The 287,487-nt window shown below is 42.9% G+C and overlaps 8 protein-coding genes across 40 annotated transcripts in view; 3 read left to right on the top strand and 5 right to left on the bottom strand.

Moving 5' to 3' along the window:
- The window catches only part of RC3H2 (ring finger and CCCH-type domains 2), a 31,693-nt gene extending 22,459 nt beyond the window's left edge, over nt 1–9,234 (bottom strand). For 5 of the 7 annotated variants that reach the window (XR_014229843.1, XM_082327567.1, XM_082327562.1 and 2 more), the window contains exons 1-2: nt 9,105–9,234; nt 609–905 (exon numbers count right to left, since the gene is read on the bottom strand). Coding sequence is in view for 6 of the 7 variants with exons in the window: in XM_082327567.1 (XP_082183693.1) it covers nt 609–839 (231 nt within the window). In the remaining variant the exon portion in view is untranslated. Of the gene's footprint in view, nt 1–608; nt 906–1,703; nt 1,850–5,602; nt 5,621–9,104 lie in introns of those variants that run through there. The other 2 variants (XM_082327563.1, XM_082327564.1) reach the window with 2 other exon arrangements.
- Nucleotides 9,235–10,112: 878 nt separating this feature from the next.
- ZBTB6 (zinc finger and BTB domain containing 6) lies at nt 10,113–14,447 on the bottom strand. The gene has a single exon (XM_082327526.1). It carries the CDS (start codon nt 14,332–14,334, stop codon nt 13,051–13,053), a length of 1,284 nt encoding a protein of 427 aa, XP_082183652.1. The 5' UTR covers nt 14,335–14,447; the 3' UTR covers nt 10,113–13,050.
- Nucleotides 14,448–14,769: 322 nt separating this feature from the next.
- ZBTB26 (zinc finger and BTB domain containing 26) lies at nt 14,770–23,126 on the bottom strand (the record flags this gene model as incomplete). Of its 6 annotated transcripts, XM_082327611.1 has the most annotated exons (4): nt 14,770–18,702; nt 19,038–20,295; nt 22,704–22,784; nt 23,038–23,120. In XM_082327611.1, the coding sequence occupies 2 exons, from the start codon at nt 20,283–20,285 to the stop codon at nt 18,688–18,690; spliced, it is 1,263 nt and encodes a 420-aa protein (XP_082183737.1). In that variant the 3' UTR covers nt 14,770–18,687. The 6 variants fall into 6 exon arrangements, 5 of the variants coding, with proteins under 5 accessions (XP_082183737.1, XP_082183735.1, XP_082183734.1 ...); XR_014229846.1 differs by having other exon boundaries at nt 18,825–20,295; nt 22,704–23,080; XM_082327609.1 differs by having other exon boundaries at nt 14,770–20,295; nt 21,234–22,784; nt 23,038–23,126.
- A 42-nt stretch (nt 23,127–23,168) lies between these two features.
- On the top strand, nt 23,169–98,565 carry RABGAP1 (RAB GTPase activating protein 1). 6 transcript variants are annotated; one of them, XM_082327729.1, is made up of 26 exons: nt 23,169–23,228; nt 30,110–30,311; nt 36,724–36,958; nt 37,501–37,705; nt 38,340–38,514; nt 38,865–39,022; nt 42,601–42,711; nt 43,821–43,887; nt 45,366–45,468; nt 46,696–46,865; nt 49,625–49,799; nt 51,536–51,629; nt 54,565–54,715; nt 79,112–79,225; nt 80,190–80,264; nt 82,535–82,660; nt 83,234–83,377; nt 84,976–85,017; nt 85,360–85,488; nt 89,804–89,896; nt 90,897–91,007; nt 93,774–93,878; nt 94,355–94,438; nt 95,290–95,361; nt 95,915–96,112; nt 96,896–98,565. In XM_082327729.1, the coding sequence occupies exons 2-26, from the start codon at nt 30,162–30,164 to the stop codon at nt 97,016–97,018; spliced, it is 3,210 nt and encodes a 1,069-aa protein (XP_082183855.1). In that variant the 5' UTR covers nt 23,169–23,228; nt 30,110–30,161; the 3' UTR covers nt 97,019–98,565. The 6 variants fall into 6 exon arrangements, with proteins under 6 accessions (XP_082183855.1, XP_082183856.1, XP_082183854.1 ...); XM_082327730.1 differs by having other exon boundaries at nt 23,176–23,228; nt 30,113–30,311; XM_082327728.1 differs by having other exon boundaries at nt 23,189–23,318.
- Nucleotides 62,038–63,900, top strand: GPR21 (G protein-coupled receptor 21). Its single transcript, XM_082327734.1, has one exon. The coding sequence runs from the start codon at nt 62,305–62,307 to the stop codon at nt 63,349–63,351; it is 1,047 nt and encodes a 348-aa protein (XP_082183860.1). The 5' UTR covers nt 62,038–62,304; the 3' UTR covers nt 63,352–63,900.
- A 14,428-nt stretch (nt 98,566–112,993) lies between the features above and the next one.
- Nucleotides 112,994–184,388, bottom strand: STRBP (spermatid perinuclear RNA binding protein). Of its 9 annotated transcripts, XR_014229874.1 has the most exons (19): nt 183,847–183,933; nt 158,684–158,859; nt 155,098–155,315; nt 150,534–150,699; nt 147,689–147,833; nt 142,049–142,143; nt 141,537–141,632; nt 140,682–140,793; nt 139,975–140,072; nt 139,384–139,495; nt 138,561–138,653; nt 137,531–137,730; nt 135,083–135,241; nt 132,801–132,935; nt 131,745–131,885; nt 129,951–130,074; nt 127,834–127,878; nt 121,014–121,125; nt 112,994–120,014 (listed from the first exon to the last, which is right to left on the bottom strand). XR_014229874.1 is itself a non-coding variant. In XM_082327791.1 (18 exons), exons 2-18 carry the CDS (start codon nt 158,684–158,686, stop codon nt 125,103–125,105), a joined length of 2,019 nt encoding a protein of 672 aa, XP_082183917.1. In that variant the 5' UTR covers nt 158,687–158,859; nt 183,847–183,933; the 3' UTR covers nt 123,940–125,102. The 9 variants fall into 9 exon arrangements, 8 of the variants coding, with proteins under 8 accessions (XP_082183917.1, XP_082183918.1, XP_082183919.1 ...); XM_082327791.1 differs by lacking the exons at nt 112,994–120,014; nt 121,014–121,125 and adding an exon at nt 123,940–125,179; XM_082327792.1 differs by lacking the exons at nt 112,994–120,014; nt 121,014–121,125 and adding an exon at nt 123,940–125,179 and having other exon boundaries at nt 142,049–142,140.
- CRB2 (crumbs cell polarity complex component 2) lies at nt 184,052–261,142 on the top strand (the record flags this gene model as incomplete). Of its 7 annotated transcripts, XM_082327783.1 has the most annotated exons (17): nt 184,052–184,327; nt 197,408–197,492; nt 210,194–210,566; nt 211,213–211,385; nt 217,515–217,667; nt 229,767–230,468; nt 232,762–232,957; nt 233,808–233,947; nt 234,422–234,604; nt 235,556–235,669; nt 246,601–247,548; nt 248,397–248,953; nt 249,832–249,997; nt 250,852–251,719; nt 253,351–253,467; nt 253,942–254,068; nt 257,073–258,342. In XM_082327783.1, 13 exons carry the CDS (start codon nt 217,652–217,654, stop codon nt 257,298–257,300), a joined length of 4,362 nt encoding a protein of 1,453 aa, XP_082183909.1. In that variant the 3' UTR covers nt 257,301–258,342. The 7 variants fall into 7 exon arrangements, with proteins under 7 accessions (XP_082183909.1, XP_082183910.1, XP_082183912.1 ...); XM_082327784.1 differs by lacking the exon at nt 197,408–197,492; XM_082327786.1 differs by lacking the exon at nt 217,515–217,667.
- A 3,248-nt stretch (nt 261,143–264,390) lies between these two features.
- DENND1A (DENN domain containing 1A) overlaps nt 264,391–287,487 on the bottom strand; it is a gene marked incomplete at its 3' end in the record, with an annotated part of 220,596 nt that continues 197,499 nt past the window's right edge. Inside the window, exons 20-23 of one of the 3 annotated variants that reach the window (XM_082327588.1) lie at nt 285,623–285,682; nt 281,005–281,093; nt 268,310–268,565; nt 264,391–267,420 (exon numbers count right to left, since the gene is read on the bottom strand). In XM_082327588.1, coding sequence (XP_082183714.1) covers nt 266,098–267,420; nt 268,310–268,565; nt 281,005–281,093; nt 285,623–285,682 — 1,728 coding nt within the window. Of the gene's footprint in view, nt 267,421–268,309; nt 268,566–281,000; nt 281,094–285,622; nt 285,683–287,487 lie in introns of those variants that run through there. The other 2 variants (XM_082327589.1, XM_082327590.1) reach the window with 2 other exon arrangements.

Below are 287,487 nucleotides of genomic sequence, written 5' to 3'. Positions count from 1 at the left end.
AAGCGTATGAATCAGCATAAGGGGAACAGACTTATTTAGTCTCCCTAAAGCGCAGTACTGATTATATAATCGCTGTTTTGCCACTGCTACAAGACAGCACGGGGAACATTCCTGGCCTGATTAGCCAGTGTCTGAAAACGCAACTGAAAAGCCTTCATCATGCGTATTTTAAAAAAAATTCTACACACACACTTCTGTAACTTGGTTAAATAGCTAGCTACTTTCGAACATGTGACATGTAGAAACGAGATTCCTTGCAAGAGTACAACGAGAGAGTACAATCTGCAGGTTCACTTTTCTAATGACAATTGTGACAGACAATTGTCTGTTTCCTAATAGGTATTTTTCTCCAGTCACAGTTCAAGAGCCTTTTTAAACCAGAATTCAGCTTACAACTACAACGTGTTTTCATTTTATGAGAAAAAAAAAATGGTCCTGAAAATGGTGTAGTTGCTTTTAGAGTAGATATGGACTTCTAAATACTACATAGTTAAAGTCTTACCATTTTTTAGACTAAAATGAGGGAAAAAGATCAGCACATGTATTGCAACTGGCATGTAAATGGTAATAACACGAAGTGGCAAAACAAAGAGCTGCTTAAATCGTACCTGGGCTCCAACTAACTGGAGGAGTGCAAAGTTTACAGGAAGCACATCGATGTCTGTATTGATGGCAGTCTGGTCGAAAGGACATGCCTTGCGATGAAGCTTGTTCAGGCAGGTCTTACAGACAGTGTGAGAGCAACCTAAGCTGATGGGTTTGTGCACATTCTCATCAAACTCGTTGTAGCAGATTGGGCAGGACAGAAATTCTGTCCACTGAGCTGCCTGCACAGGCATTGTGGAAGCTGGACACTTGTTTAGCAGGCTAGCAGACCATTATTTCACTGTACTATGTTTTGGCAGCTGTAAGTAAATAACAGAGTATTTAAAACATGCTTTCTGCTAATTTAGAATGATTTTCAATTAAAAAAACCCCACCATTTCAATATTTTACAGAATAAAACCAAATCCTTACATTGAAGTACTCAAAAAACTCAACTTTGTGTTAGTTTAATAATTGTACCAAAAAAGGCTCATGAACTGAATTAACGCAGACTACCGTAAGTTGAAGTCGAACCTATTCACAATAAATGGCATTAAAGTTCTTCTCACAGGATTAAATACACCTTTAGCATAGGAAGAGGAAGACATTTATTGGCACAGAAAGCATAAAGGCATGAATCACAGTAACCATCTTTCACGCCATTTCATCCAACCTCAAGTTTTCAAAGCCCTGCAAGCACTCCCTGCTTGTAGAATGGGCCTGGGGTGGGGAGAAGACACTGAATTTTTTTTTTTTTTTCCCAAGGGGGGGGAGTTAAAATGTTATTTCCATTTGAAGTGAAGTAGAACAATGCCTTCCTTCTGCAGATCTTATTCAGACTTAATCAGACACCAAACTAAACACAGCTTTGCTTTTTTGTCCTGAAAGACACATTTTCTCTTTTTGTGCATGACAAATCAATTAACAAAAGTTAAGAATCATAAGAAAACACCAGAAGAATGAGAAATTAGGTTTTAGTTTTAAAATTCTCTTGTGTTACTTCCCCCTTTTCTGCCAAGAACCCGTTGGAGCACTCAAGGGCAGAGATAGCTGTATTCAGTTTTGCTTTTCACATCTCTACCTTACACAACAGTGCAACTCCACTTCCATGAACTCACAGTGAGAAAATCTTGGATGTGTTGAAAATCCAGGTATTTAGGACAAAACTTAGGATAAGGCAAGCAGTAACTTCAGTTGGCTTGCGATTAGGTCTTTTCTCTTGAAACATCTCATTCTGCGCAGTAGTACCATGCAAGTTGTTTACCTAAGTGTATTCCAAAGAAAATATGGATTTCTAGAAATTGTGCTGAAAGACGCCCCATCTTATATAACTTACGGTCTTGAAAAAGCTAACAGGCCAAAGTTGTTCATCGCAACCGTTTGCATTCAAGCTTTCACCATGAAGATTTAAATTCACGGCTTCACCTAAGAGCTGAACAGCCCCACCCTTTGCTGCAATGTGCAACGGCGCTGACTTTCTATGCAACCTGGAGACCAGTTTGTTCACTTCAAGGCTATGAACAAGCTTCTCCTAGCAGCTTGTTAGAAATGCAAACACACAAATGTTTTAATTACATGTTCTATTTTTTTTTCTTCAATGATGGAAAAAAGGTACTTGTTTTGAGGAAGCCGAGATCTCCCCTCCACATCTGAATTCAGTAACTCTTTATTGCAATTCCACTGTTGGCTGTGCTACAGTTTAATTAATGCTAAAGTATCGGACCACTGAAATAATTACTAGAACACCAAATAGACTCTATCTGTGGATGTATTTTATGTTAATTATGACCATCTGTTTAGAAATCCCATTTAGTACGATGAACATTCAGTGCCCTTTAAGTAACAGGATACTTGTACGAGATGTCCTTATCTCAGTGAGCTTTTCAGTATTATGCAGTGATTTTTCCCCAAATAAATTCCCATAGTAAGTGTAAAATACAACAAACTGAAAGTTGAACCTGTCCCTTCAAAACCAAACTGCTGAGGTAACACTTTCAACATAAGCCAGAATATTCACGTGCATTGGACAAAACAGATTTTCATCCAACTTTAGGAAAGCACAATCAAAGCTCTTACAGGGATGAAAAAAATCGCAGCCCTCTTTAATCTGCTATTGCCACATGTGTCTTTCAACCAAGGAAATTCAAAAGCAAAACCAAACAATGAGCCAACATGCCTAGAAAGATTTTTAATTCCTCTGTAAAGAATCTCACCATTTCCTTTAGCACATCTACTTCAGCTGCCCTACCAGGGCAGCAGGACAAGAGATGCACGGAATTGTAGCGTATAGCCTTCCAGTAAACACCTTCCTTAAAGCTTTTTGCCAGCATTACCAGAAATGTCAAGATACTAACGCCAACACTACTGCTGACCTAGGAAGGCTATCGGTGTTTTCTCACCTGTCTGACTGCAGGACACAGGTAACAGCACAAACCAGACGACTCCGGGAAGCGTGCTACTACCGTGACTCACACGGGGAAAAGTTTAAGAAAAGGCTACGCGCACAGCTCAATTGCTAGTATGTTGTTGGTCGCTGACAATCTCCTAATAAACAGTCTTTATTTCCACACTGCTCATTAATTATCTCAAATGCAGGAACCTCTGCTCTGAGACAGTACCCACATTCAGTTTCCACAGATACTTCAGAGACTTGCAAGAAACAGCCACCTCTCTATTTACAAGCTCTTAAAATGCAGTTGTTTGTTCTCCTGTCCAGCACAGAAGTGAAACACAACAGATTCTTAAAGTGTGCACCACCAATTTTTAAAGAACCATCTCAGAGTATTTAATTATCATAAATGACAGATTCTACTAAGCATGTGTTGACCTTCAGATTTCTTGACAGGAAAAAAAATCTAATTAAATCAGCAAACAGCTGGGGAAAGCTCTCAACTCCTAAAACTTCAAGCAGCCATGAACAGAGGAAGCCTCCCTACTTTATTAAGCATGCCAGCAACCCTGCCATTCTTGCACTCCAGTGTGTTAGGAAAACAATCTCACTTCTCCTAATTATCATGTCAACTTACACAAAAAGCATAAGCCAAATGTTCAATAGATTCTTGGTCCTTGTCAGGAACAATGTATTTCAGGGATGTCCTCTTGAAGAACAAATTGCTCCAGTGCTCTAAACTGAGCAAACACAAGGAGGAGAGCTTAATAAAGAAGGTAAACTAGAAATCAATTTGGATTTGTTTTTAACAGTATACTTGGTTAGTACAACTACCCTTGGTCTACCTGTTCAGCCTGGCAGACATGCTATCTATCGCTACACATACACAGGGCTTCTCTTCCCCATCGAAGTAGAAGCACCCTGGGGGAAAAAAAAAAAAAAAAATCCCAAAGAAATGGCCGATACAGAAACTGGCCAAACATACAAGATAAACAGTTTGAAAAGACATGATGGTTTTTACTTAAAAGATGTTTACATAGTACAGTTACAGTAGATTTTATAGTATTACTACTAGAAGCAATACTTCAGATGAAAAATGCACAAGCCTAAGTTCAGATATTACATAATAAGTAAAAACTATTACAGTTGAGTAATTTTCTGTTTCTATTACAGTAACATTTTGCCACTGCAGTAATGGTTGCAATGGAGTGGAGTAACAATGATAAATGACTGATTTTCTCATGATAATTTTAGACCAGAATGTTTTATGAATTTGGAGGGGGGGAGGTGAAGCCCCCAAACCTTTCTTGAATAGCTGTAATATATACAGATGATGGAAGTTGTAAAATTTAGATGTTCTTATTTTACATTAATTTTTAGCTACCTAATCCAATGACAGTCTTTACAACTAATCCAAGTCATTGTACTTACTCAACAGCCTTTGGACATGATAAATATTACTTAATCCTGATTTCCTAAAGAAACCAAGCTTAGGTGACCATGCTTTCTATTAGCCTGTTCCTCTCCTACATGAACCTCAGCCCTGGACCATTTTTGAGCAAACCTGATAGAGGTGCATCACACCCGAAATGTATACACATTCCATGAAAAGTCTGGAAAAAATTCCAAATTTGCACACTTCTCAGGAAATGCTACAGCACCAGGATCAGCAGTTGTCTGTCTGTCTGTCTGTCTACTTTTCTGATCTATCAGCATATACACACCAGCCAACCAGAACCCTGCCAAAAAATTTTGTTCAGATACAATAAAGGGCTATTTGGAAGGTAGGGACATGACACAAATCTGCAGGAATTCCAACAAACCTTTAAAGACAGCCGGCTTGATCTATGAAGAGCAATGTCAAACATTTGGCGCTTGGCCTCCAGAGTTCAGTATCAGCACTTGTTAAGCAAGGCAAGGAGAGGTTTCAGAACCCCACGGCACGATACTGAGCCAGCACCTTGAGCTGAACGTTGCCTGGACTAGCTAATTAGAAATTCTGATGACAATGCTTTATCTTAAAGTTTACCTTTATCCAGGGCTTAGAGACCTAACACCAGAAGATGATGACTTCTCCACAACAGAAGTTAATGACCTCAGGAGTTCAACAACTTCACACAAAAACAGAGAAAGGGATATTCTTTAGTTAGTGGCGCTCGTGTTGCCTTACATCTTGCTTCAGTGACTAGATTTCCCACCTACACTGAGATACAAATTCAATTACTTTTAAATACTTCTAACCCATGTTTTCATCTTACAAAGAAGCATCCAAACAAACACATCTAGAGATGGGGCAATTTCAGTCCCTCCCCTTGAGGCTACTCCTCACACATAAAAGGACTGAATATTCATCAAAAACAACTGCAGCCTAGTCTTCAGCTGCCCAAGCAGACGACTTGGATTTTGCTTCATTTTGAAAGATCATTTGTGCATTTTTACTAACCTGTCATTGGATCAAATCTAGATATAGGAACAAAAAAATTCAGTGCCTCCTCCCCAGCTACATGCCCCAGTTCCTAGACAGTGTGGCGAGCATGGGTCTCAGCCTAAGAAAACTTTCTTCTCTTCAAAGTGAAACAGGTTCAACTCGAGGCAGGGAGTTCCACGTTGCCCAGTCAGGACATTTACCAAAATAGGAGAGATGCAAGTTTCATCCCTTTGCAAAGGAAGGGTTGAAGGCTTGAACTCAGTTCCCCCATAGCCTAGGTAAACGCCTGGGAAAAAAAGAGAAGCAGCACTACCACCAGCAGCCGTGTTTCTGAACAGAAGCGGCAGTCTTGCAGCTCCACGTTAGGTCTGCTCTGCTCAGGCCTACTTGATCAGGTCCCTTGTGGGGCACAGGCAAAGGAGAGTCTAATAAGGAAAGCTTGCACGAGAATGCGACATGGAATACTTCGGTCAGTGCTGAACAAAGGAAAGTCTTCTCTACAGATGAAGGAAAAACTTGTGGGATCACATGGCATTTTCACAAATTAAGGTAGTCCAATTACAATCCCACTGTGGATTTAAGCCTAAATCTTAGAATTCAATTGATTTTTAATTGCTAAATTAAAGAGTCCTTGATATTGCCTTGCTTTTAATATTGACTGCAGAGATCATGGTATTTTCTAAGTGATCTCCATTATAATTTTCCATTTATGCAGATTAATCGTTTGTTTGCACTACAAGGAGGTAGCTTTTTCAAGCCTTCCTTCCTGAGTTATGTAGTTCTGAAAGCATGCTGACTGGGTCAAAAACTTAGTGTCCATGTAATCAAATTATCAGTATTAAATTATTCTCTGAAGGGGCTAGAATCTTTTATTCATTTCTCTTCAAGAGCCATCATCTACAGATGTAAAAAACTAGCTTCATTAAAGGCTTAGAAAAGGGCCATCCCCATAATAGCTTTGCATCATTCAGCTATGACGGCTTGAAATTAAAATAAATCCTCTTTACAGAGCAGACTTGCCTATTTCTACGTTCCATAATATCTATCACGTGTAAATCTCTTTATATCATGTGCAAATTCTATATATAAAGCAGAGTCTTTAACGACCATTAAAGACAGTAATTCAATGCAATTTTTTCACTGAATGTTAATGCTACTGGGAGTATCTACAGGCCAATTTAAATTCCAGAAAAGTTATCAAGAGAAAACTTGGTGACATACTAGTATATCTCTCTAGCCAGACTATGTTTTGCCAAAACACCTACAGGATGCTTCATTTGCTATCCTCTTAAAAAATTAAAGCTTACATCCCCCTCTGCCTCCCTAAAACACGCGGCTGAAGAATAATTCCCTGTGAAGAGCGGTACAGTTCACTAACACAAACTGAAGTCGGTGGCTGCTCAGTGGCTGCCGAAGTTCGCTCGATTCGGAGGTAAGCCACCCCCCAAGTCAACGCTAGAGTCAGTGTATCCTCAGCAGTTCACCCCTGCTCTTTTCCAGTTCTGTTGCGAGCAGAAATCCTGTTACTAGATTTTACAAGTTTCCCATACATGTATGTAATGCCACTGTGGGGGCTTTTTTTGTGTTTCGTAGGTGAAAGGAGAGTTTGTCCTTGCCCCAAGCCTGATACCAATTCAGCTCCTGTAACAGTATTGACTTTTCAGGACTAACTGAAGGGCAAATAAACGAAAAATTTTCTTTGCCATCAAAATCAGTTGAACTTACACTGCATGCAGAGAAAGGGAATCTATCTCTAAGCAGACCTATTTGGACACAACTACTTCAAAAAGAGATATATTGAAGAATTCTTTACTCTTCATTAATATTTTCAGAGAATAAGGACTCTCATCTATGGCTTAGTTCCCCATGCCTTTTTTTTTTTTTAAACACAACCTCTATGCTTCAGCTGCACATTTTACAAAAGAGAAATTCCGTATTCTAACATTTTTCAAATAATTTTAATAAAATACCAATTCCATTCTGAGATATAGGCAAGAAGACAGAGGGTTCCATCAGAGTCAGAAAGCCTTTTTAAAGTTTGTACAGAATAGCTTAATATGCCCACAGATATAGATTTTTTTTCCCTTTCATTAGGATTGTCAGTAAGGAGAGACCACTTCTATTCATCCCATTAAGGGGTATACAAAATCTTACCAAACAAAATGTAACGGACACCTAACAAAAATGCTACTAGCTATCACCCTCTGGATACTGTAAATATTCTATCTATCTGTTGTAAATCAACAAAGCCTTAAATAAAAGGCTCAAGACTAGGACTTTGAGACAGCTCGAGCACTGACACTGAAATTGTTGGAATTTAGTATTTGTGAGAGAAATGGCCATGACCTCAAACAAGACAGGAACACGAGTTGGTAAGAAACTGTTTCTTGTAGAAAGCTTTGCTTACATTGCAGAAACAAGAAAAAGTTCATTAACAAGGCATGCAGGTCTCGGGAAAGTGATTAATTACAAAAGTTAGGAATTCAGTGCTTCACAGAATAATACTTATACTAGCAACACAAGCCTCAATTTCTAGAGTTTCCACAGATATTTAACACAGGCGAAAGGTCAAATAATAGTGTTTTGATTCAGAAGATTTACAACTGTACTTCTTGGTTCTCATTTAAATGAGAAAATCTTTTCTGTCACCATTACAAATTTACACCCTTGCAATCTGAAGGGCTGTTTTTAATTTTTGTTTCAACGTTATGATATAGCTATAATGGGCATGAAAGAACGCTCACAAGAGTAGCTACAGGAAATACAATTAAACCCAACCAAAATCCTTTAAGTTTGCACTTAAAGTGAAACAGACCCACATCAGAAATTTTCCTGGTTGTCAGCCTAAACATCGCCACTATTTTCTCTCATTAAAGATACACGCCATTCCACTTTGAACCCTGACTGCAACTGAGCGCTCATCACCCCCCAAGTCACATCGCTGCCCTTTTCTATGCTTCGGGCTCAACTTAAAATCCTCACTGCACCTCACGCATCAGCAGAGCCAAGACACGCTTTTCCTGCTGCATTGTTTTGGTTTTTTGTTTAAGACACTTTGAACGTGACATGACGGGTGCAGTCCTAGGGCCTATTTTCCACCATGACTCTCCTCCACCATTACCCTAAAGCACAGCTCCACCAGAGCGGGAACACCCCTGATACCGGTGCAATTCTCCTCCGTGCTGGAGGAGACCACAGAGGAGGCTGCTCGGTGCTGCGGCGTCCCGCAAGGGCTGCCAGCCAGGTAACCGGGAGCCTCACCGCCTTACGTTCGCCGGTGGCAGGGCGGGGAGCGCGGAGCAGCCCGGGCGAGGCCCGCCGGCTCTCCTCAAAGCCTCGCCCCCCTCCGCCAGGCCGCTGTCAGCAACCTGTGCCCGGCCCCGGCTCTCGCCGTCATTTCGGAGCCGCCACCAAATGGCTGCCCCGCGTCCCCCGGCGGGCCCAGCGGCCTAGCGGGGAGGGGGGGCGGCGGCAGCCCCCTCCCCCGCGCCGCAGCGGCGGCCGGTACCCGGCGGGGCGGGGGCGCTGCCAGGCCGCGCTCGGCGGGCGAGGCCCGGCCCCGCTCCCCGCCCGGATTCCGCAGCGCCGGGACCCCGCAGGGCGCCGGGAGGCGGGGGTGGAGGGGGGGGGGGGAAGGCGGGCGGGGCCCCGCCGGGTCACCGCGTCCCCCGCGCCGGCTGCCCCCGCCCAGCCCGCTCCTACCTGCGAGGCGCGGGCGGCGGGGCCGGGAGCAGGCGGCGGCCCCGGCCTCTCACACGCCATGGGGCGGGCAGCGCGGCGCGGCCCGGCGGAGGCAGCGGCGGGGGCCTCGGCGGCGCCTCCTCATCGCGCTGACAGCCGGGAGCGCCGCCCCGCCCCCTCTCGCGAGACCCGCCCGCCGCCGCGCGAGAGCCCAACGGCCGCGCCGCGCCCGCCACCGCCCCGCACGTGACCGCCGCGGCGGGGGGGGCGGGGCATTGTGGGAGCCGGCTGGCGCGCTACCATCGAGACGGCGGCACAGACGCGCCGTCGGACCTGCCCCGCCGCCGTGGGGAAGCGGCGGCCATAGAGACAGCGTGGCAGAGCGGCCGCTGCCGGCGCCCCCTGGCGGCCCGCCTAGGCTCGGTGGCGCCTCAGTCGCTCCTCAGCGGCTCCTCGACGTGCAGCGCCCCGTCTTCACCGCTAGCGTCGATTATTTCTTTCCCTTTTTAAATTTTAATAACTTTACTATTACAAGCGCTCAGAAGGATGAGGAGATTGGAGGCCGTCTCTGGCGCACGTCGCTTGTGCCGGTGCCGCCGGCCGCGGCCTCCCGAGGCGTGAGGCGAAGCCGCCATGCAGAGGCCGGGGGCCCGGCGAGGCCGCCTCAGCGCCAGCGCGGTACACAGGCGGCGGCGGGAGCAACCGGTTCCTCCTTTTCCACAGGCCACCCCAGAGAAAAGCCCGGGGGCGGCACCTCACCCCTCTGGTCGCTCACAAAAGATGAAACCAGGTGTTTTAATCAAGGCTGAGGCGGCGTAGAGTTGTGTTTTCTGAGGAGAAAGCATTCATCTGGCAAGCAGGTGCTGCTGATAGACCCTTGTGAAGGACAGAAAAAATGACTGCCACTTGAACACCATGTTTCGTTTACAACATCTTGTTTACTCACCACAGCAAGGCAAAATAGTAAATACGAAGGTATGCACTGAATTATTTAACTGTGATTAGAAGAAAGCATATGTATTTCTGAAACAATGTCTTGTTTGCATTTCATTTATTGTGTTATGACAGGACAAGTGGTTACATGTATGGAGTGGGGAGAGGAAACACTGATGTGAACATGTGCACAAAATCAGTTTTTGTTCACAAAGCTTACCAAGACACTAGCCACTGAACAGAACATGCTGTTGGCCCACCACACAACACAACTCCCTCTCGCGTTTACATGCAATACAACAGCAAACCAAAATAACTTGCAATCCTGCTCCTGCAGAAGATGCACTTGGAAAGATCAGCTTCTGTTTCCCCTTTGACGCACGGGGAAACACCCATGCATATACCTATAAAAACCAGTCGAAAAAAACCCCAAGGAATGATATTTTGAAGTACTACCAATGATAATCATACGCGTGCCAACTAAACAAATTTAAGCACAGCTGAACCAAATCTGTCCCATATATGCACAATACATTTATTTACTGAACTACGGTACTAGCAGCCCAACGTAAAAAAGATGGGGGGAGGGAAGTAAACGTCTTCCTTGTTTTATGACCTCTTCCAAGGATGAAGGAGTTTATTTTAAGTAACTAAGTAAGTCTGTAGACACAAATGAAAACCTGTACGTATACTCAAGTTAACATCCGTAAATACAGTAAGGGCAAGTGCAGGTATTAGCATGCTTTTAGAAATCAGACTCTTAATTTTTATGCAAATAAGAATCCAAAATTAATGGTATTGTGTGAAAAACAAGCAAACAATACTAATCACAAGGCCGAAAAGGCTCTTAACAGTGACAGAGTAATGAATGCAAACAGAAGACAATGCTATAAAAGGCAATTTTTTGCAAAATGTCAGGCAGCTGCACCATAAATGACTCCCAAACGTTTTAACTATAGTAATTGTCACGGCAATTACTATAGTTAAAAATCACCAAAATAAAGCAAATTATCAACTTTTAATATGAAGTAATAGCAGAGATTGTGGAAGGTTGGGCCTTATGCTTAAAGTACTGGATAAAACAGGGGATTTTAATTCACAGTTACACTAGCTGCTTACTCTGGGGTGTCATTTCTGGCATTACTCATAGGGACACCCAGGTATGCAGACTCGCCACGCGCGCCTCCAATGATCCAATACAATGGAGCCCTTCACAAGTCAACTGTCTATGTCAAGTCAGACATTTCTGTGAATTTTGGGAGGAATACGGCACTATGGCGCGCCCAGCTTCACAACACGCTCCTGGCCTATTTGGGCTACAGGGTTTTTGAGGAAGACATATGCTGCCTACCACAACAAGGCCTAGTACGAACTGGGACCTGCAGGTGTTGCTGCAATCCAACTAATATGTACTTCAAGTGTTAATATCAGATAAAGAGCTTAAAAAACCCCTCATGAAACAAGATTTTAAAAACTCTTCAACTGAAATTTCCAAGAGATGAAGACAGTAATAACGCTGGCACAGCTGAGCATGGCTATTGCAGATAATAACAGGAAACTGCACGGCAGACATTGTACACACCTAACCCCTCACGTAGCTGATAAATAAAACCCCAAACAATGGCCAGTGCACTCACAGACACAGGGAAGGAAAGTACGCAAAACCTGTTAACAGATATTAAAAACTATTGTCTTGGATTTTAAAAACAGCCAGGTTACGGAGCACACGGGCCAGACTTCCGGGCGCAGAGCAAGAACTTCGTAACAGCACTTCCGAAACTTGAAGGAAAGTGTGCCCTCGAGATACAGACGAGATTAAGAACTACTGCTTTTTGCTAACTGAGAGAATCTAATGTAAGTACCGTTATCTCATATTAACAACTGAATTGACTCTTTATTCATATCACATTAAGCGGAAGAAACATATACCAGTCAAAGACAGGTACAGGATAAAGATCCTGCGTTACAGGGCTTTTGATGCTTGTGATGAAACTGGAATGACCTTTGACAAAGTACAAACACACCTACCCAAACACACCTAGTTACTGTTTTACTGTATCACAGAATTAGAGTATGAGAAGAACTCTACGTCTAAGCCGTTCCTAATAAGATATAAAGGGTTGTTTTTAAAAATTAATGTAGAAACTGCCATTACATAACAGCACACAGCTTAATTTTTCACATTACTGTATGTACCCAAGATCTGTAAAAAATGTGACAACGCACAGAACTTAACTTAATCGGAATTAGTCACATACAGGTGCGAAACACTGGTATGGCAGAAAAATGATCGGAAGAAGTGTAGAAATAAATTCAGAACTTATTCATAAAACTGAACACAAGTCCTTCTCATGAGACTGTCCAGTTAAAAATGAACTGCAAGGCAATACTGTTTGTTTCTTTCTCTTTTACCAACTCTCTATTTGCAAGAGGCGATTTGAAAGCTTCCTTGATTATTTGTTGTTTGCTGTGTGTTCTTTCTTAAGTAAGTATCACAGACTTGAGTATGAAAACATACCTTCTTTCTGTTGAAAGACCTAGCAAAATTTGGGCAAGTAAGGAGATGGTTTCACCATAAACAGTACATGAACTGGGTGGGAATGACTGATTCGCGGAATAAATACAAACTTCCCCTTTCCTCAGCCGTTATGGATCAGGAACATCACGGCTCAGGCTTCAGCTTATTGCAAGATCAGTAATAGTTTGAAAATCGGCAGTGCCTGCCCTTGAAACAGGGGAGTGCAAAACATAATTGGGGGGGAAATCAGAATGCGTCCGGGATAACAGAAGAGAAGCACGAAATCATTTCCCGTATTTTGCAGTTTACTTTCAATCAGTAAACACCTTTTTCACACCTACAGCAATAGGAACCTTAGTACAGCAGGCGAGTTTGCTGCTCGCAAGGCCTGTCTGTGATCACCAGCCACATATCTGTGCTTCTCTCCGTTACGGGGGGATCTGTATCTAGAATTTCATCTAGAATTTCACTAGGCTGGAGCTTTCTGTGGAGCCCGGCTCCACATCCACCCCTCCGTTAATCATAGTCTATTTTAACTTTAGTAACAGTGTTCAGGTTTGGCTTTTCGCTGCTACTCCTTCCATGAACAGAAGTTAAATGCTTTTTAAGAGCAGACTTGTGTTTAAAGTCCATGTCGCAACAATGGCACTTGTAGGGCCTGTCACCGCTGTGAATGTTCAGGTGATCCTGAAGCGTGCTCTTGGCGGTGAAGGTCTTCAGGCACACCATGCACTGGAAGGGGCGGATGCCCATGTGCCCGCGGATGTGTCTGTTGAGATTCTTTTTTTGCGTAAATGTTTTGCCACACTGCAAACACAAGAAGAGTTTGTGCATTTTTAGATGTCTGAGATAGTTCTCAAGATGCAGAAATCCCCTCGGACACTTGGGACATTGGTGCCGCCAGGAATTGCCAGAATCCTCCAGGCTCTGGAACCCATTCATCAGGCTAGAAGTTCCTTCTGGGTTGTCACTGACAAAAGCCTGAAAGTGATTGCCTGACATTTCGGTATTTCTGCTTTCGACTGTGGAATTTATCAAGGAATGCTGGGTTTCCGGAAAATACAAGTTTGTTTTAGAGGATGTGCAAGGCTGAGGAAAATGATCGCTTTCTACATTCGCTACGCTCATAGAATCCATTCTGAAGATACAGATTTCATCGTCCTTGTATCCGATTTCGACTGTTGATATTTCTGGGGTTTTTGTGTCCTTTCTCTCCGAGACCAAGCCCTGCACCGCAGGCTGCGAGATGTCCCCCTTCTCCTGTTTCACGGGGTATTCCGCGTTCACTGGGCTGTCTTCAGAGATCTCGATTATTTCGCAATCTTTATCCAAAACATCCTCCCCGTTTCCCAGTTCAGCGTCCGAGGAATGACACCTCTCTGCGGCCCGATTCCTGTTCTCCATGGACGCGTCGATTTCCAAGTATTTCGACAAAGCTTCCGTACACTTCTCCACGATGTGAACCATCTGGAGGTAACTCGCGGCGGTGAGGTATTTCAGCAGCTCCTTCTTTTTGACTTCCAGAGCCCCGGTGTAGCAGGAGAGCAGCAGCTTCCTGCCCACCTCGGCGCTCTGCAGGATGGTGATCCGCACCTGCCGGGACTGGTTGAGCAGGAACTGGTCCCTCATGAAGGTGGAGCAGGCGGCGAAGATCACCTTGTGCCCCTGGAACTCGGTGTCGTTGATGTAAATGGAGACGTCGCAGAAGAGGTTCTGCTGCCGCAGGAGGTTCATCTTCTGCAGCACCGCGTCCCCCTGCTGCTCGAACTGGAAGTGCAGCACCTCCGAGTCGGCAGCCATGGCGCCGGTCCCGCGGGGCGGGGGCAGGCGCCGGCACCGGCACCGGGCGCGGCCGGGGAGAGTCACGCCGAGCCCAGGCCACTGCCGCCGGCAGGGCCCCGCCGCGGCCTCGCTGCCCGCCCCCCCCGCGGCGGCTGAGGGGCCCCGCCGAGCCGCGCTCCCGCCCTCCCTCGGCCCCGCTCACCGGCCGCGGCCCGGCCGGTCCCCGCAGCCGGTGCCTGCTCCGCCGCCGGTGCCGCAGCGCCCCGGAAGCGCTTCCCCCGCCCGCCCCGCCCCTTCCGGCTCCGGCGCGGCCGCCCCGCCCCCGGGGCGCCGTTACCGCGGCGGGAAATGAGAGGCGGCGGGAGACAGAGTTAGCAGCACGTTTATTAGAAGACTTGGCACTGCTACAGCGGCTGCCGCCGGGGGACGCCGCACCGCTCCGACAACGGGGCGCGCCTCGCCGACGCCCGGTAGAGGTAGCAAGGTATCGGCCCCGGGGCGCCGCCCCCGTAAGGCATCTGGAGAGCAGCTGCCCGGGGCCCCCCCCGCCCCGCCGGCGAGAAGACGCCGAGGGAACGGGCACCGCCGGCCCCCCGCGCCGCCGCCGCCGGCTGCTTCTCCCCGGCCGCCGTCGCGGGCCCCGAGCCGGGAGGAAGCCGCTCCGACAGCCGCTGACCCGCCTGCTTTGGTAATAACGCTTAGGCTAAGACTTTTGCCCAGTCACTGAAGAGGTAGCTAATGCTCAGTCCGTCCATTATACAATCTCAAAGCAAAAACGTCCATTCTGCCTCCTCAACCCTTACCAAGTCAGGAGGGACGACTATGTGCCCCCCCTTGTTTTTTTTAAAAAAAAAAAAAAAAAAAAAATCAAGATTTAACATGACTTCAGAATTCTCTCAACAGTTTCAACATGTATCACATTTTGATTCTCCCTCCTCGCCTTTACTCCTCCCAATGACTCCAGAACCAAAATCAGCCCCACACAATTAATTTTTAAGTTATTTCGACAAAGGTTCAGCAGCACCTATCTAAGTTTTGCCAAAAAGCTACGGAAGAAAAAGACCGACATTTCAATTTTATCAGTTACTAACTTGCAAAACATGTCTTCTGAAAGAAAAATAAATTAAGGAAAGTCTCGTCCCTGATCTATACAGGAGGCTGTGCAGCTGCACCACATGCTGCAAGAACGCGTGCTACACCAGCTACCACCACTCAGAAAAGCGGTGAGCCTAAACCTCTGGTAAACCTAAGAGTTCTAAGATTTTCTTCTCCTATATAAAAAAAAAAATAAATAAAATGCCAACATAAAAAATGTCCTAATATATTCAAGGAGTTATTAAAATATTTTTGTAATAGACTTCAGTTATTTTTAGGATACGCAGGAAGTTGTACAGCACATGAAGTTGTGAGACTATCCACTTACCAGCAAATAGTATTCTACACATTAACACACAGATTATGATAACTGCCATAGTCCTCATCTGAATACGCAGCATCAGTAGCGACAACCAATGGATCTAGTCTTTCACTAATTGGAACATTGCAATGAAGACAACATTTTACATACACGGACAATTAAGTTCATCTTATTCTATAATCGAGCTGCCTCTGTATATTCCATTTATAATAATTCTCACTCCATTTTAATCTGTAATTCAGAGAAGAAGCATTAGCCACATTTTTCTTTTCTAATGCCTCTTCTATACTCTTCACTTGTCTGTTCCATATAGGGGCAAATCTTAGATGAACTCTACCACCAGTGCACTTTGCACCGTGCGGTCAGCATATTGCCCTTAGATCCCCAGCGTTTCTGTCTCCTGCATAAATCTTTTGGTCTGCACCCTTTTGCCAGGCCAAAAGCACAGACATTAGTAAGAAGTCACTTTTCATCCATCAGATGCGTCCATTTTCATTGACGAAGCAGGCTTCTGCAGGTCTTCTTTTTCCTATTTATTTCTGCCACGGTCTCACCGAATGACCCCAAGCAGCCTTTTAACTGAACAGCCAGCAGTCTCAGCCTTCTCAGACGTTGACGCCACCACAGCACAGGGTGGGTTGAAGACCTATATATCTTGACCAAATCACGTTTTTATTTCTTAGGAAACCCCTTGTCTCTTCATATGAGCTTAAGGTCACCCACGGCTACTTCAACAAGCTGTATTCTCCTTGCAGTAACATTACAGCTTCATGATTCCACAGAAAAAAACCTTCCCAGATAGACAAAGCTTTCAATACTGTCCATTTTGCTGCCACTTTTTTCTAGCATTCGTACAGTTTTATTCCTTTCTCTGGCAGAAGACCATTTTCTTTACCGTGTCCATATTCATATCTGGTTAGATTGTTCACTAGTCCCTTAGGGCATGTTGACCTGCCTCTGCAAGCTCTTATTCTCCATGTCTATCTTCGTTTTGACGTTGGCGCTATAACTTATTTCCATGTAGTGAATAATATGTCATGAAAACGTTTCAACAATACAGAAGATTCTGCCTGAAGACAGAATCCAAGTGTCAGATGCAACCGTCACGGTCAGTTTTAGCTCAAAACGATTCTGAAAGCAGGTTGCTTTAAGAGGAAAAACAGTTTTTCTTCCCATGCAAACCTATTTCCTGCCCCAGGAACCTGAACAGTAATTTTAAGAAGTTCCAAATAGTTAGATTTTAGGCCTAAATATATTTGCTACAACTTGAAAGATGCAATGCCCTGACTCCCTTTCCATTGCTTACTTCATAGCTGTCCATGTAACAGTTCATGTAACAGTCAAGTACAGTAGTTTAAAAACTCAATTGCAAAAACTGATTCACAGAATCACCTTGCTTTTCTACTTGAAAGTACGTGGATTTCTGAAAACATTCTGTAAGATTAACGCTTTTTATCATCCATCAGTGTAACATCTGCATAAGGAAATCCTGGCTTCTACACACACATATCTCAAGATCAAGACCAACTTTTGATAATTACATACAAAACATTTTTTGCTCTAACACACCTTTGGTCATACCTGTTTAGCATTTTTAACCATACAATAGCAGCCTTTCGCCCCCACCCCCTCATTCAAACACACAAACAGTACTACTTTTAGGTAGGAAGCATAATCTCAGCCTCGTGGCAAACCTTGTGGAAAAGAGCTGCATTGGAAGAAATACTTACTCCAAACACAAAGAGCAGTTCTCTACCAAGGATCAGCCACTCGATTATTAGTCTATGCTACACTTCAACATAATAAGAGTGCTGTTCTACTGGGAATGGTGTTCCTCAGATAAATTAGTTTCTTTCAGCCTGATTGGGATGCGGATAATTCCACGGCACTTTTGAGAAGCAGTACGGTATAATCCCAGAATCCCAATTAACATGCCATTCCCGCTACATTTGATGTTTAAGGCGGTATACAAGAGGTATTGCTGAGTACAGTCAATAGCTGATATATTAGCCTATGGAAATTGTGCTACCTATACCTCATCCTAGGCTCTGTAAAACACTAATGGTCATGAACTGTGCAGATCACTTAAAAAAAAAACGTATTCTTTGAATGTCCAAGAAATCAAAAAACTATGTTGTTAATGTTCTTATGGCAGGTATTTTTGTTTCTTTTTTCAAGTTAACTGGCATGTGGCCCGTATCAGATATCAAGGAGAGAGACATGAGAACTAAGGGGCGGCGGGGGGGGAGGGAAAAAAAATGAAAAGCATGGAGTTATACATTGCAGCTTTTGAAACAGATTCTTTTCACAGTGTCAAAAAGCAGTATTTCTCCACTCCAGCTTTGCTCTAAAACCAACAATGGTTGTGGCTTATGTGATGCAAAATTTATGGGAGATGGATAATAACTTTTAGTTTTGAAGTGTTTAGCTTGTCTCTACATACACTGGTAAGTGCCCTTTAAAAATCCTAGGTATGACAGCATAAGAAATAGGTCATACTTGCACTCCAGGCACCGGCCTCTCACATTCCAGAGCTGCAATTCATTCTCATTTTGAAGAGTTCTATGCAATGATCAGCTAGCCCTGCCAAATCATTTAGGGTTTTATCTTTTCAGAATGCATGCCGAGGTTAAAAACCCTGAGAGCTTTTAAGATAGCGTTGACTGGCAGCAGAATTTAGAAAGGGCAAAAAAGTGACACAAAAATACTTCATTTCAACTGCAGGGGTCCAGGGGTAAGATCAGAGAAAGACAATTTTAAGAGGTACATTTAAATTTAACTATATGGAGTGCTTTCAGTTATCCAGTGCTTTTAAAAAAAAAAAAAAAAAATTCGGGTTATCTCACAGACTTGTCCTCTTTGCTCTTTCCTCCATCTGCCCAGACGCAGAGAGGCCTCTAACTGTACAGCAGATGGTTTACTTGCAGCCCACAGCAACAGTCTTTCAAAAGGTGTTAGTCTTGAGTCTCCTAATCAGAGAGAAATGAAACAATTAACCCCATAATCCACAGTAGAGACACAGACAGAAACCTGAAGGAAGATTGCTATTCACAGAAAATATCAAGTAAGACTAAGAACGATGGCTGAAGACCTGCCAGGTTTTGCAATCCAACCTGCCATCCATCCATCCATCCATCCGTAGCCTTTCAGGGCATACCACTAGTTGAGGTAAGAGCCCAAACCAACTGTTTGCTCCTCTCAGTCACGACCCCTACAAAGGGCTGTTGTTAATTGCTTAATTGACGCAGGTACTATCATTTCTTAAACTGAGCACAGCCTGAGGCAGCTTCCCTGCATCCAGTACCTGGCTTGCATCAGCTTGCTGACAGACCTTACTGTCTGTAGCAGCGCTACATGTGAATGAATCGAAGTCCACTGTTATGTCTTGAACGTTTCTTTCATTGGCATTGTCAAAGCTATTTTTACCGTGCAGCTGTTTAAGATGTTTCCTCAGAACGGGTTTATGCGCAAAAACCATGTCACAGTAGTTGCACTTATGGGGCTTGTCCCCACTGTGCAGGTTGAGATGGTCCTGTAAGGAACATTTCTGAGAGAACGTTTTCCCACAGATCTTACATTGGAAGGGTTTGATGCCTGCGTGCACTCTCATGTGCCGGTGGAGATTGCCTTTCTGAGTGAATGTCTTGCCACAGAGTAGACACATAAATAGTTTATGCATCTTTAAGTGATTAGCATAGTTTTCCAGATGCCGAAATACTCTCGTGCACTTTGGACACTGATGGTGCCACTGGAGGCCTTTGTCTATACCTCGGTTGTTAGGCCCAAACATATCTTTAGAGGCCAGAATGATGTTATCGCTGCCAGCATAGGAAAGGGCATAGTTGTGGAGGTGGTTTTGCTCTATTTCACTTGCTCTGTTTTCAACAGTGGAGTTGATAAGAAAGTGTTGAGGCTCTGAGGAATGCAGTGCAGTTTGTTCAGAAGAAATAAACTGGTTCTGATCCTTCTTATTCCTAACTTCTGTTACCTCCCCAATGGACTCCACCTTGATGATCTGAATGTCACTGTCCTCCATGTCCATGCTGTCTTCTGAAGGCTGAATACAAGGTGAATCTTGCTGCAGAGAGTCGTCGTCTCCTTGATGGTCCTTCAGCTCAGAGGAGTCACTTTGCTGTTCGCACTCCTTGCTCTCCAACGGCTGCTTCGGTTTTATAAACTTCCAGAGGGCCTGCGTACATCGTTCAACAATGTGGCTCATCTGCAGAAAGCTTGCGGCAGTCAAGTAGTTTACCAGTTCCATTTCAGGAAACTCCAGAACGCCACTGTAACAGGACAGAAGCAGCTGCCTCCCCACTTCCGAACTCTGCAGTATAGAGATTTTTACATCTCTGGAGTCATTTAGTAAGAACTGATCTCTTAAAAAGGGAGAGCCAGCAGCAAATACAATTTTATGCCCATGAACTTCAACGTCATCTATGTGGACCACGACATCACAAAATTTGTTCTCTTCCCTCAGTTTGTTCATTTTCTGTAACATCGAATCCCCATAACTGTCAAACTTGAAGTGAAGAATATCTGATCTTTCTGACATTTTGGCACACCTAAAGAAAAGCAGCAAGAAAAAAAAAAAGTGAGAACTTTTTTGTTTCCTAGAATGCAAGTTAGAAGGGTCTAAAGTAATAATATAAAGCGTGTGTTTAATCAGATGTTATGTTTTAACCTAGATAAATGCTCAAGTCCATTACAAGTTAAAAGTAAAAAAAAAAACCAAACCAAAACAAAAACAACAACAAAAAAACAAGTTTGTACCTCGCCTTACAATATCTTTTACCTTTCTTTAATTTAATGCAGTTTGAATATAAAGTAGAAGTGATATGACAGAAATTCTCCTGAAGCAGCATCCAAAAGAGTTAAGATGTTTTCCACACTACTTGTCTGGAATTTAAAGGGAAACCACAGAAGTATTTTTAGCAGCCTTAGCTCTTGTTAAGCTTTGCTTCCACATTAAAACTCCTCAGAGATTTTGTCTTTACTAAATAACAATGATGTTCCTTTAGCTTTTGGTTCTCGATTTCCTTTAACGCCTAAATAGCTTTCATAACAAATGAATTCAAGGCAAGACAGAACCTGGCCCCTACCAGACACATAAACATCCCTCTTTAACCTTCTGCATCTATCATACACTGCTCGTAAGAGTTACAGTCTAAGAACAACGGCTGCAGTTCCTCTAGGACACTCCACAACTCACAGGAATATTATCGTATATATTGATATGGGACACGTTGTCTCTCTGGAAGTAACCGTAGTTTCCACAGTCTTTCAGCAGGAAGGACTACGCAAGCTTTGCGATATCTGCAGCACTAGGTTTAACGCATCGGTTTAGATTGTCTTTTAAGTTGTTTTGCGGGGGTTGGTTTGCTGTGGGTTTTTTTTTTGGTTTTTTTTTTTGGTTTTTTTTTTAAAAAGATCACAGAAAAAGGTCTTCCGTATGGCGCCTCGTTATATAAATCACGCCTTCTAGGCTCCCTGTTTTGAATACCTGGGGAATGCAAGAAGTCTTGTTTCTTGTCTTCTTCTTTGGAAGATCACTCCTCTAGGAAGTTTGTTCTTGTTTGATAGGATGTGGAATGAAGAACAGTGGATCTTCCATAAAACAATATCAATCTTTTGTCTTTCAACAGTTCTTTTAAGAATTTATAAGACTACACTGATTCTCGATGAAACACTGTTCGTGCAATCCTGCCAGCAAACTGGGATTGCAGGAAGTGAAGAAATCACAGGAGACTAAATGATGCAAGATTTGGTGAGATAAAAGAACAAAACAAAGCAAAACTTGCACCTCACAACTATTACAAACGCCACATAAAGCTTGAAAGGAAGCTTTGAAGTTTATAGATAAAAGCAGATACTGCTCTCTTGGGGCATGAAATATCAGCTCAGCGTACACAACAGGAATGGAGTCACGCCTGCTGTAAATGAATGAATGCACAAGACAAGGGTTCAGAGAAGAACGTTTTCAGAAGCATCTGTTGATAATTAGGGTTGTCTCAATTTGCTGATCAGACATCATCTGGAGACGTGACCTCCTCACTACTCCAGCCCATCAAGCGTATCTTCCAGCGTACGGCGTGCGAAAGTGACAAAAGGATCTCAGAAGCCTTCAGAAACAAGGGACCACGGGAAGCTCGGAAGCAGGGGCAGCGCTGCTCCGCAGTACAACCAGTTCTGCTGAATCTACAGAAAGTAGAGCCGCCACAGTCTCTTAGTCATCCTGCCTCCAGTGCTGCCTGACTCATCCCCGTTTCTAGGGCAAAAAGTTTAATTTTATGAGGCAATGGCCTCTGGCAAATATAAACAGTAGCAACAGATCATCATGAATTATCTTCAGTGAATTTCAGCATTATCAAACTGTTTCTTTTTGTGTTTTCTCTTGGAAGTGATGAAGGAAGTCTACTTCTGAGCCCGTTTTTCCCACCTTGGGATACTGCAATATAACTGCAGTTACAGCTATATCGTAACGCTATATCGTGCTGTTGCCCAGGCACAACTGTTCCAGCCGCTCAGCGTTCCTCAGGCAGGTTACAAGAGTCGCACCACGAGAAACTGGAAACAGAGGAGGGGCAACTTGCCTTGGCACACGCTCGGTTTCCACTACCACTGCTCTCCGAGGAAAACGGAGCCGTCAAGTGAAGCCCCAGCCCCGTCTCTTGGGCAGGCGGCAGCCCGAGTCGGGCTCCTGCTTAGCCGCGGCGCCAGGCCCGAGCCGAGCGGGCAGGACGCCCTCGGAAGCGGGTCCTTCCTCAGCCTTTACCGGCGGCGGACGGCCACCGGCGCCTCCTGCCCGGTAACGGGGAAGACGCTGCTCCGGGACAGCCCGGCCGGGAGCCCGCGCAGCTCTGCAACAGAGCGCCCGAGGGCCGAGTCCTCTTCGGAAGCAGAGGGCAGCGCTACGCGCCCGCACCGGCCCGGCCCCGCCGCCCGCACCGGCCGCCGAGGGGAGAGCGGGTACCTGTAGCGCCGGGCCGCGTCCCCTCGCTGGCACCCGCGGCCGCTCCTACCGCAGCGCACGCCGCGGCCTCCGGCTACGGACCTAGAGAGGGGAGGAGAGCCGCCGTGAGCCGCCGCCCGGGCCGGGGGCCGCGCCGCCCCAGCGCCGGGCCGGGCCCGGCCGCCAGCCGCGCCCCCCGGGCGGCCCCGCGACCCGCCGCGCCCCCGGCCGGGCCGAGCCGCCCGCCGGACCCGGCCCGCGGCAGCGCTGGCGGCGGGGGGAGCGGGAGCCGCGGCCCGCTCCGGACCCGGCTCCGGGGCCGCCGCCCGCGCCCCGCCAGCCCGCCGGGACCTACAGCCGCCGCCGCCGCAGCCCAGGACGGCGACTCGGAACCGCATTGTTCGGCCGCCGGAAGCGCTCCCGCGCCCTCCGCCCCGCACCCGGAAGCGCCCGCCGGGGCCCCGCCTCCGCTCGGTCACGTGGTGGGCGGCAGCGGCGGCCCAGGCCCGGCACCGGGAGGCGGCGGCGGCGGCGGCGGCGGCCGGGGTAGGTGGGGCTCAGCGCTGCCGGCGGGGGCTCGCCCGCCCCCTCCCTCCGCCCTCGGGCCGCCCCTCTCCCGCCGGCGGCCCCTGCCAGGTGCGTGCGGGCGCTGCTGCCGCCGCCGCCGCTCTCCGCCCCTGACCGGCGAGAGGCGTGCGGCAGCCGGGGGCCCTCCCCGCCCCGTTACCGGCGCGTCCCTCCCCTGCCCCGCGGGCCGTGTCTCGGTGCCCTCCCGCCCTCTCTTCCCTCCGCCCGCCGGGGGCCGCGGCCTCGCTGCGGAGCCGCCCGGCAGCGGGCGCCGGTGGCGGCGGGAGCGGGGCGGTGAGGCCGCCCCGGCTCGCACAGGGCCGGGCGCTGTCGGGTCCCCGGGGCGGGCGGGGGGCGCCGGGCTGGGCCCGTCCGCGCTCGCCCCCCCGGTCCCGGGTGCGGGGCGGCGGGGAGCCGCCTGGCCGCTCCAGCCCCCCCAGCCTGGAAACCCGCCGGTGCTCCCGGGCCCCTCCGCAGGCGCCGGGTTTCGCTGCCGCGGCGGGGCCGTCCCGTCCCGGGCTGCCTGGGCCCCGTGGGGACCGAGGCCGGTTCACCGGCCGGGCGGCCGCCTTCCCTCCCCGCGACCGGGCCCCGCCGCTTGTTGCCTGTTGCTTCCAGGTGAATCCTAAACCGTGGCACTTCATCGCGCCCAGACACCTTTATTGGGTTTATGTGCGCAACCTCGCCGTTCCTCTCGGGTTTTGTTCCATCCTGTTGGCAAGGACGCGTTTGTTTCACGCGTTTGTTTCCCTTAAAACCTCCCCAGAAGATAATGTTAAAGGGCTGGTTGTGTCGGTCAGGGATGAAAATTAAGTATAAACAAACGGAGTGTGCTGAGTTGGTTTAAAGCACACATCAGCAAAAATTAAGTGAAAGTCGAACTGGTAGCAGTAGACTTCGTGGTTTTTGTTTGTTCAAGGCATTTTAGGGGAGAGGACGAGAAGGAGAAAAAATAGTCAGGAGAGGTTTGGAGAGAGGGAAGAGATCACGTTATGTCTTAAATACAAGTGGGAGATCAGGTACTGCTTGCCTGTATTGTCATACAGATATAGCTTGATTGATATTCCCAATTTTATTCTACTTACGGGTTTTGTTAAAGCACAACATGATGGGATTTCTGAGATTTTTGGCTACTTTATTAGAAAATGCATAACTGCATGGACTTCCCTATTGCTGATTAAATTACAGAAACACTGTATTCTCTTTAAAGGTCTCTACATAACATCAAAAGGTCAAGGACCTGAGCAAACTTAGTCTTGTGTACACAGTAAACAAATTAACAAATGGAGCTTGGCGTAGGGGTTTCCTTTCGTTTTCCAAGTCCAAGTGCAGGCAGCTTTTAGTAGCGTGCACCGAATGCAACTCTCCTCTTTTCAGTTCTTTCACAGCGTATTTTTAAAGCGCTATGTGTGTCTGGTGAGCATAACTCTCTGTTTCTGTTTGAATCCTAATGAGAGAGGAACTCCAGAAGTATATAGAGCATCCAGTTCAGAGTTCGTTTAGCGTCTGCCTGCACTGCCTTGATCCCAGCCTCCAGCCCGTGTTGTGTCCTGCACCTCCCGGCTCCCCCGTGCAGACAGCGCGTGGATGTGCCTGATGCTGATGGAGCGTCGGCCGCGGAGCGCGGATGAGCCAGCCGTTCATAGTTAATTCATTCCAGTGACATTCCTGTGATGGGCTAGCTAAGGCAGTGTCAGCACTTCTTTTATTACCCACAGTTTCCCAGGACCAGCCGCATGTTTCTGGCGTTGGACAGTTTGCTTATTACAAGAGCCTAAAATTAGAGTTTTGTCCTCTGAGCAGATAGTTCAAATTAAGATTAAAAGTAAAGTTATGTTGGCAATAACTATGAATCTGTTAAGGATTGTTAACAAAGATTGTGTTAGCTTAACTCTTGTGTTTTGTCTGATTCCTGGTTTTGCATGCAGTGGCCAATGATTCACTCAGCTTCCCCAGATCTGCGCTTCTCTGCTCTTGAGAAGGGGGGGGTGAAATTTGAGGCTGCATTATCTCCAAATAAGTATCGTTTTTTCTGGCTCTCGAGGTTAGTTGGAACATCTGTGGCTGTCAGCATGTTTTAGAATGAACAGAAAAGTTAGTGTTGTGGTTACTATTTTTTATTAATTACTCTCTCTAGTCATCCTAAATCTTTATGTTCATATGCAGTATTCCGCTGGCTTTCTTGCTTCGTTTTCAGTGCAAAATACTTCTCGTTGCTTTTGAGAATGTGTTTTGCAAGGGAAGGTGGGTAAAGATCAAACATACGATTATGCAGACTAATCATGTGATATGTGAGAAGAAAAAGGTTGCTAGTGATTGATCTTTCTCGTATGTTTTTTTCCCCAAAGCTGCAATAAAATACAGGCGGTGTGTATGTGCTCAGAAGAAGTCAAACCACAGCTCCTTTCCCACGTGTCTGTCAGTGTGACATCACTTTTGCTCTTACATTTCTTACGCTGCTCAGGCTGAAACACCTGGCACAGCCACCTGTAATGGAGGCATCGTGCTGGAGCATTTGCCAGGCTTTTTTCAGGACTCGCTGTGTATTTGTAAAACAATAAGTGTACACTATGTGAATTGTGAAGGTAAAAAAAATCACAGATGTCAAAGACTGTAAAGAGCTAAGATTCCTAAAGAATGCTGGCTTATTTGTCATAAAACAGCTTTGCAGAGTACATTGTAAAGCTTCTGAACTCTGCTACAAGTTCTACTTTTCACCTACACTAAGATGCTAATGATGAAAACTAGGAAAGTAGAACTTTGTATGTTTAAATTGAACTGTACTGGATGTTATTTTTAGGTTATGCATAAAGTCAGAGGAAACGGAAACAGAAAATATGTTATTTTCAGTGAATCAATTGGCATTGAGTCAGTCACCTCAGTGTCTTGGCTGTGTGCTACCTCCTTTTCCATGTTTTTTAGCTTTATACTTAGTGGTTTTATATTTTAGGGGATAGAGGATATAGGTTTATTTTGCATGGCAAGCTTTCTGACTTTGCCATTCAAGGTAGCTTCTTGAGTTAGAATATTCTTCAGTAATTTAGTTAGTATTGCTGCATTGTTCTTCTACATCTGGTGCATTCTTCATCAGGTATACTGTATATCTTTGTGGAATCCCTGTAGGAACTGCAGCTGAAGTACAAAAGCTGAGAAAGATATGAATGGGGAAAAAAATCTCTTTTCGTGTCCAGTTCGCATACCTGTTCTCATGCTTATTCTCTTTTCTGCCCTGAAAACCCAAAACTTAAGTGTATTTTGTGTTGTATTCTCCTCTAAATTCAGTGCTAAGGGCGCTACATCTGCTGTTGACTTAAAGGTAACTGCTGTTTTAAACGGTCCAAGAAGTTCACAGCTGAAACATTGATTTTTCTGCTCACCCTCTGGCTTTTTCTGTGGCTGTGCATGTTCTGAATGCTGGAAAACGGGCGCCCCTTGGAAATGGAGCGAGACCAGCCATAGTTACAGGTGCCTTGCTTCACGTGTTGCACGTGTCTCAAGGTGGCATTCAAGCCTCAGTTTCTTGCAGAGATGTAAAATGGAAGGGTTTCTGGTTTTCTCTTTTTGTATACTGTTTGCTTTAAGCTCTTTTAAATTCATTCTGGCGGTACTTACAAGGAAAATTCTGATCCCAAGTTGCAGGTCAGGTGCCAAATACTTGGGAGAGGATAGGAAAGTAAAGGATAAATATTTTATAAATCTATGTAACTAATCTTCAACTTCGATAGGTTTGTTTTGCAGTTGTTTGAGATTTTAGCATGGTAAATGGTGTCTTTGCCACACCTTTGCACGTTAGCTTGAATAGAGAGAGTAAGGTAGGTTGCTATTGTTGTTTGGTTGCTTTAAAGATAAACAAGAATATTTTTTAAAAGATAGTTTGAGTCTCGGACTCGCATTGTATAACAACAGCAAGCACAGAATGAAGGTGAATTGAAAGCAGTGACCCAAGAGCCAGCCGTGTTGCCTTTCTCATTTTGCAGCTTTTTCCAATGGTCTTTTGTGTGAGGAGAGGCCAGGATACCCATTTAATTACACAGGTGAGCAAAGAAATATGTTGCTAAAAATTTGCCTCTTAGTATGCGTTTTACCTAGACACTCTGTCTCCTGTAGAGGTGTAAAGACACCTTCAGGCAAACACTACGTTATTGTGGTGTAGTTTTGTGTCAGGAACTAAACTACGCTGAATTCATAAGCTCATATTTTATTTATGTTGAAACAAACCAAAGTCTCTTTCCTTGTAAGGGATGAGACACTGGCTGTTTCTGAGAAACATTAAAACTTGAGATCTGCACTTGGCTGGGGTCTTTTGTCCTGCCTCTCTCAGCTGTGAGAGCAGAAAGCTTCAGTTCTTAGGCAAGCCGCAGGTATTACTAAAGAGCACCGTCACCGCTGGCGTTTGTTCTTGCGTTTTGATTCCAGAGGAGTCATGAGCCTGCCACACTTAATTGCTCTGCTGGTCTTTGATGTGTGCCCTTCTAGGCTGGCCCATATTTTAATGAGCTCATAGGCTTTCTGTTGTTGATTCTGCCATCGTGAGTTTTCTGATTCAGGTAAAATGATCCATGCGGTAATCTGCGTGGAACAAAGTGATAGCAAGGAACAGAGGAGATAAAATGCGTGCAAAGCAAAGTATGGGAATATGGAAATTTTGGTTAATTTCAGGCAACATTTTAGCATTTTCAGTATTTTAAGGCTGTGCTTTTGCACCTCGACTATTTGAGCATTAATCCGATGAATCTCTGCGGCTGGTTCCAGCGTGGTTGGGTAATTGAGCCTTGCTTGCTGATACATCACTAATAAACAAAAGCTTCTTACAGTACTCTACTACATTGTCCCTTTTCCTGTGCTCTCTTATCTTGTGTAATTTCTGTAAGACTTTTGCTCAAGGTTGGCAAAGTTGGACTAATCGGGACCTTCAGCTGTTGCAATTCTGTATTGTGAAACTGCTGTAGGGGCTAGGCGAAGCCAGCTGTGCTCCAGGAGCAAGCGTGGTGGCCGTTTACACCACGCTACTGAAAAAAGGAGTGTGCAAAAGCACAGCATGCTTTTTCTTTAATTGAAGTTAATGTTCGTGAAAGGTGTCAGCTCGAAAGACTTTGGAAATAGGTGAAATTAACACTTGAAGACAGATGCACTGTACCAAAATAAATTGCTAAATTGATCCTTGCCTGGATGATCTTTACAGCTGCTTGTGATCAAAGCCCGCTCTTCTACTCAGGCTGTCTTAGTGTGGCAGATGAGTTTGCACTGTTTGAATGAAAACAGTAAAGCCAAGGGGATATTAAGTGTTTGAAGCTTATTTTCATTCTTGTTTCAATATATTTGATTTAGTTATTTCCAGACGATCTGTGTATTAAGTAGATGGTGCAATAAGGAACTTACGTAGAAATGTTTTAATACGAATTCTTTAAACAAAAGCATCTTTAAAAATGAGATCTCTGCTCTACCTTTAAGGTACCTGTGAGTAATACCAGATAGACACATACAGTGGGTAAAACTTCTCAAAGTATCTAAATTTCTCAGCCAGTAATTGTCACTGAAAGTCAGCGGATCTTAAATTTTTTTTTTTTTTTAAAGGATATCTAAATATCTTGCATGCTTTTGAAAATGAAACCCCATAATCATAGGTATATTGGTATTCATGAACAACCCACATCCGTTCTTCCTCCTGCGCACTGCTTCAGTTGTCCAGTGAAACACGTTTCAGGACCATGAAGTGACTCGGGTGGGAAAGTAATCAGGTTAAAAATAACCCAGAGCAAAAAAAAATTGTTGTCCTGCTGGCAGATTTTCAAGTCATATTGGTGGCTGTGCAGAGACGGGTATTGATAGAAATAAACCCAGGCTTTGCTATTTGTGGTGCATTGTTCTTGGTTCAGCGAGGAACGCGATGAGCCGCGCCTGTGGACATGGCAGGTTTCTCCGTTGTTTGGCTGCTCTGTTGGAAGCCGGGCTGGGACAGTGCTCCACCGAGTGGAAGGCAGAAATTGAGGCTGAAAAAGCACGTGGGTTTGGTCATCCCTGGGAGTATGTAAAGACCTGAGCCATTGTGATAAGGGTATATTTGGGTTTCTGGGAAATCTAATCGCCCATTTTTATCACGGCAGTCTGTTTTGAGCCACGGATTCTGAGAATCTGTGCCATAGAGTTCAAGGTGTGCAGCTGAACTTCACCTTTTGTTCCTTTCTTCAAATGCCTCTCAGTGCCAGTTCCAGCTTTTTAAAATCCTCTGTTGGCTCCGATTCTCAGTACTGATCCAGCCTACGCTGTTCTTCCTGCTTCTTGGAAGTCTTTTCTTTTATTGTTCCTTACAGTACAGAAGATTCAGCATAGATTCATAAAATGCTGTATGTCCCAAGGTTTTAGAGCATCCTTACCACAAAATATCAAGAATTAGATCTAACTCTTGTTTTGGGGGGAAAGAATGTGACTGCAGCATACAGTGAGCTCTGGTAGCTACAAAATTAATTTTTGCATGAACGTAAGTGAAGGCAGACAGATTATCTGAAGAAAGTAAATGGCCTTTATAGTTCTGGCCTCAACACGAGTCCTTTGTCAGCAGGCGTGGTGTATGTTCCAAGGGCCTGTTTTGTGCTGTGTGTGGAAAACGGTGCCTGACATAATCATGAAATGCTGCAAAAAGATTTATTAACTTCCCTTTTGTGAGCTATGGAAACCAGTGCTCTAATGGTAGCGTGCTTCTTAGCAAAATCAAAGCAGGACCCCGAGTGTACGCTGACAGAAGAGCTGTAACTGTCAGATGTGTTACTTTTTGTAACTGATTAGCAGGTTTCTGAAAAGAAACGTTTGAGCATTTTAGCATGAAGTTTTATATAAGTATTTTTATGATTTTTGTTTTTCAGGAGTTTATAACATATTTAATCTCATTCATGAATCGAACTTCCTTTTTAAGTCATGGATGACAAGGCTTCTGTTGGAAAAATCAGTGTCTCTTCAGACTCGGTATCCACTCTTAACAGTGAAGATTTTGTCTTGGTTTCCAGGCAAGGGGATGAAACACCATCTACAAATAATGGTAGTGATGATGAAAAAACAGGACTGAAGGTAAGAATCAATAACCTGAGTTTGTTCCCTATTCTTCTAAATCAAACTAACCATAGAGAGCTTAAAGAGGGACTTCTTTATTGTGGAAAACTTGACAGAAGGGAGAACTTATTCAAGAATTGATTTTGCCAGTGATTTCTGCATTACTTTTGCTGATGTCAGAGGTGATAATTAGGTTTTGAGTAAGAGCTCTCTCCATCACTACCTGTGGGTTTTTTCCCACTTTGCAGAATCCTTCATGAAGTGCTTAGGATGAAACAGAGTGACTGTCAAGAACTTGGAACTGTGATTTTATCACAGCTTTCAGATAGAAAGGAACATTAACATACACTTGATTTGACCATATCTGTTAATTCAAACATACATTAAAGTTTTCCCCAATGTGAAATGTTCTCTTTAAGAAATGTAGAAATGTAGTTATAACTAACAACTTGGCATGAATCTGAGAATACAAGCCTATGTGGTAGGCTTGTGTGAATTGGAAGGGCATTGACATCTTCTCACTTTTAAAAGTGCTGTTCTGAAAAGAGACCCTTGTCACTCTCTCTCTCTTTTTTTTTCTTTTCTTTTTTTTTTTTTTTTGGCTAGTTAAAGAAAATCTTTCATCCCAATTTGTATTTCAGCAGTCTTTAAGCAAAGTGACACAAGTAAGGTGGTCACTCCAAATTCCGTCATTTAAATGTGTTGAAAACCAGATCTTTCCTAGAGTGAGTCAAGTTAGTGCGTTCTTTGTGGGAGATGGAAAGAGATATTCCACCATCGCAAGAGGCTGAAGTCTACAGTCACATCTGTGTCTTCAAAATAATGTCTTTAAAGATGATTAGAAAGCACGTGTTCTGCCTGTTGGACTGGGTGTTCCTCTTTTCCTTAGCAGCAGTTGTAGCAAAGACTTTACTGAATGTTTCTTGATGCTTTTGCTCATCTTGCTTTTACCTCCCAACTGCTTTGTTTGTTTTTCTTGCCTTCCTTTGAGTCCTGGGCAAGATGCCATTATAGAGGCTGGTTTCTTTTACATAGGACTTCAAGCTAACGGTTAAGCAAAAGTAAGATCTTGAGACTCTTAATCTGGCAAAAATGTTCGCTTATATTTTATTGCTATTGCAGAAGATTGCCACTTCACATCATAGCATAGTCTAAAAAAATCTGAAATTTTCTTGAACAATCAGCCTGGTGATCTATGAAACCTGCTGAAAGACTGTAACCTCACGCTTGTCTTTCTAGATGCTGCGAATACCAGCAGCTATAAATGCTTAAGAATTCAGAATAGTCTCCATAGTGGTGCTTACCTTGAGAACGCTTACGTGGCAGTGTATGGAATAGCTCCCAAAGTTGCGATGCATCATTTGAGACCCCAGGAGACAGACACAGTCAACCAGATTTTCCATTCCATCCTGTTATTCCCAAAGAAAGCTTGGAACATGAAGTGCCGTAGTCCGCAACACTTTTTGCTCCACACGGGAGCTGTTTGTATTGCTGGTCTAACAATTGCCTTGTTGTGGCTGCCCTGCAGCGTTTGTGTGGCACGCTATATCTTGTTTAGTACAGTCCAAGAATTGAAGAGACTTGCATATAAAGTCATCTTCAAAAAGCTTGCAAATATTTCAGAGAAGAATATGCTTAATTAATTTCAAACCAACTCCTGCAATGTACGTCTTAAATTTTCCTTGTGTGTTTACTTCCGAAGTGGTTTATAAAGTGCTGGCTACAGGTATGCTGTTTCTCTTGATGAGGGAAGAACATGAGCACTGCTGCCTCCTGAGCATCACCAATTGTAAAATAAAGTTATGCTGTTCCCTGATTTAGCACTGAATGTCACAGAGCTTTGCAGGTCTTAAAGATAAGCTTCTTTATGAATTTGGTGCCAAGACTGAGCACAACCCTGGAACAAAGTGATTCACCTTGAGCCTTTCAGTATTCTGGCATTCGAGAGTATGTGCTGCTTGGTTATTGGCTGCAATCTGAGCGATTAATGGAAACATTATACTTCAGATAAGCAGTCAGTGCACAGTCTAAATTCTCCCATACAGGGATCTTGCTGTTAACCTCCTTCCCTCTGCTTAAGGAGGTGAAAACTTTGAACAGCGGAAACAGGAAGACTTTTTAGCGGTTCTTAGGGACAGAAATTGTCTTTTGCTATCGTTCTGCAAGAAAAGAGACATACTGCCCTAGAATATGGCTTTGTTCTTGGTATCTTTTCAGCTTGCAAATAGTCATTCAGTAGCCAGTTTTACAGTGTTCTTAAACTGTTTATTGTGCGCATGGATGAAGTAAAGTTGTGAAGGTTGTCAGAGGTATGTTAAAAGTACTGTCACCGTGATATCTAAAAGTGTTTAAGTAGTATATGGAAAATTAATATTAACAGTACAACACGAGAACCGAGGTTATGTATTTCACAGGAACAAATGAGAGTAGTTTTTTCAGGGAGGAGCAATTGCTTTGGTACTTGTAACTAAGTTAATTTGTTTGTATATGTCAAAACCCATTTGCTTTGATGTGCCCACTAAGAAAAGCAGAAAATAAGTACAGGTTCATATTTGAGCAGGGGTCTTTTTCTGGTGTTTCTTCAGAAAAGCAGTCTGAGGATCTTACAGCGGCTAAGCGCAGTCTGAGGATGGTGCTAGAAGTTTAGGCTTGCGTGTGCTGAATGTGACAGGCTGTGAAATTTGCACATCAGACCTAAGGCTCTCATTTCAAATTTGTTGATATGCTATAGTTTTAAGTAATAGCATTGTGGACTGAATTAATGCACACTTTTCTTTTTGTTCTTTCTCAAGTCCAGACAGAGAAATATTTCTTCTGAATACCATCTGGAACCATATTTTTCTTCAGTTGGTCATAATTCATAGATGTGTTTTTGCTTTTTGTCGATGCTGAAGTACTTGGTTCAATTTAAAAAGGGGTTGTCAGTGATTGTTTTCCAGAAATACAATTTGCTAGCTGTCTCTGCTTTCCCGTATTGTTTCTGTGTCTACTTTTGCCCACTGCCAGTGGGACTGAACTGGCTTTACGAAAGCCTTGCTTCTGGAGCACGCTGCAGAACAGGATTTCTTGAACTACACGGTACAATGAGACCTCTCACAGCAGAAGCCAGCAGCACATGCATCAGGGGAAGGGAATAAACTACAGCTCTAATAAATTCCCCGTGTTGCTGTAAAGGAAGTTCGCTACATCCTATTCAAAGGTTAAGTAAAATTAGTTTTCAGTTTTGTGAGAAATGGAGAAAACAACGATTAGGATAAATGGTTTCTTTCCTCTCTCTCAAGCAAACTTACATGAAGCATTTATTGGGTACCCCTTGTTTATGCTTCCCTTCTGCCCTTAGTTCTGTTCCCCTCTGTCATGCTGCCTCTTACTGTTTTTTTGGGTTGCAGCAAAATTTCAAGCATGTTTACGTCTTAATGTGCACCGTTCACACGATGTGGTGAATTTATACGGTTGTATAAGAGACTTTGGTTGACGTGAAGTTAGTCTTAGTTTGTATTTTAGGCCTCATTTCTCAGGAAAGTGACTTTTTGCACTTGACTGTTAGGGCTATGAGAACAGCAGAGCTCCTCCGGTCCAAAAGTGCTTTTACTGTGTCTTTTAGAATTGTTTTCTGAGGGCAGCCTGGGCTGAGAAGGGAGGCTTTCTTGGAGGGACTCTCTTAAATTACTTTTTAAAGATTTTGATGATGAGGTTTTAGAATATTTACGAGACAGATTTTTTTTCTTTTTACGTGCTTATTTCCTGTTGCACCGTAAAGAACTTGGGCTCGTGTTTTACCTGTCACTACTATTTTTAGGAACTTTTATTTTCAAGATCGTGTTTTATAGGGCAGTATCCAGATATAAGTTATTGATACTGATTATTTTACCAAATACAGTAGATCACCGTTCAGACTTTTTTGGCTTGTAATCTTGATGGACTAGAACATTTTTCGTGTGCATTTTATGTTAATACCATTACAACATTTAATTCTCACTGGATACAAATTCCTTACCTTCCTTTCCGAAACCCAAACTGAAGTCTGTTTAATCACTGTGAGCAAAAGCATATGAGGTGCAGGTTTTTGCCAGGATGAATTTTAACTTCAAGTTTCATAGAAAACAGGTCCTGTAAACTAGAAGTTACTTTATGTTTTTTAATATATAGGCTTTAACAGGGCTGGCAGGACATTGTAATTGATTCATTATATTTTGTTGCAAAACATATAAACTGTGTACAGTAAAGTAACATGGTGCATCTTCCATCATCATCTCTCTGATGAATGTCTGCAAAGACCTGAATAAACAACTTCATACTTAAAAGGATTACGCCTTTGATGGCCACATGCTTGTGCAAGATTTTTCATTGCTTCCATGATGAATCATGCAAATGAATACTAAAATTATTGGGAGGAAATGCAAATCTGTGGATTCCTGTAGCTAGTTACAGGTTACAGGCACTTCTGTGGATGTACAGCTGAGGAAGGCAGTTATTGTGTCCTGCTCCTGGGAGATGATCCCAGATAGCACGTGAATGTATTTTAATCCATACTAAAAAATTACTTTCTGTTTGAGCATGAGTTTCAAGAGCATAAACATCTCGCAGATTTTTCTGTTGTTGTTCTTTAGATTCTGTAGTAAAACAGTCGCTAGGTTATTACTTTTTTATGTCCCTCCTGCCTCTAGGATGTTGTGTGCTTGCTGTTTTTTTCATTATCTGTGAATTTCATTTTTTGCCTATTTTCTTATGAAGAACAGGGATCTGGGACTTTTCTTCTCTTAAAGTAATTATATTCTGCTCTGTTCTAAAGAAATTCCAGGTCAGTTTTTATTCTTCGTTAATATTCTTGTGTGTTAAATAGTTATTTTCCACTAGAAAACTAGTATGCAGTTTACACCTTTAATGCAATGTAGATAGAGGCTGCAGTTACAGATAATTATTTGGAGATTGTGGGTCTGAGTGTGAAAGAGAAGACAATAAGTAAACTTCATGTTTCTTCTTTTTCCCTCTGAACTGACAAGTTTGTCTTTGGGGATGCGATGGAAATGACCATATGTCAGAATTCTGACTTGGCTTAGAAACCTCTAATCTTGCTGTAATTATTCCTGAGACACGCCTGGTGGAAATGCACGTACAGATATTTAAGTGACATCTGATGTTTTGCTCATAGTATATTTAATTCATTGCAGGGGTCATCTGTGTACATGAAAGTGTTCTATTATCTGTTCCAGTGTTATTTCACAAATCTTAACTGGACTTCAGGTTGATTTATTTACTGTTAAAATGTGAGAACCTTGGCCATTGCTTCAGGTAGTTTCAAGATAATTTAATTTTCTACTGTGAGATGCTAGTTTTGAGGCAGATGGAATTTGCTTCGGTACTGAGATTGTGTTATGGGCAGATTTCTGTCTGCTCTGTATTCTTCTTCCTGTTTTCAACCACTTCCTTTCTTTACTATCTTATTTTACAGGTTTAAAAAAAAAAAAAGAAAATTTTCTTTACAATTTCATTTACACTCTTTTTAAGAACTTGGGGTAGCTGCACAATTTGGATTTTATTAGCTTGCATGTAGTGTCTTAAGTCAGTAAGCTTACAGAGACATAAGCATATAGAGATGCATATCTGCTCCTAGGGTTGAGTGTTGGTGCCAACAATAATAACCAGCAGCAGCTGAAGTGTTGGAATCAAGTACCTTTCTCTGACTGCCATCTGGTAAAATACTTCTAGAAACTCCATTTCCGTGCTTAATTTCTAAACTATGTAAAGCATCAGTCACTTCCCTATTAATTGTAGAGGAATGGACAAAGAGTTTCCTTAGATACAGTATCTAAGGGTTTCCTGAAATTAATGTCTTCATTTTCGTTCTAGCTTAGGACCTAATTTCACACCATTTCAGTTGCCTCATGCTTTCATGTTGACTTCAATGCGTGCGAAGTCAGGCTGTAGATGAGTGTTAGGAAATAAAACAACGCTGCCTCTTCTCCGCAGCATGATGGTGTAATCCCGTTCCAGATTCTTCTCTTCCTGTGAAACCTTGCTATCTTACCCATGAACCATGTAGCATGTTTAATTATATTTGGCCCTTTCTTATACTATTCTGAGAATTATTATAGGCCACTGTACTCTGGACATCTGTAAGTTTCTTCTGTCATAAGCTAGTCTTTGTAGGCGGTGATTAAAGACTAGTTTGAAAGTAATCTCCTCACTTTTTCCAGTGCTAGAAAATTCCTGCTTTGAGCTTGTTGATTTGTTAAAGCAGGGAGGATATAATCTGTACTGGTGAGCATTTGCACATTGCAGTTTGTGTTTACGGTAGGTTAAATTTGTTAACTGCTGCTTTGGTTGGCAGAAAAAGCTATATGAATGACCCTATGCCTGAGGGTTTGTTTTTTTTTTTTTTCATTTGAACAGTCTTTTTTTGTGTCCCAACTCTGTTTGTGGCTCTTAGATCGTGGGGAATGGAAGCGAACAGCAGCTGCAGAGGGAGCTTGAAGACGTGCTGATGGACCCACCCATGGAAGATCAGTCAAGTGACCGGGACCATGGAGAAGAAGTTAGAACTGATGGAGATGGGGAAGAACCTGTTGTCCTTGAAGCTTCAGCATCCTCTACCATTAACCCAGTGTCGGTGGCAGGACTCCAGAAACCAGAAATGAGTTTGCCAGTGAAACCATCCCAGGGAGGTTAGGAAAAAAATGGGGAATGCCTGGTGGTATCTTATGAGCTAGCTTTTTGTGGGGAAAGGAAGGAGAATTTAGGTACAGGTGTGTCCACCAACCTTTCCCCATTTCTCCCATTATAATCACCTAGCGCAGTAAATGCCAGGTTGCGTGATGCAGGAGTTAACTGCTGAACTGTTCTCTCTTCTGAAAACACTTGCTATACTAGCCTTGAGATGTGTGCAGAAATATTATGCTTACTTGCCTGGCTGTATAAAATATTAGTCTGTTCAGCTCATCTATGCATCTTATTGCTGTAATGAAAATTGGTGCATGCTTATAGTTAAAAGAAGCCCTCTGAGTGAACTGGTTGTAGAGTTGGGATAGCTGAGTTTCTCTCTGCCATCAGTAACTCACTTTCGGGCAGGGTTTTCCTGTAGACCTGACTTTGTGTAATGTGTTTCTTGGTTGCTTTTGTCATTTAGTTAGTGATGAGTCAGTTTCTGATAATTTCCTTACGTGCGCCTTGTCTTGCTTCTTACGTTCAACTCTGTGTCTCACCCTAGACTGTGAGGATTTGAGCCCTTTTACACCTATGACAGATGAGGACAGCGTGGTGTTTAGCAAGCTCACCTACTTAGGCTGTGCCTCTGTGAACGCTCCCCGGAGTGAAGTGGAAGCCCTCAGAATGATGTCCATCTTACGAAGCCAGTGCCAGATTTCTTTAGATGTGACCCTGTCAGTGCCTAATGTCTCTGAAGGAACAGTGAGGTATGAAGCTCACTCAGGTGTACGCCGTGACTGTGTCCATTTAATCTTATTTCCTTTTAGCAAAGGAAACAAGCCACCAGTTTACCTGGGAGGAGACATGAGCAACTTGGGATTTCGTTTAGTGGAAAAAGTGGGTTTTAAAGAGATCTGAGAAAAGAAATGCTTTGAATTTGTTTAGCAATGACATTTTATGTCCAAGGAGCAGTATGAAGTATTACGATGATCCAAGGTGTCCCCAAAGCCATAGTGGGAGTGGTTATTGATGAACACTTTGGAAATAGCCTGGAAAGTATTTCGTTTGTAGGGCTGGAAAATGGCTGATACACGAGGCTTAACAGGGATGAGGCTATTCACTGCTGCATATTAGTGTAGCTTTTTGAAGGCTAAGCCCTGAAAACCATGGGGAAATCATTGCTGGAAATGTCTCTCGCATTGTACTTTTTTTATGCTGTTCAATTCAACTATAATTATTCTGGTCAAGCTTTGCAGTAAATGACAGTTGGGAGCTGGTTTCTTTGTGATGTACTTTCTCCAGTGGCTATGAAATTCTTAAAGCTTGCAAGTTAATATCTGGCTGAAATAATTCTTCTGAAGTTGCAAGCTTTGGTTTTTTTTCCTCTCTCTCTTTTAACAGACTTTTAGATCCTCAGACAAACACAGAAATAGCAAATTATCCAATCTATAAAATCCTTTTCTGTGTACGAGGGCATGACGGAACGCCTGAAAGTGATTGCTTTGCTTTCACTGAAAGCCACTACAATGCAGAACTCTTCAGGATTCATGTCTTCCGATGTGAAATCCAAGAGGCTGTAAGTTGAATCTTTTTGTCAAATAATAATTATGTACATGTAAATGTTATTACTGAAATGAAACTGAAGTATTTCAGGCACTTTAGAAGTAATGTAATTCATTACTTTGGGCTTTTTTCTACCCCAAGTTAAGATAATTATAGAAACCTCAGATATGAAATAAGAATGCACATTTAATAGTTTATCCTGTTAAGAAGTGTAGAAACCCAGTCAATTAGATGCTAAAACTGAATTATTTTTGTACAATTACTTCTCATTCTGTTCTTTAGTGAAAATTCAGGTAGGTTTCAACTGCTGCATTCTGTATGTCTGTAGCTTTCTGATCGTTCTTCGGTGCCGTCTAAATGCAGGTGAGCCGAATACTGTACAGCTTTGCCACTGCCTTCCGTCGTTCTGCCAAACAAACTCCGCTCTCAGCCATTGCCACCCCACAGACTCCAGACAGTGATATTTTCACCTTCTCTGTGTCACTGGAAATCAAAGAAGATGATGGGAAAGGTTATTTCAGGTATAGATTCTTCATTCCTGTGCATACAGCATCTGGTTCTGTTGGAAAGTGAGTGAATAGAGAGTGTGAGGCTGAGGTGGTCCCTGAATTCCCTTTTTGAAGGTTTCCTGTCCTAGTTTAAGTGAATCCCAGACACAAACATTTTTGGGAAGTAAAACAGTGATGACCCTCTGGACTATTTCATCTGGGTCATTGAACTGAACCTGGTGCTACCTGCAAAGTGCTTTTTCTATTTTGTAGTTTTCTTTTGTCTTTAAACCCTTTTCTATGCAATGCGTTTTAAGTTGTGTTTGGCTAAATTGCTGCTGAAGCTGAAAATGCATCATGACTCTGCTCTCATAGCCAGAGTTGTGCATGGTTTCGGCCAGGTTTTCAAAGGTGCCGAGGCTGTGTGAATACTGCAGGAGGCATAAGGGTGCATATTTTTAATAGAGTCTCATGAAAGAAGGCAGAGAAAATTAGAAACTCTGAAAAATTAAATTTTTTAAATCATTTTGCAGATCTCAAAAAGATAAATTACTCTCCAGAGAAATATTCAGCCAAATCTGTTTGTCACAAGACACATTTACTTTTAATATCTAGTAGAGGGCTATTACTGCTTCATCAGCCGAGAGCTTGATGATCGAGATCTCAGACTTGTTCCCACATTGCTATTCCAGAACTAAATAAAGGTGTAGTTGTCCATAATGTGTTTTTTGTCTCCAGAGATCTGGCTCTGTATGCAACCCGCTGTCGGAAAACAACCATACAATCATGAATTTGTGATCAGCAAGTGTCTAGAATGTAATGTAATAATAGTATTCAAAACCCTTTCTTAAATAGTTGTTTGCTTACAGTCATAGGAAAGATATTTGTGTAGAGGCAAAAGGTTCAAATATATAGGAACATAAAGACCACTGTGTATTTTAATTTTGGTCATTAGGTTTGCTTTTGCTCCATGAATGGGATAAATTCAATTCAATCTTTCTTAAATATGTTGAACAGAGAGAATACTCTAGGGAAGTTTGAGAGCAGAATGTAATAGAACAAATCGTACGTGCTGGACATTAGTGCTTTGGTAGTTACTGCAGTTGCATAGTTCAAGCTGAAATCTTCCAGTGCTGCCCAGGAAAGGTAAGTTTCTTGGATGACATTGCCTGTGTAGACATGCTGTTATTTTTATACTAATGAAAAACCAGCTTTCCTTATTTCCCCTTGTGATTGCAACTTGTAGTTACATCATGCACTTCAAGAATATGAGGGATAAGTCCTTCATCTGTACCCATTTCCCTGTGATTTCTTAGAATTGGTCTCTGTAATAGTTATTGAAAGCAGAAAAGAAGGCAGAATTCAAATTTGTTCTCAAAGATCATCAATATTAGTTCTCCTCGGTTTCTCTATGATCTGTTTCATTAAAATACTCACCTGTTCTGATGTGAAAGTAGTGTTTCTTTATCAGCATCAAAAACGCTTTATGAACAAAGCTTGCCTCTTTCTAAGTGGTTCTGTTTTCTGACAGAGTTCTCAAAATTTGATTTAATTTTTCCTCTTTTTTTTTCCCTGAACCAGGTGTTATTAGCAAGTGGTGGTGTAGGGTGAGAGTATTAGAGCAGCTTTTCACATCGTACCGGCTAATGCTGTTTTCATGTTAAGTCTGGTGGATAACCTTGGTTTCTAAAAAGACCTTTTTTAGTTTATGCTAAAAAGTTTCTTGCTGCTTAGCCTATACACAGTGCCCTTAGATGTTTTATGTAACCATTTATAGTGTTCTGTAATTGCTGAAGTGTCTTTATTTCAGGACAGCATGTCTGCCAAACACTCTGACTCGTTGAGCACATTGGCTCCTAGCCACAGCTTCAGCGATGTTTCTCTTCTTGGATTTACATCCAGCTCAAGTTTTATTTATTAATTAAATAAATACACCCCATTTAATAATCCAGTATTTATTCAGCACTGCAAAGGACTGCTCAAGTGTTGAAACTGAAAAATGATTTAGCTCAGGGCCTGAGCCTGAAAGATACAGGGGGTTCTTTGGGCTCGGGTGGAGCAGCGGCCGCTGGGCTGCACGGCGGGTGGCAGCGTGGCTGCAGCACGCAGCGATGCGCCCGGCGAGGTTCAGTCTTGCGGGCTGGGTACCGATGTCAGCGTAGCCACAGCAGCGCAGGCAGCGTAAGCCAGCCTAGGGCTTGATGCTTACTTGTTTTCCAGAAGTTGTGCTGCTAAAAGCTGTTTCGGCCCTAGCTGGCTCGGGTATGTCTGCATGGACTGGAGACTGAACCTCAGCCTGTGCCATGGAGATGTATCTAAAGATCTTTTCAGCCACAAAAATACAGTTGCATTAGGGATGGAACAGGGCATTTGTTTAAAAGCTATGTACCTCCTCTATACAAGGTGAAGAAGAGTGCATTTGTGCTTCCAGCTAGGCAGAATCCTACCTACGTTGGACGTACAGTACAGGTTTTAGTTCAGATAGCAAGCTTTATCAGTTTGACACTAATCCTCGTATGACCCTTCACGTGCAGAGCCATACTCGCCTGGAAGTTGGGAGAACCCTTCCCACATACTCAATCTCTGATCTCAATCTTTAAGGTACCTGAACCTGTCTTGGCTCATCTGCCTTCGCGTGTCTCCCCGGGTCACTAGTAGTGCGTTTCTGTCACGCCGGGGAAATGAGATCTGACTGCACGTACTGGCTCGAAGTGTGTAAATCCACTGTCCTGGTCCCAGAGACAGGGCTCCTGCTGACAGTTAAAGGCAGTCTGCCCTTCCCTGGCCTGCGTAAGCACCCGCTGTCGGAAAAGAAACTCCAATTTTATTGGAGGTGTTAAACTACGGGCAATACTCCACAGTCCATTTTCCAACTCCTGGGGGTAACAATGCATAGTTTGAAAGTCTGAAATAAAATAAGGATTATTTTTATACCCAAGGGAAAATGAACATGTGGTCGACTTAAAAAGAAAGTCAAAGCCCAACAGCCTCAATTTGTCCAGTATTTAGTGCAACTGTGCTGCTCAACAGGGAATATTGATGCTAAAACTTTAGCACGTGTATTAGCACTGAGGTGTAATTTTAGGATTTTCCACCACCGCACACTGTCTGCTCTCTTGCAGCCTTTAGGAGAAGGTGCTCTCTAGAAAAAAAATAAGGAAATACTCTAAAGATTGGTGCACTCTGTTGGCTTGTTGGTGTATCATGTGCCCCAGCAGTCACCTCCCTTGTGAAAGAAAGTGATATGCAGTTTCTTATAAGTAATTGCTTAGCAGATAATACTTGGCGTTACATGGGGAATCAGTATTTAGAAACTTTCTTGAAACGCTGCTGGAAGTCTCACAACACTAAGCCATGCAGTATAAAAACACGGTTTTTATTTTGAAAACTAAGTGTCCTTGGTTTTCACCTAACGATGATAAAATAACATCACCTAATTATGTTGCCATTTCTTTCATGTTACTGATTGCAGTGTGCAAGGAAGAAAGGTCTTGAGTGCTTTTGTGTAAGAAGCTGGCTTCACCAAGTGTCTGATGCTGGTTTTGATACATGCAAGGAATACAGAAAAATGACCCTCTGAGTTTTTTTTTCCCTTTCTTGGTAAATAACAGTGCGGTTCCCAAAGACAAGGACAGGCAATGCTTTAAACTCCGCCAAGGCATTGATAAGAAGATAGTGATTTACGTCCAACAGACAACTAATAAAGAACTTGCTATTGAGAGGTAATTTCATCAATTTTTAAAAAATTCTTTATCTGTTTGATGTTTTATGTTCTTTCCTCTGAGGCAGCAGATTAGTAATTGTTGTATGAATGCTCCATTTGTGTAATTACGGCACAGCTCTCTTGAGTGGGACTGTGCAGAAGATCAGATTGGATTGTTCAGCGCGTGTGTGGCCGGGGGCACGATACAGGCGCAGTCAAATCTTGCACAGATCTGGTTGTGGAATCAGTGGTCGCATCCCCTCTAAATACCCATTTCAAAAATCTTTTTCAAAAAGCATACTGCTTTTATTTTCGGTGGCCAGTTTGTCTTAAATGCTGAGACTATAATCAGTGACTGAGTTATTTCAATTTGCTTTCCTTTCATCTCTGTTGCATCTGAGAATGTTGTTGTACGCATGCTTTGAATCTGCCACTGTCTGGAATTCTAGAATATGAAGTGTCTGTGCAGGGAAGGGGAGAGCTCAGACTTCAAATCTTTCACTGCTTGGAAATAAACTAGCGGTTTTTGACTACTGACAGAGTTTAGTGCTGCTCATACTGCAGAGGAGAGACACAGCTTCTGCCAGGCTTTGCAGTCTGAAATGAAATGCGGGACAGTAAACCAGAGGGTGAAGTGGAATATATCTGTGTGGGCCAAAAGTCTTTGTGAAATAAAACCGTAAAAGACAGGTCCTTGCACTTCATCGGATTCTTCTCTGTATCAAAGGGTAAATTCTATGCAAATATGTCTCCGAAAAAAAAACAAAAGAAGGGAAGAACGCAGGCCAAGTTGTCCTGTGGGATAAGGAACCCTTATTAGCAGTGCCTGTTTTACACTGTTCTTGCAAACAAAGATAATTGAACAACTTTCCAGGCTACTGTAGGCAGGGTAAAATCATATTGTAAATATGCTTATGAAATCGTGCTCGACAGTTTTAATAATAGCTTGACATTGTTTTGCTTGACGTGCTTGATGCTGCTTTCAAATGTCAAGGTTTGTTGACATTTGTTATTGGATTCATGGGCTGCTTGTGATGTATGACAGCGAATATTTAGATAAGGAATGTTAATGATTGGTTTATGAGCAAGTCTAATTTTTGCAATTTAATTTTTTGCCTGGCTTTGCAGATGTTTTGGCCTTCTCCTTAGCCGTGGGAAAGATGTTCGGAGTGGTGACATGCACCTCTTAGATTTGGTAAGGATCTTTTATTAACAAAATTCAGTAATAATTTTGATTACGATTGCGCCTCATCTCAGGATAGACAGAAAAGATGTAGACGCTTATGCACGCTTGTTGATGGGGATTGATGCTGTAGCTTATGCTATTGAGGGTGAGGCTCTGGGCAACTGGGTTGAATCCCTGCCTCTGCTACAGAGTTAGAACATGGCCTGATGCTTGGTCAAGGGAGTTGCCCGATTTTGCGGTCAGTCATGACTGTTCTCGGTTAGGGGCCTGAAATAAGAAACATGGAACCTTATTTTTGAAAGTGCTGAATATTAAAGAGCTGTGCTTTGAATGTAAAAAGTTTTATAGCGTAAAAATGGAGGCCTAAGCAGCTTCAAATATAACGCTGAGAATTAGTGAGTGCTTTATTTTTGTGACTCACTTTTCCATCTATAAAATGATGATAGAGATCATCTAACTTCACAAGTGTGTTCTGAAAACAAACTTGCTAGTATTAATGAAGTACATGCTTGTTACAGTAGTGAGTACCCAAAAAGGTCCAATACTACATGAATAATTTTGCTTTTTCCAGGCTTTGGATTGCCCAGAAAATAAAGTTGGTGGGAAGACAGACACACTGAACACTAAAGATAAAATATTGACTTGGTTCTGAATAGCTGAATAACGTGTTTTGTATGCTGAATAAAGCTGGATCTCAAGATGTTTTAGAGTAAAATTTGTTTTATAAAATAGCTACTTAGGATAAAACCCATCTGGTGTATTAAAACATTGTAGTGAAGTAGAAGGTGTGTTAATGCGAAACATCTGCCAAGTTTACAAGTTCAGCAGCTTGTAGGAGAGTGTTCTGATTTAATTTGTTTTCTTGTGTTAGAGGCAATGAACTCCATCCCCTCAGTTTGTGATTAAAGCCTTATATGTTTAAATGCTTTACCACTAAGGCAGCTGTCATTCAGAGACTGAATGATGCAAAATGAGGCCAGAATGACTGGATTGCCTGGGATTTTTCAGAACAACTTAAAAGAAGCTTGAAAAGGTGTTTCTTATTTTTTGGTTTCTTTTTTCTGTTTTTTTGTTTTTTCCAAACAGCAACAAAAAAGCAAAGCCTTTGCAGCTTGGAGTCCTGTCTTTCCAAGTACTTGGCTGTGATCTCACCTACACCTCTGTGAGCTGGAAGTTGCTGTCAAATGGCCACCTCCAAAATGAGCTATTGGTCTTCAGGTCTCATCCTGGACACCTGTTCATACCACAAACATATATAACAATTAGTGTTAATTGGTCTTTTTGTGTTATCAGCAAGGAGACCAACGGTTGCATGGGAGCTCTATTATTTTCTTCAGAGATGGTCTCTGTTACAGGACTGTGTCGCATGGACTTCAGATGCTTGCCGTTCTCTTGCCAGTGCAGTAGCTGTTTTATGGGGCTGAGACTTCATAACATAGAAATTTCTTTAATTTAAATAAAAATACATAAACTTACCTTGTTTGCAGGAGTCCATGGGTAAAAGTTCTGATGGGAAATCATACGTGATCACTGGGAGCTGGAATCAAAAATCTCCACACTTCCAATTTGTAAATGAAGAAACACCGAAAGGTATGAACTTTGCCAGATGTTATCCCTAGCCAGGACAAATGACTTACAGAGTGGGCATCGGATCAATTCTCTTTTCTTTAAAGATGAATCCCGCAAAAAGACTCTCATAGTACGGGACATATTCTCAGAAAGTAGGATGCCAGCTGTAACATAAAAATCTAAACACAATAGAAGGCTAGAAGAAAACTCCTGTGTTCAGTAATAATACCTTGTGAGAATAACTGTGTCCCAGTAGGAGGCTGGATAGGTGCGGGGACAGGATGCAGATGCTTTGCGCGCCGTTAGAGCCTCTTAAGAATCCCACTGAGAATAGCACTAAATGACTATTGCAGATTTCTTCTTTGCTCAGTTTCTGCGGTCAGTTCAGATTTTTCTGAATCCAAGTTTTTAATTAAAAAAGAAAGAGGATTCCTGTACCTATAAAAATGAAAGTAAAACATTCCCAAGTGTAATCTGAAAACAGCTGATGCTGCGTTGCTCTCTTGAGTCCTGAAACAGATCTGTCATTACTTCTTTTAAGATGTCAGCTGAATTATCATCTTTTCAATCTGCTGTCACAGTTGCATGCCAAAGGTTGGGGAAGTTAATGGAAATTGACTGGGCAAAGTTATAAAAGTCAGCTGCTGGGTACAGCTGGGTACAGTCTGCTGCTAGATTGAATGCCATGCTACCTAAAGGACACAATTTATCATTTAGTGCCAGAAGAGATCTCATAGGTCACCGAGTCCAGTTGCCTCCTTTTGGAGCATCATACTGTATAGTCATTTTTCTGAATCTCACAGCTGGGATGGTCTTAAATGCTACCTTTAATATGGAGGGCCTTAAGTGTTGTCTAAGTAACTGCTAAAACCAAAACCCAACTAAAATGTAATTAGGCTAGAGGGCAAGAGATCTGCGCTGTGGTCTTAAGTCTGCAGATCCTTTATAATGTTTAATGAAGATATTTGATACATTTCAGTGGGATTTGAAAAAGCAAAATATTTGTTCTCTTTAAGAAGATCATTTTCTTGTCTTGAAGACTTAAGTTTCCTTACTCTCTAGTGAATAGTGCATAGTCATCTTATTTTCCTGTTTTGAAACTTCTAGGTTTTTGAGATGTTAAACTAGGGAAGAAATTGAATTCTGCAAAAAAGTTTCTTTGGTCTTTCATGTTACTAGGGAAGAGGTTATGGAATATTTTGTTGGACATACTTCTTTTAATACTATCACTTTGTTTTTTCTCTCTAGATAAAGTATTGTTCATGACTACCGCTGTGGATTTGGTGATAACTGAGGTTCAGGAACCTGTTCGATTCATTCTGGAGACTAAAGTCAGAGTTTGTTCACCTAATGAGAGATTGTTCTGGCCCTTCAGCAAACGGAGCTCTACTGAAAATTTTTTCCTAAAATTGAAACAGGTAACACTTTAACACTTTAAAAAACCAAAACAAACCACCAACCAAACTACAGTTAATTTGGGATTTGGCAAGGTAGTTTTTTTAAATGTAACTGTGGAATGGTCAATTATATTGTTTCGAGACTTGAGAGGTAGGTTTATGGTATAATGCTGAGTAAATACAAATGCATTGGAGGTAAAGATGAATTGTAGTTATTAGTTCCTGTTGGCAGATGAGAATTTCACTAGGGTCGTTTCTCCCTATGATTGGTAAAACCTTTACTAATACAATGTACGTATTTCAACATTTTGCTCCTGAATCAGAGGTACAATTAATGCTCTTCAATTTTAGAAAAGCTATCCTTCATTATGCTAATTGTTGCTGGCTATCTAAAGTTCCCATAAAAAGCTGGATGTCCTCATTTCAAAGCAAATTTTGACAGCTTTGATGAGGCTGCGAAGTTACAGAGGCTTATGGATTTTCCAGCCAAACCACAGAAATAAAAGGAAGAGAGGATTTATCTGCAAACCATGGCTATGCTGAGAGTTGCTTGCATAAGGGTATAGTAGGGTAAGTATGTAAAATTAAGGTTAAGAGAAAAAAAGGCTTTACTATTATCCTGGTGACATGCTATCTGATATGTCACTAAATTGATTTTATCATACAAATCCAACATATTTTTTTTTAGATGAGCAAACATCCACTTGAAATTAGAAAAAAAAATTTTTTTGTGAAAGTCTATTTTCCCTCTTGTACATGATTGGAAGCAGAGATTTCACACATACCCCAAGATTCCCCTCGGGGAAAAAAAATCCAAGCAACCACAAAAAATCCCTAGAACTTGTTAAAAACTTTTACTGTTTTTTTCCAACTTACTTTTTTACCCTATCTACTAAAAAGGAAGGGATTATTTCTGTCCAGGATATTCATAATAACAGTACAAGGCAATAACTTGGTCTCAAAATAAGGCTGGAAAGTTGAAGGTCCAAGTTGCTAAAGAGATGATGTACTTGAAGGAGCTGCCATTCTCCTGCTTTAGAAATTATTGTTCTGAAGTGAAAGTCCTGTTTAAAGAAACGGAAATATGTAGAAGCAAATAACAATGTGGATGTATGTGCTCTCTCAAGGTTTAATAATTCTGGGCGCAGCCCAAAAAAGCAAGGTTGGAGTCCTCATACCTTGATAAGTGTTCTTTTTTTAGAGAGGTTTTGAATGAAATAAGAGGCTTTTCTTAGTTCTTTTTGCACTTGTCTTGAAGTGCGAGTAAATAATGGCATCTTGGTAGTAATAAAGATGAGGTTCACGAAGAATTCTTTCATGTGTATGTCCTGTTTTTTATATGAAATACGAATAAACATTTTGGAAACTTTCATTCAAAATTTCCTTCAAAATTTAAGGTGGAAAAATTCTTCATGGATGAGATCAGTCTTTTTATTTCGGATATTTTTGAGGCGGAGCAGGAACAGTTGAACAGTTAAGGCTGTTGGGCTATAAATACTCTGCAGCCTCCAAAAGGTGCCTTTTCTGTTTGGCAGTTTAAAGGAAGCTTATCTTACTTAGCTAATTCTGTATCTTTTGTCTTACCAAATTCACAGGGCATTGTGACTTATCTTAGCTAATTCTCTTTTTTCCACTGTCAGGTTATCCAACTTCCAGTGTTTACTAATGGAAGATTATCAAAATTCATAGTGGAAGCAACAAATATAGAATGTACTGCCTGATAAGCCTGGAAGGGAAACCTGTTTCTATGGAGTCATGATTAGCCTATTAAAAATACAGCTGTGTAGAATTGGCTTATCTTACATTGGCAGTGTTTCTTTATTCGGAAATGGTGAAAGCAGAGGGATTTTATTTGCTCAGATTACATTTAGTGATTTAGTCATTTTTAGTTTTTATGCATTTCTCTTCATTTTTAATACTCCAAAGGATAAAATTGTGCACTGGGAGCTTAGTGTAGAGTATAATTATAAATCTTATTTCCCTCTTTTCTTCACCTTTCCTTTTCTGCTCTCTATTTTTATTCATCTATGAAAAAAAAAGTTCTAAATCCTTAGACTGTATTAACATTTTAGAACCACTTCACAAAGAAAAATCTTCCTTTAAAGGAAAGGAAGGTATCAAAGCATTGAGAAATAAGGAGAAAACAGAGCCGCATGATAGACTTTGGGACTCAACAATTTGTGATCCTGCAGCGATGTATACACAGATATATGACTTGGAAGCATCGCTAAAGACAATTGCCATGGTGGGAAAATAATTTTTTCTTAAAACTCTCCTTTTGCCACCATCAGTATCCCCAGAAAGTTAAAGAAAGAAATTAGACATAATTTTAAAGGTTTTGCTTTTAATTTTCTGCTAATCTTTAAATAAAGGCAGAATTGCTTCATATTAAGGAACCTCCCTCTCTCAGAGCATTTCTTGGGCAGATGCATTTACAGCTTTAAAAATCCATGCATTTGCATCCAGTCCATTTATGGCTGAAAAGATGCGCTACCTATGCACGGCAGACCCGAACGACACTTCTGCTCTGCCTGTGACAGGCACTCGTGCCTGTTGGGCGCAGTATGCTTACGGCTTTTTCTAGGGCTTTCGGGATGGAAACACTTGCAGGCCTGCACAATGCATTAAGTGTGCTGCAAGGATTGAACGTTCCTCACTGTAGAATGGGATGAAAATTGGTGCTCCGCTCTCCTATTCCAAAAAGAGAAGGTAGAGCCTTATGAAGTAATCTGGGTATTCGTATAGCTTTTCTCAGTAAAATTAAACTTCTTGCTTCCTAGATAAAGCAAAAGGACAGAAAGAATAACTCGGACACGTTGTATGAAGTTGTGTGCCTCGAAAGTGAATCAGAAAGGGAGAGAAGAAAAACTACGGCAAGCCCCTCTCTTCGCCTGCCCCAGTCTGGGTCACAGGGCTCGATGATTCCTTCTCCTCCAGAGGATGATGAAGAGGAAGGTAAGAAGTGGATCATAGGCTTTGTATACTTCGAAAGAAAGGGCAGTCGGTAAATAACATAGTTATGAAATGTGTCGAATCCTTTCCAGTCAGAATCTGGCCTACTGACTTTTTTTTTTCCCCTGCTTTAATGCTGTGGGTATTCAATAACCAGTACCCCTGCATTCCTGGATCGGCCTCTCCCTTGTCTGACACTTCTGTGTCTATGCTTTTCTCAGCCCAGGCCTCATGAAGCCTCCAGTGTGATATATTTGGAACAATGTGAAAAGAGGCTGCTAAAAGTTTGGGATTATCATGTAGCTTCTGCCCTTCCCTGAGCAGCTGTGAACAGATTTGAGAATAAAAATGAGAAGCTGATATTATTTGGAAATATAAGCAAGCAGCATGTTTTAGTGAAGAGGCGAGTATAGACATCTGTAATACATAAAACTATACCAGGACCTGCCCAGCTTGAAACTTAATGCATTTTCAAGATCTTTTTCCTGCTTTTTAAAAATTCTCTTAAACCAAAATATGGACTAGTTTTGAGTATATAAACATCTGGCCTTACAGCTCTGAGCTGAAATGTAGATGACTTGAGTTTCTGCTTTTTCAGTTTTTCTGCTGGCCTTTTATGTGGCCTTGGGTGAATTGTTTCACTTCTGTGCTTTAATTTCCCTTTTTTTGGGGGGGAGGAGGGGAAGGCTGGTTTGAAAATGAACTCCTTTGCAAAGTGTTATTCATTAGCAATCTCTAACCACCACGCTAACCACCGTGGTATTATTTTCTAGACCAGGAACATATATTTATTTTGTTTACCGTTGATACGACTTGCAGCATTGCACGAGTTAGCTGACAAGTTCAGGTGTCAGTTGAGGAAGCATAGATTTAATGAAAAAGAATGTATTTCCTCAATAATGCAAACCCAATGTTGACTACTGTATAATGAAATGTAGTTTTTGTATATGATCCTTGCTGTGAGTATTTAAAAATATCTGGGAGTACATCAGTTAGTACTGGTTTCAAAAAGAGTTACTGTGATTATGCTAATCCTCCCCTTCCGCCGCATTTTTGAATGCATTTCATTCAGAAAGCTGTTTAATTTAAGCCAAGGAAGTTATCAAAAAGTACTAGCTTTCAAAGTAAAAGTATAAAACAGTTAAAGTAAAATACCTCGTGGACTTTCATGGATCTGCAACAACACGGCAAGTCTGCAGCTGCTCCGTGGAACCACATTGATTTTACTGTCATTTTTGCTCTTATAGTATTGTAGCTTTTCACATACGGAAAGTTGTGCTATTTGAGAATTTTTGTAGTCTTCCAAAGGTTTAGGGTAAAATAACAGAATTACTTCTGTGAGAAGGGACCTCTGGAGGTCTTTAATCGTGCCTCCCACTCGGTGTGAATCCAGCCAGATAGATTGCTCAGGGCGTTGTCCTGTTGTGTTTTGGCCATCTCCAATGGTGAAGCTCCCACAGCCTCTCTGGGCCCTTGTATCAGTTTGGCCACCCTCATGGTAAATTTTTTTCCTGATTTTTAAGCAGAATTTCACGTGTTGCTGCTTGCCTTCTGTCTCTTCGTCACATCACTGTGTGCCTCTACTTCTGCCTTCTCTGTCTTGAGTGCACGAGCGCTGCATCCACAGATGAGGAGCAGTTCTTGCCGCACACTGATGCAGTTAGGAGAGCGACGTTTAAATCTGTAGAGGCAGAGCGATGGCTGTTGATCTCATAGCATCTCCTCTGTTCTCTTGGCAGACAATGATGAACCACTCTTAAGTGGTTCTGGAGATGTTTCCAAAGAGTGTGCAGAAAAAATTCTTGAGACGTGGGGAGAGCTGCTGTCCAAATGGTAAGTGGCAAAATCACATTCTGAAAATTGCAATTCTGAATATTCTCAGTCTGTTTGCTCCTTCTGCTTGGAGTTTTTGTTATTTCCAGAAGCCAGTTGAGATGAGATTAGTATGTATTTAGTCCTCTTTCATCTCCACAACACCCCTTATTCTCTGACTTTGTGTTTTCTACTTTCGTCAGAGGGTGTTTTAAGTATTTTCATTTTTGAGTGCATGCTTAAATACTGTATAGAAATTCACTTGTGCTCTGTCTTTAGGTGGTTATCTCTTAAAATGAGTATTTTACTTATCTGTGAGTTTCACTGGGATTTTGTTAAAGAAAAACTAAGTAGTATAAAGAAAATGCAGCGCTTCCTTTGTCTTTATTTTGCATAGATCACTTCCATTCCTCTTTGTAATTCTGATGTAGTTCACAGCCAATTTTTCCTGCAGCTGTCATATCTTAGGAACTGTAGCTTAAGAATATGGGAGATTTGTACTTGGATAGCGAAGATGCTTTTCCTCCCATATCTAAAGGAAGATGGCTCCAGAGCTTGCCAAGAAGGAAGTACATGAGCTCTTCTGTTTTTTTTCCTAGAAAATGCCAATTTACAAGAAGAGTGTTTCTTGACAGTCAAGTTGCTAATGCAACACCTGTTCTCCTTTCACGAAGGATCTTTTATTCATCTTGAAGTAGCCTGAGCAGTTCTAAGAAAGTGATGCTGATTATTGCAAAATTCAGTATTTTTTTTTTTTTTGTCCCACAAAGGGGGATGACAGGCACAACATCAGATTGAGCTCAAATATGCTGCATTTTGACTCTGGCTTTGGTTGTTGCCTTCTGCTTCCTAATGTTACTGAGGAGCAGGGCAAGGAGTGTACAGCAAATCAAAGATCTGAATAGAATATTAGATCTGTGGAGCAGGACAGCAGGGATTAGAGTCAGTCGTGCACTTCAGATGAGGAAAAGTATTGATGTGACCACTTAGCCAGGATTCTCTTTAAATTAAGGTTATAACAATTTAGCATTATTTTTTATTTTCCACAACTACTTAGTACTTATTTGAATAAGTACTTTTACTTCCAGTTTGGTTTTGCACTTATATATTGTGCTAATTTGGTAGGAAAGCGGACATCAGAAATGGACACATTCGTAAGAAGGGGAAGGCTGTGGTAAAATGATAGATGATCCCTTTTCCCTGCCTCTCCTAGGCTTGTAGGAACATCTTTGACAGATGAGCTCTGTGCATCTGGTGCTGTGAGAAAGTTTCTTTCAACTTGAATTTTTTTGTAATTCTTCCAAGGGCTCAAGGATAATTAAGCCACCTGACTCCCATTGAAAATGTTTTGGCAGCTCTAAGAGGATATGAAGTGCTTCTGTGCTAATGCTGGCAACAACTTTAATATGTGTTAAAGGGCTTTCCTTCTTAACTAAAAACAAGTATTTGGAAGTAATGATCCTTGAGCTTTTAACGTAAGAGGATTGAAAATCATAAAAATCAGAGTTCAGGTAGTTTCATGCTAGTTTTTTAGAATCCTGTAATTAGATTTGTATAGCAACTAAATATGCATTGGTATTTTGTGATTTTTAAATAATATTTGGCTCATATTTCGTAACTGCTGAGTCACACAATTTTCTCATTTCAAAATAGTTTGGAAGAATCTCGTAGCGCGTGGCTTTTTGTCTACAGCCTTACAGTTCATGGCTGTATCCATTGGAATTACTGTTGTACTTATTCTGATCCGAGATTAAGGCAAAGCAGTTTTATAGGCCTTTACAAAGAGTTTTAATATTTTGTATGGAACAAGTGTTTTATATAAATATTTATATATATTTATATATTATAGTGGTATAATAAATGCTCTGTAAATATATGTCTATAGATATGAAGGTGTGTATATATATACAAAAATTTAACAATTATATAAATATTATTTTTATTATAGTTGATTTTGTTTAGAGAAAGCAAAGCGAAGGAGGACATTATGCTACCAGGTCCCGTGCAATATATACTGATATAAATGTCGGACATTGCTAGTCTCCAGATTACTGTGTTGGAACACTGTAGACCGGAGAAAGGCAACAAGGAGTCCCAGCCTGTGTAAAATTATCATCCACATATCTGTTAGACTGTTAACAAACATTATTAAATACCAGTTTATTGTTAAGAAGATAATGTGATCAATATGATGCAAGTTCAGTTTTTTGCCTGGCTTTGTCTATCAGTCCTCTTAATCATTTTACCTAGAAGTTTGTTTTTAGTAACTGCAGAAAAAAATGTAATTTCTTGATTTAAGGCTCCTGTCTCTTGGGGATTTTATGTATAAGCCACGAATGGACTGTTGAGCTTAACTTTCTGTAACTGCATAAATTACATGTAGGTTTAGTTTTTACAACTTAGAGTGCTGTAATTTATGAGCTGTCACCAGTCTCACTTGAAGAAACTGTTTAGATGGGACTAGCTTGTACAGTGGAAGCTGCTTAAATGCATGGATGTAGTTAGATAACCATGTGGGACTTTTTTTATAGCTCTGTTTGCCTGCCTTTTCTCCCTCCCTCACCTGGAAGGTTACCTGCCTGCTCGAGTGTAGGAGGACTAGAGAGCAGCATATGCTTCTGCAAACTAATTCTGGTTTTGGTGTCGTTTGAGCTTGGAATCTTACACAGTGTGGCATCTGTCCTCCAGTTCTAGATTTTGCTGGAGTGTTTTGGTTTGTTGAGTGTTTTATATATTTATATTATATTTAAATGTAATGGGAATCAAGGAAATCGTTTGGAAAGTGCTTCTCCAAATCTGTTTTTTTTCATAACTTGAATTTCACTTACTCTGGCAACATATGGACTGTCTTGAAATTCCTGTCATTTGACATGTTTGATGTTACACATCAGTTGTTGCTCATGTACCCGTTTATTTGTATTTGGATAACAGTAACAATGCCTTCCCCTACACCCAGGCACCTCAATTTGAGCGTGAGGCCAAAGACATTGTCAGCGTTGGTGAGAAGCGGTGTCCCTGAGGCCCTAAGAGGAGAAGTGTGGCAGTTGCTGGCAGGGTGTCATAATAACGATCACCTGGTGGAGAAGTACCGAATTCTCATCACAAAGGTAGAATGCTTTTTTTCATCTTTTTTTCCCTCATATCGTAAGGAATGGAAATACGGAGACTTCCGAGCGTGTACCCTCTTGCTTAAAGGTTCATGAGTGTATCTGAATATAGCCTATCAACCAGTGAGTATAATCCAATCCTCCCTCCAACAAAAACCCCTAACATGCAGTGCTAGTTGTGCCATTATCTCTACTTGGAGTGCTTTCTTTTTAATAGTCCTCCTTCTTTTTCACTTGGATGAGTTCTGAGTTACTTTGTCAGAAATTAGTATTCTATTAATTGCTTTCATGACTGACAGAGATTAAGGGAGCTCATTTCCTTTGCTTGTTTGGCTTTCCTGAACGAAGGCTGAATTTTGCTGTATTGTCTTCACATTTATGCTAAAAATCCAATGCTAGTTGAAATTGCAGCCTTTTTTTGATAGAAAAAACAGAATGCTTTGGACATTTTTGCACTAGACAGCAGTTTTTTAACTTCTCATCTTGAATGCTGACCTCAGTAATGTAGGAAAAGAAAATAAGAATCGTATATACGTTTGGTATTTCTCAGAGTTCTAGAGCAACAAATGGGTCGCAAAATGAAATGTCACTTCCTTATCCAGAAAACCGATGTGTGAATTTGGATTTGACCGTGATCTGTGTAGATACATTGTATTTTACTGCTTTCATCAAACATGCAAGTCTAGAAGGACTGTATTAGAAATTATTAATGATGCAACTTTAGTACAAATATAACAGAAATTAATTATTCACCAGTTAAAAAAGCAAAACAACTGAATCAGCCTTTGTATATCTATGTTCTGATGGCGCAGATTCGCAAGGAGCAATTAAAGACCTTATTCTGAGGGCGAGAGGGCTTCTGAAATTAAACTCCGTTTCTGCTGGAATCATGCAGGAAGGATCCTACGTGATCTGAATGAATCATGTTAGATTAGCTAAAAATGTTCCGCCATAAGTACTTTCACACGCTTGTTGAATATAGAAGAAACTTGATCTGAATTCCTTAATATTGGTGCATGCATTATAGAGCTATAACTTGGATTTTATGGTGAATAAATCATACAAATAACGTGGAGGGTGAGTGCTCTGGCAAGGAGTGTGTGACAGTTACCCTGTTGTGTTATTTTAATTGCCTAGTGAGTAGCTGACAGTGTCACTTGTTTCTCTGTTTCGATGTTTTGGTATCAGAATGGAAAAGATGATCTCTTCGTGGCACAGTTGGTGACACGTACTGCTACTATCTTTGTGAGCTAGAAAGGAATAGTGTTAACATTTCATTTTTAAATCTGTGAAACCTTTCCACTCATTTACATTTGGCAGAGACAAAGGAAATAACCTGGATCGAATGTGTTGGGAGCATCTCTAGAGTCCAAGTAAAAGGAGAGTAGGCTGATCCAGCACTGTGTTCTGCAGCAAAAGGCCTGGCTATACCTGCACTGGTCCTTCAGCGTGGAAACTAGTTAAGGAATTAAACAATGAAAGAAAATGAGTACTGAAAGACCATTTTCAGGCTCTGCTGTAATCATATGAGGTCTGTAGTATACTACCAGCATGCTATAATAACCAGCTCAAGCAAATGAAAATGAAGTCTCCTTTAATCTGGAAGTGCCATATTAGACCACTGTTGAGGCCGTTTGCCTTATTGTGACTTCAATGTAAATTGCGTGAAAATGGGCCCTGACGGTTTCTGTAGAATGGACAAAGATCGACGCTTTGAGAGCAAAAGTGTCTGGTTGGGCCACGGTGGAACTGTGATTGCTTCAGTCTGCAGGCAGTGGAAGAGGTGTAAGGTTTCGAAAAAGGTTATCAGTGGCTGTGCGGAAGTACTGAAGATGCGAACAGGCGAAGAATACAAAATTGTTTGGGAGGCTGATGGGAACATGAATTCAAGACCCAGGAGGATAACGTTTGCAGACCCGTCGTATGTAGTATATGCTAACAGTATAACAATGCTGGATTGTGCTGTGGCTTTCATTTTTTATTTTCATGCCTTTCATAGATTATTTGATGATTTTTTAGTTCTAATGTGACTAATTCGTACTGCTCTGAAAATAGCAGCTCAGTTACAGTCAATATGCAGCAATGCGCAGGAGAAAACGTGTCTGGGAAAAAAAGATATTTGTTAATTATGTGAAGGCAAGGGTCTCTTATAATATATTGCTTTACCGTCCTCGTAATGCTTTGCCACGTTTTGCATGTCACTAATACAAATTCTTCTCTGGCAAGCGTGCAGTTATTTGCATTGCCATGCACTGAAACTGGTACGTCTGAGCATAACTGCTGTGGTGTAGTGCAGAAGCAGAAGGAGTTGATGGAAAACCTTTGCTCTTCAGTGCAAGTAGGAGATGCAGTAAGCCTGTTTGAGTACTCCTAATCCAGTGCCCCATCTCTCTTAATGTTGACCTCTATTCCTGTAGCTGCATTTGATTTCTGTCAGGCTTTTCATGACCCCATGCGGCAGCACAGTCTCAAATTAATAAGGATCTGTGTTGACAGCTGCTTCAAAAGCTTCTGGCCTCTTTCAGGGATTTTTTTTTTCCCCCTGCGCGCAGGGTGTTGGACGCAGGCGCCCCAGTATCTCTTCTGGTGTTTGCTTTCCTCTGCAGTTCTGGCCTCTGGTGCTCGACGAGTCTGTATTTTTGCTTTCTTTTGCAAATTAACTGCTGCAAGGATAGCTTTTTGCTTATTGTTAATGCGTGGCTACTGAATGATTGAAAAGGAAATGTCTTCTGCTGTGTTCTACCAGTGAAGGCTGTGTCTAGGTCTCTTCTTGAATCTGACGTGTGCTTTAAAAATGGCGTTGAAACCGTGCCTCTAGGTGTGCTCGTTGCGTTCTAGTCATCGTGACAGTGTTTATTAATTATTTGTTCCTTATTTCTTCGAGAAACATTAGCTGGGCTTTTGTACTCTGTGCTTTTGTTGTTGCGGTAGTGTCTAAGTTTCACCATTGTGGTGCTTCCACAAATTACTTTTGAGAATTTGCACACCATCTGTGTGCAGTAATAAAGCTTTTAGCAACTCCAGATTGCCGTGCTCGTGGTGGGGAGCGTGGATGAAAGCCAGCCCAATGAATTAAGGTCATGTCCCTACTGGGGACAGAAAGCAAACTCTAGGTAAATGAATCTAGACAATCCCTTTGAGAGGCATCTGTTCCTGGTAGGACTTTGGCAATCGTGGTTACGGCTGTTAATCTTCAGGCTTCCAGCCACTGAAAGGTAGGAGAAGAGACACAGGGACTCGCTCCAGGCATTAATGGACACCTGCAGGAAAAATATTTTATGTTTTTGACAGTCATAGGTGGATGGAAAGTATTGTTGGGTAGAAAACTTGTAAAGCTAGCCACACCGGTTAAAAAAAAAAAAAAGATCATGATACAAAGCAAGATAGACAACAGCCACTTTTCAGACAAGGTTTTTAAAAAGCATTAATACAACCCCTGAATCTCTCAGATCAGTGGCGATCTCTCAGTGGAGAAGTACTTCATAATACCAAAATTTTAAGAACCTGACATTTACAATATTGAGGAGAAAAGAAACGCTTTTGGATATAGGTCTGTGTGGGAGGAAATAATGTTGAAAGGAAAAAACCATGAACTGTTGTACCAGATAAATACACTATATTAAGAAAATCACAACGTGAGAGGGGTGTCGCGTGGCACAAATAATAATAATAATAAAAAAAAAAATATCCCGTGGCAGGAGGAGTATCCTGGGACGTTACCCCAGGGTCACCATTTCTGGTAGAAATTCCAGGCCTGGTAAGAGGTGAATTTGTTGCAGGTTTTCAAGAACAGGACTCTTGCTACCCACTTTCTCATCTTCCCACTTTTTTGTCTCCATGAGCAGAGGATTGCAGTACACAAAAGCTCTACCAAATATAATCCTCTGTCTTGGTGCAGATGATACTAGTTTTTAATGAAGAAATAGACTAAAATGTCACTACCATTATTTACCTGAATGTGTTGCTTCATCGGTGGCATAAAATGTAACAGTACTTTAGCTGTGGGTGGCTAACATTTATTTTCCACTTGTATCACAATCACATTTCCATATGTTCATATAAATTAAGAAGAATACATTTAATTTTCAGGAGTACAAAGGGGCACGATTGTGTACGATGAACTGAAATTAAACCTCACGTACATCTGTGAATCATGGTATAAGAAGTATGACGTAGTCTTGCTGTCAGTGTGCCTGAACCTCTAGATCCCTTGCTTGATTAGTTTTGATCACGTGGTGATAAAAGTTTAATTATCTTTTACCAGCAGTAGTTTTCCCAAGAGTTCTCGTTGTAAGTTTGAATGATTTCTTGAATACCTTCTGATAGTCTTAGATGAAGTCGTACTGTGTCACTGCGTAGAGTGGGAGAAGTCTCTACAACGCAGAAATCTTTTCAGCCTCTCGCAGACCTCAGCCACCCGAACCACAGGTTTTAATGTCACTTAGGAGCGGTTCTTCTCGGTAAGCTGGTTGTGCGCTTGACCAGAGGGCTGGGGTAGCAGGTGGGTTTATCTCCAGCCCAGTTACCTCCCAGTTGCAATTTACCCGCTTTGGCCACTTTGGTCTGGCTTCTGGTGCAGGGGTGCTTGAGAAAATTAACTTGAGAGATGGCTGGTTTGGGCTTGGGTGTGTTAAGCCATCAGGAGTAAGCTGGCATGAACTTCGAACAGAGTTATCCCTGTCAGCTTTGGAGAAACAATAGAATGTCAGGTAAAGGAAAAACCAGACCTGTCGCTTCTACAGAAATACCTGTCAGCTGTGTAGGAGTTACGCTTGTACTGGCAATAAAAATCTAAACATTGGGGAGTTTGTGATTTGGTGGTGCATCTTTTGTTTTGAGATTTCAGCAACCAGATGTTGTTTTGGTCAACCTCACCGTTTCCAATGCTGCCTTGTTTTTATATATCTGAGATATATTTAAAGTTCAATGTATGTTGTTTTCTTAAGGATGTTTATAATGTGTCTATTCATGCCTAAGGATCCAGAAATACTATGTGAACCAATTGGTATGTAAATCATTCTCTGCTTTGGAAGGATAGGAGATCGTTTCTCCAGCAGTAATTCAATCATAACTTGGTTTTTGTATAACCACAATACCCTTGCCTAAATTTAATTCAAAGTTTATGTTTCCTAGCTACAGTTCTAGTACTTTAATTGCCATGAGTAGAAACGCCATATATTTTAACAAAAATGAAGGACAATAGTAAAGGGATCTTTTTTGGGGTAGAGATAGGGCAGGAAAACCAAGTTTTTGTTTTCAGGCTTTTGCATGAGACTAACTAAAAATCTGCCAAGTCATGCTGTTGCCCAGCACAGATTTTTGACCAATACAAGTGTATTGTACAATGTTTTTTTCTACTTACAGGTCAGCTAAAATCCCGAGCGTTGCAGTGTGATTGCTTTGAGATCTGTCCCTTTGGCTGCAATTCATTTCCCATTAGGTGTCCCGCAGAATAACAAATGTTTAGCTTAGGTGGACCGAAACCTTGGGTTTGCTGGTGTCAGTTGAATTCAGCGTGTGGACTTAAGCTCCTAAGGATGCCAGTTGCACGCTTTCATTTTTGACAAAAGGACTTGAATTGCTGAAGAGCCTCACTCCAGTCTCTTACTGGTTTGATCAGTTCAAAGACCCGTTCCCGTAGCGATGGGCCTGTCCTAAGCCCTGGCAGTGGAGCAGTCTGGTGTCCGGGCTGGAGAACGAGCTTCCACATGCCACGGGAGCGTGTTTTCCAGCATGTCGAGTGGGTAAAACGCTCTTGACAAACAACATACGAGTGTCCTGTGATGGCATCTTCGCCTTGCGTGCATCGAAGAGGTTTTTCTGGTTAAATACGGGTGATGGTATTAGCTTATGGTATGAATACAAGTTTAAGTGCTGTGTCGTGAATCTCGTGCCTCTTTGCTCTCTGGAATGTCATTGGGTTTTCCAGTTTGTCTAGTTGGGTGTAGGTTGTCTCGGGGACTGTCAGGGACAGCGACGCCTTTGGGTTTTGTGTATGCAGGAGGTGCTTCCCTGCCTGGATCAACATCTGGATTACCGGTGGGACCCAGTTCTCGGCTTTGCCCTTGGTTTCAGGTGTCTCCTAAGCAACACAAACTACACCTACCAAAGACACGTTTATTCCAGAATAAGCGTTTCCCCAAACGGGCTCGGATGGAAAAGCCTTAAATTACGACTCAACGTTTGAATTCCCGTCCTTGCTTTGGACGGCTGTCATTTGCCGTGCGGAGAGGTGTTGAGAGGAGGAGCAGGGGGGCGCGGTGGGTGTCTGTCCGCAGGACCGGGGCGTGGGTGGGTGCCTGTCTGTCCGCAGGACCGGGGCGTGGGTGTGCGTCTGTCCGCAGGACCGGGGCGCGCAGGGGAAGAGCCGCTGCCGCCGCTGCCCGCGGCGGGGGACCCGCCTCTTGTCCCGGAGGCTGCGGGGTCGGGGTCGCGCCGGGTGCCCCCCCCCCCCCCGCCGGCCACCGGTGAAACGGGCTCGCCCGCCGCCTTTTGAGGGGAAACCCGCATCTCCGAGGCGGCGGGCAGCGGCGGCCGGGCTCCCCTTCCCCACCCCCGGCTCCCGCCGGCGGCGCGGGGCCGGGCCCGGCGCTGGGGGCAGCGGGCGGGGGGCTGCGGCCCCGCTCCCCGCCGGGTCCCCGCCGGCGCCGCGCCCTCCTCCGCGCTCCTGCCCGCCTCCCTCCCCTTCCTCCCCGCCGTCCCCTCCCCCCGGCTCCGCATCGCCGCGGCCGGAGCACACGCCGCCCGGGCCGGCGCCCGGCCGAGGATGCTGCCGGGCTTTTGTTCCCCTGCGGCAGGTAGGGGCCGGGGCGGCGGGGCGAGGGCTGCGGCCCGGGCCGGGCGGGGGGCGGCTGGGCGGCGGCGGGGGCCGGAGCGGCGCGGTCCGGGAGAGGCGGCGAACAAAAGCGTCGTGCAAAATGGAGCCAGGAGAGAAGGGCTGGACCCCCTCCCCGCCGCGCATCCCTCCGCCCGCACGGCCGGCGGCAGGGCTTTCGGGCAGGCTGCTTCGCCCCGGGAGCCTCCCCGCGCTGCCCGCCGCCGGAGCCCGGCGCCCCGGGCCGAGGGCGTGGGGGAGCGGCGGGGCAAGGAGCGGCGGGAGCCCGGCGGGGAGCGGGGGCAGGCGGCGGCGGGGAAGCGCTGTAGCAGGGCGTGGGGAAGGAGGGGTGGCGGTGGAGGTGAGAGGCGGTTCTGTAAAGCACTTTCCCCTTCTCTCTGTCAGCCCTCGGAGGACTCTCGTCCTGAGTCGGTGAAGGTTCCTTCTCCCTCTTCCCCCGGCCCCTCGTCCCTCCTCGGCGAGGCAGCCCACCCGGGAGGGCTTTAACATCAGCCCTCTCCCGTGTGCGTGTGTGAAGTTGCTGACATGCCTGCCGCTGGGTCCCGGTGCACCGGTGGCGGCGGGGAGCCGGATTTAAAGGGGAATTGTGCTGCAGACAATGCACAGCAGCAGCATCTGGAGCAGCCCTGGGGACTGGAGCTCCGGTTTTGACATTGCTACACACACAGCACCAGCCGCAATGGCAGCAGCTGCCTGGAGTGGCTGCAGGCAGCAGGCAGGAGCATGAAGTAAAGAGATCACTGCAGTGCTCAAGATGAACTCCTCTTTGGTTGGCAACCAGAGTGGCCGGCCGTTCTGTCTCCTGGCCATTAGCTATTTGGAGACCATCAATTTCTGCCTCCTGGAAGTGGTTATTATTGTGTTCCTCATGGTGCTGATTATTTCGGGCAACATTATTGTGATATTTGTCTTTCACTGTGCACCTCTGCTGAACCACCACACCACCAGCTACTTCATCCAGACTATGGCGTATGCTGACCTCCTGGTGGGCGTGAGCTGTCTGGTGCCTTCTTTGTCTCTGCTGCACTATCCTATTGTTTTGAGTGAGTCCTTGGTTTGCCAAATCTTTGGTTACGTGGTCTCAGTGCTGAAGAGCGTCTCCATGGCCTCTTTGGCGTGCATTAGTATTGACAGATACATTGCCATCACAAAGCCGCTGACCTACAACACGCTGGTTACCCCATGGAGACTTCGAATCTGCATACTGATCATTTGGCTGTACTCCTGCCTGGTCTTCTTACCTTCCTTTCACTGGGGAAAGCCTGGATATCACGGAGATGTCTTTCAGTGGTGTGCCAATTCCTGGAACACCGATCCCTATTTTACCCTCTTCATTGTGGTGATGCTCTATGCCCCGGCTGCTTTCATCGTCTGCTTCACTTACTTCAACATCTTCCGCATCTGCCAGCAGCACACCAAGGAGATCAACGAGAGGCGAGTGCGCTTCAGCTCTCAGGATGGGGAGGCTGGGGAGGCACAGCCTTGCCCGGACAAGCGCTATGCCATGGTTCTTTTCCGCATCACCAGTGTCTTCTACATCCTCTGGTTGCCCTACATAATCTATTTTCTGCTGGAGAGCTCCAATGTCTATAGCAACCGCATTGCGTCCTTCTTGACCACTTGGCTTGCCATTAGCAACAGTTTCTGCAACTGTGTCATTTACAGTCTCTCCAACAGTGTCTTTCAGAAGGGGCTTAAGCGTCTCTCAGGGGCTATTTGTGCCTCTTGCGCTAGACAGAGGGTAGCTAAGGACTCCTCTACCTCTAGGAGCAAAAGATCTTCCAATGGATGTCATGTCTAAGACGCCTGTCAGCTGGACTGGGAAGTGCAGGGACAATTCCGTAAATTGCAAAATAAGTTAAATATGATTTTCAGATGTCCAGATTTGCAAAAAGGTTTCTGAGAAATGCTGCTGACATAGAAGAATCAGGAGCACATATCATTGTGATTTCACTTTAAAAAAATATTGCTGTGGAGGAGGCTGTGGAGTTTCACCTCCATATTCATTTTTAAGAATAAAGCTGTATCTTGACACTTACCTCTCCAGCTGGTGTGACTGAATGGAGTGGGTGTCTGAGAGCTTCGGCAAAATGTAGTCTTTCTTACAGCTTTACTAGGTTCTTTCGAGATTCGTGCTTCACATGTAAATGATAGATCTGAAGTGGAAATGTCACAGTGTATGGTATATTACAGGGATTTTTTTTTTAACATATGCCAAAGTATATTGACACGATGTTCCAGCATCATAACAGAAGGGTCCAAACAATTTGTTTTTTTCAGTGCTACCTAGACAGGACTTCTAGAACAGTAGTGAACAATGTGAACATTTTAGTGTGAACTTAAAGTCTTATTGAGCCATGAGTGCAGTGATGTGATCCGAACAGTCGTACGCTTAGGAGGACTGATCTGGCGTCCGTGCCCCGGTTCTCTGGTAGGATGCATGCATGCGATCAGAGTACGGCATCTGCATTTTCCTGTTTGTTGTGAAATAAGAAGAAAAACTTGGATCAGACCAAATTTAGCAGTTAAATAAAATGTGTTTTGATAAGCTAAGAGAAAATACATGTTGCTTTATGATACCAGAGTTGTGGCAGCCACTCGAGGATGATGCCAACATGTGAAAATTATTCTCAAACCAGTGGAGAAATGCCACGGTTTTGCGTGTGGAAATTTTCTCAAGAACAGCTTTAAAAATAACATGTCCCCCTTTTTTTTTTTTTAATCTAAATTCTTCTGATATTTTACATACTAGAACTTAAGGGGAAAGGAAAGAAAACAATTGTCTTCTAAACAGCTAAGGGAACTATGTTGTAAATTTAACTGTAGTATTTGAGTTATTCATAAGTGCACAGAGCTAAATCAGAGACATTTTTCTTTAGCCTTTGTGGGATTAAAGATCGTTCGAATATAGCAGGAGCTAAATCCTGTTGGCAAACGCATATCTAACTGGTCAAACAAAGTCAGTATCTGAGAAACAAAAACTCATTGACCGCAGCTTTTTCAAGCTAGTTTAGATTAAATATTTTTCAGTACTGTAATGCTGTTAAGAAGGCAGTATGGCCCTCAAATGGATTAGTTTTCCTAAAGAAAATCCTTGTCTTTTTACTGATGCCATATTGGAAAATGAAAGTGAACCCTGTGTTCCTGTAATAATGGATTACAGTCTGCATCGTCTTATCCCGCCCTGCCCCTGGGACAGGGCTGCCCCCGCCGCACCGCTGCTCTGGGAGCAGGTTACCTACCGTGGCCGCCCGCAGCTCGCTTCCTCCGCTGTGCTTCCAGTCGGTGTGTTGGACTGCCGTGAGCCTGGGGAATTCGTGAGCACGCGTCTTACAGTTGGTCTGTACTCTCTTAGTCATAGTGGGAATGAAAAAATATTAGGGAAAAGTAATGTGATATTTTTTTTTTTTTTAAATTTTTTTTTTTTTAGAATTGGGGTAATTCTCTTGGCCAAAGGGAAGACTCTGTATTTTTGTTAAATGGTTTCAGGTCTACCGTTGTCGTAGATCAAGATCATCCTCTTTTTAGTACTCTACCGTGTCCCTCCTGCAAGCATACACATCCCTCCTCTCCGGTCTGCTGTGAGCCCTGGCCTCTCGTCTTCGTGCTTTGCCCTGGAGGATAACAGTTCATGTCTCTGTCCTGTGTTGGCACGTGCAGCGGTTGCTACAGGCCGTCCTGCTTGCTGCCCGTCCGCGTTTACTCCAGTAGAGTCTTGTGAGGCTGCCAGGGAGGCAGCAGCGAAGGAGGAGAGCAGCGGGATGAAGCGCTCCTGGCACGGCTCGTACTGGTCAGCACCCATTGCCGATAGACAGGAGTTCCTCTCACGGATACGTGCGTGTGCCTGCTCCTGGGGCGGACGGGGCAGAACCCCCGACTATAGCTGCCCAGTTTTGGTTTGAGAACCCTGTTACAAAGCACATTTAAGTCATATCTTGGTCTGCTTTCAACGTATTTCATCAATAGACCAAACCTTTCAAGATAAACTTCCTCCGTAGTTCATCTGAAATTTTAAGAACAAAGGTTGTCTAAACCCTGATGCCTTCACGGCGACATTTCTTGTTATCTTTTGTAATAAGGCAGTGTCTAGAGCCAGGGCTTACGCTGTGATCCTTGCACAGACACGATAGAGGTGATTTGTTCTGCAGAGCTCTTGCAGTCTGAATTTTGGTTAGAGACACAGACAGCCGTGGGGGGAGCAGAGCGTACGGGTGTAGTGAGTCATTTGTAAATGGTGTAATAAGCTCACAGCACATCAGCTGGCTAATTGTTCTCAAGGGTTTTGTAGGTATTATGGCAAAGGTGGGCTTTGGGGAACAATTTAAGGGCTTTAGTCACTAATATCAAAGGGGGTGCGTGTGATATTTTTGGAACAGCCTCTCAGGTAAACTCCCAATAGCTTTTCTCTGACTCTTCACCTTATCTAACATTTCCAGGTCTTTGAAGTGATGCAACCTATCACTAAAATAGCATTTGATTAAATTTAATAGAAGAAAAGAATCTGCTAGGGCATAAAACCCTAAAAATGGCAGTTTCAGGTTTAAGTGGAAGCTGGAGAGCAAAGATTGTTGCCTTTTTTTTTTTTCCATGGCATGAATAGAGGGTTTAAATAGGAGCATTGTATGCTAGTTTTTGAGAATATGGAAAATTTAAAAAAGTGGTCAGGGGTCTAAATCATGGCATAGAGATTTAACTCGAGATGAAGCAGTTGCTACTTCCGCTATAAGCCTAGAATTGTACTCAAAGTGTAGTGGCTGTTACAGATGCAGATGCACGCTTGCAGCTGTTGTTGCTTTGCAGCTAGGGTTCAGTTATAACATTCCTAACAGCCAGGCTTTTGTTCAGTTGCCTTACTCATCTCAAAGTCTTCATCAGCTCAGATGATTTCCGTGAGAGGTGAAAATCAGAATCTGGAAGTCTCCAAGAGATGAGGACAGAGAGGAGTTGCAGCCGAGTGATGCGTTCAAGTTTCATCCAGTGTTTGCACAGACACTTTTAAATGTTGCCTCAGTAGCTTAGTTTTAGTGTCAAATATTTCTGGTTTTGTCTGTGTTAATTTATTGATTTTTTAAAATTTTAAATTACTTTTTTTTCTTCTAAGTTAATTTAATGTTGATCTAGGTTTGTATGTAATTAGGTGTTTTAAATATTCATAACATTTGAGTCTGTTGTCTTCAGTGAAATTGCATGGGGGTTGATCTTGTTCACTGTGCCAACTGTGGAAGAAATCATTTTGAAATGTATTACCTTGTTTGCTCAGCAGTCCATTTAACATCCTTTGTCATATAGCTAACATGAGGCACAGTAGTCCTTTTCATCACGATCTCTGCTATGAATTGTTAGGCAGCAAACTTTCCAGTTGGATCGCTTCCATCGTTGTACATAGGAATCTAATCCTTCCTTGGCTATATTTGTATCTGAGTGTGCCTGGTGCTTTAGAAATTGGTATCAAGAGCATTGCACAGATGAATGCTACACCAAGGAGAAGACAGAAATCAAATTACATCTTCATAAAAATTGTGTGTTGTGATATGATTAAATTAACTGATTTTGAAGTTCCATCTCAGACTATATATATTTTTTTTTATTAGGGTTATCTGCCTCACTTTCAAATTAAGCTGCTTGAAGGTTCAATTTGCAGGATGCAATTCAGTGGCATTTTTTTAGTACCATGGAAAGGATTTCTATATGCACAACTTCTCAGAAGGTGATAATTTGCTTCATCTAGAACTCTTGATTATTTTTTTTTTTTAAAGTTTACTGGAAGTTTAGGTTTTGATTATATTGTCATTTTCCAAATAGGCTGGCAGAAAATCTATGAAATACTATTTTTTTATAATCTCCAATCAAGTGACAGTATTTTTTAACTCAACAGATATCTTTTGTGTGAAACAAAAGTTTTGCTGTTATCTACTGTTAGGTTTTTTTAATTAAATGTTGCTGGTTTCTACAGTCTTTATTTGCTATGAGGGGTTTTGTACTTGTTTTTAAGCTTCTTATCACTCAGAAATTTCTTTCTGCTAGTTGAAATTCTGACATGGCTCCGTGTCAGAGTGCCAAGGGGTAGTCTTGAATATTTGTCACAAATCTTTGACAAGAAGAACAAAGTACCGAGGCACAGAGACTCTCAAAGAGCAGCACGAGGTTGCATGAAGAGTCTTTCTTACAGCAGAGACTTAAATGAGAATTTCTAAATTTCAGTCTCGTGCTGCATCTCTATGGCATTGTTCCTCATATAAAGGTTTTACCTGTAAGAAGTCCTAAATTTCAGCAGTTTGTTTGTTCTGAAAAAGACACTTCCAAGGCGTATAGGTTATGTGAGATGGAAACGTTCAGTATGCAAATTGAATAAGTAGATTTTTCAATATTTATTGTGGTATTACCAACTGCTGTGATGATAACAGATGTACTGAACCTTCACGAGTCGGGAAGCCTGAAACGTTTCAGTCTGATCTTACTCCACATCAGGGTTTGGAGTTGACAGAATTTCTACTCCTAATCCAGGTCGGTGCTTTAAAAACGCGTTTCTTAGGAACTGATATCTGAGCATAGGACTCTACTTTTAGACATTACAAACAAAAGGCCCATTTAAAAATTTTCCAATTACTTGATTCATCTGTTGTAGGTAATTTTAATTTAGTAAGAGGAGGTGGAGGTTTTGGAGGGCTTTTGTTGTCGTTTTAACACATTTTTGATGCTGGGTACTTGAAGCACCTGCTAAAACATTTGCCTGACGTGGTCCTTATTTTGTTGTTTAGTTGAGAAACCTTTTTCTTCCCTTCTGTGACTTTGCAGAATACGACACATCCTTTCCGTGGTGTCATTCAAGATAAACTTGAATTTTACCTCACTACCAACACTCTCTGAAGTTGGCAAAGCACACGTCTGTAACTGATGTTTTCCTGACGTCCAAGAGGTGTAAAGGCCTCCGTGGGTTTTTATACTTAAATGGGGGAAGAGTAGCTGTTGTCCCTTACACGACTTAAAGGCGCGGACCCTGTGCGGACCCCGGGGTTGTTCTCTTGAGGCTTCCAGGAGGGCAGAGGCTGGGGCGTAACGGCAGCGGAGAAAGGCCCGAGCCGGGTCCGTTTCTTCTCCTGGTGAAAGCAGCGCTTCCTCCCTGCTGTCTCAGCCTGCCTCTGTCTTCCAATCCATTTTCTGCTCTTCTCTTTCCATTCCTATTGCTGAAATTCAGAGCTCTAGAAAGCATGGTTGACACAGGGCTTTTCTTATATTTCATAATCTTTATACGATCAATGCTGTTGTTTGTACGTGGCTGTGGCCTCAGGTCAATCAGGTCTATTAAATCTCTTACTCGCTTCGGGGTCCCTCAGACTTTGTCAAAGCGCGGGCTTGGAATCCATTTGAGCGAGGTCAGGTTCGACCTTGGGGCCATGGGGTTGTACAGACTGTCTCCAGCAAAGTAAACAGCCCCTCCGTTAGGGTGATGGGAGCATCCCCCATCGTGAAAACAACCCATTTTGCACTGGAAAAGTCAAAATGATCAAAGTGTTCTCCTGACTTCTAGAGGCCGCCGATGTCTTAAAGCTTCTCAGTTGTTGCTTCCCTTATTGCCTGTGCATTGCAGAGGTACCACTGCAAATGACTTTTTCTGCAGATAAGCAAAGGCAGATGATTTAATAGTAAAATTATGTGTGTACAGCGTTTTTGGAAGGGGAGAGCTCTCTAAATTAAAATCTAGTATGTGTAAAACCAGATGCAGTTGTAGTTAGAGAAAGAAACTGAAAGTTGTGGCCAGTGGAAACAAACAAAGGAAACCCCCTGGACAGTGTGCCTGCGCTGACGGTGTATCAGTGGCAGTTCTGTCAAAACAATGGAGTATTTAATTCGGGTCATATCCTTTACGAGACATTTTTTTTAAAAGATGGAGTTTAACCTTCTTGCCTTTGCTTTGCTGCGCTCCGGAGGCGGCTGGTCTGAGCCTCGGGGCTGCTGCACCTGCGGCAAACCGATTCCCCTCACACCTGGAGCGGAGATCCAGCCCCTCCATTTCCATTCAGGTAAAACGGGGTGATACCAGGCTGTGTCATGGTTGACCATCTGAGGTGGTGTAGCAATAGGGAAATAATCTGATGTGATAGAGCTTTAGTCAGCTTTTCAGGTTTTTTTTCTGTGAGGCAAAGTTTTCTGGACAGGTGAAATGTTCTGCTTATGCAGGCAGCTTTGCTGGTGGTTCTCCGTTCAATACCGACTTCTGTCACCTTTCAGTTTTTATTCCCATTGCAGAGTTTAAAACAAGCCACAGCCTGTGTCTGCTCTACGTGCGTTTAGTGGTGGTTGCAAATGGAAGTGTGTGCGGATTTCACCCATGTGGTATTTGGATCTCTTGAGCTTTAGCACTTAATGAAAACGTTAGGGTAAGTTACGTTCTTGTATCCTGATCCAGGTTGTTTATTTACAGCCTCTGGCGTACTTCAGCAATCTGTCCAGTCACAACTGATTCTCTAGCTAGTGAATTTGTGGTGACTTAAGCTGAGAAACAGAAGTTGTTAAAGTCATCTTTGTTTTGGCCTGAAGATTTGGGGGTGGGGAGCGTTGCGATCGCTGAGCTGATCGAAGGACGGGCAGACCCTGCGCCGGGGAGGGACCGGGAGGCCGAGTCGCTGTGGGACCGTTACCTGCACGCGGGGTGGTAGCCAGGAGCTTTATTTGCTGAGAAGTTTTTCGAAATGCTGAGCAGATGCACGTTGCATTAGATTATATTGAGAATTGGGGTTGAGATGGACCAACGCGTTCTGAAATGAGCGGTCGCTGCGCGTGCGGAGGAGCGCTGCGCGCGGGCGGCTCCTTTGCATGGGGGTTCCCTTGGGCGGGCAGGGAGAGGGAAGGGAGTCCGAACTTCTCCGTCCGACCTCTTTCTTTTTATGAATTTGTAAGATGAGGATAGCAATTTTGTAATTCAAAGCTTTGGCTTCTCTCTGGTGGTCGTTACTGGAGATCTTTTAATTAAAAAGTGAAATAAATTGAAGTAACTCCTTGTAAAGATGAACTCAAATCTTGCTGCGCATATGCGAGTCGTTCTTAAATGTTACAAAGATCACGTGATACAACCAATCAAATGCTTAATAAACCAAGTCATTACTTTTATGGTAAATTGAAAAAAGTTCTTCTGGGATTTCAACTGTAAATGAATCCTTGAAAATCAATAATTAGATTAGTAAAGGATGACGTTTTAATATGCTGGCAGGAATATAGAGGGATTTGTCAGGGGAAGCAAAACCAGACTTTGCACTAAAGTGGCTTAGGTATATTTATAGTGCTAGTGATTTTGTGTGTGTGTGTGAAATCTTTGGACTATTTTAATATAATGTAAGGCTTTGAGCTTTAGCTAACTCAAGTTGCTCGTTTTATGAAGTTACATTAGTACCACACTGTGAAGTATTTTTAAATATTAGCATTACTGAGTATTAAAAGTATTTCATAAAAACATTTTTTTAAAACATTTTCTGTAGATGTTGTCAAAGGAATTGATGTTTAGTGTACAAAGAAATAAAACCCTGAGGGCTGTAAGGTACCTGTATGTTTCTGATCGCCTCGGTTTTTGAGGGGTTCGGTATTTCTTGAGGATAAATTGTTGTCATTAAAACCTACTAAAAATAATGGCGCGGTTAATCCTTTCAGATAACAGCAAGCAGCATTACCTCCAGCCACGCTTTTGAACTGTCTGAAAGGATTTGCAATCGCATATGTTGTCTTCACAGACTTACGTCTTTAGAAATGCTGTACAGCACAGTGTTTTGCAAATTCCTACGCTGATAAATTTCTCTCCATATGTAACCTTTGAAATCTAGTTTCTATTGTACTTCTAGCATGTAAACACTAGATTCAATTTTGTATTCCTCTAATGAATGCAACAGGATGGAAATGAGTTTGCAGTTGCTAATGATGAGCTTTTTTACTGTTCTTAATACTCGTGGGTATGTCTTTTCTTCAGGGATTTCAAAATTGTATTAGTACCTTTTTTAATTGTTTTTTTTTTTTTTTTCCACATGCTGTTTACAATTAAACTGCAAGCATGGGAGGCTCTGCGTGCATGTGCTTTTAGGTTGCTTTGCTGAGTGAAATACAGTGGAGCGATCTGACTTCAAAGGATGCTCGCTTCTCCTTGCGTCCCACCTGTCTCCTTGCGCCTTCAGGGTAACTGGGACAGCAGAAGCCACTGGTGAGGTTATTTCAGTGTGTTCTGTGGAGGTTTGACATTTGTCAGAGGGTCGTTCCGAGGAGTTTGGTTGGGAGACAGTGCAGCTCCTTACACGAGTAGTGTTACAACTGGTAGTTTTTTCCTGTGTCAGTGAAAAGGCCAAGAATAGACAAAATCACAGGTAAGAATGCGTATGTGTGTGTTTCTGAGAACTTCGTGCACCTTTTAATGCTGGAAATGGTTTCGTATTAAAAGATGAGAAAGAGGTGTGAGTGTGAAACCCCTGCTATGAAGAACCATGGAAAAAAATCCACCAAAGCAGATTAGTAAAGCAAACAGGTGAATTAGAGCCAACCCGACCCGTAAGACTCTCCCATGCTGCGTTTCATTCTGACGCAGCGGGGAGTATCGGGGTGTCAGTCCGGGCTCCTCGATGTTCCTCGTCTCTGCCTGGGTTTGCTCTGTTTTGTGCTCTGCGAGGGAGCGGGGAGATGGTGAAGATGGGTGTTTCGATATGCCAGGCAGCTGAGGAAGAGTTATTGTTGTGGCTCCAGAATTACGTGATTTGTGCCAACTCAGAACTGTTGTTAAAATACAGGGGAGAGGGGTACTTCTACCCCATCGTTTTAATAGACATTTCTGTAGCTGATTTTTCAACTAAGCCTAATAATAAGAAAAACTACAGTTGAGCCAAAAATGACAAATGTTACTGATTTAAAATAATACTTGCATATTTTTAAATATTAAATGGAACTAGATAAATTGGAAGCATGTAAATATCTGATTCTAAATCTTTGCGTAATTATTTCCAAGAGGTAATTTTGCTATGAGCTATTAAAACTCAAAGAAATGTATTATTCCCTTTGAAATGATCTGTACCCCAGCTGTGTCATACACCTCTTGGCTTGTTTCCTTTTTGCTGTAGATGTACATACATATATATATATGTGTACTGGGACACTGGACAATTACTGCCGTGTTAAATTGATTGTTTTAAGATACATATATATGTGTATTTTACATATATATGTGTATGTGTATATATGTATTTAAAACCAAGCAATTTAACACGGCAGTAATTGTACAGTCACAACGTTTAGGGCTTTGTACAATATGTAATTTTAAGAATGTCAATGTGGTTCTTAGCGAATTTTATAAACACTTTTCTGAATCTGTTATCAGCACTTCCCATCCCAAGAGAAACTGCACATTTTTCAGTGATTGTTCCACTGGTTACATTTTTGTCTGCCATTTGTTCTGGATTGATGTAATCTTGATACTACTAAAATTTCAAGGGCTGTTGACGCGTTTCACATAGCCTAGGATTGCCTGTTCTCCAAATATATGGATCATGCATCAACAGTACTAAGTAGCCTTACTGTTTTGCCTAAAAGCCTAGCTAATTTATTTAATATTCTCTCTTTAAAGAGAGGTCTCTGGAAGGGGTAGCATATTTTAGGATGCTCCTTCTCTTTAAAGGGAAACTCAGAATTGAATAGCAGTACTTGTTGATCAGTGATATATTGTAGCCAAAGGATGCATGGGTGGTTTAATAGGAAGTTTTTGCTTCAAGTTTCTTGATGAAATGTAGTGTTCTACAGAGCTGTGTGAAGAGTGTAGTTTTTTATTCTGAAATGCACTTGTACACTTTATTTGAAAGGTCTGAATGGATCATAAATACATTTAAGAAATAAATGATACGTCACATGTTTTCACGTCTTGTCTCGGATGACTTTTATGTAACTGTGCTGATAAAGGTGTGTTCGTTTGGGAGTGGGTGGGGTTTTTTCCTCTTATCTTGATGGCTCTAAATAGTCCGGCTTGTACGTAATTGCCAAGAGCAGGAAAGCCTTCCAGCGTGCGTTTTGTGTTTATGCTTTATCCATACATGATGTAGGGCACTGTAGGCAAACTCCTCTCTATAATTTTCCTGTGGGAAACTTGAGCCCTAAAAGGAAACAAACACAGCGAAAGGGCTGGATATCACAAGGGATTCACTTTTATTTTTAGAATTGCACTATATTGCCATATTTGGACTGAAAGTATGCTGTATCAATGCGCTATTGTATCAAATTGCAGCTGTCTAACCATTCTGAATTTGTCCAAATTATTCAGTTTTTTTCCACAAATACTATTTATTTGTAGATGTTCTCAGTACGTGCTCACTCCAGGTAACACTTACGTTCTGCGGGAAGCGTTTCTTGAGAGAAGTTAACAAGTACATTGCTTTGAAAGGGGGTTTTGTGACATTTCCTGAAGGTCTCCGTAACAGGTGTAATTCTTCGTACCGAAACCTTCTCACAGTGGTTTGGTCGAGGACAAATGCAGGAAACACGCTCTGTGCAGAAGTCAGTGTAAATTTTGCTTATTAAAAGTAAACTGGGGAATGCCATCCATCTGCAAAATAGACCTGGTGACACAGCATCCGATTGACACTGAAAATAGCTATCGAAAGACCTTTTAATGTTTCTGGATGTATTTAAAATGTACAGATCTGCTCAAAATAACTTATCCCCGTCGTGTAATGTTACCCTTGTTGCTGCCCATGAAAGTTGCGGAGAGTTTTGGCTTTTTCTGCTCCTTGCAACTGCTGAAAGCAGTCAGCTGGCTTGTTGCTCTCTCGAATGACTTGTCGATGCCTTGCACAGAGATGCCTTGCAACGACATGGCACGTGCTGATCCGACCCTGGGCAAAGCAGGTAAAATTCCACTGATCGATTGAGTCTCTAGACCCTGCTCACAGTAATCTCTGTCCGCGTGACAAAATCCTTGCAAAGTTGGTGGGGTCTTCCTAAGAAATAATTGCCCCATGCAAACCGATCCCGTGGTGGCAAGAGCGAGAATCAAGCAGAGGCTGGTGTTTGTGGTGGATGTGTCAGATAACTCTCCCCAGTGAGCAAACTTCCGTATTTCGAATCATTCTGGGGGTGGGGACAGGAGGGGAATCTAAAGTTTGGACCTCACCCTTTTCCCATTTGTTATGTCGTTTTCGAAGTCAACCTGTGTCTAGGTAAAGGCTTTATGTTCTGTGCCCCCTTCGGCTTTCTCCAGTAGCCTGGTGAGACAGGAGTTGCTCTTTGGGTGGCAAGCCATTTCCAGCAGGCAGCTTCCTCTGCTTCTCTGGAGATTCTTATTTCAGTTTTTTTCATCACAGATCTTGTCCCTTCAGCAATTCTTTGCTGCTGCTTCTTCATCCTCTTGGGTTTATATAGGGGATTTGGAGGAATAAACCTGAGCTGCTGAAAACTGCAAGTAGATCAGCCTCATGAAGAGATGCTAGTAACTCCAGCTCTTCCATGTCTCTTAATTGTGGCTTGAGCTACAGAAAAAGCTGCTAAAGTAACACAGTCTCAGTCTGAAGACATCGATCAAGGTTGTAGCTGCACGATATGGTTTGCAGATCCTGGGATGGTCCCTGGAATGTCATGAAAATAAAAGGAAAATGTCTTTTAAGTTTGTCCAGCTTAGGAGGTGGGAACCAATATGGTTTTATAGACAGGCTGATACAATAGATGAGCTTTTATCTGCTGGACCGCGTCCTGGTTTCCATAATTGCTCTCGTAGTTTCTTTTTAAATCGGCTGGAGATGAAGGTTTCAGTATAACTCCACTAATATTTTAAAGTGCGTGAAAGAGGGGAAGGAAGGGTATGTTCTTAGCCTGAGCATCCACATTTTCCTGCTTTCCTTCGGAGCAGTAAACTGTTGTGAGAATTTTAATCTTCAGTACACTTGCCTCAGTTCTCATGGCTGTTTTCCATTCTGTTTTCTTTATTACTTTCTTTTTCTTCCTGTCATTCTTAGCTTTCTATTTTTCAATCCCAGTTTGTGAAGGGTGTGGGTTCAGAAGGGTTTCCTTCAGTTCCCAGTCCCCTGAAAGCATGAGAAATTGCCCATTGAGCCAATTCTCACAGCAAGGTATAAAAATAGGAGTAAAGAAAAGGTTACACAATGCTTGGATTGCAGCAGTTTGTACTAATGGGGAGATTTCAAAGCCACGGTTTGAAAAACATTTTTTAAACCTTATCATTTCCGTTAATTTTTCTCTCCCCAAGCTATGTTTCAGGTGCAGGAACTAGCGTTACAGATTACTTGAAGAATTGTACTGAAACATAGGAGTCAAGCGCTGAGCAAGTCACGCAAAGCCAGAGAGAGACCCCTAATTAGTTCTCTTTAGCCATAATGAATGACTTGTTTGAGAAGCCTATCCTCAGAGTTTCCAGCCAGATGCTTTGGTCTCTGCTATTAAATAAGTGGATTGAAAGGCAAGTGGGTTTAAGATTATTTTGCCATTGCAGCAGAACACAGGTAGCAAACACTCAGGAAACCCACGGGTTTGGTACCACAGATTGCTGTGAGCGGTGAGCAGTACCCGTGCGCTTGCGAAGCAGAGCACTTTACTGTAATTCAGTCTTGCAAACTTTTAAGAAACTGAAAGTTAGCACTAAGACTGTATTCACATGCTTTAAAGTTTTCAGAATTGGTTCTGAGCATTGTCTTTCTCAGCTTGCAAAACTAGCTGAAGCTAACAGCCAGCCATCCTCTTACTTGTCTTTGTTAACTGGAAAGGCTTATATTTATATGAAATCTATTTAGCATTGGATTTTGTTTGTCTGATTTCCTTATAATGAGACGGACCTCTTTGGCATGTTAATTATTATCAAATTGAAATGCTAAACAGTACTTTTGATATAATTTCCAAAACAATCCAATAACTTGATTCTAATAGCAGTGTAATGCTTTCCTAATGAAATGCCTGTATTAAGCCACAGAGAGGAGCATTAACCTTGGATTAAAATCAGAAGAGAAAATCAAGCACACTGTGGTAATTTTGTTCTTGTTTGCACAATTGTTTTGTGGAGAAAAAGACAACTAAAAGCTATATTTGATGATCTTCACGCTGATTACATCATGTACTTTTTTTACTATTTTACTTTTAACCTTTTCTCAATTTGTCTGACAGAAACACGGGCTATTTGGATATAGTAAAACTTTTTAGAAAATAAAACATCTCTTCTGTTTTGCTTCCACAGAGCACCTTGTATGTTCGTAGTGTTAACCTGGGCACTGTTACGTGGTAGTCTCACGAGTGAAGACGACTGGCTTTTTAATTTGTGTGTTCAGTCATTGCCAGGGAAGCCACCTAACAAGGGAACCTTCAACTCTTTCACTAGTAGTGGTTGCTTAATGATTATTCTGGTGTCTTTTCAGATGATTCCCGCTACCAAGGAGCTCTTGCTCTCGTTAGCTGCCCAGGAAAGTCATCTTTTAAATAGTAGAAAGAGCGACCAGTTGCAGGCAAAAAGAAATACCTACAGACAAACAGAGGGCTTTTGTTTCTGTTTTATTTCGGCAGTTTGGGTAATAGCAATGGTTATAGTAATCAGCTAGGTAACAGCTGGGTCATGACTGCCTCAAAAGGTACAAGACATGGTGAAACACATCCGTACAAAATCGGAAATCTGACTAATCAGAAGTGGCAAAATATGGCATAAAATTGTAGAAATAGTTCTGAAATTGTGGAGGTCAATTCAGATTTTTTAATTCAATATGGTGAGCACAATTTCAGATTCAAAAGGCACACTAAAATTACCTATTACATGCCGGGTAGATTAAGTGTTTTAAAGCGAGCTTGAGCGAGTGATTTCTGTTGTATGCTACTCATAGAGTAACAGGTTGGAAGGGAAGTCTGGAGGTCATCTGGTCCAACACTCTGCTCGAAGCAGGTCTTACCAGAGCAGGTTGCTCACAGCCCTGTTGAGTTGAGTCTTGAACACCTGTGATGATGGAGACTTTACAGCCTCTTTCAGCAACTGTTTCCAGCCACATGGAAGAAGCTGCTTAGTCTTCCAATTTGCATAAATGTTCCTTGTAAAGTAAAGGTTTTAGGAACTGCGTCAAATCTTTTGACAGCTATTTTCTGTGTGCCTGGTTAGTAATTTTTTCATTTGTATCACTGTTTGGTGTATGTTTTTAAAATATATATTTCTTATTCTTGTTTTCTGTATTAAAGGAGGACGTATGATGTCTATGAACTATTTCCATTGGCTTCCTAAATAAGCAAATTACCTCACTTGCTCATGGGGGAGGGTAGTTTTTTATGTTTTCAAAAGATACTTTTCCTTGCAGTGCTATGAGTTCTGGCTTAAATGACTACACTAGAAATAGTTTCAAACTGAACTGAATGAGATGGATGAGGACATCTCACTCGGTTGCATGTCTAATGTTGGCAGAGACCCGAGAAGACCTCGGTGTGGGAATGGCACCCACTTATTTTCCCATTCGGAATGTGAATCTGTTGTAGAGGGCAAATTAGGTTAAGCTGGACATTGTTCACAAATCCTTATGGTTTCTCATGATGTGCCTGACACAAACCTCTTCCTTCCATATTCTGGAAAGCTTTTTTCAGGATACTTCTCCAAGGTAGGACTAGGATTCCTTCTAAGCCATCCTCCGCAATTCTCACAATTCCTAATAGGGTGGGCTATTTGAGGCCAGTATTGCCAGCCAATTTCATGGAGATTATTTGGTGTTTAAATCACTCAGATAAAAGTTGGGAGGAAAATGCTCTAAGTTTCCCTTTTACTGTTTACTGTACTTAATTGTTATGCTTTGTCTAATTTCTTTCATCTCTACCAGGAGTTTTCACTGCCTTTTGTGTAGGACTCGCCCTCGATGCAGACTCGCTTGGTGTTTCTTCCAATTGGTCTTTTCAGTCTATTGTTCATATTTACTGGTTTTCATAATTGTATGCTATTTGTTATTGTTCAGCCTTCCAAATGTCTAAGGCATCTGAAACTGATTGCATCAGAGCAATGTAGAGAAGAAAGTTCGGTCTTCCTCACGCTGAAATGCCCAGCTCATACAGGCAACTGTCCCTGCATTATATTATGTTTTACTATACGATGCTGTCTTTCTTGGGCTCGTACGCAGTTTTCTACTTTTCTATTCTCTAATTCCATGGAGGGAATGAAGAGTGGTTTCTCTAGCTGAAACTAAGGGACAGAATTTTGGACAGCAGCGTGCAGCTGCTTACAATTGACTGTTGGTCTCTGTAGTTGTGAGATAAAAGAAATGTGACTGGGCAGTATTTGCCTTCAGAAGTCTCCAAGGGAAGGCTGCTGTCTGCATTGCAGTGTCCTGGAACACTTCTCTGTGTGTTCTTTTTCTGCCGCTCACTGACCGTTCCCAGATGTGCTTAGGTAACCAAATCTATCAAGATTGTGATCTGGAGCTGCCAGCCTGCAGGCAGTCTGTTCTGGTTGAGTAGACTGTGTTTCGTTAAATTTAGAACAGTGCACAGAACACAATGCCAATCTCCTAACTTTCAGTCCTAGCATATTGTAATTTATATTCTTTTGATGTGTTTTAATTTACTTTTTTTTTTTTTTTTCCTAATAGGAGTCTCCGCAAGACAGTGCTATCACCCGAGACATCAATCGAACGTTCCCTGCTCATGATTATTTTAAAGATACTGGGGGAGATGGCCAGGACTCCCTGTACAAAATATGCAAGGTATTCTTTAAATTCTTCCTGACTAGTCTTGGTAACTTGTATTTAACATCATTAACAGACGCAACTGTTACCTGAGAAGAGCGTGTACGTATTACCGTTAACCGTGTCAGGAAGACAGACTCTGGCACTAGACTCAGTCTGGCACTTCGCTGTAGCTGTTCAGCTGGTTATAGTGCCATCCAGATAGCAGACCTAAAGTAACGAGCCCTTCTGGATTCCTGAACGCTGAGATGTTTGGTACAGAGACTTCATGTGATTCCAGGCCTGTCAGCCTGGATCAAGCTGGACAAACTATACGCTGTGATGGAGATGAGGCCTAATTCCATACCGATCAAGAGCAGCTCACCTTTGGCTGCAGCATGCTCCCTACTTGCCAATATTGTCTGGGTTGAGCTGGCAAAGTGAGGGACACAGGCAGGAGACCACGCTGATGGTGCCTCTCGAAAAAGAAATGTGCTGATGTTGGGTGTGTCCTTTATGTGTAATGTACGCCATAAGCTGCGGTTGTCATACGCAGTTCTCTTTAAAACTGGAGATAACTGTGTACTTCCCATAAGTGTTATAAAGCCATGGGCATGCACTGAAGTTGCTTATGAAAAGGAAGAAAGTGGCAAAAACAGACAGCTTGTTGTTGTATTCAGTTATCTCAACTGGAATGGTCTAAGCTTCCAGCACTCTTTCTTTTGTGTTTCTCCCTCTTCCTAATGTCCCTGTAGCACCTGTTTAGAGGTCAGAGCACTCAGATCGGGGGTTTAATGGGCTGCAGTGGTCTTGGTGCATCGCTGTAACCTGGCACCGCCGCTATATATCGCAGTTTGATTTTCATACAGGTTATCCCTCCATTGGAATAGCAAATGATGCACCCCGTGAAACTTTTATGGAGCTATGTTCTGTGCAGTGTTTTGTTTTCTTTGTGTTTGTAGCTCGAGACAGATATGCTGTAAAGTCTTGATTCTTTTTTTAGGCCTACTCTGTCTATGATGAAGAGATTGGCTACTGTCAAGGCCAGTCGTTTCTCGCTGCTGTGCTGCTTCTACATGTAAGTGGTGGTTTTTTCCCCTGTTTGTTTTAAGCGTAAGAATAAATATTGCCCCACTTGCCTAGAATAATCTTTAATGACTCCTGAACTAGTAGGGTTTCAGGCCACATACCCACTTAAATGTTGGTCAATGATAATGTGATTTTAGACAGAGAAGAGTACATTGTTTAAAACTTACTGTGGTATCGGTAACGAGTTTTGTCTACAGTCAGTGCTCATTTCACTGTGTTTCTGTTTCAGGACCTCTTCCATTCGAAACTCTGCAGGCTTGTCCTCATGATCATTAGTAGGCATGGAATTTGTGTATAAGACAACATTGTAAATCTTTCTGTTAAAGGGTTTCAAGGTCAGATATAAGCTTTTTAGAAGCGGTTTCTATTGGAATCAGTCAGAATTATGGATGGTAATTGCCATGCGCCTTGTATACACAGAAGTGTGTTTATGACATTGATGGGATGTCAGTTTATTCGGTCTGAGCGCGTTGAGCAATGCGCCACCTATGCGGGCTACGGCACTGTAGGCCTTTGTGCTTCTTGGTTTTAGAGGTTAGTGAAGGATACAATAATATTTTAATTTTTTTGAAAATACTGAATTATGCTTTTTTAAACTTAATTGTTGTTGGTAGAAGTGATCTCATCAGAGTAATATCCTTTAATTGCTTGCGTGTTCAGAAGCTGGAGAGATTTATGGTTCCTGTATATCAGAAACAAAAGTTTTAGATTCACTCATGCTTGGGAAATCTGAGAGGATTAGGAATCTGTGCAAATTATTTGTAGACCATTCTTTTTTAAAGTAATGTCTGCTTTTTATCAGTGTTTCTATTGCAAGCATGGGTAGTTGAAACTGAACAGAGTTCCTAAGCCCAGTAGTGTTTTGGGATTTCTTGTCCCCGGATGCTTTTTAGTGGTTGTTGCTCCCCGAGCGAGCGAAGCATGAAGACTTCTCCGCAGTTTTCAGTGGAAGAGGAAGTCTGGTCTTCAGTGGAGTATTTTCCATAATGTTGTAAAGTCAGTGGAGGATATAGAAGTGATTGTAAACTCCATTCTTTTGAAACAAAAGCCAAATGATTAATGATAACAACCTTTTAGTTCTTTGGAACTGTAAGCTGAAATATTTACTTGATGAGCAATTCTTTATTACTACACTGAATCAGGTCGAGAAGGGTGATACTTTCTGATAGGAGAACTGGACACTTTTACTGAAACATGTGCTTTCTTTTAGCTTTTCCATTGTCATATGTCCATTTTTTTTAATATCCATTGCATTAGAGAGACGCACTGTCAAGAACGAACCACGCGTTATTCTAGAGTTCTTTCTTTAACAATAGCTGTTGCTTCTGGGAATAACGTATGCGTTTAAAAAGGCTAAATTTCAAATAAGTTTCTTTTTATTTGATTCTCTTTGAAGTCAGCCTTCGGAGTGTGGCTGCTAGGGAAAATAAATATTAAAAAGAAATGTTGCAGAAAAGGAAATTAAGTTTCTGTGCGTCCTTCACTACCAGTTTGGAATGTCTCAGCAAAGTTTTCAGTTTTAACAAACTCCATCTGCAGATTAATAATAGAATACTTGAGATGAATGTTTTGTCCTTTACAGGAGCAAGTGATTGACCTGAAGTCAGACTTTACTATAGAAATATGAAAACTGAATTTTGATGTCAGGAAAAATATCTGTAAACACTGACGAGCCACGATGAGTGTTTCTTTGGTTTTTGGCAGGAAAGCGATATCGAACTTTCCCAAACCAATGCTGAGTTGTGATATGTGGAACTTTCATTAGCAGTTGCTGGTCTCTGTTATTCATGCCATCTAATAAATAAACATCAAATGTAATAATGTCATTTAAAAAAGTAAATATACCATTAAAATAAGGGAAAGATCCTATTTAACATCCTCTAGTAATACTGCTTCTGTCTTAGTTACATAGGTGACAAGAGGTTAAGCTGTTCAAAATCTGTAGGATTCTGCTTCTGACATGATTTGTAAGGAAGACGCCAAGAAAATGCTTTGGTCTTGATGTCTGAAAGCTGTAGTTTTAGTCGGGCGATTGAGAGGCGGTTTATTCCACAGAGTAAGAATGAAATGCCGTTTGCAACACTAGATGTCATTTTGTGTGTTAATATTCGTGTTTAATTTTAAACTGGATAGGGCCAGATTAAAAAGCCGTGACAATTTGGCCTTTCTGTCAGAGGCAGGAGAAGGGAGGTAAGGGCAAATGGAAGCGATAGGAAAGATTTAAACGCTCTGTGATAAATACACTTTCCTCTCTCACAGATGCCTGAGGAGCAAGCTTTCAGTGTTCTGGTCAAAATCATGTTTGATTATGGACTCAGGGAACTTTTCAAACAAAACTTTGAAGATTTGCACTGCAAGTTCTATCAGCTGGAGCGCCTCATGCAGGTAGGTGTTCACACGTGCGTGAATTGGATGGATCAGAGCCTGCAATTCAAAACTAGCAGTTTATCTTATACGTGAATAGTGTTTGTGACCTCTTAGTAAGGATGCAGAGAGAGGACTAGCCATATTGGAGGTTTTTTAAGAGTAGAGAAAGTTGACTGGAGACCCGTCTGATGCCGCTGGCTGTGCGCAGTACGTTTGCAGGCAGCCATGTCTGACCAGTTGGCGTGGCTCTCGTACGGCCTGGCGTAGCCGTGACTTCTGAGCTCGCTGCAGGCACGCCGCAGCGTGGCTTTGCCGTGTCAGCACATCCACTGGCTGGGTTTCCTGCCAAGGTGAGAGCTCAGAGACTGCGCTCATTGTGCATGTGATAGAGCGTCCTCCTGAGCTTCCGCACCGCGGCAAACCTTCGGCATCCTTGGAAGGCCCTTTAGCCTGTCAGGCATGGGTGGATACCTGCCTTGCTGCGCTGATTGTCACTCTACCCTACTTACTTCTGTTACTTTGGGATTTCAGCTACAGCTCCAAAACAGTATAAATTAACTTTCGGTATTTATGTGGTTTTTTTATTATTAGGAATACATTCCCGATCTGTATAACCACTTTCTGGACATTAGCCTTGAAGCGCACATGTATGCTTCCCAGTGGTTCCTTACCCTGTTCACGGCAAAATTCCCTCTCTACATGGTCTTCCATATTATTGACTTACTCTTATGTGAGGTACGTGTTATAATTGGAGACTTGTACTGCTAGGAACTTTTGATAGTTTCTCACTATCTTGATTCATGTCCTTGTTACTATCTGTTCTTTCAGAGCTAGGCACGTGATAATTATTTTTATGTAGAAGTGTTATGTTTCTGCAATGAAAAAGAGTTCTCAGCGTTTTAAAGATATAAATTAGGAGTCAATATCTATATATAAGATTATAACCTCCTATTTCTTATAACACTGTTGAATCTATGTGAGATTCCGTGCAGTGCTCATGGGCTGAGAGTTAATTTACAAATACGTGGATTCCTCTGTTGCTAAATTGGATTATACGCAATAACGTACTTTTTTTCTGGAATATTATTGCATGGAGGCCATTGCATGTAAAATCACCCAGCTAACTCTCATGCTGGTAGTCTAACAAGCTTGGAGGTCTTTCTTCTGGAAACTTGAAGTCTCTTTATACATCACAGCATATATTTAGAGAGCAAAATTCTTTACATTGAGATTTTGTATGTAATCATGTATAGAACAGTATATTTGGTAGTATCCTAGTAAGTAGTGTAATTTGAGTCAGAGCTTATTAACGTAAGTGAACGAATCACATTTTGTACTGAAGCATCCGTGAGTTATTTAATGATTTGCTTTTTTACTCACTGGTTAACATTATGCATCCATTCTTTGTTGGATCCGCAGTTGTTACTGTGAAGGGACAGTTTGTCTGCACTTCCTTTACTGAAGGGTTTCAGCATTCGCATCTCTCCTGGTCAATGCTCTTATCCCGTCTCTGTGTCTTTTTGCTGCTTGCTTTGTCCACGTGCCAATGTAATAGAAAGCAACAGATGGTATCGAGAAAACCAGTTCTATTTGTTTAGAAACACATTTTCAATTCATAAATAGTAAATGTGTTCATAGTGAAGTTTTAAGTTTTTTTATCGTTTTAAAGTAATAGTGAAAGAATAATTTAGTGGGAAAAAGAAAGACAGAATCTTGAAATAAGATGAGCAATGTGTCCTGATTATCAAAGGTGCCCCTTAAGAAGGTGTGTGCTACTACTGACTGTAGCCACTGTATTTAATTGGGCAATATAGTAGTGGCAAAATAGGTGACCTGCGACGATGTCCTAAAGTGAGTCACTTCCTTCTTCATCACGTGAATTACCCCAGTTTTTTAATACCAGAACTTAATATGTTGGTGTATATATTGCTGCATTTGAATCTGGTGTTTTCAGAACTTGCTATATGAAAATTGATCTTGAAAATTGATCTATGAAAATTGATCTTGAGCTGACCAATTAGCCATTAAAAAATAAAATAAAGTACACAACAGTGCCTTCATCATTTTAGAGTTTCAAACTACTAAAGAGAGAGTAAAACCTGTATTGAAACATTGTTTTGCTATCTATAATGGTTATCCAGTAAAGATACTTTCCTAATTGTTTGCAAAGTCATTTTCTGGGCCTTTGGTTTAATATAGCACCAGGTTGCGCTTGCATCCTGGTTGTCCTTTTCACAGAAACTAGACAAACAACAAAACCCACCAAATAAATTAATATCCAGGCTTGTAAATACTGAGAAATTAATTTACTTTGTCATTATTTTTCTCTCCAGGGAATAAGTGTTATCTTTAATGTTGCACTGGGATTACTAAAAGTGAGTATCCAATGTTACATTGCATTTTATGCATCATCATGCACAACATAAAAAATTAAGATGCCTGTTACAAAAATATTATGCTTTTTAAAAAAAGCTAACAACTTCCTGTATGCTCTGTGCTGTTCCCTGGCATGCCCTGTACAGCACAGGGCTTCTTAGGGTGGGGTGGCGGGGAAAGAGGAGCTTGCAGAAATAGAAACGAACACTATTTGCAGAAGGTTAAAAAGTAGTTACGTTCTTGGAGCTTTACAAAACTGTTGTTGCGTTATTATCTCTGGGGATTCAGTAATTGTACAAAATCTGCTTTGCAGCTACTGGTTTTTCTTTCCTTGTCTCTAGACTACCAAGGATGATTTGTTACTGACTGACTTTGAAGGGGCTTTAAAATTCTTCCGTGTACAACTGCCCAAGAGGTACCGTTCCGAAGAAAATGCAAAAAAGCTGATGGAATTAGCATGTAATATGAAGGTAAAGATGTGGTGATAGCAACTGTGAGCATATCTTTAACGGGTACAGTTTCTGTCTCCCTGCGTAACTTCGCAACTCGCTTGTCCAAATGCAAATACGTTGCAGATGCTTTACAGCGAAACGCAATAAAGCCCCAAGATTCTCAGAGTGATGTGGGCCCTCCTGGAGAACTCAAAACCAGAGTGATTTTCAGAAAGCAATATTCAGTGCTACTAAAAATCAGACTACTTCAAAAAAAAAAAAAAAAAGCTTAAATGACTAATGGCACTAATATAAAATAATTGCAGAAATCCCTGCAGTTCTTTGATGAAATCTTTCTCTGGTAGTAGCTGCAAACAGGGTAGTATCTTTCATCGCGAGGTAGTGGGGAGGTTTCATTTAAAGCAGAGCAAATAATGCAGCAACAGAATGTCATCTTTCAGACAGAATATGGCTATTTTTAATTGTGGGTGCATGTGATGTTGATGTACTGCAACAGGGAGCTCATTAAAAATGCACCGATTGATTTACGGATCTTCTGGGGAGATGAAGGAATATGATTTGGCATTTAAAATTTCTTAAAGTCAAGCTAGGGAAATGACCTTGAGGTTTATGAGGTTTTGATTTGTCATTGTTTTACGCTTTTTTAAAAAGCGTTTTAAGTTAATTTCCCGTTCAAGACTATTTCACTTGTGCTCAAGGTAGCTGACGATACCGGGTTAATCTGTTGTGATCTTTGTAGTCTAAAGAGGGTCTGCTTTATATGAAATTAAACAAAGTGCTGGCTGAGTCGTTTGCTGTCTTGTGCTGCCACAGTTAGCTGAAGTTTTTTAATAATGCAAAAAGGCACTGTTTTTCATGAGCAGCCCATGTGGGAGGTTTACAGTATTGGCTTCCTTCTTGGCTTTTCCCTTGGGTACTGGAAACAAGAGCTGGGACGCCCCGGTGGGAAGCAGAGCTCTGACATGTACCGCACCGTGTTTGGTGTGCGGATGTTTCTGAACGTGAATCTTTTGTAAGTACCTGCTGCTTTCTGCAGGGGTGTTTTGAGGCTAGCAAGCTAATCTAGACTGTCTTCTAATGTGGTCATCCCGGCTCTTTGGCTTCTCCCACAAAGCACTGATTAACTGTTCATACAGTCAATGCTTAGGAAATACTGACGATAATTAGATTTCTGACTTAGGGAACAGAACCATGTATCACAGTAAAATGTCATCTCTGATCCTTGTAGGAGCCTTCTTTTGAACAGAATAGAAACATAGAAACTAGAATTCGGTGTGTACTCTAGACTGGAGAGATGCTGTCCCACAAATGAATTAATCTCAGTAATACCTGTTTTCTTAATAGAATTTATTCAGAGAGCTCTGTGAGCTCTCCTGTATATTTGAACTACTGAGATAAACAGCGGAGGTTTTTTGGCTTGATTGTGGGGGGTTTTTTTAGATTTCAATTGCCCACTAAGCTGTTTCTGAAATACAACTATATGAAATAAAAGCTCTAGCCTTTGACATTAAGACTTTAGTTATATATAGCAAATATTGCATTACCTCCCAGCTGAAAGTCAGTTGCTTTTCTAATCAGTAAATATTGTAAGTAGAGCTTTATATGGGCACTTCAGAATAAGCCCTGAAAGTGAAAATTCCAAAAAAAGTTACAGTTAGGAAGCTTTTGATTCTTCTTTATAGATGTGATGATTGAGTTCTAAAATGGAACTTTGATAATTTATTTAGTGTATTTTAAGGAAGCCGTGATTCTTTCTTTACAGTTTCATGTAGATTAATTTTTAGTCAAATACACTGGTATGGTTGAAAGTATCCTTTTTCCTTAGAATTCAGTAGAGGAATTCTTTGTAGCATCAGCACATAAATAACAACTTCCCCAGTATGTTAACGTTCCAGGCACCTCGTACTCCTGGTGTAGTAGCCGTGTGCATAACCGTATTCTGCACAGAGTTCAAGCATATCTTATATGAAACTAGTGTAGAAATTACGGAATAATCAAGAATAAAGTAAGTTATTTTAGCTCTGCAGTCGTTTAACATTAGCCACAGACATTAGACATTGCACGTGCATCTGGTTAAGATCATGTGTGATGAGTGCGTTTGCCTTTCACGTTTCCAAATAACAACTTGTTCCTATTCCCACTCTGCCAAAATTCCCTGCGTTCCCAGTGCTGTGTGAAGTAGTGAAAGCAAACAGTCTTCTCCGAGCGGTGCATGGCAAGGTTGTCCACTGCTCCTCGAGCGCTGTGCGTTTCCCGGGGGATGAAACGGGAGGTGCCGGAGGAGGTGCAGGCTGCGCTACGGGGCTCTGCACCGATGCTGGACACTTCTGTATCGCATCCACCTGTGTTGCCCCTGATGGGAGTGCTGCACGTAATTGCTTTCTTTGACCTAAAATAGAAGTCCTTTGCTGTCAGTAGAAATCTCCAGCTCTGTATCTGGAAGTGTTTTTGTGCAGAAAAGGGCCTGATGTCAAAATAAATCATTTATAGGAAAGGAGAAGTAGCCTGGCTAAGGCGTTGTGATTACAACAGCATTCTGCTGGAAAGGAGGTCAGTACATGATCAGCTTGAGATGACACTGGATTCTTAAAGTCACTCCTCAGTGTTGCGGTCAAATGTTAAGAGAGTTACTGCTGCCTCCTGTACCCCCGAAAAACTCTGGTGGGACTTCAGCGTTCATTTCTGCTTTCTGTCACCGTGCAAACCCAAAGGCCTTGCTGACTTGCCCAGGGCACAGTTCCCCGTAGGGCTCCAATGCCCAGAATCGGTGACAACAGCAAATCTTCTCAGGATCACCTCGTTATTGGTATTTAGAGGCCAAACTGGTTTAATGTACTCAGAGAAGATGAAACTACAGTGGTGAGCCTGCCTTCCTTTTCTCTCTCACATGGCTGGATGCCTCACTTCTCAAGATCTAACCTTTGCATAGCTTGAGATTTGGTGTATGAAACCCAATAATTTGGGCAGTGTTTCAGCAGGGGCAGAGCAGTGAAACAATCAACCGAGGTTACTGGCTTCATTGTCAGTAAGGGGTTAATACTCTGCGTGCTTGTCTGGAGCGCTTAGTAAGAATAACTTCTGCAGTTGTGATGTGGCTGGACTGCCTCCAGATAAATGGGCTGGCATCTCCAGAAAAATGTCAGCTGAAGTATAGTGAGATGTTTCTGTCCAGCTCTCACTAGAGGGAGCCTAGCTACCAGTTTTCTACAGTTCATTTCAAGCAAGGTTGTTAATGATAAAACCAAAGATAAGAGAAATTAAACATGCTTTCCATTCTGCCTGTCATTTATGCATGTAAAATTTGTTTAACATGTTTCTCAGACAAGGCTTTTTTAAGGAGGAAGACATAGCCGTAGCTTTTTAATTTATTTGGTTTACTGAAATAATAATAAAGGTTCAGCAGCAACTTTTAGTACTAGAGATTTAATTTTGAGGCATACTAACTTGCGTGTGAAACGCTCACAGTGGTCTTGGCGTGGTCTGCGTTGCTGAACCACCGTAGCACGTGGCACAGGTGACACCGGGACGATGCTTGTCAGGATCTGTTACGGGTTCTCTTGTGTTCTCTGTCCCTGTAGGACTTGAACACTGTGCACAAAATAGTGAATTCAACGCCACCTTTCTCTCCCTTCTCACAGAAGGGGAAACTGGGACCCTGGGAGAGTCACTTGCCTAGGGGTGGTGTGTGGCTGCCAGAGCTGAGGACAGAATTCCAGCCTCCCGAGTCCCGGAGCAGCAGGGGACAGAGCATAACGTGCTTCTGAGTTGTTGCTGCTTGCCGAGGCTCCCAGGCAGCTCTGGGACCGGACCGTTTTCTGCTGAGCTTGAGTGACACTAGCAGAAATGTCAGCCGAGCCTGCGCTTGCCCTTTCAGCATTTGCAGTCTCATGTAAAGTAAACCAAACGCTTCTGCATGATGATAAATGTTAGAGCTGAAAAAGCAGCTGAAGAAGCGTCAGCATCATGCTAGTTCAAAAATTAAACACATCTTCTGGGTTTTGAGGCAATCTGTTATGCTAAGCCACTGTAGTATCTGGAGCATCAAATGGCTGCGCAGCACCAAGGAGGACTCGGGTCGGATGCTCCTGTGGATGCCTTTCAAACACTTTCCCATGTTCCACAAAAGGATAAGAGGAAGGGATGCTTCTGTCATTATATTGAGTGGAACAGAATTTTTGACAGTGTCTAAGGGTTTGATACTCAAAACTGAGTGAAGATATAAGCTGTGTTTTGTAGAAGGCAGGAGCTGCCTAAAGCTTGTACCATGACCCTTTGTGAATTGTGTTCTTTTATTGATGTTCTGGGCAGGAACTAATGGGCTGCTTTAATTTAGATTAGCCAGAAGAAGCTGAAGAAATATGAAAAGGAATATCATACCATGAGAGAGCAGCAAGCTCAACAGGAGGATCCTATAGAAAGATTTGAGGTAACGCTTACCTACTTCAGTCTGATTTAACACGTAGTACCTGCAGGAAGCTCCTATTTTGACTCCTTTTTCTTTGAGCTGTTTTCTTTGTTTTGGGACCAATTTGGATACAAAAGGGGAATTGGCTACATGAAGATGAAGTGAATCTCTGTATATTGGCAATGTTAATTGGGACGGGGTTGTTGTGAGCCCACCTTCACCATGAAAAAAGGAATCGTATGAATTTATATTTGGGCTTATACAACTGTTTCGCTAGAGCCCATTTCTAGCACTTGTGTTACATGCTCATTGCACCAAAAGCCATGAGCAGAAAGAAAATGCCGAACTGATAACAACTCTGCCTTACATTTATAATCCTGCCTTCACTCCTCTCCCTAATTTCAAATGATGTATGTTACAGTAAGTATATAATTTTATAAATATTTTATTTATCAAATAAATATGATATAGGAATAAATTTTACGTATAAAATTATGTATGTGTATACGTAACGCACATACATGCATCATTTTATATATTTTAAGCTGAAGAGTTTTATGTAAACTTTCTTTAATATCTGTCTGTGTGCTGGGAGTCGTAACAGGAGAAAATATGAGTGGTTTTCCCAGGATCCTCCTCTCTCACCTATTTCCAGCATGCAAATTCTATTTTGAGCCAAGAAAATCAGTACTTGCAGGAACCTCCTGGCAAGGTATTGATGGCAGAATGACACCCCTACTACTGCATTCTTCAAAATAATTTCTGTAGCTCAACAAGTAATAGCTGAGTAGAGTTACTTATATGTAGTTTCTTCTCAAGGCTAATGTTTTATTTACTTTATTTTATCTTTACAATATGGCTAGCTAGTTTTGTCCTCATTGAATTTCATGCAGGTGGAGTTGTCTTTGCATACTTAAGATATAAGGTAGGCCTTTGAGCTTAGGCACAGAAAGCATTGTGTTTCATGGACAAACACCTGGGAAGACCCTTTTCTTGATTTCTTCTGTTTTGTTTCCCACAGCGTGAAAACAGGCGCCTACAAGAAGCAAACATGAGGCTTGAGCAAGAAAATGATGATCTTGCGCACGAACTGGTGACTAGCAAGATTGCTCTGCGAAAAGATTTAGACAATGTAAGACGTGTCTTTATGTTGTCTAGTGGAGACAAGGTACTCGGACTAATTCCTCATTACGCCTCTCACTTGGAGAGGAGATACGTAGAGTATTTTTGATTTGGGTGGGACAGGATTCTTTCCTCAGTGTCCTTATTGCAGACTGATGATATATAGGCCGGTGTCAGAGGCCCATGGGAAACGGGACCGGTGACTGAAATACGAATTACTCTGAAAAGCATTCAGAGTAATTTGAGGGAGAGGAGAGTTTCTGAGCCTGCGCTTGAGTAGTTGCTTTCTTCTCTATGTGTATTAAAAGAAAGTCCAGCAGGAGCTAAGTCAAGTCTTTGAATTGTCACAGAGATAATAACATGGATGCTGTATTCTGTTTTCCTTCAACTGGTGTTCTCATGAATAAGATTTCACAGCAGACAGGCTTTTGCAAAGTGCCTAATAAACCTGAAAGTCTGAGTCTGCCTGGCTCTCAGCGGAATCAGATTCTCAGGTACCTTAGGCAACTCTGAAAATGTTATTGTGGTTTCCATTTGGCTTGTTGAAATCTGCCTGCGTGAACTCATCATCCTGGGTTGTTTCCCATATCCGTAGAGCTCTCAGGAGAAAACTTCAGGTTCGCTTTGTGTTGTAGGGTTTTCTTTTTAAGCTTGCTGTCCCATTCCCTTCTTTACATACCCATGTTTGGGAGATTTTATTAGGATACGCTTTTTTTACAGGACATGCAGAGACAGAAAGATACTGGCATTTTTAGTGCACGTGGTAGGCTAGAATGCATTTAGTCTATCTGCTTGGGGAGATGAGGGGAAGAGTTCAAGTGCTCCTGTTTTGCCATTCTTGTTCTGTATCAAGATAAGTGCATTTCTGAAATCTCAAAGGAAAATGACTTTTGAAAACCATACAGTGCAGGAGTTGACAGGCTTTAAAATATTTCAGCTTATCTGCTTCAGAGAATTTAAGGTTTCCCACGGTCTCCTGGAAACTTGCTGTTGGAAGAATGTTCATAGTAAATGTTGATGCTAATGGGTGACTGTTGCTCTTAATGAGGTTTGGTTTATGACTTTCAGGTTTATGACATCTACTGCCCTTTAGTGTTAAAACCCGTGAATCACAGAAGTATGTTCTAGAAGCAGGGTTTTCACAAAGCATTGGTATGTTCGCTTCCCGTTACCTGTGCTTTTTCACTTCATTACCGATAGCCCACCGAAGGCTGTGCGGACTGCCCAGCGGTTGCACTCAGAGCGGGGACTCCAGCAGAAAATGTACTGAAGCAGCTCTTTGTGTCAGCTATTAACTGCCGTTTGCGGCTGTTTGAGCCTGTATGAGACACAGTTATGCTTTCACATTGATTCGTTTAAATGGAGAGCTGGGAGAGGAGCAAGATTAAGCAAAATCTTTGAGATACCTCACTGGTTATCTAATAGATGGTAAATGATGTTGGCAGCATTGGGGTTATCCCCCAGGAGGAGATAGGTGGGTTTGATCCTACTTCAGGACCCTGATTAATTCTCCTAATTGGATCCTGAAACGGTAAGTTTCCTTCTCCTAGCCAGATGTCCTGAAAGAAAAGTACCAAAGGACATTGTTTAACCCACCTTTTCCAATACCTTCATGGCATGTCTGAAATCTTGCAACCTAAAAGATCAAAGCAAAGCATTTGGAAATACAAGAATTTCCTTAATATCCTTTGCACTAGACCAGAAAATAGGCTTCATTTTTCTACTGTTGTTGGACTCCAACATCCCAGTTTTCTTTAACTTTAAAACAGCTTAAAAACCGTGTATAATGAAAAGATGTTCTCTTTGCCATCTGTTTTAAAGGATCAGCAGGACTTTAAGGGACTAAAATTCACTTTTTGATTTTCTCCCTTTGAAGGGAATTGGTACAGCTACTTTCTGAAGATTTATATATCAGTTGAGTTATTGATCTATTTTTACGTAGAATTCATACACCTATTGGGAAGTACTGGGTTGCTGCGTGTAAGACAGGAAAAGGTGTCTTAACTTTGCAGAGAGAGTTTTCAGTGGTTTATAAAGAGACTGAGATTTTTCAGCAATGCATCTTTATTCTTAAAAAACTGCAGTAAAAAAGGATTGTGTGGTTTCTGGTGGGACATCTTTTTTCTTTAAGGAGGAGAGAGGGGTCTGACTCATGTTTGCTTTGGCAGCTAAGTTTTTTCATGCAGTATTTTCTGGGTGACATAATAAAGATGGTATCACATATATTGGTAGGTGTCAGAGTTCTGGGTTTTTTTTAAATGTTCTAGAGGCATTTTTCATTAATTCTGTTCTCATTGCAAGGTTGAATGTTTGTAAATTGAACTTAGATCTAAGCTGGTTATAGTCTTCTATCGACCTTGCACACTGTGAGCTGTTCTGTGCCTTTTGTTGTCTTCAAAATGTATTGGTCAACGTCCAGTCTGGATGAGAAAACAAAACTTATTTCTGTTATTGGATTTCTTTGGAGAAATCCCTACTCCAGTTTTGCTAAAACTAATCACTGAATTCGAGGAGGAGTTTTGGAGCGATGGAGTGTAGTGGTATACTTCATTAATTTTGATTTGTTGCTGCTTTGCCATTGCAGATGGTCATTTTCAGAAAAATAATTTTCAGAATAAAGTTTTATTAATAACAATGAACAGATCCTTGTTAAAAAGAATGAAAAGACTGCTCTCTGGGCTGTGTCCTCCTGGAGCCTCTGCCCACGGCCGCCTAGCAGCATCGGCACAGCAAGAAAGCCTCTCCTCAGCGCCGTACTCCGTTCTTTGTGTTTCAGGCGGAGGAAAAGGCAGATGCTCTGAATAAGGAACTGCTAATGACCAAACAGAAGTTGATTGATGCAGAAGAAGAAAAGAGGCGCCTAGAAGAAGAATCGGCTCAGGTTAGGGGCATTTCTGTCATTTTCACATTTCCGTGCAGTACAGAAATTTAAAAAAAAAAAAAGTGCCAAGTGTGGGAAGGGCTTAATGTTCTAAGTCATGTTTGTCCCTCTTCTGTAGCGTAAAGGACGTCAGCAAAGCAGAATTGTTCGCTTTCCTGCCAGGTGCTTCGTAGGGTAGTGAATTTTTAACTTGAAATCACGAAGGCACAGACTGTGCCAGAGATTGCTGCACAGAGAGGCAGTATAGGACTTCAGCTGTCAGCACTTTTTTTAATACTTTCTTCTCTTAGCTAGTCAATTTTTCTAACAATGATGGCCACCAGAGTCCAGCTTTTCCTGGTCTGCATGGAGCTGAGCTGGACCATAGTCCCCCGGTGCAGAGTATAGCAGTGGGGTTAAGGAGAAGGAGGAAATGCCACCTGGTTATTTTTCAGACTGTACAAATATATAAACCCTTTACTTTTTTTTTTCTGCAGCTGAAGGAAATGTGTCGTAGGGAACTAGACAAGGCAGAGTCAGAGATCAAAAAGAACAGCTCTATTATTGGTGACTACAAACAGGTAAGTACAACTTAATGATGATGTGGTTCGCTATCAAATTGCAAGACTTTCTCAAGTATTTTAGGAGATTTCTGGAAATAAGTGTAATCTGCACCACGCCTTTGAGGAGACGTTTTAGCTATTTTAAATGGGAAGCTTGTGGTTGGTTTTGCGTTTTCTTTTGCTGAGATACTGATGCTTGGTGGTCAGTTCTGTTTGTCCCTGGTGTAGGTATTTGTAGGTCATCAGTCCCCACAGCCTTGGTTACAGCCTAACATTTAAATGAGCTCTTGTATAGCAAAGGTTCACCTCGTTCCAAAAAGATGTTCTCTCCCAGCTTCCCCTCTGCAATCAAACGGTAACTGCACTTAAGAAATAAAAAAAGATGCCTTTTTGCTTTTAAAGATTTTGCTTTGGAATTCACGCTCCTGATCATAAGGTATCAAGGGAGCAAATTCATGTATCTTTTCAGTGGGCCCATAACCTTGAAAACACTCTGAAGTCTGCATCACACAGGTCTCGAGGAATGAACTGGTTTTTTTACTACTCTGGCTGTCTTGCCTGATTCTTTCATCCCAAAGGCCACAAAAAGAGCCATGCTATTCCTAACCTTTTCTGGCTCCTTTAGCAAGGCCAAACTGCTAATAACTTACATTGAAACTGCACCTTTTCCTGTGGGCATAGAAGAATACATAGAGAATGAGAATATCAACAATGAGACAACTTAATGCAGCATCCCAATTTTCCTGGCTTTCTAAGAGCCCTCAGACTATCCATGTTAATATTCCTGTAGCATTTATTTGTGCTTTAGCATTCATTTGGGAGGAAATTTACATTTATAAATCGTCTGGTAACATAATTTTGCTTGTCAGATTTGTTCCCAGCTGAGTGAGCGACTGGAAAAGCAACAAACAGCAAATAAAGCTGAAATTGAGAAAATACGGGTAAGAGACCAGATAGATCCACAGTCTACAATGTTTAAATCTCTTAGCAAAATCATAACAGCAAGCACACAATTTATTTCATTACTAAAATGGTGGCTGAAAGAGAGTTCCTTAGTGACTTACAGTTTTGGGAAGAAGATTGTAAGGGGGAGATCTTGGAGAAGGGATGAATAGCTGTCAGCTCTCTCCCATGCTATATTGCTTACATTCTAATGGTGATGCTGGGCAATAATAACTTAATTTTTTGAGGGGTCGTCTTTTTCTGGAGGAGATTTCTCTGACTGTCTTTTACCATAAAGTAACACGTGGGCAGTACAGAGCCCATTATTGTAGCCATACAGGGTTGCCAAAAATACAGCAGTGTTTCCAGGGCCCATAAATCTGGGGCGGCAGGAGCTCCTGCTTAGCTGTGCTTCCCCAAAAGTTCTGAGTTTGCAAGTCATTAGTGGTCCCTGTCGTGTTCTGCCGCTCTTCCAGAGCAGAGGCAGGAAAAGGCTTTGATCATATCACCAGCACTTCAATGCAAGCATTCACAGTCAGGTATTTACTTTAGCAAAAAGTGGATGACTGTGAGCATTGCCGGGAGTTCTTCAATAAAGAAGGCCGTGTGAAGGTTGCTAGTTCTGCCAAGGACGGTTCAGATGAGGACACAGACGAGGAGAAGGAAACGCTGAAAAACCAGCTGAGGGAAATGGAGCTTGAGCTGGCCCAGACCAAGTTGCAGCTTGTGGAGGCGGAATGTAAAATACAGGTAATGCTTTGGAGGTTCATTTTGTAGTCTGTATGGTACGTCTGCATTCCTAGAAAAACCTGTGTGTTGTAGAGGGATTGGAACAGCTCCTGTGGGTTGAAACTGTGACCTGCTATTTCCTGCACGGGTTGTTTAACCAAACATTGGGTCTGAAACTTAGTGTATGCAGACAAAATAATGGAAATTGCATGAACTGTATTTACCAGCTACTACAGCTTCCAGTGCTGCAGTGCAGTACTTACTGACTGATCTTCTGCAACTTCTTGGAAGAAATCCAAGCTCTGACAAAGTACTGAATCATGCATTTCTTGATCTCACAATCAATGTTAAAAGAAGAAGTAATGTGACACGTTAGACATGTTTCTTAAAACATGATTGGAAAGCACGCCAGGTATTTGTGTAAAATACGACAGCATTGTTCTTTTAGCCTCAGACTGGTATGTCAGTGCTTCTTGTTCACAGCAACGTAAAAATTAGTTTGTAGAAAGTCCCACTTCCTGTGGGAATAGCTGCTCCTCAGATGGGAAGGATTAAAGGGTTTGGATCTACTGAAGGAAGCTGAATGTCTCACTGAGGGCAATGACACAAGTCTTGTTTTGCTTTTCAAAGCTTTTTTTTTTTCCCTTCATCAGCTTGTTGTGCTACTTTTAATTTATGTAAGACCTGTTTAACTTCTAAAGTGGCCAAGAGATTGTAGATGTCCTAGAGCCTTCTAACTTTAACTCATACGACCTTGTGCTGTGAATACATAACAAATTAATGAAATTACTCTTCTGTTTGCAGGATTTGGAGCACCATTTGGGTCTGGCATTGAATGAAGTACAAGCTGCAAAGAAAACATGGTTCAACAGAACAATAAGCTCCATAAAAACAGTGACTGGAGTCCAAGGAAAAGAGACTTGTTGAAAAGCACTTCTGTCAAACACACCTTCTTAACACAACACCTTTTGTTGCCTTCCTTGGCCAGATGTTTAATTCTGTGACGTGAGAGGACCAGAATGTAAATAAAATAGAAACACAGCATGTCAGGATTTCAATAGGTCAGTGATAAAGAGGACGGAAACACAAGAAAGGTTTTATTGCTAGACATGGGATCTTCATACTACTGATATTTAACAGGCGATGTAGCTAGATTGAAGCTCTTCAGAGAAACACTCCATTCTGCGGTCTGGCTGGAGGCTTTTCACAGACTAGGTACGAGAACTTACCAAACCCTAATTGTTAAGTTTACATATGATAGGTTTTTTTACAGTTATAACCTTTTTTAATATTTTATTTGAAAGGAAAAGTGTCACTAACAAAGTAAAAAAAAAAAAAAGAAAAAAAAAGGAAAAAAAGGAAAAAACAAACAACAAAAAAGACAACTTTAGCAAGAACTACATCAGTGCCAGAAAGCAGTCCCCAGAGGTAGGCTATGGAGAGTAGGAGGTGACATGTTTTGCTTTATGAATGGGGATGATTTCAGCATTCCTGTCGAGCAACCCCACTTTGTTTTAGTAGATGCAGCATCCATCTCTCTGTGTTTGGCGTTTCTTTCTGTTACTAATCAATTCTATGCAACTCTGGGCTTTTTTGGCATGGGCTGCCAAACAAATTCACAACCTGAGGCTGGGAGACTTGTCTAAGTGCTAGACAAGAATAATCAGAATTCTTGGCAAATTTCCGTTTCACTTCTGTGTCATATTGTTTGATCCACATATCAACAGCGTTAAAATCCCCAACACCAGGACTGCTAATAAGTACTGATTATGTGGATGGTCTGACATTTAATTGAGTCTTTTTGTTTGTTTTTTGTCAGGTTTTTTGTTTTGTTTTTGTTTGTTTGTTTTTACCCGGCTGTAGCAGGCCTTCTGTGAAGCTCTGAGAAAGCTTCCAGGATTTAGTTTTGCACATAGGTATGAATGGGACAAAGAACCAATAAACTGAGATACATATGAGGCAAAAATCACTGCGTGAGTGTAGCTGCGAGCATCTATAGCTATCCAACTCGCTTCCCTGGTAACATGTTCAGAGGTTGTGTAGGTCATTTTTCACGCTCGATGCAGTTGCACTAATAGGTGCTAAACGTGCTTGGATTTCTTATTCATTGGATTGTCTTGAGTTCTCACCAGAAAGCTGTAGAATGGAGTTTTGCACCTTGTAATTTTTTTAATTTATAATGGTTTGTGTTATGCTGAAGTATCTATTGCATCAGTGGATAAATTTTGTGTGCAGTGTGAGTATAAGCTGGTAACAATAAGAGGCACTGGTTTGTATATAAAGATATTTGGTTTATTTTGTATTTCTACCTTTTTCTTGTTTACTGTACTAATGCTAGCTAATGTACTCTGTAACTACGGAATAGAACATGCTATGTCCAAGCTTTTTTCCTTAACTACATACATTATCTCTATTGTTTAATACCAAAAAAAAAAAAATACTGTAACTCCATCAATATTAGATGCGTGGACATTGTGGTAGCATAGTTGCAGTGTGTATACTTTATGAATTGAAATATAAACTAGTAAAATTGTATAACTATTTTGTTGTTTCATTTCATTTCAACAGGAAATTAATTAAATATTTTGCAACATAAAACCAGTACTACTCTTAAAGTAGAAGCAGTAGCATCTGCAAGCTTCTCTGAGACCGAAACTATAGTCATGCCGCAAAGGGCTTTGCTAAAAAAGACTGCATATTGTAAAGTGTTGCCAACACTGCTTTACATAAGAAAATCTAGGGTTTGCTTTGAAAAAAAGAAACTGCAAAAATGACCTTGTGCAGCTTCAGGCTTGTGACTCAGTATTTCTCAAACATGTCCAATTTAGAACATTTTTTTCCCATGGCCCTCCAAATTCTGCTTGGATCTGCAAAATAAATGTAGGCTAGCTCCACTTACCATCATCAGTAACAAATTCTGTGGGGTCAAGTGTCGTTCACGTCATCTTCACTAGGATTTTCTAGTCACAGCTGAACGTAGGGTTTAGCTGTGCGACGGGATGACTGCACTAATTGGGTTGCAGTGCGGCACAGGCTCCCCTAGCTGTGTGTGTTCTGCAGAGATAACAAGGAGTAAAAATGTATTTTTGTCACCAAAATGACTAAAGGTGACTCCGAAAGCAGCCCTGCTCTAGGAGGCTGTTATCACGCTGTCACTTTTCTAACCATACTTTTGCTTTATGAGAATGGCATTATAAGGTTGTATGTAGTCTTTGCTGCTTTGTCTTTCACAGAGGTGCATCCCTTGGTAACTTCAGCTCTGCAATTTCTCAAAAATTACAACTTTTGGAGAAAGTTTGATGGTAAATATGGGAAGGGGGAGCAGGGGAGAAGAAGGAACAACTCAAGCCCAAAGCACTTCATCCACTTATCTTCCCCAAAGGGACTGGGAAATAGCGCAGCTTGGTCTTTCCTCCAAAAATGAGGTACTTAAAAAGAGAGGAAAAGTTGCTTTCTTGTTCAGATCTCTTCCACTCGCGAAGTAAACATTACTTCAAAATTGCACGCAGCATATACTCCCCATTTTAGTATGGACATGCAACATGCATAATGAGAAACTAATTTCCTCACAACGTTTTATAAGAAGCATTTTATAGCCAGTTTCCAGTCATTATGGATTATTTTAGATATCTGCCTGAAGGATTTTGATGCTTGAAAATAAATATTACCAATGTGTTTCCATCTGACTCCATCTAAAATATCCACAGCTAATTAAGAAAAATGGATCCTGTGCTGAGGCAGACATCTTTTGAAGTGCAATTCCTTGTGAAACACGAGGAAGCAGGTCATTTTTAAGATGAGGACAACGAATTTGCAGATGTTTAAGACTATGAATAAGCAAGGTAAAAAGAAAAAAAAAGACATTGGGTCAGAGCTGCTATAAGCACGAGTATTTTACGGACCTGTAAGCGAAAAGGAGCGAGTGTATTTGGTAGCATTTTTGGCATTAATAAGATGGTAAGTTATTTGCTGGTAGTCAGTCACCTTTCTGTTCACATATGCCTCTCGGCTGGTTTTGTGCACTGAACTCGTGCCACTCTGCTGATCCTGGGTTTTAAGTCTCGTGCGCTTCAGGCTCCAGCTTCCTAATGCTCTGCGTGTTTGTGCTGCGTCATGAAGCAACTACGGTCTCGTAGCGTGGTAGCTCTAGTGTTACAATCTCATTTTTGTTGCAGAACTTCTTGGCTGCTCAGGGTCTGCAGCTGGAAGCGGATATTCAAGATCTATCAGAAAGTTTTACCTTTAAGCGTTGCTGGTAAGCCTTCTTGAAATTTATATAACCACCTCCCTGACTTTTTTTAGCTGCCCTTCTTATCCGTGGCAGTGATATAAAGTTCCTGTTATCGAGAGGAGGATTTCACTCCATCTGTTCAACAGCTTGGCTTGCGTTCATCCAGCCTAACTTTAGACGCTTCAGAGGTGCCTAACGTTAAGAGCTTAATCCGACGAGGTTTTCAGCCCGCGGCGGGAGAGGGGCCGGTGCTGCGGGGCGCGGGGCTGGCCCTGGCGCCCTGGCTGGCCGAGGAGGCTACCGCGAGCCAACTCACTAAACTGAAGGTTCTTCTTCAAACAAACAAACAAAGAAAACAAACAAACAAACAAACAAAACCAACAAAAATGTGGCATCTGTGTGCATAGTGAGGATTGCTTTCTGTTTTAAATTTTCCTCTTCCCCCCCCTTTTTTTTATTGTGCAGTGTTATCCCTTCTGTATTACCAAAGGCAATCAAGGACTCTGCATGCAAAAACCTTCAAAATTTTGCTAGAATTTGCTGCTGCCTGTCCATGACTTTGAGGAACGAGGATTTCATTTTGCTGCATTTTCTGCATGCTAATGAAATAGGACAAAGTGTAATCCTGTACTGAAGGCTTTTTCTTAGGATAATCTGGCCACACAGCTGCAGTCCAGTTACAGGAATGGCAAGAAAGCAAGGACTGTGAGAAAAGCACGATTACCCCTGTTAAGAAACCATATTTGCTGCCTGGTGTGGGTGTAACGTTGAAAGTCAAGTGTTTTCTCACATGAGATGAGTGGAACTGAGCTGACTTTGAATTTTAACATGCAGATGATTGTCTGAGATTGATTTAGTTGAGGAGGGGCAGTGCGGAGCACCCCGAATTCGTCAGGCCCCTCCTTGTACGGCTGCAAAGAGGAAAACCCCGGCGCGTAGCTGCCCGCCGCAGGGAGGCCGGGCCGCGGCGGCAGCGGCCTCAGCGCAGCTCATGGCTCCCTCCTCCTTCCTGAGGGGTGGGGGGCAGAGCCCGCGGTCCCAGAACGATCTCTGATAGGCTGGCGCGCTGATTGGCAGCAGGAGCAGCCCTTGAGAGACGGCGGCTCGTGGGGCAGCCGTTGGTCGTTACCCGGGGCAGCCTCTCCCCGGCGCCATTTTGTTTGCTGGAAGCTTCGTGGGAGGTGAGGCACCGCGCCACGGTGGTGGGCGCTGCGCCGAGGGAGAGGGGCCGTGGCGCAGAGGTGGCCAGAGGAAAGGCTGCATCTGCCCGGGCGGGAAGGAGGGCCTGAGTGCAGGCACCTGAGCGGCCTGCCCAGAGCTGCTGAGCCGCCCCTGATCCCAGAGCTGCTGAGCCACCCCTGATCCTGAGGCCTCGAAGGGAGCAGAGGCCTTTCAGCATGGTGGTTCCCTCATTCCCCAGACGGTGCCTGTGGTGGATACCCTCAGCGGGCTGCTCTCCTTGAGCTCTCCCCAGCATTTCCAGTGCCACATAATGGTGTCTGGAGAGCAGTAGGGCAGGGAAGATGGCAGAGGTTTAAAAGAAAATGTTAATCGCTGGAGATGATTGGTAATGCTTTGGGGGAAACCTATGCTGAACTTGGTAGTGCGTTAGTGGTCTTTGTGGAGAAGGTGTAAAATTTTCTCTTAATCTGCATGGGATTTCCAGTGCCTTGTCTACCCCCCCCCTTTGCAGACAGCACTATAGGCCCCTCAGGTTGAGGAAGGTGCGAAGTTCTCTTCCGGCGTAGCATCAGCATCTTCTATTCTGGGGGGTAATTTTTATGGCAGCTTGTCAGAGTCGTAGACAGGTTTGTTCCTTTCTTGCACCAACTTTGCTGAGAGGTGAATTCAGGCCTCCTGAAGTGGGAAGCCTTGAAATAGGATGTGAGAACTAATAAAGCACTGTGTGCTTGAACTGTTTGATCTATAATGTGTTGAGTGGCTGCCTTGTACTGTTCTCCCCATGGAGACCCTGCACAACAAGAAACCAATCAAATCACTAACTGCTGAGCAGGTTAAGGCAGTTCATGGTTTCCTCCTCCCTGTTACGGGCTCTGCTGAATGTTGGTTGTATTCTGATGCTGGAAGCACAGAAAGCTCGAATAAGGAAAAAAAAATCTACTGTAAATCTTAAGAATCACTGAGCTAACGCTTGTATGGATGTGTAAAAGGAAGCTATTTCTGTGCAGTACTAATGTGTGTAGGAAAAAAATCACTGTAGCTTATGTGTTTACATATGTAATGCATACAAAATGTATTTATATAGGGTAAAAACTATTGTAAATAGAACTTCTCTGATTTCTGTTCCTGAAGTAATGGGAGGAGAATGTGATTTATCTGATCTCCCCCTGAGGACTGCAGAAGCAGTTTGCTAACCAATTTTGTGAAACATCTTTTATTTTTAATTGAATAATTATATTACAGGGTTTGGCCCAAATTGGCATAGATGAAATTGCTGCAGATGGCACTGTAAAAGTCCTGGACCCTGCAAGACTTCTAAAGAGCAATGTTAAATAGCAAGGTTCTTAATAGAAATCATCCTTGTTGAATGATCTTTTAATGTTAAATTAAATGTTCTCTACTTTTAGGGAGCTAAAATCTATTTTGATAAAATTCGGCAATTAGGTAATTCAAGTAATGAACTAATAAAGACAGAATCTGTCAGGATGCCAAATAGCATCCAGCCAGAGATGCAGATTTCAAGATAATATCTCTTTGTACTGCCTTATGCTTACTACACGTATTATTGAGTCTGCTTGGCATGTCATATTAGGTCTGTGTATGTCAGAGAAGAGGTGAAGAAGGAAAACACTTGCAGGTGCTTTCTTGCAGGTGCATTTCTCATGTTGTACTTTTAATTTATTAGATTTTTTTGCCTTGGGACACTCAAATCTGTGCTGAGTTTCTGCTTGTCTAACTCTACAAGTCCTAAACCCTCAGCTTTGCTAAAAAGCACGCTCTCTGATTAATATTTTCCATCTTATTAGGTGCAGATTTACAGTGTGGTGGAACTGATGGAATGATCAGACTGCACTAGAAGGTCAGTCCTCCTCTCCCAGCTGCGCATTCCTACTGGCTTCCTGGTGACAACACTCACCCAGGCGTGCCGGTGCTAGGGTGAGAGAGGGGGCAGATCTGCAGCCAGCCTGATGGCCATTTGTTACGGAGTCAAATCCGTCGTTTGCATCAGTAGGGACAGAGCAGTTAATTTTTAATGTACGCTTAGGCTCTTCTCAATCCAGTAGGATTAACTTGAGTATCTTAAAATGGTTTTGCAAGACATCCTGTAGTATTATCCTTATAACTCTTCTTTTTGCTATGGATAACTGATGTTTTAATGCTGCTTTTCACTTCTTGTAGTGAAAAGTTTTTGTGATAACTGTGCCAGGAGATTGATGTTCTGTAGGTAGGTGGTGTAGGAAAGGTGCCAACTGTTTTTTGGAGATACACTTGCTGATGGAGCTTTTTCTAAGAGAAGGGTGTACTATAGGCTCTGTCCTAAAAGGCACTCTGAACTGGATGCAGATGGCACATGACACGTAATGCACCAGTCTGAACCAAATGTGTGTTCCAGATAAGCTTCCTAGTGTATTTTGTGTTTACAATTTTCCCATGCTTCAGGATGGAAGAGAGAGGAGCATATTCTGGCATTCTGGATAGATGCTGTCTTCCAGATGCACTGCCGACATCAGAGGTGTTTGCCCTCGGATGCCAGTTGTTCTGGGCTGTTAGAATAATGAGTCACGCCAATTTGCCAGCAGAGCAGTTGGTGGCGTTTTATAGTTTTCTTCTTAAAAAATGAGCAGTGGTTACTTCAGACCAGCAACAAAACTGCTTAAACTGACCCAGCTGATGTTGCCTGATACGGGCTGGGAGCACTTTCATGAACCGCACTGCTAGGAAGGCCGTGGCCGTGGTAGTGTCTGGGAGGACGACAGTGACAAAGGGGCAGGGACCTCTTGCTTTGGCGCAGCTGGATCTGGGAGCCACGTTCATGACAACCGTCTGCTTTCAGCATGCTAACCCTTGTCGCTAAACTTCATAGACTGCTGCTTGTTTGAATGAGTTGTTGAGAAATGTTCAAATCATTAAGCCAGGACTTTTCCAAAGAATCTAGTGATACTAGGTGCCCAGCCTTAGCAAAAACCTCTGTGTGAACCCTCATTTCCTTTTAGCAAATCCAAAATCTACAATCTGAGTGATACCTGGAGTACTTACAAGACTGGAACATTCCATATTCTCTTATGAGTCTGTTTTGGAAGTTGTGTTATGTCCTTGTACGAAAAGGATCTCCTAGGAGGAAGTGTAGTAAAATTGAAGTGTGTTGGAAGTAACTCTGTGGGATGTATTTCTAATACATCTTGGCTTAGAGTACTGATACGTCTTTCTGTTACTCTCTCGCTTTACTAATACCAGGTGAGATATGAGGTGTAGCAAACTTCATAGCGAAAGTTTATCACATACTAATGAAAAGTTTTTCAAAATACAAAAAACTTAAATTTACCTTAATTAAAATGTTAGGGCAAAAGTTTTTTTTTAATCGGCTTTAGTGACTTGAGTTACAGTTGGAGGTGACGTGACCTTAGTTGTTTGCTTGCTGTATGATGATCTCACCTTACGGGCCTTTGGTGTGCAGCTTAACTCTGTACACGACTATCTCTGGAGATGATAACTCTTCAGAGTACAGGTTGTTTTATAGAAGTGAGCACGCTGTTTTAGTTATGGTGTTGCAGAGGTTCACCCCGTATGACAAAAGTCATGATTTTTAGGAAGGTTCTACAGCGCTTCAGGTGGAATCACAGCCACTCTGGACTCTCAGGCTCCAGAAGGTGCAGAAGTGATGAGAGTTGCAGGCTGCCAGATATGAGCAGAAGCCCTCATCATGCGGAGTGTACAGTTAGTATATACCATGAATACATCCAAGCTGTGTGTTTAAACTCCCTGCTGTGAGCATCTGTTAATGCATGGAGTTGTCTGTGTGATCCAGGGTAAAGGGTAGCCTAAGAGCCACATTCATAAATGAATTTTGGGAGGTGACACTAGAATGACACCTGATGGGGTTTTCTAATCTGTCTGGCCAGTTTATCCCGCGTAGGGAAAGGAAAACTGCTGTGCAGATTTCATTCAGTTTCTGCGCCTGAGAAAAAGTAGTGAAGTACTTGCTGAGATGAGACTAAGAGCTGTGCACTATCAGCTTTCATGATGTGAACAAAGGGTTTTTATCAGTTCTTCTAAGAATACCACAGAAAACCACTGTGCTTTTGGCACGGTTCTTGGCTGACAAGAAAAGAGGGAAGTGACTTAATGTCTTCTGTGCCCTGAAGGCTTATGCTAGTTTAAAGAAGTGGTTTTATGGTAATTTAATACTGGTGCATCAGAGTGAATGGATGGGAAAGAGGAGGAGGATGAAGGCTTGTTGCTTACAGAGTAGTGTATATCTGAGCTCTCCACCTACTCAGGGCATGGTAGGACTGCTGCATAATCCCACTGAGAATCACTTGTGGAACAAGATCTCATCTAGCATGGAGGGGAAAGGATAGTATTTCTATGAGATGACGACTGTGCGTCTCCCTAAGGTGTTTTTCGCATGGTACGGTGAAAAAGCCAGCGTGCTGGAGGGGCTGTGGAAGCCTCTGCCAGACTTCCATGAATTATGGATGAGATGTCTGCTGCTAGCACAGACACGAACAGCAAACTGTAAAGCTTCAGTCTCAGCATTACAGTAGCAGACTGTTTTTAGAATCCACTAGCAACTCAGCAGCCTGCTCTGATCTCTTAATGTCTTTAGAAGTTACAGGTGCTGTTCATTTCCGTGGTTAGGACAGAGCGAGGAGGCCATTAATAAGTAGTGTAACTAGGAAGTTCTAAATTTTGTCCAAGTCTTCATTCATTTGTTCTCAGTGAGAATAATGTAATGATGTACTTGAATTTAGTTTATTCATCATCTTTCACCTGAATGCTGCTGCATTTTTCTAATCTGGGTGTGTGCTAGTCTGGCTGTAGTGGTTTGTTTGTTTTTTTGATTTTGTTATTTTTGCAGGGGAGGGTGTTGTCTTTAGCTTCAGCTGTGTAATTTTAAATTTGTTCCAGTATTAAAATGAGCCAGTTCATTGTCCCAGACAACCCTGAATAGTCCATGTGCCCTTTGTGCATAGCAAGCAAGGTGAGAGATTAAATAGAGTATAAAATATCTTGAGATAGCTGCTCGGGCATGCAGCCCCGTCTTGGCAGACCAGTTCTTTTGGGCTTCTATCAGATGCTGTAAACAGATGCCTCCTTTAAGGAGCTCTGTGTTTGTTCCCCTCAGCTATGTGCACAACAAAATTTGCAGAACAAAGGACTGGAGTAATGACAATCTGTGATACTGCCCTTTCTGTACGGGTCAGCCAGAGCCGTGAGGGACAGATCCTTTTGCATAACTGTGGCATCACTGGAATGGTGTGTTGATTCTGTGCCTTCCATCTCCAAGTACAAAGCTGTTGTGTAGGAACAGTCACACGCTTCGGCCAGGCAGGGTGCAGGCAGGGCTCTGCCTTCACTATTGCCAAGATAAGATGAAATTGACCGGGATGAGGCCTGCCAGTTGAGGCTGAGGCTTGCAAAGTGGCTCTTGGCTTTCTCTGCAAGAGCCCCTTTCTTCTCAGACCACATGGAAATGGAGCCCTCAAAGTCAGTTTGGAGCAGTTTCTTGCAATTTGGCTTAATTTTCTGGGGATTTAAGCCTTTAATCTTAACCAGGATAAGGAAGATTTTTGGAATAACTGTATTAACAGAAGATGGAGAAAACTCTCATCACCCTTCTTCCAGTCACTGGGATTTGGCCTCATCTTCGTCTTTCAGATTTGTTTATTCACAGCCTAAACTGAGGCACCTGCAGATCTCTGCAGTTCCCAAGCTGCAGGCACAGGAAGTTATGTTTCTTCAACATGTAATAGCATCTTTCTCAAAAGCACATTGTTCATTAAAACCACAATAACTGACCTGTAATTTGCAACTCAAATCCCTGTCCACATGCTTGCTTTGTGCCGGCTGCATGCAAAAATCCTGTTGCTACCTCAAGACCTGCAGTGTCAGTAATACAGGACTGCGTGTGGAACTGCTTTGCAGGGCAACATAATTTGATTTACTGAGCTGTAGTTTGTCATCTTGCCCTGTTTTAGCCTTCCCTCTTCTGCTGTTATCAGAAGTCACCCAGATTTAAAAAAAAAAAATCCCTTTGAATAAATGATAACCAGCAGAGGGCTGAGTCTGCCTTTACTGCAAGCAGGAAATCCCGTCTTTGGTATGTGTCAGCACCTAAGCAAAGGCTACTAGAGGGAAATGTTATTTGTGCTAGGGTATGCGACCCTTCTTTGAGATTGAAAGGCCTTTTTAGGTTTTTGCCCCTGTTCGTGCCTGGAGCAAGAAAGGGCCTTTTTGTATTACTGTAACAAGAGTACACACGGGCTTTTTATAGCTTTACAAATAAATGTGCTGGAATGTATAGCCCAAAGTGAAGATGAATTCAAGGCCCTGAAAGCGTTAGCAGCTCCAGTTTCTTTCAGTTGAGTGTACCAAGGATTGGGGTGACAAAAGGGAAAGATAATTTACAGCTTAGCAAATGGGAAAGAGAAGAACTCTTTCTAGGCGACTTGCTGGAACTCATTCCTGCAGCAGAGAATCAAAGTCAGCATTATGTCGTGAGCAGTTAAGTGAGGTGACACGTCTGTTGCAGAAAGAGGGCTGCTGTTCATGAAGAATTTGTGCTAGCTTAGCAGAGGGGACAGTTCTGGTGAAGAAATGAATCTTTTATTGAAGGCTTGCCCTGTAAGGATAGGTAATGCTCAAGTAAGTGTAAAGTGCCAGTAGGGAGTTCTGCAGCAGAGACGGAGATTCCCCTGGCACTGGGGAGACTAGGTGCTTGATGGAGGGACTGAAGGAGAGTGCAGTAGTTCTGTGGGACTTCGGTCTGAGGTTGCAATTTAGAACACTACAGCTGGCCTCCAGTGGACAGTTTTGTAATCTGGCTTCTCATATGCTCGTTGTGGAACGATCGCAATTGATCCCATGCTTAAGTCTTTGCTCTGAGCGACAACCAATAGTTGTCATGCAAGTTACCGGTCCTGTGGCAAGCAAGGTGTGGCTCAGACTGTCATGCACATAAGTTTTCAGAAACATAAATGCTGAAATGGGTGCCTTCTGATTTTTTTTTTTTTTTTTTTTCCTCTCCTTCCCCCAAGGAAAGCTGGAATCATCAACTGTCTGGCAGCCTTGTGGAAGGTGTCTGTGAGCCTGGGGAACATAGATGTCCTTGTTTGAGATACTATGAAGTATCCTAGTTTTCTTTTGAAAGTAGACCTCTACTTTCACTCTTCATTAACTGTTTTTCCTTATCATTTTGCAAGTCTCGTAAAGCAGACCAGCATCAAAGTAGAGCAGCATGAGGGATGGTTTAGTGTTTGCTGTACACAGCCCATGTGTGCTTTTGAGTAAATAGGAACTTTTGCCAGCCCTCAGTGTCCCAAATGCATGTTACAAAAACCTGCCTTTGGGATTTGTTATTTATTCATGAGAAAAGGGAACTGACATCTAGATAAATCAGGCTGCTGAAATGAAGAGACAGTAGGACGTGGGATTTCCATTATTGGGTATTGTGTGGTTATTGTAAAGTGAGACTAGGGCTAGTTCTCTGATTTTTTGGGCAGGTTTATAGATGCAGCAGTTCTTTGCACGTGGAGGTGACAGGCTGGCTTGTTAGTTGCATGGACATCAGTCAATAAATAATTTTTCCTGCTTCCTTTGTAATCAAATACACTTTTTCAAGGTGATGTTGACTGCAGCAAGATAAACTGGACGTCTTGCTTGTTAAGCAGATGGTTCCTTCTGCATGGATCCCTGTGCCAGCAAGGGATGGGGCTAGAGCAGTTAAGCAACATTGGGGAGGGCCTGAAAATGATGAAGGAGCTTTCTGTTGCAGATCTCACTGCATGCATTCATCTGCAGGTTGGTAGTGAGAGACGTTGCAGTATGCTGAGAAAAAGCAGACAGACTCGGGTATTGTTTGTTGGTTTGGAAGGGGCGGGGGGAGAGGCGCTAATAGTAATGAGTACAAGGGGCCACAAATCACAGCTTCCCTGTTTTCCCAAGCAAGACACTGCGTAACTGCCTGGGCAAGTTTAGGTTAGCTACAGCAGGACAGGAATAAAACTAAGCAGGAGATGTCAGGCAGTTTCACACTGAAGGCAGACAGACACGTCTGCTCCTTTATCAGTCTAGGCTCAGTATTGTATTACTCCTCCCATGCACCACTCCCTTATCCACCCCTTGTTTCACTGCTGTGAGGCCACAGAGTGCCAGCCAGCTCCTGGAGTGGGCCCAGCTCATTTCATTAGCTGTTACTGACCAGCGATTGCCAGGCCACTGCTGAAGAGCTGTCAGCCTTCTCAGAACCTCCGAGATGATAATCCTGAGGTAGCTTTCTGAATGACCTCTTAATAAGCTAGCTACCATGAAGCATGTACATAGGTATGGTATTATGCCGATATATAGGGTAAAACTGACCTCGGTTTCAGCCAAGTGTCAATGATGTTTTCTTAACTGACTATGTTCAGTTCTTTATGGATCTGACTTGCTAAATATTTGATGCAGCTCAGAATTTTAAGTGATGCATGGTTTAGTTGGTTTCAGTACAGTGGTCCCTCAGTAGCTCTTATGTGCATAACTGACTTGTTTGCTGCACAACAGCAGACTCGGCTGGCTGCACACTGTTTCGCTGAGTGCAAAAGTCTCACGCCAAGTCTTATTCTAGTTGTCATATATGCTAAGTTGTGGGATTCCATACAGCTCATTTTATTAAGAGCAATCTCAGCTTTAGTCAGCTCACAACAGTTTTTAATCCTTCCTCAAGGTTGATCTCCTCTGAATTTGATTAATGACCTCTGCACTTAGACTTGAAATGCTGAATTAAAGACCAGAAAAAACACTTCTAAGAAAAGGTAAGAGCATATGATAGAAATGACTTCTCTTATCTTCCCTTCTAGAGTAAAACTGTGTTCTGTAACTCCAGGCAACTGGACATACTTGTATATTCCAGTAAATGTTACCATGACTTGCAGCCCCAAGCAAACAACAGCAGCCACACAATTCTCATGGTATCCTCAACTCCTGCCTTGGCTCTGGTCAAGGAAATTGCTTGGATTTGCTTCAGACCTCAGAGGACAGACTGGGACCACAGGAATTTAATGTTTAGGAAATACAGTGAAATGAGAGGGGCCAGAGAGGAAAAACCCTTGAGAGAGAACCTTACTTGTTCTTTATATATGTAATTTATCTTTTAAGAAAATAGACATACAGTTTTTCTAATTGGCTAAGTACTAGGAAATGCCCAGTTTTCATTCTGAAGTAAAACTTGCCTTCATGGCTCGTCTCATCACAGCCTTCTCTGGGCTTTTCTGTTCCTGCTTCCATTGGCTAACCCCCAGTGGTATTTGTGTGCAGCAGCGCAATTTGCGTCCTGCATACTTTATTCACTGCCACCTTTGTGAAGGAATGCATTCTGCTTGCTTGTTACAGCATCAGTGTGTTTTATGCTTACATCTCAAAGGCACAACTTCGCTAATGATCATCTCTGGTAAAACTGCAGCCTTAGGAAGCGCTGTCTCCCCTTTCTGCTGAGCCTATGACCTGACTGCAGTAGAATGGACTTCTGTGGTTTGGCTTCCCAGGCTTCAGAAAACCTTAAAGCCAGTTTCCTCACTGTAAACAAAAAACCCCAAACCAATCATAAGGCCGTAATTCCTGTTTACAGAGATAAGCCTTTATTGTATGCTATTGGAAGCAAATGGGACATGGTTACGGTTTTATATACAGAGAAGTCTGTAGCGTTGGGTTACAATCAGTGGCAAATGAACCAGGATTACAGTGCAGATCTAAGAAGTGTTGTGTACAGTTAATAACAGTGGCTGGCGTACAAACCACAACACAGAAGCCAAATGAAGCCAAGTGTACAGGGTACAGCATCACGTGAGGAAGCAACTTAATGTACAAAGAGCATTCCATTTACTTTACATTTGCAGGCTTTTTTGGCTAGTGAGTAGATAGATACAACTCAATTTAAAATTCAGTGTGCTGTTATTTTTCTTCCCACTCAACTGCTACCAAATTAAGACAATTTGAATTTTCAGATTACATTTTTAATGCTATAAATAGCTGAGGTTGTTGCCGAATTACTTTATTTGAAGTTGCTTTATTTACAGTATAGTCAGGAATTGTTTAATCGTTGTTCTCTACAGATCACAAATTGAGAGAAATCTTTAAATATTTTGAAAGTAGTCTGTAATTAGACCACAAGGATCTCTTGTACTTCATTTGGAAGTTTAATTCTGGGTAACTTCTTCTGAGAGAGAGAGATTTATTGGGAAGAAAGATGGATTTGTCCACCATATTATTAATTTGTGGAATTTGTTCATAGTATTTAAGGTTTAGATAGTTCAGAGGTCTTACTTTTTATTCAATGCCATATCCAATCTTAGTGTAAAAATAAACGCTCTGTCCTCTGCGGATAAATAAATCCATCTGTTGGCTGCAGGTCAGACCTCTATTGGTGAAAGAGATTTAGAAAAATAGACCTTTTCTTTAATGTTTACTATGCTGACCCACAAAGGAAAAGTGAAATTCATTCAAGTCTAGAAACAGCAATACAGTACAAGTGATTTATAGAATTGCATTCCTTCCCTCTACAAACTTGCTGAGCATGAAACACTGCCCCAAAGCACTGCCTCTGACTTCTCCTTGTCTTGTAGAAGTAATTGTCATCAGAAAGTCACATTATACTGCACTGCCAGATTTCCTGTCTGCCTTCTAGTGTGCAGACTCTTCGCAGGGCTCTGCCTCCTGAGGATTCTTTGCTTAAGAATTCTTTAGGTGGATGAGTGGTGGTGGTTTGGGTTATACAAGGGGGATGTTTTAGCCCAAATTAGCAACAATTAATTGATTTGACTGATGGTGATTTTTGGTGGGTGGAAACTCAACCATTTTAAAAAAAAAAAAAAAAAAAAGCGTATGAGTTGGACTTGGAAAACACCAGCCTTTCCTCAAAATCTCCACTTCTGAGACTGCTTCCCATAGATGTCCTTCTCACTAAGGGGCTGGTACGTTTGGCAGTACAGGTTTCATGCTCAACTTTGTCACTAAGAACTGGACAGGACTTTAAAAAGCAAACAGCCCAGTGGGACTTGCTCTGCTGTAGTATTTCAGTGCTTTTGACAGTCCCCCACAGCAGTGTTGCTCTCTTAGAAGTGCAAGAGTCCCAGGATGGCTCTGGGACAGCTGGAGGACGGGTGACATTCTGGAGTGGAAGTAGTAGTTAAGCACCAGTTGCTGGCCCCTGCAGAGGCTTGAGAGAACAGAATTGCTTCGTAGAGAGCTTGTCAACCTAAAAAGCTTAGTCAGTTTGATCAATAAATATTGACTTAGGGTTAGGATCAGAAATAAGACACTGCACTTTGGAACTGGAAGACAGAGTCAACTTCCTCCCTTTTCTGTCCAAAAGGAGACTAGCTTTAAAACATTTGTCCTTAAGGACCTTGGTGATGTCTGATGTATAACTCACTAAGCGCATATGAATGTGCCTGTCCCTGTTTCAGGGAAGAATAAATGTATGACTGGACAAAGCTCTGAGGCTTTTTCCTGTGTGGTTTTTTTTTTTTTTTTTTAAACATCTGTTCTGCGTCGTGTTGTCCCTGAAGGCGTATTTACCCACTCTTAAATTATGCAGCATTGCCCAGAGAATGGCTCTGTAGTTGAATATGCTGTCTGCAGTACAGCCTCTGTTTTCTTCCAGTATATGTATATTTCCATGCAATAGATGTTATCAGAAAACTATACTTGTCTTTATCCTGTTATTTTGAGCAGGGAAGCAGTGCTACTAGTTTGAAAACACAGGAAATCATCTGTACAGCAAATTAGAATTTTCATAATTCAATTCATATAATCACTAACTTTTCAAAGCTGTACTGCTCTGGATGCTGTTCTTCAGCCCACCATTATTCTGCTTTGAGCAGTATCACTTTCTGTCTGCTTATAAACAGTTCTTTGTGGAAATAATGAAAGAAGAATACTCTTTCTCCTACCCTGACTACACTTTGCTTTGTTAGTTAACAGGATGCCCTTACAGGTTCTATTGGGAGTGCAGCAATACACACATTTCTGTATGCATAGATCATTAAATTGTAACAGTGCCAGTAGTAAAGCAAAACCTGCCAACATGTTCTGTTCCTCTTAATTAAGCTTGATTTATATGTGCCTGTTGACTTAAGATGCAGTTAGTGTCCACTGCTGAGATGACACAGTACCCTGAGTAACTTTGTATTGATTACGCTTACACAAGCTTGTGCTTTTCTAAGAACATAGAAATGAGCACAAAGAAAATAAGTACATCGGGTTGTTTCCATGGAACACTGTTAATCAACTTATTCATAGCAGCTTTGAAGTATGAAGTTAAAACTTACCTTCTGCTCTACTCCCTTTGAAGCAGATGAGTGCTATAATTAACTACCCTCTATTTAAAAAGATAGAAGTGGATAGAATGTCAAAATACGCTTTTCTGGTAAGACGAACCTACTTTGTCATAACTAGTTACACCAATATTGGTGACCTGAAGTATGTACATTACAACATGTAGTTGTGGAAGCATTATCTGCTTTGCCTTGTTGCCATGCTGTTCTCTGTAAAAGCAAGTTGTCTAGAATACTGTGGGCATTGTAGAAGTTGTTAGTATTCCTTTAGGGGAAATTACTATTATTCCATTCCCTCTCAAAATTCAGTTGCATGCTGTATACGTGGAGCAGTCTCCCTATTTTGGATAGGGCTGCGTCAGGAAATAGAATTTGTTCATTGGATTTCTCCTGTCCCTGTTCCTCCTCTGGAAGACCTTCCAACCTGGACTTGTTTATTGAACAGAAAAAAAAAAATCAATCTGTAGCAACATCACTAGCAGCTTTTAGCCTGCTACATGGATAGCTTAAATCTCCTAGCTAATTTCTTACAAACTATTGAAAAAACTATACCGTCTCCGTCTGCTCTTAGTATACTAAGGCTGCTGGTTTACCACAGTAGACATAAACCACCTGCTTTTACCACAGACTCTATTAACGGACATGGAAAAGGCAGTGCAGCTTTCCCTCCAGCTTCCTATCTATGATGCTCAACCTTTAAGACTGGAAAAGGGCATTCTACCTTCATTTTTTTCTCTTCTCTCTCTCTCGCCTCAGTCCATTCTACCAGGACCAGATGCATTCAGCAAGTGTGTGTTCAAGTAGAAGCTGCACTACACCTCGCAAACCGCAAAGCAGCGTAAGGCACCTGGAGCTTCTAGATCCAGGTAAGAGGCAGGAATGAGGCTTAAGTCCACGTGCTATTTTGGAATTAAAAATTAATTGCAACTCTTACTCATTCCAACTCCCCTGTAACAATGAATGAAGGATAGCCAATTACATTCAATTAATGCCTTTTAGAATTAGGGTAATTTGTTCTAGCAGAGATAACAGTCCAGAGGTTTTCACGAATATGCACTTCTGGCTAGGTATAAAACAGTTTGATGTTGTTTACTAACACAGCATAGAAGAGACTGTACCTTTAATTATCTTATTGCCACAAACATTTGAAGTTGGAAATCAGATAAATTCAGTCTCAATCTGTGCTTAAAATTTTTATATGCTCTTTAAATTCTTGCAACTCTTGTTTATCAATGGATTATTAATTAAACATGGAAGAGAACTCTCCCACTGAGAAGGCTTCAGTCTTTGCAACAGTTTCTGCAGACTAGGCTTGATGGGTTCTTTTGAAGTACACTTAACTATTAAACTACCTGTGGTGCAGTATATATGACCTTAGATTGTACAGAGTTAAGGCACCAAATACAAGATAAAACAACATCCGAAATAAGATATTTGCTTTAGAACTGCACATCTCCACATACCACTTCTGGACATTCGACTCCTCTTAAACGTCAAGGTAAACATGTGGTCTGAATGTTTCATGCAGCCACAGGAATTGGAGAAAAAAAATTACTTTACTGAATTTAAATCTTATACTATGATGAACTTTTCTTTTACAAAACTTACACAGCTACTTTTAGTAAGGTATTGCGTTGCCTACACAGTGTCAGACAGGCCTAGCAGAAAAAGCACCCTTTCTCTTAGAAGACCCCAGACTAGAGGAACAGGCATATGTCTTACTTATGCTTTTGCATTATCTTAAACATCAGTTACAAACGAACCACGGAATCAGTCCCACTGCTATGAGCAGAATGGGAAAAGGGAAGATGTTTCAGGAGCACTAGAAAACCTGGACATCAATAGGTATGGATTTAGATGACACAAGTAAAGCTAAGGAGATGTAACTTCTGGGGCTAAGTAATAAAACAGCTTTGTGATGACAATTCGCAATGTGAAACGCTTAATTACTAGCTTAAGTGGTTAACGTTCAAAAGAAAATAGAGGTGAGAACTGCTGCCACAGTCTGTAGGCATAGGACTTCAGTGCCGAGTTTCTCCAGTGAATTGCTCTAAAATGACCATAACAGAATTTCCACTTTACAGTAAGGATCAGAGTCACGGCAAACTAGATGTGCTAAAACAGAAGAATGAAACCAACGAGCTGTTAGACAAGCTCTCTCATATGCTATAGATAGCAGATGCAACTACACTATCCCTTTGCTTTGCTTTAAACAAGTCAATAAAGTATCTTGTTTTTCAATAGATTTATTCAGCAGGAAGCCCCCGAGTCTGTGTCCTGAACATTCAAGCCGAGTTACTGTTTTTTAAGACAGCACAACCGGTCGTAACAGAACTCCTCAGTGAGTCCAGCAGAGAGCTCATTTTCATTCTTTTGATGCCAGACAGGAGAGGTCTGAGTCAGCTTCACGACTGAGAACAACAATCTGAACTTCATATTTACATATCTCCTCATGTATCCAAAAGAATCCACTGCAGCAGAGTTCTTGTGCTGTTTCCCAGAGCCACCGGAAACAGTAGCTGCTTTTGTAAGCTGCTTCTGTGACTTGGAACTCATCTGAAGCTGGGACATATTTTTCCCTTGATTAAGTAACAGGCAACCGTCTACAGAGAATTTAGCTAAAGGCAAGAAGCTCTAATTGGGAATGATCGTATCTTAGCCTACCAAGCAAAAGAGGCTGAGGGAAACTTGCAATTTTGTCTGATTAAAGACTGAAATACTATATTGTCTGCTTGCTCTTCATTTATACAGTTCTGGAGAGATGTTCAGGAATCCCACCTCTGGACTGTGATGATCTACGGGCTCTCAGAAGTGCAGATGCAGGATTACAGATGAAGCAAGGGACACGGTTTCTTTCAGGGGATCGGTGACTGAAAAGACAGGGGCTGCCAGGCTCACTCTCCAAGGACACTGCTGGGACTGGATCAGGGATGGTACGTTAAAGCTGCGCACATTTATTGCTGTCTTGGAGTTTTACAAGAAGTGCCAAGAGATTGATGTCCCATAGTTGAACAGCCAACGAACAGGAGATTTTTTTTTTTTTTTTTTTTTCCCTAGACCACTTGAAAAATATTCATGCCACTCTTCCTTCATTTTCTACTTCCTAATAAAGTGAGGAACTTAGGGTCGGGGAAATTTTTCTCAATAGTTCAATGAAAGCGAAAAGCCTCAAATAATTTTAGATTTGTGCACCTTTCCCCAATTAAGTTCTTTCAGTGGCTAGAGGGTTGTCTTTTATTGAGTAAGACACATTTCAAATCTTTTTTCCTACCAGAAGGCAAGTGTTGTCAAAGAAAGAATCCTACTCTCCAGAGATCAGAGATACCAGAGTAGCTTTCACAGATCTTTGTAAATGAGTAGAAATAGTCCCTTGGCACATGAGTAAGTTGAAATATTTGTAGGAAAACTTGTTTCTCTGAAGCTCTTCATAGGCTGATTGAAAGTTTTTAAGAATCTAGAAACTTCTATGTAACAATTCCATAAGTTGAGAGAATCAGTTATTTACTGGGATGCTAGAAGGTGATCAGAAAGGCAGGGAAGGACAGAATTCACAGAAGCAAAGGTATTTAACTGCAGTGAAAGTCACAGCAGCAGGGTTTATAGCACATTAAGTGGGAGCCGTGATAATTGCTGAATCATCTAATTAACTCATATTGGTTACATGACAGCAAATTAGACAGATTAGGAGCCACCTACCCAGGCACTAAATTGCCTTTGTGAGGGCTGGATTGTGCACTGTGTCCAACAGAAATTTCTTGGGCAACAGAGGCCGCATGTTACGCATTCCCTGCATGAGTATAGGCTGGCCTCCCTCCATCCAAGTGGCACAGTGCCCAGGAATAAGGTCACCATGTTCCAACTCCTGAACGTGTGCTTAAGGAAGACAGCAAGCACTGGCAGAGAGAGGACGTGATGGCAGGAAGCATCATGTACCGTGCTTTCAGCTAGCCAAGCCCTCCAAACCAATCTGGTTGCCTTAAAGCCTTCTCTAGATAGAGCATGCCTGGAGAAATCTCGTATGGCTGACAAAGTAGGATTGAAGTCCTACTGTATTAAATACCTCATTTCTTCAGAATTGCATATCTGGGGAAATGACAAGCATTGCAGCTGCCACTCACCCATCAGGAGGAAAAATGCTGAGGTATGGTTGGCAGTACACAGTACCTAAGGGTTTCCACCTGTAAAGGCTGCTGCTTAAAACTCCAGTTACTTGACCATTGCAGCTGGTGAAATGGAGGTGCCAGCTCCTTGCAGAGCTGTGCACTTTTGGAGAGGAGCTACCAGCTGATTTATATCATATGTATGATAACACCAGGTGTCTCCTGAAGTCATGAATCACATTTCTAAAAAATACTTCTGTCTAGGTTTCACCTATTTCAAAACAAAGGAAAATACTTACAGAATGTATGACCTCACAGCAAGGTCATATCGATGCTGCTCTTACACCAGTGCTGCAACTGTGTAAGAAATCGACTGGGATTTAATTCCCTGAAGGGGAGATGGGCCAGAGAGAACCGCTGTGCTGCATGGGCACTTCAGACACCGGCAGGCACCAGCAGACACTGCAACAGGCTGGTTATACATACATTTCTCCCTCATGTGGTCCCATGAAACCCAAACAGGTAGAACGAGAAAGCAAGTACCTGCCTGATGATGGGTTTGTACGCAGGAGCGGCTAAAGGCAAACAAATGCTGTTGTAACATTCTGCACCTAGACTCACTTTCCTCAGTGTTAACTGAGCAGACCACTGAAGCTCACAGGTGTTCTTCCAAAGTCAGCGGTAGTGCCATCCACCTCCAATACAGTTAACGCATTAAACAGGTCAAATCTTTATGGTAAAGCTCTGGCTTCTTTTAAGTGCCAGACATCATCTCCCAAAATACACACTGTCATCTGGTTAGCTAAAACTAGAGTTAAGGTGGGTAGTGTACAGGCACAGACTTTCCCTGGTATCCTATTTATATATGTACTAATCGAAAGGAACTTTTTCAGAGTTCTCCTCCATGAACCAGAAATTCAAGCTACATATCTGCTTCACTGAAAAGGTACTACAAAATAGGCAACGTTACTAGCAGCTGCACAAAGCATATGGAACCAGGTTTACATATTTGGCTGTTGGGTATATCCAGAACCACAAAGCTCAGCAGCTGTGTAACAGACCTCTCATCTCACAGAAAAGGCACTTTAGACCATGCTCCTGTGAGGAGGCATTTAAAAGGAAACCTGCAAGTATTATGCGAAGGAAGGGAGTTCTAGTTCTCCCTTACGAAAACAGTGCTTGTTGCAACGTTGATCAAGCAGATGTTACCCAAATTACTCATCAGGTAGTAGCCTGGTGCTTCAGTTAGTTAGGTGAAAACCTGCTGTCAGAATTGAACTGCTCTCTGATGTCCATATATTAGGCACTTACTTAAGGAGCCTACATGCATGACACTTCAATGCATGGGAATGTCTTGCTCAAGTTCCACTGTCAGTGAGACAGGTTCCTAGGCAATCTTGCACCTTAGGATCTTATCACTCATCCCAAGTGGCTGCAAAAACCAGGATTTAGGAGTCTTAAGTAAGTACACTGTGTATTTTGCAGGAAATGGTGTCTGTCCTACTGAGAAGGGGTGCAGCAAAGGCAAGGGGGCAAATTTCAGACATAAGTACTTGCATTACGAACAAAAATTTGGTATCAGTGAAAAAGAGAAGATCCAACAAAGTGAGAATTTAAAAAAAAGCAGAAGGGTGGAATGCTTAGGACTGTAAGAGTTAAAAGGGTAATGACAGAAAAATATGGAAATTCACAGTCAAAGCAGTTCTGATGGAAAGCAATACAGATGGATTAAGCTGCCAAGTACAGGCCACAAAGAAACAGATCAAATAAGAGCCAGCAAGACATTTTATTAATCAGTCCTTGAACTGGACAGTGCTTGTCAGACTGACATCAGTTAAGCCTAGGAAAGGAATACTCAAGAGAAGTTCATTATAATGCACCTTAACGTTGCCTGGACGCATATAAAATACTGTCTTCCGAAGGAAACAGAGCAGCCTGCTGCTCCGCTATCAGGATTGCTTAGCCTGACAGGCTGAAAGAGTGAACGGAATTTTAAGTGAGCTTCAGACCAAGCCCCAGGTTTGCACCTTGAAGATAACAGCAGATGAAAATCTGCACCACGGAATGGGAAGGACATTCTGATGGCTCATCAATTGCACCTGCAAATGTAATCAAATGGTTATGTGCTTTCACGGGCAAGTCGCTGGTACAGGTCTCAGTTCATTTCCCCAGGGGCAAATCTACAGCCCACTTGCAAGACCGGGATCCTGCCAACAGTAGCGCAGCTAACAATATTTAACAGCTATTTTTCTACATCAGCCTATGAATTCTATCCAGATGTATCCTGAGTTATGGATAACCTACACATGCAGTTATTTACTGAATTCGATGTTTTCAATATTGAAATGAAATATAGTTTAGTTTTGCTGTTATATTTTGATGCAAAACAACAAGCTTTGGGCCTGACAGACTACTACATGTTCCATACCAAGTGTTTTCCTGTTTTACATCAGTATAAACTGTGATCAGCCAGGGGTTTTTTATGCTTTCATCTCTGAACTGAGACCCTAAAATACTAATACAACATCATCAACTCCCCCCCCCCCTTTTTACCACCATTTTTATATAAAAAGTTGTTTCCAGCAACTTCAAGTACTGCGAGTACTGCAGTTGTGCAGTACTGTACTATGCAACTTTGCATTACGCAAGGTTATATAAAGGCAAATTAAAAAAACCCCTAGTATTTAAAACTACACATATCATGTGCACCATATAGGTCATAATCCAAAACCATTTTAATCCAAGTAAAATACTTGTTAAAACATTTACTACAGAACTGAAAAGAATTATTTACGGATGGCTGTATCCTAATTTCTAGCTTTAGAAAACCACAGCTAAGCAAATTACTCATGCAGAGCTAAATCACTGCCTGCCTGCCTTCCTCTCCTCCCACTGCACCCACCAGAGGAAAGCAAACCTGGCTGCTTCAGGAATTAATTTGGCCTAACGTAATCCAATCTCTGCAGATTTCAACTGCAATATCATCCAAGTCTTTCATTCTTCATTTGGAGTTCAGCTTTAATAGTTGAGGGAAAGAGCCTCTCTCTGTATTCGCTAGGTAACATCACACGTTCCACCTCTCGGTTTTATTCACGTACCTATAACCACGGTCTGGCTTTCAGTGCAGGCCACGGCCATGGCTTTGGTACCTGCCCAAATGCGTTCCCCAGGTACGCAAGGAATGCAGTGCCTGACACACAGCTTGTTACGCTACACGAGAGAAAAATATTTCAAGAACAGTCTGTTGATAAAACCAAACAATTTCTTAAAAGTGTTAAGTAATATTTTCTTTTTTAACTGAAACTGGAATATTTGAAGTGGCCTTGAAAAATACAAAGTTGGAATTCAGACCTATGTGTTACCTGTTCGAACATTTAGTTAAACAAGACAGAATAAAAACGTGCCATATACAAGATTGTCACAGGTATATGAGATTTTTAGAAAAAAGGCAATAAAAATATTCTTTAAGCTGAAAATAAAATCTCTTACCTTTTATATCACGATCTCAGCTTACAGTCACTACATTTCTGCTTATTTTATACAAGTGCATATGGCTATGAAGGTCCGGAGAGAATGAGAATAAAGCGGTATTAACCTGCTGAAAACTGCTTCAAAGTCTTAAGCTGCAACATGTAGATGTTCCAATACCATTTAAAAAAACATTCACCTTTCAGTTATTGCTGATTGCTGATTCACAATCTCCAAATATCAACATAGAAATATTTAAGAGGAAAAAAAACTCGGTAAATTTAGAGCAGCAAAGTTTTTTGAACCGATGTTCACCAAATACTATGTTTCCCTATCGTTTGATGATGATTTTAAGAGACACAAAAGCAATCCATTTGAAAGTCAAGTTCAGGCCTACCCTTTTTGTGCCTCATATTAATGATGTGGGGAGGAGACAGAGAGAGAGAGAGAGAATAGACGATTTAGTTAGCTTTTGGGAAAAATATATAGTCTATTTTTTTCTTCTGCCTTTTTGCTACATTTCATGTCTGCTGACATGCACAATGGTACAAAGCACTACTGCTTCAAGGGTGACCATTGCGAGTCTTTGTAGCAATTTTTATAGGAAACATGCAAATACAGTCGTAGTATTAAAATTCCGAAGTACTTAAATAGTGAAAATAAACGCAGGATTCGCTGCTTACAGCAGGCACTCTGCTAGGTTTTGTTTCTTGTTTTGGTGTTTGCCCCCCCCCCCCCGACACACCAGTCTTTCCCTCCTAGTGTAAAGAAATAACCAGAAGTATATACACATCTATTGCTATGTACCCAAAGGAAGGACTGTGGCTTGGAGTAAGTATTGCTTTTCAGTAAATGGAACAAAGTTCAAGAAGTGAGAAAAACACTTTAAAAAGAAAAAAAAAAAGAAAAAAGCTCAGATTCCGTGTCTGAAGTTGAGAAACCTCAAAACGAGCCACGTTTGTTCTTGCTTTTAAGACATGTACAAAATGCCATTTCGAGCCACACAACCTGATGGTTCTAGAAGTCAGAGAAGAAATCTTGAGGGCCCAAGTGAATAATAAAAGGTGCGATGCTGAGAGGCTGGCAATAGGGACTGTCAATGAAAAAACCACCTACAGTGGGAAAAGAGCAGAGAAGCAAAACTTCACGTTAATTACAGAGAGACCGGCTGAAGCTAAAGCTCCGTTTAAATTTCTCTGCTCTTTCAGCTGCAAGTGGAATTTTCATTGTAAAATGGGCACTTTTAATTCTGTGAGGGTATTGAAACATCTAACACTTCCAAGGTTACCACTTTCTAAACAAAGAACTGACAGCTCATTCATATTTTCAGTAAAGCAGAGAAATGTAAAATATGCAGCAAGGGGGCAGGTTTACAATGTGGTTAGTAACTCCCAACAAATGACAAAAAAATAAAAAAATGACTTCTATAAATCATCTGAAATGACTGCCATCATGTTGGAAAAGAGCATAGCGCCCTCCTTGTTTTTGAAATAAGAACAAGTTATTTGGCTTGCGAATGTTCGTTGTATAGAATTGGTTCAGAGAATATTTTGTTTGAAATTTTACAAAGCTGGGGATTAAAAAAAAAAAAAAAAGAAACTACGAACAGTTGCCAATCAGGGGAACTCCAAAAGAGAGGGGGGAACAAAAACGTGTGCAGAGGAAAAGATTCCTTTAATGAATATTTGATTAACAAAAATGGGCTCTTATCAGCCATGCTTTTTCTGCTCCGTGATGGCTTCCTTTCATCCATAGGCCAGCAAAACAGATCAGTGATTTACGAGCACCACAATTTGACCGCACCCCCGAGGCCCTGCTCTCCACTTCAACGCTACCGCGTGGGCGACAGCCGCGGGCTCACCACTACTTGTCAATAGACCTACGTTTTTTATTAAAGTACCACCGACACCAAACGAAAGCGAGAGCTACGGCAGAAGAAAAACCGTTTCAGATATGACCACGTTCCTAAGCACAAATACCTCGCTTAAGAATAACAGCTGCAGTGAATTCCGAGAAAAGCAGCTTGTTCTCTAAGCCACCCCTTGGTAAGCTTTTCTGATGTTTCTTTCCCTGCAAGGGGGGGCGCAGGGGAGGAGGAGCTTTGCATTGCTTTAGGCGCCGTTCTTACACCCTCTTCGGATATAAAGCTCCCCTGCCTCGCAGCGGAGCGCTGGAGAACGGTGTATAAAGGCAGTCTTTAAAAGAGCGGGAAGGAAAGCAAACCTACTGAAAAGCAACGGGCCAGGTCTGAGTAGAGAAGTGCAACCAACAACGCTGCTTATTTTGGGGGGTGATACCTTAATAAAGACTGCGCGAGCCCCTCGTTAGAGCCCCCCGCAGTTTTTGTGCTGGAGCCTGCAACGCACGGAGACAGCGCGGAGCTGGGGCCTGTCCTGGAATCGCAGGCAGGTGCACGCGCTCCTTAGCGGAAAGGAGGTTCGTTCGGTTTGACACCAACTCTTAGAAAGTACTGGCCTATGGCTGAAGTGTGTCACTTGTCACAGCAGCACTCGACAAGAACTGGGACAATTAAATAGCAAGTTTTCATGGGGACCTTGTTGCTGCTTTAGATTCTTATAAATGTAAGGGGGAAAAGGAGAAGCCTTTGTTTGAATAGAAGATTGACAACTAACGTGCTTTCTGTAGAAACGGTGGATGGAAAATCAAGGGTGGGCAGACAATCTCAAAAGTGAAGAAGGCCACAAGAACAAGTGCAATTTATTTTTTTTTCTTTTTTTCTTTTTTTTTTTTTTTTCCTTTTGTAAAAACAGAAAAGAAAGGAAAACAAGGAGCTTTTGAGCTCTAAAGAACCTGATGGTAACGTTATTGTCGTCCTTTCTCTGGGCAATACGGACTGAGCTGCGTGTCCCTGGAATTAGGTAACGAGTCCTTCTGCAGGAGCTGGCTTTGTTTAATCCTTATTCACAGAATGCAGCCTAATACAGAGAGACAGCCTGCGATTAATTCCCTTTGTTTCGTTTGGTTTTCAGTATTTTGTGTGCAAGTGAAAAGCCTTCTTGGATAATTAAGACTGTGTCTAAAATCACAGTTACAGTATGCTGATCTTAAAGATTATAAGGAAACTCAGGTACTGATGCTTAACTATAAAAAATAAGATAAAACAATATTTTAACCCATATTTTACTAAGTTTATTACACACCATAATATTTACAAAGTTAAATGTTAACTGTAAAGTTTCTATTGTGTGAGGTTGTTTGTTTTTTGTTTTTTTATTTTTAATTTTTAATTTTTATTTTTTAAAGACCTATGCCCTGCATTTAATAACCCTACAGCAAGTACAGGTCATTAACTGAATCTGTGTGACTGCATTAGGAAACAGGCAGTACTCTTGTGTTACAACAAAACAGTTTATTTGTGATCAGTGTTTTATATTCTATACATCCTTCACAAATTTAATTTTACATAATCGGATACTTCATTTAAAACGTAAGATTTAAGCTTCTAGTTCTTCCCTATAACAGAAGGCTGGTATAAGTTATTTGAAAATGAGGTAACATTTCACAGAACATTTTTTTCAAGTTTTAGAGAACTAAATTTGCATTTTGTTAAAATCAAAAAGTAGGAAAAAGATGTTTCTTTACAAATGACTTTGCTCAAGTATGTGTTCAAAGAAAACAGGATAAAAAGGCTTTTTTTCTTCTAACATTCTGTACTGTACTGTGGTGTTCAATCAATAGGAATTAGCTTCTGCCATGTGCTAAAAGAATGAGTAGTGGGGAACAGGATAAGTTGGGAATTTCATAACTGGTAACAGAACCATTCTCTTGGGTAAACCTACAGAGAGAAGAAAGGGAGAGGACTCCACATAAGTTCAGTGATCCAAGAAAGTCAGATAAGAGCTTACAGTAGTGTTCTCATTAACCTTTTCCAGATCAGTCAGCCCGTGCGATTTTAGGGCGCAGAGTCCCATGAACAGTAACGCTTCAACACTTCGCACTGTGTCAAACAGATGGTTAGGTGGCAGTTTGCTTTTAGTTTTGCCCTGGTGTTTGGTAAAATTAAAGTAAGCAATACTCTCCAAAGCGGAGTCTCTATTCGGACTTGAGGCTCTACTTCATAATCTTTATGGTAATTAATCTCTACTCGCTCGTTCCACGTTCTGAGTTAATTTCGCAGGCCAGTTACAACTGCAGATATTCTAGACAGGCACTGCTGTGCGTAAGAACTCAGAGGGAAACTGTTCAGCAGTTTTGATACGCATCCAGGTAGGTCAGCCAAAAATCAAGCACCTACAGTAAATTCTGCATCTGCTTCATGATTCTGCATTTCCTCTCCTGTACTGAAGTGGCAAATCTGGAAAGATTAACATCTGCCTGATTTAATGATTATTATAGAGTTCTTGTGGCCTCGCAAACTTCTGCGCAATTAAATGTTTGTTTGGTTTTTTAATCTTTCCTATTTAAATTCTAGTATTTAACCTGTGTATCCATTTAGAAATCACAAAGCAGCAACAGCAGGTATTCCAGAGCACCAGATGATCAAAGTGAAGTTTCCCAACATGCAACAGCTTACAAAGGCAGAGACATGTTTACCTTACAGCCAAAAAGCATTATCCCAGTACTTCGCATCACAACCATAAGACATTAAAAACAGAAACTCTTTATGTGAAAAATGGGGGCACTCAATTCCACAATGCTTTGAAGTCAGTGATATGTCACATAGGCACAACTAAGTGATTAAAATCCAGCTCCCAAAATAGGCATCGTGAGAAAAAACACACAGCGGAGGGAATGAATGACAAAGGCAGGAAAAGCTGCAAGGAGAGTTGGTAACAACTGCATTCTTTTCTGCAGCAGGGAAAGGATTCCTCCTGTCACTGCATCTCTGCTCGTAACAATGCACGCATGCAGAGAGCACTCATCTTGGCTGCGGTCTGTGACTGTCGCTTGGAAAGAACCAAAGGGATTTTTTAAAAGTCCATGAAGTTACCGTGAAGCAAGTTACCACGAAGTAACCATGAAGTTACCGTGAGGTAACCATGAAGCTACCATGAAGTCCATGAAAAGTTACCATGAAGCAAGCCCTAAACTAAGCTTCCTTTCATTTTTCCTTGAGCTAACAGGTCGCTGTTCCTCGTGTGACCCAACACAGAAGGCAGCACACGGAGCCGGCTCAGCAGGGAGCGCTGCCGCCAGCTGCCGTCCTGCCAAGGCGCTCGGCCAGTCAGCGGGGCAGGAGCGCGCCCAGGGAGGTTTGCTTTCGTTTCGAAGGGGGAGTTGCACCCAGGGGCCCGCTCTCCTTCCCCTTTCCCCTGCGGGAGCACGGAATGGGCCCCGCTGGTCTTAGTCAAGCAAAGGGAGCATTTTCAATAGAGCGGCAGCACTGCCCCGTTGTTTGTAGCTCATACCTCTAAAAGAAAGTAATGAAATCAACGTTCCAAAATATTTTTAACTTTTACAACGCTATCAGGGGAGTTGGTATTGCCCAAGCTATACAAATTTGAGAGGCACGAGTATTGCAAATGCTACAAAAGCTAGAAAATTAATAGCAAATTTCAGGCTTAGCTTCCCATATGAAAAACTGCAGGCCTTGAAATGCACTCGACTCATCATCTGAGTAGCAGGCTTTCACCCCGTCGCTGGGAGAGGAGAGGACAGTGGGACTGGTTCTGGCGGGCTCGCTTTCTGTGTGCCAGGACATATCACTGACTCCAAACTGCTCTGCTCCCATTGCCACATAAACCTCATTCAAAGTAACCAAAAGGGCCGGTTAGAGGTGCGCATTGTTAGTCTAGCAGAAAAAAAGCCGGTGGGGAGGGAGAAGCTGAGTTAAGAAAAACCCTTCCATCACAGCGCTCTGATTATGAGCTTATTTTACAATCTTCGTGAAACCAGTGCTTTGCCAGCCTAGGATTACTGTGTTTCTTGGTAAAAAGCGTTGTGGCAAACGACCACCTCCTAGCTTCCTTGCGAGCTGATGGCTAAGGGTATAAGCTACACAGAACCCGTTCTGCTTGGCCCCAGCAGCAGTGTTGCAGCCTGCGGGGGTGGGGGCGGGTGTGTGTGCACAGAGCTGACGGCTTTAGGGGAGCTTTGTCCGCAAGCCGCTTACACCTGGGGACAAGCATTTCGCCAGTGTTACTGTAATGCCACTTAGAGAAATATTGGTCAGAGATGCTGAAATAGGCCCTTCGGTAGTCTTTGAATGGAGCACAGATTGGCTGTAAAAAGTAAGAAAACTACTTCAATTCAGTTTCAGTATGAAAGGGAACAGGCAATTAGAACAAGCAGTCCTTCCACAAGTCAGGCAAAGCATAGGCAAAAAAGCTACTCCAACCAAAAAAGAACCACAAGGTTATGGCATAAAAGTGTTGTTGTCATCGTTTAAGAGCTTTAATCTCTTTGAATTTCTCCTTGGACTGCCACATTTGGACTGCCACAACAGTTCCTGTATCATTTCTAATTTGTTAATTATTGGCCTATACGTACCGTAAGCCGGCGCAGCTGTACTGTACCCATACGGTGCTCCGTAGCCTGCAATACAAACAGATAAGGGATGGGTTTCATTTCCTACAGCATCTGAAGACACTCAGTGTTTGCACACCAACACGCAGGGAGGGACCCTTCTGGTACACAAAGCAGAAAAGGCGAACTCGCACTGACACACATAAATCTTGCTGACAACACTAAAATCCTTCTACGTGGTGGCCTGAAGAACAAGCTCCCCAGGGACTCTCCCAAGCCTCAGCATCAGAGAGTTAAATTCCATATTTCCTTTCCTTTAGCATTTTATTTCAGCTGAAGCCCTCCAGTCTGCACTGTCAGGGCACGGAGTTGGCATGATCCAGTCAGACATCCCCTGGTGGCTTATGTTCCTCCTAAAATACAAATACAGTCTAAAGCGGAGAACAGTCCTTTTCCTCAACTTCCACTACAAGGAGGGGAATGCCAGACGCCTGTGGCAGGTACCACAGCACCATCAGCAACGCTCCTGCGAGTTCTGCTTTCTCTGCCCTTTCTAACGGACCAAAGCAGGTTGCAGGAAGGACAGCTGAACACCCGCGGCAAACAGAACCGTCCCAGAGAGCTGAGCCTGTCTCTGGAGCGTGACAAAAAGCAGCAGTGGTAACACCCATCTTGGTTACTGCATCGCCCTGGTTCAGGAAGGCTTTACAGGATTTTTTCTGGAGGGATCGCTTGTGTCCATCACAAAAAGCAAGAGATTTCTGAGAGGAATAGGGGATGAGGAGAAAAATGTGTGAAGGCCAAGGCCAATAAAAGCTTAACAACTACAGCGACTGTGAAAGTAAACCTATTTCTGGAGTAATTCCATGCTGGCAGGAAGCACGCCCCTGGCAGGTTGAAGTGTCTCTTAAATGACTCCTCAGGCAGACAGACAGTTCCAAAAACAATGTTAACAGCCATTAAAAATGAATTACTGGTTTTTAATATTTATAATTACATCAGCATACAGGAACAATGAAGACGACATGCTGTCGACTGTGCCAGGAAGCAAGTCTACCGAACAACAGGGCTGTGCTATTAGCGTGTGCGAATGCCAGTGGGTATAATTACAGCTCACGCTGTAATCTGAAAACCTGAGCGTGAGGAACAGAAGTGTTATTTTTTGGAAGCTATTGGATTTGCTTTGACTAAGGAATCTCCGGCATCTCATTCTTACAAATTTGTGGTTCTTATTCCAAGTAAAAACAATGTCTAGATTCCCCTCACGTCACCTGCAAGCCTCAGACACGTTGTAGAGAGTTGCAAAGAACAACGCACTTTGAAAAGTAAGGGGAATGAGAAAGTGACCATTTCGTTAAAACTTTCTCGTGTTTACATTTTTCTTGTGTTTACATTTTACACTCTAGGTGCCTGTCATATTAAAAACAACACAACAAAAAGCCCTACACTATTTGCAGGCTGGAGCAGTTTCGCTTCTGATGGTTGCAAACCTGCCCTAAGGAATCGGCAGTGAGGTACCCTGACGGGTAACACGCCTGCTCTGTACAGTAAGCACCAAGGATGAACGTGAACCAGAGGGGCCTTGGATTTCAGATGTTTCTGCTAATCAGAACAACGCAGCAGGGACGACGAATTATCATCAGCCAGAGTCTGAATGGAAATGCTTTTATTTTTGGTTTTTGGCCACCACAGAAGCTACTCATGTAGGAGGTTTCCGGGGGCCCAGTGACTCCTGAGCCTGCCAACGTAATCTCCACAAGGGTTTCTTGGGAAAGCCATTGCTAATGCTAAAGGGCACGTGGTCCAGGAGGTTCTCGGCTAGGAAGAGAATTAGGAATTTTGGGAATTGTGCCATGCCCGTGAACTATGAAGACGACACAAAATAATAAAGCCAGGAAAGCCATTCTGTCCATAACTGTGTGCTCTGTGCACACCGAGCTTCAAGTTGCACGCTCATAAAGGACAGGTCCTGCCAGTTTTTCAGCTCTTTGATGTATTTAAAGGCCCATGAATTCTCCCTTCTGCTTCATCTCGGAAGATTAAAGCCGAAGAAATCACTTGCATAGGTGACTGACAGACGTGGAAAAGGAACACCCCAGCAGACAAAAATGAAACCATTAGCTATTAGTGTCACGCCTTACCTGGCGTTATGTATCCAGTAGCAGCAGCTGCCCCAACAAATGCCCCTCGTGTTAAAGCACCTCGTCCTCTGCCTCGAACAGCCTGGACTGCTGCAGAAACAGCTGTATTGACAACCCCTTTCGTCTGCCCGGAGTAATAAAAAATAGCAATTCAGAAAGTGAAAGCGTTGCTGGAAATACAAGGCCATCTGCATTAAATCACCACCTTTTAAAAACCTCTTTCAGCATGCTTGATGCACCGGTCTTGCGGAAGGCGGCATACAGACTGGAGAGGCACTGTCCTAAAGAATCCGACTGGCAGAAACCAAGCGCGTCCCTTGCCAGGCCGCTGACTGCGGCGCGCAGCAGCGCACGCCGAGTCCCGGAGCACGTTCGCCTCACTCGGACCCGGCAGTCGGCGTGGTCAGACTTTACCTCCGTTTTGGTCGCACGGGCACGCACGAACACCGGTGGCTTCTGACCCTTTCTCTGCCACGCCTCGCTGCTGTCTTGCCCACCTCCCTACAGGCTTCCCCTCCTCCCTCTACAACATCGTCTTTGCTTCTCCCCGACCATTCTGAACCCACGTAACTTCAGGAAACCACCCCAAAGACAAATAACCGCCTCACGGCAACCCCGGACTGCTTTAACCTAACTTTACCAGAACGCCACCTTCCTTTTCCCATTGCCAGCACCTACAAGCGAAAGAACGGCGAGGAGTTACAGGAGCTGGTGCTGCTCACTGCATCAGAGCACAGCTTTGCTGTACCAGGTGCCCTGACTGCCCCCTGAAAACAACAGCATCATGCAAATCCGGGTATTTCAAAGACAAGTTTGGCAGTTATTGCCATCATTGACCTACTGAAAAAGCAACATACCAACAACAACAAAAAAGAAAAATCAGAATTTAGGAAGTGCCTGAATCAGAGGCCATTTTCGTATCTTAACTGCGTGTGGCCCGTTATCCTGTGAGGCCGTGTTTTTCTCATTTGCTGGACTTTCACCACAGTAATGGGAACTGAAATACTCCTAACCCAAGGTCTTAGCGAAATGGAGCAGACTGATTAGCTACAGAACAAAACCAAAAACAAAGGCTGACTGTTATCTTCTGTAAGTGTATTTTATGATACCTTCTGCTCCAGCGTGAAATGACAAGAAAATCCTAATTCTAACGTATTTGCACAAGAGAGACATAAATTGTAATCCTCGGGACGTAGTTCAGACTGTAGTCCTCTGGAGGAAGAGCACTGTTGATTAGTTTCTGCTCTGTTCAACCGTAATACATTTGAGAGCTCCTTGTGGCTGCTAAACCTAATGGACAAGACTGAGCTTTTTATTACGCAAGTCTTCCTCACCAAACAAAACAGCTCATCTAAGAAGTTGAAAAGGTGCAAAAAAGGTGCAAAAATCTCAGCTTACCCCAGAATCTAGAGTTAAGGCCTTTACCTGGCTATAAACGACTTATCCCCTATGGCTACGCACCTCCCAGGAGGAGCACACCGTGGCTCCGGCCTGAAACACGAGAGACTTCCACACCATCGCTGCTTGAACCGCTGACCTTACTGGATCCCCTCCAGCTAACCAGCACCGCTCGCTCTTTGTGCCTCCTTTTCTACTATATTTCCCACAACATGGTCCCAACTATCAGATTAAATTGTTATATTACAATAATTATTATAGAAGAATAAAAATAGAAACCTCTATGTGTGCATAAAACAAGAGACTGAAATCACTTGCTCTGTAGAAGTTTCTGTATCAAAAAACAACCCAGAGCTGTGATAACAGGGCAGTCCAAAAGCAAATAACAATTCTTACCTGAGGAAGAATCTTCTTTTTCTTGTTGTTCGCTGCATTAGGCCCAGAGAACAGTTTTTCAAGTGCTGCTAATGCAGCACTTGCTTTTGCTACTTTCTTATTTGGGCCTGCACCTCTGAACTTCTGCCCATCTACTTCTACCTGAAAATTGAGACATGAGTTTATGCCTAGTATTTATACTTGGGAACACCATGCTGCACCCACGCGTCACGATGTGCCATCCACCAAGAACTTCAGTAGTAAAAAAAAAAAATCCTCAGTGGTTTATGTGACAAATGTCTATTGCTTCTAGATTATGAAGCTGCTAAAGAACACCTAAGTGATCTGTGAACCATTCTATCGCAGATATCGGGAATCTGGAAACTGCAAGTGCAATTCACAGAGCCCCAGCGTATTTATTTGATGCTGAATTCAGCCAGTATGCCTGAGCTTCTCAACACATGAACGATACCACTGGGGAACAGGGGGTTTGGGAATCATTTGAGGCTCCCCTTATCTTGACCAAGGCCCTGTATACCAACATCTTTGCCTACACTGTACGTACACTGTTCAACTGGGATGCTACCTCATACCACTTTAGAGCCCAGTGTTACTTCAGCGATAGCACAAGTAGATGAAGAAGTCAAATGAGTTTGCCCTCTGCTACAGTCATTCCAAATACCCCTGGTAAGCTGGCAACGGGAGGCTCAAATCAGGTCACTGACATGGGGTTACCAAGTATGTTTGCAAAATTTGCAAATCAGGTGTTTTTGTCAAGCTGGGGATCTCCTACTTCCCTCCTCTTCCTCCTCATGTCAAGACGTGATGTGGTTTGGGCCTGTCAGAATCCAGTTTTAATTCTCATTTTATTTTCCTAAAGCATAAAAGACATTCCCTTCCCCAGTCTAATCATCACAGCAGCAATGAGAGATATAAAAACGTGAAAACATCACCACCACAGATGTGCATTGCAAAAAGCAAGATACAAAACATCTGAACTGTAGCAGCAAGCAGCTCCAAAGACTGAAGCACTGTGAATAAAACCACCTACCAGCTCTGTAACTCTTCTTCACTCACCTCCATCACAAAGCGCTTGTCATGGCTTCCACCTGTCTCAGAGATGAGCTCATACTTCAGACCTCTTCTTTTTTCATTGAGCTCCATCACCGGGTTTTTGCCACTTGCTGTGAGTATAGGACCCTGAGTTCTTACCTAGAAAGACATTTGTGGTGTTGCGTTAGAGCCTTTCTCTCTTCAAATGGCAGGGAAACACCTACAGCGTTGTGGCTTACAGTGCCACTTAGAGAATGCCAGCGTTACCACCGTGGCAAGCCTCTGCAATAGCTTGTTCTTCCCAACGCACAGGGCTCGGCGCGCTTCCCAGAACAGACCTGTATCAAAGATAACACTGCCCTGGCTTCAGGACAACATGCTGGGCTCGGAGAGCGGATGGAACGTCTCGTCTCTGAAGCATGGCAGGGGGACAAACAATCCTGTAAAAGAAGTCACACCCTCTTTGTTTCTGCTGGTGAGAGCTGCTGTCCTCGCGGCCTGGTCTGGTGTCTCCCCAAACCGAACTTACACCAGCTGCGCTTGGAATTTCAGCCCTGAGGGTATCCAAAGCTGACCCTGAGGACACGGTGTCAAGTTCCTTGAATTGGAAGGCTTTATCGCTGAAGGGAGAGATTAGCCTTCCCAACCTTGCACACATCTCTGCTGCTCGATCTAATTACGTCCTGGCACTACGGAGCTCCCACTGAAGAAGCCTCCTATCCCGGTCACATGTTTCAGCAGAAATATCCGTAACTGTTCGGAAAGCAAGGAAGGTAAAGCTGGGATTCGGCACACCAGCACATCCGCCTGCGTTAGAGTGCACTCAGCTACAGATACAAATGGCTACTCCCTAATGAAGAAAAAGATAATTAAGGGATCAAACCAACGTTTTCCAAAGCAACTTCTTATTCTGGATAAAGACCAGGAGTCCCCGTACCAGGACCTGCCCTTTGAAAGTAAAGCGGCTCAAAAGCGTAAAGATGGAAACTCAAAGTCATGCAGCTTGGGAACTATCTTGGTCATCTTAAAATATTAGCCACTTTTGTGATAAAATCTAATAAATTTTAAAGGAAAATTGACAGGTCAGTTTGTTGACTATGAAATACCCCCATTTCCTTCCCCTGGAAATGTCTCAGTGGACTAAACACATATGTGAATTGAGTTGTCTCTGATTACGCACTGTCTGGAAATTAAGTGGCTTCCAACTGAAGAAATTCATGTTTTAACACCTTGACAAATATTTGAAGAACACAACAATTACTTATATTTACAGTACAACCCCCCCCGTAGTCCTGGAAAAAAGCATTATAAGGAAAAAGAAAGCAGGAACCTACAGTGGTTTATCAGTAGAGCCCCAGCGAGCTTGCCACAGAGCTGTCGGGCAGGCAAAGAGAGACACAAGTGAAAGCTGTTACTCAGTCTTTACACAGGATGCTTCTCTAAAATCCCTGGTGGCAATTATGAACACTGGTCGAGGAAATCAGGAAGAGGAGGGAGAAAGGGATGACATCTAAGCATGAGTTCAAAATCGCCTGGTTTCTCAATGGTGACAAGAAACAAATGCCAGAAATACTTTAGGAATAAATATCCCGTTAATGTACTGCAGACCCCTCACAGCTTGATCCCTGGGGACATTCAACCAAAGTTACTGGAATTTTGTCCTTTGAGGAATACTCCATTTCCCACAACTTCTGTGAGAAAACAAGCACAGCACGCTCCCTGTAGCACCTGACGTCAGCTACAAGCGCCGGAGTTAAGGTCTGTTATATTGAAACTGGAGCACTGTCAGCGCAGCATCTTCTCGCCTCGTCAGCATGCACAGAGGTATCGGGTTTTACATTTCTTAACATCTCCTAATGAAGTTTTATATTTTCACTGGTCTTCGCGTGTATCAGTTTAAAATACTGCCCATGTACATCTACCTTTTTGACAAGCCCATTATGACAAAACAGAAATTGTGAAATTTGCATTACTGGAGCCCAAAGGCACCAAACAAGACGGAGCTGCCCCCATCGTAAGACCATACAAAGCTAACCAGAGGAAACAGCGCCTGCCTCAAAGAGTTTATGGTCTTACAAGGACAAGATGGCTACCCCACCTTAAACGTGAGGAAAGGAGGCTCAAAGATCAGTTACTTGTCCACAGTGACACAAAGCCCACGGCAGATCTGAGACTGGAAACTATCCCTTAATTCCTCATCCACCGCCCTAACTAAAACGCCATCCTCTTCTGGGAGCCGAGAGAAAAAACCCAAACCCCAAACCCCACGCCCCTCCATCACTGGTACTTTTTAACGCGGTACTCACCTCTAGGGTAGCGGAGGTGTCAGCTGTGGAATTTCCAGTATTATTGCTTGAGATTGAAGACATTGTTTCATTTTTACCTTCAGTATCTGATTTTTCATCAGAACTCATACACTCCACATCTGCATCAAAACCAGTTGGATACCCCATTGCTTGTAAAACCTACAACAAACCCACGCGGAATGAACTGTAAAATAGGCAGCAGTATGGAAACAAATACAAAGCCAATCACAACGCAGAAGAATGCCCCCCATACGCTTGATAAAGGCAGACTGCTTGGAAGTAAGTTTTCTGCTGTGTTGAAATAGGGAAAAACACAATAGCAATGGGGAAAATAGTTCCAGGTTTCCAAAAGTGGAATCAACACAAACAGAATTTTAGTCTCAAAGATAGCAATTACTCATGAGCATCATTCATCATCTCGAGAATTCCTCGTAAAATAATAGATTAAAATTCAGAAATGGATCCACTGCCTGACACCCCTTAACAGCATAAGGAGACTGTTTTGCACACCATTCCCCCCTCCCTCTGCGTATATGGACAGATAAAGAGATGGACTGCAGGGCAAACGAGACACACAGTCTGATGAGAATGAAAGCGCTGTACTTCTGAAGATGGTACTTCTGGAGTTCCCTAGGGAGCCGCAGGCGACAGCCGGCAGGTACCCAGGCAGTACACAGAAGGTGTTCCTGCAGCTAGCGGACTGATGGCACCTCCCTTGCTCGCATCTGCCAGGAACACCGGAGGGTAGGTGCTTCCAAAGCAGGGGTACGGGGCGCAAATTCCTGAGCCGAGATGCGGGGCGGAGGAATGCCCGGCTAGCAGCGTGACGGACTGTCTGTCCGCAGTGAGCCTGCCTCTGTGCTGCTTACAGCCAGCAGCTGTAGGGCAAATGAAATTTTACTGGTTAAGGTACTGTTCATCTGTTCCCTCAAAAACATCCTCCGCTAGCAAGGCCAGCCTCTCCTTTAGCCAGCTACCCAACCTAGGTGTACGCAGGTACCAGACGCAGGCCCAAAAGAATCTGAAAAGAACCCGAAGCCCCGCTGAAATTTAGTCCCAAGAACCAAGTCTGCAAAAATCACAGTGTTCCAACACCGAATTGAGAACTGCACGGTAACTCCGGGCTCAGCTCCCGTACAATACGGGACAGTTGGCTGTCATTTTTAGGGCTTCTAAATTGTAAAAAGGTCAGGTCTAGACACTGAAATGGTCACATTATTTCCTCTTATAAGTCTGGGAAAGCGGGGCCCGGATCTGCTAAGAAAAAAAAGAAAAAAAAAGCAGCTAGTCTCTGCCCCACCACTCATTTCCTCTTGGCTTGAATCATGGACATTTTGAAGCGTAGCCCAGGATTTGTGTATGTGTAAATTGAGAGGAAAGGGAGCTGGGTAGGCACCAGCGCAGATCTGGCCGATGCAGAGAGGTTCAAGGGCAGAGAAGTCACAGCTTTTCAGGGCAATTTTTTTTTAACACAACTGCAGGCAGGGAGGCGAAATAAAAGAATGAGGCAGAAGGTCTGGAAGGACACACATGCAGAGAGCTACTTTTCCTGGAGGAACAAAACATTCCCTCAGATACTTCTGGACACTTTGAACTTGAAAGCACATGGGACAATGGGATTTTCAAAACTGAAATCAAAGGAAAGCAGAAAGCTGCCAAATGAAGCTTCTAAAAAGGAAATTCTTGTTCAAAACAAAACGAAGCACAGAATGAGAGATGGGCTTGTTCCTATCCTAAGTGCAGTTCTATTAAAAGAGGTTCTCTTTCACATGAATTGTCTGTAGGAAACTTTCGTTCCTTCCCAGACACCCAGCAGGCTCGGTCTGCTTTAGCACTCCGAACTGTCCTCATGCAGTACAGGGATGTTCATGCTGGGCGCTCCAGTCTATCGCTGCTTTACAGACCTAAGCTCTGTCATGTAGAGCACCTACAAGATGCAACAGCAGGATGACCAGTACCTGAACGATACTAGTCTCTTACTGAAAAACTGACTGGAGACCAGTCATTTATGTACGCTGTTTATCCCAGCGCGCAAAGGTACTCTTCAGACATTGAGGGCAGGAAACAACTCCATGTTTTCCAGGAACTTACAACCCAGGAACGGACACGGAGAAAGAGGGAGCCACCAACATGCGGTTTTCAAACCAAGAGGAGGAAGGAGTAGAACAGAACAAAACCGAACCCCTCCAGCCCCGAACTTAAGCACCACGTTCAATGCATTGCCTCATGAGCTGACCTGCAGAGCCCTGGGACGTTCTCCCTCCCCTCCGCTAGTATAAAACAAGTGATGCTCTTTGAACCATGCCCAGCTGCGTTTAGAGTACATAGGTATGGCTCAGCTTCATCCAAGTTTTTTTAATTTTGAGGTTGCATAATACTAGTTCTAACCACATTTCACACTCTACGTGCCAAGATCTGGGGTAAGCAGATTACTTCAGGCTGCCTTACCTTCACTGCCACATGGAGCTTGGCTGTTTTCTTAGAAGGTCCTGATGCTTCATATGTCGTACCATCAACATCTACAGACATTGTGAAGACTGGGGCATGGACTGGACCAGACTGTGACAGCAGCTTATACTGAAGCCCTGGCCTGATTTGGTTCAGCCTCATCAGAGCATTCATGAGATCTATTGCTTTACTATCTAGTACTAGTACAAGATAGTAGGAAGGGGGGAGGAAGGGAAAACGAACAAAACAAGATGAACAGAAAAATGAAACAGTTTGCATTTCAGTGCCTTCTGTCTGTATAAAGGAGCTAAACAACCCCTCAGCCTCTCAGAGGTTGAGGATAGCCATAATGCTGCTAAGTCTTTAATAAGCCATTCTACTTTTGGGTAACAACTATAATTACCCCTTTTTTTAATATTGTTAACACAATTCTTTGCAGCTAGCTATATTCGTCCTGGCTGCTATAAAAGGAGTAACAAGTAGGGAGGAACCAGATGCAGAACTGGCACCAAAGTAGCACAATGAAAATAGCCCCCAGAACTGGCTGGATCCCAGCGATGCTGAGACTTCTGATCTGTGCATATAGGCGATGTCAATGCTCTGTACATGAAGCGTTCTGTTTTTCTTGTGGGAGGTCTTGAGAGACCAACAGCTAGCTCAAGAAGGGGAAGAATGCAAAAAGGCAAATCTTCACACAGCAAAGTCACTACAGTATTTTGAAAAAAAACCCCACAGTACAGGGACATTACCAATAAAATACCTCAGCTGCTTGGGCAACTTAAATTTTACTGTAACTTGATGGGTAATCCCGTTTAAAAATGCAAATCATTCAGTTAGTAACATGTCAAGGGAAATTCAGATGCACAATAAGAGATGTGTTTGACGTTCCAAATGTGGGGTGATAGAGACGACATTTTTTGTTCCAAAGCCTTTTTCACATGTTATTCCACACCAACACAGAGCAGCTTTTAAACCAGCTCCCCCTGTACAACAGATATTTGAAAACAGAACGGAGAAGTGTTGCACTTACTTTTCCTCAGATTACGCTTCATCTTTTTATTTGGATCTTTATCATCCCCGACGCTATCTTCAAATGGTCTCTTCAGAGCAGATGAGCCTGTACCTAGGGTATAAATTTCCTTGTAATATGGATATGCTATTAGAAAAACAAAATTCCACAGCAGGAGTCTGATAAGTCCCGTACTGTTCCTTGCACGTTTATAACGAAAAGACCTCAACAATCAGTCCAACCTTTCTTATGGCTACGTGTAAGCCGATAGTAGCTTCTTACTCACTGTACCACACCATGCAAGATATCTGCTTCCAATATCATGTGATAAGTAGCGCAATTCAGCAGTGGTGTTTTTTACAGTTAGTGTAAGGCAAGAACTCTAATAGTATTGTTTTTACAAACAATACACATGGAAATTTATTTTTATTAGATGTATAATGTTTTCTAGGAAAAATTCTTGAGTAATTCTTATTAGGGACACTCGTTATATGCTTTTTGATCAGTCTACAGTCTCTCCTTCCCCAGCATAAGAATCACAAACACTACTTTTACTCTTCAAAGGACTCCAAAAGGACTTGGTGTTTAAAGAAAATCATCGGCTGTATTCTAGCTGTACTGCTGCTCCTCTGGTGGTGCTTCTAGAGAACAGAACTTCCAGATTTTCTCCTAACAATGAAATGTTAAAAAAACCCCGAAACAACAAACCAAACCAACCACACATTTAACACAAAGAAAAGCCTTTACCTCGCATTCACAGCATATAATTCAGGAATTTCACCCATTCTAAATTAACCCCTAGTTTACTGCCCAATTAGTGATTTCTGGAGCGAGCAATACCTACCTTCTTTGTCAGTTACTGACCAGGAATATTTCTGAAATGACTTATTTGATGGGAGGGGATCCATTTCCAAGACCTTATAGATCTGACCAAAGGCTGATAATCTGAGGGCATGCTATAAGGTGACAGTAGAAACGTAAGTTACATCACAGCACTACTTTACCTCAGTTGTCTAAGTTTCTAAATAAGTTTGCAGACACAAAACCATTCTTCTATGAGAAGACAGCTTTTACAGCTATCTTCTCTGACAGCTATAGAAAATGCTAACATCTACAAATTTAAAACTCATTGATTTCTGTAATACAAAGCGCAGGGCACGCTGACAGGGAGCCTACTCAAGGGCTCTGTGCCATAAGCACTTGAGGTGGGATGCAAGTGGTGCACAGACTTTGGCCTGCCTTTTGTAAAGATTAGATTTTATACACATTTAACTCTTGCACTCATGAACTACCATTTAATCTTTCCAGGGTAGCGCACCAGAACTGTCAGGACTGCCATTAAAATAAGCTATCCTAGCAGAGAATCAATTCTATTAACGAGCTGAAGTCTTCACTGCTCACAGTATCTGGCTCCTCAGAAGTACGAGTTTTCTACCTGAGCACTGTGTGTAATGGCTTCTTTTTGCTGAACTGTCATGTAGGACAAAGCGTCTGTTGGCTCGCGTTCGCAGGGGTCATGCAGACCAGGGCCTCCTAGGAGGGAAAGAGGCACAGCAGATTATCGAGAGCAAACGAGAAGCAATAGGAAAATGGGGACCGATGGGTATCGCAACTGCCAGTCTCAGGCTGCAGCAGAGTGGGAAGCGCACCTTTTCCAGCAAAGGATTCCAGCATCGTACAAAGCGAGCTAGCCCCAAGATTTTGCTCCCTTGCAGCAATGGCCGCAGAACTTATCAGGGTTAACGCTGCGCGTATACAATAGTGTGAAGTAAAAGCGGGAGGTTTAAAAAAACCAAATAATTTGGATAGGTACATAGATTTCAATGAATCTATAGAAAGCAGATGGTCGCTAGGTCTATTTATTTGTTTGCAACCCCTTAATGAGATAAGGGTTAATTTATAAACAAACCTAACATTCCCCATTAACTTCTACTGCATTGGAAGTACTCATTCAAACAGTTACAACCATGCAACTTCCCTTTTTTTATTTTCTTTTCATTTTCAACAAGAAACCATTCATTTAGCTCCACTGCAGGTTAGGAGTTCAAGGCAGGCATTTGCTATCTAATCACACAGCAACAGCAAAACGTTCAGGCTGTCTGAGCAACCTTTGGTGTTCCTGAAGTCAATTTGGCCCCTTACCGGGAAGCAGAATTCCGGATGCCAAACACTCCATCACTCGTCGCAATGCTTCCCCAGCGCCCAATGGTCTATTACAAGTACCTATAGATTTTTCACATATAAGCTCGAGTGGCTAGAAGACATTAAATCATGATTAGTATGGACACAAGGGTAACTGTAACTGCAGTTAAATATGGAGGGGTAGAGGGGAAGAATGTTCACATCCGCTTACTTCGTTTCTAATCCACTACAGGCCTAACCGACAGACATCTGTCCCGGAGGACAGTTCATGGCACATCTGTGTGTTCCCTGCTCAGAGTCACCTTTTGAGGAAAGCGCCTGCTCTCCATAACTGCCCAGGAAGCCTACAAGGAGCCCTCTAAAGCCAAGCCACGTGAGTATTCTCCTCCTCTCAAAGGGTTATCAGTTCTAGGTGAGAGAAAACACTGCCTCCGCTGACCTACAAAGCATTCCTCTCCGGATATGCAGAGCATTTGGCCCTCCCCAAACTTGCTAACGTGAAACGGTATCTGCTGGTAGGAGCAGCACTGTCATGGTAGCAGGACAGTTTTGAAAAGCTAAACTTGGAGGCAACAAGTGGGATTCTATTGCAAATCCACGAGGACACGCAAGGCCCCACAACATTATGCCTCTTTCCATGGTATCTCTACATCTTACAGACTGAACAAATACTTGTGTTCTCTTTCCTTCCCATCAGCACTTCCCTACACAGGTAACGCTTAGTGGGGAGTAAAAGGAAGGGGGGTTTAAGGAGGCGTTTCGTACAACGCACCCTTTTCTCCAATCCAGAGACTGCTACAGTTCTCAGGAGATCTGAGACCTGACCTTGTGGCCTTCAACTCTTTCTGTACTTACCCATCCTTTCAGTGGTGCCCATGTGGGGACTCTGTTGCACAAATCCCGCAGAATACGAAGGACAATTACACATGATTTTAGTCCATTTGCCCTGGCCTAAAACAAACAAAATGATTCCAATACACCTGCAGAAACCTCGCCTTCAATTTTGCTTTTCTTTTTAAATGCACAGAGTCCTGCGATAGATTTTTTAAAATTATTATTACTTAATACTTAATCAGCTTCATGCAAAATAAAGACAGGTATATAAAAGTAAAATACTTCAATTTAGAGAGACATATAAAAAAGGAAGCACAATGTCAAGATTGCTTTTGTAGCCTCATGACAACTCTAGACCAGCTGGCTCTCTACCTGTCACGTTTGCCCTTGTACAGTACAGCACTGAATTCGGAATTCTAGACCTTCGCTCTATTAGGGACTAGTCAGAAATTAGAGAGGCATTAAAATTAAAACTGTCTCAAATTAAACCTCGTAAGGCTACAATAACAACAAGGTAAGAACAAATAGCCAACCTGAAACCATTTGGCGTGCCGCAGAGACGCCAAGGCCTCCAGGCATTTCTGCCTGTCCAATAAGTCCGGAGGATCTTTCATCGCAACATTATCTACTGGTAAAAATGGGATAAAAAGAGACAGATACAATTTGACCAAGGGGTTTCTGTCACAATACAAAAAGAGCGGCAGCATCTCAATGAGATAATAAGACTCCCAGAATTTAAGTGCACTGTGTTATCTAATTTAAACAAGCCATTAAAGGTAGTAAATGTGCACGTGTGCAACAGAAGCAAAGGCATTCACACCTTGTAAAATAATAGTAATAATAAAGATGGCCACTGCTACAGACAATCTGGGATCTTATTAAAAATGTAGAACACATTTCAGGGCAGAAAATAGCTATATAGCACTTTTCTTTTGGTTGCGTTGTATTGGGCTTTTCTTTCCCCTCATTTCCCTTCTTTGGGACTTTAATTCCAAGTGCACAAAAATGGCACAGAATTTCAAAGAGACAAGCTTCTTTTGACAAGAGGAAGATATTCTTGGGGGGATATAAAAAAATTGTAACAGGTAGAAAGTGAAGTTATGTCCATGCAATTGTTGAGAGTTCCAAAGAAAAACACTGAATATATTTGAAATATTATTGCATGAACAGTACTAGCCAATGTAATCAAATGAAAGAAACATGTAAGAAATGCTAGTAAGAAATTTTACAGTTTGAATCATCTTTCATATAACCAGAACATATGAAAGAAGTTTCGTAACTTGCAGATTATTAATGTATTAGGGAGGCAGTCCCCTCTTGTAAAAATCTTCTCTTCCCAACAGTAACTGAAATCAACAGAGGGGATTGAAAGAGGATTTGAGAGACAAGACACTGGTATCTTCTGTGCAGGTTTACACTTTCTTTTTTTTTTCCCCCGTTCTCTTTTTTTATCCAGCATGCAACAAACTGCTTTTAGCAGTCGCATCTGATTCTGTGTTGAGGGACATTATGCATCAGTCCTTTCTTCCCTGGTTTTTGTTTTTTATCCTAAGGAGTTATTAGCACCCAGATTCTCTGGAAACTCTGTACAAATGACAGATTTTGCGTATCTGTGAAATCAGGTTAAAAAGTATTTAGCTGACATGAGAAGAGCATATTGGAAGAACTAAATGAATCCACAGCTCAACTGAAGCCTTGAATATATTATTTTCCTATCAATACACAATTACTCTTTATTTCAAAATAATTAATTTGGAAATATAGTATTTTCATTATTCATAATGGTCAATTCTCCACGTCTTACGAGAGACCTATGCAGGTCTGAATGAAATACAATATGCATTCCAAATTGAAGACTATGCTAGATAAGCAAAATCCAGCAAGACATTTAAAACAGGAGGACAAGTTAGGAGAAAAAAGTACCATCAGTCTGTAGTGCAATTTATTAGTAACACCTCAAAGTACATTTTCATAGGTTGCTTTGGATAGCGTTGGTCGCACGTGCAATCGCATCTTTAATGTTAAAGTTGCTTCACCTCCTAAGCCATTCAATGGGAAGGTTACTCTGGTAAAAGCACATTATGTTATGATGGATAAAAGAGCCCAAAGCCAGGGGAAAAAAAAAAAAAAAAGGCAGTGTAAAACTGAACAGAACCGGATATCTTGTCTGACAGGTCATCGCTGCAGCTCGCACCTGCTGGCTCTGCCGTCAGCAGAAGACTTCAGTGCTATAAGCTTATTTTCTAACCCCAATGAACTTCGCAGCAGATATTTGCATTGTTTCTTATTGCCCTCATCAACGGTATTACAATATTGGCATTAATCACTCCTCTGGCCCGTTTTCCAAATAAAAGCTGCAAAGTCTCAAAGCACTGGATTTCTGTGAGCACAAGAGGTCACTTTGGAACACAAGATTTGCTTCTAAATTTCCTTTGCAGTTTTGTTATTTTCAGGAGTAATGTTTGGTGGCACACAGTTACTACGTGTACGTCTATGTAGTTCTGTAAGAAAACTTTATTGTGGACAATATAAACATCTGCTTAAAGCTCATGTATTGCATAAAACAACTACTGTCAATGAATGATCAGAATCTTATTTTAAAACGTTAGAAATGGCAAAGGTGACTGATTGCAAAATCATTCATTTTTTGCTGGATCTTTAAATGCCTAGGGACTTTTATTTAGTATTGTACAAGGCTTTGCTAAAGCGCGTTGCAGCCATTGACAAAGGAAATTTATTTTTCCTTTAAACTACAAAACAAAACCAGAATATGTGCCATCTGTCATTCGGGTGAATGAGAAACCTCGTAAGGTTTACTTTGTTTCAGCAAGTGAGAATCGTACTTTTCCCTACAGGATTCGGGCTATTTCCAAAGGTCCGAATTACAAATATGTTGGAGAATTTTGCCAATTGCAAATTCAGTTCTGGTGTCCTGAGCACCTTTTGCAGATGTTGCAGTCAGCCAACTTTTGGGTGCAAGATTCTATTAAACAGAAGGATGAAGAGAACAGGCAGTGAAGAGGGCGAGCGGCTTGCAGCAGGCTCCCTTTCGACACCCTCAGGAGAATGGCATGTTTCTTCATGCTCTGCCAGTCAGGAAAGTGAGACCCAATCAAAATTTTCAAATGTGATTGCAAAGCTTTACTTTTTTTTCCTTGTGGTTTTAACAAGGGCAATGATCCAAGGAGTTGAATAAGCAGTAACTAATAAAGCCCTGACATGAGCTCCCACTATGCAACACAGAACCAGTCCTTCCGTAATCCTCTCCCCCCTTGCTGTATGTATGCTCTTCACACAGGAGCTGCCCACTTCATTCATTTGCAGCCAGCCATACCAGAAGCGTTGTCTTCTCCGTAGGGGCAAGGTAAATCTGTGGCTTGTTGCCCCTTCAAAGGCAGTTGGCGCCTTTGGAGCGTCGCTGGCCGCGCCTGCCCAGCCAAGGCAGCAGCAGAGGCGGGCTGATTATGCAGCAGCTGCTCCAGGAGCGAGGTTGATTTCAGCCCCACTTTGGTAAATGAACTCGTTTGTTATTACACAAGCTTGTTGTTACTGTGCGCTCAGTAACAGCAACTGAGTCACAAGCTACAAGGTTCTGGTCTGGAAAGCCCAATTTATATTTGATGCTATGACTAAAAATTCAGTTTCTTGAGAAGTTTAAATTTTAAACTGATGCAAAATGCAGGAATTTTAGATGCTTGACTTCTCGACATGAGAAAGCAGAGCTTTATGGATAGCCATTTGTGAGAAACACTGAAATGCACACACACACTGGTCCACTATTTATTTTTGCTAACGAGCAGCAAAAACAAATAGGACAAACACCACATATTAAACATGAACACTTTTCCAAGGAGGTGGGGACTGAAGAGAAATCCAGGAATGTTTTTCGATACATTCTGACATCAGGGCATGAAGGCACACACAGCATTCCTACAGAACAAATGGGAGCGCTGATAACGAGGTCCGCTGCGCCTAACCTTGCCGGTTTGGTTAGAGGACAGATTAGTGCTAATCACACCGAACGCTGAGACCTTGGTCAGTTTCGCGCAGCCTCTGCGCCCGGGGAGCGGCGCCGGGGGCCAGCGGCTCCGGGGCCAACCCGCAGCAGCGCCGGGAGCCCCGGCGCCTATCTTACATGGGAGATGAAAGGCAAGTTGACAAGCGCTTTGAGCTCCTTCGTTCAAAAGAATGGACGGAATAAGCTCAAAACAGTTTTTAAAACCGCGTAGAAAGTCCATTGACATTTGGTTGGCATTATTCAGGAGCATTGAAAAAAATACGGCAGTACTTTCTTTGGGGATCAAGGTATTTGCCCCTGACAGTTTCTCTGAGGATTTTCCCTTGATACTGGGTATGAAACTTTTTGGTCCGAATCTAAGTGAGAGCGACCTAAATATAGTCGGAAATGTTATGGAAAAAAGTATCCCTCCCACCTTTCAATTTAATTAGTGACATCTGCGTAATGTCTCACATACCTTTGAAAAGGAATATGATAAATGTCTCTGTTCACTTGTGATGAATCAGTGTCAAAGAACCTGGGCTTTAAAATGAGATCCATTACCCTACTAACTAGCCTCATCAGCTGTTCAGGAATGATAGCGTAACACCACTCAGAGAGGCAGAAAAACTATTTTAAATTTTAAAAAAATTAGTGCAGAATTCTGAAAATATTTTAAGATACTGAAAACAAAATAGAACACCTACATTTTAAATGGAGGAAAGCATAAAAATTCAAATCCTCATTCAGATTGAGATGAACTCGGGAGTCCCTAGAGTTTACTGCCGCAATGGTGTCACTTTTTGCAAGGAAATACTTGGACGGAAGCCTTTGTACAAAACCGTATCCCCTTGTGAGAATCTTACCAATCCCTTACCATTACAATTTGTTCTGCACTTTGTGCTCTTTCTCACAAACATGTATCCACCGCAACAACTACAGGGCTGATCTCAGCATCTTATGGGAAGCTGAAGAACAACTGAAGTAATACGCAATTTATTTTCCATGGTCTTGCAAAAGAGCATGGTTACTAATTTGAGAATAAACAGACACTGCAATTAGGAAATCTTTGCCATTCATCTGTTTGTAAGATTTTTCTGCATCCAACTGCTGCCAAAGTGTTAGGTTGCATTTGAGAAGGGCTCCTTCCTGCCATTGCCTCCAACAGAAACGAAGAGAAACTGACCAACATTTCTCATTGTGTCGGTATTTCCCGGGGGAGAAGGGAGGAAGCAAAGGACTTGTGGCGAGTCTAGAAATGGGAAGAGAGCGACAGGGAGTTCCCTAGCCCACATGGGCCCAGCTGCCTCAGTTGTCATGACAGAGAGTGGCCAGTTGGTCAAAGGTCTGACATCATCCAGTGGCAAAGTTTCTAGGGATAGGTTTGGGAAGTGGAAGCAGAAATTACTGACAAGATTTAAAAAATAAAACAAAGTATGGCTACGTTTGCTCTTCTCTACTTCTCTCGGTTTGTTTCCAACCTCAGTGATGCTACCAGCCAACGTTCCTTTATCAAGGGGCCTATCGCTGTATTGGACGTCAGGCAGTTATAGGGAGAAGGAACAGAAAGAAACTACGTTACAGTTCTCTATATCTATTTTGCTCTACGGACATGAGGTACAATGTTCAATTCAGAAGCAAAAGTGCTGTATTACAGCACCGTAACTTCAACTGCATCCCAGTTAGGAAATTCTTAAAGCTAGGAACATACACATATGTATCATCGATTAATAAAAATCGAGGGCCAGGACGACATACTTGCGAGCTTTGCAAGAGAGTTTTTTTTAATGTAAAAAGAGAAACAATTTTATGAGTTTTTCAAGATACTACGAACCAATCCCACTTGACTGACTTAATTTGAAAACAAGACTGTGCAGCGCTGGGGTGCTCAAGAATTAACTAGCAAGTCTGAAAGAAAGGAGAACTAAGATCTAATTGTACGTCAAAGTTAACACCGTAGCAATATTGCTTGCAAATGAAAACTATGCATAGGTACATGAAAATTAAGTGACCGTTGTCTTTTTAAGGCACAAGTAACGTAACCTATCGTGGCAATAGCCAGTCTAGTTAGTACATGATGCGCAATTAAAAACCTGCTTCCCAATTAACCCTGTGCTGCACAGTCCAGGCATTTAGATAGAACAGTCTTAAAAACAAGTTAAAACGCTCTGTGTACCTCCTTCCTTCTTCTCTGCTTCATCTCGAATGAGAGGGGATGTAAGTATCACCTTCAAAGTTAGCTTGGGCTCCTTTGTGTTACGAATAATAATAGCTGCCTCATTTACATGCTCCTCCACGAGATACTTCTCTTCTGTAAGTTTCTGAAAGTCACCAAGAAAGATTTCAAGACTCCCAATCAACTGAAAAACTGCAGAATCTCTGTATGTGCATATGCCTCTTAACTAAGGAGAAGCCTGCAAGACATTGCAATGACAAATAAGGCCTTGCCTTCCTCATTAAAAGCAAACAGAAAAACCCCAGTAACATGCTTAAGAAAAAAGGTCTGCAGCAAATTTAATGAGAACACTAAGCAGTCCCACTATATTAGCACTTTTTTTTTTTTTTTTTTTTTTTTTAATGAAGACAGAAGCTGACTTTCATGGCCGCTAGTGTGCAAAATACCACCAGCAACTTTTCTTCTTAGTAAGTACACACTTCTCCGGTAACGCTGCCGCTGAATGTAAAAGCTCTCATACGCAGTATGACCACCGCAGCCGTGACTGTCCGTGCAAACGGATGACGGATTCCAGTGCAGGAGCCGCACCAGCTCGCCGAGTCCCTGTACCTGCCGTGAAGTATGACCAAATACACCTCGGCCATCTCTTACCAACCCTAAGATACTCTTCAGATGCCCTAGCAACAGAGATTTCACCACCTCTCCAAATAGTCTATTCTGATTCTCAGCCACACATTAATTTAGATGACCTATTCTGCAACAGAATTGCCCCTTGCTACAGTTCCAATGACTTCTCATCCTGCCTTTGGTAGCCATCTGAGATGATACTGAATTGCTGTCCCTTTATAAAATCACCATTAATGTCTTAAAACTTACACCTGCATTCAGTCTCAACTTTTTCCAAACCAGGTAATTTTAATTACGTGGTTTTCCAGGTGCTCATTCTCACTCGTCTGACTTCCTCCAACTTGTCCGTCCACCTCTCTCACTCCCTTTCCACCCAGCACTTGACACAAGACCCCACTGTCACCCACTTCATTCGTTCATACCAGCCCCAGGAGAGATCCCTGACGATGCCTGGAAAACCTGGCCTTCCTCTCTTGACAGCACACCAATAAATCGAGTGGTTTTTAAATTGTTTTCACTGAACTTTTTATTTCTTGTTTAGATTTCTTTTGTAGATAATACTACAAACTGCCGTATAATTTGTTGCATTAACGTGCATTGTCCCCGTTACCTCAAGTGACCTGTACCTGCAGGTCTTTCAGCAGTCCTTTGGGACCTCTCAACCTCCAAAAGCGCAAAGATAACCACAGATGGTTCAGAGTCCTAAAGCTACTCCTTGCATGCGTGAGTTTGTTTCAGCAAGACCATACGGTTTGAACGTATCTAACACATATTCTAGCCTCTTTCCTTGTAGCAATCTGCACTCCTCCAGCTCCTTTACTGTTGGGATGAAAATGTTTACGCATCTGCTCACTACCAGCCTTCAACGAAGCAGAGCAGAAGCTGTTAACATCTCTGATCCTCATTTGTTCTTTTTGTCCACTAACGGGCCTACGCCTTCCTTCTCCCTCCCGCATCTGGTGCGCCTGCAGACCCTCTCCTTGTCCTTCATGCCCGCGACAGCTGTAGCTTGTTTCATGAGTCGGGTTCCTCTTACCTCATGTTTTCCGTGATCCTTTCCCTCACAACGCTTCCCCACAGGATCTCACCTACTTGTCCCTTGAATTTATTGCAGTCTTCACATCTTTTAATTACGTCTGTTCTGCTGTTCTCACTTTTTTGAAGCATATGCTAACTTTTCTTATCACTTTCAACCCTTCTCATCTCACGCCTCACTACAAACAAGTAAAATTTACTCTTTACTACTCAATACATCCCTATAATTTTCAAATAAGTAAAATTTACTCTTTACTACTCAATAGTTCCTTAGCATTTTCAGCTATGGATAGGGCCACATCTGCAGGCACATTATCTCATTAAAACAAGCCCTTTATGTGAACAAATGAGCAGTGAAAGCAGCTGTCAAGAATGGTAAAACACATACTGTCTATGTGGAAATAAACACAAGACAGAAAAGCAGATCAGGAGAAAAGCAGATCAAGTTTGGACATGGTCTGGAGAGAGGCACTTGCAGGGGAATACTTTAGGGCACAGTTTCTCGGCAACAGCGTACGTCAGCCTGGAAGTTCAGACCCAGAACTCTGTCAAAAAGGTATTATCCCTAGTTGCTTTAAAGAGACTAATATTAGCTGTAAGTGCTGCCTACTGGATACCAACATCAGAATTAAACAGCCATAAATGAAAAGAATTATGAGCTCATGATTAACATGAGCTAAAATGAGTGACCACCTGAAGTGACTTTTCTCACTTCAGAAGCACGGAGGCGTTTATCTTGGAACAGCCCAAGCGAAGCAAAGCAGCTGCAAGGGAGACCTTAAGGCTCAGGCAGGGGGAGAGGGGACAACAATACAGACCGATCCACATGCTCGAGCAGGGCAGATTTCTGGGACTGCAGTTTAGCTCACGTTAGTGCTTGGACCAGAGAGCAAAAATCAGCTGGGTTAGTTACCAAACAGAAAGGTTAGCTGCCATCGTAGGATAACGGACATCACAAATAGGGATTAGGCAACAACAGGAGTAAGATGTTAAATTTTGTGAATAGCTACTTCATGTCACCACATTAAACATGTCACAGAGCCTAGATGCCATCCTAGATTCAAAGTACATTTCTTTAATCTCTATCACTTGTCTTTTTTGCTGGAACAAATGCCAGCCTTTACCCAAGTGCACCGAGCACTGCTATCCGCCATTGTTAGAGGACCACCCTAAATCAACTCACCTGAATTTGAGCTGGGAGATTGTCTTTAACTATACATAACAAGGTCTTTGTGGGTTTTTCTTTGCACATGAGAACCAGCTCCAGATCCATATCATCTTTTATCAGCAAGCCCTTTGCAACCAAGCCGATTCTCATAACACCACACAACGTCCGGCCACCTTGATCCCTGGAAATGAAACAATTTGGAGTAATTAAAATGGTATTTTCACACATTCAAAATACTTATATTATCCTATCACAGTGAGGAGATAAACGGATGGGACCGATGACTGCGCTGAAGTGGCGTGTCGCTGCTCAGAAAATGAAAAGCATAGACTCCTTTTATGCAAGTAGCTCCTATGAAAAAATTAATTGAAGCACTGATTTGCAATTCACACAAACGCAGAAGTTGCCCAGCCCAAGTCACAAAGCTTCACAAAGCTCAAAAAAGCCCAAATTCACTATCTGCAGATCTACCAAAAGAGTAGAATAATCTACCTAGAGGAGCTCTCTGACAGAAATGCTGTTTTCAGCAGTATCTGAGTTGTCTTTTAGTGACACTCCAACTTTAAACATGGCCACACACCTTTTCAGTGTTTCTTTTAGTTGATCCATACATTCAAACCTTTATCTTTAAAATGATACAACCAATTTCTGCAGTTTTAGCCCATACTACAAACTGACGTTTCAGGAAAGCTTCTAATTTCAAAGTCTTCCAGGCACAATTCCTCCCAAGTCTGACCACTGAAACCTATAGGAATAGAGGTCTGACTACTAGTTTTTACTCTCCAGCTGAAGTTTAGGGGAACATTTAAGAGCCACAGTAAGCATAACTTTCAAAGGAACATAAGAACGCTTTAGTTTTGAGTACTGAGAGAAAGACTGCAACAAAAACCAGTTCAGTAGGGTAGGAGTGCTTAAAAACATCAAGAAAAAATGCAAGAAATGCATCTTTGGCAGTTCAACGGCAGCTGTTGCCACACGATGCATCTCACTAGCGGCACGTCACCACTACGAAACCCACAGAAAGCACGTAATCAGCCAAGGCGGTGAATGCCTCAGCCAGAAAGGCGGCATCCCTGTTCACAGCAGCCTTACCGTCCAGAGGGATGGACTGGATCCAAAACAAAGAACACCCCAAAACAAACAAACCCCAAACCCAGACCCCGGTCACACTGTGATCGAAGGTCATCACATAGATCCTAAGCTTCACTCAGAAGTGTCTTCATCCAATAACTGCACTGTCTAATGGCAAGGCAGGAAGAGGTGCTTAAACAATAGACAGAAGAAAAGAAGGAATGACACAGAAAACGAAGCGGCAATCTCAAACGAGTTACTGTCCTTGGAACAGCCAGAAGCAAACTAGCAAAAACTGTTACAGAAGTAGACAACATCTCAACCTCCACCCTGGAACTATGCTACTTCAGCAGTATCTGGATGGAAACGTGACAAAATGCAGAACTCCTTTAGGTATGGTTTGTAACTGGCATAAAGGTATTTTAAGTTCTATATTTTTCTACCATGTAAGCCCCTTTTAGCTTGTAAAGTGATTAGTAAAAGAATTTGTCCCAAACAAATGAATAAATACACAAACTATTTTATATGTCTAAATAATACACTGATGTTTACAAAACCTGTACTCTGAATTTGTAACAGAGCACAAGCACAAAAAATCCTGCACACACACACAGGCGTGAAAGCAAGGCTCTGCAATTGTCTCAAAAGCATTTACTGCAGGCTTGGGTTTTTAAAAAAAAAATGTTTTTTTTTTTTTTTTAAGAATCCATTCTGCGCCTATTTTACCCACATCAGGAGACACCTAAAAATGTTGCCAGTAATGCTAGGAAGTCACCAACAAAACACACAGCGTATCACGAGAGACTTCTTCAGCAAAAGACTGCGCTTAAATACCTTCCTCGAGACGATGACAGAACTCAATTGTCCATCTGTGGAGAAGCAGCTATCAATGCACTACAATTATTCTGCGGTGTCAATACAATCACACTGTCTTGAACCAATTTATATGGTAATTTATGTAAAAATATTCCTGATTTTAAGTGTTTTGCTACTTCTATTTGAATACATTTCACACCAAAAAAAAGTGACGTATCACAGCTCGGCCTTACACAAAAATGCCACTGATCAGACTTGTGTCTGTTCAGTGTTTATTAGGGAACACAAAGCCACAGGCAGCACAGTGAGGGACCGCTTGCGTATTTACTTTTCCAAGGCACCACACAACGGTCTTCGTGCTGCTGCGCAGTTCCTATGTGGATCAGTGTATTCTGAGTAGGTGGTGCTGCATTTAGACTTCATGCAGAGCAAGCAGTTTCTTCCAACAGCTCCCAAGCCCACAACCTTATCTTAGAGACAATCAAAGACAAGCTTAAATGTTAAGGAAGAAACCTGTGGAAAAACACTATTAATACTTGAGCTTTCTGTGGAATCCACGACACCGTTGGGAAAGCAGATCAAGTCATGAATGCTTTCTGCTCCTCCCAGCCACACACACTTCCTCAGTTAATATAGCACATTTCTTGTTTCTAAACCGAAGTAAATCCAGAGAGTGAGGTACAGCAGGGCTTCATACCTTTTTTCCTGAATGCTACTCTAAAAAATTATGAGAGACTTGGAAATAACTAAGAACCACATTATGATGATAAAATAGGAAGCAATATTTCACTTTTGAATTTTCAGACGTATGTCATTACGCATTTAGGAATAACTGATAAGTACAATGGTAATCACTGTCTCTTTCATACTAAGCCAGTAAATTATATTTTCAGTTTAAAAACTGATACAGTCCTCTTGATTCAGAGTTAGATCTTCCTCCATTACCTGCACTGAATTTTATCTTGCTCCAGAAGTATACAATATACAGGGTCTGTATTTCCATCTATTACTGCTCGAGTAGGCTATACTCAAAAATGTAAACAACTTAACATATATATTATTTACCAGGACACCAAAAATTAAAAAAGCCCTCACAATAAACCTTTCACTGCCATAAAAGGTGTCAGAAAACATAAAAAATATATATGAAACAGAATACACTTTCTTTATCAGTTTTAGTATCAGAACTTACTGGGCAAAGCCCATGTAGCAGCAGACTTTCTTAATATTCCATGCATCATCGGAAAGGAAACGGGAAGAGTCCTTTGACTACGTCTCTAGTGCAGGTTACGCTACAGATGTAACCAGATCAAGTCCCAAGAAGTTCAGTGCAGCAGTATTATATCACAGGAAGAGCAGAGAACTGGAAGTCAGGTTTTTCGAGTCATGACAAGTTTGCTGTTGGTCTCCTGGTGCTTCACCTCCTCACCTGTAACCTGGACAGATACTGACCTGAGTTGGAGAGCATGTGAAACAGATGACCCAGAAAGTGCTGAAGAGCCAGAAGTGACCAAGTTAAGAAGTTTTACACTAAGAATCTTTAAAAAAAAAAAAGCCAGTTGTTCCTGCTTCTTCCTCTACTATCGGAGTTACGCTAGAACAACAAAACTTGGCACCAGGTCAAGGAGTAGACTGGGACATAAAGCAAACAGATATTTCACTCAGTAGAGAACTACATAATTGTACTGGTTTTGGCTGGGATAGACTTAATTTTCTTCACAGTAGCTGGCATGGGGCTGTGGTTTGCATTTGTGCAGAAAACAGTGTTGATAACCCAGGGATGTTCTGGTCCCTGCTGAGCAGTGCTGACACTAAGTCCAGGCCTTTTCTGCTCCTCACCCACCCCAGCAGCGAGCAGGCTGGGGGCACAAGGCGCTGGGAGGGGACACGGCCGGGACAGCTGCCCCCAGCTGCCCCCAGGGCTGTCCCACACCGTATGGCGTCATGCTCGGCGTGTAAAGCTGGGCAAGGAGGAGGAAGGGGGGACGTTCGGAGCGATGGCGTTTGTCTTCCCAAGTCACCGTTACGCGTGATGGAGCCCTGCTTTCCTGGGGATGGCTGAGCACCTGCCTGCCCGTGGGAAGGAGGAATGAATTCCTTGCTTTGCTTTGCTTGCACACGCAGCTTTTGCCTCACCTACTAAACTGTCTTCATCTCAACCCACGAGTTTTTTCACTTTTACCCTTTCAATTCCCTCCCCCATCCCACTGGGGGGTAGCAAGCGAGCAGCTGCGTGGTGCTTAGCTGCCTGCTGGGGTTAAACTACAACAATAATAGAAGGTAATGGATCCTTAGAAAAGTTACTTTGCTGGATAAACAATAGAAGTTTATAAAAATCTTTTTCGTGTGTCTTAAACTGAAGGAGCCCCTCAGCTACACGACTGTGGATCTGCATTCATGAGTAACTAGGCCATAAATTCACTTATAATCGCTGAAAAGTTTGTCTGCTAAATGCACCTTCCAACATCACAGTGAAATAACGAAACGGAGAGCAACTGCTGCCCACATTGGGCTTATTACCATTCCCTGCACTCGCCCTATATGCTCCCACCTCAAAAAGCCCAAACATATCCAGTTCCTCCTATGAACATCCGTATGCAACAGAATCAAGTAACACTACGACTCTTATTTAGAAGGAAAGGAGCCCATTCAGAGCAGTACAGTAACACATTATGAGGCTTAACGCACTCACTTGGCATTGCTTTCTGCAGCTTCCTCCTTTGCTTCCACATCACCCTCGCATTTCGTAGACTTGTTCTTTTCATCCATCCAGTCAGAGACATGTTTAAGGGCACATTCTACTGTTGATACCATGTTCTGGACAGCTTCAAGTTCCTCTGGAGATGGATAAATGGTTGAATGTTTCACCATAACATGGCGGTCATCATTAGCAAAAGATCGGATAGATCTCTGTTATGAAGTGGGAAACAGGGGGGGAAAAAAAGAACAAAGTTATTGGATTATCAATAGAAGGACATTGCCTGAATGGGAATCCTCCCTGACAGACGCAGGAAAGTGTTTTATGATGACCATTGCTTATAATCATGCAGGAGTGATTTCTTATCTTTATTTAAATAAATTTAAAAAATAAAGAAACAAAATACCAGTGCAAAATCGGCATTAAGCTGGTAAAACATGTAAGACCTTGGGTGGGTTCTATCTGATGCCTAAATTCAGCTCTTCTAGAATCGTTTTATTGGCTACTAGGAGGAATAGGCACACATGGAACGCAGTTCATGCTTATGCCTACCAGGCACATCTGGAGCAGAGTTCATGTTTATGTCTACTTTAGGATGAGATAAATTGTGCTGTAGAGGTGCATTCCCCCACCCACCCACATGTGACGACACGAGTCTAGACTACTATATCAGATTAGCTGCTACAGGCATCTAAAAATTAAGCAAGCTGAATTTCACCTTTTCCCTGGTATGTCCATCGCAAGTGGAAGTTGTGACACTGCGTGCGCTAGTCACAACTCAGAAAAAGGGAGAACTTAGGTCTAGGACAAGACGAATCTCCGTACTCCCATATACAGCTATGGTGGATACAATGTAGGGTCAAGACCTGTACTATGCATTACTCTGTTTGCAATGGCTAGAAATGGAGTTTCTACATCTTGTCCTTTCATAATTTCCCTCCCTCGTTTTCTTTTTTCCCATTTTCATTGTTTTTCTCACTCTCCCTGCCCTCCCCCCAAGATTCTCTCTGAGAAGTGGGCACGGTCGGGCTGGCCAAGTACAAGGTTAGAGCGCTGAAGCAGGGGACCAAAAACCCCGAGTTTCATTCCCAGCTTTGCAACAGACAATCTAGGATCTTGGGCAACTCATCTCACTATTAAGTGTCTCTGATTTCACTCTTCCTTTGACTAGCTTGTTTATTTAGATTAAGCTTTCAAAGTCAGTGAGAAATCACGTAGGCCCTGATCTTGCCTGAAGGACCTACATCTCATGGAGATACAAGCTGTGAGCCACAGTACTGAAAGAAAGAGGGGCTCCCCTACCCTGGAATACCTGCAGGAATTAAGGAGTTCCTGAATTTCAGCGATCTTTGTTGGCTCGTGTCAACCTTCAGCAGCTGGAGAGCTCAGAGCAAAGAGAAAAGCCAGGGTCCTTATCCCAAAAGGTAACCTCATTTCAAGGTAGGGAGATTTAGAACAGAAGTATTCCAGGGTGAGAGCAGACCGAGTAAAGCATGTGGAAAGGAGGGCAGACAAGGAGAACATGGAGAAGATTTCTATTTTGTAAAAGGCTCTCCAAATACAACTTTGCACATTCTGGAAGTGCTGAGCACAGCCGTCTCTCCTCAATTTATGCTAGAGACAACGGCAACACACCTTAGAACAAGACAATTAAACAGCCATTCCCTTACGGTTTTGTTACTGCTGCAGATGAAGTCATAGGCAATACACATTGCCACAAGAGGCTTAGCAAACTGCACAGGGATTTACAAAGGCATGAATGAAGATGAGGATAGAGATAAGATGGTAAGAAAAGACCAAAATAATTTCTTAAAAAAACTGAAAGACTAGGAAGAGATTAGAGTGCTAATTAAAAGAGTTTGCAGCGAAACTCAAAGTCCCGACTGATACCGTTGAGAAAGGTAAACTTAAGTGGCTGGGTGACTTGCGCCAGGAAGCCATGGTTTATCACACGCTATCTAGATGAGACTTATTTGATCTAAACAGTGACCCGGACCAGCTGCGATCACAGCACAGACCTCTGGCAAGAGCAGCTCTAAGTCTTGCTCTCTACAGACACATCAATCACTGCTGAAAGCCTCCCAGAACTTGGAATCATCAACCAAAAATCTCTGTTCCTCCTACACATTGAATACCTTAAGTAGGTTTCATTTTCACCCCTACTTCATGGGTTTGTAACAGTACGCACTCTGAGGGACACAAAGGGCCTTTGAAGGATCTCAAAGGCCTCTGGGTTGAATCCTTGTTAAGGAACTGGTCGTGATTTCCTGGCTCATTGCCTTCACCAGGTCCCCTCCATCGAAGGTCGATGTGACATCATTCCTTCCCTAACTTCTGTGCTCCTGCCCAGATGGCCAATGCAGGCAGGCAAAGAAACTCAGTCGGGGGCTGCTATTATCCCCAGTACCTTCATAGGTTGCAAAATGCTTCCAGGAGGTCCCTCTTGTGGCTTATCCGCAACATGGATACAGAAAGAAGCTGCAGTTCAGCAGTGAAAACTGACAAGCTGGATTTATTAATTCACCCCCACCATCTCTTATCTCACGAAATGTCAGTTAGGAAAAACAGTCAAACAGGAACAAATTAGTAACTCCTAAATTAGAAGACTTTTGTTTTCTTTTCTAATGAAGAGGGACTGACAAGATCAATTCTTCATTACAATTTAGGCCAAAAATAATAGCAAAATGGGATACTATTTAAAATACAATATATTGACAACTCTGCTTTGTCAAGTGTTCTTCCTCCCATTGTGCTCTGTAACAAGTAGAAGTCTTGTACGAGTTTTTTTTTTTTTTTATATAAACACACAGCCTATCAACAGCAACGAGCTACACAAATGTTAGAGAACCGTATTTAAAACCTATTGCATTTATTCTCATTTCCATTCTCTCAGTAATAACTTTAGAGGACTTAAAAATATACAAATACGCTTAAACTGCTCTCCACAGATATTTTTCAGGAACTGGATAGGTTTATCGGTTTTTTGTGAACACATCTTCAGAATCTTACCATCACAATACTTCATACTTGTACAGCTTTACAAATTCAATGTCTCAGGCATTCCCAATTTGCAACCAGCAGCAGGCAGATTAGAAATAACTCCTCACTTAAGCAACGTACACCGAGTTTATTTGGCTACACACATTTCATCTACATTATTAACAAATTGTGCATAGAACCACACTCAATCACATGCACACAAATATGAATAATCAACACTTGCTTTTGTGAGGAAGAGGTGGAAGGGCAATATCAGCATTTGGTTACGCAACCTGCAAGTTCAAGGTCACCCATGCTGTTTGCTACAGCTTGCTAATGCCAGTTTTATTAGAATACCTTATGAGCATCCCCTTCGTTCATATTTAATAATTCATGTAATGCAGGCTCACAAGACAACTCTCTGGTTTTAAGAGGCTGACAATATATCAAACCTCATTTGCTTTGCTCAAAGCATGCAGTACCATCTCCAATTTGGTGCAAGGTCAGAAAATCCCCTTACTCTGGTTTTATCAGGCCCCGAGCAAGACTGTCAGCAGAGAATATTTTTAATGCAACCCTATGAAAGACGACAAATACCTACCATGGTTTGTTAGTGTCTCAGCTCTCTCTCCCTCCCTTTCTCCTTTTCCCTCCTCCTCGGTGTCTTTGCTAAGCACTGTTTTGCCTGACAGAACCTCTTCATAAGCCTCTCAGTCCCTTGACGGCTCAAGAGTTCATACAGCCAAGACGCTCTGGGAGTCACTTTCTGTAATTCACCTGCAAAAAGAGAGAAACAACTTGAAACCAGAAGAAACGGCATGTTAATTCCAATAAGTGTTCCATGCAGCACATTAAGTCAAACCACCGATTAAAGCAAGCAGGGCTCAAGATGGGGAGGCAGTCACTGAACCATTTATTCCCAAACAACAAGCAGATGTCCTGAACAACAAGCAGATGTCACTGTGGAAAGTGACTTTGTGTAATGTGCCCACACGTATGTAACGACTTTCCCATGCCAGTTAGAGCTTATCTCAGTGTGGTTTGTCAGCCACCTGGCAATCGAAGTTTCTGACACAAGGAAGATGGGAAATCCAACATCTCAAATATGCTCTACATGAAACCAGCTCAAGAAGTCTCTACATTTATGTCGCATACACATTAGGAATCAAACACACTATATTTAATTATCAAAAAGTAATTATTTGTCGAAATCCCCAGCGCAGCCCTCAATCCAGAATGTGTCAGATGCTGTACAAGAACTAAGACTTCAGATGGCAATAATTGTAAGTTGTTATTTAAAAAAAGACAGGCGCATTATAACAAACTGAAGATGTAAGACTTGTGAGAATGTTCAGCTGAAATCATCCATACCGCCTTTTCTGCCCTTGCACTGCTTTTCACAGCACACAACATTTAGAAGTTCCTGCAAGAGCAGCCCTCTTGTACTAAACTGGGAAACAAACACCAGCACTGGCAGCATCAGGAACTGCAAATAAACGCTCTGTAAGACAAGCGAAGAGCAGAGTGACGGAGCAGGTAACGTGAGAGAGAGGAAAGCATAAGCTCATTGCATAGCAAGACACTCTAGTCCTTACAGAAGATTCCTGTTTTCCTTTCACTGCACATATTGTTGCATCAGCTTTTCAGCAACGTTTTGAAGCAATTGGAAACCCAGTCAGTAAATTTCTGCAGACTGACACACACACTCAAATGTTTTCCTTTTCTCCTGTATGTCGATCCTCCTTCTCTAGCAATATGTTGCATATTGTCTGTCAGAGAATCCTGACATTGTTAGAGATTAAAAGCATGTTTGGCAACAGCAGAGGGATAGGCGAGATGACTTGAAAGCCTTGTAGATGCTTAAACCTCAGGGGTGTGACAGGGAATAATTAATATGTTGCATCCCATAGAGATTTGAACACACCAGGGGAAGGCAACAACAAATCCTGCTTCACTATTTCCCTGGTTAAGAAGAAATGAAGCACGTTTACATGACCAATAGCTTTGGCAGCAAGCGCCTAATAGTCGTTTGTATCCATCTCACACCACTGAATTTAGGATGTAGAACTGGGTAAACCAAAAAGCAGCCACACAAGAATACTGGGCAGGGGCCTGTCTGCTCCAGCAGCTAAAGACTGCCAAGGAAGAAACCCCAAGAGAGTTAAATGCAGTCGTGCTAAAAATACTTGGGAAGAGCAAGCTAATGAAAACCCTGAAGGACCTCGCTTCTGATCACAAAGGCTATATACCCTACCAAGGTATATTAACACTCTACCAAATTGCTTCCCAGAAGCGACCCAGGAAGGCGATGTTCTTTCACAGGACCAGGTTCTTCTCTGAAGAGATCCTGAAAGCCAAGCAGGGGCAGCTGGGAGGGAAAATAAGCAACGATTACTGCTCTAGCACTATTTATTCTTCAAGCTAGTCATAAGCTCTTCCACAGTTAGTAGCCTTTCACCATCTCCAGAAGCAACCAGACTCTTTACGAGGTCTTTTTGTTTTGCTTTTCTATAATAATAATATGCTTTTTGAGTCAGCAGATGGCAAGCTAGAGAGACTTTTATGAGACATGTTTCCAGATCATCTATCTATTTCAAATTAGTTCTCTCTTCAAACTAAATTCCAGCTATCTTCACATACCCTTCCTCCCTGCAACTCCTACATTTCACATTTTCAGTTTGCTATCTTCTCTGGTAACTGTAACTTGGCAATTTCAGGCAGAGAGAAGGGCACTGGAATGTGTTGCTGACTTCAGCATATGCCCAGTACAATGTCTCTAGACTCGAAGCAACGCTCCAGCCCGGCCTCCCTCCGAAGACTACCGCAAGCTGTTGCGTATCAGCTTGTACAGGGTACTGAAAGCAGACGGACAAAGATAGCCGGCTGAGCGAATTCGGGTGCTTCAGTGAACTGCTGAGCGGACTGCTGTCTGGGGGGCGAGCCTGCAAACTGCCTCACAAGCTCTGGAAACAGACGCACCTCGGGGCAACTCTGGATGGGGCTTTTCCGTGTTCGCTGGAAACCTGGAACAGACGGAACAGAAATGTTTCACAGCTCTGATGAGGGTTAATCCTCTACAGGACAGATGAAGCACGAACACCAACACCTCTCAATACTCTGCCTTAAGCGGGTGGTAACCATCTTGTTTTCAAGACAGGTTCAAGTTTCAGTGACAAGTAAAAGTTGTTGGACAAAGGTATTTGCGAATTCGATCCTACCTACCCTTTTTCTCAGCAGTGAATGGCTGAGGTCAGGGCATATACAGCTGAATTACGAAGGGTTCTTTGTTATAAAACTCAGAAAGCTGGCAAAAAAAGTCCTGAAAGTTGAGTTGAAGCTGATGTCCGATGTCTTCAAGTCATTAACATCCTAAAAATATTTCACAGAAATGCGCACAGGAGTGAAAACCTAATATAGTTCAAACTTCGAGAGAAAATTTTCAATAAAAGCACTAAACAGGAGGGAGTTTACTATAAAACTGCAGACACAATATACAGAACAAAGTACATTTGACAGCATGCAGAATTAAATTAAGGAAAACTAAAATCAAATCTGCTCCAACCATATGGACTAAGGCAGCAGAACACAGCTCAGCACCAAACACATCAGAAAGCATTATGTGAAGTGAGCAGCAATTCCATAAATCCAACAGCCTCCTTTTACTACCAGGCTATAGCAGGATATTTGTCCTTGCATCCTCAGGGAAGTAACAGCTGATGCCCAGACTAAAGAGCACAATATTAAAATGTATGGCTGTCTTACCCAGCGGCTGCCACCCACACTCGCAAGAAAATTTCTAGGAAAAGCTACTAGCACTACCAAGACCTTGGCGACCTTGACAAAGTCGCTTTGCCTCTGCATCATGTGGCCCTAAAGGGCCAAAGACGACTAAATACCATCTCCCAACCAGGTTGGAGAGAAGCTGAGTCGGGTCTGCAACGTGGTTTAAAGTCACTGGGGATTTGACACATTAGAAATGTTATTAAAACACCATGACAGCCTAACAAGGTTTCCATTAAACATCCCATCCTTCACAGAGGAAGTTTATGCTTTGGCACAAGACAAACAAGGAAAAGAATTTCAGATGAGGCCTTTGTAGTAGGATATATTCCTGCATCTGGCAGTTGTGTTCCCAAGAGACAGACATTTAAACAGCCAGAAGTGGTGAATATGCTTAGCTGCCTTTGAGCGCTTGTGAACTGAAAAGTGAAAAAGCAGGAGAAACAGGTACTTGCACTCCATGGGGACTGAAACGTAACATCAGCATCAGGGAGCTATAAGCTTCTAGAAGGGAGGCGTGAGCTGTGCTTGGCATCCTGGTATCCCCTCCCAGCACAGAGCGCACCTCGTACTGGAGCGTTACTGGAGCAACAGCGAAGAGGCAATCGGGATCACTGGACTCCAGTCCTCTAAACCCTCGCTGCAATGAGCTGCCGATGGGCACCTGGCCAGGCCAAGTAGAATACCGTGTAAATCGGTTTTAAATGCTACATCAAGAAGGCACATGCCAACGGTATTCAGCTGAAGCATTAAAAACACCCTCCACCCTCCTACTTACACCAGCATCGGCCCACGAGAACTACAGTTTGCAGCGCGCACCACCCTAAGATCACTGCAAGTTTATGTTAACAGAGCAGCAAGGACAACGAAGGTTGCTAATAACAAACCAGTGACTATCTAACACAGCCCGAGGTGCATCAGACACAGTAATAGAAAAGAACAGGAATTTATATCCTTTTTTCTTGCTTTTAAAAGTCAGAATAAGAGGCTTGCAACTTTAAATTACAAGTTTATTTTAACTTCTGCTTTGCATTCAGGAGACAGGTAATTTTTCGTCACACGGTATAAAGTGCTGCTGAAAATATGTTGTGTTTTTCTGCAGTATAATTTTATTGCTGGCCTTCTGCCAAGAGCCTTTCTGGCAGCATCTCCCACAGTTGGAAACTGTGTATCTGGGTCAGAAAAGACAAGCCGCTTTTCAGAACAGCTCAATACATTTGGCAGAGATGCTGATATTATAATTGAACTCTTTCAGCAACTCTTTTTATGATGTACCCAGACACCAAACAAAACAAGATCTGCAATGTTGATTAATGTCAAAATAACTGACAGAGAAATATCAAAATAGTTTTCCCTCATGTTAAAAGTATCAACAAACTGAGGGGAACAGATAAGAAATACAATTCATGAGGATTCAGTGAGGAGCACGGGGCAGAGAAACCTGCAAAGTATGACTGACCTTCTACTTGTGCAGAAATTTACTGTTTTAAATCCGAGCTGCCTGTACGCTGTACAGAACTGGTTTCTTCATTCTTCACCACCATATGAAGAGAAATCCTTGCCACTCACCACCACATATAAGCCTTCTGTCAAGAAGTGCAATCGTAACACTGGGATACGTATTTAATAAGACTCAGACTCCTTCCAACAATATGCTCAGCATTCAATTTCACCTGGAGACTGTATATTCATAGCAGTTTTATTATTTTCCAAGTAATGTAATTCCTGGCAAAGCTGCATCTGTGTTAGCCTTTGGAAGACTGGAATTTTCCAGCCAAACGAATAATTACAAAGCAACGCTACAGTTAAAAGCTGGAAAGGTACTTCCTCTGGCAAATTCTTACACTTCATACAACAAAGACACGAGTCCAGTATTACTCCTGCCTGTTCAGTTCTTACAACGTTTGCGAGAAAAGGCTCCTGCGCTCAGAAATCTCTTAGGAGTCGCCTCTGTCAGGTAGCCCCAATGCCCTGCTGTAACAAGTGCCAAAGGCAGGGTAGGCACGTACTTGATAAAAAGACCTGGAACGATGGCACCCGTCATCACCAGAACAGAGGAATCGGAGTCACCTCCCAGGGTCCGGAGCTCTGACAACGCTCGCAGCGCAAGGAAAGCAGCCGCCCGCTCGCCAGCGTGGAGGAAGCCACTGCAAGAGCTGCCAGAGAGAGCGCGGCTGCGCCGAGGGGGACAGGCGTGGGCAGAGAACCTGGGGACCCCGGCTCAACAAAAGCAACTTGCAACTGGAAATGGGTGAACACGAGGATTCCCCTCCAGATTGTAGAGCACGGAATGAAAAAACAGCCAAAATAAATCACGCTGGTAAAGGAATTAAAGGAGTTGAAGAATTAAAGCCAAACAATCAGTTAATCTAGATTAATGTATTAAGGTGAAAGGAAACAGGGATGTGCAGAGCATAGCTCATATTTTTAGCTCCTGGAAAGAGGGTGAAGAAAAGATGGTCTAAGGGGAAATCATCACTAGCCTAACAGGAAGGTTAAAAAAGGAACACAGAGGCACAGCGTTAAGCACATATGCAATCATTTGAAGAAGAAAATGCTGTATTTTATATAGAACCACACCATCCAATCTCAGAAAGAAATATACATTAGTAGAAATAATTGCAGATATCAAATTATAATAACAAAGAAAAAGAGTTTTAGAAGGAATCTGAATCCTTCTCCTTTAGGATTTAAGGTACTATTCACTACGGAGGACAGGAAGATATACCACCAGGCTCACTAAACCGTCTTCAGAGCAGCACACCAATTGCAGTCCTCAGGGTATTTTTTACATCTCTCTCTCTCTCCCCAGATTTTTATATGGCCTCATGTTCCCTGGCACCTGCACGATACCCAGCACGCCAGTCACAGCTAGTGCTACGAAGGGTCTCTAGTGAAATAACTTTGAAAATGCCTTCATCTCTTGGTGTGGGTGTCAAGATGCACGACTGGGTAGGGACAGACCAAGTGCAAAAAAGAATTAAACACTGGCTGCTGACACTTAAATAACAAATTGACCCATGGACATTAACAGTTGAATGTATTTCCTGCTCAACCAGTCAGAAACATCCAAAACAGAACTGCCTGTAAAACCGAGCACTACAGAAAACAAAACATCTTAAAGGCAGGACTTCTTGGCAGGTATCTTAAAAAAATAAAATTAAATTTAAAAAAATTACAGATTAGATAGTACATAAATAATTAATTGCAAAGTGTTCATCTGAGACAAGGCAGAAACCACCACTGGATTCTCAATGTCTGTGAAATGTTAAAGTGATTTCTGACTTCCAGCATCCTAAGGTAGGCATTCCTGCTCTTCTGGCTAAACTGGACAATGGAAACCCGATGCTACTTTGCAGTACACACCCGTTTGTGAAGCAGTCATAATTCGACATCCACATTCAAAATCATCTGAAATTCGTAACACGGACTACATTCAATTATAGTTGAAGAATTAACTAAATTAATAAAAAGGATTACATTACACTGAAATGACACTCACCATCTGCAATGTCATTTTTCCAGAGACAAAGCTGCTTTAAGCAAAATTCTGGACCTATGCCTGAAATGACATCACATTCTCCAAAAGAGAATCACAGTTCTACCTCCTCAACCACACGGCACAGCTTAGTCCCATGCTGGGCTTCTCACCACCCAAGCCTTGTCCTGCACTCGCATCCCAGCGCTGAAGCTTTACAGACCTTCAAACTCCCAGACACTTTTCATGTCCGTATCATTTGTGTCCACTTCCTTACCTGGGAGGCTTTCTTTGCTCCAGAGCCATAGTGGGAAGCAGCCACAATGTTTAAGAGATTAAGAACGGGGACATTCCTCCCCTAGCACCCTTCAGCTTAACTGAAATAGCTGCAGTGCCCCAGTTTCTTTCCTGCTATGATGCATATCCCATAGACTGCAGGTTGACCTAAGCTGCAGCCTACCAACCAACTCCATCTGACACACACAACCGGGATGGGGAAAAGGCCACCAAGACGTCCCTCTTCCACCAAGAAGAATGTGTCTTCTACAGAACTGTGAGGCCAAAGGCATACACGTGGAAAGGGCTGGAAATCATGGCATTCCCTCCCTGTACTGGTGGTAATAATAATAATAAAAAAAAAAAATAAATAAAAAGAGAGGGAAAGAGACTGGAGAACAAACTCTCCTACAGTAAAAACCAGATCCGCTTGTATTGGTGGTTTGCCTTTCTCATCAATTCCACAAGGCAACAGCAAAACACGTTTGCTCTACTAGCTGTTCCCTCTTCTATGTCTCAAGCTAATACACATCTTGGTAACCAGTAAGATGAAAGAGAAAAGCAACATGGATCCTAAACATCGGTGTGGTAAATAAAACAAATTTAGTAATTTTTTCTTACAATGTAAATAGTATATTTGAGATTCACATTTTTCTGATGTTTATGTAAAGTTTCAATTCCAAAGATTAAGAAGTTTTTAAGAATAAATGCTATCCTTCTGACTAAAATTTCAGCAATCCTTAATGACGAAATTTAAGCAACAGCTTCTCCCCTAGAATTTCTTCCCTGGTGTCAATATGTAAAGAAGCTGGCATTTTCAGTATTGCAAATCCACACCGGCTACTGTGCACATCTGCCTCTCAGCCAGTTTAAACATTCATGACTCTCCACTTAAATGCATTTTCTAGTATGTCAATCTTGCTGCTTCAGTGACTTTTTTTTTTTTTTTTAAATTTAAAGAGAGAAGATTTAAAAGCATCTGGAAGAGAAGACCACTAGACTCTGCAAGTATCGTGCAAAGAGCTCTTGCGCTCTCAGCCAATACACATCCTCCATCAGACTTTTACCGTGTTTTAGTTCCACTACGACTACTGAACAAGTTCAGGTTAATTTTTTACTTCCTGTCTAATTGGCTATTTTGTCAAAGAACATCTTGTCAAAGGTTCTAGGTTACTAAAAGTCTCTTTCAGGTTTTTTTCTTGCCATCTCTCATCCATCTAACCTTGTTTTTTCCAGTTTGTGTCTCTCTTATTCTCCTATGTCTTAGATTATTATTTCCAGGGAAGTTTGAAGCTCAATGTCACAGCGTGTAATGCCACAGAAGTGTCTGAAACAAAATCTGTAACTATGATCTTAGGCTGTTTCGGAAACAAAAGCCTCCTCTCTTGACACGCTCTTCCTTCACCATGCTGCAGATGAGGCCGGTGCAGCCTCAGCAGCCCCGAGGGGCAGAACCCTGTCCACTGGCTGCTGCACCGCGCAGGTCTTCAGTCCCACCTGCAAGGGCTCGCTGCCGCAGCGGGCACGGCACCCTCAGCTACAACAAAACAGAACCTGCAGGTTAATTCATGAATTTCTTCCATGTGACTGACTTGAAATTGATTTTATAAGTCATTCACACAAAAAAGAAGGGAAAGGGGGATTTTTAGTAGAATTGTTTCTAAAAAGCACATGTTCCAAAAAAAACAGCATTCAAAGCCAATGAATCAGTGTTACTAATGGAAGCATTGGGAGTGAGAAGAAGGGCAGAAATACTATCTGCCAGGCAGAAGGTACCAAGTTTGATTTAAAATATAGTGCAAGAACCCTGACAACAGAAGCAGCGGGGATATCTCTCTAGGGAAGAGTACCCTGGCTGCCATTGATTTTCAGCCTCAGAACACAATTATTTACTTCAAACGCACAATAACCCTACCAAAAGATTTGAATTTGTTTATTTAGGCACGAAAGCTAGCAACAATATCCATAATGAAAGTAAAAAGCAACGCCACACCAACGCGTTAGATGGTAGAGAAAGAACTGTCAGTCTGACATTAGTGACTTAAGTCCACTATTTGTGTCTTGAACAAGATTTTGTAGTAGAAAGTCCTAGCTTAGCTAACAGGAAGAAAAAAAGGCACATATTGGGAGATTTACAAAACTAATATAAAAAAAAAATCCTATTTCCCTGGAAAACCGTAAGAGTCTAAAAATATTTTAAATTGGCTTAATCCAGCATCTTCTTGCCTCAGCAGATCTACCCTGCATGCATGTGCTGTCAGATCTGCCAACTTCAGTTGCAAACCTCATCTATTATTCTTCTCTCCACTTAGCACAGCACAACTATGTAAAAGGAGAAAAAGACAGCTTTAGCAGGGACCATCAGTGGTGGCAATGCTCAGTTTGCAGATCACAAGCTAGGTTGCAAAATTAATTTCTCAGTGTAAGTTACACCTGTCAGTCTCATCCTTAGGAACTTCCCGAGACGAGTAATGAATTCCACAGCCTTTTTTGTTTACTTATTTTTAATATGATATTGAAATAAAAAAAAGTTAGCAAAATTACACTTAGGTGTCTGTAGCACTATATTCTCCAATGTCTTTGGAGAACACAGCTGTGTATGTAATTGATCTTGAACTTGAGAAGTTACAGTCAATATTTTTATCTTTTGAATTTCAAATAAAATCTGGGGGAAAAAAGAAGCTATCGGTATTAATCTGCCAATCCCACCTGGATGTCATTTTCGAGAACACGGACACAACTCTGTTGGCTTGGTCTCCTTTCTTTAAATTTCATATAGGACTATGAATTAGTTTAATCTCTCTTCATAGATAGCGATGCCATCTCTAGTGTGCCACTTTACTCACAACAGTATGAAAGACACTTAGTTCTTCATTGTTAATAGGTGGCCTCCCCAGTCTTTGCCATTCCCTGCTGTTTTCTTTAGATCAAGTAATCAACACCATACCTCGTTCTCGCTGTCAACATTAAGCAATGCACCTCTGGACAGCAAAATATGAGGCTATGACCAACATCGGTGTCTTGGAGGCAACATGCTTGCCACAAGCCACAGGAGCCTGCTTTTTAGTGAGTTTGTGGAGGTTAATAACATGACATTTAGGTTAAGAAACAGAAGTGCGTGATAGCAAGCTGTTGCAACTCCAGCGTAAAAGAGGGTGCATACCCGCTTTTCTCCGAGGGAAGCAAGCAGACTGTGCAATCAATAGCAGCATTCAAAATGGTCTCAGCTTTGCAGGGAGATTGATTAACAACAACAAAAATCTCACTTTGTCCCCAAAGCTCACTTCATACACCATAGTTGCTAAAAGTAACACTTGAAATAACTATCAGGGGAAAGACTAGAGAAAAACAATCTAAGTTAGTTTCTTTTGGGCCATTAACTGCATTTTTTGTCTAGCCACTTCGGTTCCCCCAATAATAGGAAACCTGCTGTTCCTAAAAGCAACATTGATGGGATTTGTTTTATTTTATTTTTCAAAAGGAGGTGCACTTGGAAAGCCACAACGCGTCAGGGTAGTAGAGCACACAGTTCAAGATGCAGAGGGCAGGATCAAAACCAGAATTAAAAAACAGCTACTATACCAATTGACGGTATTCTCCTAAGCTGGGCAATAGGACACAGAACCTTCCATCCCTCCGTGAGAAGTTGTGAGGAAGCCAGATTAGAGTCTTAATGTTTTTATTGCCTGCTTAGCCACCTATGTAAATCTGTGTCCATGTCACAGCACCATCATCATTACGGGACACCACAGCAAGGAGAACAAGAACCAAAGGGACGCGAACATCGAACTCTGCTCTTGTCAGCACAAAAAACCTGCTTGGTTTTCACAGTCTAAAACTATACTTTTAATGGTAAAAGAATGTCAGATTATAATGCCATCATTATATCTAGCTTATTCCACAGTTCAAACAAAATTCAACTCTAAAAACTGAAACTTTTGTGTTAATGAGAAAAATCCTTTTAAAAACAAGTACATAGATGTGTTGCTTTGTGCACTGAAAGAGCACTTGCTTCTGCCGTTTTACGAGTTCTTCTGTTCACTTTGCACGGCTCCTCTGCTGTGGAAACAAAGGTCTCTCTATTGGGCCTTCCCAGTGATATTCGGAAACTGCTACACTTATTGGCCTCTGAATGCTCTGTTGCAGTAAGAACCACTTTTGAAAGTTAGTTCATCATTAATTAACTGCAGAAATACATTAAAGAAAACAATAATGAGGTGAAAGAACATTCTTCCAAAGGCTTTTTACTTCCTTTTTGTTTTGCTCAGAACAAGCAATTAAACCTAGCTAACACTTTTTCACTTAGCATTTTGCTCTAAAGCATTTAGAACTCATACACTGCAGGACCGGGAAAAGGATGCCAGAACCACCAGTGCCGAATTCTCAACACAAGAAAAGGTTGTCCCTGAAATTCAGTGGACAAATACTACCAGTTTCATGCTTTACCGAGACAAAATCCACAAGTTAAATTTAGAATGATGATTTCTGCAGGCACTCAGATGTTTCTGTTCTAAGTTTTCTAGAAATTGCAAATTAGAACTTGGCAGACTTTAAACTGACCCAGCATGTGTCTTCTGTAATCCAAATCATATTCTGTCCTATTACTCTGCAAAACTGTTAGGAAAAAACCCATGCCTTTCAACACATGGTTTCAGACAAGCGACAGAGACATTCCATTTATCTCCGTGCTAAGAACAAAACTTAAGCAGTGTTTTATTCTCTTGGAATATCGCCATGAAAATTAAAAGCTAATAGAGGAATCAAAGTTATCTCCATTGGAGAATAAGCACAGTTCGCTGAATAACACTACTTACATAACTGTATTAATTCAAAGTGGTTGTGGTAATTTTTTTCCATTTACCATGGGGAGAATATATCGCATTTCTAGACTCTCTGATCTCATTCTTAAATACTGCAACTAGATACTTAAACTATGCAGGCGTTGGGGAAGCAACTGGCGATCCCTGCAAGTTCCCCAGCACTGTCTCTGCAGCCAATGCAGAGATTAAGGTTTTTTGCAACACCATGAACAATAAATTGAATGAAACAGCTCAGAGGTTACAAACCAAAGAAATCTGGGAAACTACTTCTCCATCTACTGGTAAACAGACAGTACTACCCAACGTCCCATTGCTAACCTGTGGGAGATGGCAATCTTCAGGCCGGACTTAGCAGCAGAGACTAAAAAACATTACTCGGTCTCTTCCATTCCGATTGCAGTATCAAGCTCCAACATGCTTTTATTAGCAAACAAATATCAGACATCAGCTACACACACAAGAATTTCACAACACTTCATAAACGCTACTTCTCCAATTGCTGCAATAGGTGTAAACGTTATGCTATTTGCATTTAGAAGAGACCCCATTGCCCAACGACCTGAGTGACTTGCCCAATGCCATAGTAAATCAGTGGTAGGACTTGGAAAAGCAGTTAGTTTTTAATTTACTATACACACCAAGCATGGAGCACGCTCTCTGCCCCCCCCTTTCTAGCTTTCAACCCTTTACTTAGGCTCCTTTAGTTTAATTTGAACAGACACCGCATTGCTGGCTGCTTTTGCTATTCAGTCTCTCCCTCATAGGACCACAGCCATCCTTCACAGGCCAGCTTGGCAAATTGTCATAGTAAATGCTTGACAACAATTACCTGTAGATTCATGAGATTCAAATTAGCAATTCAATATCTGAATATGCTGTGATTAAACTCAGGAATCTAATTCAGAGTGTGTCCTATTTTCGGGCATCAAATTTTTTGAGTGCTCCACTCTTTTGAAAGTCAAGCTGACATGGACTCGGGAACCTTATGTGTCTTTCAAAAGAGGACAATGCAGTCCCTCTTTTGTTAGGCAGCAGGACACACATAGTCTGTTCTCAGGAAGAACAGAATCCAGAAAAACGAGAACATTTCAGGACACTAGCAAGGGACCCGAGCCATTCTGCAGGGTAAGGGGAAGCTTTGCAGCCCCCCCCTATAAAGCAGCCCGTTCCTCAGCATTGAGCATCTCACTCTGGACACCAAATTCTAGCATATCATTTGGTATTTTTAAGAAAAAACAAAACCAAAGGCAGTTGTCTTTGCCACTTGGCATTTCTAAAGCTTTACATGGCATAAGAGCAGGCTGTGGAGGATAAACGTGTTCATTCCCTCTCTTAAAAACAAACAAATAAATCAACCAATCAGAAACCCCAGCCTTCCCACTGGGTATTAGGTAGCCATCTAAAACACCCAAAAACAAACAAAAAGGATGGAGGGTCTGACAGCATCCCTCTTACAAATAAGAAAAGAAATCGGCAACTCCTGGGTGACCAGGAGTGAACAGGTCATCACTTCCCCCCGTACCCAAATCGCACACCTCGAACGGTCTCTCTTCAGTCTTCTCCACACTAAGCTCCAGCCACCTACCAGCAGTTCATCATCTCTGTGAGTTCACTCGGGATGGCTACTTTGATCCTAGATCTGTTGACAAGGAGACTACAGAGTGTGTACTTCAGTATGATGATCCCCACAACAAGCCCAACTCTGCCAAAAGGCTGCTTTTCATCCCTATTGATGCTACTTTTTCCTCCTTCTAACCCCATCTTCTCTTGTCTCCTAAGAAACAAAAGAAAAGCAAATGCACGCTTGTAACAAACGCACTGCTTCCCTTGGGCTTTGCGCATTCTGGATATCTGGATCTCCAGGCAAGCAATTTTGTCTCCTGTACAGCAAACACAGAGAGGCCTAAAAGCTACCGGCTCCTCTCCTTCCCCCCATACTAGTCTTAACAGCTACCCTGTTTAATCGCTTCCGCGCTGGAATATCTGCAAGCTGTTCTTGTGCTGCAGCGCTCAACTGCTACAGAGAGGCTGGCAAGAGGAAACCCAGCTTTGCGCTGCTGCAGACTGGAACATGGAAGCACACTGCAACACAGAAGGCCCCTATCAACCAAGCCCGCATGAGTTTTGCCTGCTCTTCCCTTTCCCTCCAACCTCCCCGTTCTTTACGTATCAGGAAGAGAACAGCAAGTTTTTGCAACCTCATGACAAGCTCAGAAGATATTTTTCTTTCTCAACAGGAGCAGCCAAAGAACATATTTTAATCTTTTCCAATCTTTTCCACACTAACAACCTTCTCTCTACACCATTCTGTGAAAAAACACTACAGAGTCCTTTTACTGTATAAAGGCTGTCAAGTTCTCCGATCTGTTCCAACATTCTGAAATATGAAGAAAATTTAAGACTATATTTTGTGCATGAGTATTATCGAACTACTATCCAATCTCTCAACACAAATGCTACACATGCACAAAGTCTTTTCAGGAGATATTCCAAACTTTGTTAGAATAGACTATTTTCTGTTAGAAGGGACCTACAACGATCATTGACTCCAACTGCAACACAAGAGGAGCACAAAGAATGGAAACGGAGCAAGGAAAAGGGAAGAGAGGGGAAGTACAGCAAATCCCTCTACTCCTCTGCTGTCAGCCAAAATTCAATCTTTTATGTCCCGTGCATGAGACTTGCTACTGTACTGTGTGACGAGGGTAAAGAGAACTCATTGAGACAAGGCGCACCTGCTAAAACTGGCAGTAAAACCAGTCGCCTACTGCAAATCAGTAGTGCCCAGTGCAAACAGAAAGCAAGTCTTCCTTCTTCTGGCACAACAGAACTCCTTTACTGTGAGTACCACATACAGATCAAACATTTACAAGCAAAAGAAAAGAAGCTAGCCAAGAGATTTATATTAAAATAAAGATTACAGATCGTAGTGTGAAAGAAAACAATGAACGTACCCCTGAGTCCCATGCCCAGACAAGCCCTCCTCGAGCAGTTCTTCCTCTGAAGGAGAACGGCAAGGAGACAGCCTGAGCCAACAGTTTCTACAGCAACTGCAGGAGCACCAGCACAATGATATTCAAGCCCTGCAGTAACTGCAGAAGCATCAGTAAATGGATACTGCAAATACTGAAGGAACGTTTGACAGTATTCACCTTCTACCTCATGGGGCAATTCGTTGATCCCAATCAGCTTAGCTCGACTCTGTATTTGCCTGTTTCTCTGCAAACTCTTCTGAATCCTCTTTACCCTTAATATTCTTTCGGTACACTTGTTCCCCTCTGAAATTTCATGGAACTCCACACAGCCATCAAAGAAAGTTTTGTAGACATGGTCCTGGTAGGATGACCGACATGAGCCTGTAAGGGAGAGACCAACCGCATCTTCGTGTGGTGCTGCTGCAACTTCTCACGGAGGGTGGAATGCTGGTATGACAATGACACTGTGCTTATGTTGCATTACTAAAAGCACGCTTGGAAACATCTCAACAAGAACCAAAACAAAGTTATGTTACTACCCAACCACACAGAAAAGGCAGAGCCACTTGTAACGTGGTTATTTTAACACTAATGCAGAATCCATATTAAGGAACACAAAATACTGCACCTATGCACTTGCTAAGTTTTTCAATTAAGAACTGTAACTTACAGAAGAATGTTTAGCAGGCCATCTCTCATTTCCCTCTTAAGAATCCGCTTTAATAAGGCACAGTGTGCCTCAACAGTCGCAGCTTTATCAGTAGTTCCACAGAAGCGCTCTTTGCAAGAGTTTTTCCTTAACTCTGCAGTCTTACTTTGTTCCACAGTGAAACCTGGCACGAAGCTCAGGCTCCTGACCCATAGCAAGAAGTTAAACAACATTGCTCTTTTGTTTTTAAAAGGGTCAGGAAGACTCCAGTTTTCAGGTTCCTCAGTGTGAAGGGGAGCAAAATATACAGTCACAATTCAGCAACACTCAGTATTCAGCCCCTGGCTGCAAAGAACAGGGGTTAATCAGAGAACTGTCAAAGATGCACTTTGTAAACTGCTCCTATTATTGGCTTATTACGTGAGGCCACATCCACAAAACCAGATTTTTGGTCAAGAGTTCACTACTTATATAATGCTGACTCCCAGTTACCTGCTTTAAACAATATCCTTTATCTCATAGCCTAACAAAAGGAAAAATGACTGAATTCCCCCAAAAGATAAAGCAGACTGTACGGAAATAATCAACCCACAAAGACAATCTTATTCCCACACTAATGTTAGTAGAAAAGAAACATAAAGACAAAAATATTTTGGTTTTATTTTTGTGCCTTTTATCATGATTGATTCAAATAGTACCATCGCTATTTAGACAGTGACAGTTGTTTTTTCTAAAATGTGAAGTACTATGAAATCGAAAGTGGAAAAGTATCTTATCAGTTGTTAAAGCGTAAGCATGCAGAGAAGACTTCTAGATCAAATTTATTCCTTAGCAGGTTAGTTTTGAAGGAATAAAGAGCACAGTTCCAGCCAACCATCTTTTAATACAAAGTAATATTAAAAAAAAAAAAAAAAAATTTATTTCGCAACTACGAACAGCGTCAGGTTTCATATAATTTGCTAAGACCGAAAAGTCCACCAAATTTTAAATTGTCGAAAATACCCCAGTTACAGGAGGTTCTTGTTCGCCTCCAAGGTGGGAGTCATGATTCTTTTCTCTTACACAAATTTAGACAACTGTGTTCTCTCTTCAGCCTCCTGGCCATCTGTAGAGATGAGGAGGTGTGTACAGATGTGGGTTCAGAGCAGAACAAGCTCCTTCTCTGAGCTCATATTTTTGGCAGTCACCAATTTCACCCTCACCCACCAGAAGCAAAGAAGTTATCAGCCTTGTCTCCCCCCACCTTCCCAGTATTTGCCTTTCTTCCTGGCTTTTCTAGAACACTTGTCACCATATGTACCAGAGTACATTTATTACTGGTTTTAAAATAACAGTTTTTGTAAGAGAGGGAAACGTTTCGGGTCTTTATAGGGGAACTTCAGACACAAAGAAATGAAATTGTGCAGTAAATCAGTGGCAGAACCTGAAAAGGGGCCAAATGGTCCCCTAATTAATACGTTCAGTTTAATCACCAGACCTTCTTCGCTGGATCAGCGTTGCTCTGTGCCTGGTATTGAAGAGTTTACTCACTGGGCTTTTTACCAGTTTCCAGTTTTAGAAGGAATGCTCACAGTTATTCTGGGCTTGACTGTGATGCACACAACGCAACATCCCTGGCTACCATGCATAAGAAACGCTACGTTTCAAGGCTACAGAGGCCCAGTGATACACCCCCCCCTCTTTAAGGTCATCCAAATGGCATAGCTGATGACTGTAAGAAACAAATTAAGTCTCCATATGATTAAAGACTTGGACAGCATGACCGGGTAAGCAAAGAAGCCCTAATCTATTTGTTAAGTCCAATTATCCAGACATTGAATCAAGAGATCATGAAGCATTAGGACATTGAATAGCTGCTTACTAAACACTTTTAGCTCTCTGAAAAGATGACCATCGCTAAGAATCTATAACATGGAAAAGGGCTTTCTTCAAAGCAGAGATGGGGAGAAATCAGTTCTTGGGCACTTATGTTTTCCTCTCATCTTCTGTAGAGCTAAACCAGGTATGAGAGTAAAGGGAAAGAGATTAGGATTGAAGAGGAGTAGAAATCCAAATGTTCTGTCTCTGTACCATATGCATTTACAAAATAATTTGAGCAGATATCTGAGATTATATCCGAGATCTCATTTCTCAGTCTAGCAATGTCAAAAGTCTTTGTGAGGCAAATAAGCTGAGCCCAAACTCCTTCACTTTAGTTAGAGTCCAGCCACCAGCTCCAACAGGCTCTCAGGCAGGATTTCAGTGTAGTTTACTTAAGGGGAGGAGGGGGGGGGAAAAAAAAAAAAAAATCCCCAGTTCTCACTGCACTTATTTTTCAGGAAAGGAACTGCAGAAGCCAAGAACTGAGGCCATATAAATTTTGCTTTCTCTTTGTTTCAGGGTGAGGACATACATAACTAAGATTCATCTAAAGCACTGATAATTTACATTAACAGAAGACCCTACCTAGGCACACGTTTTATGTCTCTATATAAAAAGAAAAAAAGAACAAAAAAAATTAGCCAGTCAGATTTCTAGAATCTATGTCCATAGTAAAGTACAATCCAACCTGAAATTCCTCTTACTAATCTAAAGTCAGTCCATGCTTGGCTCTGGGGTGCACAACTACCACAACACATGATATTACAGGGCTAAATGCTTCCCAGATTTTTATGGGTACCTTCCAATCCTCAGTTTTCTCTACATATAGTTTTCCGTATCATCCTTTATGGATTCCCTGCAACCCCTTCTTTTCAACTACCTTACCTGGAGCCCCACGTTCCCTACTTGTCCCATCACACCTCAGCTTTCCAGTAGCTGCATGTATTCTCTGGTACTTCACTCCCTGAAGACAGGCTGCACACCTACAGCTCCCCCTTCTATTCCACAGTCTTTTCCATTAAAGCAAATATTCAAAAAGTGTCATATTATACATACAGAAATCAAGCAAAGTAGGTAAGTAGAAAAGTACTAAGCCTGTAGAGAGTCAGAGAGCAAACCCGTAACCAGAGAAAAAGAGCAAGTTTCCATATGCAAAGAGCTGCCCCTTCAGCACAGAACTATCAAAATATAGGAACAAATGACTAATTTTTCTTCTTGCCTTCATACTGGAAAATCGATGTCTTCACCCGGATTCAGCATCAGTTACACACCTATCGGAACATCACACAGCTTCCTCACAGCATAGCTGGAAAAACCAGCCACGCAGGTCGTGCTGACTGCTACCACTCCCCACTGCTCAGAGCTGCAGCAGCACCATAGCCAGGCTGTGCTGCTCACCAGCTCCTTGCCATGCCCAGGACCGGACAATTAACACCACACAAATAGCTGTTATTTAAATTCAACTCCTAAATTGATTAAATGTTAACACACGTTAGTCAGCACTTTCAGATCCACTGATAACATGTTATTTGTTTCTATGGTTAACCAAAACATCTGCAACTCAATCCTATTCACCTTATCTACACAAGGTTACACCGTTGGACCCTTTATGATCATGCTACACACAAGAGAAACACAGTACTGGTTTCACTCTTGATAGCTGACTCCCATAGGACAGAGAACTCAAATGTCTTTTTTTTTCTTTTTTAAAACAAGCTGCAATCTGTTTTTTAGAGGGACTGATTTGCACCAACTGTACGCTCTCACCCAGTCTCCAGGTGATATGTTTAGTACAACCACTCAATGTCTCGCTAAGCAGGCTGTAAAAAGACCATTTAAGTTAAATACTTTCTTTATTCAGGTATATACCAGCTAGCAATTTTAAGATCGTGACCTATTTCAACAATGGCAACTAAATCCAGTGGGGTGCAGCATGCTGGCTTGTTTCCTTGCTGAGTTTTGTACACTCTTTAAAAAAAGAGCAAGGGTGAGGACATTCAAGAGAGAGGTCACGTTCATGGAAAGGGTTAAACAGGCTCATGATAACAATGCTTTGACTGCTACACCATAACAAAAAACAAAGCCACCCAATGCCCTGCAACAAGTAATGGCAGTTTTTATGCCTCCTCCAAGATTAACTGTGACTTATCACAATCCACTGTTACAAGACACACACCCTTTAAAATATAGATTAGAAAAGGTGTATTGATTTCACAGTATCACCGGCACTAGGATAAACCATTTTGTGGCAAAATCTCCCTGGAGGACATCAGCGGTGCTGTGTGCCCAAGAAGATCCTGCTCCCAAGCCTCAAGTCTCCTCGGCCTCCATGGCAATCGCTTTGCCAAAGCTCTTTCCTAGAAACACGCGACACTTGTTTCCAAACCAGCTTCACAGAGCTTGTGTGCCTGGGCTTCACACGCACCTGGAGCCTGTTTATGCTTTTCCAGGAGAGCAGGTACTGCCATCTGAGAAATACGATTAGGGGAAGATTCTGTTTAGGGTCATAATCAACTGAATTAATCCAATAGCTTGGGAGAAACATTTCCACATGTAACATCATACCCGTGTCTCAGAGAATACTAAAGACACTTTAGGGCCCAATTCTTAAAACGCTATGCTAACACTCAAATTTGCTGTATTACAAGTCAAACAAGAAATGTGTTTAATGAAAGTGTCTGCCCCTCAAGATTCAGAGGAAACAGAGAAGTAAAGGCCTCTGAAAATCAACTTGCCCTTTTCTGCTCCTACTACGGGGCAATTTCTAAGAGGCAACATCAGTTTCTCACCACTGAGTTCATTTACTGTCACGCCAAATGCCAACTTCTGCTTCAATCACCGTTTCACTTCTTCAGCACTCACTACATCAAAGTTTAAGGACTAAAATCTTGATCGATTATGTTTTCTAAGATTTCTTCAACTTCTGTGACATCTCATGATTACCCACTAGTAAGACTGTTCTTCCCAACCAGATATTCAAACATGTAATTTTTCAATAAAGTCAATTTAAAGTAAATGCACAAAAAGAACAAGCAGCAGCAAAATGTAATTTACTTTGATAGCCAGACACACCCCAATTTTGTTTTCTTTTTAAGCATACAATTAAGAGTAATTTAATTCCTCAATGTAGATATTACGTGAAAGAGAAACATTACCGTAAGAAGAGTTTAGTACTATTGGTACACAAACCTTGCGACAGATAAATGAGAGCCTAGTAAAACAGCATATAATTTACATTTTGTTATGTCAATCACAAGTAGCATCTTGAGGCTCTTAAATAGTGTGCCAAACCACAACATAAGACAACTAATTTAAATCAACCCATGCGGCAGGATCACTTACGTTTCCACAATCCAAGAGACCCCCTAAAACGAGTTCGCAACTGGATTTCACAAGATTATTCCCCTTCAACATCCATTTACACCTTTAAGTTACTGGCATGGTATGAAAATATTTTACTACAAAAGAGTTATAAAGTTTTGCATGGTTACAGAAAAATCAATGAAGTAAAAGAACGGCATGGGTTTTACTAACCCATGGGCTTTACTACTTGAGAAGCCAACTGGCAAATGTGCGGTGGCCCAGTAACACAGCGGCCCCGCTCAGCTGCATGGAAAACCCACGGGCTGGATTAGCCTTCGAGCTCTTGGTGTTAGCCAGCAGAGCAGGAGGGACAGAGCGGCCCAGTACCATGCTTTACATACCTTTCAGTAACAGCAGAACAAATGACATACCCTGAATTTTTTCTTACGCTTCTCCTATAACCAGCACCTTGTCTACATTCCCATACTGCATAGGGAATCAACAGAAAGGTCAGTATATGCATTGCAAAGCCAAAGTATGAATACAAGGCAACAGACCAACATGGAGTGGGGTCCAACTCAGTCCTCTTCCACTCCATGATGCTGAGAGCGAGATGACCAGAAACATAAGGTAATTTAGCTACAAAATAAAGTTCAAAAATCCAAAGCGCAAGAAGTTTATGTTAACTCACTCATATAATTCGTAAGAATTCGTATGCACGCTTTTTCTTAAAGGGACATGAATTAAGGTTTTCAAAAAAGTTAAATAGAAACACTGTCCCTCTGTGAGTTGACACAGCGTATGTGCCACTATCTATGCTTTCTGTCATCATTGCTCAGTGAAAGACTTGCACATAAGAAGGAAAAACTACACAAGTGCCAAGAAATGCAGAAGACAACTGAAAAAATATTGTCTCTGGTCTTGTAGCTTGTATCAATTATCGCTTTAATAAAAAATATAAGCAAATACCTTAAGGTAGGGCAGCTTAGGCTTCTGTTTCCTTAAATATGAAGTACAAACTTTGTATTTGCCAAATCACGCTGCAAGTACAGCAAATTTCTACAGAAATGTTTGAGACTTGCATTTTTCTGCTATTTAAATCTGTAACTGTTTTTCATGTTGCTTTAAACAGGAATTTTCCTTTTGATTTCATCACTTCAGCATACACAGCAGTACAGCAATCTTTACTTGCCAATATTGCTCAGTTTATAGCAAATCCAGGACACTACATCAGCCAAGCGCTCCTCATGTGTATGCTGTTAGAACAGAAAAGTCCTCCCTCCCCCAACCTCGATATAAAGTAAGTTACAGAAATCAAAATGCTGTGATAAAGTCCTGTTGGCATGGCTAGGCTTACCATAAATCCTAACTCACCAAGAACTGAAAGTCAGCCTAGCGAGGTGCAGGCTGAACCTCTGCGTTCTCACTCGCCCAGGGTCTCCTTCGGATGACCAGCACGTTCCCAGGACCTTCCTCTGCACTGCCCCGAGTGCTCTCCCTCACCCAGCCCAGTCTATAGAAATACACAAACTGCCACTTTTTTACTGTTTCCTATTTACACTTAAGACACGTTGGCCACTTGGAGGTGTACGTACATCACCACAACCAAGGACAAGACTGCAAACTTCTATGTTTTAAGAGATAATTCAACAAGCATGCTCATAGTGGCTTTTTACACACTCAAAAGCTTGTTAACCAGCCAGGGCATTTCCCTCTCCCCTCTTTCCAGCCATGGACCTGCTCTTCAAAGAGCTCTATTTACATGCCAAGTTACAAAGTTCAGCTGCTTCCAAAGCAACGTGGAAAAAGCGCAGCTTTTATGATTCTACAGTGAGGTTTTTCACAACATGAAGCAGCTTCTGAGACTCCTTTTTTTTTTTTTATTTCCAAACAGGATTTCACAGTTCAAAAAAAAAAAAAAAAAAAAAAATCTCAGTCCACCCACGGGCCTTTGAGGAACATTAACTGAGGGGCTTCAAAAGAAGAGAGCTCTGCAACCTTGAGCATCACGTTACTGAATGAACACCCATAGAAAAAACCTGCTTACAAGTCAGAAACAAGGGTCACCGAAATCTGCACATCCACCAGAGTTTAAAGTACTTCTCTAATGTTTAGGCATGGCATGCCTTTTGCCATCTTCTGTTACATCTTTCCATTTGCTCACTCTTTCTTCTCATTTGCTTCTGAACCTTTGGTATGAAACCAGCCGTGCCTGAAATTCCTTATTCTAGGACAAAGCACAAGGCCGGATTCGGTCACTTCTTCCGCAACATTCATACCAGTTATCACCTGGGGCTTCCCTCAGCCCCCAATATGCAAGTATTTCTAGATGGAACCTTCCTCCAGTTCCCCAAGAAATTAAGTCCTAGATTTCTACCTTGCGTTTAGCCTGCAGACCACTGGGAGCAAAACTGGCACTTCATCAGCATCTCCTTTGTGGAGAGACAATATTGCCAATAGTTCAATAATAATTAGCTTCGATGAACAGACTACGCAAATAAAACCCCTTTACAAAAACAGGAATAAGAAAATCAGCAAGGGCTAAAGATTTTACTAGGAATGCCAAAGCAGCACTAGACTTGCACCATCAATGACAAGATTCCGAGAAACAGAAAACTGAAAATATTAAAACTTTACTACCAGCAATCCTTACCCACTCTTTTCCCCATCTCTCCCTTCATTCTACACCAACATGAAGCAGAGGAAAATGATTGGAAAGTTCCAGAGAGAAGAAAATGACACATGCCAAGAACTTCCAGCAGCAAGTCCAACTTCCTAAAAATGACCAGGAATTTAGTAGAAGCTACAGCCAGCTGCAGTCTGCTGACAAGGATTTCTTCTTCCTCTCTACACTGGCAGCAAATAACTACAGCCTATTTTCTACAAATTTTTGATGGCCCGTCTAAGAGATGGACTATTTAAATTCTTGGAAAACACTTGCTTTTCAGAGACTGTGAGCAACGACCTTGCTCAGATAAAGGAATACAGCAATACAACCTCTATAGAGACACTGTCAGGCCTTCCTCCTCTCCGGTTCCAAAAGTTTTGTTTTTAAGGTCTCCCCTCCAAGGATAGACAGAACTTTTCTTCCTTCCCTCCCACAAACATTAGGCCCTCTCTGCCTTCACAGTTGCTTCCTTTGGGTCTCCCAAAAATGGTTACCATATCTTTAAAAATAAAATAAAATAAGACCAAGTTTTGAAAACAGCCCTTCCTCCTCCATTCTTTCCAAGGATGTTAAGTTATTCTGCATGAATGAAGGAAATTAAAATAATTTTCTGTCTTTACCCTAGAAGGCCAGGTTTCAAATGCTCACTAGAACACACAGCTATTTTAATTTAAGTTAAATAGCCCAGCTATTTTAATTTAAGTTAGAGTTGCACAAACATTTTTTGGAACTGGAGATTTGAAATGCTTTATGTTCCTGACAACAATGCCCACTTAAGTCTTCCTCTACTTTAGCCACACTTAGAATTTCTAAGTTTTCAGGACAAAGCATCATAAAACTTTTTAAAAATGTTAACAAACTATAGTACACAGCTAAAGAAAAAGAAAAATTCAGACATGCCCAGGACCCCCCATACAAATTTTTTGTACTGCTGTATTCTGTGCACGAGCTATTTGGCATGCACGCTCCCTGGAGCAGGACATTTTCTTCTTACTTTCTGTAAATCACACGGCACCATTTTCCGAGCCATGTAAATAAATAATAAGACATTTAGCTAGATAATGCATATTTCTATTTTGATTCAAAACTCAAGTTTTACTCCGCTCAGCAGCCTGCGCATGACTCCCCAGTCACCCCTTCTAAGTTCCCTCAGAAAAATTAGCGGGTTAATGATTAACAAAATCCGGTGCAATGCAAATCCAGAATGAAAGGGGGGGGGGGGGGGGGGGAAGACCCAAACAGTGACGGTATTCTCCTCACAACCGCGTACCTGCGGAGGCAGCGGAGGGACGCGGCTCCCCCCGCCGCAGCTGCACCGCTGCTTCCAGAGGCGGCCAGCGCCGCGGCCGCGCAGCCGGAGCAAACTTTTGCCGCTGAGCCCCGGCCGCCGCCCGCCCGCACCCCCCCTCCCCGGCACCTGGCCGCGGCGCGGGCGGCGGCTGTCAGGGACGGGACCGCTCGCCCCGCCCGCCCGCGGGACCACCGCGGGCAAGTTCCGCCCCCCCCCCCCCACCTCACCTCACCCCGCCGCGGCCGCGCCGTCCCGACCCGGCCGCGGCCTCCCGCTCGCCCGCCCGCCCCCAGCCACCTGCGCGCCCGCCGACAGGTACGCGCCGCCCGGCCGGCGGAGGGGGGCGAGGGGGGGCGGCCTCCTGCGCGCACCGAGCCCCTCAGCGCCGCCCCGCCCGGGGCTGCGGCCCCTCCGGGCGCGGAGGACCCCGCTCCCGCCTCAGCCGCCGCCGCGCCCCTCCGCGCGCGCAGGAGCGCCCCCCCCCACCCCGCACCGCCTCCCCTCCCCCCGCGCCGCCCCCCGCGCCGCGTCCTGCCCTTGCCTCCTGCCCGCAGTGCCCGGTGCAGTGGGAGGAGCGGCGCCCGGCGCCCGCCTCCCCTCAGGGAGGGTCTGCCCGCCGCCCCGCGCCCTCCCCGCCGCCAGCCCCGCCGCTCGCCCGCCTCACCCCGCCGGCCGCCGGCCCCGGCGCAGCCCCCCCCGGCCCCGTCCCGGCTCCGTGGCCCCGTCCGGCTCCTCCGGCTCCGCAGCGGCGAGCGGGGCTCCGGCACGTGACAGCGCCCAGCGCCCCCATAGGCTGGGGCTGCCGGGCAACGTGAGCCCGCCCCCTCCCTGCACCTGAGAGCGCCTTACGCCATCTGCGTAGGGGGATGCCGGGCCGCCGCGCCAATTCCGTAGCGGCGCGGAACCGGCCGTTTCCTCCCTCCTCGCGGCAGGCCGGCGCAGCCTTACGGAATTGACGTAAAGCTTCTCGGCTCGGCCCCTCCGGTTTCCTACCTGCTGCCGCTACTCCTTGCGTAAACTCCGTAATCCCACCCGCCGCCCGCGGAGAGGGCTGCCTGCAGCCCGGGGGGCTCCTGCAGCTGGGTGGGCTAGGAGCGGCCAAGCCTGCGCCTGGGAACGCCGCTTACGTAAAGCCCTTCAAAGAGGTTAGTGTTTCTTACGAATTCTCCGTAATGTCGTCAACGCGGGCGCTGCACCTGAGAGGGCTCCCGTTGCGCAAGTGGCGTAGGTGCTAGCGTGTCGGGCGCAGAGTGCGTAAGCGGCGCGGCAGGGCTCTCCCCATCCCTCCCCGGCTGAGGGGCGGCCGGGCCCGGCGGCGCGGCGGGAGGCAGGTGTGTGTGTGGGGGGGGGCAGGATCGTCCCTGTCCCTGCCCCGTCTCCGCTCAGGGCGGGGAGGAGCCGCCCGCGCCGGGGCACCTCGGAGGAGACGGGGCGCGTGGTTTCGCCGTCACCCGGCCCCGCTCGCCCCGGCCCAGGGCCGTGAGTGTCAATACTCACCGCAGGCAGAGCCGTCCCCGCCGGCCGAAGGGGCAGGGAGGTGCTGGGCCGGCGGGGCCTGGCGGCTGGGCCCGGAGCGCAGCCGGCCGGAGGGACGGGGCAAGGCTGAGGGGAGGGGGCGAGGGGCGAGGCCGGGCCCTGGCGCCCCTTGCCCGGGCAGTGGCCTCCTCCGTGGGTCGCCTGTCCCGCCGCAAAACCTAAAGCGGTGCAGAAAGAGAGCAGTTTCCTGAGTGGAGCTGGGAGGTTTCCATGTGAGTGGTGCTCGGTATGGAATCCTCGGTGGTTGTCTGAGGAGGTGCAGATCCAGGCGGCTTTGTGGTGTGTTTAGGCAGGTCGGGCTGCACGAGGAATACGGCGTTCAATGACCTCCGTCTTTCTCTTTTAGAAATCAAGAGAAATGGGTTCAAGTTAGCTTTCAGCTGCCCTGCGATAGTTCTTCCTAATCCAGACATCTGACTGCTCTAGAGTAGATGAGCACTACGGTGAAGTTGAAGAAGAGCTCCGAGTACCGTTGTTCATCAGACTCTTCAGAGAAGTGTTAGCGTGCCAAAACCTTTAGGTGCGAGGAGGGAGGGTTGAGTCTCCTGGGTGGTTTTTTTCTTTGGATATGCGATCCATAGAACCTTTATGGTTTTGCTTCAACACTCAAATGGCCGATATCTTCACATGAGCGCTTCAAAATTTCTGCAAGGTTTTCTGGGTTAAGCGCCTTTTCAAACTCGGCTTCAACATATAAGTCCACGGCAATCGTATTTAATATCTCTTTTGACACTTTTCAAAACTAATCTTATATAGTCTGTAAAGAGGAAAGACAGTTGTCTGTGGAGCTCTATGCCAAAATAATCCGTACGCAGCATGCTGTGCTGAAGCAGCCTATGAGGGAACTTTGGCGAAAGGCAGTAGGATCAGGAGACTTGCAGTGCTGAAGTGAAACAGTAACTTTCATTCAAAAGAGTGATTTGCAGCATTAGAGTGGAAGTAGAAAACACGTGTGCATTAATAACTTTACATGCAGTGAGAGGTCCAGTAAACTTAAATTTTGTATACTTCTTTACAAGCCTGCGGCTAAAGCGTCGCCCTAGTTCTGAACAGTCAGACATAGCTCTACTTTTGTAACAGACTTTTATCTCATGATGTTTAAGGATTGAAAGGAGAAACAAATCTGAGGAATCTCAATTACTGCTTTCGAGTCTAGAATCTAAAAGCTTTCGAAGCAATGAATGAAAATCTCGTGTGTGGCCTTAAAATATTAGTGTAGGCCCTAAGAAGGTGTGAGGAAATAATAGTTAGAAAATCAAGGACTGGTCCAAGGACTTAATGTGAGAACATTTTTTTTGAAATGGATTGCAGCGAATAGAGACACGATACAAATATAGCCTAGAGGAAGGCTGCTGGAGGAGAGAGTGGAATGGGAAGGGGCAGCTGTGAAAAAGTGGTGGCTGTGCAGTGAAGCTGGAAATGTAGTAAGGAGAGAAAAATCTGCAAGAGGTGGCGTCTTGGATAGCGAAGCTTTTGCAGAGGCAGAAGAAAGATATTTTCAGCTGTGGTCTGAGTGAAATCTTGAATTTTTCTGTTGAGTTCTCCCTTGGGCTAATGATTTGCCAAGGGCAAAAACGCAGAGGAAAGGGGATTGATGGATTAATTTAGAATACAGGGGATTGGAAGAGCTTTGGCATTGCAGTACAAGGATATAAATTTAACAAGGAGGAGAACATCTGAGGTTTGGAAAAAAAGTTAATATCTGTCTTTAGGTTTCATGGAATAAAAAGAAAGAAGAAAATTGAATTTATATCTCTAAGTATACTCAATAAGGGATGGGGACTTGAATTGTGCCAAAAGCAACCTGGAATTTGAGTTACCTTGATGAAAGTTAAAGTAATTAACAATAATTATGCTCTTTCTTGGGACAAAATACTGGCGTAGAAAGATTTTTTTTTCTTTTAAATATATAACTATGATGGAAATAATGTGTCGTTCCTGCAGATCTTTCCATAGAAATATTTAAGATCTTGTCATGTATTCTTAAATGTTACCAGCGTCCCCTAGACTACTGAGGGAATCACAAAGGCTGTAGAGATGCAGAGACTAAGTTAGGTGAAACACTTTGCCAGGGGTTACGCATACAACAAGTAGCATAGTCTGGATTAGAATTCCAAGCCTTGTGCTCATTCCAGTAGGCTGTCCTCAGAGTTGTGAGCAGAAGCAAATCTAAAGGGTGATATTATCTTTGAAAATACAAAGTATATGTTGTTGTTAGCGTGTAACTTGGATTGTTTTTTGAAAATTTTTTTTTTTTTTAAAGAGGTTGATGATCTAAATGATTCTGGCAAATCTAAACTTTCTAGGAAAAGTGAACGTGGAAAGGGAACTCAGTTAACTTCTGAATATTGCGTAATGCCTGTCCTGTCTCTTTGTATCTCCCAACTGGCCAGATTAGGTTAGGACGGTCTGGTTTTAAGTACTATGTAGGTTCTGTGCTGTAACAAGTGTATATAACGGAATAAAACCAATCATATGAGAACAGTATGCAGATATGAGATGCTAATGCAGAGAACAGTCATGGTGACAGAAGTCTTCTAAGAATCTTTCACTGATATCTACTGACACAATAGATGTAGAATTAGTTTGTTAAAAAAAAAAAAACCACCTCTCTGTTCCTGGACTGATTTTCCTGCTTGTAGATCTCATACCTGATTATGCCATGATAAAGAAAGTTTATTACCGGTATTAAATAAAGAATAGAGGCAAGGCAGGAGCTAGTATGTATGACCAGCATGCAAAAGCAGTTTTCCTGGGAACCAAAAAAACCCAGAAAAACAGAGGGACCCTTCACAAAAAGTTGTTGATAGCTACTGGTTTTAAGCTCAGAGCGAACCAGGCACCGAAATCTGCAGTGAGGCAGCCCTGCAGGATGGTGTACTTGGATGATCTAGCATCAGCTACAAATACTTCTTTAACGACTAAATGGCTATTAGCTATAGTAAAGGAAAAAATCCTAAGTGAGCAAGGATGAAATGTAACCTATCAAATTTCAAGTATTTGGTATTGTTTACAGACAAATGGGAATGTTCACTTACTGCCTGAGGGAAGAGGTATTTTTCTCTTGTTATAACACAGAAAAGAAATCTCTGTTTCAGGCTTACCATTGTCCAGTGACCCAGTTCTTCACAGGTTTCAAATTCTGCCTTTAGACATGTACTAGAGTTAATGGGATTTGTGCAAAGGTATCTGAGGACAGACTTTGAACTGGAAAAAAATAACTCTGTATGAGGCATGTATTTTAAAAATCTTCATAGAAAAAGCTATCTTTACATGTGAAATTAGTCTCATAAGCTTCACAAGAACTTAAAAATAACAAAAAATTGGAGAATTTGAGAAGGAACTTGTTTGGCTTTACATCTTTTTAATGTATAAAACAAATAATTGCATGTGCTTAACTTGAATTTCAGTGGGACTAATCACACATTTAATGTGGCTGTTTGCATGCTTTGAAATTTGGCAGTGTTTGAATACTTTCCAGGCAGGAGGCTTGGATTTAGGAAGGTGATAAGCTAAGAAGATGACTTGCAAATGTGAAGTGTTTTGAAGAAAACCTTGACGTTTGAAAAAGCAACTCATCTTTAATGAGAAGAATGAAGTCGGAAACAATTCCACACAACATAGAATAGTGTCCAGAGCCACTCTTCTACCTTGCTGTATTTGCTTGTGTGGAGAGAAGTCATGAGAAAAGAAGGGAGGTAGAATGCGAAAGGATACAGAATACAAAGTGGAAAGCCATGATGGTGTCTGGCTCCTACAAAAAAACTCAACACCACAGAGAGCAGAAAGTGAAAGTTACAAGGTTATAATATAAGCAGCGTAAAAATAGATGTTGAGCGGATTAAAGCTGCATTCAGAAAGGGTAAACAGTTCTTAAAAAATCCCCTATCTATGCAGGGCGACTGTGCAAGTATTAAAACCCAGAGTCAATAAAAATATTTTTGCAAGTCTGCATTAAAATCAAAGGCTAAATATCTGAGTAGTCAATTGCTGGGAGTGGTCGGGGGTGCGGGAAGGGAAACCAACAGTGAAAACTTGGCAGATTTTAAGTGAATCTGTTTCTCTGCAGGATGTGGGCAGAAGATGCACAGTGGGGGGAAAAGAAACGTGAGATGGTATCAGTACTAGAATAGTCTTTGCTAGGGTAGATAAGCATTGCTTGTGGTAGGTGTAACTGTGTGGGTATTGAGCTTCTGAAAGCACATCCAAGTCTTAACCAAGCAACTCTCCTTACACCCTGCTTGTGCTGGGACCGATGTGACTTAAGCCTGGGTTCTCACCACGTAGCTGGGAGCGCGAGTACTGTTGAGTTTCACTTTAACATGGGCTCTAACCCGTCTGTTTCCTAGTGAGGATCCTGCAAAAGCTGATTAACTGAGTTCATGTTTGGTAGTTCTCAAGTACCATCTCGCTGTTCCTCGAGCATCCCACGTTGTTCCTAGGTGTCGGAATTTACCTTGTTTTGTGTATACTTGATCCCAGCTTTTATTGTTTCGTTTCATTTCATTCTGTCTTCATTTTTGTTTGGCCTGCAGCTACTAGCTGGTTAATCTGTGGCATGATGGTAGCAGAGAGTTTTATTCTGAAAAATGCTTACAAGATCTGTATTCATTTTTTTAAAAAGTGTATCATCTCAGGCATAAAAGGGAGAGAATGAAGCAGATGACTGTCCAGTGTAGAGGGTACTTACAAATGTAGAGTCTGTGCTGCAAAACAAAAGATGACATGCGTAAATCTGGCAGTTCTGTGTGCACCTAACTCATTACTAAGAGTTTTACAGAGTACTTGCTAATATCTGGTGCAATCCTGAATGATAGTTGTTTGACTTTGGATTGGAGCAAAGGAGATAAAATGGTAGTGGAGGAAAACTGGACACCAAAAGAGGAGGAATCACACCATGAAATGTACCGTAGTGCTCTTCAAGTCCCCGAGCAAGCCGTGTGGGGTAGCGTTTCAGAGATCTTTTTAGCAATAGGGATGAGGATCAGCTTGAAAAGCAAGCAAAACTGGAACCAAGTAAGTGGGAAATACTTTCGGGTTATGAGTAATGCAATTATTAGAGAGGCTACTGTGTGCACTGTGGTGGATTTAGCTTCAAATAAGAACAGAAGTTATGCCACGTGTGATTGATTCCAGGTTGGGTTACAATTCAGAAGTGCAATTAGTGAGTCATTTGCTACTTTATATCAATTATTAAAAACAACAGAGGTGTAGGTTAAAAAAAAAAAGTGCATATCTCGATATGTGCTGCTCTACTTGTTAATGTTCCGATTTCACATTTCTGTTTGATGTGTCCTAGCGTTGCTGAGTGTCGTGGTACAGAGCGTTCCTTATACTCGCAAGTGAATTGCTATACACTGTCCCGGCACTCAGCATTTACGGTCTCTTTGGTATGACCCTGTCACTGCATCCCTTCCTTACTTTGTTTGGCTGGAACCAGCCCAAGTGAAGTTGTCTATAGTGAACCTGCAAATCGGCAGTTTCCTGAACCATTTTGAAACAGAAGTGCTTTAATGTTATTTTTATAGATGCTGTTTAGGGCACAGTGTAATGTAGCTAGCCTTGGCCATCCTAACATCTACATTGTTTTGTAGACTGTGCTGTCTTCAGTCCACTAGTTGTATTCTCATCCCCATCTGGCAACTGATGAATGTATAATTAAAACTTTTCCACTAGTGGCCATGACAAAACTCATAGCAGTAAACAGGCTTCTTTAAAATATGAGCGTGTGTCATGGTTTAATCCCAGCCGACAGCTAAGCACCACGCAGCCACTCGCTTGCTCCCCCCTGGTGGGATGGGGGAGAGAATCAGAAGGGTAAAAGTGAGAAAAGTCATGGGTTGAGATAAAGACATTTTAGTAGGTGAGGCAAAAGCGACATGTGCACGCAAAGCAAACCAAAGAATCCATTCCCTCCTTCCCACGGGCAGGCAGGTGCTCAGCCATCCCCAGGAAAGCAGGGCTCCATCACGCGTAACGGTGACTTGGGAAGGCAAATGCCATCGCTCCGAACGTCCGCCCCCTTCCTTCTTCTTCCCCCAGCTTTACACGCCGAGCATGACGCCATACGGTGTGGGACAGCCCTGGGGGCAGTGGGGGGCAGCTGTCCCGGCCGTGTCCCCTCCCAGCGCCTTGTGCCCCCAGCCTGCTCGCTGCTGGGGTGGGTGAGGAGCAGAAAAGGCCTGGACTCAGTGTCAGCACTGCTCAGCAGGGACCAGAACATCCCTGGGTTATCAACACTGTTTTCTGCACAAATGCAAACCACAGCCCCATGCCAGCTACTGTGAAGAAAATTAACTCTATCCCAGCCAAAATCAGCACTGTGTGCATGTGCATGTTTTCTGCTGAGATTATTTCATTGTGGCATGTGTGCCAGGAGTGTTTCCTGAGAAATCAAAACTTTGTGGTTAATTTAATGTTTTTTCTCAAAATACGGATTGTATCACCCAGGATGGGAAAGAGAATGAAGTCTTTCAAAGGACTGCTGCCATAGTGCTAATCACAGATGTAGGAGAGGGCACATGATGACTCCTGTCACTGTGGAGAAAAAAAAAAAGTAATTTTAATTCCTGTCTCAGAGTGTTTCTGCAGTTTGGTAGAATCTAACGAACTCTTGTTGATGGTATGGTATCAGTCCCTACAGAAAGGGAAGTGAGATGAAGCGCTAGTTACTGACTTCGTACCCTCTAACATCCCTAATACAGCAGTTGTGGGCCCTGGGGAAAACCAGAGCGAACAGACCATGGGAGGTGGCCAGGCTCACGGGCTTTCTCGATGTGGTATCTCCCGTTGCTGCTTTCAGAGACACAATACCAGGCTACACAGGAGCATTGATCTGACTCAATAGAGCGTTCTTTATGCCGTAGGAAGGCCTGGAAACAAAAAATATTGCCAACCTTCTATGAGCATTTAATTAAAATTCCTAATAAAGGTGGGGCCCTAAATGATCATCTGAAGTCTTCTGATCCTGAACATCTCTCCTTTGGGAAATGGGGTGTTGATATATCATCTGGCCTTTAACATTTGTATTTTCTTGTGAATGGAAGTGCTTTTACCTGTTGTGCACATGGGAATATGGGGTGACTGCTGCTGGTTACAGGGCATCTCTGCCTGTATGGTCTGTGCAAGGAAAGGTGGCAGAAAGAAGGTTCTACAGTCATGTTGTAGCGGAGCATGTGAGGTTGGCAGTGTCCTATATGGCAGGTTTCTCATTGCAATTTAAGGGCATAAAGTTCCAAAGATTGACTGTTGGTCTGCAACTCTCCTCCCTAGAGAAGCCTGGACTGTATGAGCAGACATCCAAAGTAGGACTGAACTTCACAGAGGAGTCCACAGTTTTCAGTCTTAATGCTTTAAATGACACATTTGAGATTTGATCCTCTGATTGCTTAACCCTCACAATGATTGTGGTTGATGTGGTTAGCACCTATATATTACTGGGATTATAGGCATGATGAACCAATCTGGAAATCAGCTGTTTTTTCCATTCTGTGGATAGGATATGATGCATGTTTATCTCATATCAATATGAGATAAGTATTTTCATATATATCAGTGGCAAGTAGATAAATATTTTGGGGAATATTAATGTCCTTTCTAGAAAAATGATGATACAGTTGTAAGGGTTATTGTTTTAGGGAAGAGTGCGATTGGACCAGAGAAAGGAAGACGGGAGTTTAGGGCAGGTCCTTAGATAGATATATTAGAGTGGTTTTCTTCCTTTTCCTTTGAAGTTTAGGATTGAAAACCTGCCATCATTCTGAAGTAGAAACAACTTGGGTGGCCTTTTTATCACTAATAGGCAGAGTAACTAGGCAGGACTGTGACTCCACTGAAAAGAGGCTCTGTCATACAAGAGGTTTTCCAGGTCAAGGTTAGAAGCAAAATATCTCTCATCACATGAGCCTTTGTACTGCACCCGTATTTTCTAAATGCTTTTGGCTTATCTTTAATGTTTATGCTGCTATCAAAAATAAACCCAGCTTCCATCTCTGCGGGTGTTGTATTTAACATCAACAGTGAATAGGCTTTTTCATTCCTAAATGCTAATTTTCTTTCTGTTTTCAATCTGTTTCTGGTACAAAAAGTTTTTGTTTTCAGTGTTTTTTTTTCTTTTTCTCTTTGTTTTTTTAACTGCATGTTTTCTCCTTCCCATATCTGTTTTTGTCTATGGTGATCTGTATTTTTTGATGGAAGCAGTAGCTGAGTGTCTATCAATGACCCTGAAGCCTAGAACTTGAGTCAGAGTTTATCTGAGTGCAGCTGGCAGTACAGTCGTAATAATAATAATTTAAAAAAAAGCTTTACCAAGATTCATTTTCATCAACAGAAAGTGGAGAACTCTTAGAAATAATAGTAATTGGTAGATAGAAATAAAACGCTTTGAACTGTGGTCAGAGATCTGGTCTAAAAATCTTGCTATAATGAGAATTTTGGTTATAATGAAGTAGTTTTATAACTTCGTTAAAAATTCTGTGAGACTACAGCCAGAATCCAATGCCATTTGGAAACCGTTCACAAGCTGTACTCTTGGGATAAAACGCTGACCTTGTTGAAGCCTATGTGAGTATTTCCTGAATGTACTGGTACCGAAACTGAGTATCACAACATGGGGTCAGAAAAGTTTTTAATTCGGAAGTCTATTCATCTCAAAGTAGTTGTGGTTCTAGAACAAACAGATGTGGTCCAGTACACTAAAACCTAGATCTGACAAAGGGGTGTTGGCAGGTCCCTCCAACCAGAATCACAGTAGAAAGCTTACTCTTTGGAATCTGTTTTGTCTCTCTTGCGGTAACGTGCTGTGCTCCTTGCATTGCATAAACTAGAAGTAACCTTTCAACATTTGAGACTCTTTACTCCATGTACCCAGTATGCTGCTGCTCGACTAACTAGTATTGTCATGTAAAGGGATAAATGGGAAACAGGTCTGCAACAGATACAGGTCATGTTCCTGACATTAAGTGTGTACCTCAAAGCTTCATAAACTTTGATATGCCAAGTCGTTATCTAAATGTAGGATATTTAGTAGCTGGAGATTTCAGTAAGTCATGACTAGCAAATGAATCGTGTGTGCTGCTGAAACACTGTGAAAGATTTGGATGTCTGTGTCGTATGAGGTATGTAGACTGAAATGCTGACTATCAAATTTGAAGTATATTGGATTTCCCCTTTAAGGGGAAATTGAGCCCAGTCTGTAAAGAGGCTTCCCTGGACAGCCCAAGTGTTTGGTAGAATAGATATCCTTGTGACGACCATACATCAGGAAAGAATCTCCCAGGGTTTATTAGCCCAGGTGCAAGTCTGAAACGGTCAGATTAGGTTGGTAGTTTCAGAAGACTGTAATCAGCTATAATTTAGAGAGTCTGTCACCCAAATACGGTAAGGAAGGTAGCAAACTTTATTCCCATAATCCATTTTGAGGAAGCAGGAGCCTATACAGATGTGGAGGGTGGAGCCATTCTGTAATTTGTAGGGATCAGTAGGAGTCTAGAAATGAATGAATGAATGAATGAAATGTTTGAAAATTTAGAAGACTGATCTCCATGCCAAGGCTGAAGGAGCTGCAGGTTGGAGGCCAGCTCGAGGAGAGACGGTAAAGGATTTTAAAGTAAGGCAACAAGCGGTCTTTATAACGGGATACAGCAGGGGACAGGTGCCTACCCTGGGTATGAGAGGGTGCTGTGCTGGGGTAGGGTAGATGTGGCAACATAGATTAAACCTGAGGCGTCTGAAGTGAAATGTGCCTGTATTGTCGGGAGAGTATATTTTACATGCGTTTTCTCACGTTTAGTGTAACACATCTATGAGTGTAGAAATGCCTCGTTCCGTGTGTTGTCTTTGCTTCATGCCTTAGATTAGAAGGTTCCCTTCGAATTTTTGATTTCAATTCACTTGCATTAGGAGTGGGAAGTTGAAGGCTGTTGATGTATCTTGTTTCTTTTTTCTTCTTTTTTTTAAATTAACTCGCCAAATAATTTTAATGCAGGTATGTATTGTTATCCTATTTTGCTTTCCTATTATAGATGCTATTCAACAGTTCTACCTCTTATATTTTGCTGTGCAACCTTTCTATCATTTAGCTCAACAAATAAATGTAAAAATTCTATTAAATGCAAGTGTTCATGGAGCTATGACTTTTTATTTATCCCACTTGCTATTTGATGACCTAAATTATTTCAGCTCTACTAATTACTTATTTAAGGACTATTGATCTCTCATGTTTCTTCTGGGAGGCCTTACGGAATAGTATATCACACAAATAGCATTATAGTTGCCTGCAAGTTAAGGCAAGCAGACAGACTGTTGTAACATTGTAGTAGCCAGGCAGGTGGCTTATTTTAGGCTAAGTTCTATGTGAAATATTTATGTACTGATTTAAATACTAAAGAACTGGAGTTCACACGGTACCGAGAATGCAGCTATATTTCAGTCAGCAGTTGAATCTTCCTAGTGGAAAGCCCCGCGATTGCGTTCTAAAGACGTTCAGCAGTTAGGGCCCTTTGCTGGGAACCACGGAGGTCTGAGTCGCTGTCCCGGGCTTTCCATTCCTGGAGTGCTAGTGTAGTCACTGGCGAAAGATAACAAGAAGGCTGTGAAATTTAGTACATGCAGAAGTGTTGTAGCATTGAGAGTTAACATCTGATCATCGTCATTCATTATGTTTTCCTGATGGCTTTTTCAGGATAGCATTTAAAATGCTCATATTTAAAATTAAAAACCCCTAATATATATATATATGGCTCCGTAGGGCTGATCTTTGACATTTTCCTGCTCCATATCCCAAAGTGTTTTGTGTTTTATGTCATCAGTCAGCTTTTGCAGATAGTGATACATTACCCCCGTCAAGTCTGTAATAAGGTGCTGTGAAACAGTTTTACTGAGACAGAGTGTTGGGATGTTCCTGCTGACTTGTAAATAGGTCCTCTTTCCTTGACAAGAGAAAAGTGGCTAATTTGATTTGTTTCTGAACACCGGGAGGGTCACTGGAAACGGGCACTGAAATACATAAATAAGTGTTCCTGATGTCTCTTGGGGGGAGACTTTCTTCTCAAGTTCTGTTTACATCGCTTGATCTAATAGACAAGTTGAGTTCGAGCTTACAGGTTTGATAGTTGTATTATTCAAGTCACTGCTCTGTGGTCCAGGTGATCTGTACTGCAGGGTGAGAGACGGAGACCAGTTACTAATAATTTAGTCAAGATCTGGGGGAGATGAGATCTCATTGCATGGGGTAAACTTTCAGTAGTCTTCCAAAATATCAACTACCATTTTCCTTACCTCCTGACAGTTGTAAAAGTCTCTTTTCTTTTATGTTTTATTTTGCGTTTTACTTTGGCATAGAAGCACAAGCCAGACAAATTAGGTAGCAGTAGCTTTTGGTAGATGCAGAGATGGCACCTAACTCTTGTAATTCCAAATTCTCTATGTTAGTCTTCTCTGTGAAAGAGAAAATAAAGATTGCAGCGTGTGCAAGAACTCTGTCTGAAGTGGATTGGAAAGAGTTGTGCGTCGTCGGGGCCAGCAGCGGGTACACATTGCTGCTTCTCTGGAGGTGTCAGGAAGGAAGGAGACTATCCTCCCTGGTAACTTGTGTGGTAGTTCAGATATGCAACTGGAAGTTTAGGTAGTGGGGCTGTTATCCTTCTCTGTCACCGTAGTTTGGTGTGCAACACGAGTAAAATCTCCAAATTCTTCTGTGTTTTGGTTCATCCTGTCTATGAAATGGAGGATAGTGGTGATCTACTGAGGGTTTGCTTAAAAACGCTTGCTATACCTCTTCAGGTAACGTATTCCAAACCAGTCCATATCATAGAGAAGAATAATGATCTATCTAGTTTCAAGACTTCACTACTGCTGGTACAAACTACTTTCTATCTTTTTTTTTCCTTTAAGTAATTCCACCCTCTGTCCTGCATTTCGCTTTCAAAGAAAAGCAGCATGCTTTTCTAAAGGATGTTGAAGATGGTAGGTGTTTTGATCATGCTTAAATGTTACTGATGATGTTTCTCTTAGTTTGCTAATAAAAGCCAGGAAAGTTTTCTGAGATTCAGTAAGGGTTCCTTTTAATTTATTTTGCATATTCCCAATTAATCTTTACGGCCAAACTTTTCCCAACTTTGATAAGTGATTAAATGGGATATGTGAAGTGTATGCAGTATTTTTAAAGGATAATTTCCTATGGGCACTTCAGTAGGAAGAGTACTAATGAACGCTCGTAATTTGTATGTTTGAAGCCAACACGGTGTATTTGTTGTAGATATCATTCAGTGTAGAAAGGTTTCATTGTGTGCAAAATTAAAGTGTTTTTACATTACTGGAAAATTTTAAGTGTGGAAGTCAAAGGAAAAAGGAGGTTTTCCTGTTTCCTTTCAGTTCTGCTGCATTGTGCATCTTGCAGTTAGTAACCAACCTGCGTATCAGCACTCCCACTGGATAACAATCTTCCAGGCTTATGCTGCTCGTACCCTGAAGCACAGCTGCTCTTCCCAAGGGACAGGCAGAATGCAGTCAGCGCTGCTTCTCTATTCTGTACTCGCTAATTGATCTCTGGCTTGGTGACTTCCAGCAAGGTCACAGAATTGGCAGCTACGGAAACAGTGTTCTATGGAAAATTTAAAGGGGAAGAGTAAAAGTACCCAGCATAGGATGTTTTATTTTTTAAAAAATTCATAAATATTTTTATTTGTCAGGTCTTCAATTTTGCTTCTGCAGAAGTCTGAAACTTCGAAAGAACTGATACCAGAAGTTGCCCATCGTGACCTGTTCCTTCAGTTTGTGAGTAATGCCTTATCCTGAAAATTGTTCTGTTATCTCTTTGTAATTCTACTTCTGTCTCTATTATAACAGGGCATCAGCATTCTAATTATAGTTCAGATCCCATAAAGGCAAAATGATTTCTAAGCAAGTATAGTGTGATCTTCTCAAATTTCTTTCTTTGCAGAAGACTTGTTATGCTGGCCTTGAAATGCATCCATGTGTGTATTTTGCAAAAGGGCTTGAAATCATAGATGCTGTTTTCTCAGAACTGACTCTGATTAATTCAGGCGCTTTATTATTTGAAAGGTGACGGAAATTGGGGGTTAAAAAAACCCAACAACAAACCAACCTAAACTGTCAGTCTCCAAATGCCATTGTCTGTGTTGCTCATTAAACACTATGCAAGTAGCGCTCACTGTCTTTGTCATTGTTACAGTAATGCCCTTTTTATAATGCTCTGAATGCTGGGGCTGTGCTCAGCAGGTAGCATTACAATGCACATGGACTCTGTTCCAGGGCCACATGCTGTCTCTTACGCTGTTCTAGTTGAGCCCTTCTGAGGATATTTACATGGGTTATTTTAAAGCTGTGTAGCATGCTGCATGTGTCTAGTCTAGCAAAACCATGTGAGAACTGCAAATAAAAAGATGCATTAGCAAATCTTAAGTGCTTAAATACTTTCAAAGCAGAAGAGTCTACAGGGTTTGAATAAAGGAAGTGGTCCAAACTGCATGAATGCAAGAATTAAGCTGTACTGCGTTATAAGGGGTTTCAGGAATAGTGTGGCAGAGACGGGGAAGGGGTTTGGTTGACCTGGTGAGACTTGTGTGATCTAGAAACACAGGGATCTTCCCAAAATTTTGTGAAGATACAGATCTGTTATAGGAAGAAGTTGAAGCAACTGATAAAGGAAGGTTGACAGATGGCCAGTTTTTTCTGGATCTTGGGATGGATGCTTGGTCAATGCTCTTGTCATCATTACTTAAGAGCCTGGATACCCTGATGCTAAGAGCCATAAAATAGTTAATAAGCATTATAAAACATTTGCTTGCAATGAAATCATGCATGCAAATTTTTGGTCTTACCTGAACTTTTCCAAAAGAAGGTTTTGTAGGAATTTGGCAAACCCCAGGTTTATTGTATTAAATTTGTACATTCGTATTTTTCCAGGCCTCGTGCCCAATAATGAAGCAAAAGAGAAAGGTGCACTTTCCAGCTAACTCGTGCAGTGCTTGAGGCACCAAATATGCAATATACAGTTCTAAAACTAGGCGCATTTCAGGAAATAGTGGAGTACCTGTGTGGAGTACACGTAAATATAATTAGGTCTTGGTATAATAGCGGGGTACCAGTTATGGTAATTCCCCACCTATGCTGAAATAAGAGGCAAATGGAGATTTCACAACTCTAATGGCTGTGACTTGGGTTTGGAAAATATTCATGTAGTGGATGAAAAAATAATATTCTAAGTGACATAGTTCTGAATTAATGGAAGTTTGGTAGATAGTATATTCAGTCTCTGCAGTAACTACTTCTGTTGAGAATTTGTAAATTACGCTAAATAGTTGGTTTCTCTCTTACACATACACAGTTACTGCCTGCTCTGATTTTAACCCATATTTGTTTCTCCATGGAAAGTTAGCAAATCTTCAGTAGTAGTAGTGATTCCAGATCCTCAAAGTTACCACTACAGAAACATCTTGGTGTATTTATGCTTACGCTGTGTCTTAATTTAGAGTGTCAGAAGAGGTCCACAATATTTGGATAAATGCATACTTTGTAAATAGAGCACTCCTATTTGATGAAGTGCAGCTGGTGTACATAGAGCCAGCTTGGCTAACCTGGTAAATTGGCTGGATGAATTTCAGTTAATTGAGGTTTTATGAAATAGTTTATACTAAGATGATCTTTAATTATGTCAGTGTTTCTAGATTAGAGTTTTCTTGTGTGGACAAAATAGTTATTATTAGGTGAAATTATCATTTTTTGGAGGGTTTGTGATATTTATTTCTGAGGTTAAATGCCTGTGGTTTATAAACTTTGTCCTGAACTTCAACTCGTACAGTCTGTGCAAAGCTTCCTGTCAGAAAAAACAGCTGATAAAAGTTACTTATCCTTAAAGAGCCCTTTTCCTAATCCTGCTTTACTAACTATTGTATAATTGGAAGCATTCTGGCTTGGAGCATGTCACCAGTGATGTTCTGCAACTTTGTGTGTAACTTGCTCTGAATGGCATTGTGGAGTTGGAGACTTGAGTAGAGAGGAGTAAAGGCTGGGGACCAAGTTCGTAGCAGAAGGAGTCCGTATGCCCAAGGTTAGGCATAAACGTAGCTCACAGTGTTCAGCTCAATCCTTCTGTAAAAGTCCTGCAAATGTGAAGTCGTCAGTTCCCTTTATTTATAGATCAAAGGAATAGTTATTGCTGTATGTATTTTTGAGGTTCATGATGTCATGAAGGTTTTAAAAAGACTGTGAAACAAAAAGTGGAGAGCATAGATGCAATTTGCATAGATCTCCTTGGCTTGACTTAGAAGATTTTTCTTGTGGCTAGACCTTGCGGCTTGCTCCTGTGTTGGGCAAAGCTGCTGAAGTCATGGGGCTGCCCCTCTCGTGGGGTGGAAGTTGTGGCCATAGAATCAGAGCTGTTGCAGCATCTTTAAGGAACAAAATACGCAGCTTCCTAGGAAGTGGAATGATAAGGAAGGTCTCATGAAGCAGACATCCAGAAGCGTCTGTTTGTAGAATATTGTTTATTCATGTTGTGAACCAAATCACAGTAAGTAACATACTGCGTTTATAGTTTCTTTCAATAAGCTAGTAATTGAATTATCAGCTAAAGACTTAAAGATTAGACATGAAGTCTTTGGAAGAGGCGTGTAGAAGCAAGCCTAATTCGATTATTGCAGCAAATCTGTTTCTGTTCATTGTGAGTTGAAGCAAGTAGTTTGGTGGTTCAGAACTTCTTATGCTCTTTCTGTTGGTGGTGTTTGATGTTTTAACTCTTGTGTGAGACATGATACCGCAGAGGGGAAACAGAAAATGAATGTGTTAAATTGTCATGAACCCCCGAGCTAATGAATTGATTTGATACTGTTTATTCTACTAGAACTCAAAGCGATTAATTGAATAAATGTTTAAGTTTGAATCTTTAATTTGTCTATAAATATGTATAGCAATTAATGAGGAGGCAAGAAATAATCTTGCGAGTCACCTTGGGCAGAGAATAAGCATGCACGATGCATTCTTGGGAACCAGAAATGTAATTATGGTATCTAACCTCTGCCACCAAGCGGCAGTTGGATTTCACTGCCTATCGTGGGCCCCAGCCGGAGGAGCTCTGGCTGCCAAGCTGCACTGCTAATCAGCAGGCCACCATTGTCACTGCTCCAAGGGAAGGTCGTTGTGCCTAAGGGAAAGACAAAAGCACAAATATTCTTTATGCAAAATTAGACCTGGAGTTTCAGAAGTTTTCCCAGCACAAAACAAACATCAGCCTGCATGTGTGACTCTGTATCTGAAGTTCACGGCTACTGTTTTCCGCTTTAAACTTAGCTTCGGGGAGCAGTGTTTAGTATTTTGCCCAGTGCAAGGTACAGACCCAATCTGAAGAGGTGGTGGGGGAAGTGGAAGAATGTTTCTTCTTGATGTCTGACTATTGAAATGGATAAGGACAGACCAACCTGTGAAACTGTCTCGGAGGATTAATCATTTACCTACTACCACTTCTGTAAAAAGTCTTTATTTAGGTATAATACACAACCGTGTGTTTACAATGAAGACCATAAAATAGAAGACAAAAGCAAATGGAAAGAAGAGAATGGAATTAAGGATATAACACAGGAGTCGTTATACTAATGAATCATTTGTATATGTGTACTTTTATTGATTGACTACAGCAGTGGCAGAACTTGATATAATGGTTAACGTAGGTGGTGTCACCACTATGTGTGTAGTCATAGCGTGACAACACAAAAAGTTGACTTTTGTTTCCAAGTGACATTACAGCTATATTCTATGACATTATAAGAGTTGATTCATTTCTGTCCCTCACAAAAAAGGTGGAGGGTAAATATTGAAATGGAGTAGCAAGAACAGTCCTGTTTTTCAGCAGAACAGTAACATTGCTGATTAGATAAAGTCTCAGAATAATCTGAACAATTCTGGGACTTGCCATACGTTACAGAACCAGTGACTAATGACAGGCATGATGTGTATTCTGTATTTAAACAGTTCACATTAAATCAGTTAGGTCTTAGAGGCCTATAGGTGTACAGTACCTATGTATTTTGTTGTTCTTGAACAGTATTTGGGCTAAATAAGAGTACAGCAGGGTACAGGAGAGAGTTTTTGCTCACCAGCAATGTAAATGTATTCATCTGAGGGGGCTACAGGGAATTTCTTAGGCACGTGGGACAGCTTCTTGCAGTGAGAATGGGTGTGCAGATTCTCTGGGAATTATGGATTCCATTAAACTGGAGCAAACCTGTTGTAGGGCACGTTCATGTCTTATCCTGGGTGAGGAAATACTATTGCACAGTGCTGCTTCTTTCCACCAGCGTTCCTGTATGCCCTCTGTTCCGTACAGAATTCAGAGGCAATACATAATTGAAGGACTATAAAGCCCCACTTACTTTCATAGCTTTAAATTACTTGGTGAGCCAGAGGTGGTGTTGGCCTCGTCTGTGCTTTTGCTTTGCCTTTTTCTATCGTTTGTTGAAACAGTGGGGACCACAGTCTGATCAGTCAGAAACTATTGAGAACCACTACCAAAATGTTAATCAGTACTAACTGATTGTCAGGATTAGTATCATATTAGAAAAAAGTATAACTATATAAGAAAGTCTAATTAATTTGCAGTTGATACTGGAAAATATCAGTGTGTGCTGCAGATACTCACTTCCTCTTGTTAGCAACATCTTTGTAAAGTAAAGCCTTTTCAAAGGAAAAAAATCCCTAACTTGTTTTCCTCTTGAAGCACACAGATCTCAGTAACAATAAAAAAACTGCATTGAATTGCTGAGACTAGCACACTTCCTAGGAATAGTATCTGTGTAGCAAATGAGTGCGTATAACATCTGTTTTCTCATACAGGTCTACAACAAAGACTGGCTTACACATGGAATAAAAAGGGAAAAAAATTAGTCTTACATCATGAACTTTCTCACTGTTCCATTCTGTTCTGGATTTCTTTTCTTTAGAGCAATAGTTTGTGACTGGGTCACATGATGGTATTTCCAGTACTTCCAGTGCTATAATGAGCTCTATGTGGAAAGCTTTTCTTAGGTGCCCTGGGCCTTTTTGTTTCAAACATGGGATGTGTAACATTTTATATATTTTATATATTTAATCACCATCAAGCGGAGTGTTTGGATACAAGCAGAGTGTTTGGATACAAGCTATTTAGAGCAACTGTCTGTGCTATTGCAACCCACTCAGGGCCCTGAGGGAGGCCTATGAACAGAAAGAAGTCTCAGATTTCTTTGAGCAATTCCGTATTGCCAAATACTTTGGTTTATTATGGCTGCTGGGTTATGAGATGGAGAAGTATTGGGAAGATCTGGTCAGAGAACATTGTGTTAAAAAAGATCTGTTTAGAGGAAAATATTCAGAAAAATGCTGCTTCTTTCTGCTCTGAGCACCAGAACTGTGAAGCAAACGTAACTTATGTTGAGCATGAGGTAGAAATCAATATCTGAAATATCCTTCAAAAACAGAAATGAAAACTAATGTCCTTCTACAGCTCATGGCAGAAAGAGCCTCTTCTTTAGTTGATCAGGTTACCATTTACAGCAATTTTAATAAAGGACCTCCTGGCAAAAAGGCTAAAAGGTAACATCTCCAAACCTTCTTTTTGTAGGTAAAACAGTGTGTCTCTCAAAATCCATACTGCTCGCTTAAATCTTGCTAGCATGTTTTGTGATGGGGATATACAGTCTTTGATAGTGCACATTAAGCCTTTTCCATTATATGTTGATAACATCTAGTTCCTTCCACTTACAGGATGTTTTCTCTTCTGTACGTTCCACCTTTATTTCCCCCCCTACTTGTGGGTGGAAAGAACCAACCAAGAGCATTACTCTGTCACTTAACTCCTCTCAAGAGCTCCACTACTCGGAATTTGCATGAATACTCCTGTAAACAGCATCATGCCAGGGCTGATGACAGCACCAGGCCACCGGTCTGGTATACAGGCTGCTGCTCTTCTGCATGCAGTCCTTGGCCTGCCCGGTTCTGCGACTGCCTTGCTTTGCGGTGTGGATAGCCAGTCCATCCTCGGGGACTTTCTGTCTCTGAGGTTAAGTACCTACGCTTATCCCGCTGCTGACCCCAACCTGTAGTAATTGAGGCGTTTTTCTGACGAGTCATTACAAACAGGATTTCACAGCATGATAATCTCCAGCAGAGGGGCTCTCACTTTATTCTTGCTTTTCTTTTTCACACTTCGCTTATGACACCTCCATCTGTTTGCTGTTCTGTGATTGTATTGTTGCTGTGAAAAAATAAAATGCAAGCGCATCTTTTCTTCTCTCTAAAGACAGAACAAAGGACACAAAAGTTCCCTCAAAGCTTGCATCATCTAGTGTTTTTCAGTCATTGGACAGATGTTATTCAGGACTTACTCCCTCTCTCCATAGTTTTTCTGACCTTTGGCAATCTCACAGTCATCACAATCTGCTGAAATGTGGAAGGACTGAGCTTCCTAGCAGCATGCTCTCTGTGGGCCTGAACCAGAGCCTACTGTAATTGCTAGCTATCTTTAATTACTTCACTGGGCTTTGAGTCAGATGGTAAGTGTAGAAGACACGTAGTAACTAGCAATTTCTCTGGCTTCTTCTGGCACATTGACTTCTACCCGTTGTCCCATGAATACATCAAAAATTGTTTGTTACTTTTCTTTTAATCTTACCATTTTAATATCTCTGCTTTATGGTCCACAAGCTAAAGCTGCAAAACCCCCTTTTATGTGATTTCTGTGTGCTCCAACCCTTTCCCTTGCTCTGCACAGAAATTCTGTCTCCCCTGGGCTCCGTGCAGAATGTGAGCGCAGGAAATCCTGGCTGGGTTTGGAACTTCGGGGGCTCGCTTCTAGGTGCAGAAATTACAGGTTTGTATACTCTGAACGGAAGAACTGGCTTGGCCTCCTCACACCCACACAAATAAAGAAATAACATATCTAACTATATGGATTCCTAAACCTGCTTTTAACTGGTTTCTTTTTCCTTCATCCCCACTTCTTTCCTTTTCCCTCTCACTACTGGGAGACCAAATTGTAGTCTTCATCCTGATACTGCATTAGGGAGCTAGGGAAGAAGATTGCCACGCTTCTATGGTTAATCTTTAGGGACTGAAAGTCGGGGATGACTTTAAGTACTTCTGCCCTCTTTTTTTTTTTTTTTTCCCCTGTAAACAGTAACTGCTGTGGTATTGCTTTTCAGGCAGGGAAGCCACTGTTGCCCAGGCTTTGAACTGGGATGAATTAATCTGCTTCTCTGCTGCCTCATTGTATTTCTCCAGGAATTGATACTTGCATGTTGTGATACCAATATTGTATAATGCAGTAAAAGCCTGGAATTGGGAAAACCTGCGACCTGACAAGAAAGTGTAGGCCTCCCAACATGTTGCCTACTTCAGCCCCTACTTCTGCTTTGGAAACAGTTGTCCTGTAGAGAAACAAGCTGGGTAGCACTGAGAAAATGCACAGGCTGAGTGCTTCTCTTCTGTCAGCAGGTTATTTTTCTCTTAAGTATTTGTTTTACTTTTACTTTTTGTGGTTTTTTTTAAGTAAGATCCCTTGCGGATGGAAGGTACAGTATTCAGAAACTGAGAGACTGAAGAAGGTACAGAAAGAGCCCTTCCTATATCCATGAATTTGTACTGCCTTTCCCTGAGTCTCAATTCTTCTGCAGCAGGGACTAATCTTAATGATTCTGCACTGATGGAGAATTTTGAGTATGTATTCTGTTTTCCGAAGAGGATCCTTAAAGAGTGTGATGTGGATTGTGGAATGTTTTACTTTTCAGGTAGCTGCATATAATTGTTCTTGAGCTGCCTTTTACCTAAGCAATTCACATTAGTTTAAGCACTTGCAATTGCTGAGTTAATATTCTTGATCATGTTAACAACATCTGTTTTGGGAGTTATTGCATTTGCAGTTCCGCATGCAAAGCAGAGGGGGAGTGCTCTCTTGTGCAACTGTGCTGATGAGTAATTGGGTAGCAGCAGTAACTTCTTAACCCTGTGGAAATGCAAGCACAACAGCATACCTAATCACGTACGCATCTAAGTGAGTTGGTGTGACACGAAGGAAGGTTTTCTGGTGAGGGACGGGCATTTCTGTTACGTTTAGCACAGGGTAGTCTGCATCCTCCTCCTCAACACTTTAGTTTGCAAAAACTTGTAAGTTTTTCTTGTCACAATTGCTTTTGTGCCTTATTGACTGTGATTCTCTATGCCAGTATACACAATGACTGCTCTCTGTTTTGCTCAACATTATCTATGTTTTGGTTTGGTTTTCAGGATATGAGTATATTTTCTTTTCCATATGGGGGTGGTATAGTGGGCCACAAAGGGGAGGGGTCATTTAGGGCTGAGTCAATATATCTTTTTGCATAACCTGGTACCCAGTTACATATGCTATGGCTGTCGATCTCATAGGCTAGTCCTGAAGCGGGGTCTTCTGGAAAGGCACTGTGTTAGGAAAGGAGGTGCCATGTTTTCTGTCTGTCTTACCTTGAAGGGAGTACATTGCTGTTACATTGCTATAGAGCAGCATAATTCAGAGCATTCTGTGAAAAGTGTAATGGTCAGATGGGACACAACAGCAGCTCCATCAAATATTGATAAAGTAGGATTATTAATTAGAGCAGGGGTGTAGGATTAAAATGTCCCTTGAGTTTCATTCCCCATTTGATGTGCGAGTGTGGTTTTGTGGTCAGAGAGTGGGAAGCTCAGGACAACTGGAATCTTTTCTCATCTCTCCAGTGTGTTTGCTTAATGTCCTTAGTGCTTCAGTGGATGTATAATGGTATTGACCGGAGTCCATAGAATTATGATATGCTCCTATGGTGGCACTGCTGAGAGTGAACTTTACAATGATCTTTCTGTTAGTGTAGCTTAGTCTGATTTGTACCTCATAAAAATGAAAAACACCTTTGAACAAGCTGGTAATTTGCAGTCCTGTTGCCCTGGAGTCTCGTCCTCCTTCAAAGAGCTAGGTGCTTTGTGAGATGGTGAACACACTGGGTCAATACCATGGAGTAGAGCGTATGCCTTTGGACCGCTTGGCCCTCTAGTGCAGAGTGGAGGGTAACATTTTGCTTTTGACGGTGTGTAGAGTGCTGAACTAAACAGATATCAAAGCAAGGAGTACTAATTGAATTTCCCAGTTACACAGCCCTTGTTTAAAAAGGACCTTTCAAAGGCCTCACACTTGAAAAAGGTTAGATTCTAACTGCAGGTTAGAAATGAGATTTCCTTTTAGAACAAAGCCCTGATCTGCATTACTAATAACAGCTGAGGTCATTAAAATAGAAAGAATTTCCCTTTGAATTTCTTTTGAACAATATCTGCATTCCCTGCGTCACTGGTGTTAGCTTTTCTTTTCCCACAGTTTTGATCCACCAGGATAGCGCAGTAAGGGTTTGTTTTCCTCTTTAGGTTCTGCCTCATTCTCATATTCTATCTAGAAGAAGTGTTTTAGACCTGTTATAATCATACAAGTTCTGTAAATTTATTCTTCCATTCCTATGCACAAAGTGCGCATTCTTGGCATCCCTCAGTATGTGTCTGTCTGTGCAGTAGCATTTTAACATTCCCAGTGTACCCCAAGGCTTTTTTTAACTGATAAAACCCTCCAATTTAAAGCATCTTCTCTTTTTCTTTTTCTTTTTTTTTTTCCCCTTTTGAGTGTTTCCCTGCTCTCTCTCTCACCATTAGATGTTCTGACTATGGACTTCAGGAGATCAATATGCTTTTGGTATTTAGAGCCATTATCATTCTGAGGCTGTACGACTAGTATGTATTCATCCTATTAACATCTGCTCAAAATTCCCAACATCCCACCCCAGCTAACAGAGAGCGACCGTTTTGTCCTTGGTCAGGCGCCTGACACCTGGCGTATTGTTGGACAGATTCCCTTTCGCTCCTCCCTTTGTTTTGGCCTTATTTCACCCCCAGAAGCTCAGTTCCAGCTGAAGATGGATGAATGTGTCCCTTGCTGCCGTGGCAATTCCTGTGTGTTACTGCCCAAGTGGGTTATTTGGTTCCTAAAGCGTAGGAACCTGTTCTGACCTAAGAGTGAGACTCTCAGCCCACAAGGATGTGCTTGTAATTGAAGTACCATTTCCGTAAAGTAATAGAAAAAGACAAGAGATCAAGTCCTCTGCCGGGCAGAATCAGCAAATCACTGTCCTTACTGGCTAATTTAATGGAGGATTATGAGCTTTAAAGTCATGGAAAGAGGATGAGCTGTGGCTTTGACTTCAGTGTTAACTCCAGTGGATATTTGGTGGCAGAAATACAAAGTATCAGCTTTATGATTTTAACAGAAATTGCCTATAGGGTGAAGTTACTGAGGGAAAATAAACAAGGAAATTGGAGTTAGGTATATATCAGTGTCGAAGTTAATGGCCAAGAGTGAATTCACTGTTTTAAAATCATGTCTGAAGGACATAACCTCTTACTGAATGGGAAGAAACTGTTTCAAGGTAGAAAAACAACGTGTTGACATTCCTGGCTTTCTCCCATGCGTTTTGATTGCTTTTGTTTTCTCATTCATGTACTCCTGAAGGTTGGTTGCTATAATAAGAGGTGCTGGATCATTCACATATAGTGTGCACTCTTGAAAGCTACTTAGGGTTAACTCTGACTAACAAAGAAAAATTCAACATATTCAAGATTTCAGGGAAATGGCTGTATGATTCCCCAAGTCACAAGAGGAAATGTTGTAACAGCCCATGCAGTTGACAGCATTGCAGGTTGACTTCTTACCTTTCTAAGTGAAACGAAGCTGTGAAATCTCAGAAATACTGGGTGCTGTGTAGTGATTAATCTTCGTGTTACATTGTCTGGCCTGAATCAAAGGAAATGCAGAAGCAAAGGGAACCTATGTTTTAACAATCTTTACAGAGAGGTTGAAATGGAATTGAAGAAATTTTCTTTTAGTCTCATATAGTACAAGTGACAGTGGTTTGTCATTTTCTTAGAACACGCACATCTAAAGAGATTTTCTCCTTGCTTCTTGGATTGCATTTTCTCCAGAGTGGTTGCCCTACTGACCTCTGGGAAGTGAGACTAGCAGAAATATGCAAAGTCCCTTGGTTCAGAGCCATGCATTAAAAAGGCTTTAGGATCAAATGGAGTTTAAATCTTCAGCCAAAGATTTTTTTCGAAAAGCACTGATAGGCCCTCATGAAACATCTGTGACTCACTGAACGTACAGGTTAGCAAAGCTAAAGAGCCAGAGATGGATTCATACACCATGGAGCGAAATTACATTTCTGCAACTGTTCTACTATTACAGGAAGCTCAGCCTTCTATACTTTGGCTTGCCTTTTGTCACAGATACAGGAAAAGAAATTTTTCTGAAGTCATGTCCTGTAATAGAAAGAGGAGGACCTAAAGCTGAGTTGGAAGCAGAAAGATTCATCATTTTGCCAGATAGTACAGCTAGGCTGGCATATGCAGTCACTCCCAAAGCAAATGAGAATTAAATTGTCAGGTTTGTGACTTCTGTCTCATAAAGCGTTCAAGCATAATAAATGATGCTGACAAACTGGTCTTGGTGTGGAAAACTTCTCTAAAGATACAAGATGCTGCTTCTTACTGGGGTACGTATATGGTTGACATAGTTACAATGGAGTTTCTCAGGGATAAAATGGATAGTGTTCCAGTAAGCTGTCAATTACCATGTTTCTGTCCAGAAATTATATGTATAATTGGTGAATGGCAAGGCTGAATTGGCATTGGACATCTGATTTAAAGTATTAGAATTCTTTCCATGTTTCTTCCCATAGTTCTTGGGAAGTATCTAGATCATCCACCTGAATATTTTGTATACAGCCTCGTAAGAAGCCTTATGTTTCTCATCAGAGAGAGATGCTTTGGTGCTTATTCTTGCTCTTACTGAAACAATCGTAATACTGATGAAGCTACTACCATTGTGCTTTTACCAGGATTTCCTGGTGCTCTTTGCCTATGGTTGTGTTCAGAAGTAGGCTGGAAAAGTTTAAAACAGTTCCCCATGTGTTTGCTTTGATCTGCTGAGGTCACTTTCTAGTGTAAGTTTTTGAGTGTTCGTGTGAATATGGACTCTTCTGCTGCAGACTTTGCTGCTGCTGCTTCCCGTTCCCACACCTGAGGCCTTTGGCAATGCAGTCATGGAACTGATTGCTCTTGAATTCCAGCATGAGCGACAGAGGCCCTCAGCTTAAAAATGCTCCGTACAGTAAAGTGCCCAGTCCAACACCTAGAACTGTACCATTCCCGCCGAGTCAGTGTGTTGTCATCACAGTTGCTGTAAGGCACAGCCAGGCTTGGGTATCACATCTCCTTTTGCCCATTGTAGCAAGAAAGCCATATTGACCTTGTGCAATGTGATGTATTGTGTATATGAAAGTTGATTATATCATAGTTGGACTTCTTGATTACAAATCAAGATTATAGACTGCATTTTAATTCAGTATGCTATAAAAGCTTCATTTTTCTTTTTTTTTCCCCAGAGGCCGTCGAGAGGATTTGGGTTTCAGACATATTGATGAACTCCCGTGCACATTCAGCACACCAGTTAGCGGAGCTAAAGATTCAAACACTTGTGTTGCAGATCAATATCACCTTTTGCAGAAGCTCAGCAGGAGATTGTTTTGCCTGCTGTTGGAAGACATGAAGTAGAAAATGTGCATAAACCATGCTCCCCAAGAGAAGTGGAACAAACGAGAGCTTCCCTCAGGGCAGAGAGAAGTGCTGAAGCCCTAAAAACCTCTGCCTAACCTTGTCTCTGGTCCAGTTATGCAGTTAGAAGCAAACAAGGATATTTTTCAGAAGCGGATGTGAGGGATTAGGCCTGATTCAATCTGCAAGGATCATAGAATTAAGGTGGGCATATCTTTTGCGTTTATTTTTTACCGTGTCTTTGAAATAAAGTTTGATTTGAGATTACTGATATCTTAAGACCTGTAACTGATCACTCATAAACCTTCACTATTCTGAAGTTGGGAAAATGCTTAGTATATTGGTACAATTCACCTGTTGTATTTATCATAACTGATGTTAAGCTGTCTTCGGCAGGGAATGTATATTTCCGTAACATCTAATTGTATAGGTCCCTAGTCCTTGATTTTAGTTTGCGGTAATGCAGCAGTACTAATAGAGAATGAGAGCATTAACTAAATGTGGGATTGCCTCTCAGCTCAGATTGTTGTGATCTGACATTAGTGCTGCCAAAGTAGTCATCATCAAACCCTTTCTACGCCAGAAGGAAACAGTCAGGAGTATGAGTATATATCCTTATTAAGTTAAATTTGCTGATTTACATGATATTTTCTTTTCTTAAAGAGGGGTCTACACATACAGAGCAGGTCTGGAAGAATTGTTGTCAGTGTGCTGACAAGTTAATTATTCAAGTCCTAGTTATGAAACAAGTTCAGTGTTACTGACACTGGGAAGAAGCACACTTTGAAGACCAGGAGAACAAGCTTGAATTTAACAATTATGTAAAGATCTGTGTTTGTCGTTCTTAAAGGTTTGCTAAGCAATCTGAGAAAGGGATGGCGATGGAAACACCAGGATTTAGCATCTCAGCAAAATGAAATGTCTGCCCACATGCCAGTGCATGCTGCAGCAATCCTTGCAAGGCTGCCAGACCCTCTTATCCAAGTGACAGCAGATCCAGCAACTTTTGCAAACCCCATTTAGGTAAGGCCGTTATTCTGGGGCATGTGGGAAGAAGAAACAATTGACTCACATGGGAGCTTCAGACTGAAATATTCTTAGAACAGAAGTTAATTTAGAAGATGTTTGCTACTCTGTGTCGCTGTGGCACAGTCAATGGTTATGTTAATATTGGTGTGAAACATGGCCTAGAAAGTCATGAGTGTGCAAGCCTAAGTACTGAAAGTAGCTGGACAGTATGCCCAGCCTGTAAGTCAGGAAATGGAACATAAGGCTGTTTCTGTATAGTTGTCCCTTGCCTTCGTGTTGACAAATGTGTGTGTTTAGTTACCTGGATCAGATTTGGAGGTAATAAGAGTCTTTCTTGAATGGAGTTTTTGGTAAGGTACAAATGCACAAAAGTGACCCCCACATCTTTGGCTTTTTGGAGAAAATTACTCATTCCTCAACGTTTGGCACATCCGTGGTCTGCATCCATTTTACTTCCTGCCACCTACTGTGGTAAGAATGTTCAGTTTTTCCCAGAGGCCTCATTACAGAGCAGACTGTGTGCATGAAGTCTCTGAGAGACTACAGAGATTACATCTGGAAGGAAAATGAGGGAGAGCTTGCAGATTTATGCGGTATTCAAAGGAGTCATTTCCATGACAGAGATAGATGTCATATACAGGACTTTGAGGCTAGACTCTGCTTCAGAACACACAGCTCACATGGTGCAGCGAGGTGTGTTTGTCTTTCAGGCCCAGCTGGGGGCTTTTCTAAAATTCCCTTTTCCCCCACCCCTGTGTTTGGCCTTCACAGAGTGCAAACTTCTGCATTACAAGGTTCCTTTCACCCAGGCTCTGCTGCAGGGCATAGCTCCCTTACTTTGGCTCTGATTATAGGTTCCTTTGGTTCTGGCTGAGCATTTAGCTTTCCCCCTGAAGCCTGCTAAGCGCCCTAGGCACCAGCATGACTCCAGGGTTGCCAGCAATGCAGACATTTGCAACAAACATATGCTAATTCGGAAGGTTGCCTTTCAAAGCTGTTTTTAGGCTGGTAGATCAGAAAACTGCCCAGCACTGCCCTCCAGTGGCTCGAGAGGCTCCCTCCAAGCAGTGATAATCGTAGTGAAAAGGGTATTTACAAACACGTTGGACCATTTTGACAAAAACAGCAGCAAAAAGGCCTCTCAATAGTCAACACAACTTCAAAACACTCTTAGATCCAGGCAGTGTATTGGACACATCCTTCTTCCTGCTATAACATTTTACTGCAGAAAATCTTGCCTGAGACCTTTTTTACGCTGCTGGCTGCTTCCTGTTAGCTGATCAACGTTCTCATCTTCCCATCTGCCAAGAGAGGCCCCGTGGAAGGGATTCACCTCCATCGAGGCAGCTGTAAGCAGTGGAAGAGGATCAAAGGGGCTTAAAGCTGACCTGCAGCACTCCAGCAGGGTCTCACATAGATCAAAGGGTACACACATTGTTAGAGCCTGGCTTCCGTAACTTCCTTTATAGATAACTTGGCAGAAGTATGGCCCTGTCTTTACTACGACCTCGTCTGCGCATGTTGTGAATGGGCTTATATGTTGGAGAGGAAGCTATAGGTGCTATGCATGTATTGGATATCCTTGTTACAGTTCTTATAATTTGTTCTTTTTTGGAATGAGACATGTAATGAAGATCTCTGCACAAGCAGCCAGTATTGCAAGGCACAGTAGGTGATTTCAGACTTCAGGCAAAACTGCTTCAATTTTGTCCCCTCAAATCCTAACCCTAGACCTCCCGTAGTCTGCAGACAAATACGGGAGTCTTCCGAGAAATTGCTGGTGATACGGATTAGGAAAAGTTCTGCTTAAGATGTCATTTCTCTGTAGAAGTGATATTCTTTTAAGAGGACCTGGTGGTGTCCCAGTTTCTCAGTTAAGGCAGGATTTCTCTGACGTTTTGCTTGCTGTTTGTAGCTCTATGACTGATGTAAATCACGCATTTGAGCCCGGTCGCTGGTGCATCACAAGAGTGAGAGCCCGTTGCCACGGGATGGCGCCTGATGGCCAGGCTTGCTGGGCTGCATCTCTGGGAAGAGCTAGGCCCCAAGCCTACGCATATGGGATAAGCATGCTATATTCGGTCTTAACCCACAGAGATATTTCCTATGAAATTCTTGTAAATAAGAGTTCATTCTGCCTCTGTCCTGCTGGACTGCCAACCCTCTTCTTCCTCAACACTACAATTTTATCTGAAATTGATTATTGTGCTCCAGGAAAGTGAGACTGGGCCAGAACTCTGACCATCCATTACATGGCTCTGTTGAGTTACTGCATAGTAAGAAATAGCAACCTTTTGCTATTTCTTGTCCCTTTTGCTATTTCTTGTCATGCCAGTTATTTCATTGCCATTACCTAGGGCTGACCAGCGTTATATGTTCAATACTCTTACCAGGCAGCATGATTTACTTGCCATCAGTTCTGATTAGCAGTGACAGGAAACTAAATTTATTGTGTCCAAAAAGTGCAATTAGGATGTCTTGAGACTGGAGATCTTGTGTGATTTTGCCAAGTTTTAATAGCAACTTTAAAGTTTTGACTCACAAACAGAACTTGTCCTTGGCTCTTCTGATGTGTGGATGTTGCACTAGGTTGTACAGTGTTCAGCGTGCTGCTTATCACGGTCCTACAGCATTTCAGGATGTGTTTAGTTGCATTCCTCTGGCAGCGCTGCTGATACACGAATTTCTTTTCAACGCTTCTGTTTTCACACAATGGCCTTTGCTTGAGTTTGTGCAGTGCAGAAGGGACATCTAGTGGCCAGACGGAAAGGTGGCGACAATGGGCAATAACTGATTATTACAGGAAAGAGCCAATTTTGAGTTAGAGATGGGACCCCGGAGAAGCGTTCCATCACCAAACTGCATTTGAGCTTTTCAGTTTACAGAATTAGCCTGTGAGTCTGTAGGCTTGGAATTCCAAAACCTGAACTTTTTAAAAATATACCTGGCGCTTTTCAGCAGTGATAGAGAGCAGAAGAGCACACTGAAGCAGTCGTTTTTTGCACGCTGTTTTTGAGTGTAACTGGAAGTTTGTTTCTTAACTAGCTCAACTTGCCAAGTTCTAAGTCTGCAGCCACTGTTACGGGCTCCTTTGTTTATGGTTGTGCCTAATAACCCTCAGACAATGAAGCTGGAGAAAAAAATCAGATTTTGATGTTGTTAGCTTGCATTGTTCAGTTCAGAAAAGTAGATTTGTATTCAGTGGTGAGGTTCCAGAACTGTAAGGAGGGAAGGTGAGGCTCTCTTCTCTGAGGCAGGTACAATATGTGTGTATGACAGGAGATAGGAATGCATTTATTCTTACCAGCTTCTGTCTGTGATATCGGCCGTCATATCACACGTCTAAGCTATAGCATCCAATCTGTAATATTAGGGTTATTTTAAGCCCTGTGTGAGCAAAGATTGTGAAACACATGCAAGCATACATTGTTCTTTGAATGGAAAGCGCAGACTTTTGCTTAGGTACTTTGCTGCACAGTTCATTCTTAACTGTTTGTAGAAAAATGTATAGGATTGTTTTGTGAAAAGTATATAAAAAAGTATAGAATAAGAAGACAGGAAGGTTCTGCTGAGTACCCCAGACCTACTCTCTCCCTTTTCTCTTAATCCAGCTTGCCTGCTGCTGCCCCATTTTCATGGCATGCATTTCCGGCTTGCGAAGTTTCCTGCCTACTGGCTGAGAATAGAAGCCTTGCTGTTATGCTGTCCTTAAGTCTCTTGTAATGAGTGTTACACAGGCGAAAGCAGCTGTGTCCTTTGGCTCTAGTTTTAATACTATGTTAAAGAGCAGATTATACTGACGTTGGACTGCAGCGGTGCGGAGGTAGCACAAACCATGGCCAGTTTGGGGAAGGCTTTAGCAAGGATGACTAAGGACTTGGAGCTTATGCTTTAGATAACAAATCCACCCAATTGTGCTCCTTCTTTGGAAATGTAGTCAAGCCTAACAAATCAGGGCCTTAACAGAGTTGCATTAGGGTCCTTTAATTGGACTAAGCTGGTTAATACCCACATTGGCTTTTGTATGCCCAAGGGTCCAGCACAGAAATGGTCTGCCATTTATGCTGGTAAAATCTCATAAAATTGCAACCATGAATGTTGAAAAAAATAAATTCTAATATCCTCACAGGTAGACACTGGATTAAGGTATTTTGATTATTTTAAGGAAGTCGGATGTCTTGACTGATGTGGGCTTCGTTAGCTTGGGTTTTGAGCGACACTAAATGAGCCTTAAGCCCTGGCAGACCACTTGGGTGTGCTAGCAGTTAACAGTGGTCATAGAGAACAAATGAACACTTTTTTTTCCAACAGGATCATCCCTCATAACCTGCTCCAACCCCAGAACTCACAATATGTGCGGCCGGGCAGCAGGCATCAGAGTCTCACCTCTGTCTGTGGAAGATTTTGGCTGAGAACCATATACTACTGCCATTTCCCAGGTTGCTCAAGTCCAAACCCTGTTGTGACAAATGCATGAAATGGTACCTTCAAAAAGGTACCATTCATAAGGTACCCTACCATTCATAGCGTTCCTGCGTGCGCAATGTTGGTGACATATCGGCCATGTTAGCAGTTCAGTTCAAACCCATCAACGTTAACGTGACAGAAAGACCAAATGAAGACGCCAGAGTAAAACTCAGTCACTAGCATGGAAGCTGCTGCTTGAGGCGTTGTCTCAAATGTACTGAGAGACACCAAGAATGTTCCTCTCTGGAGCTTTTTAATTGTTCAGCCTCTGCTAAACTGTTCTGCTCTTTCCCGAGTCTAGCTCGTGTGTAACAAGTCTTTCCTAGCTAAGGGCTCTGGCAGGGGCATGAGGTGCCACAGGCCACGCAGCGCAGCAGCAGAGCTTCATGAAACCTAAGCCTCTGTGGGAGGACCTCTACTTTCTTATGTGTAGGGGTTTGTCGCACTAATTCTGCTTTGTGAAAGCTGAGCATGTCCTTCAGGTAGACATATGAGCCATAAATTACTATGCATAGTTTTATTTCCTAAGCGTTGTGAAGTATTGCACTAATCAACTCACAGAAGTGGCTGTATTCAGTGGAGGAAGAGTGGTGGTTTTTTGCAGTGTTAGTTGTGCGATGGATTCATATGTATTTGCTTTGATTTGGAAAAGGTGAGTTGTTAGGGTAATTCACACAGGTGAGGCAAAAAATTTCTGAGCAGAAAGATTCTGCACATGTCAGCGCTTGGTTAAGTTGCCTGACAGCAAAATGAGAATCTAAAGAGAGAGAAATGAGTTCCAGATGGTTGTGGTAACTGGCAAGAAACTAATACTGAGGCTGATCTTGAGAAAACAGACTGAGGACACCAGAGATGAAAGTGGGGGCAGGGTGGTCCAGATAAGGTTGATAACACATGATATATCATCTTTGGGGCATTCCAAGGCAGGATAGTGAGATGAACCATTTGTTCCTGAACTGTGGTGTTTTGGTGTTGAAAACGCTCTTGCTGTGACTGTTCTGCTTTCTGCACTGAAGGTAGAAACAATGCAGTAAATATCCCCTTTCCCCGCACATGGCCCATCAGCCTCCGTCCGCTCCGTGAGGATGCTGAGGTAATATAAATTACTCATTGTAGGATTGCTGCTGTTTTCATCCCGTGCAGCCTAGGCCTATCTGCACCAATTCCTTGCTATCTTGCATATTTCTTGTTTAAACTAGGAATTTGTGTGGCATCTTACCTGCCTTCTATTTTTGGTTGTCAGTGGAAGGGTAAGGCAATGTACGTAATTCTCATTACGGTTAATTTAATCCAATTGTGATGTGGATTTAGTGGTGCTTAGTAGGTCACAACTGAGTGTGGACTCTGTCTTTTTCCAGTTACTCTCATCAAACGATGGGCACGGATAATTTTTTCCACTTGTAAAACTAAACACGTGCATCTAAAGGTGGTGATGTGATTTGGTGCTTGTGTTATGAAGATTCTTCTCCTGTTGATTTCCATAACTGTTCCTTAACTGGGACAAGAGGGTTCATGTACGTTTTGTGCCTTCGTATGTCTTGTGGGTTCACGCATCTCGTGATGTATGAGAGGCAGCAGTAAAGACTAATGTGGGCTACCTCTGCTCTTTGGGATTAACAGTGTGCTTTTTGTGTCTTATTTTCTCTTTGAACAAAGCGGCCTCTATCAGAAAACTGTGACTGATGCTCGTCTGGGATTTGTTTGTAAATACGAACTGATAGAGAAGCCTGCATCCTAGAAATGACCCCTGGCCTCCTCAGTCCCCAAGCCAGTTCTGAGCTCCTGTCACAGCCATGGAGGAGACACCAGGTTTGTTTTCTTCGTTATAGAGGGGGAGTTCAAAAAGCAGAACGCAAAAAACCACACAGGGTCCTTTTTCCTTTTTGCCTTGTACTGTGAATCTCCCGGTTCTTCAGTTCGTCACTGCCTTGGGCAGCCCGGGCTGTTTCAGAGGCAGGCCTGTGAGCCCTCCGGCTGCTCTGCCTGCAAATCCCCCTTGCTTCGCCCTGTGCAGTTCAATCCGTGCGATCCAGGCAGCGTTTTCCCTTTGTTCCAGGAACACGAGTGAAGCCTTGGTGGACAGGGACTCTGTCCACGGCGTTAGTGCTAGTCCCCAGTTCCCAGCGCCGGAGCCCGTGCCCGGAGTAGGGAAAATTCGCCAAAGTCCGTGATGTGGGGAGAGCCGGTGTTTGCTGGCTTCCAACTACTGTTTCTCCCCTGAGGTTTTTAGAACAGCCACTCTTAGACTTGTCATGGAATTAAAGAAAACTACATCCCGGGCGTACAATGCTGCTCTCCTGCTGCCACTTTTCCTCTTATTTTGGGGTAAGTTTTTGTCTTCTGTGCCTGATTCTTGCCCAGTTACTATGCAGTAACTTTGGATCACATCTGTGATCTGCCCTTGTATTGCAAACGTAACTGAACAAAATGTCACTCTCACAGTTAGATTTGAAGTCTGAAGTCTGGAAGATAAACGGGCATTTCATTCTAGACATGTTTTTCCTTCTATTTATTTCTTGTCTCCTTTCGTCTTTCTCCCTGGGTACATGTACGTATGCATTTATTCACAAGAGCTAAAAGTGTGTGCATTTTCATGTAATTAAGTACTCAGCTGTTATAGTAACCATTTTCTCCACTGAAAAGTTCTGAATTTTACAGTTGTGCCCATAGAAATGGGCAGAACTTTATTTCCATTCTATATGCTTTAGAAATACATTTAGGCAAAAGAGGAGTGTACGTAGGGGAGTATGCTAATACGGTGAAGTGCCAGATACCTCTGGTAATAAATGTGGAGGAAGAAGACAGTACATGAGTATTCTCACTTAGAAGTTCTAAAGAAAGCAGATCCATCCCGAAAGTGCAAGAAGTGCTGAGGTAACAAAAAAGTCTGTCACACTGATGGAGGTTTTTGTTTTGGTTTGTTTTTTCACATTGAAAACTTACTTTATAGCCAAAGAATATAATTGAGTATACTAGGATTCTTCAAGTTCACATGAACATGTCTTTGGGTTCCAGAAGTCACCCTTGTATACAATTTCTTATGCTCCCTGAAAAATAGATTTCTCTGTTTCTTCTGGAATGGGTGTCTGGTGATCTGCTGGGCCTAGACATCTGTTTTAGTCATCTAGGGATTATAAGGTCATGTCAGGAACATGTCCAACCTTTTACTGGAAAGTATGATTGGGATTGAACCGGCCTCCTTATCCTCCCCTCGGCACCGCCAGGCCAGTATCTGTGTATAAAAGTCCTGTTTGGTTTCCACTGAGGTAGGACAGGAATGATCAATGACATGAAAAAGTGGAGCTAAAATATGGAGAACGTGCAGGAAATACAGTCAAAGTGCCTTTTCTCTGCTAATAGCTGCTGAAGACTGCATTTGGCATTTTCTCACATTAGTGGGTGGCATTTATGTGCTTTTTGAGAGTTGGAGAAAGTTTTCAGCTTTTCCTTTGATTCCCCAACAGTCTTTTTTTGCCCTCTGAACTCTCCCTAAATTTCCTTTGCTCTGATCACCTCAGACTGTGAATATGAAAGTCAAAATGTGTTTTGATTTTTGTCCGATTCCCACCCCCCCACCCCCTTCATTGTACCACCTTCTTTGTCTGGTGCATTCGCTCCAAGTGCCTGGAATTCCTCTGGCCACAGGGAAGCAGCAGGACTGTCTTTTGTATCTAGTAACCATAGCTACTGGTTTGGAGTGTGAAGCAATTATGGTGGCTTTGTATTGTGCAGAAGGAAGGCGCATTGCATATAGGGTGTTGCTCAGTATGTGGCTGCCAGAGAGCTGGCATGTTTCTGGGGATTTGTGCTGTTTGACCATTGCACTGATAGCTTTTCACTCTTGGGTAAAGGTCTTTTCTGGAACAGTGACTTACTGAGAACGTTGTTTTCTTTTGGAGTGCGGGTGGATGACACATCTTGATATAGCCAGCAAAGCTCAAGGGAAGCGGTAATTTCCAAAGTCTTTCCACCTGCTCCTATTTTGCAAGGGGAATTCTGCCAGATTTTAACTGTAGTGAATGGTGGTGTTTATGTAGCACTTGTAGAATTTTAAGGCCATAAGGAAATGCCTTTTCTTGCCCTTGTGAGGCATATGACTATTTTTATTTTATTTCTCATTGACTGAGTCTAAATGTCATTGAAGCACGGAGTGGTTAAGTTACTTGTTCAAAATTTTTGAGAAAATTCTGATTATCCAGATGGCCTCTTGCAAGCTGTAACCATAAGACCACCCTGCAGCCAGATCCACACTGTCTCCAGTTGTTTAAAATAAACTCCAGAGGGACAGGGGTACAGACTGTGCATGTGACTCCAGTTTTACTGCTGCTGTCTGTGTAATGGGCAGAATGGCTCTCACCTTAATTTGTTGTGTTCTAAAGGAGATTCTGGAGGGCAGAACTGAGTGTCTACTCATTTCTGTTCCCACAACTCTAGCCAGCAATGAGCACAGTAATTCACATACCTTTGGCCTGGAAAATGCTTTGGACGCCTATTGAGAGAGAACATGTGCAGACAAACCTTTTTCTGGCAGTTTGCTATCTGCTCTAATGCAAGCTCTTGAGATTAGCTCGGGCATTCGGACAGTTTAAATCTTACTCGCTTCAAAACATGGAAACAAATAAATACAATCTTTTCAGCTGTTTTGTTCGTTGTCAGTATATTTAAATAAGAATTGGAAATTAAAGCTTGTGACTCAATCTGATTAACTGAATACACAGGAAACCCCCTGTCTCAGTGTTTGATCTGTGGAAATGGCTGAGAGATCAGAGAATGTGTAAACCATGAAGGTCAGCTTGGAGGAGTGTTTATTAAGGGAAAATACTGGGCTGTCATAAGCACAGAAGATCAAAGAGTTACTGTGGCAATATAGGCAATGCTATCATAAAACATGGATTTATAGCTCCTGTCTTTCTCCAAGTTCTGGAAGCATGATAATAGGAGTTACATCTTCAAATCTGCATTAAAACCGTGAACAGATAATGAAAACGAGCTAGCTGGCTACTTGTTCTGTGTTAAGAGTAAGTTTAATTCCCTGAAGTGGTATTTCCGATTAATGCTGTTAATGCCTCTGACCATAATATTGGCACTGCTCAGCCCTGTGGATTGCTGCCCACTGTTTGGCACCATTTAGCAATTCACTGGGCAAGCTGGGTGGGAGAGAGACAGCAATCAGCATTCTGCTTCTTTGAGGGGGTAAATATTCTGCATATTTCACAAGGGGAAACTGAGCCACATCTTCTGCCTGTCTTAATGGAAGTCTAGTGGTCTAGGCCTTTATAAATTCTTTGTAAATATTTTACACTAGTAGACTGTGTACATATCTCTGGCATGAAAAAGCTCTGTCACATCAAAAACCTAGCATGCAAATGTTGTGGTCTGGAACTTGTTGGTCTCTGGTAACAAAGAAAAACAACCTAAGTAGTAGGCTGGGAAATGAGGAACGCACAATATCCATCTAAAACTTTGGAGAGGAAAGACTGCAATCTGAACTGTGTGCAGGGACTTCACTACAGGTTTTTAAATTAGTGTCCAGACTGGTAGCTGGCTAAGGTACTGGGCTTGTGTGCTTAGTCTGCCAAAACTTTACAAGGTGTATCAAAGGCATGAATAGTAAGGCTCTTTTTAAAATGACTCTTTTAAAAGGTGCTGTAGGTATTGCTAGGATCCCTAGTGTCTTGCTGGACCATTTATTCAGTTTTGTCTTAGAGGTACTACCTGCTGATTGCCAGCATTGCTTTTTGATTACCTAATCTTTATTTTGAGGGATTTTTTTTGTCGGTGTCATGCCTTGCTTCACAGAGATTGTCAGATCTGATAAGCTGTTAACCTGAGATGATGGTGATGTTTAGATTCAGCCAGCAGATAGTATCTCAGCCTGCATTTTCACTGAAGTATCATTTCCCCCTTTTATACTATTTGCACAACAATTAAAAAAAATTAAATAGTTGCTATGGAAAAAAGGAGAAGAACTTGACTCTGGGGACGAGGATCTTGAGGGGAACTGAATATACCTGATCCCAACGGTGATATCACCTGAGCGTGAGGCCAGGAAATGCAAACAAAAGCTGATGGGAAGGGGCTGGGGGAGAGGGAGCAGCTGGGAGCTGGGAGCAAGCTCCTTCAACAGAGCTTCTCCTGATGGCTGGCAGAGGTGGTGAGCTGCTGCAGCTCGGGGGCTTGGTAGCTGTGGGCAAACATTGGTATTTCGGGAAGTTTCCCATGCCCACGTCCAATTTTCTCATGTTGAATAGAAAAGCCCACTGTTAAAGCAGTTGTCAAAAGATGCCCGTTACCATGTTAAACAGGACAAGGAATACAGGTTATGAAATATTTTAGGCTAGGTGAAAAATCACTGCCAATTATTAGCATTTCATGAGCTTGTCAGTAGTCTCAGAGAATTTCAGGGTCTTGTTTTCTGTTGCTGGTATTACTAGGAGGAGGTGCTTTGCTCAGGTCTGGGAAGAAAGGGTTTAATCTCTCTGTGTCAAGAAGGAAATGGGGCTTGTAAAGCCCTGGGATGCATAAAGCCACCTAAAAAGGCCTTGTACCTTCTCTGGACAAGTACACTGAAGGTATTTCCTAAAGAAGGATTTGATGTTATTCTGCCATTAGCTTCCATAGCAGATATGGTAGCCTTCCAAAGTTAACAAGGCTGGGGAAGAGAGAGGGTGAACAGCATGAAAGCCCCTTTTCAGGCCTGTCCAGTCATCTTTCCTGGTGTGCGGATCCTGGGAACAGGCCATCGTGTGTTCCCTTTCATTAATCCTTTACACTGACCAGGATAGGGAAAGATCAGCAGAGGTCAGCAGGGATTTACTAATATAAGCACATGCCTTCCTGTTGTCATGGAGACATAACTCTTTCCATTCCTTTATTCAGAGTTTATTTAGTAGTTGTGGTACTCTGATACTTGAGGTGGAGGGGTTCCCTTTCTACCCTTGGCCTCCGTATCTTTCTCTAGTGGGCAGCGTGCTGGGGTGATCAGCAGGAGCGCAGCCTGACCGGTAAGAACCGCCGCAGGCTGGGGTTCAGGCACTTGAAGATTCCTCTAGCTCAGTTGTTATTGCGCTGCAGTTGGAGGCTGCTGCTGGGAAGCCTGCTGTTCTCACCTCTTGGTTGTAAATTGTCTTTTTTCCAGTTGTAGTGAGTAGGGCATGTGAAATACACCCGAAGGAAGCCTCTTCCTCCACAAGCCTGCAGTGCCTTTTTGTAAAAGATGCTAGTCATAGGGAGCAAGATTTAAAATAGCATGGAAGTCGAGGAACTCAATAACAAATCCATGCACAAAAGGTACTTAATACATCACGACTGGGTCATAATTTTTGAAACATAAATAAATACTCCTAAGCATGAAGTAGTCTTTGCCCAGAGTATATCACTAAAACAAGAGGGGAATATGCCAGAGTCCTATCCGTTGCAACTTGTTTAACAGAAAACAAAAGTGCTATGCTAGGAGATGCGGTGTGTAAACTCTTTCCTCCTCTGTTTGGGAATCCTTCACAGTAAGAGGTTCTTGAGGAGCAGAGTGCACATCGCTTTGCTCTGCTCGGTTCGTGTCATGGGGAAGCGCTGTTGGGCATACGTGTAGCCTGGTTACCCCTTCAAAGCATTGCAGCTTCAGTCTGGTGTTTTACATCCTCTCTTTTTCTGTCTTTTTTTTTAAACTGGACTGTGGGTAATGTGGATTGTGCTGATTTTCTGGGGGGGAGAAGCTGAAGGGATGAGAAAAGTTGGACATATGCAGACTTGATTCTCATCCTTTTGTCATCCTGTTGTCTCAGAAAGCCCCACTTCTGACTGACCCAAAGACAGGAAAGACGCAATTCCTTTCATCATTAATGTTCCCATAATTAGTCTGGGTAAAGTGCCCAGTCTGACATCCTGTACCACTTTAGAGCCTACCTTCTCCTACTGGGTATTCTCTGCTTCCCGAGATGTTTCAGGCATCTAGGACTGATCAAAGCCACAGCTGCAAGGTGTAAAATTGGGCAAGTTTTCAGAACCTAGAACTTGGGGAAATATATTTCATATTGTTGGTGGGAATCCAGAAATAAAATGCACCCTTTTCTTTGATTGTGTTTCCTTCTGCTAGAGAGTTGTAGTATTTATATTATGTGCTGAAATAAAGCACTTCCATGTCATAGAGACTGGAAAAATCTAACTTTCGAATTCTGTAATACCTCCAATATAAAGTATTAAAGGCTTGGAATAATTTCATCTTACAGGACACTTGTGAACTACCTTAACTATTTTTTTATTGGGAAAACTGATACACAAAGTGGAACTGGCTTGCCCATGCTCACGTTAGTTTTTGCTAGGCCAGGAAATAGTATTATGGTATTCTGGCTCTCCTGGTAGTTGTGTCTGTGATTGTGAGCATTTTGCTGAGAGACTGTACACAGGAGATAGTGAAAAGATGAAAATGTTCTCTGAGTGCAGTGCACACGCAGGAACAGGTATTCGGAGATGGGTATTTTCAGTAAGTACTGCTGACTCTGCTTAGAATTTTTTTGTGTTTGTGGAAATTGTATTGTTCCATTTGAATAACACATTAAATATAATTAAAAAAAATCCAAACAAACATTAATCAATTGTCAGAATTGTCCTTCAGTATGCAGGAAACAAGGTAATCGCTGGGCTGATAACCCCAATGCTGCCACTTTCCTGTTGGAATTTTAAGTGACCATTAAGAGCACCTTTAAGGTAGTTATCAGTGAAGCACTGAGCGTCCTCCCTGGTCAGGTGTATCCCCAGCTTGAGGGCATCCATCCTGTATGATAGTTTCCCAAGACTTTGAAAAAACAGACATGTGAAAAGCAAAACCAAAAAATAGAAGCCAGTGAGTAATGCTAAAGCAGCATCTCGCAAGCGGTGAAGTAATAAAATGACTGAAGCTCCTTGTCCTGTGTATTGTCTTAGCAACTCATAATTGGTCTCTAATAAAACCTTCTGCCAGCAGTGCTAACATAACGTCAGGATGGAGAGGGGAGGCTGTGAAAGAAGTTACTCCGGTCAACTCATGTTGTGGGGGAAGTTACCACTGAGATTTCACAACACGTGTGAGATAATGGAGAACAGACAAAGTTGAGGGCTTTTGTTTGTTTTTGAAAGAAAAAGACAGAAACCTTGCTACAGCTTTTTGAAAACCTCCTCCTCCCGCACTCTCTTTATCAGTTCCCACAACTCTCTCTGCCAGTGCAGTCCAACAGCATCTTGTCCCAGTTTACCGAAGGAAGAGATTCCTCAAGACTCTCTGGGAGAGAGACGGTGAACTACTGGCGGGGGGATCTCAGATTGCCCAGCATCTCCTTAATTTCTGATTTCTCTTTTTATGGCTAGAAAACTCGCTGTTGCAACTGCCCTTTGACAAGATCATTTAGTAAAGGTATAAAATTATTAAAGCCAGTTATTAAAACAAAGCCTGGTAATGCAGCCTGTTTGCCTTAAAGTGATAGAAAAGGTCACAAACCTCATCCTTTAAGGAAAATCTTTGTCAGCTACCTTTAAAGTGTAAAACCAGACCTGTCCTGACCGAGCTCAGTGAGTGCTTTATATGGGACTCTGTTAGCCTTTGAAGTTCCTCCTAATCCACCCCTAATGCCTGGAACGTATTCTTCAAAGAAACTGTAGTCTTCTCCAGTTTCATTTCAGAGTAGGGTTGCAGGATGGTATGACTGCAATATATATATATTTTTTTTTTTTTTAAATTTTTTTTTCGCTTACAAGCACCACTGATTCATATTCTTCTTCTGGAAAGTAAAGGAAAAATCCTGAATATCATTGTTAATCTAGCAACAACTACTTCAGTGGAAAACTCTAAACTCTTGTCATTCAGTGACTTCTTTGACCTGATTTTCACTGTTTTCATGAAACAGCATAGTCTGAATTACATGTTTTCATGGTTGGTATATTGTGCAGCAGGAAAAGCTAATTTATTCATTATGCCTTATTACCACTTGGTGCATATTCATTTGCTATTCACATCCATATAATAATCTATTCCAAAATTGAGAGGAATTATTGTATGCCCTAGGACTGATGGATGAGAATGACAAAACCAGAGCTAAAAATGTCATATGTGTTCTTTCTCAAGCTAGATGGTAGTCTAAGTCTTTGATACCCATTTAGTACACTGAATTCTTGCAGAATTTGCTGGTGTTTAACGTCCTGGCGATGTCACAAGTGTTGTACTCGCTTCTCACTGCTGAAATCCCCCTTTTTGACATCACTCTGTAACAAATTCGGTTTTGAATTAGTGTCTCATCTGTGGCGAATTATTTAGCCAGAAGTTTAGTGCTGCCACTGAATGAATATTAGGGTTATTCTATATTTACACAGCTGCATGTTTTGTCCTTGGGAGGTATTCCAGTATTAGTATAGGCAGGCTATATACAGGGGAGTGTATGATATAATCCTGGAGTTAGTGTTGTTAATACGCCTGTAACCCCCACCGAGTAGGGCGAGCACGTGGGCAGTTTTCTGCAAGCTGCAGTTCACAGGATAATTTGAAGTTATTTAGATACTGTTTCATTTCTTGCGATTTACACTGCAGTCGTTTCAGCCTGCTCCATGCATGCCTTATGAGCAATGCTGTGTTACTTCAGGATGTTTTTTCCAAAAAAAGGAACATTTTCTTCCAAAATGACGTCCTGCTGAATTCACTACTTTTAGATGTAACTAGGGTAATATTTAGTCGTAGAAAGTAGCTAAAACTAGTACAGTAACGGTGCAGGAATTCAGCTTTTCTCTATGCAGTCCTGTACGTAACTAGTTATTCACCACAGATTGTGAGTACACGTAAGTAGTTAACACTGCAATTGTTGTTCATGATGGTATGAGCCCAGAGGAGACTGGAGTTCCCCCTGTTACTGCTGCTCTTTGGTAAGCCAAGAGGGCCTGTGGAGTTTTTAGCGAAGCTTTGTGTTTGCTTGACTTGGTATCGGTCTGTAGATCAGCCCGGTTGCATCTACAAGTTTGTGTGTGACTATGGGGCCACGTATTTTTCACCAAATCTTTTTGCAATGGACAGGCATTAATGACTAATACAGATTATTGAGCATTGCAGTCATATGAGGAACCAAAATAAGGTAGAAAAAGGTATGTCTGTTGTGAAAGAACTTTGGATAAGACAGGAAATAGCAAAGGGATTTGATGTTTATCTTTATTTACAAGAAGCATTTAGACTATCTTCTTATAATGGAAGCAGAAAACTATGCAAGTAGCCTTTGAAATCACTTCAGCCTGCCTACACTGGCAGTGCTTGGTGATTCTGTTGAAATGTGAAGTTCTTTGCAGATGGAGTCTGCTGCAAATTGGGGAAGTCGTTCTGAACATGCAGTGGACTGAGTCTCTATTTTTTTGTCACAGACTGTGCTCCTGGCCTGTGGAAAGTGCAGGCTGGGACTGGTTACTCATTAAGCGTACAAAGGCTATCTCCTGCCTAGTAAAGTTCTTTTGCGAATAGTTTCCTGGGCTCCCACTCTAATTGCTACAGAGATTCCAGGCAGATTCCGTCATCCTTGTTTTCTGCCTGACTGGGAATCTGAGAATAAAAGGGTTGATGGCAGAATAATGAGATTGCTGGACAGTGCAATGCTCAGCAACTCTCCCCAGCATCACATGAGAGAGGAAGGGAGGAGTGGGCCACAGAGATGATGCTGGGAAGAGAAAGGGCTCTCTAAATCCCCGAGCACCCGCCCTCCCCCCAACACTGCCTCTTAAAAGAAGACTTAGAAACACTACAGTCTTTTGGTGGGAGGAATTTGGGGGAGGTCAGGGCAGGGGCAGGCTTTTGTAAACCAGAGTCTCCTCTAAATCCCTTTCAGGCCCTGAAGTCGGATGCCTCCACCTTCAGGTACAAAGAGACTCAGGAGCTGATGGGGCAGTGAGTTGATAGAAAACCACTGACACAGATTAACTACCGGGTGTGTAGAAGGTGCACCAGAGCAAGGCAAACATGACCAAAAATGGGCTGGGATAACGATGGCATGAATGAGAGAATGTGTAAGGTCAGCTGAGAAGTGATGCTGTGGTGTGTGATCCTGGCAAATCCTTAGCACGGAGCATGGCACGTTAAAGCAACATTTCTCAACTAGCAGTAATGCAGTGAGGGCCAAGGGTGGTGAGCTGTGGGTAGTGTGGGAGTAACTGCCCACTCTCTGCCTGCAGTTTTGGGGAGTTTCCCAGACTGATTCCTGTCACTCGCTGGCCTGCAGTTATGTACAGAAGGCAGCAAAAAGGACAAAGAGCTGCTTACACAATGGCATCTAAAACCGAGGTTAAATGCTAGCGATTACCCGACTTCCAATGCTAGGCAAAGTCAGGATTGTCTCACCAGAAGCAGTAGCCATTTCTCAGATACCATTTGCTATTTCATGAGCTTTACCTCTGCTTTGTGGCCGTTTTTCGTAGACATTTTCAAAACATCTGCTGTATAGTTGTTTGCAGAGTTACTTCCAAGTTTGGATGTTTCATAGCACTTATGCAGGAATCAGTCTGGGGTATCTCTACCCCACAGCCTCTCCCCTCTGTATCCTGGAGTGGAGCAGAACAAAAAACTCTGATGTCAGAAAGCTGCAGTGGGATGAGGGGCTAATGACTGCTGCCTTTGTGAAGGGAGAAGTTCTGTGTTTGCATTGCCTTTGTCCCTTATACCATTTTGGGGATTTTTTTCTTTGGAAAGAGTATAATTGTGTCATTGAGCCTAGGGCATATATCCTAATTCTAATATCGAGGCACCTATCTCTTCTCCCCTGGGCTGTTCTGCCCTTTGACCAGGTGGTTTCACAAAGTGAATTTGAAATTTCTTTTGGAAAAGAAATGAGGATTCCTCCTATTCTTCCATTCTGCTCCATTGACAAATATCTAAATTGAACACTTTTTTGGTTTTTATATCATGTATCCTGTATAATCTCATTTATATGAATTAAATTTTCAGTCCCGTGAGCACATCCTATCACATTTCTGGATGGTGGAGTTGCTTAATGGGGCAAGAGCCTTTTAAACACTGCCGGTTTTGGGACAGCAAGGCATTGTGGCTGGCTGTGAATAAATTGATCACACCCAAATGCTCCCAGGTTTAGGGGAATCTGGTCTCAATATTAGTTGCTGGTATCTGGATATTAGACTGGTGTTTTGGCTCTGCACATACTGAGAGTTTGGGTCTCAAAATGCCATCAGTACAGTGAATCTCATCAGTCTCTGCTCTTCTTTGCTATTCTTGTAACACCTAAGAACTCCCTGCTGTGTGAATTTACATGTCTAACCTGGGGGGAGAGGGTGCCTGGCCAGCGATTAGCAAAGCTTGAGCTGCTCCATGTAATCGGAGACTGTGTGAAGTGTGCCAGTTTGGAGTTTGGGTTGGACTGTTTATGGCAGCGTCTTCAAATCACTAGTGGATTAGCTGAGAAAAAAAAAATCATATCCCCAGAAGGAGCAGCTGGGACATTAAGAGCCACAGCCAATATCTTAAAACATGCCATCTGCTTCTCTGGATTTCAGAGCCCAAGTCTTGTGCCCTACTGGTGAAAGGGGTCGTTGAATTTTACACAAAGTTCATCTTGTGAACGGGTTTAAGGTGATACGTTTCACTGCTCTCAACATGCCTCAGGAGGGATGAACAAGCACAAGTAAAATGGTTGGTTTGTGAGTGCCTCTTAAAAACCAGGCATCTAGTCACCTGACTTAGCAAGAAATTCCTGATTGCCATCACATGAAGGCATGTTGTGTTGTCTTCTTTATAGTAAATGTTTGATTCTCCAGTATCCTTCTGAGCTAATGGCTAGAACAGCCCCTTGCAGCGTGGAATTTAGGTGGGCAATCTCAAGAGTTGTATGCGGTGATTGGCAGAAGAACTTTCTTCTTTAGGTCTATGAATGCTGACTAACAAAAAGTCTCTTTTCTCAACAGGAACTTCATGCTCTGAAAATGGTAGCAGCTGTTCCTCATCCCCATGTGAAAATGGTGGGAGCTGTAAGGATTTGGAAGTGGGTTACCAGTGCAGCTGCCCCGTGGAGCCTGTAGCCTACATGGGCGTAAACTGTGAGCTACTCTATGACGCATGCGTTAAACATGAGTGTCCTGCCCATAGGATTTGCAACGGGACTCCAGGACTCCTGGAATATGAATGCCTCTGTATGCCTGGCTTCACAGGTATTGATTGTAACATTAATATTAATGAGTGTGAGAGCAACCCTTGTAAAGATCCTCGTTTTGAATGTGTAGATAGCGTAAATGGATACACCTGTAAATGCCAAACAGGACTGAATGGAGAAGGCTGCCAAACAGAAAGCTCTGTGTGCTCTAGCCACCCCTGCCTAAATAACGGGACGTGTGTCGAGGGTCCTGGGGACTATGCCTGCATCTGCCAGCCTGGCTTCACCGGGGCCAACTGCAGAGACAACATTGATGAGTGCGCCTCCAACCCCTGCCAGAACGGAGCCATCTGCCGAGACAGGGTGAATGAGTATAGCTGTTTCTGTGTGCCGGGGTTCCAAGGATACAACTGTGAAATAGACATCAACGAGTGTGCGTCCCGGCCCTGTAAAAACAATGGCACCTGCCTGAATGAGATGGATCACTATTTGTGCAAGTGCGTCCCCGGCTACACAGGTACCTTTCGTGCTCGTGTACTAGCCGGGTGGTTGGGTTACGTCTCGCTGTTCATGTAGTTCCACAATTTGCCTGCTGCTGATGTGTCTTGTAGTGTTAGTAGCTGTCCTGAGAAGCTGTTGTTTTACAGCTGTGAGACTAAGTCTCTGTTGCACGACTCATGTTTCTGGAGTGTTTGGTACTGTGTGTGAATAATGGTGTAGGGCTTGTGGTTGTGGCTCCTGGGCAATAGTTGAAGCTTTGATTTCCAGGGATGGTGTGGATGTTGAGAGACATGGATCTAAGAGTGGAAGTGGGTGGGCTGTCTGAGACTTGAGTACTAGATACAAAGTAGATGTGATTAGCTCTCAGTATGAGATTAAGGGAGGTATACAAGAAGAGAGATTGATTATCAGGAAATGTATACGTAGTGTTTCCAGGTATAACTTATCTCTGCCTATCTGGCCTGTGGTTCTTTGTCCTGTCCTGCAGGATTTCTCTGAGGGAAGTAGTCTTTTTGGAATAAAGTGGCTTTTAGTTGGAGATTTCTTTTTCAATTTTTTCACAACCAGCAAATGTTTTTGGCATGTGACATAAGTATCTCTTTTTTTGAGCATCTGTGCTAATGGTGACTCAGAGTAATCTACACCAGCGAGTTATCTGTGGGGGAGGCAGTGGGGGGTTCTCCTTTCTCCAGCCCCGCTTATCAGAGCGGAATGCAATAGTACTGCACCCATGTCTGCCTGGTACCACCTAGCACATGAACTTTCTCAGCCTACCTCGTTGTCACAGACTGAAGTGTTTAAAGAGTTAGGTTGCTGTGAAGGAATGCTGCTGATTACCATGGAATGAGGAGAAGTTACAACATCAGGAATGCAGGCCCTGATGCTGACTCACTCTCTGATAAAAATGAACAGAGATGAAGGAGGAAAAAAAAGCAGAATTTCTGTGTAAGCCTTAAGATTACTACTGATTTTGAGTATCAAGCATAATTCTATCTTTGCAAATCAGTTTCTTTTTTGTCTTTGTGCTGAATCCTCAATTCAGGATTGTGGGATTCCCCTGCCAAAGAAGTGATAACATGACCCAGGCAGCTGGAGGAACTTGTGCTTCAGGTTATTCTGATGTCAAATATGAGGCTTTGCCTTGTGATCTAGTGCTTCATCCAGAGGTTCTAGCACCACTGGCTAGCAAGGCCAGGTTGTTTCCTGGTGCTTGCAGCTGGAATTTGGGTGAAGGAAGTTTTGCGTGGGTATTGACGGGTTTGAACCAGCAGATTAGGGGGCCCACATTCCGTCAGGATTAGGATGGCCATGTCCACTGTGTGGTGAGCCTTTGCCAAGAAGGGGAGATTAGATAGATTGGCAGGTGCCACTGTAGGTTTGAAGGTGATGCCAGGCCATGGACAACTCAAAGAGGTAGAATATAGGATGGTAAGATAGTTGCATAGGAGTCACACAGGAGGTCTTATTCTGTTAGGGAAAGTTGAGGCTTTGGAGCAAAAATGCATGACTTGCTGTTACTCTTCACTAGTAGTATTGGAGCTAACACCTAATTTTTAATAGCATGTCATAACACAATTACTTACTAATATCTAGCATCACTGTAATTAGTGTTTTGCACTGCTTTAGTGCTTTTTTCCTAGGTATCTCAAAGCAAGTTACAAGTATTATTTAAACAAATGGAACAATGTTTTGGAGAAGCAGGTAGGGATCACTTTTCCCATACCCAAAATGCAACTGCCTCTGATGTAGAACACTGGATCTGATTAATAGCAACGCAACACAAGCGAAGAGTACGATGTCTAACTAAAACTGTAAGACCTGTATCGTATATAAAAGTTTAATGCTGACTAGCAGTGTGCTGCTTCTCTTCCCATCCCTGTCCTCCCTGCCCTCAAAGGATCCCAAACCAAAGCAGCTATCATTAGATTTTTAAGAGCTGTATATAAGATCAAGATTTTACGGCTTATTCAGAAAATGGATGTTATTTGTGAAGTGCTGACTGATGGGCTGCTTCAGCAAACCTGAACGAAAGAGTCTAAAGCTTCGCGAATGCTGGAAACTATTTTTAGTTTTGATAGAAGACTAAAATCCTTCTGTTTGCAAATAAAAATTACAGGACCTGTAATTTTTAAAGAATCACATACTGTTCATGAGCTCCCAATGTTCTTAAGGCAAAATTAGAACAAATAGCTATGCTAGCCAGTTTGGGTTGATAACATGGCTTTTGTGATTCCAGCTCAGAAGTCCAGGCAGCACAGATATACTTTTCCGGATTTGTAACACAGGTATTTCTCTGTTTTGTGACAAAGGTATGAACTGTGATGCTGAAATAGATGAATGTGATTCAGACCCTTGCCAGAACGGGGCTCTGTGCACTGACCATGTGGGGTTCTACACCTGCACCTGTGCACCAGGTTACCAAGGCATGCAGTGTGAGGTGGACATCAATGAATGCGTGAGCCAGCCATGCCAGCACAATGGGACATGTCATGACCTCGTTAACAGGTGAGAAATCTGTGCTGGTTGGGCAATTAGATACCAGGACTGATCTAAAGGTCTACTTAGTGTAACCTGTGAAAATTAGAGTAGAAATCAGCGTGGCGGGATTGGATTTAGTGTTTTGTACATCTCAGTGGTCCCAGTGGCAGTAAGAGTGATTTATGGCAATAAGCGAGAAGGCCCTTCCCAGCAGCAGAACTCCTAGGGTGCTTAAAGGAAGGTAGAAGATTCCTGCTATTGCTTCCAGCTGACATATCAGATACAAAGGGAAGTGATTTGCAGAGCCTGAACAGCAAAGGCAACTGCTGAGAACACACCTGTGTGTCTGAATTTACCTTTTCACAGGTAAGGTGCCAACTCAGAGGCTGCTGAGGGTTGTCTGCTCTGTCATTAGCGTGGCCTGTTTGTGCAGATGGAACTGTCTTTTTCCTCTGCCCCACAAGTGGGTATGAGGACGGACAGCTTAGCTCCGTTTGCTCTTTCCTCATACTGGGAAAGCATTTGACACTGTCCCGCATGACATCCTTGTCTCTAAATTAGAGAGACATGGATTTGATGGATGGACAACTCGGTGGATAAGGAATTGGCTGGATGGTTGCACTCAGAGAGTTGCAGTCAACGGCTCGATGTCCAAGTGGAGACCAGTGATGAGTGGCATTCCTGAGGGGTCGGTATTGGGACTGGCACTGTTTGGCATCTTTGTCGGCAACGTGGACAGTGGGGTTGAGTGCACCCTCAGCAAATTTGCCGACGACACTGAGCTGTGTGGTGCAGTCGACACGCTGGAGGGAAGGGATGCCATCAATTTGCAGTCAAATTAAGAGCTTATGAATCACTCTGTTTTGCTGCCCCACAGCTACCGTTGTGACTGCAGTGACACAGGCTTCGAGGGGGACCACTGTGAGTTGGATATCCTGGAGTGTGCCTCTGAACCCTGTCTGAACAGTGCCACGTGCGTGGAGGGAATCAAAAACTACAGCTGTGTGTGCTGGCCAGGTAGGTTAGAAATCTGGTTTGCTATGCTGGCATGTAGGCACACTGCAATGGAGAGCACATGCTAAATTATCATGTTGAAGAAGTAAAGAATTAATGATCATACCGCATGGTCCAGTGTGATTTTTCATTGTCTGAAACAGTGAGGCTGCCACTGCTGCCCTTTACAGGCCATCCCAAAATCCGTCTGACCTCATTGCTGGGAAATGCACCCTGATTCTCAACCATAGGATTTTCTTTCTCCTTTCTGCCATTTTCCATCATGTGTTTTTCTATCATGAGGTAATGCTTTCCTGCAAATGGATAATTTGGCTCCTGCATTTGACGGAGTGGAGAAAGTGGAGGGCCCTGGGACTCCCTACTAGATGAGCTGCAGTGTCTTCTGCGTCTTACTCTCACCTTCAAGGCAGCCACAATATTTGAGAGACTAGTTCCAGTGAAGTTGTTCGTGATGTTGACCCTCATGTCTCCTGGCAGGTTACACAGGACAGCACTGTGAAGAGGATGTGGATGAGTGTGCGGCAGATCCCTGTCACAACGGAGGCCTATGCTTTGAGCGATCCAACCAAGCCTATTATGGAACACGACCTGACTTCCCCAGTAATTTCAGCTACAGCCAAGCAGCTGGTTTCCTCTGTTCGTGCCAGCCAGGCTTTGCAGGTGAGCTATGCAGTAAAGGTTCATCCTGTCCGCACCTGATAGATGCTGCATGGTTTGAGTAGAGAGGAATGGAGCAATGTTATCTGTGCAACAACAATCACTTAACGACTGGTACTTCAGAGGGGGCAGCAGCCTGATGCATCAGGAGCGTGCTTCTGTTCACATACTGTATGAATACATTGCAGACAGCTGTCTGAATGTCGTTCTCTGTCCAGCAAGCCTGTCTCAAGGTTGAGGCAACAGCCTATGCGCTTTCCCAGTGCTTTGGTGAATGCCCTCTGGCTATGCAGATGCCCAGGTGGTTTCCCTTTGTCAGTCTCTCATGCATACCGCAGAATTCATCCCTACAGGATATCTGTGAAACTCCTCATCAGAGGAAACTAATTCCCTGGAGTCCCAGATAACAATACTAGGCGTTTCCTTGACGAGACTACTCTCATGACAGCAACTGTATAACCAGAGCGGGTAGGAGAAGAGGGAGTTCTTGATATCTTGCTCTTGGAGCTAGAAGCTCTGTGGATGTTCAACTGAAATACCACCCTTTCCCTGGTTTATAGATATGTATAAAAGGCTGGATTTAACAGCCAGGGAAATTCTCTGTTAGGAGGGGCTAAACAATAATACTTTGTTCTTTTTGGAGAGAAAAATGAGAGTTTGGTCCCCTGTTGCACAGATGGGAATGGTTCAGAAGTTCTGATCCTGCCACTGCTCCCTTTCATGATACTGGAAAATAATTTGACCTTTCCGTACTTCATTTTCCCTAGTTGTTTCGGTGATAGTATCTATTTGCTAGAGTGTCTGGAGGGACAGCTATAGTTCAAGAAATTCTTTTGCATTTTTAAATGACAGAAAAGAAGTGCAAAAAATTATGAATGCAGTTGTCATTCAGATTCTCTCCTTCACTGACGTGCGTGTGCACTTAAGATGCCTATTTGTGTTTTCACTTTAAAGGGGAGACCTGCTTTACTAACGTTGATGAGTGCGAGTCCCAGCCGTGTCAGAATGGAGGGCTCTGCGTGGACCTTATTAATGGCTTCCTTTGTCATTGCCTGCCAGGTTATTCAGGTAACGCTGGTGAAGGGGGGGGGGCTGGAATCAGGTCCCTCTGGTTACCTAATGCTGAGCTGCTGCATTACTGCCTGGCTGCAGGCCTGGATTCCAGTGCTGGGTAGCCCAGGCTGCTGAGCAGGACTGCGATGAACTGTGGGGAGTGCGGTAGTGGTGCAGCGGGATGTCTGCGGTTTAGGGCTCAAATGCCATGGGAAAGCTATGTGATTTTGGTCAAGTAAGTTGACAGGCTATGAACTAGATTTTGAGACATAAGATCAACTATGTAGAAGACCCTAAGATCAGAATATCTAGGGGATCTGTATCCTGGAGTGGAAGTTCACTGGGAGAACTCTGGGGTTTGTTTTTTTTATACACCTACTATGAAGGTGAACAAAACCAACCTTCAAATAAGAAAAGGGGTGCTTAACATTCTGGTTGTCACAAGCTACTGACTGTAGCAGATTGGATCACCAGCACAGAAAACATCTGTAAAACATCTCCATTCCTTAACACCCCTGGATGATAAGAGCCAGTGATTTTTGGCTGAAGGCAGTAATCTGCTACGTTAGGAGGTCAAAAGGTCTTTGTGATGCGAGAAAATGAAGCCTTCTCTGTTTACAAGGGAATGGGGAGTCTAGATTCTTACACGAATGCCCTGCCTGACCCTAACGGGTCTCAGTTTTCTAGCTGAGAAACTAGGGGATAGTGATTATTGCACATCAGCTCTGTTGGGAAGGTACACTGCTAACTTACTAAACCTCATCTTAGTTTAAAATATTCGTTCTCAGTCTTTTGCATCTTTAAATTCCATGTGTACTCTCTGTTTTGAGCAATTTAACACCAAAAAGTAGTTTATAAGAAAGGTGGTCCCCAGCAGAATCTTGTATTTATGTATTTTTGAGGTGGATGTAACCTTTCCACAGTGTTACTAGGCTGCCATCTCGTGGGAAAAAGAAAAACTTGAAGCCAGAAGCCTTATCCCTTTAACTTCTTGCAACAGCAGGTAGCAGCATTCCAGAGACTGTCTTAGGCCTTTATTGCGTGGGAAAGTTTTCTGGTTTCCTTCTGTGGTCATAGTGGTTGAACTATCTTGGTGTAACTCTATCCAGCTCTTTCCTGGGAAGACCCATTACACAGGTGCTTTCACTCCTGGAATCTCAAATCAACACCTAGTTAACACCTTTTGTACCTGGGCTGAATTCTTTGTGGGCTTTTCTGGCCTATCTTGTTTTCTTTGGATTCCGAATTTAGGCTAGGCCAAGAAAAATTTGCTTTTGTAGGTGAGGTCTTTGAAAATAGGCTGTTATCTAAGCTCTTGATTGCTACTTTCTTGGGTAGTTACAATGCTGTACTCATGAACTGAGATCTTGTCCAAAGAGATGGTTTAAAGTTTATCCTACTTGTCAGAATTCCCACTCACATATGTGCCCTGTTCCCTTTTCCTCCCTCGGTGCCCCAGCACCCTCACAGAGTTCAGAATTTCATCGTGCTTTGCCAAACTGCAGATCTGTTTAATCCTTTCCAATTCTTAGCGTGCTCATGGGCAGAAAAGCTGACAGAAACGCCGGATGATGGGCAAAGGAGTGCTAGAGTTCATTCTGTTGCATCAAATTTGGGTTCATTAGTACTTGAAGGGGATTAGAAGCAGGTTGCTCTTCTGGATATTGCTGTTGCTAAAGGACTTTGTCTCAGCTGAGGTAGTTCTGACACATTAACACAGTGAAAGGCTGGGAGCAGTCTGTGAGATCAGTGAGTGCGTGTGGAGGAGTGAAGCTGACAGGGAAATAATAGCAATTAATCTCCCCTCCTTTGTCAATTAATCCCAGTACAGTCATGCTGGGTAAACAGCTTATTACTTCATATTAGGATCACAGAACAACTTTGTGAAGCTTCCCATAATGTTTCTGTTCAAAACACATTTCTGTGGCAGCTTAGATCTGCCATGAACTTGGGTTTAAGCTGCCTCCGCTGATTAAAGTGAACTTGCTACTCTGATGAAGAATGCTTTCTTGGGGCGGCAGGGGGTTCTTTCTGTATTTTTTTCTTCAGTCTGAGGAATTCGGGGAGTGTTGGGATAACAATGTGAGTCAGGAGAAATTCTTTCTTTGCAAATTAACTGCCTCAGTGCTGTCTCAGGCTACAGCAATGCAGGGAGATGAGCTAGTGCTCTCTGAAATGTAGTTGTTGCAAAAGCGGTGCCTCATTCCTGAGAGAACTACATGATAGGTCCTGAAGAGTCTGTTCAGTGCGTCAGTTTGTCCTTTAGTAGAGGATGTACCCTGAGAGGATGTAAGAAGTATGAATCAAAAGATTGCATGGGTACTAAATGAAGTGAGAAGGAGAATGAATCTTGCATGGTCTTGGAAATGATGTCAGCTGTGGTCACGAGAAAAAGCATGTTAGGAAAAGTCTGTCATTTAGGAAAAAAACCCCACAAAATGAATTCTTCATTCATAGGAATGGTTTCAGTCTATCGTATATGTACTAGGCAATAGTTTAGGCCAGGACATGAAAGACGGGTACCTTCATTTGGAATGGGAACCGATTTTTAACCTGCAAGAATGTAATCACTTAAGTGGAATTTGGCTCATTCATTCTTTAAAAACTTAAATGGCCTGAGCGCTCCCACTCATATTTCCACTCCTGCTAAGTTGTCTTTAGAAAGGCAGTGTCCTAAAACACAGTGCTGTGGCATTGGCCAGCCTGAAGGAGAGGGGAAGAGCACCATCGTTTCGATCGCAGACATCCCTTGGCAGTGGCACCTTGTGATCGTGGTAAAATTCTGAGCTTTTTCACACATGGCTGAGGAATGTTTCTACTTTCATGAGAAATCAGAAGGTGACGTGGTGGTAAATTTGGGAGGGATTGTGATTGTGTCTCAGTATAATTGGAGTGCTTATTGACCAGTTTACTGTGTTCAGCCGTAATATCTTTGTCAATTGTCCTTAAAGAAGTAGGATACCTTCTGTGTAGCTAGCTAGAAATGGTCACCCTGTAAGAGTGCTCGCCCAGATCAAATAGGCTTGAGTTCCTGGGTCGTGGGTCATGAAATAAATGGGAGATGCTTCTTCCTTCTAACCGCCTTTGGATAGATTTAATTTTTTTGTGCAGGTATTTCTTGATGTCAGATTTGGTTTAGTGATGTAGCCTCTACAGAAAGGGCAGCTAAAAGGTTAAGATAGTAAAGAGATTAGAGGACTGTTACCCCTCCAACAGAATCCCTTTTGGTAAATATAGCTGCAGGGAGCTAGGGAACTCTTCATGAGATCCCCCCTGCCCCGCTTCCCTTCCGTTCCACATTGCATCCCCCTTCTGGATCACAGCTCCGTGGTTAACCAGACCTTTTGACTTCCCTGTCATCTGATCAGAATGCTGCAAGAGCGTACGCTTCAGTCCAGATCCTGCTTGTGTTTAGGTGCCGGCTGAGTTTTGATCAAAAGTGTCCTCCAGGATTCTGATGCTTGTGAATGCACAATCTGTTTTGAACTAGCTCTTTGCATAGATTTTCTGACTACGGACAGCCTGAGATATGCCAGCTTAGAGACTTTTGAGAGGATTATTAGTGGTGGAGCAACTCTAATGAATTAAATTTGACTTCCTTACTAACCAAAACGGGTGAAGCCCAGCTTAATGTCATCTTTAGAATCAGGGCGGGCAAGTACTTGGGCAGAGCAGTGTCCCAGAGAGACGGAAGAATTCTCCTGTGTGTAGGTATGGTGAGATGGCTGTCTTCTGATGGTGTCTATCAGGAGAGATGACTTCAAGATGTCAGATATAGACTAGGTTCAGTGTGTTGATTTTCACATAAAATGCTTATCAGCAATGTTTATTATTTTCAGTGATAATGGATTTGCTTGCCAGGAGGCTACCGCTTGCAGTATGTGAACTGCCATGTACGCTTCAGGCAGACCAGTTTCCTTTCCTTAGGGAAGGCTAGCTCTTGAGACTAGGATGGGTGTCTCTGAAGCCTGGAAAGAAATTCCTAAATTTCTGGGACTCATTCACCAACACAATGAAGGAGTTGCTAATGTCTATCTAAAGAACATGTGTGAATTTTGGAAATTTGTATCCAAAGCTCACTCTCCATTTTGCGACATTTTTCCGCTAAGAACCCTCTGACATATTTAGTGTTCTTTATCTTGACCTCTTCCAAGCAGTTTTACAAATGATTAGGAACAAAATAATTCTCTGAATTTAAACCCCATGACTGAATCTTGTAACTTGCATGATTGCCAATGTGTAACAATGGGGAATTAAAACCTCTAGAAAATTAATCATCTGATCCTTTTAATTTCTTTTAGAATCCTCCAGTTTCAAAGAACCTAAGCGGTTATTCTTCAGTTGTGTGTAGTTTGAAACAGATGTTCAGTGATCCACCATTTTGGCTTGTAAGAGGTCTTATTTAAGTATTTATCTTGCATATATATGTACTATTTAGAATTGTCATGACTGTGTATTTCTCCATCCTCATTCTGTCTCTCTAAGAGAACCCTAGTCTGTATATACCCTTGAACTGATCCTGGGAAAAGAAGCAATCACAGTATCTAATTAGCAATATTTCATGTAATGAATTTGAAAAGATGTAGTGACTAGTAGGGGGTCAGAATCTGTGCTGACTTATGCTACATGGATTTGAGTGCAACATATTTCCATTCAGCAGTGTACAGATAGACTCTGTGTGTGTGTGTGTGTCTAAATATATACGTGTGTGTATAAATGAAAATATGGATCTTTTTAAAGGAATTTAATGTTCTCCAGTCTTCACAGTTGTTATACTTGATTGTTGCAGTAGGCAGCTGAATGGGCACAAGCTACCCATTTGTTTCCTCTTGAACAATAACAGAAGGGTCATACTAGCTAATATAGATAGTATTTAAAATCTGTGCTAGGATAGGTCTATGCATGCGTAGGACCCAGATGTGACTATCTGAGAAGTCTTGACTCCAAACAAACACTCACCATATTTGTCCCACTCAAAATATCTGTAAAATTGACTGGCATGTTTGGATTGAGTGAAATGAAGAAAGTAAAATAGCTACAGGAGTTGCCGGAATGCTTTCTTTTAATATCTTAAAGTGATACTGCTAAAGCAGATTCCGGACTCTGACATGTGGGAGTTTTTGTTTGCTTGGACCTGACATTGATACTAACAGAGACTCCAAGTTTGTGGGAAAAGCTCCCAGATAACATTTCTTCACAGAAATAAGAACCTTCTCTGGGTTCCTTACAACATGAAAGTACAATTCTGCTTCTAGGAACTTTACAATATGAAAGTAACCATCTTTAAAAAAACAAAAACAAAACCCCCCAAAATGCCAGAACTATAGAGAAAAAAAGGAGATTGCAACAGCTAATTTTATAAGGTGACTAATGAGGAAAGAGAGTTTTGATTCTGCAGTCGTGTGTTTGAACCAGTACGGTCAGCATAATGCAGGGAATTTCTTTCCATTCAGTTTGACTTCAGAGAAACAGGCCATGGTAGTTAAAACTTGAGACTTTTCTTGGTGAATATTGCAGAGTGGAAGCGCTTGTGCTCACAAATGCACAGAACAGGGCACGTGGAGGAAGGAAACTGCACGAAGTGCTGGTCCCTGATTCAGTCAGTATTGAATGTACAGCAGGGCCCAGGCTGCACTCTGCATTTGCAACTCTCCTTATTCGTATGGTTTGGGTATTGCACAGTGGTGGAAATGCAGCTTTTTGGCTTAGCCTATAAAAAGAAAAATCCATATTTTGGCCTTTATTCATGGAATTTGGCAGATTCACCTGGGAGGCGGGAAGGGCAAGAGATCGTCTCTTGACTTTTGACTGTGGGAGCTAACGCTGTGGATACTGCAGGGTGTTGCTGTAGTGCACTGAGTGCGAATACACTGCGAGCACGCATTCTTCATGTCAGCACTGACAGAGGCCAGCTGGGGAGGTTTAGAGCGGCCTGGATTAGATCTCACTACAGCGCAGGTCTCTTCTATATTGGCTAGTTTCATCTCCAATCCCTTTTTGTCTGACTGGCATCAGGGAGCGCTTGCACACATTCTGCCGTTTCAGTCCAGCCTTTTTTGTCATTCCTCCCCCCCATTCACTCCCATTTTTTTTCCCTTTACTGTCACAAATGTCCACAAGGAGTTGGCCATGAAATCTGTGCTGATTGGCGTGATCCTGAAGGGAATTTTTCTGCTAGCAGGTAATGAGATCTATACGGTAATTGCAATGTGTCCTGAATGTTTGCGTGCCTGCCCAGGGCAGGAAGCTGGTTGTGCGATTGGTGGGAGCTGGAGGCATGAGAAGGAACAAGAACTGACTAGAAAGGCAGAATGTTTTTACTTTGAAGAGACCTAAAGTTTTGTTTTGGAAACTTTAGGGCAAGGAATTTCCTTGTTGCCTCAAGATAAATGCGGAGCTGTCAGCGTGCTCCGTGTGCATCTGTGCTACCGTTCTGCCTTGCTCTGTACAGTAATCAAATCCGGGGTGTTCCAAGGCGCGGGTCCTTGTTTTGTACTCGGGCGTGCTGTGTAAACACACAGATGTCTTCCTGTTAGTTCTGTGAAACGTTACTTTTACTTTTGAAAGATGTTTTCACAATTTTCCTTTTTCCTTTAATGATTTGAAACTCCTTTATAGAGAAGTCGGCTTTGTTTTAACTCAGAGGACAAACCCTTTGCTGGCCTGTGCACTTCTCCATCTCCTCCCCCACCGCTCCGTGAGTAGTAGTGCACGGTGGGAGCGAGGTCAAAGCAGTGTGTTGCCATGGAAATGGCAGTAATTGTGCAAATATAATTGTGTCGGGGTCCGTTTGTTGCGGCTAATTCTCTCTCTCCCCCCTCTCTCCCTCCCCTCCTTTCTTCTTTTGATAATAATAATACAAACCCTAATTAGGATGCACCAGGGAAAGGTTGCTAGGAATTCAGCTGTCTTACCGGAGAGGGCAAGCCGGCGCTGGCCGGGAAGCCCCGCTGAACTCACATGTTTCAAGATTGGGCCCATGAATAGACCTCGTCCTTCAAGTTTTTTTGGTATATGACAGCTAAATTAGAATATCTCTCTTTATGTGTGCTTATTCTTTTAACATATTAGGTATCTGTTGAAGTATATGAGTCTTACACTGTATACAATGAATCTTTGCTTATTAATGGCAGTCAGTAAATCATTGCCTTCATTCAGGGAATGGCGAGCTGTATGGTTTTTAATAACACTTGCATCTATGAAACAAGACCGTTCTCACCACATTGGTAACGCTTTAGAATCTAGTGAATAGATTTGTATTTGAAAATACTGCAGGCTGTTAAAGCTCAGCAGCTTCTGAGTGTCTGTTTCTGACCCAGCCCCTGTGGGTTGTTAGCTTGGGACTGTTAGCTTAAACACTGCTAAATTAACTGGAATGTTTGAAAATACTTGTCTCCAGATAGCAGCCTTTTAAGTAACACTTGTCTGATTTTCAGATAACAAGTTCCACTGATTTGCGTTTGTTGGTCTTTAACTAGATAAGAAACTCATTAAACATTTTAAAGTCTCCTAATGATGTAATGAATCAGATTGGCAACATTGCTCTTACTATTGAGAGTTCAAATAATAGTAAACATTTGAGCTAAGAAATTTAGAGGGAACAGAGAAGACTGTGTAAGAGTAACTGGTTTTTGTCAAATGGAGTCGTCCCCCCCTTTTATTTTTTGTAAATATACCTGAGAAGGGATGCCTAAGCTTCTCTTAGAGCAACAAGTTAGTGTTGAACTTCTTAATATCCACTTTCCAGTGGGTTTCCAAAGACACAACTGTCCATGTCTTAGAGAAGATTGGAATAATGGATATCCAGGAAATTATTTGTACTTCTGGACACTGTAATGGCCTGTGGCAAAAATCTTATTTTTTCTGAAGCAGGGGAAAGTTCCTTTATTTTGCTGGCATCTCCTTCTTCATTTACACTCTGTCATCTGCAGCCAAAACCCAAAATTACAGACCCCTCTGCTGCGCTGAAATTAGCATCTAGGAAGCAATATGCAACAGAAATCTCCTTCTTCTGCCTTGTTTTGGTGTAACTGAAGAATTTGACAAACCAGAGATGTTCAAACACAGTTGACAAGAATCCTTGGTGATAATGGCGGCGGAGAGAGGGCAAGAGAGCTGGCTGATGAAGGGGCATGGTCACTGTAAGGCAGAGGAGGAGTTTGTGGTGTAGGACCAGGTAACTGCTCAGCAAGGGGTGACATTGGCTTCCAGAAAAAAGTTATTGTCAGCCAGATTTTTAGAACTCTTGCACAGTCTCCTCTGTTAACAGTTTGTTTAAAAACTGCTCCAAATTCAAATCTGGCACTACACTGGCTTCGAGGAGGGCAAGAATACCTTAGGTGGTGCTTTAGAGGCCCCTTCCTTCTCCTGCTTTAGGCTGGCTGTTTGCTGGCAGAAACAATGACGGCGATAAAGATGATGCTTGTGGTGTTGGTTCCTCTAGGAAGAGCTGCCCTCCTCTCTTTCTGCTGCTGAACGTTTCCTTTGCCTGTTTGTAAGCTGTGAGGTTAGACAGTGTGTAAAAACCTGAAGTGTCAGCTTATTCTTTTCACCCATTTCAAACAAATAATCTAAGAAATCAAACCAGCTGCGTCCCATGGGAAAGCTTGGTGTTTAATTAGCCACCAGCCTGGGGTTGTGCACTCACCGTAGGGACTAATTTGCCACCCGGCGCGAAGCGCTGCCCCGCAGGTGTCAGCTGGGAGGCTGGGAAGCAGCCTGGGCAGGTGTTCCTGCTGCTGCTCCAGGGAGGAGATGCTCAGGCTGGGAATGTGGTGGGGGAAAATGGGGCTCTTGACCCTGCCTCCCAGCCTTCCCAGAAATGCAAAAATGCACGGCATCTCTCCTTTTGTTATCCAAACCAATGCTATTTTCTCCTCATTGCCTTGGTAAATATCAACAGCTCTGATCTGAAATGAGCAGCATCTCAAGGATCTGGAACTATACCAGACCTGTCTTTCTGACGCCATTCCACAGCCTCTTCCCTTAAATCTGACTGCAAACTTGCCTCTTACGGTTTTGAGAGCCCTCCAATCCACTGGTAACTCAGAAAACCCACTCCACATAGTTCTACTGCTCTACTGATTTCTCTTAATTCCAATTGAAGTCTTCCCGTCTTCTCCCACACTGGGATTCCCCAGGTCCAGAGATGTCCATTATACTCTATCTGTTCCAACACATTTGGTTCAAGTGTGGCCATAGCTTTGTGCTGCAATCTTAATTCTGTCCTTGCTGCTTCCTTTACAGGTAGGCTCACACCCCCGGTTCTGCGTGCTGAGCAAGTCCAGCATTGATAGCTGGAGAAAAGGCTGTGCTGAGGTAGTACTAGCAACTCTGAATCTGCCCATCAGCCGAGCCCTTCTTCAAGGCAGGCATTATTGGCCAAATTCTGTGCTTTCCCCCAGGCACTACACAGAGCAGTTATCCTAGTTTATGTCAGTAGAGAGCCGTGTCCTAGAGGAATCAGAGATAATGTTGCCTACAGAACAGCTCTAGCACAGCTGGACAGTGCAGAATTACCAGAGCCTTCCATTTCTCTCTCAGTGCCTCTCAGAGCTCCATACGTGTTATGTCCCTACACTGACACAAACCCACATTTTGGAGCTGGAAGCTGGTGTTGAGTCTTCGCCTGTCTGCAGAGATAGCACTGGCAACAGCAACTAAGCAGTGGGTCTGAAAAGAGTAAAGCAACTTGGTTCGACAGCAGGGTACTAGAGGTTTGTGCAGGACTGCCTGTGAGGCATTGCTGGGGCATGAGGGAGGACAAGGGATATATATATTCAAGCAGCCTGCATCTTTGCTAAGTTCTTTTAATCACACATCAAGTCCAGCTCCAGTGCTCCTAATGCCCCATCTCCCCTCATCTCTTTCCCTCAGGCAACTCTCTAATCTCTTTGACATGCACATTCTGTCTAGTGGCTTTTCTTTACAAATGTCTTTTGTGTTTTGATTCCCCTCCTTTGTGTGCGAATTCCTTCTTTTTCTTTCTGCTGTCCGGGTTGTGCTTGCTAGCTAGATTCGGCGTGTAATGCTATTAGATTGGGATAATCCATGCTTGGTTTATCTGTGTGACTGTCTCTGAAGATTAGTGAAAACCAATGTTATGGGCTAGATAAAGTGAACTGGTTCAGAAGGGCTCTTCTGTCAGTCTGGAGATGCTCAGGAAAATGACAGCAGCTTTTCATTAACGAGATTTGAGTGTAATGTCTTGTAATTTACTTGAGCCCTGTTGGGATACATGTGCCTGGAGGAGACAGGCGAGCTGCGATGCCGTACTTTTTACCCAGTTCACTTCTGCAGGACTGGATGGAACTGAAATCAGCTTAGCACAAGTATGGCAGAGTGCCTGTGGAGCATGTTTTGTTTGTTGTTTGGTAATGAATTGGGTTTTGCGAGTGTTTTACAACTCGGGGGTTGTCTGGGAATTTGAATTTTCTTAACTGAGGCTTTCCAATAACTTCCCTGGCTAGTGATCCATTTTGATGCTGTCTGCAACAACGGTGTCTGGAACATGCTCCAGTTAGATCTATAGACTTAATTTGAGTTTCAACGCACCCAATCTATGTATGAAAGAAGCATAAAATCCCTGTCTGTGTTGTTGTGTCCCTTTAATATCCTCTGCTTGCTCTCCTTGCATGTTGATTACCTGTGGTGGTTGAGATTGTCTGGAGAGGACGGAAGAGAGCTCTGTAAATGGCACCTTCTTTGCAGCATCCGGGAGGACAGCACAGAAGTATGTTTTTCTTGCTCTTATGTCAGTGGTAGGCCACTCTGTAGCGAGCGTGGGGCTTCTTGCTGGCAGCTCTTGGTCTTTCGGTGGTTTCCTGAGGAGAATGGCTTAGAGAGCGGCAGTGCTGGAGAGGGCGGTCTGTGCCTGGCAGGCTTGCTCCAGGGAAGGGAGTCGCAATCCCCTGCAGTGAGATCCCATTTCTAAATCTCTTTCACAGGTGTGGAATGTGCTGTTAACATCAATGAGTGTGAGGAGGGTCCCTGCGAGAATGGAGCTGTCTGTGAGGACGGCATTGCTGACTATACCTGCCACTGTACCCCTAGCCAGGATGGCATTATATGGGGAGGGAAGAACTGCTCTGTCAAGCTCACTGGGTGCCAGACGCACGACTGCCAAAATGAGGCCTTGTGCATCCCAACCTACCAAGCTGAGAGCCACGGCCACCTGTGCCAGTGCCAGCCTGGTTTCTATGATGCCACATGCTCCACACCAACAACGTTTTCCTTTGCTTCCAGAGGGTATCTCCTCATTGAGCTGCCCGTGAACAATCAGAGCAGGAGGGACGTAGCAGGAGATCAGCTTGCCAGCGTGTCCCTCCGGTTCCGAACCACCTTGCCCAGCGCTATCCTTTTTTACCGAGGCCATGAAGCTGAATACTTGTTCCTGGAGCTCTTTGATGGCATTCTGCATGCAGGACTGAAGAGGGAGAATGTTGGGTACCCGCTGCTCCTGGAGGGGCTGAGAGTTGATGATGGCCAGTGGCATAAAGTTGAAGTTGTTCTGCACAGCACTGTGCAGCTGAAGCTCTGGCATGACTCTTGTGATGCGGGTGTCTGCCTGCAGAGCTCTCCTGTCCCACACGGCACCGCTTTGATCCCGCATGCCTTCCTGAACACGTACGTTGGAGGTGCTGAGGATCCGATGGCCAACAACACACAGAGCCAGCAAAGCTTTGTCGGCTGCCTGGAAGACTTTCAGGTAGATGCTGTAGCTGTGCTCCCGGTGGATCTGCCCATGGGTGAGTCCTCCCCAGTGCAGCGGGGCTGTGACCGGACAGAGTGGTGCCTCTCCCAGCCCTGCTTTCATGGCGGGCTGTGTGTGGACCTTTGGGCAACCTTCAGGTGCGACTGTTCTAGGCCTTACGGAGGCCCGGCTTGCTCATACGGTAAGTGCCACATGGTTTACATCTGCCAGCTCCTCTGTCAATCGGTGCTTCAAAGATACTAGATAAGCATTGATGCCAGCTCTGGAAGCAGCATTTTCTACTTGACCAGTGAGAAAACTAAAGCAAAACCTTCTGTAAATAAAATTATCATTGATTCCTTTTCTGTCACTTGCTCCTGCAGGAACGATTGTTGGTTTTGTGGTGCAGATGTTATTCCTTGTTGAGCCAGAGGCTCTGACTTCATCTTTGTATCAGATCTATGTGATTGCAGGAGGGCAGGGAAGTTGTTTTACTGTGAAAAGTTGATCTTGACCTTCTGAGTTAAGGATGAATAGGAATGTATCGCTTTATAGATAAAACACAAAGCGTTATAGGAAGCTCTTTGACAATTTTGAGTTAAAATCATATCTATTTGCTTTTTTTTTTTTTTGTTCCTGTGAGGTTTATATTCATATTTTTTCAGGGTTTTTTTTTCAATCCTGAGCCCTAAACATGGCAAGTACAAAGTTGTTCTGTTAGCACCAAATTTACAAATTTTAAAAGCAACTTTGTAGCTTTAAAGTCCTTGAGTAAATCTGCTAGGTGGCAAGGACTTTGCTAGACCTGTTTTTCCTCTTCTGCTCCTTGGGTGCTTGAATTCATGCCCTCCAGAGAAAGCAAGGACACATTCACCTGCTTCTTAGTTTCACAGACCTGTGTGGGGAGAGAGCATAATTACCTGGATGTAGGTTGAAAATGGTGGGAAGGAAGGTCTTGCCCCATTCATAGGGAGCTGCAGCTTAGAATATCCCTGTGCCAGCTGCATTCCCCTTGTCACTGAGCTGATGTGCGTTTCTTTTCTCTTCTAGAGCGCCCAGCAGCAACATTTGGCCTAGAGAATTCCACCAGCTTTGCCTCTTTCACGCTTTCTGATAGCCTTGGTGCAAACTTCAACATCTCCTTTTTCATTCGTAGTCGGAAACCTAACGGTTTGCTATTGCAAATCAGCAACGAAACTGACCCCTGCCTCACCATATACTTGAAGAATGGCAAGCTGAAGATAGAGATGTTCTCTACAGATGCTGTGACATTTCCAGAAAATGTAGTTGATGGGAGAAGACATTTAGTATCTCTGTCTTTCCAAGGAGGAATGGTTGGTGCTCACCAATCGGACACATATCTGGAGCTAGGACAGCTCGTAGCAAGACCTCTTTTAGCTGGTTATGACGTGTATATTGGTGGACACCCTAACCCAGACAGCGCTGATATGTGGGGAGGCCATTTTAAAGGCTGTTTGCAAGACATCCAACTGAATGGCCACCAAATACAGTTTTTTCAGGTTGAGAACTACAGTCTCCCACAGGAACTCAACAGGACTCAAAATGGTAATCTTGTGAATGGTTGCATCTCTGATAACACCTGCAAGGTATGATGTCTCTCGTTTGTCTCTACATGTGTGCAGTTCTTCATTATAGTTCTGCGATTACAGAAAAGTTTGACTGTTGCTGGTATCAGGAAGATGAGAAGGTTTTTTTTATGCATTGAATGGCACATGGTCCCATATGCCCCTACATCACTCGATATACTACGTACAATTTAAGCACCAAGTTTTCGCTAGCTCCCTTGTAGTTTTTGTAGTTTGTAGAACTTGGGCAGTCTGGCTCTTGTGCTGCCCGCCTCCATTTTGCTGAGCCCACACACGTGTTCCAGACTCCACCAGTAAGCAGTAACCTTTCCAGCTCCTCCCTCCATCCCGTTTCAATTGCACAACCACCTCTTCCCCCAGGAGTTCGTCGCTTCAGCAACGACAGTTCAATGAACTGTCTCCATGGTGCCCTTAGATCAGAAACTGTCTTTCCTTTATGCCACACATGAAGATGGGGAGGCCATACTCCCTAATTTTGCCCTTCTTGCTCATGGTGCTGTAAGGCATTGTCACGCCTCTGGTATTAGGTGTGTCCTTCTAGCGACAGAACTTTGCGAGGTTTTCAGGAGCACTGCAGCTTGTTTCATCTGTTTCTCACCTTTGCTTTTGTGCTTTGTTCTTTTCCAAATTGATGGAGCTCTGCCTAGGGAGTTTCTGTTGATCAGCAGTGCACACAGGGAGAGACAGGCTCTCAGGAATTTCTTGTACAGAGACCCTTGCGCTTCCTTCACTGCTGTTGAGTCGCTATTTTAATTACCCTTCTTTCTTGATTCAAGCTGCTCGTACTAATCTTTGTTGTCAGATTTCCTTCTACTGAATTCTCTTAGATTGCAAAGGTGAATTACGCTGCTCCTAAATTCCGCTATTTTATTTTTCAGTCTGAACCATGTCAGAATGGTGGCAGGTGCATTGTCACCTGGAATGATTTCCATTGCAGCTGTCCAGCAAATTTCACTGGGAAATTTTGTGAAGAGAGAGTCTGGTGTGAAAGTGACCCATGTCCTGAAGCTACCACCTGCGTGGATGTTCTAGCAGGATATGTGTGTAAGTACTGTTCCCTGCTTATGTGTGGGTGAAATCCTTAATATTCACTGTCTGTAAGCAGTATTCCTAGTTTGTAGTGTTGCGATAAATATAAACACATGCCACAAAAAGGAAACTGAGAGCGATGCCTAGGTACACGCTCTTGCAGGCAGCTTGCATTTTATGGATTTACCACCAGGTTCTGATAGAGCAAAGATGGTACTCGAAGGTGTTTTCTTCTGTTACTTTGACTTGATCAGGAAGGAACCTGTGCGCTTTCGTGGAGTGATTGCCTACCTTATTATCATTGCAGTGCAAGGACCATCTTGCTCTCTGTAATGTTCAGCCATTTCTAGAGTCTCAGGTTATTTCACCAAGTAGGACCCAATTAAGTATTGCAAACGTGTCTCAGTTTTCTCCTCAGACAGAATCATAGAGAATGAAGAAAACTAGTTAGCTAACGATGCCCTGATGTGGAGGGAGTGGTGTCTAGTGGCTAGAAAGTGTCCTGGAACTCAGGATGTTGGGGTGTTCCCTGCTCTGCCACTCTCCGCCTCAGCAGCTTTGGATGTATGACTTTCCTGACTTACATTCTAGCTTTTCTAGCAGTAAAAGGGGAATAGTTGTATTTTTTGCACAGTGCCGTGAGACTGATGAGTAAAAATTGCTACAGAAGAGCTGGATATTATTATTAGAGGTAAAATTGTAAACAGGAAGAGCTTTAAGGATGCCAGCAGCTAGGCCTGTAATCCTACTCACACTAAGCTTACGTGATTCTTAAGGGAGGGAACCTGCCAGGAGTTTGCCATTGGTCTGCCTCAAACATGACACCAACTGTCTTTCAAATCCCTTATGCTCTACCCCTTTATTTATAGGTCTGGCTAATGCCACATTTAATAGTTATGCTGCCATTGAATTTACCACCAATGCATCAGTGACTAGAACTCTGAGCAGCCTCCACGTGGATTTCAGAACCAGGGATGAAGATGCTGTTTTGCTTCGGGCTGTGGAAGAAGTGGATTCCCTCCAGATAGCCATTAAGAACTCCTCCCTGCTTGTTGACATCAGGAGTGGGAATAGCATCGAAGGTGTCAGCTTCCTGAGTCAGAAGGCCGTCACGGACGGTGCCTGGCACACCATCTCTGTGTCTATGGAAGAACCATCTGCACTTTCTTCCAGATGGCTGGTTCGTTTGGATGGGTCCGTTAACGTGACTCTGCAGGGAAACGCTGGGAACTTGGACTTCCTCAAGAACAACGCACCGATTGTTCTAGCTGAAAATTTCACTGGCTGCCTAGGACAAGTGAAGATAGGGGGGATCTACCTGCCGTTCACCGCTCACCTCTCGTACCCCCAGCCAGAACAGTTCCAGCAGTCCAGCAGAAGGACCATCCAGCTGGGCTGCACTGGGGCAGATGTTTGCGCTTCTGGCCCGTGCCTCAATGCCGGCACCTGCGAGGACTTGTTCAATTCCTTCAGCTGTGCCTGCAGTGCTGGCTGGGAGGGGCTGCTGTGCGAGTCCAACATTGACGACTGCCAGTCAAGCCCATGCGTTCATGGGGACTGTGTCGATGCAGTAGCAGATTTTCAGTGTGAATGCTTCCGGGGATACATTGGGAAGAAGTGTGACATCAACGTCGATGACTGTGTGCGGCACCAGTGCCTGAATGGAGCTACCTGCATTGACGGGGTTTATGGCTACTCCTGCAAGTGCCCTCCTCAGTATTCGGGACCTCGCTGCGAGTAAGTGCCTTGCTTGGTTTGATGCAGGGGTCAGGAGCCCCCAGATAAATTGGACTTTTACTCTGGGAAAATTTTTCATTGCAAGTATCTGGTAGGTAAAGCACCTAAATTCTGCTGTGAATTGGAAGGTGCTGTCCAGGCTCAGATCCTCGCTGAAAGGTGCTCAGCCTCATACAGGATAAGGATTCTTCCTTTTTACATGGGTTATCCCCATGCTACATTTCAGAGCTGTTTAAAGTGCAAGTGTTGTAGCCTGTTGTCACTTCCCTCTTGCACTCCCTAAGAAATCCATCTTCTCCAGGTTTTGACTCCCCTCTGACATATTCCTGCATTGATTTAAAACAAAACAGAGCAAACAAACGAAAAAAGCCCGCTGGCCTGCTTATGAAATGAAAGAGCTTCCCAGCCGCCAGAGGATGGAGCAGGCCGTATTCTGAAGTTTCAGGTGGCCAGAATGTCCTGGAGTGACAGAAATGGTCCCAGTGAGGATGGGTTCCTGGGCAGAGTGCAGAAGAGGGACAATCAAATCTCTGCTGAGAATGCTGTTTTTGATAAACCTTTGACACTGGGTTTACAGAGATTACCTGTAGCAGGAGTTCCTAACTGTGGTTATTTTTGCTACTAGTGGTGCACAGCCGACTTTCAAGTGATACTCAGCCTACCTGTGAGCAGAAAGCGGCCGGTGCTAATGAAGGTGCCCATTGCTACTACTTCTGCAAAAACAAGCCTTACAAATATTTTCCTATAATATTATAGCTAAAAATACACACGCACTCCTAGACTGATTAACAGCATTCCTTCAGCAAAGGCCTAGGTTGTATTGGCATTGGTCCTAAGACTAAGGGCATTGTTTGTGTGTATTGGTTAAAAAAATGTCTATTTGAGTATCCTGTTCCTTATCAAATGTGTACCGGAAGGAAAAAGTTTCTTTACCTGTCACCTTACTGCCCGTACTGCTTAGCAGTGCCCATTTCATGATCCCTCCGTGGAGCTCATGTAAAATTTGGTGGGAAATCAGTATGGAGTCAGGAGGAGGGCTGGATTTTTTTGATAAGATCTATATTTATAGCATTTGTATTAGTTTGGAAAAAATCCAGCATATTTGAGTCACAAAGCTACGTCTAATATCGGTAAAGGAAGCACGAACCAACATGTTACTCAGACTTCCATCTACTTGCGCCTGTTCAAATGGAACTTTGAGATAAATACTGAGGTGGCTGAGCTTCAGTTATCCATCTGCCCAGGTCAAATTTCCTGTTGTTCTTCCTTCACTCTGCTGTGGGCAGTTATCGAGTGCTTGCATTCTCCTTTTTGTGGCCTAGCTGTGCTGCAGTTTGGTATTCCAACAGTGTCCCGTCTCTGTTTATATTTTCATCAGCGAGAATAGGCAACTATGTGAAAAAAGTCCTAGTACTGCTACAGCTCCTGCATGTTCTCTGGGCATGCTCAAAGTAATACTCTGATATTATGGACGATTCCTGAGACTATTCCCTTCTCTTCCCTTCTCCACTTGTGCCGAACTCCTTCCTAGAAATACCAATGACTGTGCTCATGACCCTCGCCAGCCCAGTCTCCACTTTCGCCCTCCCCAAAACCTGATTGCTTTAAAGGCTGCCTCTTGCTTTTCCCAGATGGCCGTTCCCACCCGAGCAATGTGGCAGGAACTTCACCTGTCTGAATGGTGGCAAGTGCATCAGCGAGAGCTGGGGAGCCAACTGCAGCTGCAAGCCAGGTTTCGCTGGGAGGAAGTAAGTGCTGTTTTTGTGATGCCTGCAAAGGAGCTAGTGCTCTGATTCTAACGTCGGTGGGATAGCCGAGCAGGTTCGAGTCATCCTCTTATATATCCTTTTGCCATTCAAACAACTGCTCCACAACTGTAAACTAGCTGTTATTTTTAGAAGAGGCAGGCTTGCGATGATCCTGCTGACAATACCAATTTTTGCAGTGTGAACTGCTTCCACGTAGTTCTTGTGCCTCATGAGAATTCATTAACTGTGTTAGAGACCCACACTGGCTTCAGTCCTACCGAAACGGCAAAAGGAGGATTGGTATGAATGGGTACAACTTTCATGTTGTTGGACCCTGGAGAAAGCACCTGAAAAAGATGCAACAGGAATTTTTCAAATAAATGAGGCTTTTGTGGACTGTATGATCTTGTGTTCTATGGCACGAGAACATACGTGAGAAATTTCATTTAATTCTAATACTCTTTTCCTTTCCAGTTGTCAAATTAATATAAACAAGTGTGATCCCAACCCTTGCCAGAACGGAGGTACGTGTCAAGACTCTGAGAACAAATACGAGTGTTTGTGCAGCGCCAGCTACACGGGAGAGCGCTGCGACATTAACGTAAGCACTTCCCTTCGCTCGCGGAGCTCCTGTCTGTTCTTCCAGCCTGTGCGCGGTGAGGAGCGGCAGAAGTAGGCTTAGCAGAGTCCTTGGGTGGCGGGGCATTGGCGAGACTGCCTGCGTGTCGCACGGTCCCCTGCGTGTGCCTTGGCTAAAGCACGCTGGGGACCACACTTAGGAAATCAGCCGGTACCAAAGAAACCTGAAGGGGGAAATTACTTTTTCTTTGCCATGCTGTTGCACGTTACTCTCCAGCATGTAAGCAACCGCAGCAAATGCTTTTCAGTATCTGCATGGGCTGCCAGGTGGTTTTCAGGGCTGTCTCTGCAACTTTCCTTAGATTTTACGACTCCTTGGATAGTAATCAAACTACTGCAGCTGGACCTGTAGAAAGGAGGTACTACTTATATCTCCCCCCAGGTTCCTGGAGAATGGGATTTCAGCTGGCATTTTATCTTGGATGAGATAGTTACAAAGCACCTTCCCTCTCCCGAGACCATCTGGGTAGAAACAGATGTGTTTGGAGAAGGGAAGTCAGATGAAGTCAGGCTAGAAGTGATTGAAGTAAAAGTAAAAAAGTAGCATCCTTTATCTGCTGAGCCTGCTTCTGACCCCGTGGAGCTGGTGGATGGGCAGTCTCAGCGATGCTTTTCCTTTTCTGCATAAGCAAAGCATTGCTGTTCAAGGCTGAAATCCTTCCCGTGTGGAAGTTGTTAAATCGTACGCGCGCTTTTTCTCTGTAAAGCTGTTGCATGGACAGGTAGCTTGTCTGGTAACCTGGGAATGTACTAACCCACACTGCATGGAAAAGGCTGTGCGCTGAGGTGGGGTTTGCTGCTGTTGCTGTTACTAAGGGTTCTGTAACGCACGTGCCACGAGGTCACTCCCGACACTTCCAGTTTGCATGCGTAGACTCCTTCAGGCCTCTGTCTCCTCTGTCCCAGGACGCTTCTTGTAGATTCCTTGTATTCGTTTTCATCGTCCCCGTTACTTTTTGCAGAACTGGCTGTCTTTTCCCTCACAAAAGGCCAGTGGCTGTGGTGGGGGCAGGCGGGAGGACGAGGTATGGCTGTTGGCTGTGTCTGCAATTACTGGTAGTTGTAGAAGCGAAGGGCTGTGAGCTGCGCTCTCTTGCTCTTTCTCCCTCCCACCAACAGCAGCAACTAAAGAGCGTGCAAGCGGCAGCAGGGCGGACTGCTAAAAACTCCTGTAGTGTTGGTACTGTGACTAATCTGCGTGCTGTGCAAAACGAGAACTAACCCCTAGCACGTCGCTTGAGTTTTGGCAGGCTCAGAGAATCAACTTGAACTTCAGTCGCTTGAAAATGTCAGAAGGACTCCGGGTACTCGGGGAATGTTCCTTCTGGTCTGTAATGCTTTGCGACATTGGCACAGACTGTGTGGCATCCAAAAGCTGTAAACAATCAAGCTTGAATTCTTTTGTTTTTATCTGTAAGGTGGCAGATATACTACTTTTAGCAGTAAGGAATATTTCTTATTTTTAGGCTTATTGTAATTTTAAAGCTTTCTTTAATGACAAAAATTCCACAATTTTTAAAATTCTTTGTTGCTGTGTTCCATACCATCCTTAATTCCACCAGAATCTCAAAAATACTCATTGGCTACCTTTCTCTCCTCGGTACTTGGGCCTTTTATTGTCTCCATCTCCCATCCATGTACTGACCTCTTTAACATCCTCCCCTTCCTGCTGCAAGTTGTCTTCAAGTCTGTTCCGTAGCATTTTGTATAGTGTGGACATTAAAGTATGTGCCTTTGTAATTTAAAAGTTTTCAGCTACAAATTCAATGGAGCTAGTACTCGCCATTCACTATTTAAATTATTTAAAATGTTTTGCCCTAGGATTTCATAAAGTTCCTGCAAGGTATGTCAGTTCTTGGGGTTGTATCCTAGTCTTTCCTCTGGCTTTGAGATTTGTTAACTGTTAAGCCTGAAACTTATTACAGCTCCCTGTCCCAGGATCTTCCAGGAAGCACTGAAACACAAGTCTGCCTACGACCTTGTTGTAGTGGATAGTTTAATAGCTAAATAAATTCTCTACCTTGCCATCAGAGGCATCGTTGAACTTTTTTTTTAGTACCATTCTCTTGCTCGGGGAAATTTTCTGGGGCTACTGAAAATTCACGTTACTCTGCATTAACTCTTCAGTTTTACAATTTTTTTGCAACGTGGATTAGATCTTTTCTAGTGACACCTATGTATTTTATTCTGATATTGGTAAGGAGGCCCCTTAAAAGATTTCCACCGTGGATGCTGAATGTACTGGCACTTGAATCTTAAGGGGCTGGCCTGCTGTGAAAACCCATAAGCAAAGAGGAGAATATGGAGCGTGTGATATTATTTGGACAGTTTCACCTCACCTAACAAGGCCTGAAGCGTTGCTCAGACTCTCGCTACGGCTGTTCTAGCTGTAACGAACTGCTGTGCGTTATCTTCGTTAGCAAGTGGCGTGCATGGGACGGCTTTGTAGCAATTTTACAGCTCCAGGATTGGTCCCATAAATTGTCTGCACTTAGTTTTGCTGCCTCCATGCCGGTGAGCTGCCCAGCTCAGGAAATCCTCTCTTTTCTTCCTTGTGGTAATTCTGTCCGTGTGCCCTGCATGAATTATTGTAATGGTATTAGCTGTTCCATCGGTAAATCTGTTTGTAACTAACTCTGCCCTGTTACAGAGTGTCATTGGTGTCACTAGTTTTGAATTAGAAAGAAAAATTCAGAACTTGTTCCCGTCTTTGTCTTAAAAATAGTCTGTTTTAAAAAATAAGTTTGAACGTGTTTTGCTGAGAGATTAACGAATGAACGTGAGCACGCTCTGTGCAGGTGCCCTCAAGCCCTGTACTTGTTCCTTGCTTGGCCTTTTCCATTCAGGCACAGATCTGCTGCTTTTTTTAAAAAAATTTCCCCTCTAATCTGACCATTTTGGGTTCTTCGACTTAAGTTATTGTAACCACTGGAGTTTCATTGTTTCTCCGTTAATTTCTTTTACAGAAAGGGACTCCAGGTGCTCTCTTCCCCTCCCCACTAATTGAAGTAGCTGTCCCTGTAGCCTGTGGCTCTTTACTGCTGCTCAGTATTGGTCTCATTTTCATGATTCTCACTGCAAGGAAGAGGCGCCAATCAGAGGGAACCTACAGCCCCAGTCAGCAAGAAGTGGCAGGAGCTCGGCTGGAGATGGACAGTGTCCTAAAAGTGCCACCTGAAGAGCGGTTAATATAGGCACTACCATGACAAGGAGATGCACCCGCAAGGTCTGCTTTGACCTTGGCCTCTTTCCAGCACTTGCAGCAGCAGATCCGCCCTCTCTCAGTTTCCTTAAGGCATGGTAATGAAGACCTGGACGTAGCAGTGCAAGGCAGGCTGCGCAGGCAGTAGCTGTTCCAGCTGGGTCAGTTAACGGAGTCGGCTGCGCAGCGCGGCTCAAAGGCAGCCTCTTGCCGCCCCTCGTTCTGCCCCAAGGACCGCGCGTCCCTGCGCCTCCGCAGGAGCTGTGGGGCGCATCTGCTCTGGAGTTGCTCTGGCTCCGTTCCACCTTCCAGGCAGCAATGGCATAGTGAAATCTGCTTTAAAAGGCAGGGTTAAATTAGGCACTAAGTTACAGATTAAGAGCTGCATATAGTTTTAAGGAGCGCTGTATAGAGGTTATTTATGACTGGTTTGTACATACTGTTCTGATTTTGTCAACAACTGAAATGCACTCAAAGCTTTTTCAGCTCAGGTGTATGAGGTCTTCACAAGCAGTCGGTCTTCAACAGCAACAGCAGCTGTGAACTCCTGCCCTGCGACAGCCACAGTGTTACAGGGAATTGTCAGGAATTACTGAAATCATTGTACAAATCGATGCTCTACGAAGCGATCACCGTTAGACATTCCCACGGGTACCGCGCAGGAGAGGGGCAGTTGGAACTCTGGGGGTTTGTGGGCCGGTGCTGGAGCTATCGGCAGTACCTGTTGCTGAATTTACTGCTTGCGTGGCGGGGGGAGAGGTGAGCAGGAAAAGGGTCACCAGCCTGCTTCTGTATTCCCTGGGCTCGTGTGATGGGGAGGGGACAGTGATCGGGGGCAGCTCCTGCCTGGCACAGCTTAGAGGGGTGCTGGGACTGGGGTGAGGGATGTGGAATGCAGCGCTGTCCCCGTGGAAGCTCTGAGTAACTCCCTGTTCTACCGCAGCAGCCGGTGTGGGCGCATCTTAGCAACTCCTCCGTGGTGGGAGCAGTCGGGGCTGCAGGGGCTGCCCTTCTCCTTGCAGTCGTTGCAGCCACGGCGATTGCCATGAAGAGGAGGAGAGCAACTCAGGGAACATACAGCCCAAGCCGTCAAGAAAAAGATGGGGCTCGAGTGGAAATGTGGAACGTAATCAAGATGCCACCGACCGAGAGGCTGATATAAGAACTGGGGTCACGCAAGAGGTGCTGTGTCATCCTTCAGCAACCACAGAACTGCTGCAGCGTCTCCGTCTTAGGTCTTGAGATGTGTTTTTGTAGGACAGGTCTGTACTGCTTTACGCTACTTCATAGGCTACAGGCAACTCCCTGCTGTTACTTGGCAGTAAGATTCAGCTGCTTGAACGAGCTCGGTTATTGCAGCTTATCCCATAAAACATTTGTATAAAATTCGTCTGCCAGCAAGAGCGGTAAAGTCTGGGAGAAAAAAAAAAAGCTCTGGAGGGGCCAGTGGAGGAGAGGAAGGAAGCAGGGGCTGTGGCCGAGTGGGAGGGTACGCGGGACCGCTCGGAGAACGCGACACCGTGTGTCAGCAGCAGGAGCGGTGGCCGGGCCGCCGCTGCCTCTCCCTCCGCCAGGCAAAGGCTCGTAGCCCTCGTAACCGTCGCAGCCACGCAGTCAACATTAAACAGCGCCACGCAAATAAGTGAGGAGGGTTGAATTAATGGAAATTAAACCCCTATATTAAGAAATGATGTGAATAATGTGGTTGTTTCAAAAAACACGTGCCCGTGCCTCCTCTGCAAAGTGAAGACAGGTGACTGACTGATGGGAGAGAGTTCCTAGAGCTGCTGCTGTCCTTCCCTAACTAGGCCAGAGAAATGACGTTACCAGGCAGTAAGGACCACTCTGCTATATTAGACACTTCTACTGAGTGTTTTCCTAGGACTAGACTAAACCACAGGAATATTTTAAGTGCCTTCCTGAGACTGAGTTGCCAGTTACAGTATTAACTTTCTTGAAAGGAGGGTGTTTATATGTAGAAAAACTGCTGACTTTCTTTGCTGAGACTTTGCAGCAAGGTTGGGGTCAGCAGGCGGGACGCTTCCCCCGTCCGTCCACCGCTGCGCGGAGCAGGCTGCCTCCCGGGCAGGAGCTGGCCCTTAGCAGGAGACGCAGCGTTTGAACATCGGGTGACGCTTGCTTGTGCGAGGAGGGGAGAAGGAGATGTTTCAAGGCCCGCGCCTCGCGGGACAGACAGGTTTGGGCTTGTCAGTACGGAGGAGTGGAATTTAGTTAACTAACGTAGTGACCTTTAACACGAAACCAGGGTTTGTGCTGTCCTGAGACACAGCATTCATTTTCCACATTGCCCTAAAAAAGATATTTATTTTGTGGCTTTACTTCTTTGTTACTGTTCTAGCTGTTGAGTGTGCTGTTTCTTCTTTAGCATAACCTGGCAGAGCCCGTGGAAAGAAATGCAGCAGAGCAGGCCAAATAAGGTCTAAAATCATGAGTGCTGCAGGCTAATTATTACAACTATTGGTGAGAAATATTTTAGAAAACAGTACCTGCTTTTTAATCTCCAAAATACTACTAATAAGCAGGCTGTGAATCTGCCCACCGTAGCTAATCGCCACCGGAAGAAAATGCTGTTCTGTTTTGCTCTTGGATTTTTTTTTTTTACTGTAGCCATAAATTTTTCTGTCATTGTAAGCAAAGGGAAGAGTACGAAACTGCTGATCAGGTCTGGCCGCTTAAGAACAGGTCTGCTGCACGCACACAACTGCTGATACAAGATGAAGAATGAAACTTTTGGAAAATGGAAAAAATCAAACCCTTGGGAGACAAGATAATATTTAGTGTGTAAGATCACCTTCCCTCTAATACTGAGGAGAAGTTGAAAGAGCAAGTGGCGATCCCAGCGTGGCCGTGGGTTGGAAAGGAGCGGGACACAGTGCTGATAAAGAAAGGAATGACCTGGCTGCAGTTTGGCGAGCTTGCTAGCGCTTTATTTATTAGTAATAACACTGTGGTTACTTCTGATATGAATGATTTGCTCTGTGTATTTTCCAGATGCTATTTAGGAAGGTCTAATCCACTTCCAGAATAGAGGCAGGTATGCTGCCCAGTCATCTTGCTGCAGTGGAACTAGTTAGACTGCGCGCCTTAGGAAAAAGGTGAGCGTAGCTTTGTGCAACAGGGGAACAAACCACGGAAGCAGGCAGCGCTTTTTGGGAGAGCAGCTCTGAAGGGGCAGGCCCCACGGGCTGCGCTGGCTGTGAGCTGTGGCTCTGCAGAAACACAAACTCGCCCTTGCTCGGAGTCTGCCCCTGCCTTAAGGGTGAGGAGGGACCGGCAGCCCCCAGGGCAGGGGGCTGCTCCAGGAGCCCGGGGCAGAGCACCCGCGCCCGGGCAGAGCCCTGCTGCGTAGCCTTTACTTAAATGCAAAGGTAGGTGCGTGTTTCTTCACCCCATAATGACCCGTCATAAACCTACAGCAAGCTTAGAATATGTTTTGGGTTGCTGAGAACTCAGACCTGATTAACCTCCAGGTCGTTACATTTGAGCTCCGCTCCATTTTTTGTGTTTAAATGGTAGAAAATTGAAGGCAGCGGCGGGAACTTAATGACCCAATATTACTCCAGCCTGTGTTACTTTGAGAAGAAAACCCGAACTGTGTTATAAGACCTGACTGTTACTAAGCTACTGAAATATCCTGAAAGGCAACAAGCAGCTACAAACCCCACAACAGCAGAGACATCTAAAAAGCAGCAAATTGCGAGCAGCGAGTCTGTGCATCCCCTGCTGTTCCTGGGCAGCAGCAGGAGGCTCCTCCGCGCTTGCTTTGCAGCATTAGCAGAGCAGCTGTTTTTATTTCCAGCACCCAAAGCCAGTACTAGCAAAAGTGTTAAAATACTTCGTCAGTGTCTTGCGCATTTCTGCAAAATAATTTATGAAAGTTTTTTTTTTCAATAATGAACTTAACTTTCTTTTGATATTTAATTTTTGAATATATTTTTTCACAAAACTGGATTTGCTGTAGTTAATGATCGTGATCCTGATTTCTTTTGTAATTGTAAATTTTATAATTTGTAAAAAAATTAGAATGTCCTTCAAAAGAAATTTACAATAAAATTTGGTTAAAAATAGAGCTAGTTACCTTGACTTGGGGTTTCTCCCCCCCCCCCCCCCCCCCGAAGAGTAACTTGATGTCTAGCTGGCTGATTTTGGTCTGTAACACACAGTTTGCACAGCTGCAAACCTCGGTGCCTCTTTTACAGTTAAATTTTATTAAATTTCTGCTTATTTTTATTTGCCACACACCAGAGCTCTGAGCGTAGACCTGAACGAAGCAGATCTGCACGGCAGCCAGTAAAAATCTGTTGTAGAAGGGGGCTGTCAAAACTTGCTGCATTGTCTGTTCACCTGTACTGAAGCAGGTGCTGTTACATTTTACCATTAATCCCTTATTTTATGAGCAAAGAGGCAAAAATCAGAGTGTGGTAGAGCCATGAAATGCCTAACAGCCCCTGGATGCCGCGGCACAAGTCAGGACAGACGAGTGCCGCAGCAGAACTCCGCTGCTGGCGGAGCAGCAGCCTCCGGCGCAGGGAGAACGCGGGAGCGGACGCGCGCCGCGGTCGTTACCGCAGTAGCTGAGCTGCAGGAGGAGCTGGAGCCCTGTCCGGGCGGGAGAGCGGGCGCCTGGGCAGAGCTCAGTGCCAGCAGCCTGCTGAAGCCGAGCAGCAGACGGAAAGGAGATTAGAAGGTGGAAAACCATGACTTGAGTGTAATTCAAACGGCTGCAGCGATTGCTGGGAACTGTAGATGTCCCTGCGCAGTGAAATGAAAGCCTCCACCCGGAGCCTAGCCCACCTCAGAAATAAAGCCAGCTCCACGTCCACCCTGCCGCCACACGGTCACTTTGGCACCGAGCGAACGCTGCGCTAAGCCCGACCAGGTGAGCCTGAGACCAGAGACAGTCAAAACCACAGGCTAGGGTGCAATGGGCCAAGACCAACGCGGGGTTCCGGCTACGAAAGACAGCAGACAAAGTTTATGACCCTGGGAACACAATTCCCAAGCCTTCGGGGACAATGCGCAGGGTTTCTGGCAATAACCTAAGCAAACTTGCCACAGGGAATTTCTACCTCGCTCATGGAGCAAAGTGAGCTCTACCCATCGTCAGGTGCCCTTGCTCCATCTTTATGCTTCCAGTGAACGAATGGTGAGATTTTTATAGAGGCCCTGCTCTGACCAAGTTTGTAACTCTCGGCAAGCAATTAATTTCACAGTGCTCACTGTTGGTTTACGATGCCATTCCCCGGAGCCACTTGAAAGCAGGGACAGGATTGTCCCAGACCTGCGCTCAGTTGCAGTTCCCGTTGTCAGAAGTTTGTCTCGGCCATGGCCGTGACCTATTGCCCTTCCCGACGGACGGGGTGGGACGGCAGCAGCTCCTGTCTTCACTTTTTGAATACCTAAAGCTGTTAACCTCCACCCCTTAGAAGCAAAGTAAAAAAAAAAAAAATAAAAAATCCCCCCCCCCCCCAACCTGGACGTGGTAAGGAGCAGCAACCACCAGGCTGCTTGTTCCCTACTAACCAATTTAATCTGCTGATGTTGGAAAAATCAGCTTGATCATAAAGCCTGTGCGGTGAGCGTACAGGAGCAAAACACATGCAAAAATATTACAAGTAGACTAGACTAAATCCTACAGCGCAAGCGGAGTTCAGGAAGCAGTTAGCTCCCAGTTACTTCCATCCGCTTTTGAAGACCGTGCATGAAACGTTCCCGTGTAACGAGAAACGGTTCGCACGCACCCCTTTCTTCAGGGCGTCGCTGGCTCAGCGGTTCCCCGGGGCTGGTGACAGGGATACTAACCTCCCCCGAAATACTGCCGACGGCTCTTACTGACGGACTCTAACCACCGCCTAACCAGAAACCAGGTGTCAATCTCCTGCTTGATTTTTTCCACACACATTAAAAAAGGGGGGACATTTAAGCAGCTCAGATAATTCATTGCAGGTTAGAAAAAAAAAAAATCCCTAGTATGTGCAGAGACATCACAAACCTCTCGTAATTAAAATGTGTATGCAAGGTAATGAGAGCAAGGTCTTCAGCACCCCCAGTCCTGTGTGTCTCAACAGCTTCCAGTTCCAGTGTCTAAAATGTTTCTAACCTAATGACTGAACAAGGTACAAACTGGTTTTACCACCTGTGCAGCGTCGGATGCATCAGAAACTTGAGAGTGGTGGGTTTTTTTTTTTAAATAAAGGTTATTTCTAATGGAAGCAGCATCTGTAAATAAGCAGAGCAGTACCAAACAAGGAAACGGGTATGGTGAGTACAGCAAAATGTACAAAGCTGAACAGAAAGTCATTGATGAATAATATCAGACAAGAAGTAAAGGAACACTGCTTATACTAGATCAGCAAAACCATCACAAACACTTCTACATCAGAGAAAGCAAGGTTTTACACCCGAGCTTGCTCTCCCGGACAAGCACACTTTGTTTACACCTGGCACGATTAGGAATGAATCATGTTAGGAATTCCTGAGTTTAAGACAAAACACTAAATACTGCCCTAGGGCTACTTTGATTCCTTTGTTAGGAGAAGCAGGTGAAACAGTCTGCTCCCTGCAAATTCTGTTTGGTCAGGCAGGTCGCAGCCCCGGGAGCGTGTTCAGCCTCCCCCAAAATAAAGCCAAGGCTGATCAATGCCATTCGCGTGAAGTGGCAATACCTTTCAGTGCCCCAAACCAGCCTAAAAAAATAAGTCCAAGAGCGCTTGTTTGTCTAAAAATCAACTGCATAAAATATTCCATAATATGGGCAGTGTAAAAGAGAGTAAAATAATCAGCGACAGAAACCGATTTGCAGTGATACAGGTTACCTGAGCGGGTTTCTAGTTAGTTAAGGACGTGTGCTAGGCCTCCTCAGTGTGTGACATTAAAAATTTTAAAGAAGAGTATGTGAAAGCCAAATGGCACGTCGCACACACAGCTTTCTGGTGCCTGCGCATATCCACCGTGACTGAGAAAGTTTTAGCATTTAGCTCATAGGAAGAGAGACCTGAAATTCCAGACTGATTTTATATATAACGTTCACATTCTGGATGGTATAAAATAAAATGGAGCTATTATCTTAGACTTTAAATATTTTACTATGCAATACTAAAACCATCTGTCTTCCAACACAAAAAGAAAATACAAATCCAACCGAATGGCTTGTCAGAGTAACAGTACTTCACAGCAATAGAATATTAATGCAATATCGTGGTCTTTCCCGAACTGTTGGCATTTCGGATATTAAGAGTATTTTTCTTTTGTATTGCACAGACTCAAACGCATAGACAGCCATTTTCATACACCAGAGTAAGAAAACTTCCAAGATATTATATGAATAAAATAGATACATCATTGGAAATCAGATAAAGCTTTACAAGAATTTCCCCATGTGTCCAAAATGATTTCCTTTATCAAAGGCTTAATGGTGATGTGATTACCTCTTCCAGAGTAACGTGGTTTACATCAGATTGTGCCCAAATACAAAACAAAAAAGCACCACTTAAGTAAAACAAAAATGATCACTGCAAAGACAGCAGGTTTTATAAGGGATGCTAAGATTAAGATGAAGTTTCTTGAGACTACTATTGCCACAGGTAAGTGTCTGGAAAATCAGAGTGACCGTACCCTTTAACCCCTCCGCTGCAGCTTGGTACTTCGTGCTCAGCGTCCGTGCCGCGGGCCAGTTCACGTCTCGTTACACCGCCGCCGGCTCCCCTCGCCAGCGGGACAAGGGCTGGTTTTTCAGACAGGCTGAAGGAGCTTCAGTCGATCTGCGCCCAGGCCGTCCCGTCAGCACGCCGGCATTTAACTTGAACCCAGGAGCTGGGGACTTTCATAACCCCTTTTTTTTCTCTTTTTTGTTTGTAATAATCAAGTAAGATATTGTTACATCCCACTCGTATACTGCCATCTGTAATATTTATATATAATATTAACATACACATACATAAGAACTAGAATACTCTTTATGGCCTCTATTTTCTGATGTATTTAACAAAAACAAACCAATAAACAATAACCCAAAAAAGAAAATCAATTGCTGGTGTTTCCAGTTTCCCAACAGAGATGCAGGACCAAACCCTGAGCGACCGCTCTGTGCTACGGTTCTGTTGCAACAAGGAGTCGTGACAATTCTGCACCAGAGAGGCCCCTGTTACCGCTCAGGGTCTGGGGACTGGGGGAGGGAAATAACAGCTCCGCACCAAAAGCTCACCCAAGAGGATAACCTAAACGAACGCCTGTATTCCAAGACAGGACAAACTGAGAGCCCGACGGGTTAGTTCAGTGCAGCCCACAAGTCCGGGTTTGCTTGCTGCACATGAAAGCAAAACGTTGTATGCGTAATGCAGGACAACCTGCACGCCATCCACGCGGGCAGGCAGAACACACCAGTGCCATGGGCCGTGCCACGCTCCCGGCTGCACTGGGACTGGGAATACCAGGGGAGGAGTAACTTCTGCATCAGTAGCATTGTCTGAAAAGCTACGTGTGGAAAACCAAAGCCAACCCAACCCCAGCTACCCTCATGCTTTGGTCGGTGCAAGAGTCACGGGGGTTTCAGAGGCGGAGAGTGAGGAAGCAGTGGCAGGGGCCGGGACAACGGGGGGATTCTGAACTCTGGGCAAAAAGCACTCGGGTGTGAACTGCAGCCTGGTGATGGTCCTGCAGCTATCCTGGCTCAGCCTTCCATGAAAGAAATGCTTGGTTTTATGCTGGCTCAAAAAAACAAAAAACCCCTCAGTCAATTCCAAAGGGACATCGAAAGGCCATTGGGAGTGTTACTCAAAGGTTTCCCATCGCTTTCGGAGCTGTTCAACCTTACCTGGTGTGGATGACACGTCTTGCTTTGTCTTTTTTAACAAATCTTCAAACGGATCTTTTGTCTCCTCAGGTTTTGAGGATAGTGACACTGCCTCTAAGCCCTTAGCTGGCCGGGAAGGGACCAAAGGGGGGTCATTAGAGAGGAGAGCTAGTGCTTGTTTGGGGTCTACCTTTGAGCTGGACTGGCCCACCTGTAATGTTCTGGTTTTGGAAGGACCGCTTAAACACGCCGGCTGTAGAGAGCTTGCTGGAGAAGGGCTGTGGCTCTGCAGCAGTAAGGAGCCAGCTGGCGGCACAGCTGGAGCCTGGCTAAACAAGTTTGGCATGGATAGTGTTGAAATGTGTGGTTGAGGTCTTTGTGGTGGGTAGAAGCTAGAATTAGGTGTTATGAAGCTAGAGCTATAAGCGTGACCTAAAGAGGGGGTGAAAGAGCCCCTTGGGGGTCTAACTAGAGACACGGAAAGGGCTCCTGGCACTGTTTGTGTAAATGGATTAGGAGACGGCTGTAAAAAAGGCGGTGGTGCTGGGGAAGGGTAACCAAGGGGCTGGACAAATGGTGCAGCTGGAGGAGACACAAAGTCGCTCGCCACCGAGACAAAGCCAGCTGCAGAAGGTGGAGTGGCTGAGCTTTGCAGGCCGCGGGGACCTTGCTGTGGGCCGCTGCTTTGCCAGCTGGCTGTTTTTAACGGATCCAGGAGATTAAGAAGGTAGTCGCTTTCGTTACCTGTGTTATCTGTCTTCACCTTGACAGGCTGGAGCATCTCAGCAGTGCTGGTAGCACCGGACAAAAGCTGAGACGGATGAGAGGAGTAATTTACAGACTGCTGGATTTCAGAGTCTAAGGACACACTGCCAACTCCAAAGGGCTCTGGGATAAGATCTGAAACCAAATGGCTACGTCCTGTAGTGTGGGTGGTGAGGATTTCAGCTGGTCCAGCTGGAGGCTGATGCTTGGAAGCCCTGGGTGCTGGTGGGGGTGGCACTATCCCCAGTTCAGGCGTCTTTCTTCCCTGTGGTCTAGGAATGGTGATGTTGCCTTGAACGGCAGGATTTGAGTCATCCTTTTCTGCAGGAGCCAGAACGCTGTCCCTGCTCCAGGGCCTCCTCGTGATTGGCGGCATGTTACCAAGTGCGGTCAAGGGCCTCTCCGGTGAGCTTTGGGAATACTTGGTAGGAATAGCCATATCATCATGACCCATACTCCACAGCTTGTTGTAAGGGTGAGACAGCTTCATGGTTGGCACAATCCTGTTCCTCTCAGACACACCAAGATCCATTCTCTGCAAGAAAGCATAAAAAAACGTTTTTACTGATCTCCCCACAACACAGAGCGTAAAGCGAAGACAGGCTGCTGCGCTATGAGTGGACGAGGATCCGCTCACAGATCGAACACCGGAGGGGGACGGCAGCACGCAGCCCGGGCGGAGACACGGGAAATCAGAAGCAGGACTCTGCTGTTTTAATTCCCGCTCTGCCTCGAATGAGGTGTTCAGCTGTGACATATTGTGGCATCTGTTGTTAGTAGTAAGGAGCATGTACCTGTATCTAATGTACAGAAATTGAGAAGCCTTCATTGCTGTATGGAAAAAGCTGTCAAATGAAATATCTGGATATAACGCTAAATTAAATATTATCATAAAGTAGAAATGACATCATTTTCTTTCATGTCACGTGAAGATCTCAGAGCCTGCTTTAGTTTGGCACTTTCTAAGCTGCACATATTCAGTGAAGCTCTTCATAAACAATCTCCTGCTACAATCTAGATTGTTCAAATGATGCCTAGACCAAAATGGCCAGATTAAAATGTCCTTTTAAAAACATGCAGTTTGGAGGGGACGTGAAAATTCCCAGGTATTCATTCTCACTGCTGAGCATCAGCCACAAAGATAACTCTGTGTGCTAGCCAAGGGACAGACTCTGAGGACTAGGGCAAGTATTTCCTCCTTTAGAAGTAAAGGCTGTAGGCTTAGTGGAAAAAGTTACTGTCTTATAACTGAGTCCCATTCCAATAATTTCTTAATTCAGAAATGACCTTTGAAACACATGAACAAACGGCTGGAAAATGGATGCATCTACCCAATAATGCAAAACGTTCCTCAGAGAATAATGGAAGACAGCGAGCCCTGGTTCTGTGCAAACCCCCCAGCCCACGTGAAACCCTGTCCAAACCTGGTAATCAAACGTGCATCGCTGATCTCCCTCTTCTTTGGGCGTCCGCAGGTCTTCCAGGCTCTTAGCTTGGCTGAGAGGCTGAGGCTGTGTTTCTACTTCTAAGTTAGGGAAAATGTCTTCAAGGAGGTTGATTTCTGTGGCCTTGCTTGAGAGCAGAGGGCTTGGAGGCAGAGGCTCTTTTGATTTTTCTGGACTGACCGCCTCTTCCCCATCAGCACTATCAGATTCTTTCAGGGCCCGGTACGGCTGAGGCCTAGGAGAGAAACGAAAATCACGTTGCAAATCACTCTTTCTCATTTTTTTTTTTACACAAGTATGTATGAAAGAGCTGGATGGCTTTACAAAAAGCTTTTGGGTGGCAAAATACAGCTTACATCATTGCCTTGTGCACAGCAGGCGTGTCAGCAAGTGACCAAGGGCAGGACACACAAAGACGACTTAGCACGCGAGGGGGTTTCAGAAAGGAAAAGGGCGTAAGTGGGGAGGACTCAGAGGAAAGCTGTGATCGTGCAGGCACGGAGAGGCGGATGAGGGAACCCTCAGAGCAGGAGTACCTGGCCGCCAGCCCCCCGTTTTGGCAGCCTGGCCCCCCCCGGGCAGGCCACCGCTCCCGTGCTCAGCCCTTCCACACGCCAAGTCCGAGCACGGGCGCTGCAAAGCGCCCTGCGTTTCGCAGGCACCTGCCTTCTCTTGCTTCGAGCTAACTCAGCACAGAACATAATTCAGTGTTTTCCTGCAATAATTGGGAACGCTGTGCAGAGTTCCAATGATTACATTGGTGTCATCTTATCAAGAAACAACACAATCCATTACGGAGACACCTATTTTACGTCTACAGCCAAGGCCGAATTAGCAGGATGCTTTTCTTGCACATACCTCAGCAAAAAAATGAACACCAGCAGATTTGCATATTGGTTCTGTGCACAGAGCACAGCAGCATAATGCGCATCCAATTAATAACAAGAAGTGCCATCCATATCTGTGGTGATTGGCATTTGACTGGCAGCCAGTTTTACTGTGGCATTTAAACAAGGTTTCAATTAAAAGAAAATATTTGTGAGACCTGCAAAAACAGATACTATGGAAGAACCCTCCTCCTCTTTCCATATTTTATTATAATACATCTATATCATGCAAATTTATAAACAGCCCGTCTTACTTCATTCATCAACACAGAAATAGCAGGCATTCAGCTAGCAACACAGGAAAGTAATAATGCAAGTACAAGACAGACAGCTGGTGGTACACGTCCTCGGGAAGAGGGTGATCTTGCAAATCTCGGTCGTATCCTTAGTCTCTCACATAATACGTGCTCATCTGCTAAGCATTAGACCGCACTGCAAAAACCCCCTGAGGAATATTCTGCAACAAACCATTTTAGTGGCCTGGCCTCCTCCGCCCCAAACGCAAGACTGCGGGAATGTTTTTCTGGCCCTTTGCTACTGAACCCGTGTCTGTCTGCCCAGGCCAACCGCCTGCAGCCACGGCCCTTCCCTGTCCGTCTCTGAACCTGCCTTCTGCATCACACAATGAATTCTAGCAACTGGAGACCCCACGACCAAACTGGCAGCCGCCGCCTCCAGCCTCGCATCCCGCAGGCTCCGGTCGCGCCGGTGCGACTGGGCATCCATCTCCCAGCACCCGGAGCTGCCCGGATCTGGCATCGCGCAGACTTCTGAAGCAGCAGCTCACAGGACCCTGGCACCTCTTTCTACAGGTTCTGGTCAAGCCAGGAACTACATTTGTTAAAAGAATGAGTGTAATTCTGTGCAATTTATCTCCCTTTCTCCCCCTAGAAATCCTCAAGCAGGTGAGGTTAGGAAAGAACAAGGCCTCTGGGTGACATGCAGTGAGGCCTTAGCTCAAGACTGCCCTCCGGGGCTGGCAGGTTCCCATATGCAGTCGGGGGCATTTCGTACAGCCGATCAGTCTGCACCCTCCACCTGACAGCGCTACTCCCAGCTCACAAAGATGCTGGGGCGCTGGGCAGGCTGCCCAGGCAAGCAGGAGCTGACAGGCAGCACCCCTTCCCCTAACACGGGTCCTTTGGGCAGGTGGCAGAACCCTGCAGCCCGGGCTTACACCTACAGTTCTTGCAGACCAGTCGCTGCAACGTGGCCAAGCTGCTCAGCACCGTGTTTCAAAAGTAGGCGAGACTAAGTTACAGAGGTTTGGGAATTTACAACCATTTACAAATTAAAAAGTTGGACACAAATGACACAGTGAGTAAACCCAACAAACTGCTCCCTGTTTCTTGCATAATTTTAGGTCAGACTGTACTCAAAACCCTCGGGGGACATCTGCAATGCAACTCCCCAGAGTCACCGAGGATGCGGGTCTCGACAGAACAGAGAGGCTGGGAACAAGCAAGTGAAACTGGACGCAGCTGGTAACTGCAGTAAAACAAGGCTCACAAGACAATCCAAAAAGCAGAGCTCGCGCTGCACAAGGAGGAGTGGCAGAGGTTTGGACAGGAACACAAGCAGCACATCGGAACAAGGGGCAAGTGGAAGGGTTACATCCCACAGAGCTCGCGTCGATGTGAAACCATAAGCTGTGTATTGCTGCAGAGTGTTTCATGCAGGAGTATGCTTTTGCATGCCGCTAAATAGCAAAACAAGCAAGCAGGAGAAATGCTGAACATTCATCAAGCGCCGAACAGAGACTGCAGGAGCATTTCCAAAATTCCAAGTACAGGAGCAGGCACCCTGACCAATGCAAAAACCATTGTTCGAAGCGTGAGTTAATACAACGAAAGAATAAAGGATAGACCATTCAAAAGGAGCAGAGAAGAAAAAGTTTTCAGAGAAGCCAGAGACAGGATCCTCTTCCTGCTGAAATTCATCATCAGAAGAGTCCTCAGAGAGGAAGACTGTATAGTGTCGCATGGGCTTTACAAGGCTGGGGGAAACAGGGAGAGAAAAGAAGTTATCAGGTTGTCACATTCAAAGCTCCAGAGGAGAGAGAAACCAAGCGATTCGTGGGCTCTCAATAATTTCTGAAGGTGACGGACTGCCACCGCAAAGCGCTCTGCAGGTAAATGGTGAGCTCTGCTTTTCAGGCAGAAAACACAACCCTTCTAAACACCTCCAGGCGCCAGCCAGTCGGGAAGGGTACTAAGGCCCGCAATCGCACCCATATCGCAAAAGAAGCCAGTACAGAAACCCACTTTTTCCCCACTACATTTTCTAGAGAGCTGGGCATCTTTTGGTTCTTTAGAAATCCATCCTTGCCCCTCAGATTCTCTGAGCTCTGACGACAAGCAAACAAATATTAGATCTACCACTCTGCTTTATAGACATTTAGACTGACATTAGTCTGATACATGAGAGGAGCTGACTTGAGGGTAACAATTCCTACTTATATCTGTTCCTGAGATCTGAAATTGCTTCACACTAGAATAAAAACAAAACTGTCCAAGGCTTTATACGAAATGCAGTTTGCCGAGTAAGGTGTCTATGGTTGTTCCCCCAATGGCTGACTACTTTCAGAGTCTGGCAGAAAAGGGACTCAAGCTAATTTCTCCTGCATCACAGGCCGGTAACTACCAATCTATGAATTCGTTAGCAGCGGCCTGGAACAAAAATCCTTTCAGATGAAAACTTCTTAAAATCAGAAGTGCCTCTGGAAACACACTTTAGCTGTAAATAAAAAAAACCAAACAAAAACAAACCAACAAAACCCAAAAAACCCCAACCACCACCAAAACCATTTCACCAGACTTCTGACAAGAACATAGTAGTCATCTTCATTTTACACACAGAGGTCAGATCGCCAGGATTTGCTCTGGTACCTAACAAAGACAATGCCTAAATTTTTAGTGAATGTAAAACTAACTGTGCATGCCTGTATAGGTCTGGGTAAACATACAGTGGTTGGGGGATAAAAGAAAACTATTTAAAGCTTGCTGAATTGATGATTTTTTTTTCCTATTATTTATTGTAGCGATCAGTTGCTTCACTTCATTTTAACCAAAAACCCAGTAAATTACTCTTTTCTGAATAAAGTAGAAGCTTCTAAGATCCACCGTTTCCACTGGAGCAAATTCAGAAGCAGCTACCGCTGCTTTGAACAATTAAATGCACCATCAGCTTTGGTAGAACAGGAAAGAGCACGGGAGCAGGGTACTTAAGCAAAAGTACACTGGAGCGAAGAGGTTGAAGAGTGTGAAGAAATTAATAGCAAATATTGCCTCATTTGTAATGCTAAAACATCCTAATCTTTAGTAAAGTATGAAGCAAGGGCCACTGTTCATTCCGCTCTAAAACACTGAAGCTCTGGATGGCAAAAGAGCTTATAGAAAACATATTCTCACAAATTAAATATTAAGACAAATGCTTCGCAAGTAACCGAAAGCAGTACAAGCACATCAGGATTTACCAGTACCAATCAGAGGCCTCTACACCACAGCCCAGTGCTTTCCAATCTACTAAAACTCAAGGACAACGTTGTGTCGAGCCACCAAAACTATATGCACTTATAATAAAACATATACTCCATTTTTAACAGTTATTTATTGTTTCTTATTTATTCTCCCCATTTCAGTTGCGTTCTGGCATATCTAAGTGTGCATGAGCGGAAATGAAAAAAAACCCAAGAAAACCTCTTTTCAACGGCATTATAAACCACCCGTACGTGCCTTACGCACCAAACGCCAGGCTGAGGAACCCCGGCAGATGTTGCAGAGAGCATCACTTACAGCTCTCTTTTTTCTTCCCCACATCACTAGAACAATGGAAAAGAAATCACTAGGATCATAAAAGCAAACATTGTTTCTAGCCGTCCGAATGAGGCCTCTTCCTAAACATCTTCATTTTCTCAACCACGTATCACTGATAATATCCTAGTTATTGTAGTGAATCGAAACATACATCGTGAATGAAGCACAGCAGTACGCAACGGAGACGGGAGCCTGATTTTGCTCCTACTGAGGTCCAGAATAACGTTTGTTATTTCAGTGTAAGCAGGATCAGGCTCCTCGTGCGGAACAAAGGACAGGTCCCAGTCCTGTAGACATCGTAGAGCAATGCAGATGCATCACACCACTATGTTCCTTGTAGGTAAGACAAGGATCCGCTGGAATCGGAACAGGACCAAAAGCACGGATAGAAAGAGAAAGAATTTGATTTGTTGCCTTTATAGCACAGCCATACTAACAAACTACCTCTAGTGGCACTTGAATTCATAATCAGCCTTCACTCTTTTAGCTCTGTTGTCTCAATCACTAAATAACTATCTAATAAAGTTACGAAAATCAGTCTAAAAGATTAGGTCAGAAAAAGAGAAGTTGGACGCTGCAACCGACAGCTCAAGAGGGCCCGAGCTGCCACTGTGAATAAACGTTTATTCACAATCAGGTCAGAGCTAATTAATAAAAAAATCTAACATAGTGGTGGCAGTGGATGCAGCCGATAGTGTTAAATCATAGTGCATGGTACTCCAGTTAAAGCTGCTGCATAGCTGTTTTTTCCTCTCTCCTGCTATAACAGGCAGCCAGGGAAAGTGAGGTGGGGCCACTGCATTAGGAAAAATTTGCTATAACATTTTTTCTATCTTTCTCCCCCCCCCCCCCCCCCCCCTTTTTTTTTGAAGAAAGTGACTATTATCCAAAAATTTCAATTTACATTAACAAAAGGCTCCACCTAAAATAAATCAGAAATCAAAGATACTTTAAAAATATTTCTTTTTTGAACTTGTATACACATGTCTTTTTGTCTTAGGAAAGTAAATCACCATTTAACATGATTCCAGAAAATCTAAAATTATTTCCAGAAATCAAGGGCGATATTGAATTTCCACTATCTTGCCGACACACTAAACATTTGGCAACTGCACGTAACAAACGTATCAGTGCAGTTGCCCTTAAAGCGCTGCCTCTGATACCTTTTGTTTGCCTTCGGACCACGCTAAATTCAAACGCATTGTGTCTGTCTGCACACATTAAATAAACTGGGAACAAACCGTGAAGAAATAAGATAGGATCTCGCTGGCCAGACCATCAATCGCACTTCAGTGCAAATAAGATTAAATACATAGCAAGTTAATGTGCACTGGTTTTGTTGCTGCTGCAAGACTCCTTAAATGAAAGTGGGATCTCCTAATTAGAAAAAAGCAAGCACTTAAGTTTCACTGGCGGTGTGCTCTGTAAGAGATTTTGGTCCAGCATAAGGGACGAACAATCTAAAATTGTCCAAGTTTAAATTTTTTATTAGCTTGAGGCAGTAGAATCCCCCCAAAGTGCCGATTCCCTCATTAACCCAATTCGGCGACTCTCTTGCAGTCTGCCACCCACCACTTGCTAGAATTTCATCCACAAAGAGCTGTCTCGGAAGAGGCAGGTCACAGCACGCCCGGCTCCCAGGCAGGCGCTGCTGCAGGCTTAGAGGGAAAAAAGGATGTGTCCGTCACAGCTACAACCCTCATCATCTCCACATGACTGCACCAGCTCCTGCCTACCTAATCTCTTAGCTGAGTTACCATGCAGATGACTTGCTGATCTCTTTCTAATGTTTAGTTTAACATGTCTTCGGTTAGCACTAGCATATGACAGTACTGACAGCCGTGGCTGTTCCTTTTTAAATATCATGTCAGAAACACAGCGCAATAAAGCTGGGGATGCGCTCCATGGCTCTGCGTACCATTATGATAGTATGGGGTTCTTTTTTAATGAGGAAGATCTGCATCTCAGGAGCTTTTTTCATGTGTCAGGATGCATGGACAAATCAGCAGCACATCACACTGGCCAAAAATGAAATGCTGACAAATGTAGATATTTCAAATTTAATTGACACCTAAATGTACTTGAGATAGAAAAAATATATACAGAAAGTGCGAGTACAGGATATGGGAATTAATAAGGAGAATTCCGTAATAATTTTTAAAGATATTTTAGTTATGAGAAAATTACATTTGTGCATTTTATTAACTGTGTTGCTTTTTCCTGATTGTAGAGATTATGGTACAAAGGGGTAGCGTGGACTTGTTGGCATTATTCTCCTAAAAAGGGCTTCCCAAATTTGAGGGAGGATTTTTTTTTTTTAATATATTTTTTTAAAGAATAGCTATACAGCAGCTCTAGGGAATTAAGGAATTTGTCCCTCTTAGACAGTAAAATGAAGAGAATGAGGGATTTGGATGCATGGGCTTTTTCTTGCCCGTATGAAATGGGAGACGGGACCGCGGGGATTACCAGTAACTATTCAATCCGAACAAAGCCCAGCCCTATCGCTGGAATTCCTTCCCGCACGTTCTCAACACTCAGCACGCCGAGTGTGAGCTAACAAAAATATTAAAAATCCTATTTGATTTTTAAAGTGTTACTTTGTATACTGTGAATGTTCACAGGAGCAGAATATTTCCAGAAAAGCAAAAACGTTAGCCTAAAAGATATTTTAAATTAAAACAACAAAAAAATTCATATCACAAGTCATCCAACCAGATAACACAAACAACAGCTTGTGATCACGACACCCAGTAAAGGCAGGTAACTAATCATTTTATAGTTTTTATGAACTTTCTACAAATTTTCTAGAGAGCTGGAAATGTTATCAAAGAATTTAAAGTGGGAACAAGCTGGATGACACCTCTGCCTGCTCTGACAGAGCCAGATGCAAGATTCCACAAAGTTGTTTCCCATTTTTGTCCTGTAACTCAGTACTGAAATCTATTCACTCATTTCCCCTGCAGATATCGCATCTCTTTACAAAGGCACGCTGCAGACATTCAGCAGGTTCACTCCCAAGCAGGCAGCAGAAATAGGCCCCAAAAAAAGTTTCCTGTAAACCATCACAGGGGAAAGGTGGGAGAGCCTGGAAGCCCGGGGCTCCCAGAGGGCGGCCCTGCTGCCTTGTGCTACGGTTCTTGTTTGGCAAGGCCTGCAACAAAACCCGACCGCGCTCGGCACGCTTCTGTCCCCTTCGCTGTCCCTGTGCTGAGCATCTGCTTTCTTGGCACCACCCTCCTTGCACCCAGCTTCCCGTACGCCCATTTTCCCAAGGTGGAGGGACCGAAGCGCACGCAGCTCCAGCCTGCGGCGTTTCCTTCCTGCTTCCAGCCGTGGTTCAAACGCGCTCTCGCTGGCTTAGCTTGCTTCCTGAGCGGAGACCCTGGCTCGCAGTGATGCCATGGAAAACCTTCACAATCCATACACAAATTCTGTGTGGCAGAGCTCCGGGAGCCTGCTTACAACAACCGGAATTTAATGTGCTTTATGAGCCCGTATCATTTAACACAGCCATCATGCTGACTTCATACTAAATTCAGTGTAATAACCCACTATTGCACCGCAGCCTATTTTCATTCATATGATACAAGGGAAAGCCATTAGCTTCTCTGCTAAGTCCTACGCGACTTCTGGAAAGCCGTAATGAACTGCTGCAGCACTGACACGGGTTTAGCCAGCCCAAGAGCCTTTTGACATGCTGTTAATTGTGAGCCTGACCCTCTGATTTCCTATTTTAATTTCCTCCCACTCTGCATGCCCTGGAAGCCAGCTACTCAGTACTTACAGAAGACAGATCCTAGTGCACTCTGGAAGCCTACTCTACATTTAATAGGAAATCTTGCTGTGGTGTAAAAGAGAGCTCTCAAAAAGTGGCCTATCTGTTAAAAACGCAACATCTTATTTCTGTGAAAAACTAATTTGTGTTTAAGGAGGCATGTCCCACGTGTCTAGGCTTGCTTCAGGTGGTAATCCAGCATTTTCTGAGCTCTCATCTACGAATTCTTCCTGTTAGCTTTAAACTAAAAAGGTTTTTTTTAAATTATACATTTTAGGTGTAATGACATTTTTAAGAACCATAAACACCACAAACCTCGAATTATTGATAAAATTGTAAAAAAATAAACTTTCTATTGAAATAGAAAAAAATTCACTGAAAATTTTGGTGGGGGAAACAATAGTTCTTCCACCAGCTCTTCTAAACACGATGGTCTAACAACAGACATAAGCAATAATCTTGGGTGTTCTTGGAAGTCACTGCTCCCGCCCTCCTGTGTTTTAACAGAAGACGGATTAGAAAATGAGCACATGTACCCCCAAACCAATGTTTCTCTTTTATACATATTAAAAAATTAACTCATGTAACTGAAGATACAACTTTCCTAACATCATAAGAAATGCATCAATAAATTTAACACCTGAAAGGACGCCCACATAGCGGGTTACTTTTCAGAGATGAGATGCAACATTAGGGATGGAGAAGGGGCTGCCCTGTGAAATGACTTCACGGGGCGCCCGGCGTGCAGGGGTCAGCGGCACGCTGCCCCAGGGTCCTGTCTCCACCAGCTGGAAGGAGGACGCAGAAGTCACAGTCTGAGCTAAGGAGTGAGATAGGTACCCTGGGAAACGTCTCTGAACGTTTCAGGTCATCATTCAAGACCAAAAAAGTTAGTGTTAAATAGAGAAAGAAACTTCTCCTTGAAGAGAAGCTCCGCCTCACAAACATATCCCACCCATGAGCACCTGAAAGCAGTAACTGGCTAATAATCAGTTTTGGAACCAGCGCAATTAAGCTAAATATTTTGGTGAAGTTCAGTTTAAGAAAGCACCCTCTCAGCACTGCTGCTGCTTTCATGGAATCTCCTCTGCTCTGGCGCTCCAATGCTACCGAGTAACACGAGCGAGAATACATATTGTGGTGTTTTCATGCATTGTAGTATTATCCGAGAGAGAGAAAACAATGCGAATCTTTTGAAGGACACCACCTGGCTTTATGTTTTCATTTCAGAACAATATAGGAAGATTATTTCTTAGTGGGACAGAAAAAAGAAAGTTTGTGGAAAATGTCATGAAAATCCTATCTTTAATGACTATTTAAAAAATTTTTTTTCCTTTATTCAAAATGTCATTATGAGATAAATAGCAAGGAAAAAGGTCAGGATTACTGAGTCATTCCCTATTTTAAAGGCATTCACCTCAAGTTATTTCTCAGGTAAGCCATTTATTTGAGCTTTAGTCAAGTGCAAGGTTAGATATTTGCTCCACTTGTCCTTCCCAAATCACAACTGCGATGTCATCGTTGCGCCTCGTGTGCCGCGGGGCCCCCTGCCCCGACTTGCTTTTGTTAAAACACTCTAACCAGACACCTTCCAGGGGATGTGGTCGAGTGCAATACTCTACAATTAACTGTCTGGAAGTAGCTACATCGAAGTTTGTTTTGTCACCTGAAGCTGACGACAGGAAAGAATGAAAATACATCAGTTCCCCCTGTGACGCTGCATTTGAGCTGGATAAAATATCGAAGCTGTGAAGCATCAGGAAGAGACCACAACTGGTACCACACAGCAAGTGTCAGTGGCATTAGCGACATTTCCCCTTTTTCTTCCACATTTAAAAGATGGAAAAAAATCTATCATCAGTAAAATGCTGATGAAGAAAAATAAGTCAGTTTACAGCTACAAAGCATCTTCATTATCTTTTGTAGAATATTGTCAATCGTTTTCACAAAAAAAATTTCGTAATTTACTCTGTGAAAGCAGCTGAATTGTAAAGACTCACTAAAATTAACAGCAATAAATTAAACCCAAGCAAAATAATAATTGTAATCCAATAGATTACTGGCATCAGTATAAATATTATGTTTATCATTCATGTTTATGTATGTTTATTTCTGTCCTGATACTTAGCAGTAAGCCACACTGGAATGTCAAGCAGCTTTTGAATCCAAATATGCATAATCCTTCATATGAAACACAGGTAATGGTTAAACTGACTCAATTATCCTTCACCTGCATGCAGTCAGTCATCATATTAAATATTAAGAAAAAAACTTCTATTTTAAACATTCCCATAATCTTTGTGCAGGGACAGGTACCACCCTGTAACAGCAGAAGCCCTTTTGCAGGACTTGCAATCTACTCCACAAGAGGGCAACCAAATTCCACTCTAAAATGGATAAATAATCCTGTAGAATTTAAAAGTGACCATTCATTTTAGCTAAAAGCCAGAATATCTCCCATCCTCGAGTGGCTGGGAAAAAGCTAGCCAGGCACTTAACTTTGGGGGCAGGGGGAGGACCCAACCTCCACCTCTTTTTCCCTCAAACAGTGGTGCCAGGGAACTGGTACACACGTGGGGAAGAGGTGCGTTTAAAGAAACCAACCATTTTCCTCTTCCTGGGATTTTAGAATCTTCAGACACAGCAAATATCCTGTAACCTTGGGCACCAGCTAAAGCGTTGCATTTTACTGACAAGAAAGCCACCACAGCCTGGGACCTAAACGAATAATGCGAAGTGGCTATGATACAAGCGATTACTTTGTGCCGCAGTAGAGATGAATTACAGGGAAATCTCTGACAGATGAGATCGGTGTGACCATCTCGCGGCCCGCGAGTCTCTTGCTCGTAGTCTGTGAGCAGTTCCAGTGTGACTTCCCGTGCTAAGGCTGCGCTGCCCCAACACTGGACATTTGGAAAATGCTACTCCGCTCACTGTTCGGGGACAGCATCGAAGATGCTTCACGTGCGGGAATACCGGTTTAGTCTTGCCATGACTTGGAAAACGTACACTGGCTCTGTTGCCTGCTGTTCTTACTGCTCAGCTGTTTCCTCTGGAGTGCCAAGCAGGTCTGTCCCTGCTCTAGCCACGTTTTTCACACCACCTTCTTCTAAGATCAGCTGCCCCAGGCAAAATGCAGAGTTCTTAAGATTCCCAAATTCTGAACTGAGAGGAGGCAACCTGCTTATTCCGACCCTTAAGAAGGGCAGCCAATACCAGCCTCTGTATCCAGTCAGAACTTAGTGCTGTTGAATCTTTTGTACTTCTGAAGAGCTGAAGTAGCTCCAAAGATTTCAAATAATTTTAAATCCAAAATGCATATTGTTGCAGCCTACACATCTATTTGTCACACACAATAGTGTCTTTTGCGCTACGTTGGTAAGGTTCAATATATCCGTTCTCTTTTTAGGTTTTCACTTGATGGCCTATTGTTTAACTCAACTATGGTAACGCGTTAAGAATACCTGCAACAATACACGGTATTGTCTTCTTTGTAAAAAATACTTTAATATGTGACATTCATTAAACTATCTGAAGAAATCTCTCCAAGGTAACAGAATATACCGTTCCTACGAACAGGAGAGATGTGGGAAACCAACACATTTTATGCACTAGCAGTAAGCTACAGCAGTACAATGTATTTGGAACACCACCCCTGTTTACTTCGTAGTCAAATCTAAAGAGATGATAAATTTGCTAGTACTACGCAAGACAGTTAAGCTCTACAAGCCTTCACTACAGAGCTCGTTACAGACCTTCTGTTAATGAGACTCTAAAAAGCATGAGACACAACCCTTACTGCCATCACTATAAAACAAACAATTCTCTGTCTTCCAGGTGAAGTCTGGCAAGAACAGTGGATTTGCAGGGATGTGGCTGACAATTTCATTTAAAGCATAGTTCAAAACAAGACAACAAAGAAGTGAACAAGGCTCCAAAACCTGAAAACTTTCACTAAACAGCCTGATCAGATTATGTCTAACTTGGCAAACCAGAGCTTTCCAATAAGTAGACTTTGGTTTCTTGCTCTTTCACACTTCCTCTAAAACGTTCCAAAAATTAAAAACCAAGTCTTTTGTTAGTTAAAAAATTACTTTGATCTGTAGTATTTTTTAATTTCTCCTTTGGCTAGTTCCAGTTCTGAATGCACTGTTTGTTGACACAACTAGAGAGAAGCAGAGCAGCAGAACTTACTGTTCTGGACTAGAAACTGAAGTCCTTCGTCCTTCCACAGCAATATTGCTCTTGGGTCTCTTAACAACATGAGGTCTTGGCGGGCGAACCTATTACATACACACACATAGAAGACATTTCATCAAATACTTGAAGTTGATCAAACAACAGACATAAATAACAAAATACGCGTAACCATCGTTACCTTCAAGGTATCTTCCATTCAGAATTGCATTTAAACTTCTTTATTTTTTGTGGCAAAACAATGTTACAAATGAATATAGATATACAAATGAACATAAAGTATGAACATAAACTACAGGGACCCACAACTTGTTTAAGGACAAAACAACCCACTGTTTTTGAATAGCAAGTGAAACATAGATGCTTGTCACTGACTGTTAGCTAGAGCAAAGCAATGACAATTTGTTCCACTGTCCTGTTCGGTACAGGCTAAATTGCCAATAAAACATTTCCTAAATATGAGCTTCCCCTTGCACAGTCAGTTGATAGAGTAAAATTGGAAAATCCCGTGTGTTGCTGTACGTTATACTGGAAAGCTGAGTTCAGCTCCGACATCATGACCCTTTTGTCCACTTGTTCATAGGAACCCAGCTTCTCAAGTGAAGACTTCTGTGTAAGGGAGCACTGGAAAATTTGTACTTAGAATAAATGTTACAACATGAAAAACATAGCTCATTCTTTGTTAAAAATCTGCTTCCTTTCAGCAGCTGAACAGAAACCCTTGCCAGACATATTATCATTATCACCCCTAATGTAATGTTAGTGTATCTTTTGGTGTCCGTAATAAAATCCAAAGCTTTTCTGTGGAAGATGATGTTGCTGCCGATCCGATATTAAACAACATATCCATCACCTTCTAATGCTCAGAAATCAAGCTTAATCTACTTGCGTTAACTCCACAAGCAAACAAGCTTTACTTCACGGAAAGGAACAAGCACACGCGATCGCTATACAGGCACAGTTTGTGCACGTGCCTGCCGATACTGGTGAGCAATCCTGTCGGTGAACTTATCCCTTCGAGTCAAACGTGGGAATGAACATTTGCAGCATAAGGGTCAGGCTGTACCAACAGGCTTCCCATTTCTTGTTAAGGAAGTACTGCCTTACCTGAAGTGGAGTCTGATTTGTTGGCTTAGCTGAATGCCAGTTTCACCAGCAATGCCCAAAGCCCTCAAACGAAGTTAGGAACACAAGCCAACTTCTGAGCTCCCCGAGCTCGTGCTCCCTGAACAGCCGCAAGGCAAAGGAAGCTGCTAAAGGCCTACAACCTAGGCGCTCTTCGGATGAGTAATGAATTTGTTTGCAATGACAGAATAGATGCAGATTTCCCCCTACCTCTGCAAGTTTTCGGTTTTGGGGTTTTTTTTAATTATTGTTTGTTGGGGGGTGAGGTGTTTCTGGGCTCTCCCCCCGCCAGGCACATAAACCTCAAATTTTCTTGCCAGGAAAAAGCCACACAGCGGTATGCAGAAGATAGTAGCAGGATTATTGTATTGAATTTTCATTTCAAAGGAAATGGTGTACAGCAGATATGATGAAGAAATCCAGAGAACTGCCACTATTTCTTAGGAAAAAGGGCTTATAAAAAGGTCAGATGTTAAGGTCTTGAAGATCAGTCCCCACACAAGGCTGCTCCTCTCTACAATAAAGACAACTTAAGAATGTGAATTTATGGCAGGAATGGAAGGATTAAGTTTGTGGCAACTTCAACTGAACTTGCAACGTGGTGAAACATGGGGAAAAGAACAACAGAGCTAATTAGACGAGCTGAGCTGTCAGAGTGCGGCTGAATGGCTCGGTGCCAACAAACAAAAGGAATGGGCTGGCAATCAGCAGGATCGATGAAGAATACTGCTTCATTAGGGTTAATAAAACAGAGAGAGAGAGAGAGCAAGAGGGAGCGAGTGCGTGCAAGAGAGGGGGGAGAGAAGCAAGAGGAACTGGGGGGAGAAGAGAGCGAGAAGGAGAAAGAGAAAAAAAAGAGGAAGAAAGAAACCTGTTTAATTAAATCTGAGCTGGAAGATGATGTGTAAAGCTGGCTTGTCATCATGCTGTGAACACTTTCACCTTTTGGGTGGTACCCTGGGGGAGTGATGGTGACGAGGGAGAGAGATGAGAGTTTTGCATGGCTCCAGGGGGCCACCAGACCAGAAAAGTGCAGGGTGACATGCTAAGTAGGATTTAGAGCATTGTTCACGGGGGACTGCAGGGAAAAGCCAGGAATCAAGCCAATTCATGGCTGGATTTTGAGCCTCGTGTAGCCAAACAGGCAAGGTTAAATGTTTATCAAATGCAAAAGTATGAAAGAAATCCAATTACATGAGCACACAGCCAAAAGAATAAAGGTAAACATCCAATACAGAAGGGTTAAATGTGCTTATTACTGTCCCCATCAACTTTATGCATAATTATTATATTTTAACTTTTTCTAATGGAATGAAGTTTCCAAACAGCCACTATTAAACCAAACAGATCTCTATTAATTATAAGCAACAACCCTCTCTCTTTCATAATACCACCACAACTCATTTCCAAAACAGCAGAATGTAAAGAACATATCTGTTCTGCTTCCTCAACCTTTCTTTGGTCTGTGGCTTTGTTTTTATTATTAGTAATGACTCATATTGCAAGGACTAGTGCCCATGGATTCCTCCTCAGAACAGATATATCCTGAAAACAGTAACCATTTCTCAGGAATTCTGGTATTACGTGGCCTTGATTGGAAGAGCAGAGCGACCTGGTCTCCTCATTCAGTGCTTGCTGTAAAAGGCTAGGATAAATTACTTGCCAATACCCACCTCTGTAATATATGCCAAGACTAAAGAGAGGGGAAAAAGCAGCCTGCACAAAGTATTATTTACACACACAAAAATGTGTTTCAACTATTAAAAGCCAAATAACAGTTATGAACAACAACAAATTTATGTATATGTGGTACAAGCATATTTTTGGAAGTGATTATAATCATTTACATTTATCTTGAATTTCCTCTTGATGAATGAAGCATTTCTGTTCCACTTATTGACACAGCTAGATGAATGCAACAGGAGCTTTTATTATTACATTTCCAACCTTTTATCAGTCACATTGGGAGCAAAGACAGTTGACACAAACACATTATAGTGAGGACTATTAATGCTCTACAGCTGGGAGATTAAACAGTCTTAGCAAGACTTGGATGTAATGAATTACTCAATCTGAACAATACTGTTTAGCAACTTTTGTACCGAGCAATCACACTGTGCCCTCGCACACCTGCCAAACACCAAACGGGAGGGCTGCGGAGCACTATGGGAACCCCATAGCACCAGAGAAAGTTTGCTCCTAGTTAACGTATCTGGGAGGCTCTCCCACATCAATTACGTTTAAGAGAACACATACAAGCATAGTCAATGCTGCCTTTTAAACACAGAAAACAGAAATCTTCAGAGCAGGAATCCATAGAAATGACTCTGTTAAGCTAAACACCCAGAGTTAAAAAGAGGGAGGGAAAGAAACACATGCTATTGAAATGTAACACAGGAACATGCGCCAAAGATCAAAAGTTAACACACACCCAAGTGCACTTGTTAACCAGTTGCCTGCTCATCCGAAACATATTTTTAACAAGTTTTAGCAAGATTAGATTTGAAAACTTGCATCTCTCTCTCTCTTGTGCACATACATGTATGTATAAGGAAGCAAGGAGTAAGATGTATTTGCCTTTTGGGGCAATTGTATTCATAAAGCAAAAGTCCTGAATAGAAATAAGTATCTTCCAAGCTGTTGCAAAAAACACCACCCCTTCTAAACTGACACCACTACGACTAAAAAAAAAAATAACTGGTGCAGATCCAGCCCAGTCCCCAGTTCTACAGCCATCTGGCGTAGTCAATACCTAACAATTGTCCTACAGTTAGTGTTTTGGGTGAAAAACTGCTGAGATAAGGGATCCCTGCCTAAGACAGTACAGGCATTGCACTGAGAATAATTTCTGTGTAGTTCTTCTATGGAAGAGTCCCTTCCTCTGGCCAATATGCTGTGCCTACATTTTTATACTATGTAATTACACAGAGTCCCAGCTTGCATTTTAAATGAACATAAAGTATATATGTATATCATCCATAATGTGGTACTAATGTTCTACCGCCCAAATATAGACTTCACTTTCTTCATGTGTATTCACTCATCTATTCCATGGAGAAAAATTAAGCGTCCCAAATTAATTTAAAGCGTAACTTGCAGAGAATAAATATTTTCTCTTCAGACTTCTGCTTCCTTTCATATTTGAGTTTAGTGCAAGTCTTCAAAAGCTCACTGGCTAAAAACTTATGCCAGCCTAGCAAGACTTTTTGTTTAAGAAATCACCGCAAAAGTAAAAACAAATGTTGCAACAGCAGCATCGGTTACCTGCAGAACTGACTGAAAGCTGCAGGACTCGTCAAAGACAAGCAGAATAAATGCAGGTCCCAGGGCTGTGCCGCAGCAGAGAAGAAGGGAGTTTAGGAGCATAATTCACACATTGCTTTTTTGCAAAGTTTGACAATCCAGACTACCAAGGTTTAGTAATGCTACTAAGAGCGTAATTCAGGCAGTGTTAAGCTGTGGCAGGGAAACAAAACTACCAACTACTCACGGGCCTAGATGAACGCTGTATCTTTGGAGGCGGTGGCCGAGGTGGACGGAGTCTTTGCTGCTGTATCAAAGTGGAAACTAAATTTAATAGTCACCTACATGAAAACACCTCTGATTTTGTGGCAAAAGCAGTATGAGTGGATGACAATGTGTGATTTACCTTAACTTCATACTCACCTCACAAAATGCAATTTTTCTTTCTTTTTTCTCTCCCTGTCCGTCCCCCCGCCCCCAACAGTGACAAATCTCATGACCTACAAAGTGCCAGAACAGGAAGGGTAGCTCTATCTGCCAGTTGACATAGGCTTAACATAGCTTATGTTAAACCAAAGGCAGCACGATCAGCACTCCAGACCAGATCATCCAGAATTTACTGAGACAACAAAGACTCCCACGGTGGAGTCTTGGACCTCTAGGTCCAAGTGCTCTAGACAACATTTATGCAAATGGAAAGAATCCTGCAAAGCAGGATATTCAAAAAAGCTTTCATTAAAATCTCAAGAGTAATTTTAGTCCTTGTGAAAACTTACGGTAAAGGCCTCAAACCAGCAAAGACATTTTAGAGCATGGGAAAAAACCCTAAGTCAATAAAACTTTTCCTACACTTAAAGATGAGCACGTTTACTGTACTGGATCAAGGTTTAAATGTATTGCCCAGAGCAAAGTGTGTACTGTCATTGTAAAGGAAACTAAAAGCCCCATCACCAACACTTCTAATGAAGACAGAACAGTGCATTAAGATGCCTATTTTTGTCTCTAATTTTTTAAATTAGCAGTTGGCCAACTGATTGCTTTGTAACAGCACTGGAGCTATTCCAATCCAGTTGCTCTTGACTGAGCCAGCAGCATGACTCTCCTCACACAGATGGCATCTTAAGGTATAGTCTGTTAGACAAGGAATCCACTGACAATTAGCGAGATTCTAAATAAAACCATCCTGAAGTATAACTTTGATATTGAGAACAAGATTAAAGTTAATGTCCTTTCTGAGGCAGCTTGTGTACACGTATTAGCACTTCAAGAGAGAAGTAGAGCCCTCGGTGAGGAGTACACGGGAATGTCTCTGGGCGCCTGCTCGCCCAGACGACGATGGCTGCATCTCTGCCCCCGGTCCACGCTGCCTTCCACAGACAAAAACCCATCAGCCGTACAGAGAAGGAATAGGAACTGGCAGTGGGAGTCAGCTTCTTCAGACAGAAAAAGAAAGCTTACACAGATTACTGCATTTCTCTCCAAAAAAGATTCCAGATTTGTATCTCAGCAGTTCTGAACTTCTTACTAGCATAGTCTTTATTCTAGATTGACAGACGTTCTCACTCAACTACCCTCCCACTGTGTAATAGTACAACTCCAGCCTACCCTTTTTCACACCATTTTCATTCTCTTCTTGCATCTCTTCAGACTTTTCTTTCAAATTTCCCATTAAATTATACTTTTGCATCCATTGGTTCATCTCTCCTCACTTGTGTTGTCAATGAAGGAGCGCCGGACCGCACGCGTGTACCTGGTCAGCTTTTTGGGGTGGGTGAGGGGAAAAAAAAAAAAAAGGACACTTGGGACGGAGAGCTGAGGCCAGAATTATTCCCTGTGATAGCTTCCCTCTGTGTTTTCCAAGAAAACAAGAATGAAAACAAAGAGAGCACAGAGAGAAATGACAGGGAGGCGAGCTGAGGTGGCTGCCATTAGCCCTACCGAACTCTTTCTCTTCTGTACCTCATATCACTCGATTCAGTCACAGAGGGTGAGTTACACTGCTGCGTATCTTCCCATCTTATCTGCTTAGGCTGAGAGCACAATCTTAAAATATATTTAACTTCTGTTATGTGACATGGCATACTTATTTTCCATTATGTTTCAGAAGCATAA

This window comes from Platalea leucorodia (genome assembly GCF_965183815.1).
Source record: "Platalea leucorodia genome assembly, chromosome: 15".
Classification (NCBI taxonomy): Eukaryota; Metazoa; Chordata; class Aves; order Pelecaniformes; family Threskiornithidae; genus Platalea; species Platalea leucorodia.
Note: the sequence above shows the minus strand (reverse complement) of the source record. Positions and strands in the feature narration are given on the sequence as shown.

Bases quoted from the DNA above. Each gene is read 5' to 3' on its own strand.
- ZBTB6 (XM_082327526.1), bottom strand. From the start codon at position 14,334: ATGGCTGCCGACTCGGAGGTGCTGCACTTCCAGTTCGAGCAGCAGGGG.
- RABGAP1 (XM_082327729.1), top strand. From the start codon at position 30,162: ATGGATGACAAGGCTTCTGTTGGAAAAATCAGTGTCTCTTCAGACTCG. The intron at 80,265-82,534 runs GTAAGTGGTGGT...CCTCTCTCACAG, and splicing joins CTGCTGTGCTGCTTCTACAT to ATGCCTGAGGAGCAAGCTTT. The intron at 95,362-95,914 runs GTAAGAGACCAG...TATTTACTTTAG, and splicing joins CTGAAATTGAGAAAATACGG to CAAAAAGTGGATGACTGTGA.
- GPR21 (XM_082327734.1), top strand. From the start codon at position 62,305: ATGAACTCCTCTTTGGTTGGCAACCAGAGTGGCCGGCCGTTCTGTCTC.
- STRBP (XM_082327789.1), bottom strand. The intron at 142,144-147,688 runs GTACACAGAGCG...CATTTTTACCAG, and splicing joins AGCAGAGAAGAAGGAAGGAG to TAGATAATGTTGCGATGAAA. The intron at 132,936-135,082 runs GTGAGTACCGCG...ATGTCTTTCTAG, and splicing joins ACACCTCCGCTACCCTAGAG to GTAAGAACTCAGGGTCCTAT.